Genomic DNA, 263720 nt, shown 5'->3' on the forward strand with positions numbered 1-263720 from the left:
ATAATTTCGAAAGTTTGTAGCGCAAACAGAAAAAAAGAGGAATAAATTCCATGCGCGATTACAACTTTATTTTAAACTTTTTAGTTGTTTCTCAATCTCATGGCCCAAGTGCCCGACAAGACAAATCCAACGACCCCAAACTCGATAAGCTTCCACTATTTCGTCAAGGAGTTCCTATGGCCAGCTCCTGGCCACCTCTTGACTTCATCATCAGGATCCTGGACATCATCTAGCACCAAAGTGCTTGAAAAGACAAATCTAACGAACCTAAACTAGATGCAATTCCGCCGTTTCATTTAGAAGTTCCTATGGCCACCTCCAGATTCCATCCAGCTCAATGATACCATAATATTGCATTGTCATCGTACTTACATAAGTATACCAAATTTCAGCTCAATTGGTTGAGGAGAACTGGTTTTAAATTTAGTGCATGATTTATCCCATACTACTAACAAGCGAAGTGCTTGTAAAAATGGTACGCATATCTTTTTTGCGACTAGTTTTCTTAGAGTATTATACCATTTTGGAATCTTGGATAGTTGCGTCAACTTTATAAAAAACTTGCCGCAGTAGTGTTCATACTGTTTTTTTACAAAACGACGAGTCAAAGTGGAGTGAAAGTAAAAATCGTTCAAAATTTTAAGGAAATATCATATTTTGATTAACTTCTGTGTAAAAACTGCAAGGATTCTGGGGGTTTTAAGAATTGGAGTGGACAGCAGCACTACTTAAGTTGCCAATACAAACAAAAAAACAGAAGTATTTGAAAAATTTTAGTCGTGGTAATGTAAAATATCATAAGGGGTGTCAATTTTCGACGAATTTCATAATTTATTGTGTAACTTCAAAAATAATTGAGATAGATTTTTTTTCTTATTTTTCCTAAAGTAGTCATGACTATGTTCATCCTGCGGCGCCGGCTTATCCTTGAATTTTGGGACACGTTGTATAATGAAGAAAGTAAGGTAGGAACTTTTTTGAGATGAACAAAATAATGTTACCTACGTCAAATAAATGTTCTTATAGTGATGATTTAACATTCTTGAATCTCAACTAACGAGTGGTTTCCAGGAGGCAAAATAATTTTCCGCGTATTATTAATTTATTTACTGTGCCTAGGCTTTCCGCCATAAACTAGGAATAAATTCTATTTCATTGATTCGTAAGACACTGTCATCATGTTTTTTTGTCGTGGTCTTCAATGGCGTAGTAGTAGGTGGAAATGATGAGCATACTAGCCAATTAGTCCGTTAACAGCCTGCAACGCGCTGTTCGTAATGTTTGAGTACTTTAACAATTTAAAGTACGCAAAAATTAGTGTCGGAGCGAACGTGTTAAGTGCTTTGGCGATACCTAAATTAGTGCAAACCTTTATATAGGTGTTATTCTTTGGGGCGAACTTGAAACCGTACATGGTGTCGCTTGCGCACGCGCGCACAAAGGACGGGCCTGCGGATGAGCGAGGCTCTTCAAAAGGCTTCGAGTGTGCTGTGGAAACATGGATTTGTTGACGTTTTGGTAAGACCATTTTGTGTGTGAGTTGTGCAAAGGATAGTCATATTTAAATAGTTTCATATGGTTGGGCGTTTTCGTAAGTAGATAAAATTAAGTAAATATTTTACTGAAAAGTTGACATTATCCATCTACCTACATAAAATTTTTACCGATAATAATAATTAATCTGCGTATTTTTTAAAAATGAATATGAACCTTAATTAAAACAGAAATTCTGGTTATGGAAAACACTCCCCATTCCAAATATAGCCTGACCAGGAACATAAAAACCCTGGCATAGAGGCGCGTCAATTGCATTTGATAGTGCAACACTGGGTACAGTCGTACCTGTATTAAATTAATAGGTTAACTTTATGTATCAGGATTCAGGATTATAGGCTAATTTTATATTTTCATAAATTAACAAAAAAATATTATATAGGTAAACTGGTTTAAATAAATTAAATGAAACCATCAATCGAGCAAGTAGGATTTTATTATTATTCATCAATAATCAAATTCTGAACTTGAATATTCAACTACAATGTCTGCTCATGAACTCTTCAAACTCGGTACTTCTTTCCCAATTCCATAAAATTCAATACTTACAAAGTGACAAAAAACTTTAAAATAGGTAGTTGAAACAAACCACAGCTAATTTTCATAGTTGACTGTACTATACGATATACATGTCAGTCAATTTACCTGAATGTCTCCAACTTCCTCATTGGCCCTAGAGCAATTCCAAGTATACCATCAATAAAAGCCTAATTAGAGTCATCAAACCTCTCAGTCATTCAATTAGAGCCATTAGAACTTCATAACTATGAGTTTTTTTCTGTGTGTAAGCTGAGGACACGTGTCCCCAGCTGACACATCTGTATCTTCGTAAATATTTATGCTACGATAATGTATTATACCTCAAAAATTACAGTCGAATCCAAATAGTAGGCTTTCCAATTTTCAAGACTTTAGCTCAAATACTGTTAAAACCACGATCAAAAAACTATGTGCGAGCTGGAGTACCGTGTCTCCAGCTTACACATCTGTATCTTTGTAAATATTTAAGCTACATCAATGTTTTATATCTCATAAATTAAAGTCGAATAAAAAAACCCGACTTCAAATCTTTCAAAGCTTTATCTCGAACCGTTTTCGAACTACGAACCGATATGTATGTGTAAGCTGGTGACACGTAACACACGGTGGATTATTAAAACCGTATAAGTTAGAGTTGCTTTTTAAAGATCAAATAATTCATTATAATTAAAGTACACACGAGACATAATTTCAAATCTCTAGGCCTCTTAGTTTCAGAATTAAAAGCCAAAAACTATTTTCCCGCCAAATAATTCAAATAATGTGGGTCGACTGCGACGTTGCCGTTCCGTGCGTCCACTAGAGCAGTCGAATTTGAACCTAAAAACTAGTAGCGTTTGAATCATTTTTATTTGTAGTTTAAATCATTTAATTTCGATTATAAGAATTTTAGACTAGGAGCCGGCTGATTTGTGTATTGAGTACCTAATAACCTATATTTTATAAATAAATAATCCCATCAAAAACAATACTTGTCAAAAAAACCAAGTCTCGCAACTCAGTTGTTCTACGGTAAAAAGTTGTGAGATCCATGTAATACCAAGTCCAGGCCAGGAAATCTTTAACCTTTTACATAAATATATTGACTTGGCCATCGCACTAAATAATTTAATTTACACGTGTTTTCATGCGATGGCCAAGTCAATATATTTATGTAAAACGTTAAAGATTTCCTGGCCTGGACTTGGTATTACATGGATCTCACAACTTTTTACCGTAGAACAACTGAGTTGCGAGACGTGGTTTTTTTGACAAGTATTGTTTTTGATGGGATCTCATTTCTTTTTGTATTTTGTAGACAGCAGTTATGTATCTAGAAAACTGGACCGAAATTGAAAAATTTTACTCGACTTGGCGGTTGCGCTACCGTGCCCCCAAATATTTTAGTTTTTCCTTGATTCATACACCAAACACTACTTATATTCCAAATTTGAAGCTTCTAGGTCTGCTAGAAGTGCCTTAGAGTTTTGATGATCGGTGAGTCAGTGAGTCAGTGAGTGACAAAATTAAGTAACTTTGACCCGTTATAATTCTTAAACTACTGGTTCAAATTGAATGAAATTTTAAATATACCGTGTCTTTACAATGCCTGCATAGCTAATGAAAATTCAGCCTTCTAGTTTTATCCACAACGAAGTTACAGGCAGTCGAAAATGGCCTGAATTGCTTCGAGAAAAGGATGGTACGGCCGTGCCGCTTTTTTGCTCGACTTGGTGGGGGCACTGCCGTGCCCCCAGATAATAAATAATGGTTGAGTCCCGGGAAAGGACGTAGGATAGATTTTATCCCGGTTTTTGAAATATGATAAAGATTTTCATCATCATCATAAATCATCTGAAAATTATAAATAACTTGAAAAAATCGAGTATTCGGGTAGCCCTAGTGATACTCTACCTCTGGGCTTCGGCTTGACAGTACTTTTTGGGAAACCTTGTATATGTCGTTATGTTCGCTTATTCTTGTAGTTAATTTTTTTTTATTTGATTCTTCAACAAAAGAAGAAGAATTCAATGAGGGTTTTCGCGATTGGAAAATCCGCCAGATGGCAATACGTTGACGCGAGGTCCAAATGCTGCGTTATTGGTGGATTTTGACATATCTGTCAATGTCATGTCAAAAATAACCAATCATGCAGCATTTGGACCTCGCGTCTACTTATTGCCATCTGGCGGATTTTTCAATCGCGAAAACCCTCATTGTCAACTGTGTTTGTCATAGAGCAAAATCTGTTTGTAACCATAGAGCAAAATATAGTTGTTGCCCATTTTTGCCACTTGACGTAGCAGAATCGTGGGACTTCACGGTATTTAAATAAAAATTAAAGTGGTTGCGTTTAGAAACGCCACAAATATTTGAGCCTTTGGAAACAAGTTCGTTACTTGTATATTAAAATATAATTTTGTTTTACCTAGCTTTTTCTTATTAATAAAATATAGGTTATTAGGTACTCAATACACAAATCAGCCGGCTCCTCTAGTCTAAAATTCTTATAATCGAAATTAAATGATTTAAACTACAAATAAAAATGATTCAAACGCTACTAGTTTTTAGGTTCAAATTCGACTGCTCTAGTGGACGCACGGAACGGCAACGTCGCAGTCGACCCACATTATTTGAATTATTTGGCGGGAAAATAGTTTTTGGCTTTTAATTCTGAAACTAAGAGGCCTAGAGATTTGAAATTATGTCTCGTGTGTACTTTAATTATAACGAATTATTTGATCTTTAAAACGCAACTCTAACTTATACGGTTTTAATAATCCACCGTGTGTTACGTGTCACCAGCTTACACATACATATCGGTTCGTAGTTCGAAAACGGTTCGAGATAAAGCTTTGAAAGATTTGAAGTCGGGTTTTTTTATTCGACTTTAATTTATGAGATATAAAACATTGATGTAGCTTAAATATTTACAAAGATACAGATGTGTAAGCTGGAGACACGGTACTCCAGCTCGCACATAGTTTTTTGATCGTGGTTTTAACAGTATTTGAGCTAAAGTCTTGAAAATTGGAAAGCCTACTATTTGGATTCGACTGTAATTTTTGAGGTATAATACATTATCGTAGCATAAATATTTACGAAGATACAGATGTGTCAGCTGGGGACACGTGTCCTCAGCTTACACACAGAAAACTACTCATAGTTATGAAGTTCTAATGGCTCTAATTGAATGACTGAGAGGTTTGATGACTCTAATTAGGCTTTTATTGATGGTATACTTGGAATTGCTCTAGGGCCAATGAGGAAGTTGGAGACATTCAGGTGTCAATTTGACAACCTTTGTCGGAAACATTATTCAATGAAAATATTGTCCGAACCCTTAGTATTTCTCTTCGACAAATTTTTTAACACATTGTGAACCACTTTTCTTTCACGACTATAAAAAGATTTTAGCAATTTAATTCACAAAATCAATTGCGCACATTTAAAATAAAGTTTGTTTACACTTTGACAGCAATAGACTGACATGCAAGGTGACATGTCAATGAAGTTTTCAGTTACTGTTGCCATTAAAAGAAATTAGTACCATTAATTTTCCGCAACATGGCGAGGGTTTTTATGTTCCTGGTCAGGCTATACTCAATATATTTAATTTTAGTTTCTATTTTTTTTATTTTAATTTCGTAATTTTTATTAAATTTGGACTAATACGTATAGAATAGGTAGGTTATAATTTACATTCATTTCCTTTTGACGCCATACCCGTTAGTGCTTTGCGCGCGCGCATAAAATTTTCCTTTAATTACTTTTCCTTGCCAAAAGTATAAATGAAAATAAAATGCTTTAAGTGACACGACCAGCAATAATGTTAACAAAACCAGTTTTTTAAAATTGGTAAAAGAGGCTAGGGAATTAGGCTTGGAAGTCTTGGAACGTATCGTTATGTACCTACCTCTACCTAGTACATTGACTCCTTGGAAATCTATTGGAAATTATTATAACGTGTATAAAGAGCTGTGGTTTTCAGAATAAAGAAAAAAAATAGTTTACCTATTAGATAAGCTTACCTATTTCAGCAAAACCAATTTATCAATATAACCAATTTAAATTAAAACGTTTGGTTTTTAGTTTTGCTTCGCGAATTGCCGACATCGCGTGGCTGATCTGACCTAAGGCAATGCGCGTATCGTAGGCCGTCTTACTGAAATCAAAACGGTGAAACCGCAATACGTTTCACATGTTCATATAGAATACTAATCATAATTAATTTTCTGTTGCCTCTTTTCTTAGGATTCTAACAGAAAACACTTGAATTTTCAATAAGGCTAGCGTTAAATTAAGAACTTGTAAGGCCTACGGCGGCTCTAAGGTGCGCCGGGATAAAGACATTGGTACCTAGGTAACTTTACCTGTAGTTTCTTGTTGATGTTGATGATGCTTATTCTTGTTTACTATGTTACAAATGTTGGCAAAGAGTAAGATCTACAAATATAGTTGCACGCCGCTGCGTACAAGACTTCACACGCAGTCCTCTTCACGCAAAACGCCTGCGGTTTTCAACTGGCTCGAGTTAGACGAGTGGGAATGCGTTGTTACGTCGGAAAATGATCGTGTTTCTAAAGGCGCTAGTGAAAATAGATAGGTACTCAACTGGGTATTAACTATTAAGATCCCGAAAACCCTGGTCTTGTGTCTCAGACTGGTATAGAATCGAAATATGATGAGACCTTCGTTTTCACAGAATAGCGTAGACGTAGACAATAGTTAGGTACCTATATTAGTATTAGTAGGTATTTATAATAAATGATCTTACTGTCTACACAGACAGTAAGATTAATATTATCACAACTAGTACGATAATATTTTTGTTAGCACGAGTTAATCATCAGTCATCATACAAAATACCTACTTTAAACTCAGAAGAAAGGACCACCTCTAACTAACCTACCTATGCTCACTCACAATAACATAGGCGCAGATAACATAAGTATAGGTAATCTAGCTAAGAATGTAGAAACTCAATGGTAGGTGAGTTTAAGTGCAATGCAACATTCTCCATGTTACTTATGTTTATGCTATTTTTTTATGTTATGAATAACAAAAATGGTTATTGGAAAATCAATCCGAACGAGAGCGCAAATAAAATAATAATGAAAACATTTACAATAAAACAAATGACGGGCGTCGGCTCCAACAAAGAAGATATCGCAACCGGCTCCGAGGGATTAAACTTCAGTTAATTAACTGTAATACCCAGATTCTTGATTGAATTTTCGCGAACAATAATTAATTTATATAAAATTGGCAGATATTGTACATTTTGGCTAAGACTTGGTTTGTGAAGTTGGATTTAGGCCATTATGAAAATTACTCGTGAATTCCAATTTATATTTACTTAAATGCCTTAACCTGAAAATATTATGGCTATATTGGGTGAAGTAATAAACTAATATTTTGAGTCACTAGTATCGGACCGATGCGATTGAGAAGTGAACATGTCTTCTACAGGTGACAACTTTAGTCTACGCCCTTCCAAGATATTCTACCGATACTGCAATAATGATTTAGTCGCGACTCCAGCTCATTCTGTCTCCGAGCTCGTCAATGAGGGCTATCGTTTTTATACTTAACAGTTGGCACCCCTGGCGATTGACAGGACCTTACTCTACAGTGGCGCCAACTGGTGAGCGCTAAAACGATAGCCCTCATTGACAGCTGGGCATAAGCCTCTCTAAATGCACCCTTTTTTTGTCGCGGAGGAAATTCTTTGCGCACCATTCAGCCCGATCCCTTATGTATCGCTCATCGTTCTTAAAATAGGTCGTCTTTCTGCGTATAAAATAATCTTTTTTAAATCAAATTATCCCCATAACTTATCTTGAAAAAATCTAACTTCGCGTTAAATGTTTCAGCAAAATTGCTCTATAAAAATGACTTCACGGACGAAAGTGCTATCCCATGCTTCATCCAATCCCGAAACCACCCGATTCATAATCGTCGATTGTCGATATCGGATCAACTAGTGCTGCAATGAACTCGAGTATCTTATTCGATACTTAGATGGTTTTTAATCATCACTTTATCTTGGGTACAGGGAATTAAGGATTTGTTGTATTTTTTAAAATACCTCCGCGTATGAAGTGTGTGTCGCACCATATGCTAAGTTTGCCGAGTTACACTTCTTAGGTCAGAATACATAAATTAAAACTAATGCCGTGCAGCTTGAGCTCACCTCACCTGCGGCTGTATACGAGTAAAAAAAGTAATGCGTTGAACTGAAATGATAGCTGCAATAGGTTAGAGAAGAATATTTGGTCGATTTGCTAATATATTACATTCGTAGGTTCTAATAAAATTATAAAAAAGTGTCGGAACATCCTTGCCTTGGGAAAGAAGACATTACGCGTAATAGAACAGCCGTTTCCTTCGGCCATTAAATGTCGATTGGCTGTCGGCGAAAATTCAGACCGATCCGAGAAACAAAAACCGAATAAAGAAGGAAATGGTTATGTCTGTTGCTGTTCGGGACACGATTGGATGGGTGTAGCATGCATACATAGTATCTTGTCAAGTATATGTTGTTATTAGGTTTTTATAGAACCCTTATCAGTGGCGTTGAAGGCGGGCCCCATTCAAATTTGTTGGGAAATCGTACCCCATCAAAAAAAGGTAATTTTTGACTAACTTTCTGTGGTGTATAAAGTGTGTATTAAAGGTTATACATACTATTGAAGGCTGACGGCGGCAGCGGTGGTGGCGTGCTCGTGCCGAAGCGCTGCGGACGACTACGAGGACGCCGCGCCCTCCGGACCTAATTTCACTGGTGAGGCTCCATCACACCATACTATAAAAGGAATAGAAAATGCTGTTGTAACCAGTGTTATGTATTGAGTATCAATAATTATTATTATAAGTACAACCCGGTCGAGTTAACTGCGCACCTGGCGGCCGTGAGGTCACATTGACGCTCTGGTACGAACAGGGTAAACGCGGGGAGATGTGCGGGTGCGTGCGAGGGAGAGTTGCATTCCAGCGAGGTGCGCAGTTAACTCGAAACCGAATTACAGTCTCATTTAAAGCACAACAACTTGTTGTCAAAAGTCCGTTGAGCTATAACGTAATGTAGGTGTACCATAATATGACTCAAAATGGTTGTACTCTTGAGGATCGCTATGACGGCCTTATTTTGTCAGCATAAAATCTGATACTAGGCCTAAGATGCGCGCCGCGATAAGCGGTTATCACGCCATTTTATCGATTTGGCCCATACATTTTGACGTCGATAAAAGTTATCACGGCTCGCATCTTAGGCCTACAGCTACAGCAAATTAAGTATTTGGTGTTGCAATCATGGAGCCCTAAGGTTACTCTCGCATCACGCAGATGGCGCCACGTTCGACTACATCGTGGTGGGCGCGGGCGGCGGCGGCGCGGCGGCGGCGGCGCGGCTGGCGCTGGCCGGCCACGACGTGCTGCTGGTGGAGGCGGGCGGCCTGCCCGGCGTGCTGTCCAAGGTAGGGCCGCGCGGGACACGTGGCAGACGGGCCACGTGACTACATCGTGGTGGGCGCGGGCGGCCTGTCCACGGTAGGAGGGCCACACGGGGGCGGTGAAGATGGGTCGATTTGGTACCCTATACTCGTGTTTAAGAAGAGGTCTGACGTATGAAAAAATGTATTTCAGCAGAACAGGCGTTAGTTAGTTTCGTTCGTTTCAGCCGAATGACGTCCACTGCTGGACAAAGGCCTCCCCCAAGGATTTCCACAAAAACCGGTCCTGCGCCGCTCGCATCTAGGCACCTCCCGCGACCTTCACCAGACCGTCGGTCCACCTAGTGGTGGTCGTCGTTCCACGCTACATCTTCCGGCTCGTATGAGTACGTCAAACGTATTCGTTATCGAGTGCGTCAAAAAAATCTATGTAGATTTTAGTTCTTGAAAGTATCCGCTAGAGACGCTACACGAATTATCGAATACGTTTGATGTACCTACTCACACTAAGCCCCCTGAAAACTTTTACATGTAACATTTTTCTTTTAAGCCTAGTTCAGACATGCGCGATAACCGCGCGGTTTCTGGGCGGTACTCATTGGCGAAGCACTGAGGCGGTAACAGCGCGGATACAGTGTAATGCTAATGTACGAGAACTACTCAAAAACCGCGCGGTTATTGCTGTGTCTAAGAAAAGCCTTATAATATGGAACCTGCATCAAAATTCCATGAACTAAAATAAACCACAATCTTATTCCAGGTGCCCGGTTTTGCGTCGGCCCTGATGGGCTCGTCGCGCGACTGGCAGTACGAGACGATCCCCAACAACGTGTCGTGCCTGTCCAACCAGCGCCGCCAGTGCCGCTTCAGCCGCGGCAAGCTGCTCGGCGGCTCCACCAGCATCAACTTCATGATCTACACGCGCGGCAGCCCGCGCGACTACGACGACCTGAGCATCCCCGGGTGGACCTGGGAGGATGTCAAACCGTACTTCCTAAAATACGAGGGCCTGCAGGACCTCGACAAGCTCCCGGAGTCGTCCATCCCCTACCACAACACGAGCGGAACGATGAAGCTGCAATTCTTTTCGGACTCGGGAAACCCGTGGCATCCGAAGGTCATAGACGGTTTTAGAGACCTCAACTTTCCTTTCAACCCCGACGTGAACGCCGAGTCGCAGGTGGGAGTGACGCAGGTCGTGGGCTACGTGTTCGACAACGAGCGCATGAGCACGGCGCGCGGGTACCTGGCACGCGCCGATGTAAAGAAAGTGCTCAAGGTGCACCCCTGGACGCGCTGCACCGGCCTCATCGTCGACGCGAACAACACGGTTCTCGGCATAAAGGCATCCTTCGGCTTATTAAAATGGAAACTCAAATACTACGCCCGGAAAGAGGTGATCCTGAGCGCGGGGACCATCGGCACGCCTCAGATCCTGATGCTCTCGGGGATCGGCCCCGCGGAGCACCTGAAACAGATGAACATACCCGTCAAAGTCGACTTGCCCGTCGGCGATAACATGACCGACCATTTGCTTCCGTTGGTGTTTATAAAGGTCAAAAGCAATTCCAGCGCCGTCCGGGAAATAGTCAAGAGTGGCGTCAAGACCACGAAGGATGTGCTCGAGTTGCTGCTCACTAAAAGCGGCGCCCTCACGTCGAACGGGCTCACCGACGTGTGCTCGTTCCTGAACTCCGACTGTTACGACTTCGAAAATCGTCGGCTGACGAACGACAGCGCGGACTGCGAGCTTGCCACGCTTCAGTACATTCACTCCTACATGGACCGGTACATCGCGCACCTGCTGCCGGACGCCGTTCAGCAGGGGACCGGGCTGGACGATAATGTGATTGCGCAATTGAAAAAACTGAGCGCTGATTACGCTTTTGTAATAATAACTCCGGTGATTCTTAAGCCGTACTCCCAGGGAACTGTACGGCTGGCAAGCGCGGACCCACTCGCAGCGCCGGCCATCTTCCCTAACTTCCTCGCCGATGAGCGGGACTTAGATGAAATGGTCAAATCGCTCATCATAATAGAACATTTGATGGACACCCCAACGTATAAGAAGCAAAACGCCTCGATTGCGATATTCGATCTGCCAGGTAAAATTGCAGGGAATTTATTTATTTTTAAGTCTTGGAAGTCAAATTCAATTTCCAAATCAAATTCCATCAAAGTTAAATCTAATTCAATTTAATCATTGCTGATTATCTTTTCAACCGACTTCAAAAAAGGAGGAGGTTCTCAATTCGACCCGTATGTTTTTTTTTTCTATGTTTGTTACGCGATAACTCCGCCAATTATGAACCGATTTGAACAAATCTTTTTTCGGCGTATAGGTAATACCTCAAGGGTGGTCCCATTTAAATTTAATAATAGAAAAAACAACCCCCAAGGGTGGAAAATTGGGGATGAACTTTTTTATACGCAATATCTCCGCCGATTATAAATCAATTTGAACGATTATTTTTTTGTTGAATAGGTATTATCAAAAGGGTGGTTTCATGCGAATTTGAAGAAAATATTTCACCCCCAAGGGTGGAAAATTGGGGATGAACTTTTTTATACGCAATATTTTTAATTTTTAGTTTTTTTTTCGCATTTGAAGTCGGTTTTATTTTTTTTAAAAGTTAGTTATTGAGGTCGTTGAGTTGGTTCACTACCCATTTTATTATCATTACACATTTTGTATTCCTGAATGTGGGCAACCCAGGAGGCCAATGTCTAAATTATGGACGTCATTTGGGTGAAAAACGAACGAACGAATTTTATATTCACCTTGATAAAAGTTGCTGAAAAATGAGTGAAACAACTACTGTCACTGTAGTACGTATTTATAAATGGTCATTCTGTCTGGAATAAAGGCCGAAATTACAATTGTCAAAAAAGGGGGCTGAATATGCCGAACCGCCGTGGGCATAGTATTTAATGACCCTTCTAAAACAAGTTTGTTCCCACAGGCTGTCCGGACTACGCCGCCGACTCGCTCGGCTACTGGCGCTGCTACAGCCGGCACCTGACGCACACGGTGTACCACGCAGTCGGCACGGCAGCCATCGGGCGCGTGCTGGACGGCCGGCTGCGCGTGCGCGGCGTGCGGCGCCTGCGCGTGGCCGACCTGAGCGCGCTGCCGGCGCTGCCGCGCGGGAACACCGCCGCCTCCGCCATTGCGATTGGCGAAAGAGTGGCGGATTTTATACTCAATGGGGACGGTTAGATTAAAGTTTCGGCCAAACCTACGCGATCACACGCGAACAGCCGGCGTGCAGCGATGGCCAACCCAACGCGATCACGCGATGGCGACCAGACTTAAATGCATTGATCGCCATCGCTGCACGCTGGCTGATCGCGTGTGATCGCGTTGGTTTGGCCGAACCTTAAAGCTTCAACCACACTAACGCGTGTAGATCGCCATTGCCGGTGCGATCATAAGCCAATGACTGGTCACGCGACCCATGACAGTTCACGCGACCTGTCATTTCCCTATGATGCACTTTTAGTTATAGTAATTTCATTTATGCGTGTTTGTCTTGTTGGTTGTCCTAATAAATAAAATAAAATAAAATAAAAATGATCGCGCCATGATTGCGCCGGCAATAACGATCTGCACGCGTAGGTGTGGTTGAAGCATAAGTCGTAGAGATGAGTGTTAAAGAAGACTTTGTTGATTGTAGTGTTGTTAATGTTTTGATAATATACGTTTGTTATCAAAATTAATTGTTTTTTAATTGTTTGATCCACTTCCATAGTGTATGCCACGGATTGCCACGACCCTGGTCTTCCGTAGACATACCAAAGGGAGAGCTCAAGACTTGTCAAAGTGCTACTTTGTTTTCAAGGATTTCTTTTTTATGTAGTTGAAAGAGCCCCCAAAATTTTGTTACTGTCTGTCTACGGCACACCACACCACTAATTTTTATGCTACGCCTTAGATAGCATTTCCATAAAAACACGGCTATAAAAATTTGTCGCTAGCAACACTAGGATTAATAAGCATGGCCGCACTATATTATTATGTGTCAGACGAAAACCAATACTTTGCACAAAAGAGAGTCTGTTGTTAATCTGCTCAATGCTTGAATTAAATCCCGTCTACGTCATCCCGGTGCGTTCCCTTAGTGTCCCGGATTGGACGTTAATGAGCGGTAATTATGAACTCGCAGCAGCAGTTTGCGCGTTTCTTCCGTAATTGACTTTTACGGCAGATTGCTGCCTTTGTGCCAAGCTTTATTAGTTATACTGTAATTTAAAGTTCAAAGTTGTCTTTATTAATTTATTAAACAATGGCTTAGGTTTGAATTCCTTGAGGAGAGCTATTATCAAGTAATCGGAATGCAAACTCACACCATCACGATCCGGTGCGCGGTGTGTGTGGGCAAGAGCTAAGTAGGTAATTGGCATAGCTGGGCACCGTTAATCAAATAGTTAACTTCGTTAATCGTTAAACCGTTAATAAAAAAATTAACTTCGTTAAACGTTAAAACGTTACATTTCGCAAGATTTAACGCAAGTTAACGTTAATCGTTAATCCGTTAACACATTATAATAAAACAAAAAAAAAAATGTATGCAAGGTTCAAATAATTTCGAAAGCTTGTATCGCGCATGGAATTTATTCCTCTTTTATGTTTGCGCTACAAGCTTTCGAAATTATTTGAACCCTGCATAAGTACAATTATTTTTTCGTTTTAGTACAACTGCATTTCAGAATAAAAGCATGTTTTTAAAAAAGTTTTTTAATTATTATAACTTTATTTTACACTTTTTAGTAGTATCTCAATCTCAGAGCCTTGGTTCAATTAAAATACAATTTAGCACCAAAGTGCTCGAAAAACAAATCCAGCAAACCCAAACTCGATAAGTTTCCACCGTTTTGTTTAGGAATTCCTATGGCCACCTCCTGACTCCATCATCAGGACCCTGGACATCATGTAGTACTAAAGTGCTCGAAAATACAAATCCAACGAATCCAAATTCGATGCGATGCCGCCGTTTCATTTAGGAGTTCCTATGGCCACCTCAAGACTCCATCATCAGACCAGCTCAATGGTACCATAACATTGCATTGTCATCGTACTTACATAAGTATACCAAACTCAATCGGTTGAGGAAAACTGGTCTTAAATTCAGTTGCAAGAGTTGTCCCATACATACTAACAAGGTGTCGTTAGTGATCGGGTGGAAGCCCGAACGTACTTGTCAGAACGCGTTTTTCAGCGTGCCTGCTGTATCTTTTTGGTAAATAGTAGGTACTGGATTAACGATTAACGGACTTAGGATAATTTAACGGAAGTTAACGAGTCCGTTAACATTTTTTAAAGTTAACTTAAAAGTTAATCCGTTAATAGAAATGTTAACTTCGTTAATTAACGATTAACGGATTAACGAGTTAATGCCCAGCTATGGTAATTGGTCTAATTCATTATGTAAGTATACTCAAAGTATATGTATTCGAAACATTTGTTTCATTTCAATAATATAAAAAGAGGCCGGCCAGTATCCATGACGTCATTCGTGAATAAGTTATGGAGGCGAAATAAAGCGAGCGTGAGGTAATAACCTCATTGTTGTTTGGCTTTGTTTGGGGGTAGGTATTGCGGGGATCTTAATAAGAAGGCTTAATGCAGAGACGCACTCCACAGGTAAGGCTCGATTTGTAAGAATAATATTACGAATGAACTCTACACAACTGACAATCACAGGAAACACAATATTTAAGTTATTCAGGCGGAGTTATCGCTACAAAGTCTCGCTCGCTAAAAACTCTTCCAGTCATCCCAGGGAGTGAAGTCCAGAATATTGAATTAAGTAAAAACCTTTGTTTTGTTTTGTCGATATAATTCGTCATTGTCTACTCTACCCGCATATAAGATCACATATTGAAGAAAATATCATAATAGCTTTGAAACCATCCCAGCTACGATAGCTCAGTCGGTTCGACCTCGTGCAGATACAATAAAAGGTACATTAATATACAAAATGTACAATTAAAATCGTTACCCCCATTACTCCATCCAATTTCTCAAATGCCTCCCTGTTCAATAGACTTCGGTACGAATTGTGTGTACCCAACCGAATTGTGTTCCCACAGTACAGGCTGGCGCAGTAGGCAGAAGATAAATAAATAGTAAATACCGTGGTGTCTTAGTTTATATTAGTTGTAATAAAACGTCTCTTAAGTCTCCGCATCTCGTGGTTCTCTAACTCATGTACATGCTGTGTCCTGAATTCCAGGTCAATCTCACCTAGTTTGCAGTTTGCATCAGATAGTTGCAGTGTGATAGAATTATTTATCCCTTGCAGATTTTTTGTTAGTCGTAGCAGTCGTAGTCCGATTTATATCTGGAAGTAGGTAGGCCGCTGGGGCAGGAAAGTTCTTGAGTGGCGACCACGAACCGGAAGACGTAGCGTGGGCAGGCCTCCCACTAGGTGAACCGACGATCTGGTGAAGGTCGCGGGAGGTGCCTGGATGCAAGCGGCGCAGGACCGGTCTTTGTGGAAATCCTTGGTGGAGGCCTTTGTCCAGCAGTGGACGTCTTTCGTTTGAAACGAACGAACGAAGGTAGGCATATATCGACTATTGTCTTACTCCTGTTTATACTGTGGCGTCCGCGTCGTCGACGAGCAGATAAAAACAACAATAACTTGAACGGAACGCTCCGATCGTGAATTAAACCGATACTCACGGCAGGACTCAACTTTATGATAAATGGGAGGGACCCTCGGGGAAACGCCGCTCTGTTTGGTTCTGTTTTTTTAGGATTGCAGGAGAATAAGTATTCCTTCTAGCTACATCTGTCTACACTGTCAGCATTTCGAGCCCGAGGCGGTAAATGGTACTGGGCCTCCTGAGCCTTCCCGAGCCTGAACTCGTGGTTTGAATGAATATAAAAGATAATTTCTTATACAGGTATACCTAGATAGGTTTCCAGTTATTTTAATAAAATTAGATTGTAAATCTTTTTGAACGATCTCGCCCACATCATAATTTAAAATTCGTCCTCGCATATCCAAAACAATGAAAAAAGTGAATGAAAAGTATCTCAGTTGACTTTGTGGCGTTTGGTCTTGGTGCTCGCTGTGGGCGTCATGATGTCTGCCACCAGGGGGCGCCAGTGGTCCCAAAACAATGGCACGCGCGCGTTCGTCATTGTTAAATGTTTAATTTTATTATAATAAAGTGCGTGATGAAAATGGCTTCCAATCAGAGTTTAATTAATACGGTTCATTGGTTTATTAGTGTTGTGTATCGGGCGATTAATGCGTGTGACAATTATTTTAAATCATTCAAACCAGCCGCTCCTGGAAGTTGGGGTAAGTCTTCCTACTAATATTATAAATGCGAAAGTTTGGATGTGGTTTGGATGTCTGGATGGATGTTTGTTACTCTTTCACGCAAAAACTACTGAACGGATTTTGATGAAACTTTACAGTAGGTATTATTCTTTATAACCCAGAATAACATAAAGGCTACCTAATTTATGACGATCTGTGACTTCTTAACTAAATTTCACGCGGGTGAAGCCGCGGGCAAAAGCGGGTAAGTAACTACCTAGCTAGGATATGTTTTATAAGTTTGTTGAAATTTTTCTCTTGATTTCGATATTTTAATGTGCTAGGATTTAGGCTAGGATTGGGATTTTGTTGTACTAATTACTTCGGTAATTGATTCATTTCAAACTAATTTGGTTGAATTGAACCACGAGCTGCCAACTACTTCTAGCTTACTGACATAATAGCAAAAGTTTTTAGCAAACTTTGTCGTACTTTTTCGGGTTTGGTTTCTTTTCTTTTATTACGATTATTAGGTAGGTAGATAGCTTATGCCTACGGCGATGCCCAGATTTGGACCACACTCCATAAATTTTTGGTCATTGTCCTTTCATAGATCATTATAAATTATAGCCTAATATGTTATTCTGATATTTAAACAATAATACTGTACAGTTTCATTAAAATCCGTTCAGTAGTTTTTGAGTGAAAGAGTAAAAACATAGATCCATTCATACATCTAAATTTTTGGAAATACATTACCTACATAAAATTTTTGTATGCACAGGAAAATGTTGAGTACAGTATTCAGTCAGTCAGTATCAATTTATATAATTTGCGTAACACTCAAAGCAAAACGAACGTAAATGCGTAGGGGAGACTGGGTACGGTTGAAACAAAGGACGGTTGAAACAGAGCAAATATCTCGTAAACGGTTCCGCGGGGAGTGAGGGGTCCTAGGGGAAAAAGAAGCGGAAGGCAGGTCCGAACACGAATTTATTGCCTAATAACTTCCTAACGCGTTGACGTTGTGTATAAAACACCGTTTTGTTTTTTACTACCCAAAGTAAGTATTTTTATTCAGACATTAACGCTTATACTACCTGTTCCTTTTATGTGAATGTATCGAGTGTGCGTTTGCGATTATAATGAAGCTTGTAGAATAAGGAACAGTAACTATTTTTAATGTGTGATTATTAGTGTTAAAACTATAAAGTATATTTTACCAAAAGTGGGGTTGGGGACGGTTGAAACATTTTTTTTGGGTACGGTTGAAACAGAAAATGTATTAATATTTATTTTTTGTAAATACTGAGAGTTTGGGTAAGGAAGATTTCCAGGGAGGAAATTCACTTGGTAAAGCATAAAAGCTGGAGATTCACTGCGGAAAGCGGCGGAAAAATATGGTTTGAAAAAAAAATTAAGATTTTCGTTAACTTTATTTAGAATGTTAATATTATTTTATTATTAATGTTTATTAGATTTGGAAATATCATTTAATTTATCATATTTCTGTAATTTTTTTAAATGTTTACTACTTATCAAAGGCTAATTAATGTTTTAGAAATATTAAATACTTAGACTGATTAATGTCGTCATGTGGTACCATAATTTTAATATTCGTAGTATTAATGATAAATAAAACACGTTTTATTAGTAATTATTGTATTATTTGTATGTATTTCAACAGACCCAAATCGCTGTTTCAACCGCCCCTGGCATGGGGACGGTTGAAACAAAATTTCTTTTTTTTTAAATTTCGTATATTTCCGAAAATAGTAACCCAGGAACTATAATGATACAGCCATATCATAGCTAAAACTTCAAATTTCAATTTCACGTATCGTAATCGTCACTTGGTTATTAAACAACAAAATTATAGACAATAAAAGCAAAATTGTTTCAACCGTACCCAGTCTCCCCTACTCATCGTCATGATTGTCAGTCGCCGCTCTAAAAGCTTTCCGTCGACTGATTTCGCAGCCTCCAGCGCAGTCACGGCTCGAGTTCGCACATTCCATTATTTCATGTCGATGCATCACAAGATGGGTGTAGATTTTCGTGGAATATCTGCTAGAGATCCTCACCTCACGATATAAAAAAGTGATTCTTATCTGCCTACATTTTTGAAGAGAACATCTAAGTTTTCTGCTTTTTCCATATACCTTAATACGATTACCTACCTTAACAGATTAATATTGGCTTAATGGATTTTCATGTTAAAAGTTAGTAATGTAATGCTCTATATTTGTATTTTTTTTTACATTTACTTACCTATTTTTAACATAATTAACTATAGGGCTATAGTTAACTAAGGCTGAGTTGCACCACCTAACTAAGTATGACCGTAACTTTATCGATAACTGGTGTATTTTGTATGGAGTTTGACAGATTTTTGACGTTTGTCAAAGTTAAAGTAAGATGGTGCAACCCAGCCTAAGTTGCTTCACAGTTAAAAAAATATTCGATATTTTTTATACATAATAATTTAAATCGCACGTTTTCTTTGTGATACGAATATGAAACATTTCCTCGAGCCCCATTTCCGTTGGTCCGCATCATAATGGAGCCTTGATGTTCGACGCCGAAAATATTAAAAGGCTCCGAGTTAAGTATCAATGTAATGGATTACTTCCCGGGATCGGAGTGTGACGTGGATCACACGTCGGAGAGCAAGAGGATCAAAAACATGTTTATTCTTAGAATCAAAGCGATGTTTATTTTTATTACTTAAGTACGAGGCTACTTATGGGGGTTGCTTGAAGGATGTTGGGTAGCTATACATATTTCGATATTATCTGTCTGTGTATTCCATTATAAGTACTCGTATCGAATCAAGCAATGAAAGCATGCGTAGCTTATTGAATGATACAAAATCTCATTGTATTGCTTAACTTAAAACGACTGGTATGAGTATCTTTCATAATTTGATGATAAACGTTTGATGATAACAAACGGCCGAAATCCTTACATCGAGGTTTTGTCGTAAAACTTGAAAGGACATCTGGACCATTCAACCAAGACAACATTTCATTTCCAAATGTTTGAAACCTTCCTCAAAATGAGGTAAAAATATTTGTCAGTAGATACTATCTGACAGATAGAATATAAGTGGACGCCATAATAGTGACTGCCGTCACAATAGATATCCAGCCCCACATCACTGCAACAGGTCCGACCCTCGTTCTACCCTTGGAACAACCTTCCTTTGCTCTCGTCGTGTAGGTGTATTTTGAGCTCTATTTCTTTCCTAGAAGAGAGTAAAGAGTATTAGATATATAAATGAGGCGGACTGTTCGCGCCGCAAGTGACATCTCCGCGGCAAACGGTTGTAATGGCCGGCGTGACCGATTCGCTTCGAAAAACATGGACTTGGAGTTTATGACATTCAAATTAGGCACTTTGGTCTATCTACTAGGTACCTAATTTAGAAGTAGAGAAGTAGGTAGATGTTTAGGTAATTCATTTACCTACCTACTCACAATAGAATTAAGCTTTGTCTAATCCCTTGAATAAGTAATTTACTCTTGTCTATTGTCTTTAGAAATTGTGTATTCAAAGTTACTGAATAAAACTTATGTATTCATTTCAAATATAGGATTATGAAATGTTCTTTATGGTTATCTATGATCTTTTATATTATTATAGGTAATAATTAGTATAGGTACTTTGCATGTTTACGAATGCGTCTCTGAAAATTTAATTTCTTTTAACAAAATCAATCGGAATTGATCAAAATGTAGGTATTGTAAAATTGTGTACGTAGGTCATTAGTGTTTGACTATTGTGTCCATCCTACGTGCCTTCTTAGTCTATTCTTGGAAAAGCTGATAGACAAATATATTCAATTTGAATGAAGAGAGACGCCGCTTTGAAACCTCTCTTTGCTCAGCTGGTCTAAGTATTGCTGTCTTGGTTTTCAGTCTTAAAGCAGATACCATACCTACCTACTTTGTTTGATTTGGTCGAATAGATAGCTAGGGCAGGTCCTGAACAAATGAGTCAGTTCGCTTCAGTTCCTAGGAAATTAATATCTACTTTACATCTCGAGGTGAGCTCGCTTCTGATTTTGGCGAATGTTTAACATTTTGCCAATGCTCGAAAACTTAAGAAAACATATTTTATCAAATTTCCTTATGCTTTGGGACACGATTATTTACGCGTCTGCAGTAGATTTAATAGGTTTTTGTAATAACAAACAAACAATAATTTCATTCAAATATTTACGTTAATACAAACATTTAAACAAGCTTGGATACTTATCATAATTTACGGCATTTTCTCGCTTTTTCTTATTACACATAATAGCAGACACCCAAAAGTTGCCCTACTTAACTTCTTTGGAAACTCGCAGTTTCTTAAAAGGAAAGTATGGGGGAAGACTTTTCACTTAGTTTGATGTAATATGACGTGATTCTAATTTTCTTTCAGTTAATATTTTTTTTAGATTTTCCAAGGCAATAAAATACCTAGTTCATTCGACGTTTCTCAGCTTATTAAAGTTCTGTTACTGAGCTTATAGAGCTTTTGTATTGTAAGCTTATAAAGACGCGGCACTCATTGTTGTTGTTAGTCTTTTGTAGGCGATGACGGCGTGCTCTCTGACCTGCACAGCAGATAAAAGCTGCCGTGTCGTCGCCGAGCTTTAAAAAGCTTTAAAAAATGAGATGAGTAAGTATTACGGCCTTTCCCTAGTCGTTGAACAAGATGGCAAAATAATCGTTTATCCGCATAATAGGTACCTACTTACGCAGTTTTTATGTTGTTGAAAAATCATATTGCGCCCACGCTTATATGTATCTACAGTATTCATCACTTTTTAAATTTTTTCATAGCTTGTTTAGTGGAGAACATAATATTAGGCTACTCTTGCTGTTTGTCAAAAGATTTGCATGAGATTTAACGAAAAAGCAAAACCTTTGTCCGCAAAAATAACACGTCGCACGGCGCGACGTCTACCACGACTTTGTGTTACAAAGGCCAGACAAAGAACAGTCGCCGGGACATTTGACACCTCCCGTATTGCTCGGCTTAGACATGTTGACTGTCGCAAGTAGCCAGAAAATATGTTGAAAATCAAATCAAATTGGTCTAACGGACTGAAGGAAATAAGCTACCATCTTCATACCGGGCTTAAACAGAGAATCCAAGTTGGTACGTTTGAAAATTTACTCGATGAAGAAACGCTAGAAAAACGCTTGGGGAAATGTTAGATGTTCATGATGATGAGCTAGGGGTTAGGGGCTGCTTACCATATTTTCATTTTAACAGTTAATAAGGTGAGTGCAAACTGAAGCTCTCATGACGTGTGTATTCGTTATATCGCCACTTGGATCTTTAGATATTATTTTTGCCTCGTTCTTATAGTAGAAAGTTAATAAATAGATGATACTTGGACATTTTACAATGCAGCGCCTCTAAGTATAGCTTGTACTTGTGGAACAAAAACGAAACTTTATCATAAACATACAGTCACGGCGAAATTAGAATGTAAAATATCCCAATCTCCTTGAAAACGTGGCTCCAGGTAAACAAAGTCCAAACTAGATTACGTTTAAACCGGCGGATCGTCCTTGTGTTTGGAGCGCTCGGATCCGGGTTTAATTCCCGGCTTGATTGCGTTTGTTTACAACATCTATGCGGGATAGCGGTTTTTATCTCTCGTATCGGGTTTACGTGATTTTCAGGCTTCGGCATAGAAATGGGAGCTTTTTCAGGTGGACGATCGATTTGTTGACGTTACATTTTGTACTATTTTTTAATCAGAGGTTTCGTAAAAGGTGTTTTTTTTAGTTTGATTATGCACTCGTGGGTATAGGGTTTTTCATACATAAACCTGTCACCATCAATCCCTAATTTTTAAGTGACCCCTATGAAAAGAAAATGCCTTTTAAATGATACCATAGGGGTCACTTAAAATTAGGGATTGATGGTGAAAACGGGCATAAGTCTCGCAATTCAACGCGGAAACTGGGGATACTTAGGATAGCTTAAGTGTATTTATTTTTTATTTTTTTAGTTTTATCTTCTGTAAATATTATTTTTGTATACAGGGTGTTAGGTAAATGGGTATATGAGCCGACACTAGCCCATGTTAACATGTCAAGTCAGAAATTTGATATCATCATTTTAATTTTTTAAATTTTCATTTAAAATAATTATTATAAAATCGGATTTGTATGAAAATTAAAATAATTAAAATGAAGATATCAATTTTCTGACTTCACCATACCATTTATATGCCCATGTTAACATGGGCTAGTGTCAGCTCATGTAACCCATTTACCTAACACCCTGTATAGCTTTTATTTTTTTAGTTCACTGTAAATTAATTGTACATAATTGTAAATAAATGGATTGATGCCCGTTTTCACCATCAATCCCTAATTTTTAAGTGAATCCTATGGTAACAAATAACAGGAATTTTATTTACATAGGGGTCACTTAAAAATTAGAGATTGATGCTGAAAACGAGCATGAGACTTAAAAAAATGAGGAGTTCCGATTAAAAAATAAGAAAATAGAATCATAAGAAGAATCTTAGTTGTTGCTAAAAAAGCTTCTGGAGAAGGCTGTTCATGTTTGGTAATAAAGCCATATTAGATTAGGTTTTTATTAAATTATGCATTCTCAAAGAGGTCGCGAGAGGTGACTGAGTAACACAGCCTAGTTAATTGAGCGAAATGAACTCCTAATGAATAAACTTGACGTCTGCTTGCCGTCGTCGTAATGAACCGTGGACGCGGCGTGGAACGGGTTAACTGGCCCATTTATTGTCCTGAAGCAGTGGTAGTAGGGTTAATACTGGGACGTGTAAAAGTGCTTTTTTTAAGCCTATTTACAGAAATAAATGAGTTTGAGTTTAACACTAATGTATACTTAACCCTTTGTGCTTAGTGCATCTGCATCCAATAACTAGCTGCCTATGATAACTATGAAGATTTTTTGGGTTTTTATCCATAACAAGGAAGGTCTTGACCTGCATCTCACTGAAAGTGATGATCAGGCTGGTTTAAGCGAGCTTCACCTGGAATCCTCAACTACAGAGGACAGTGAACTGAGAGAGCTGAAATACTGATGAAATATCTTCATCGAGCAGATATTGCCGGATGATTAGAGACCCTAATCCTACTAGATTTGATCTTTTTATGTATACTGTATTATTAGCAACTTCGTATTCGTAGGTTCTTTTCAGAACCTTATCAAGTTTCAGAATGTTTTCAGGGATGTTACTTATTATTTTCAGGAATCTTTTTTTAGGAAACTTAAGTATTCAGGAATCTTAAGTTTCCCGAGTTTCGAGTCTTAACCTTGCCGAGTTTCAGAATGTTTTCAGGAAACCCTATATTCTTTTTAGGAATTTTGTTTTCAGGAATCTTAGAGTTTCAGGAATCAAAAGTTTTCGGGAAAGTTAGGTTTTCATGAAACCTAGGTTTTATTTAGTAAATTTTTTTTCAGAATCTTACTGAGTTTCAGAATGTTTTCATAGTTCTAACTTATTATTTTCAGGAATTTTAATTTTCAGGAATCTTAAGTACCTATTTAGGAATCATAAGTTTTTATGAATCATAACTAAGTTTCAGGACTAAAAATTTTTCAAAAGGATTTTCCTGTTTTTCAGACACTCTTTCAGTCAATACACTCATTCATATAGGACTACTTATCCATTAGACTTTAGAGGCACATCTCATTACCCGACTGCACCAGAAGGAGGGTTATTTTATTTTATTTTTCTTTATTCACTTACATTTCTTTACTCATGAAAATTAATGAAAGAAGTGTAACCAGTGCTTAAGGCTTCAAGCTGCGCAGTCGGATAATGGCACTTATAATTCAGGTCCCACAATAGTTCACTTATTCTAGTTTCACTGACTCTAAATCGCTATCGTTTAATAATGAGCAAGTTTACAAGTACTTTACAAGTTATATCACAATTTACTAATTACAACAAGAGGAATAACGACGCGCCCGGTTCGCGTCCCGTTAGCTAGCTTTCGTATCCGCGAGAGGGGCGGCGCCCTGTGCGAGGTTTATCGAGTGTTAGTCTGGATACTTATAACTAGGGGGGTAGGATGTGGTTCGTTAGCTCAAGCCAGAGACCGAAGCCTCGATAGTGAGTACGACCACTAGGGAAAGGCGTTGGACCTACGAGGTGAGGGGGTGTGAAGTTCAGGAAGGGTGGCAGCAGGATTGCTACCTCAGGTTCGGGATGAGTATCTCATGCACTACTCGGTAAGGACGAGAACCGGTTGGCTATCAACGATAGAACGTCTCGACACGACGCTTTATGGCAAGCCGCGGATTAATGACGAGGTATCGGATCAAGCCAGAGTCGAACAGTTAGGGTTAGTAGGGAACAATGTGGATAGCCATTCGCTAGGGACTCTGTGCAATGCAGCCGAGGGAACGATAGACGCGCGCGCGAACGTCTGGCTGTTACAATGGCTCCCGAGCGAATGCTAGGCGCCCGCGGTCGCCGCCGTCTCTTATATTAGCTCGGTCCGTGCGGCGTGCGGCCGCGCAGCCGTAGGGTTGTCAAAATCTCTGCGCTCGGTGCTAGGGCTGTCGATGCGTCGCGGGGCGCGTCACATCCTCCCTTGTTTTGGAGATTTTTACCTGGAAAAATCACAAGTCTGGTACATAAAGGTTCTTCAAGAACAACTAAAAGTCATGTCAATAATAAGTTATTTTTGGGTAACTTCATAACGAGTGGAAAATAACAATGTAAAACATGACTGAATTTGTATTTAATCATTAGCCCAATAATAACTCTTTATTTAGAACATGACAGTACATTCATTTACTTATAACAATATCAGTTAATTTGGTCTTGAAACAATGTTATTAAGGTATCCTTAATATTTTTGCTTGCAATGAACTAATCAAACGCTAATTATAGCTAACTTAGTTTTGAAACAATGTTATTAAGATACCTATAATTTATTTGCTTATAATGAACTAACTGGACGCTAATTTTAGCTAACTTAGTCTTGAAACAATGTTGTTAAGGTACCCTTAATGTTTTTGCTTGCAATGAACTAATCAAACGCTAATTATAGCTAACTTAGTTTTGAAACAATTTTATTAAGATACCTTTGGCCTTTTGTTTACAATTGACTAATGAGTAATTAACTAATTAAACGAGTTGGTTACTTTGTTATTACGAGTATTCAAATATTACTTGAACTATTTCTTTGATACAATAATGGTATGCATGGCGCTTGTTGTTAATATTTCCAGTTTACTAGTTTAATTATTTAAATTATCATACTCAGAATAAGCATCTGATTAATGTTAATAATTTCTATAATAATGATTAAAAATTTATACAAGACAATGACAGTTAAGGGGTTAAGTTTTAGTTACAATAAACAATATTTCCTAATGTAAATGGAATGCAGCTTGGCGCGGCGCGCAAACATTAGGCAGGTAAAATCTAGTTATGAATCATCTAGCGAGCGAGTGCCGGCCGTGGCGAATAGAAAAAATGCGTCTCACTGATAATATGCAAATAAGTTCGCTCGGTGAATCGTTCTTACAATGTTTGTTTACTACGAGTATTTAAAAGTTATCGAGAAACTGGTAGTACTATTGACGCGTAGCAAACCGGTTTGTTATTTATGTGAGTTTAGGTTGTGAGTTACGAGTAATTAACAATGAGGTTTGCGTCAATAGTTATTTAACGAGATTAGATAGAACAATTGAACGATTTAAATTATACAGGGTTATTATCTGATGATAATTAATACTTATAGTTTATTGATATGTGATATTTAACGAGATTAAATTCGAGAACTGAATGATCTAGATTATACCAGGTTGCTATGTAATGTTAATTAATACTTATAGGTTATTGATATATGATATTTAACGAGATTAAATTCAAGAACTGAATGATCTAGATTATACAGGGTTACTATGTAATGTTAATACTTATATATTATTGACTTGTTTTTAAATACTGAGAAAGTTACTTAAACGAGAACTGACTAGACAATTACTATACTTTGTATCTATCTATTAGAAGCCTAACTTAGGTATAAAGTTAAGGTACGAGTAATTAACGTTACTGGCCTTGTTCAGCTGGTTCTGGATTTGGCCGCGCCTCTTCTTTCTCCCCGGCCGCCTCCTGGTCTGGTCCTCAGCTCGGGTCGGCTCCTCTCCAGGGCCTGACTCGCGCCAGTCCAGGTCTTGTGGGTGGTCGACGGTGTCGACATCGAGGATTTCGGTCCAGTCTGTGGACCGGTTTGATGATCTGGCTAGTGGTGTACTCGGGTCTGTAGACGCTGCGCTCCAGGGTTTGCGTGCGTTGTTAACTTGGCAGGTTTTGCAGTGCTTGACGTACGTTGACACATCTCTGTACATACCGGGCCAATAATATCTCTGTGATATTTTGTTCAGTGTTTTTGCTGTTCCTAGATGGCCTGCGGTTGGTGTATCGTGGTTTTCCTTCAGAATCTGGTCTTTTTCATTGTTGTTTATGCATAGTTTCCAGTCTGATGATGTTTTTGTTCTTGGTCCGTATGCGTGATTTATTATTTTTCTGTATAATTTGCTGTTTGACATTTTATAGTCCTTGTTTCCGGTTTTTTGTATTTCTTGAATTTTCTTTTGGATCCAGTTTTCTCTTGTTTCTTGTTTTAAGCGTGTTACTTTTTGACTTTTAGGGTTCCGTGAATAGTCTTTTTACAAGCTTTATATTGACTTCACTTGTTAGTATGTGTGGGACAAATCTTGCAACTGAAATTAAGACCACTTCTCCTCAACCGATTGAGCTGAAATTTGGTATACTTATGTAAGTACGATGACAATGCAATGTTATGGTACCATTGAGCTGGTCTGATGATGGAGTCAGGAGGTGGCTATAGGAACTCCTAAACGAAACGGCGGAATCGCATCGAATTTGGGTTCGTTGGATTCATCTTCCCGAGCACTTTAGTGCTAGATGATGTCCAGGGTCCTGATGATGGATTCGGGAGGTGGCCATAGGAACTCCTAAACGAAACGGCAGAAACTCATCGAGTTTGGGTTCGTTGGATTTGTCTTTTCGAGTAGCTTAGTGCCATATGATGTCCAGGGTCCTGATGATGGAGTCAAGAGGTAGCCATAGGAACTCCTAAAGGAAAAGGCGGAAACGTATCGAGTTTGGGCTCGTTGGATTCGTCTTCCCGAGCACTTTGGTGCTAAATGATGACCAGGACCCAGATTGAGATACAACTAAAAAGTGTAAAATAAAATTATAATAAAAAAAAACTTTTTTAAAAACAAGCTTTATTCTGAAATGGATTTGTACTAAAACGAAAAAATAATGTATGCACTGTTCAAATAATTTCGAAAGCTTGTAGCGCAAACAGAAAAAAAAGAATAAATTCCATGCGCGATACAAGCTTTCGAAATTATTTGAACAGTGCATACATTATTTTTTCGTTTTAGTACAAATCCATTTCAGAATAAAGCTTGTTTTTAAAAAAGTTTTTTTTTATTATTTTATAACCCAGGTGTTATGCGACTCATAAACTGCACAAACCTCTAGTTTTACATTGTAAGAAACAGTCGTCGCTTGACCACTACAAATGCATCGCCGTCCGCGTGTCACAAACTGAAACGGTCCTCAAATCGTCGCGCGACGCTGACTCCCGGGGGTTTCAGCGCGCTGTAAAGGCGTGGACATAAACGGAGAGCGGGCGACCGCCTCGTAAACATGGAGGTCCTATGATATTGTTGCGCGAAAACATCTAGGCTCACAGAACAATGTATAAATGAGTATTATTTCACAATGTAAACAATGACTCTTTAGGTACTCTCTATACCTATACCTACGAGTATATGTCTATGTATTGTAGTGGAATATTATTTTTATGACAGTCATAACAACCATAAATTAACAATGTTGACCATAATCGTACCAATTGTAAGTACAATACCTATTACTAATGCTTGTTAAGTTCTTCGAGTCTAGTATCGACAGAAGAAAACAATTAAATCTTAACGTTTAGAAGCCAGCGGCGATCCATTTTCAACAAGTCATCAGCAGGGGGCACTTCCACAAAATGAATTGAAATTTAGACGCTTTCATAAGACGGGGCGGCATAAATCACGTCGAATCGGCGTTTCGACAACAGCGCTATATCTCGCGAAAAAGTGGAGGTTCCATTACACGGTGCGGGCATTTGAATAATTGACTCGAGCCCTGTGGCCCGTGGCTCGTGACGTGTCGTGCCCGATGGCAGTGGGTGCAGAGTTCGATTTCGAAAATGGCTCGAGCGCGCCTCCCGGGGTAGACAGCGCAGCGTGCGGTTGCTGAGGAAAACAAATGGAATGACCACTAGGTCACTATACTTAGCTAGTTACTATATCGTATAATCTGTTCGCCGAGAGTTGATAAATATTATGAAATGTCTTGTAATAGCGACTGTCGCTTAATTATCGCATTCTGTATGGCGGGCGTCGTTTATCACAACGCGCACTGAGTACCATGGTACGAGCCACGCAGCTGTCGTCAAGCGCCCCGGCCGCCGGGCGGCGGCGGCCACAGCGTGACCACTTTTAGTAGATTTCTACTTTTTTGGTAGATTTGAGGCAAAGAGAAGTGCAAATTGTTTAGTAGATTTTGGTAGAATAATTGGTATTTTTAGAACATTCTTATAAATGGTAGTCCAAAATTAAATTGTAACCGAGCCGAGAATCCAGGCCAAAAAAAAGGAGTCATTTATAATGAGTTTAGAACCTCTGATATTTTTTTTTATCAACTCTCGGCGAACAGACTTTAGTGTGGTAGAGTGTGTGCGTAATCATTTTCCATTTAGTGTATAATTCGAGTACATACAAAATGGTTCGCAAGTTCCAAATTACAGAAACGATCATATATTTTTCGCGTTAGATATTTGTTTACCAACCTATTACCTATATTATTAAACTTTTAGGAATTCTTCACGTAACGCTACACAATACTTACTCAGCTGTACCAGGCCTGTTCATCTCCGCGAGTTTGCATCGAAAACAAAACACGCGCGACTACCCCTCCTTAGATACCAAATCGACAGGACAATCACGAGCGAGTATTGACGCACGCACGTATTCTTCACCCATTTGCATTGTAAAGACAATAAACCACATGTAAAAACGGTGGAGCAATTAATACTCTGCAGTATTTTTTAACTGCCTGAATAATATTAGAAACACAAAATATAATTCATGCTTATTCGTGTATTTCCTCCGCCATTTTTCGCAGTTTGGCACCTCACGTCACACATCATTTTACCGAAGTCAGCCCTATGTCTTCGGCGCAGTACCGATCACTGACGTTTGTCAACAAAATGGTGCTCGACTCTTGAGACAAGCTAAATTACACCATATTGTTAACGACATTGAGCATAAATTTTTTTAAATACCTTCGCGAAGAAAATCTTCTGTACGAAGTACTTATTATTATTCTGTGGCTGTACCAACTACTAACGCATGCCCCATGCCAGAGAGCAGGCACCAGGTCGAGAAGTCGGGGCAATATTGGCTCGCGCGATTGTGTTGACTCGAGCAGCCCGCAGTGGTCTAGCACCCTCGCCGTAGCTCTTGACTTGCTCACTGCAACAGAAGTACACGTGAAGTTATTTAATACGTATTTGTTGCTACCATCTCATCTACACTAAATAGTTTTAAATATAGTAAGTAGGTACGTTCCCGTTTTAATAAATTTTGTATATCTAAATAATAATAATAAGGTTGTCTTCCGATCGCGAGTCGGATCACGCGCGGCCATGTGACAGGGCACCATTAGCGCCGCAATTACGCGGACCATCTTCAACAAAGACTATTACAATTTCTCAACGAATTTTCTATCTCATTGTTTGTAGAGAAAAACATTCAAGGGTTATTTTCGAGTTAATACACCATGACCATGTTTAACCAGTTTTTTCCACACCCAGACTAATCTTTGATGAAGTAGGTTTATCGTTATTACAACTTAGGCGGATCAGAGCAATAAAATAAAACGTTAACAATTAGGTTTCGGGTGTAAGAACGGAAACAAAATAGCTTCTCTCTAAGCAGTGAGGAGGAGATTAAATATTTACAGCGGCGCGGGATAATGAGGGCCAGATTCAATAAGCGGCCGCGTAAGGGAAATGGACTCCTATTGCAATATATTACTACTATGTACTTCCATCCCCGGGGAATTAGACGCAGGTTAGCGTACCGTCCCTATATTGTTGACATTCCACCAGCTCGCACTAAACGTTTCGATGAATCTTTTATAAAGAGAATAGCTAGGGACATGAATTCGCTGCCTGCTGCTGTCTTTCAAGGCGAGAGTGAGTAGGCACTTACAGGGCAGATATGTAACCATCCTAGACTGCATCCCAATTAACACCAGGTGCGATTGTGGTCAAATACCTGCCTTGTTATGCAAAAGATAGATAATAATATTATTATTAGATAGCTTCGCGGCTGTCATGATGAATTGATCCAAAGTAACTGTTAATAGTCGCATCAAATTACAAGCGTACTCCTGAATAACCCTTTGAAACCGCCAAAACTCCAAGTTGCCGGCTCAAGGCGACGGCTGTGTAACTTGAGCTTTCAATAAGCCGCTGTTTGTGTTGTATTTTGTTTGTCATCCGCTAAATCCTCCGAAGAAGCGATCGCGATCGGACGCGGGCTTTAATTGCGCGTCACGTTCTAACTCACACAAACACAGTAAACTCACCCAATTTGACTTGCAAAATTTTTTATTTCTTGATTTGTTTTTCGTGTGCGAGTTTGATCTTGTGTTTTTTCTTGCTTGTCGGTGTTTCGGCCATTTCGTATGTAGGTACGATGTTGGCTTCTGTAGTTTTTCTTGACGTTGTTCCCACTTGTTCCCCTTGCTTGGTACTATCTTTGGGCCATTCTATTTTGGCTCCTATTCTATTTAATATGTCCATGCCTATCAGTATGCTCTTGATTTGTGGATGATATAACACTTGGTGGTTAATTATTTTTCCCTTTATATTTATTTGCAAGTCTAGTGCTTCTTTTATACGAGTTGTGTGCCCATCTGTCATGCTAGCTGTTATGCTTACTGTTTTCGGTTTCAGGTTTCTTTTCATGAATTTACTGTACACTTGGTCGTTGATGTATGATCTTGTGGCGCCGGTGTCTACGAGTGCTTGATATTTTTCGCCTAGTATCGATACATCTACGAATGGACGATTATCTTTGAGTTGCGGACTTGTGTTTATTGTCATGGACTGTGTGTACTCACTTGTTTTCTTACAACACTGTTTACTCATTTTGCCGATCCTGCCACAACCGTTACAAAATAGTATTTTCTTACTTCTGCAATCTTTCATGGAATGTCCTTGTTTTCCACAGCTCCAGCAGCAAGTATTTGTGTTGTAATTGTGTATGTATGACGCCGTCTCCTTGTGTTCTTGATTAAAATTTGTGCTTATTTCGTGGTGATCATTTCGTGGTTCTCTTTGTATGAAGCTAGTTTGACGGTCTGCTGTGACATTTTCATAGTCGTTTGCCAGTTGCATTAATTTGCTTATCGAGTCGACTTCTGATTTCTTGATATAAAACTTGTATTTTGTGTTCATGTTTTCGTAGATTCTATTTAGTTCTTCTTCTTTTGACATTTTTGCGTATCTGCGCATGAGTGTTTGTATTTCAATGAGGTAGTCTGTGAATTTTTGGCGGTGGTGTTGCCTATAGTTCACTATTTTAGCTAACAGGTCACTGTCACGGCTCACAAATGTCAACTTGAAGTAATCTATGAAGTCGTTCCATGTAGTAAACGAGTTTTTATTATTTCTATACCACAGCACAGCTTTACCTTTCAGGAATCTGGGGAGCACTTTGAGCACTTTATCTGGCTTGACCTCGCCCGACGATATTAGTTCGTCCAGTTGCTCTAAAAACTCCACTGGGTCGTTGCATGTGTCAAAACTTATGTTCCATCTAGATGTTATGCTTTCAGTCTGATCAATGGTGTACGACATGTTTGGTTCTTGGTGCATCTCTGTGTCTTCGAAATCGGTTTCTGACTCACTGTCTTCGGCGGACTTACTAGCGGACTGGACTGGTTGATGGGACTGCTTGGTTCTGAGTACTTCTGTGAGGTTCTGTCTCAGTTCTTGTACGGTTCTGTTCTCCGTTTTTATGTTTCTTCTTTTGCACTCGTTCTCAAGTTCTGTCTTCTTGAGTTTGTATATCCAAGATGTCGGTTCTGACATGTGTGGTTATCAATTTGGTGCGAAGTTTTGCTTTCCTTTTGGTCTTTTGCTTGTGTCTAGCGATCTGGTGTTCCCTGTAGGTTCCGTGGGTTATTTAGTTGGGCGCCATTGCAACGGGGTGTCTTAGCTAGCTCAGTCTGACACCCCGCTGTTTAGTACTAAGTCCCAGTTCGCCTTCTGCGATGAGGGATGTGTACCTATCCAGGATGCCTACAGGGATATTCGACCAAGGAAACGCACAATCAATAACACAATGGCACTTATAATTCAGGTCCCACAATAGTTCACTTATTCTAGTTTCACTGACTCTAAATCGCTATCGTTTAATAATGAGCAAGTTTACAAGTACTTTACAAGTTATATCACAATTTACTAATTACAACAAGAGGAATAACGACGCGCCCGGTTCGCGTCCCGTTAGCTAGCTTTCGTATCCGCGAGAGGGGCGGCGCCCTGTGCGAGGTTTATCGAGTGTTAGTCTGGATACTTATAACTAGGGGGGGTAGGATGTGGTTCGTTAGCTCAAGCCAGAGACCGAAGCCTCGATAGTGAGTACGACCACTAGGGAAAGGCGTTGGACCTACGAGGTGAGGGGGTGTGAAGTTCAGGAAGGGTGGCAGCAGGATTGCTACCGCAGGTTCGGGATGAGTATCTCATGCACTACTCGGTAAGGACGAGAACCGGTTGGCTATCAACGATAGAACGTCTCGACACGACGCTTTATGGCAAGCCGCGGATTAATGACGAGGTATCGGATCAAGCCAGAGTCGAACAGTTAGGGTTAGTAGGGAACAATGTGGATAGCCATTCGCTAGGGACTCTGTGCAATGCAGCCGAGGGAACGATAGACGCGCGCGCGAACGTCTGGCTGTTACAATGGCTCCCGAGCGAATGCTAGGCGCCCGCGGTCGCCGCCGTCTCTTATATTAGCTCGGTCCGTGCGGCGTGCGGCCGCGCAGCCGTAGGGTTGTCAAAATCTCTGCGCTCGGTGCTAGGGCTGTCGATGCGTCGCGGGGCGCGTCACAAAGTTAATAAAGGAAATCAAAAACAAACTTACTTACGCTATTATGTTCGAGATTTTGAGTTCTTTATTGTTTTCACTAAATGGCGTGTTTAGTCTAATGTTTAGGCTCAGATTCTGAAAGGACCGTCAATCTTGGTTTACATTTTTTTTTAATTCATTCACATGAAAAAGGTTCATATTTATTCAATTACTTGTGCAAAAAGGTACGTAAATTTTATGTTATCATAGGTCAATCTGGTAGGGCAAAAAAAGAATGAGACATGTATAGGCTCCTTAAGAGCATTTGACGATTTGTAAGTACTAATTTAATTAGTCTAAACAAAGATAATTTTGTTTTTGAATCGTTTGGTAGGTATAAATCGAAATGTTAATTGAATACCTTCGTACCTGTGAGCATTTTGTAAACTTTTGAGGTGACTTAATAAAGAACGTTCTGAACCAAAGATGAAAAGCACAAAATATTGAAATTAAAGGGGAGTTCCGATATTGTTTATCGAAGAACAAAGGTTCTCTGATGTTGCGGCAAAAAGAGGGCGCCACTGCCTGTTCCTGACGTCACGCTGGGTAATTGATAAAGGGGCGTGTGCTGGAAATTGATGATGGAAGAGACAATGATGTTTGTTGCCGGCGTCAATTGATGAATCGATATTTTTAATTAAGTATATTTTAAGTCTAAAATAAAATTATAAAGCCATCAACTTCCGTCAACATACTAAAACTCATACGTAGCATAAGTATTAATTATTTTATTTTATTTTTATTTATTCAGAAAACCACAGCTCTATGAAATAATATGAAACTTTTTGCAGTTTAGGTATTACGCATGCCTCAGAGATTCGCGGCAAGATTGTTACATGAAATTAAAAATGTCACACCACAACATACTTCTTGTTTGTATTTTTGCCCGATAAAATGTATTTATATTTTTAATTTATCTCAGGTTAAAGTCAAATCGCAATAGGTATTACAAATCAACTCATTTTACTATAATACTTAGTACCTAGGTATAAAGTACGTAGTATAAATAAAGCAATAAACCAAATTGAATCGCGTCCAATAAACCCCAAACAGAAGTCCCTCGTCGTACCTTAAGCCAAATCCCGAATTAACAAGTAATTGGTCGGGTTGTATTCAAAGTGATCTAAAATAGGGAGGGTAAGCAATACCATTGTGTCAGGACCGGGATTTGTAAAAAAATATTCAGCTATTGTGTGTGCTTTGACGAAGGTGAAACTTAATGCAAGCCGCTTGCACGTGCCCTCTGCAGCATTTATTTTTCAATTAATCAGGTTAATACAAGCGTGCGATGTCAATAGTAGTAAATACCCAGAGAGAGCCTACTGCACTTAGCTAATTCTGTTACGCTCAAATTGTCCCGGCGGCTTTGCGTTTGTCCCGGGGAGGCTCTGGTAACGCCGGGAGGATTTGCAGACGTTGGCGGTCAAATGGAATTGTGCTTTATGTGTCCTCACGCCGAGCATTCCTCCACGGCTGCCGCGGACAAATAAGTATTTTACAGAGTGGAAGGAAAATACTACCATTCTAGGCTGTAAGGACATTGACTTTATTTTCTTTCTTCATGTCTGTAATCTAAACAGGCCGAGTCGAGAGATTTTGTAGAGCACATCGCATTTTTCTTTATTGTTGGACAGTAAAGTTGGATTTATTTTACCTAATAAATAAAACTGGGTACTTTGGGCTTAGAGCTATTTGTGCAATAAAGCTTATGTTCTATTGTGCCCGTAATAGCCCATCGAGCCGACATCGCTCCCGCGGGTTCCGCCGATATTGACCATTCGCGTTCCTCCTCGCGCCGATACGGTGGCATACCTGTGGGCCCTGTGGCGACAATATGACGCCATTCAGAAAAGAAATATCTTTTCACAAATTGCTCTTACACAATTCCTTGATCGTCGTAGCGATGCAAATCAATTTAGTAAAAGGACGTGCCTTAATAACATTCTTTTTAGAGGAATTTTGACTTTAGCTCGCTCAGCATCTCTTAGAGCTTTTTTGATTTTACATGAATGAGCTCCACAGCTTCAAAATGAGAGAGTATGGGTATGACGTATGTTACTCAAACTCGCCCTGTATTGGTTTTATATTTAATTTTTACCACAGGATGTTATCACAGCATTCACAGCCTGCAATCTCAGTGTCTTTCAACCTGACTTTCGCAGATGTTATCCCGCGAGCGATACAAAGTTCCCGGTTATTTACGATAGTTGGCGCCGGTCGCTCCCCGGGCGCCAATCAAATTTTATCGGCATCCCGGGAAAGCGGGAAACTGTAGCTGAAACTTTTGCAACTTGCCAAGTTTAAGTTTAATTTTGCTATTATGATTCCGACGACGAAGATTTTTCAGACTATTGCGACCAAAATAAGATAAGACTTTTGAAACTTTTAGTCCCGAGCTATTTTCAAGTCTTTTAACAGGTTAAGTTAGTGTTTCATGTCATATCGAACTAAAATTGGCGCCTCATTGTAAGCCTTGTACACAGCTCTAGAGTTCTTAGTAAAATTTAATAGTAATCCTATTTTATAAAGCAAACTTCCAAAGATAAAGGTCAGAAGCGGAAAAATCCTCTAAATGCTTGTTACATGCATTTTTAATTTTGTCCGACCCAAAGGAGGATCATAGCTTTAGCTGATGTTTATTTGTGAATTTATATTAATTATACACGTTTCACATAATTAACTCCATAATATGTATACTCGTCGGGTTTGGGCTCGCACAACAATGCCAGCTGTTTTAAATATTTAGGGACGAGTCGCCCCGCGTTCGTGGTTTGCGTTAAAAATGCGCCGCTTCCCGCGGACTCACAACAGAGCACATAACATTCATGTACATTGTTAAGGGATTTAAATGAGTAATCAAAATAAACTTATAGTTCCATAAACTGCATTAAATCTAAGCACAGAACGATAATGGCTAAAGTCGCTTCAGCGATAAGAACTTTGGGTTATGTTATTATTTCCTTCAGTGTTTCCTTGACCAGTTGATGCTTACTAATGTTATCTGTAAGAGCGTTTACTCCTATTTGCAGTAGGTAGGTGGTTATAATTTCATATTAAGTTAAAACGAGCAACGTGTTTTTTGGTATTAATCAAATTATCTACTAAAAATGTTATACAAATAAAGTCTGACCTGAATAAACAAACACACACTACAGTGACTGGGTTGGGTATATTAATATAATGAGCTCACAACGCGACCTAAAAGCTTCTTTTTCGGTCCAAACTAAAAACCTGTATGACTGCATAAGCTGAAAGAGATTAACAAGTAGGTACATTCAAATCGAAATATTCTGTAATGCACTTTTAATTTTGGCCGTAATAACAAACCACGAAGCATACTTTTGATAGGAAATATATTCTAAGATGGTAACTAGAAGGATTTCCTACATTTTATACCAAGAATCTGATCTGATGATAAGGAGTGAATCGCAAAATGTTGTGAGGATATAAAAATACTTGATGGATTTGGAACATTACATTATAAGGATAACAATAAAATTTATTATACACTAAACTAAGGAGTATTGAAGCTTTTGTTTCGCATAACCAATAAAAGCTTTCATTTATGAATGCAACATTTGAGGCTGACTGTGCTAAAGTTGCAGCCGTAGGTTGGATTGTAGAACGAGTCGGTTGTTTCAGAGTTAAAAATTCAGCCTCTGTGGTGCAGTCAAAGCTCAAATACAGTACAAAACGAAGACGAAACCAGTCCATTAGGTACATTTTATATTACGTGTTAACGTCATGAGAAGTTTTTGTTAGCTTTTGGGACTTTTAAAATAATCTAATAGACATAATGACTGTTACATTAATCAATGCACATAATGTTCCTACATTATAGTAAGTATGTAACAATAAAAAGTTACAGTATCATTTTCCTTAATGAATCAAAATATTTTGTCGGGTTTCGGAAATTACTTTGAAGCATTGCAAGTGCTTACGGTGGTTATTAAAATTACAGCTCATGTGGAACAAGAATGAGAATACATTTTCCCGTATAAATACCCGTCCCTGTAAGCCCTTTGCTTAATCAGCTTAAACTGAAATTAAGTTCGGATAAAGAATCATACATTATTCTCAAAAGGCTTCAAGAGACGATTGAAGTTTATTTTTAACCGACTTCAGAGAAATGGAGGGCGCAGTTCTTCATTCCCAGAGATTTATGATGATTTCAAATACGCGGAACGCCGTTAAATGAACCGGAGGATAATATCTGATTTTAATAGAATTAGGTACGATCTATAACGCTACAAAACCTTTCTCTTTAAAAGTGCTGCGGAGGTCGATATTTAAAAATCGCTAGACATTAAAGTTCTTTTATTTTTCTTAGCTTCAGATTACATTTAAAAAATTTTGATGAATAAATAACTGAACAGTATCTAGGTAAGTGATTAGATTTTGTCCTATCAAAATTTCTAAAGTAATCGCCTTAGCGTGATCCCGATGGGATCACAAAAGTAAAAACTTGTTTTTGTAATTAGTTTCCAGTTTTATTTTATTAAATCAATCTGGTTTAATTGAGTTATATCACACACGTATAGCAGCCAGGGTTATAAACTTGTGATTTTAATTGTAATAATTACCGAAACACTTCTTCGAACTATTTTTCCACAAATTCTCTCACCCAGTCCAGGCTCCGTATTCATAAACTTTAGTCTATTGCTTACCATAATTGTATCCGTGAACTTGGGCCCTGAGCTGGTGCTATTTACCGCTGCAGACGTGATTGGCGCCCCGAGCACGTCGCAGGTTAATCGCCCTTACCAATTATGGCCGCGACTCCGCCACGCCGCACCGCTGGCTCCGATACACTTTGGATTCCCTGTGGTTCAATTACACTTATTACACAACAAAGTGATTGATGCTGGAGTAACGTAGTTGTAGAATAGGAAACTTTAGCTATAGAAGGTAGGTCCAGCGTAGGAAGTGTAGAACAAATCCTTCTTTGCGTCTGTAAAATTAAAGAGAGTCGTGCTTCTGAAGTGGAGAATGAATGACCTAATGATGAGGTGGATACAAAGCGCAATTAGAGGTACAAAACCTCCCTTTTATTACGTTCCGCAATTTTTACAATTCATCCACAAAAAATGTAGATAAATCTTGGAAGTTGGAAGGCTGTATAAATGTATGAAAATATGTAGAGAAATAGAATGGGTATATTCTACTTTTCTACTTAATTACGTGCCTAATCTAGCTCATCCGACTCTATGAGTAGTTGGGGACCAACTATTTCCCATCCAAAATAATAATTTTATTTTGCGTGTATAAAAGACTGTGACTGTACCCTAAAACAATTTGTTCTGGTGTGGGACGTGTCGTGACGTCAAAGAATAAATAGTTCCTTCCAAATATAAGAAAATGATGTCGTAGAGCACGTCGCATCTAATAGGGCAACACTGAACTATTTTCGGTTCATATTTTACGGTGTGTTCATATTTTCTATGTACACCTTACTTATTATGAAATGAACTGTAAACATGTGACCAATATTTTATTTTTACTGAGCACCTAGCTAAGTATTAACATTTTATTTTTAAAGCTATTTTCGGGATCGTTTGTTATTAGTTCCAAGTCGAAAGCAGATTAAGTGGAAGCGGATTTTATTCAGATGAACGTAGGCGGCTGTTTAAAGGTTTACTGTTTACAGTACAGTCAAGTTCTAACTGACATTAGATCCAATTTTTGATTTAGCTAAATGAAAGTACGTAATAACAGTACTAATGAAGACATTGTATAATCTTGGTTCATATATTCGACATATAAAATATACGAACGCGTAACAAGCGAGTGTTTGAGGCGCGAGCGAGGACTGGGGCAGTGACGCATGTTCGGGAAAGCCCTATTAGCCGCCCTCGGAATGCGATCCGAAGAAGCAGCACTTTGCTTGTGGTCCATTTGTAAGAACCAACAAAAGCAATAAAGCACGAAGTTTCTCTCATCCAATATTTGCAATAAAAATTGTCAGAGGGCGAGGGCTCATTCGTTTTTCAGCTATTATAATATCAGAGTTCAAAAAGTTAGTAGGAGACGCTCCGGGCAAAACCCCATAACAAAGAAAAGCTTGTTTGGTTGTTTACTTGGAGATAATTGAATCTTCGATCTGTGTTGTCTGTATAAACCTCGTAACTAAACTTAATCCTGCGTTTCAAACCCCAACCATTTTCATTCATTTCAGGATGTAAGAACTCTACATTAAACTATCCGATTGAGTCAATCAAACACGTCAGTAGCAAATCAAAAGATTGCTACACTGTTTGAGAACTGACAAAGAAAACATACGTTTTCATATGTTTACCCTTCCCAACATGAAACAATCTACCAAAAGGCGAGATTGAGCAGCGTGGCTCGGCCGCACTCAGGCGCAGTGACCTAAAAAAGGTCGGAGCGCAGCGTTATGAAGTAATCGAACAGCATATTACGGGAAAGGGGAATCCGAAATGATATAACAAAACATGGCCTTAAAATAATCTTTCATGAGAGGTCCAAGAGAGGAAAATGTAGCGTTTAGATTTTATTTATTAAGAGTTTGTTGCGTAGCGATGGGAAGACGGGCTCTACCACTACAGTCTTCTCCCGAAATGGGAGGATACCTTAAAATAATGGTTCTAAAAAGAAACCACTGCGGCCAAGGCTACTTCATGCCCCACACAAATAGTGCTAGTTAATTTGTTAATGGTATAAAGTTCATATTTTGATTAAATGACATTCGTATCCAATACTTTAATTTTTGGCTCAAAAACTGAACTCCGACAAACGTTACTTCGACATTACGTTACTCCGACACTACTGAATATCGACATGACTTTACTTCGACACTACACTACTTAGACCAAGGCAAATATCCTTTGTCGGAGTAGTGTAGTGTCGAAGTAAAATCATGTCGATGTTCAGAAATGTCGGAGTAACGTAATGTCGAAGTAAAGTTTGTCGGAGTTTACTTAGGTAGCCCCTCTGACTGCCATATTTTATTAATCTGTTTTAATTGACCATTAAACAACACTAATATAATGAAACGCTTTTAACTTTATTGGGCTTTATTGTGTTTATTGCAAGTTCATTACACAACCATCGGCTTAAAGCTATCTTAAATCTGCAGCTTAAATAGGATTGTAAATACACAATGTACAACTCAAATTAGGCTACCTAAGTAAACTCCGACAAACTTTACTTCGACATTACGTTACTCCGACATTTCTGAACATCGACATGGCTACCTAAGTAAACTCCGACAAACTTTACTTCGACATTACGTTACTCCGACATTTCTGAACATCGACATGATTTTACTTCGACACTACACTACTCCGACAAAGGATATTTGCCTTGGTCTAAGTAGTGTAGTGTCGAAGTAAAGTCATGTCGATATTCAGTAGTGTCGGAGTAACGTAATGTCGAAGTAACGTTTGTCGGAGTTCAGTTTTTGAGCCCCCTCTAAAATTGTACAAGTTTTATGTTTTTTCAAATGGTTGCGTTTAGGTATATATAGGTATGTCATGGACAACCATCAGTATGATTGGATTTCATGAAACATTGTGTCAATAGACAGCCGTTTGCTGAACAATTAGCGATGCTTCAGCTCGATTAGCTGCTGTTTGTTTGTGGGCGCGCTGCGGGGGCGGGCGGGCCTCACTTCCGGTCGCGGTAATTTAGCGCTAATCTCGTTACGGTCCCCGGAGAATTATAATTGAGGTTTAAAGACGAGCTGCTGGATCGCCACCTAGTCCTTCTAACTTTCCAGAAACGTAAACATATGTTAGTTGTTCTGGTTCTTATTCGATACTCCTATTCTATTGACACCAATTTAGATTCTAAGTAAAGAATTATTTTTGATTAGTCACCCACCTGCGTCCATATTTTGTGAACTGTATTTTTTTTTAATAATTTCAACTCTGATCTGGTGGGCGGTGCTGATTTCTCTCCTAATTAATGGAGAGCAATTACTCGAATAATGTCTATTTGCTCTTCTATGAATAAAACATGCCTGTCAGCTATATTGGCTGCCGAATACGATTACAAAGCGTAAGCGTAACACATTTAAGTCAACGCAATATTCGATTAATCTCCCTACGAGTGTGGTTTCACTGTGGGTTGTCAAATTAACAATTCATTAATCGCCGTCTGTATTCGCGCCGCGCCACAGTTTACTACAAATTAAGTCTAAAATAATAATAATTACGCTGATCGCTTCCTCTGTTTGTTCTCGCCTGGCGGGGAGGTTTGTGACGTAAGGTTAAATATTCGGTGGCAAAGTTTAACTATATCAGCCAGTACAACCCAAGGTCGATGTTTAGTAGAAGAAACATGCGGTTTGTATGGCGTGCTCAAACTTGTGAGTTCTGCTGATAGAATTACTCACATCACTTAGGCCGAGTTGTACCACCTAATTTTAACTGTAACTATAACAATAACAACACAATAACAGTTTGTTAAAGTTTAACAACCGTCAAAAATAAAAAATCTGTCAAATCAGGAAAAAGTGCAACCCAGCTTAAATAGGTGCCTGTTTTTTGGATTCCAGGCAATAATAAAACTGTCTGTCGGGCTCTAGGACTTGTGCTGAAAAATTTTTTATTTTTTGTTCTATGTACATGATGTTGACCCACGTAGAGCATGGTTATCATGGTTTGCATTGACACAGTCGACTACATCAGTTTTCTTGTTGTGGCTGAGTTTTTTCAGCTATGTACCAATATACGACAGAGTGGCCATAGCTCGTAACTGCCCATTGTCGAAACAATTGGTCGCGTTAGACGAGATTGCGTATTGTTAACTTTAAAACGCGCCGTCCGAAATAATTGCGGCATCCACGAGTTCATATGAGTATATGGCGCGTAGTAAAAATATTGTTCGTACATTTTGTACTTATTTACATATTGTAAATTAGTCTTTCGGCGGTGTTGGCTCGTTATTTGTCTATTATGGTGGTATTAACTCTAGTGCTTAAAGTGTTCTAGGTTGTAAAAGTAAATTTTAGTACGACGGGAAAGACCAGTATTAATAGCTTTGTTATAAAATTCAAAGCACACCATGAATCAAGAAAGCAAGAGCGTGGTTTGAATATTAATTTCACTTAATGATGCCTTCTTCGCCTATAAAATTTACTAATTACGAATTCCTGTGAATATTAATACTTTCATTTATTTTTTACTGAATTTATTTGACGTCTGATATTTCCTCGTCAGGCAAATATTGCGATTGACACTTTGATAAAGGTGTTCGTAGAAAAAAGTATTGTCAAATATTTAATTGACCTGAAACAAAGAGTTCTCTTCAAGGAGCTTAATATGAGTACTCGAAAACTACAATGTTAAGGTCTTCATTTATTGCCTTAGCTACCAAGATGTTGTGTATGCCATCGCCCCAGCAGGGATAGACAATTGGTGCGGGCACATATTCATATTCATGCGGCAGCTTTGTGCTCGGCGGTGATCTACAAGTTAAACCCGAGCCAAGCGAACCTATCACATGCATGGGCGCACGGTAGTGGCTCTAGCGAAGTTGTGTTTATTCAAAAATTCGAGAAGCTAGAGATGGAGATAAACTTTCTATTAATGGCAAAGCAAACAGGAATTGTTGTTTTTATGTTAAAGGAAAAAGGTACCAAAAATCTTAAAATTACTAGGCATTTAAGAGTTAGTTACACCTTAATGATCTAGGTGTTGATTGCTACCTATCATTGTTTACACTTTAAACTTTACAGTAACAAAGTTGTTGATGAATTGTTTAGTTCCAATGCTGAGGTCGTCAATTCTATTTATTAGTTGACCTATTAAATAGTAATCTTGTAAAATTTCTTCAGGACCCGGCTCATTTTCATCAAACGTGTGCCGCTATCGCCTCGGCGGTAATCAGCGAGCGGTAACGAAGTGCCTTTGTGCGAACAAAGCCGAATTCATATTTTGTCTTAATGGCGCGGGGGAGTGTTTCTTATGGCACCTTCATTTGGGGAATACTAACTTTAAGTTCTGATTTAGTGTTTCAGGCTAAGATTTAATAAACTTACTCACTAAATCTATTCACATTGTTATTAAGATTCAGAGTTTCACTGGAAAAGTGGTTCTTGTAGACAGATATAATACAATTGAATCAGTCAACGTTAGTGCTTCACAGATCACAGCGTTGCATTTAATACAATTTGATGTCGTCATCTCACTCTAGGCTACAACTACTCTACTTACTGACTCCCTTTTTTTAGAGCACTTTGTAACCATACGAATTACTAATACTCCGCTTGGCGTTAAACCCTCGTTGTAAGATAAACGACGTACGAGTGTCACCACAATAGTAAAGTAGCGACGGGGAACCAACCGCACTCCTTGGATATTGATTTGGTGCAGTCCTGTTGTCCCCCCTGCTTGGCCCTGGCCAAGCAGGGGGGACAACAGGACTGCACCCTTGATTTGGCCAGTCCAACATCGAATACCATAGTTACTATTTCGCTTCAAAACCTAATGAGGGCTATCGTTTTAGCGCTCACCAGTTAGCGCCACTGTAGAGTAAGGTCCTGTCACTTGCTAGTAGCGAAGACAGTGGCACTAACTGGTGAGCGCTAAAGTGGTAGGAGGACTATCGCATTTGCACTCAAGATGGCGCCACTGTAGAGTAAGGTCCTGTCAATCGCCAGGGGTGCCAACTGTTAAGTATAAAAACGATAGCCCTCATTGTTTTCATTCTTTTTCTTCCGCTTGAGATGGCTCTTTATCAAAATGTTCGTCTGGCGTCTGTTTGTTTATAGATAAATTAGGCAATGTTTCTTGTTTAAACGTTGTGTAGGTATCCCTTACAGGGCACAATGTCACAAGTAGTCACAGCGGCAATTGTTCCCAGATCAATCGGCCCTCCGAGACTCCGGGAGTGCCGGGAGGGCGAGGCCGATAAGGATTCAATTAATGCCTCGTCCGAGACGACACGAGACATAGTAGGTACGAGTATGTTATACTCTATATTATTTTATGTAGCGGCGTCTGAGAGCGATGAAGTTCCAATTGCATAATAATATCGTCGGCCATCGTCGTTGTTAATAAATGCATTGATATATACTTATTAATAGCTTATTATTATTTTTTCAGTAACTATTAGAACTTAAGCACCGATATAAATTGTAAAAAGATGTTACTCATAATAAAGTTTATTAACGAGCCAATCAATTTAAGCCGTAGATAAGAGTTAATCTCTTACACATTAAATATTTGACCTCCATCGCATATTACACGGGTATTTAAACGCTTTAAACCTATAATAAGTGATTTAATTGAAATGTAATCAATTCCATTAAATGCTTAATATTTATTACAAATGTCAAAGCTCTATACATTAATTTGTCGTTAATGTAGAGTACTCAGTGCTACAAATGTTGAACCCTGAATTTGACAAATGATTAATTAATACGCATTTACTAAAATACCCGTAACTTAAGCTGAGTCTGAAGTTACAAGAAACTTAGCAGTTCAAGGCATCAACTTCTCATAACTCAACGTGCAAATAGTCTGAACTTACGCAATTTGTGCTCGAAGCAAGTTAGACTCGTTCTGAATCTGCCTAAATTATTAAAATCCTACGGATTAGGTTATCTCTCGAAAATCGCGTGAAGGATACTCTGTAACTCACATTATGTGTCTCACAATCTAAATTAAGAGACGTCGTCGAATTTTAATGACGGGCTAAGTGCGAGTTTATAAAAGCTTATTTTAATCTAGAATTGAAAATAGCCTTTCAAAATAATTGGATTTTCACTAAATAAAATTTCGTTATTTCTGTCTAAAACATACTAAGTGTTTGCGATAGTGCTTTCAGACACTTAATGAGGAATCTTGTGAATAATGAGGATTATCCAATGTTCATTATTAGGTTCAATTTAATACCTTTTGTCACGTTTGTCTGTTGCCAACATTGATAAAATTGTTCTATTCATTACGTTAACGCAAATTAATGTATTCTTAGAAATCAGGAGTGGAATTCTTTAAAAAAAAACAAAACTTACAAACCGTTATTTATTAATTTTACTTAAAACAAAAATCACAATTTACACAACCAAAAAATAACAATTTCCTTGATCAGAGAAACAGAATCAACTTATTTTACGTAAAGTCTAGTATGCCTAACAATGAACTAAAACACTTCACCACCGATGTGCACGCTCCGAACGCTCGAAAAATAATGAGCGCGCGGCGGCTTGGCACTCCTTTTATAAGCGGTCTGGCGGGTAGTTCGATCGCCTATAGGGGCGATTGCTTATACGGCCTCTCCTGACATAGTGTCGTCCTCGACACGAGCTTCATGTGTGACGGTTCGGCGCCGTCTAGATGTTCCAGTCTTCGTCCAGTAGGGGCATTGATGGTCCGGGCAAGCCGCTGGGGCCAGCAACGTCATCAGCTTCGAGGTCTGGGTCTGCGTCCAAGGAAGGCATGGACAGACCAACCCCTGAAGGTGGCGTGCCGTCCAGTAGCGGCATTGATGGTCCGGGTAAGCCGCTGGGACCAGCAATGTCAGCAGCTTCGAGGTCTGGGTCTGCATCCAAGGAAGGCATGGGCAGACCAGCCCTCGAAGACAACGTGCTAACCTGGGGCTCACTTTCTTCTAGGTTTTCGTCTGAAAGCGGGATTAGGTTAATAATAATCTAGTCTAGTCTAGATTTCACACATTCAGTCTTACACATCAATCTCTCATCATCTCTCAATCAATTCAAAATTCATCTATCACACATTCTTACACCTAATCACACATACATCACTCATTAAATAGTAACAGAGACGTCTCATAAAATGCATATCAAACCAATCCTAGGCCTTTACGGAACTTCAGTCAGATGACATCTGTAGCGTCGGTCGGTAAACCAACGCGCGGTGAACTGCTCTCATATGTTGCACTGCCTTGTGTGATGCAACATGTAGATACCTGAAACTGAATAGGTTGACGCCAAGGCGAAGTACGCCTGAAGTCTATTACGGAACGCCAAGGCTACGTGGCCTGAAGTTCCTCTAACGAACGCCAAGACAACGTGTCTGTAGTTCAACGAACGCCAAGACAACGTGTCTGTAGTTCAATGAACGCCAGGGCAATTTGCCCGAAGTTCAGCTATAGAACGCCAAGGCATCTCTGCCTGAAGTTCAGCTATAGAACGCCAAGGCATCTCTGCCTGAAGTTCAGCTATAGAACGCCAAGGCACCTGCCTGAAGTTCCCATAACGGACGCCAAGGCTACCAGCCTGAAGTCCTGAACAATGAACGCCAAGGCTTTAGTAAGCCTGAAGTTCAAGTAAAAAGAAAAACTCGTACATACCCTCGAAAAAGGCTGCACATGACTCCGGGCACCACTCGCCGCGCCAGGGCACCATGTACTGTGCCGCTGCTTGCGTGGTCTTCCCATAACTGCCACTGAGCAACTTGAGCTCGTACCGTCCATTCGGTAAAACCTTCATGACTCGATAAGGGCCTCGCATCCCCGGATCGAGTTTTCCTGTGGACTGGGAATACTTGATGACGAACACCAGGTCATCGAGTTTAAACTGGCGAGGTGGGCGCCTAAGTCGGTTAGCATATTCGTCTTGTCGTTGTTTATTGGCAGCCATCAGCTCGCTAGCCCGGCTCCGGCAAAGCTCACGCCACGCTTCTCTGTTAGGGTTGGTACCCTCAACAGCAACGTCACGAACCAGGTTTTGGATAAGTGGCGTGGTTCCATCGGTGCCAATCATCAAGTTTAAGGGTGAAGCCTGGGTAGTTTTCTGCTTGGTAATGTTGACAACCAATTGCAGCTTCCACAAGGTTTCGGACCAGGAGGAGGCTTTGTGGTTCACCTCAATCCGCAGCATGTTAAGAATGGTGCGGATGTATCGTTCCGCCTGACCGTTCGCGTGGTGCATTTCCGGTGTAATGTAGTGCAAATCACTCCCTAACTCAGTTATCCAGGTCACAAATTCTCCGGACTCAAACATTCGTCCCCTATCGGTAACAATCAACTTTGGGACTCCAAATAACGATACCGCTTGCATAAAAGCCCGTTTAAGCTCACCGACGTCTTGGCGGTAGATTGGGTATAACAGGCAAAATTTAGTGGAGGCATCCACTATAACCAAAATGAACTTGTACCCATTAGACACAGGGAGAGGACCCAAAGCGTCCACGTGAATCGTATGGAAAGGGGAATCGGGTTTTTCCCAAGACGTTATGCTCTGATTTGGGGATCTCGGTACTCGTTTCTTGGAGATGCACACTAAACAGTGCGCCACGTATTTGTTTACGAACTGTCGGAGTCCCGGGAACCAGAAATGTTTAAGGATCAAGTCGAGAGTTTTGTCGGCATTAATATGCCCGTGTTCGTCGTGAAATATTCTTAAAAGACTGAGCCTGTGCCCCTTGGGAATATAACATAGCAGACGAGCATCTTCGCTAACAGGAGAGTATTTGTAATACAAAAGGTCATTTTGCGTAACGTAACGTGTCGAGTCTAATTCGCCATCCCGCAACTGTTGTATCAACCCCTGTGTCTCATTATCCGCGGATTGTGCTATCTGGGCCCAATTACGCGGTCTTGAGACTTGGTTTGCTACAACAACTGAGGGGTTGCGGCTGAGGTAGTCGGCGTGTGGCATCATAATTCCCTTTCGATAGTCGATTGAAAAATTAAAATCTTGGAGGTAAATCCACCAACGCGCGACACGTGGCAGCAAGTCCTTTTTGCGCTCGGTGGCCTTCAAGGCATTACAGTCGGTAACTACTTTAAACTTTAGACCCACGAGGTAGTGTCGGAAGTGCTGCAGTGCCTTGACGACCGCCAGCGTTTCTAACTCGTATGAGTGGTATTTACTCTCGGCACCTTGAGTTGCCTTACTGAAGTATGCTACCACGTGCTTGCTACCGTCGCTGTGTGTTTGTAACAGGACCGCGCCATACCCGACGCTGCTCGCGTCCGTATGGACTTCAGTTGGTAACTGAGGATCGAAGACTGCAAGGACAGGTTTGTTAGTAAGGATGGTAATCAACGTCTGACGGACATTTTCCTGATCTGGGCCCCACTTAAACTCGACATCTTTTTTGGTCAAACGGGCAACACATGCAGTTAGTGAGGCATAGTTTTTAATGTAACGACGGAAGTACCCTGCGAGCCCCAGAAACTGGCGTACTTGTCGTACGTTTTGAGGAACAGGCGAGTTCGCAAGGGCCTCGACCTTTCGTGGACTCGGCCTAACCTGACCCTGACTCACTACTCTCCCAAGATATTCGACCTCTGTTGCCAGAAACGTACACTTCCGCAGATTTATGGAAAATCCAGCGGCAGTGAGCGTCTGCAGAACCTCTTTCAGAAGAGAAATACCCTCGGAGACGGTGGAGCTCATAATCAGTACGTCATCAACATAGACTAGCACTTGACCTGCCTCCACAAAGCGTTGCAAGGTCTTGTTGATGATGCGTTGATACACAATAGGTGAGTTCGTCAATCCGTAAGGCATTTTGACATATTCATAGTGCCCTTCCGGCGTAACGAACCCAGTGAGATGGATTGACTGCTCATTTATCGGTATCTGGTGAAAACCGGTGGCCATGTCTAGGCTGGTGAAGTATTTATAGTTCCCCAGCCGATCAATATGGTCATCGATCAGGGGTAGAGGATACCGATCCTTGAGCGTCAATCGATTCAATGCCCTGAAGTCAACGCACAGACGGTCCGAACCATCCTTTTTCTTTACGAGTATGATCGGACTCGCATACTCAGATTTGGATTCTCTGATGATTCCTTTGTCCAAGAGATCGTCAATTATTTGGCGAACTCGAAGCTTTTCATCGTAGGAAAGTTTATAAGGTCGGTAGACAACCGGCGCGGAGCTTGTCAATTTTATTTCCATCTCACCCGTATTGACCGTGGTGGTGGCGGTACCAGCGATGAAAAACTCCGAGAACTCTCTTATTACTCCCATTAAGGAGTCGTAATCGTTTCCCGTGAGCGGCGTGTTAACTTCGGGAGATGGTTGACTCTGAACCGCGTTAACTTGGACTGAGGAGTCGTCAGACCTTGCCAAAAACTGTCTGTCTTTCGTGCGAATATACACGATGCCGTCACGATTAAGTATATCCGTTCCTACAATTATGGGCGCGTTCATGCATGAAGAAGGAACTACGATTAAGTCTGCTTCGATTGAGACTTGACTAAACTCAAGAGTAACGGTCACGTACGAGTTAGCTATTATCTCCTTGTCACTGACACCTTTTAAAACGCAATGAGTAGGTTTGGGTTGGCAGGAAAGGTATCTCAACACGTCGGATGAAATTAGTGACACGTTAAGCGCACCACTATCAATAATGGTATCCATGGGTATGCCATCGACCACAGCCACGACAACATCACTGGTACTTGAACATTTCAAATCGTTCTCCGCACAAAGGTTGACATTTCGTTCATTTCGTGGTTGAGAACGATTTTTGGCAAAACAACTGTCCTCGAGGTGACCTGACTTCTTACAAAAAGTACAAGTGATGCCGCCAGCAGCGGCCGAAGTGGAGGGCCTCTCCGTATTACGTTTCGCGTGACAGTGACGGCTGATATGACCCTTCCGGCCACATGTAAAGCACTTTTGCTCGTTTCGATTTAGAATAGGTTGGGATTGGCGCTTGCTTGACGTAGAAGCTTGAGCTTCAGGCCTAGTTCGAGTCGGTTTGGTGTAAATTGACAAAAACGATACTATTGTCTCAGGGTTCAAGTTAGCGTTTGCCGCGGCTGCTCTTATTTGGGGGTTATCAATACCACGAATCACTATCAAGGTCATAAGGTCATCACTTAAACCGTTAACTATCCGTAAACGCAATATCGTACGGCGCGCGTATTCTGCGTAAGTTACGTATCTATCCGACGTTGTATTCATCGCCTCAAACAGTATATTGGCGTAGTCCAATTTACGTGGACATAACGGCTTAAATTCGCGCTTAAAATGTGTCCAGGTGCGCTCAGTGGTGACCCACTCGTTTAACCAAATCTTTGCGTCACCCTTGAGGCACGATCCAACACGCGAAAGACACTCGTGATCGCTCCAACCATTAGTCTCCTGGGCACGATCAACCTCTTCGCACCACACATCTATGTTGTGAATAGAGGGATCAAAATTTGAAATAAAATAGTTTTGTTGAGATCGTACTGGTTGCAGCGATCTAAGAGCATCAACAAGAGCCTTGGTTGGGTCGGTCATGCTCGATTCTAATTGATTTACTTGTGGTGTCGAAGTATTTGGCAAACTGTTAGTTGTTCGTGTCTCATGGGTACGTACCTCAGGATCCGGTGTGCAGCACCTCGTCACATTTAATTGGGACGTATTCAACTCGCCCTCGACGGTATTGCTCGTGTTACGGGGATCACAACGCACTATCGTATCACCGGAGATGTCGGTAACGCGACTATTTTCGATTGAAGTTAAACGGTTCATTATTGAATTCAACGTGTTGTGAATCGAAACGTCCGTAACATTTTGCCTATTAGCGGAGCGGAACCTATCATCGCGACGATGACCACGACGTGACCGATCACGTCTTTCATCACGATCACGACTTTTACTGCGTGTCCTGGTACGACGCCGTGATCGTCGTTTTGGCGTTCTCAAACGACTGCGTGAGCGGTATCGCGACCTATCACTAGAGCGACTACGAGAACGGTGTCGCGATCTACGACTGGATCCGCCAGCCATAACCAAAACACACGAAAACTAACCCGTGCACTAGATTCTGTTCCTCTTTTCGTGGGCTTGAGGTTTTATTATCCCACTTCTGATCTTAGAAATCAGGAGTGGAATTCTTTAAAAAAAACAAAACTTACAAACCGTTATTTATTAATTTTACTTAAAACAAAAATCACAATTTACACAACCAAAAAATAACAATTTCCTTGATCAGAGAAACAGAATCAACTTATTTTACGTAAAGTCTAGTATGCCTAACAATGAACTAAAACACTTCACCACCGATGTGCACGCTCCGAACGCTCGAAAAATAATGAGCGCGCGGCGGCTTGGCACTCCTTTTATAAGCGGTCAGGCGGGTAGTTCGATCGCCTATAGGGGCGATTGCTTATAGTATTTTACTAGTAGTAAAACTTACATTTTAAACACGAAATGGAACCCTTAAGAAAAGAATTACACTGGAATTGTAAGACTTCATACAGGTGTAGTGGATATTTTATTATAGGTAAATAAATTGTGACCGACTACTTACGTCGAGTTATTGCTTTCACAGTTATCGTATAAGTAACTCACTCTACCAAAAACCAGTTCATTTTATATGTCCCGTATAACGTTCACGTTAAGATACAATTTGCAACTGAAAACCTAAAACTGGTAATATTGCCCACGTCCCTCAGACATGAGGCTACGATCTTGATATTACGGAGACTAGACGAATATTTTACCTAAACCCCACCTAGACAGTTTAAAAAAGTTCTTAGAGAAGTAAAGGTTTTATGTTAAAGTATGACTAAAACGTTATCTGACAGCAGTGTGCCTACCATGAGTTTACGTTAGGTGTGCTCGCTATCGACTGCGTAAAAAAATGACATTTAAATGTATGACATATTGTGCAGCGCCCCTAGCGGCTACTTTCAAGAAATAAAATCTTCATAGAATTTTTTGACGTATTCGCTAGCGAGCTCACCTAACGTAAACTCATGGTAGGCACACAGGTGAAAATACAAGCCCAAGTTACGAAAAGTATTGTCAAAATACCACTCGCATATTTATTCTGTATGGTTGGTTAGGACCTAGAGTTTTATTTATTCTGTATGGTTAGGACATAAAGTTTCTTATTCGGGGCAGGTGTGATCGAGACGTGTAGTAGTTATAACGTGCTCAATGAAATCAATCGAATCGCGCCCACTCGCATTAGTCGCCATTTATATTCTGAGACGAAACAGCTTCTTAACAATTCTTGGAATAAGGCATAGTCCTTATTTTAGTATTAAAACGTGCCTAATTTTTGGGTGTAAATGATAAATAAATAATCCTTAGAGCTATAGTCTCCAAATAAGAAAAGCACCTTCTAAACTGTGAAGCTTGTGTAGGTCTTCTAATCATAAAGTCAAGTCACGTTAGTTCTGCCATTATCTTTAGCATTTCACGCGCCCATGAATCTAAGATATCTAAATATCTAACCATCAGATTGTGGCTTTTTCGTACAATATCAAACCTGAAAAACTGACGTCAATCCCAGCCACCGCGAGACGAATGGCCCGCGTTAGGGCCCTTTTTGCCGCCACAGATGTGCTTTTTGTGATGAAGACGTCTTTTTATCGACGAATCGGGCTCGATATGGGCCTGTCTTACGTATAACTTATGAGTTTAGAAAGGGCAGGGGCAAAGGGCAGACGATCTTAAGCTTGAACTTTTGTATGAATAATGTAGGCAGTAACTAACCAAACATCAATTTATTATGGTGACACTATAAAAAAGTTAAGATTGTGAAACCCTTGTGTGTGTGTGTAACCCTTTACGTAGAATCAGTAACTCGTTCTTATGAAAAATGTGACTTTTACAATGACGCACAGTCATGTCCTCCACAGAGGTCACGAGGTGCAATTAAATAAATAGTACAAGCCCTGGTCGTAAACCGGGAGCGTGCTTAACGGCGTGTGCTGACGAGCGCTGAACCGGGACTCGTCGCTTCACTATAAAAACTAATAAAAACCAGTCAGAGATGAAAGGATTAAGGCTGACGATGACTGTCATTGTCACTTAATGAGGGTTAGTGACTGTCAGTGAGTGATATTTTAATGAAGCTGGGGATTTCCACCGTTTTTTATCAGATAAAATTGTTTATCACAATATTTCGAAGGCAATGTGATATTTTGTATACACGAGAAATACCTACTTAATTTAATATTTTCTGGAAATAAGAATTCACTTCCTTGTTTTATGAGTAAGACGAAAAGTTTTATTCGATGGCATATCAATCAAAAATCCAACTTGGGGTTCCCTGCGTTCAAAGCAATTCAAGAGCGCCATTTTGTTACGGGCCCCGAATCATCCCTATGGTGTTGAACAACGTAAAAATGAGCATCTTATTTTCGGTGTCTTATGTACAAATTCCCTTTAAAGTAATAGTGACTTGTTCTTTATTCTATTACGCGTGTGACGCTCGGGAGGCTTACGGGGCGAAATCCCATGAAAGGGCCGCGATCCAATAAAATATGAGGGAAATTTTCTATATTTTTATTATCGTTCGGTTGTGGGGAGTTTTGTTTCCGGGAATATGACACACGTGTAGTTTTGGTGGAATTACGAGTTTTAGAAATAGGCCTGTTGGTTGGTGTAGGTTGGGGAGCGCAGTGTTATAAGTATGATCGTCGCTATGAAGGCATACTTAACTTCTGAAAACATGTCACTGTTTGGTGCCATGATGAAGGATGAAATGTCATTTAAGGCGATTAGAGTCCTCAATGACCTTGGGCGTTTGACCTTCAAGTCGCGAGCAACACCCGCGTACCCCGCACCAAAAACTCCGATTTGACACCGATCAAAAATACACGGGCATAGGTAGATACAGAATAGAAGCTCTTTCTTCATACATTACTGCCTATTATTTTAAACTTAAATTGATGAACCTTGATGTCGGTGTCATTTAACTCAGGCGTAAAGGTATAATAAAAATAACAAAATCCATTAACATTTTGTAAGGGATAAAATTTTATCTGTGTGTGTGTGTGTGGGTGGAATCTTGCAAGCTGAATTAGTTAGACCAACTTCCTGACGACAACTAGACTAGATGTCAAAATTTCAATTATTTGTCCGTCAGACAGATAATTAAATAAAATAAATAAATAAAATCTTTATTGGCAACAAAAACACTTACATGCACAAACATTGTTGCGTTAGCAACTGCATTAGTCAAGGACTGTGTCGCAGTTGCTAGCGCCCACCTCATACAGGCTGACATTGCAGACTTAAAAGTATTTTTGTTTTAATTTTAGGCTTAATTTTAACTTCTATTATATAAATTAAATAGTTAAGTTTACACATTATTTAGAAGTAGGTACCTAACTGTGAGTGTGTGTGTATAAATTCGTGCTGAGAGTGCAAGTTTCATTATGATTAGATTTATTTCTATTTTGATACCAATTTTATCCAAATTATACATTTACCATTACCACTACTTTATCAAAGTTTCTACTGCGTCATAATCAAGACCAAGAAGCCATTCACTTAAAAGGATTTTGCATTTGAAAGTGGGAAGGGAGTAGATGTGAAGTGCTGCGTTTACTTTGTTGTATAAAGAAGATGAAATGCAGTCAAAATGGTGCTTAGCTAATACAATTTATTATTAGAAAATATTAGACTCATATTTTTTATTTTCTTTCATAATTAAATAATAACAGTGCTACATCGAGTTGAAATGGCGCGATACGCCACGCTTGAGTAGAATTTTTACTCAAATGTGACGTCACGCGACATTTCAACTCAATATAATACTGAAATTATTCGATTATGAAAAAAAATAAAAAATATGAGTCTAATATCTGAGTCTAATATCTGTCTGACGGACGAAATAGAATTTCGATTTCATTACCCAGTCATCATCCCTATTGGAACGCATTAGTACCTAGTATTGTCTATGGCCTAAAAAAGCAAATATTTCTGCTTTTGTCTATTGTTATTCTCTCTGTGTCACTTATGAATAATAAACTGAAAATGTATTTGTCTTTTTATTAGAAATCCTTCATCAATTGATTGAGTTAAAATTTCGGATATACATGTAATTCGGGTGACAATGCAATATTGTGATGACATGGAGCTGATCTGATGGTAGAGCTGGAATGCCAGTAGGTAGCCCCATAGCAACTCCGGGATTAAACGATTCCATCGAGTTTAGGCTCGTTTGATTTGTATTTATTTATTATTATACCTAAATAATTTCATTACAATTTTCTAAAAATGCACAAAAACTTAAAAATCTTGAAAACGGTGATATTTTTACTGGGGTCAAAATTGGACGTTAGGGAGACCATGGCGAGGCATATCGATGGTTGAAGGGTTATCCATTGTTTTTGGGACACCCTGTATAAGCAAGTACCTAATGTTATGTAAGTACCTACGCTACTTTGAAAATCATGAGTCTTCAATTCTCTAAGGTAAACTGCAGGGTCTGATGATGGAGCTGGAATGTGGCCATAGGAATAGGCTAGTTTCTTAAAAAAAGACTTTTGGTCCGTCAATTTTACATTATCAAAAAATATTGGACACAGGATATTTTTATTTATCAATTAAACAAGTAATTACGAAGCGATGAAATTCCGCGTGACGACACAAATCGCCACATTTTTAAGCATGCCTCATCTTCTGAACTTTGGTGCGCTTCATCTCTTTAAATTTTCATAAGTTTAAAAAAGTGAAAAATACATTTAGAGTTTTTTTTTGGTAAGTTCACCGACGGACTAATTCAAACTCTTGCTACTTTCTTGCTTTATCCACGAAACATCCCTATTCTTCGAAATTATTACGATCTACAAACGGAAAATCTCTGCTACTACGCCGCAGTAAATTCCCCATCATAAATAAAAAGATTTTTTTTAAAACAAGCTCTTGTATGCTAATAATTTTGGTTTCATGACATGCTCCTAAAATTCATCACCTTATAAGAGGATTTCAGTTTTTATCTGCGAAACTTTTTAATAATATAGGTACGTTTCATGGTTTGGTAATTTACGGAAGTTTATTTGCACTTAACATGAAAAATATGGTATCAATGTACTGAGTACCTATGCACCTTCAGTGGTAACAACAAGGTCTACTGAGTACCTATAGTCTACTAAAGGCATGAAATAGATTAATTTCACTAAAAATTAAAACCAACTCTAAAATGAATCACCAAAAGGTAGGCTGCCACCGACTCGGAAAATGGCTAATTTTGTAATCAGTATCCAAATTTTTTAATAAGCTCTATAGAACAATTCAATACCACTTTATCTTAATTTTTTTTAATGTGACAGGAGGCAAACGAGCAAACGTATCACCTGTTGGTAAATGATTACCGTCGCCCATAGACACCCGCAGACCCAGGGGCGTTACAGGTGTTATTTTTAATTGTGGTATTTTCGCGAAGAAACATTGAAAATCTAATTCTAATAAGTATGAAAAATATAAATTGTTTTCTTCACGTAAATCGATTAAGTCACAGATTCTGACTAGCTCCTAATTTGGATACTGATTGCAAAGGCCTAGTAAATAAATAACGTAATAATTTTTCTACTTGTATTTATCTAGTGCAGTTGTTTTGGAGTCAATTATAGTTTTTTTACACTAATAGATTCTATTCAGGTAGAAAATAGCGTCTGAGCGCGTCATAATTCAATTGTATCGTCTGACTGCACGTACTCTATGAACAATTCTGACATAAAATCTATTGTCGAACAAAAGCTGGGTTGCACCATCTTACTTCAACTTTGACAAGCGTCAAAAGTCTGTCGAACTCCATACAAAAAACACCGGTTATCGCCAAAGCTACGGTTAAAGTTAGTTCACGTCAGGTGGTGCAACTCAGCCAAAGAAAAAATTCATTTTGATCGCTAATGTCAGTTTGCATCGAGTGACACAACCTCCCCGTCTGAAGGCCAGCGGCCGACTGCCGCCCGCACCCCGCGAAGGCCCCCTCAACAGCAAAACGTTCGGAATTTATCAAAAGTAAAATTTATGAATGAAAGTAATGTTCGATTGAAAAACGCAACGTGTCATTTAAAGATTAAAGAATTCCTAATCTATTCGTGCAAAAATCTTTTAAATTAACATAGCCGTTTTGGAGGAGTAGGGAATTTAAGTAAAAAATCGATGTCCCGTATTTATTTTTTTAATCCAAAACAAAGAGACGTAGCGAAAATTCAAACGTCACAAATGTAGTCCTTGAACTGTTGTATAACATATATTTTTTTCAACTATTTCTGTCCAGCAGTAAAAGAGGAGTAGGCTTTACAAAATGCCCATTTGGCGCGGATTGAGGACTCTAATCGCCTTAATTGCTTGATGATTTTTTGCTGTTAACCGAGTTACAGTTTTGAGCTACAGTTTTGCAATTTTATGTTTTATTTAATACTTTGTTAAGTAATAAGTATTTTTAATTTCATCCTCGTTTGTATATAAAACATTACAGATATTGTATACTACATACATGTATACTTATTTATTCTATCTACAAGTGTATTTACGGCCATTTGGCATTTAGGTAGGTATTGTTTGTTCAACAAAGGTTAAGATTAGAATCTACTAAATCGATTAATTTTAGTTCCAATATTAATAATAATTTTATCAAACACAATAGGTAATAAGCGTGTATCCAAATTTTCCTAATCGGAAGTTGGGGAACAACCATTGTGCGCCAAAGCTGAGGACGGTCGGTTTTAACTAAGCCTAAACTTGCACAATGGCGCTGCCTCTGCCCGGCTCATTTACGGGAATTTTGACACCCGACAAATGGAGTTCGAGGTAACTGGAGAAAAAATTCGTAGAAACTTTGTAACTGTGTCAAATTTTTGAAGGCCTCAATAATTCATTTCGGAAGCAATGCCATGTGTAAGTGCTGTTAAATCACTTCGATGTTGCCAGAATTATTACGTCAATGAGACAGGTAGAGTGACGTTCATCAATCGATCGTGTACCTAATTAATTTAAAATTTTCAAAAGGAAAATTTTCCATATGCACATGAAAATATTTTAGTGGACAGTGTGGGGTCAAATGTCACCCCTTTACTATTTAGGGGGCGGGTCAACATTTGCCGAGGCAGTGACCGGGCGGGCGGTGTTTGCTCGCGCTGATTTGTGTTTGTTTGCAGTTATTGCTTATGTCGCCTGCGACCAACTTAATGATTATTATTTTATTGTATTAACAAACAAAGGAGACGTTGAAAATAAACGAGTTGTGCATTAAGACTTCATTTTACTTCTCAAAAAGCTTTTCTATCTAATCAATTTGGAAACAATAGTTGTGATTTCATGTAATAAATGAAGTACATAGTTAACACGCCTCGAACTAATTACATTAGACAGGGAAACAATCAATTAACTGACGAGTAGATTATTGCCAAGGCAGGTTGTATTGAAGGCTCAAAGTCACTTAGCTAATAGAAAGTTTATGTTGAGAAAAAGATGCCTAGAGTTTACCAAAAAATACAAAAGATTGAAATCTTAAGTTCATAAAGCACTATTGATCAGAAGAATATGTTTTTTTGTCAACTTGGGGAAGTAGAAAAAACAGTGAATTTGTTAGAAGTTATCGAAAATATTCGTTATTTTCAACATCCAAAGTTGCTGTCGTATCTCTTCCATCTCATTTCGTATTTTTTACTTTTAAGCTTTATTGTTATTCCAAATCGAAATAACAATAAAGCTTAAAAGTATTTTTTTATCGCTTTTGATCGTCCTAAATAAATTTCAATTGTTTACCGGAATATTGATAGGATGATTTTATCAGTGTTGCCATCTGAGAAAACTTAGATGTCATATTAGAAGTTTCGCAGTAAACGCGGCATAATGACGCACTCTTGACATAATCGCTGCCATAATAACTAAACGTTATGACTGTTATTACAACTATATGACTCTTACATGTAGTGAAGTACTTGGAGTTAATGGATGAGCATTTTTCGTACTTTGACCTATTTTTGTATATTTGTGGAAATCGGTCAGTTACATTGTAATTCTTACTTCCTGTTACCGGGGTTTTAGAAAGCTCTTACAGGTGAACGCTCCATTTATATTGTCTGCTACTTCAACAGGTCAACAGTGCTTCCAGACTATGTTAAGTAACATAAAATATTAAGTATTAATGTTAGTTATTAGTACCTAGTGCTGACATCTACTTAATATAGATTAAATACACACTATTGAGTTTGACAGTAGACATTGAAATATCTTTTTAAAAATTATTATTTGCCTTAACCAACTTGAATTACAATACTTAATCATGCCACTCTAAATATATTAAGATTTCGACGAAACCTGATAAAAAGCTCAATTGTGAGTGATGGATTAATGTAATTTTCAGGCTATTGTAATAAGGCGAAAATATATTTTCCCAGGGCTTTAAGATCGTTAATAATCTGAGCTTGAGATTGGAGTAAATATTAGGTGAATATAAGGGCATTTCTCTGTAAGCTCGTACAGGTCCCATACAAATGCTGTCCTGGCAATTATTTTTAACATTTTCCAAAAAATCGTGTTCCATTTCAAAGAAAATTGACTATTATTTTAGTTAGATAAGGAGTCCCACTGAAATTATTAATATTTTCCGAGTTATTAGCGATTTTCCAAGAAATCATGACAGGGGACTGTTAATTGACACAGAGGACTGTTATACTTTAAGAAAAAGTCATTTTAAATTGATCAATTACTTATTATTTTATAGCAAATCAATAGTAAACAAAATGTCTTTATAAAAAATGAACAGAAATAACAACTTTCCTTAATAAACATTCATATCAAAAATTAACCTTAACCTCTGAGGCACTGAATTCCGAGTACCACCCGTTCCTGCTATTTCATCATCAAATCTTTGAGGGGAATTTTTGGTCAATTCAGGTTCAGCAGATAAAAGATTTTCCGTTATAATGCTCACAAGAACCACTGTTGAAAAAGCAGCTGACACTTTTCATTGTTAGTCATCAACATCATTTCAGCACTGGGCGTCCACTGCTGAACATAGGCCTCCCACCCTCCCCCAATGACTTCCACATCGCACACTTGGTAGAGCGGCCTGCATCCAACGCCTTCCTGCTACCTTTATGAGGTCGTCGGTCCACCCACAAGGTGGCTCGGGGTCGCTTGTCTCTCGCTGCGTTTTCCGGTACATGGCCTCTACTCCAGAACCTTGCTGCCTCATTGTTAGTGTTTTATATTTATTTGGAAAGCCGAGGATGGACCAGGAATGAATACTTGCGACCTGATGCACATATTTGTGCAATTTCAGGCAGAGGACTGTTGCCAGGGGACTGTGTATTTCGGCTAGATTTCACAATATTTACGAAAATGATGTTAAATAGTGTTTTAAGAATTTACCGATCAATTGAGACATAAATATTATATCAATTTATACTTTATTTAGAGATTATTAAGTAATTAACATGCATATTATGACTTACCAGAGGACTGTGTGTGGTGGCGATTCAAGCGCGTGTTCACCTCACAAATGACGCTCTGACACTAAAAAAATAGGCATCTCAACGCCGCATTCGGCAAGGTTGCCTATTTTATAGCAATTGCATTTCATTTCACTCAAAAAAAACATCGTAGCTATTATAGTTTTTTTATATTACGAATTAAAATTTTTGGCAGGGGACTGTATTAAAATTCTGGGGACAAAGTTTACAGGAGTTTACTAAATAAATATAATTGGTAATGAGAGCTTGTTTTACGAAAATAATATAATTTCATTATTATTCTTTATGCTATGAGCTGCCAGATGTATGTAGTTTCAATATCTTCTTCGTAAATCTCATTTCTAGGCGGAAATGCAGTGATGGGGACAGCCAGGGGACTGTATTTTTCGGGCTTTAATCGAGTCTAGAAAAAAACTAAAAATAGTTATGGTTCTAAAAACAAAGGGCCCGTAAAGTTTTGGGGTTAAAGTTTTATTACGAGTGTGTTTTTTCTAAATATTATAATTGCTTTTTGAAAAAATCGGCCGGGACAGCCGATTACGAGCTTACAGAGAATCGCCCATAAATATGTTTAGCTGTTTTGAAACAGACTAAAATATTGATGTTATTACAGAAGGTTAGACAAGGTGAATGTAACGAGAGTCTCAATGTTTGGAAATCATAAATATTGCTTCACGTATTTTTATTTTGCCAAAATACATATGTATTTTCGTATTGAAGTTGATTTTTCGAATATTTCTGGTTTCATTATCTTTCTCAATGCTCATCAGATTTAAAAGACAAACATAATACGAGAAGCAGTTTAAAAAGCATTTAATCTGCTACTGAGACTGTATTTAGAATTGTCTATTTAAAAATGCGCCCTCAATTTAATTTTAAACCAGTCTTTTGGATGAAAAGCTGTAATTCAACACTGATAGACTAACAAACAAAATAATTCTAAAGCAAAATCTTGAAGAATGCTTAGTTTTAAGAAAGGCTAGATAGCGACTTAATGGTGAGTGACGTCACTGATAACAGCTAGCTAATGGCCGGGAACATTTTATAAACGGGCTTTTTATTTTCACTCCCAAAGTTTAGATCGACTGATAGAAATTTTTCTACTGAATAAGCGAAAGCGTCGAAGTTTGTATCCAATAATATTTTGAGCCACACAACTCCATCGCTTTAATTAAAGCGGAGCCCAAACATTTGCCAACACAATGAATCGTTGTCGTTTATTAATTTGTTCGCTATAAATCCGATCACTTCAGAAGTGGGTTTCAAGTATTTTCTATTCAAACTATAAATACGCAGCAATATGTTATACGTGGGACACTATTTAAGTTGTGAGCCTAACTATGAAAACAAAGTAGTTTATTATTAAAATGGTATTGATTGCGTTTATTGGTATTGTCTTTCATGATTTATGTACTTTTTAATGTGTCCGAAATACTTTTCATAGCATTTTTTCCACTCAGCTTGAGGCACCTCTAAAGCATGGTTTTTGACCGCACCGTCTGTTGCTTCTGGCTACATAAATCGCTGTTCACGCATTTAATTTTAATATATGGGTACCAAAAGAAGTGTTTAGATTCCAAGCAAGAATTTTGTAGCGTTGGACCTGTTTATTTCATATTTTGAGTGTTCAAATAGTCAGTTGTTTGACGAGACGTGTAAAAGCTCACATTTTCGTCACGAATGGCGATTCGACTAAGCTGGTCAGTTTCCCTTATTAAACTGAAGACTTTTGGGAAAAAAGTGGCTGTTTACTATGGGGCCGTCCATATATTACGTCATTCTAAATTAGGGGGGGGGGGGGGGTTGGTCTGCGGATGACGGTAAATGATAGATAGGGGGGGGGGGGGTGTTTCGAAATTGACGTCATTCTTATTTATTTATTTATAGTTTATTGTTCACCTACAAAAATATTATTTCTAAAAAGAAATTTCTTCCAGCACACCTAGGTTGGCACCCGGGGCTAGGGTTGCCAGGTCCAAAATCACAAAAGCCGGACTTTGTGCTTCATTTGGCCGGACATTTTACCCTAAAAGCCGGACATGTGACGGGGGGGGGGGGGGGGGTTGCAATTAGTGAATTAGTGTCAGCTCATGAGTGAGTACTATCATCATCGGTTGCTAACCAACATCCTGCGTGCGCTTCATATGATTCTGTGGCTCGACTTTCGCCTGGCGCGGCAACCAAATAAAAAGCCTAACAAAAGCCGGACAGGCCGGACAAGGCAATATTTGGCCGGACAAGTCCCTAAAAAGCCACCCCACACACCCCCTGGTACCCCCCCAGGATTTTTGGGGTTTCCTACCGATTGAAAGACAATCGCACCCCCCACCCCCCCGTATCATGACATAGACCGCAGATTTGCCATGCAGATGTGCCAGGGAGTACTAATCTGCGCGACTTGTGTCACCCCCTGATGCTTGGCACCCGGGGCGGACCGCCGCCCCCCCCCCCCCTTCCGCCGCTACTGATTACATATAATACTAGCTGCCCGCCCCGGCTTCGCCCGTGGTACTTACGTGTATTATACATATAAACCTTCCTTAAGAATCACTCTATCTATTAAAAAAAAAATAAAAGGTGATTCTACAAGTGTTTTAATTTTGTCAAACTGGTAATGACGTCAATTTTGGGAGAAGGGGGGGGGGGGGGGTCATTAAGAAATGACGCTAGGATGATTGTAGGGGGGGGGGGGGGTCTAAAATCTGAAAAAATCGATGACGTAATTTATGGACGGCCCCTATTAAGAATTAACCATTCTAAATTTCTCTAGTGACGTTTCTGTCACATAATCGGATATTTCGGAAAAATAGGCGACCGTAAGTTTCAAAGTGTTCCGAGCGCATGGGACTTTTGTTGGAATTGGTTCATCTTAAAACACCTCCATAGTCGATAGCTGTTTATTTTCAGGATCATTATGCATAGATCCTTAATTCGTCAACTGTCACAATTTTAAAAACGGCTCTTAAAGCTTTTTAAACTTATTTATCAAACATTTCCAAGGACTAAACGACACAAGCGTCCTATTGAGCGTTTGAAAAATTTTGTGACATCCAGCGAGAAAAAAACGTATTAACCATAATATGGTCATACAATATTTTATTACTGCTGGTGGAATTAATGCCTAGGATTATCTCAATCCTACGATATATCACATGACGAGGTTTCTCTTCCATTATTCTGACAACATCAATGTTTTCCGCCACAATTATTCATTTTGGACGACTTTCGCAAAATTCCCTGATGAGCCAATGACATACAATATTATACTTCTTAAACTAGCGTTTTACAATGGTAAAGGATATATCTTTATCACCAAAAGTGAAATTTAGCTGACCGCTTCAGTTTTGTATTGATTAACCACGTCGAAAGTCATAATAAATCTTCGCGCAAAAGTTTCCGCAAGTCAATTCCATGTTTTTGTAGTCAAGATAATTTTCAATTCAATGTTAATAATACAAAACGTGCTCAAATGATAAAAAGTTTTGAATAAGGTTATAGTCAAAAATGTCAAACTTTTCATTAAAAGTATCAGATGTCGTCTAACAACACGTTATGTTGTCGAGGCTCACAACTTAAATAGTGCCCTAGTAATGAAAGTTGATCACGGTCGAATAGCACGAAAACGTTTCTAGTTTAGCTTTTATTATTGTAACAGTAAATAATATGCTATGTAATAACAATAATCTAAAAATTAATTTATCCGGTTTTCCTTCTATAAATCAAAAGTGATTTAATCTCTGATTTACACGTGTTAAGTAGTTAACTAAATTTTACGTCTTTGTCAAAACGTATCTAAGTTGTCAGCTCTTGTTTACTATTAAACTGCTTGTCAAAACGTGTCAAGTGACAAGCCCCGCCCACCAACGAATTGAACGTAAAAAGTTTGCGGAACACTGTTTTAAACGATATACCTAGGTCATGAAAACAATGTTTATTTTGTCTACGACATTGTATGTATATGCATCGACCGTCCTGACGCGACCTGACAAGTGACGAGGGTGCCCGACGGCTGGTGATGGGCTCGCTGCTGAGCTCCTTAGTTTCGTGGCTACCACGATGTTGTTCCACACGACAAGAATTCACATTAGTTCCAAGTCATCTTCATCAAGTAATCAGCCGGGTTAACTGTTCTTTAATCTGTTATCCTAAACACAACTCGATGTTGTAATATGAGCCAAGCAGGTTTGATTGAGTTTTTTCACATGCCTTCCAGGGCTAACAAGTCTTATTGAAACCTAGACGCAATTTAGAAAATAAACTGTACAAGTTTTATATACGGTAATATACTTTCCAAATAAAAAGTCAAAGCTTGTTTCCACAACACATTCGATTAAAAAGTTTTTACATTTTACACCGCCCTCTAAAATGTGAAATATGTATTTACAATCGTAATTTTCACGCGAGGCACGGAGCAGCATAAAGCGGTTTTATTGCCGCTGTATCGAACCTCCGTTATTTTACCCTTTCAAGTTCGTTTAGGCTCAAGCCACACCGATGTAGTTTTTTGTACCGTGGGAGGTAGCATTGTATACAGGGTGTTAGGTAAATGGGTATATGAGCCGACACTAGCCCATGTTAACATATGCATATAAATGGTATGGTGAAGTCAGAAATTTGATATCATCATTTTATTTTTTTTAATTTTCATACAAAATAAATTTTATAAAATCCGATTTGTATGAAAATTTAAATAATTAAAATGAAGATATCAATTTTCTGACTTCACCATACCATTTATATGCCCATGTTAACATGGGCTAGTGTCGGCTCGGCTCATATACCCATTTACCTAACACCCTGTATACAGACAAACATTGACATTTACTTAGATATATTTTTATAGTAGAAGAACTCATTTCATAAGCACAATGAAAGTGCAATCACACTGAAGTAAAGCCGTGTGGATACAACTAACAATCATCTAGCATCGTATGACTACACCTTTAGATCCTGAATGTAATAAAACCTAAATTATTACGCTTTATATCAGGTTTTATATTTTCCTTGCGTAAAACTTGCCATAAACGTTCAACACTAAAAAAAATTTAAACAAAGTAGGTACCAGGTTGACATTGTTTTTATATTTTGATTCCTGTTTATTAGTAATAAAGTATTGTTTGAGGAAAAAATACATTAATCGAAATTAAAAATTAAATTAGGTAGGTGCGAAAAGTTAGTTTTAGTGCGTCCGTTCGTATTATATATGTCTAAAAATATAATAAAAGAATGCCTTTTTTCAAAATAAAAGTAAGATCCTTGCCCTGTTCCAAAAAGGTTTATAATAATGTAAGCCTTTAGATGAGGGACACCGTCACGCGCACCGCATCAATCACGCTACGCCGTAGCGCGCCGTAGTCTTCATGGACTACGGCCACTACGGCGTAGTTCGTAGCGGCTACGAAAGGCTACGAGCGGACAAAATTAAACGACGTGTGAACTTTATTGGGGCCTAAATTAAGTGTTGAGTGGGGAATGGCCTGCTGAATAAACTCTTGTGATATTTTCAAGGAAGGTATTTTTGGGTCCGTTTGGCCTTGATATAAAATTAAATATGTATTTAGTAATAAGTAAATAATTTTGATATTAGTCAATACCTAAAATATTATCATATTACAATCTGAAGGCGTTTATAGCAAGACTTTTATGACTTAAAAGGACTTCTGAATTTGATTACCTCCTCAACATTTAGGGTAAGAAGATTTTGAAACTCTTTAAAACGCCGGCCTAAAGCGAATAAACCGAAGTTTAGACAACAAGCTTATTGGTTACGAAAATGGCAGTATTGTAACAAAGTGCGCTGACGATGTTGTTCCGGACATAACGAGGCGAACTCGTTCGGAAGCCGTTCGGAAGTTTGTACAGTCGACTACGAATAATACTCCAAGTTACAACCATTTACATGCTCTAATAATTGTTATTCTGTACGCTTACAGGATAGATTCCGGTTGTTATTTAGGTCTATTGATCTAATCCGTAGCTTGGAGTTTAATCTCTTTTGAATAAGTATTAATAATATTTTGTACTCTAACGCACGTATTCACAAACATTACTGTCTTACAGTGCGCGTGGACGCACAGGGTGACACACGAATCAATCACAGAGCTTTATCTATTCAACGTTGTACGATCGATTTACTGCTTCACTTAAGCAAGCATCGTTTGTGAATACGGGCGTAATTATATTAAGTAGGTAATTTATCTAGTTCTATTGTATAAATCTGTCCTGTTTCATTTGGGGCTAGGTAATTATTTTAGTGTGATAGTTTTAATAATATTATATGTAGGTATACTCGTATATTTACTAATTTTACATACGCGTTAGTTTTAACTAGCGGAAAGTTTTAGTGGTTTTGCTTTCGACTGTCTTCGGAGACAATCGAGACAAAAAATAGCCTCAAGGGAAGAGGCTTAACGACATTACTGCCGAGGGCCTTCCACGAGGACTGTAAATACAAGTTTTTATAGTGGCAGGAATAATCTGCTTTCGAAGATTCAACTTCCAATTGCAATAACAGATTGAGCTATGGTAACCGTTTATTATTTTAGTAAATGAAATATACCTAATTTGCATTTGTAGTAAGTAGGAGGTACCTACTTATAAGATAAGTCATGTTTAAATCAAAATTATACTATTACTGATATGATTAAAATAATGTCTTTTATGTGTGCATGGAACGGTTCGGAACAAACTGCATTGAATCTATATTGCATGTTGTGTCAGCCTATAATTGTTGTTGCATTGTAACTTTGTTCATAATTGTTATTTTTAAGTGTACATGTTGTTATGCAACAATGTTGGTAGACCTAATAAATAAATAAATAATATAATATTCGAATAAAATAATGTTATAGAAAAAAAAGACCATGTTTTCAATAACTTGTGTAAGTTATTGAAAACATAAAATATGAAGTTTTTCGAGAAATGGATTAATGCTTACTCTTGCATGCAAAAACTACTCGTCGGATTTTGATAAAACCTTTCAAACTGCATTTACAGTACAGAATAGCACACAATTAACCTTTACAAAAGCCGCTTAAGTAGTTTTAGGCTCGACCTTTAATAATAAAATTTTGTCCTAAGAATTGTAAGGAAATTAATTTGAAATAGACAGTATTTGTGAGATTTCTAAGATAATTTAAAACGTTTACGGGTGCGATTAGTTACGCTTTGTTTTGAACCAGCACAATAACTTACCCAAAACAGTGATTACTGAGAAAATTAGGTTTGCCAATTAAATAACTGCCATTAATTTGTCGGCGTGCTGCGATATCTATGCGGGAACATGGCGCCCACGTTAATAATTAGGACAGATATAATTGGCGGCAATCAACTGAAGGTTCATACAGTTGAATAAAGTTCAGTAAAAGAGAACTAAATGGTAAACGATTTTCATAAATGCAACCAGTAAGATACCAATTCATGTGTTTTTATTAATAAATAGTTGTAGCAATTATCTGCCATCAATCTTGGTAAAGATAGCAACCAAGAAACATACATTATTATACATCACGTCATACCGCGACACGCAGTGCTATCGAAATCGGCGAACACTGCGCTCAATTACCTTACCTTTCGTAGCGTTAGATATCTTTACCTTTTTAGGGGGTTTTTGGGCAGTTTTTTTTACCCGACTGCGCTAGAAGGAGGGTTATTAAATATAATATTATAGTGAAAAGTGGCCACGAAATGAATGTCGGTTTGAAGCGACGATGATTCAGATAGCCACACGTCAGTAACTGATTAACACACAGTCCCAGATGTCCTACTATTGAACTTGACTATGGTAGAGTTTATTTGCATACACCGCGGAGCGCAACCGCTTTATCACTAACTACTTTGTTGACTTAGTTGTATCGTTTGTGTTCCTATAATTTGGGCGACCCTTTGCCCTACACGTCTCTATTGAAACCGGTTTAGTGAGGTATTTGAATGAAGGTTGGGACGCACATTACTTGAGATTTATGTGTTTCGATAAAGGTATTGTATGGTTAAGCAATAAATTGTTTGTAGCTCTAACAAATTGAGCGCGATTGTATTCGTGGAATACCAAAGTTGCGATCGTGAAATCGAAAGTGACTCATTATCTATCACAGAAGTAATAGGTCTGCACATTTCTCATGATATAGAAGAAAGGATGCTGATATGTACCTAAAAATCTTTTTTTCTTCCCGAAATGCTAGAGACGGGTCCACGATCCTTCAGTTCAGCTCAAAATGTAGTGAATCTTTGTGATTCAGGCAGCATAGCCAATCTGGTTTTCGTCAGCGTAATGCTAACAGCAATATTGTTAGCATTTTCGTCCCGTGGTGTTATCAGAGCCATCCGGACGTGAGGAGGATCGCGATCCGGCGCGCTGCGGAGCGCTGCGGCGATTGTGAGTGGCGGCACGTCGCGCCCGCCGGCATAGCGCGATTAAATATGCCAGATTTTAAGCAAAAATGAAAGATACGATTATGATTAAAACGGCAAATGTGAAGAAGCACTTTACATGCGTTTACAGATTCGTATGATTGTTTTTACATGATATTGCCACAACGGGAATTGTGTTTATCTTTATGTCCTGTTTAAGATAGAGACACCGGTAAATATAAATGGCTACTTTATTCTTTTAAGGTGAAAAAGTATTGTACGGTCTTGACCGCACATTCCGCGCCATCAGCATTTTCACCCTAATTGTATCACTTTTCATCCATCAAATCAGTGCACAATCAACCGCTACGGCGTGTACTCGTATACTATCAATATCAATAAATCAAAGCAAATCATCAAGTCTAAAATCGTATCATTTCTATCAATTCTAAAGATGTGCAGTAAGCAGCTCGTACATCTTTATGGTCCTTCGAGCATTTTGATCTAGCGCGCGGTAAGGTCAAAATAGCGGGACCACACGTTCGACAGCGTGACTTCGTTTCGCAACAACAGTGTGATTCCTGTGAATTACCTACCGCACGTCAAAAAACTTTTACACGTGTAACAAACAATCAGTGAACATTGAAGCAAGTGCAGCAGTGAAAACATTCCTGCGACACAAATATCAACATCAATCAACTACTATCATCATCATCAGCAGCAGTGATCATCAGTACCTTTGTGACCTTGTGTCTAACGTGCAATAGCGTATCGGTTGAGTCGGCCTCCCAGAAGCGGGTCTCACCGACGAGATTGAGACGACGCATTTGTTGCACTTAGGGCACCTGAGCGCAGGGTACCACCACCATTATCAATTATTCATCATCAATAAAGTTTCCATTTACCATCAAAAATGGAAAACATACTATCACTTCAGCACCAGCTTATGGAAGCAATGAATAAGCTGTTAACAAACTTCAAAAAAGATGGAGCCGAAAGGAAAACTCCTTCTAACATCAAGAGACGTCTGGAGACTCTCGACCAGTACTGGAGGGAGTTCCAAGACAATCATATCAAGTTATGTGAGCAAGAAAACCGCGACTATACATACTTCGCGGAAAATCACTACGAGCGAACCTCATCCTTTTATACTGAGTGTCGTCGAGTGATTCAGCAACACTTACCAGCAGAGCAAGAACTGAAATCCTTCCTTAGACCCGCCACTCCACTAGCAGGCATGTCAACGGATTGGGTATCACCAGCATCAGCTACGACATCAGAACAGCAACATCGAACAGCAATCGATAGTGAAAATCAATCAATACCTAACTCGAGCAAAGTAGAGAGAGGTAATCAAAGCAAGCTAAGCGAGATGTATCGTAAGCAAAAAAGCAACTTCAAAGCATTCGAACGAGCACTAAACACCATCGATCTTGAACTACTTACCGAAAAGTGGGAGTTCGAGGATGCGCTGAAGAGCATCCAAGGTCGCTGGAACGCTGTGGACTCTCTGCATTGGGAAATCGACAGTGAAATTATCAATGACGACGTACAATACGAGCAGACGTACTACATGTACGAAGACAGCTTCAACAAAATGAAAAAGTCTATAAACAACAAGATGAGGTCCGTATCCCACCTAGAGCAATCAACACCGAAAATGGAAATTCCCGTATTCAGTGGCAGTTATCAGCAGTGGTCCTCGTTCAAGGACTTATTTACCGAAATAATTCACAAAAATACATCAATATCAAACGCACAAAAAATGCAATACTTAAAAGGTAAAGTCAAGGGCGAGGCCGAAAAATTAATTCAACACCTAAATATCAGCTCGGAAAACTACGAGACATGTTGGGAAATACTAAATTACAGATTCAACAACAAACGTCTAATATTCAATTCCCACATCAACACTCTTCTCGGTATTCCGGTCATACAAAATCAATCATCAACATCATTAAAGAAACTACATGATACCACCAAGGAATGCCTTAATGCCGTAAAAAACTTGGGCGTTAACATAACAAAGCAGCTGAACCCCTACTAGAAGATCAAATGTCTAGCCACGACCTTCATCAATTCGTGGTTGTTTATCTCCTACTGGGAGCAGCTATCCTAGCAGTCGGAACATACGCATGGCGACGCCTGCGACCAAGACGTTCCGCATTATTACAACAAGCCCCTCAGAATGAGAGATCAGATGGCTTGAACGTTCACTTCACTCTCCCAGGCTCCAGTTCAGACCTACCAAAACGGCAGGAGCCCCACAATATCAAGATCGACGCTACACCCGACAACGAATCGAGTACGCGTTTACTCGATAAGTCAACGTCACCAGTGATGTGTACGCGGTTTAGTGAATGTGAATAGTGTGGTGTAGTGAAGTGTGAAATATTTTAATCATAGAGACTCTAAGCATGCAATTTTTAAGTTTCTTTTAATTTGTATCATTTTATCAATCAATCATCTTATCATCTCATCTTTCTCGCCCCCGCAGCATGTACGGTCTTGACCGCACATTCCGCGCCATCAGCATTTTCACCCTAATTGTATCACTTTTCATCCATCAAATCAGTGCACAATCAACCGCTACGGCGTGTACTCGTATACTATCAATATCAATAAATCAAAGCAAATCATCAAGTCTAAAATCGTATCATTTCTATCAATTCTAAAGATGTGCAGTAAGCAGCTCGTACAAGTATTTACTACATTAAAAAGCCTTATTAATCATAGCTGTTCTCAAAACACCTTGTTGGTAGTTTATAAACAAACCAATCGAAAACACTGGTAATTGCATGCGCTTGTAAGGTTGATGCAGTCGCGATAGAAACGTCAACGTTGATGAGAGAAAATAAATTTGTTTCTTTGATCAAATTGCTATTTAATTTAACAGCAGTTGAGCACGGTTGCCGTTAAAATTATTTCTTCAATTAATTGATTTATAATTGGTACGGGGAGCTTTTAAAGTTGATTATATATTTTCTTAAGTAAATTGTCTTATATAAAGGTTTCTTTCGCACACAACATAACTTTCCATGAGCGCTGTCACTGCTTTGGGACAATAATGAGTTTTCTTATAATAAAACTTTCTTGGAAGGCGAAGTGTTGAAATCACATAAGCTCGATATTTTCTAAATTGGTTTGCACGTGGTGCTGAAAATGAAAGTGCCCCGGGTAAATATCATAATTGAGAAAGAACTCTTTATCTGACAAAGGTTGTTTAGTATCATACACACGAATAAGTATTGTTACTTTTAAGTAAAGACTTTATCTTGGCGACACTATTCAGTTTCCATTTAGTTTAAAAAGCTTTTTAGCTTTGAAAAGTCTCTCACGAAACCAATCATACTCGCACAAATACTTCAATCCCTACATGTCGCTGGCAAACTGCAAGATTTGTCAATGCGCAAAAGGCGACTGAGGTACTTAAATTGGAGATGAACTAAACACGTTGATATCACAATGTCATATGTTAATCTTCCTATTACATCAAGGAGAAAAGGGGATGTTATAATGGGAGTTAACTGATCATTTCGTATTTAAGTATAAAAAGTACTTACATAAAGAGTAAGTACAGAATCAGATAATTTGTAATTTTTAATTTGTAATTACTTAAGTCCCGATGAAAAAACTATTTTTGCTGTCGTAAAATTACTGTCCCGCCATTTTGTAATTAGCCTCGGAATAATACGGGTGTCGTGGACTTCATCCAATCAAAATAGATAAGGGAGAGTCCGCTAATTTGGACCAGTTTTTTTCAATCCCATTTTACACATAGTTTTCTTTTGTTTTTGCTAATGTCCATTGTATATAATAAAAGATACATTATTCAACTTACTATTTCATAAGTATTAATTAACATGATTGTTGTATATTTAGCACAAATCAACAAAGTACGAGTTCAGAGCTTCGGTCCAATTTAGCCAACCGGTTCGATAATTTGTACCACAGGGTTACTAAATTGGATTTCAATAAATTTCAAGCTTATAAAAAAACTATGGCAAAATATTATACGATACATTCTTAAAAAATTAGGAAACGAAAAGGAACAGTAGTTAATAACATAGACAATCGATATTGTTTTACACGTTTTCACGATTTTGAGTACAAGTTTTGTAATTCCAATTATCGTAACGCACACTTGTACCTAATCTACTTTGCCAGTCTTTTGCTTTCATTTATTGTTAGTCAAACATAACTACGCTATTATAACTTCAAAATATGATTGACTAAAAAAAATTTCAAAATCCTTTGGTAAAGTTCCATACAACTTGATGTGGTACAATTTAGCCGACTAGGTGATAGTGCTTTTAAAAAATCGGTAAAAAATATAGCTTATAAATACCGAAAAATGTTTCAAATAATTGTAATCCACACTAATTTACGCTTCTAAATAATATATTAGAAACACCCTGTGATTAAATTTAACAAAATTACAATCTTAACATGTATTGTCAAAAGTTACTTGAAAACAATGAAAAAATACTTTTCAAAATAAAACACACGAGTTTGTTGTCACGGCAAAAACCACATGGCCGATATTAATTGATTTTAGTTGTGTATCGCTGAGTGTTGCAATTACAGACATTCAATAAATACTTTACGAAATATGAGGGTGGTACAATTTACCCGGCGGTACAATATACCGAACTCTCCCCTATTTTACTGTTTATTTTTGATAGTTATTTTTGAAATAACGAATTATTAAGTTTGTCGACGACATACTACATAATGCCCCACGTCGCGCCTCGATCGCGTTACAGTTTACACTCACGCATCGTGCATAGTCAATAAAGATCAAGTGGACTCAGCAGGCTTGCTTGAAAAAGTGGACTGCTTGTGCAAGCACCGTGATAAGTATTAAGACAGAGTTATAAGTGTAGTTAAAGTAGGTACTAATCGCTGAAAATAACTTAACTTAGGCTGAGTTGCACCATCTTACTTAAACTCGTCACGTTATTATTATTATTTATTAGCTTTAATATAGAGCGTGTCAAGAAAGATTTAATGTGTATTTGGCACAATATGAAAACATAATTTTATCACTGATTTTGTGTTTGTTTTTTATTTTAAATGGGCTTACTGCCCGTACCTACCCGGGCTGGAAGATGTAGCGTGGGCAGGCCTCCTACTAGGTAGACCGACGATCTGGTAAAGGTCGCGGGAAGAGCCTGGATGCGGGCAGCGCAGGACCGTGCATTGTGGAAAACCTTGGAGGAGGCCTTTGTCCAGCAGTGGACGTCATTTGGCTGAAACGAACGAACTGCCCGTACCTACACTGTGGTCGGTGCATTTGTGACGTGACTCGACTGCGCTGCTTTGGCTCTGCTTCTATTCTGTGCGCGAAGGGAGATTCGTTCAAAGTAAATAACACTGGTGTTTCAAACGAAATACGAGCACACTGTGTTTATCTTGGGAATAACTTAACAAAATCGTCTACGTTGGAATGACTTGCTCCAAGCGAACGTTGTCTGTAAAGAGTTTAAGAGAACGATGGAGCAAAGAACAAAATTATATTATGAAAGTTATTTGCTACTCTAGCAAAGAAGAACGGTCACGCCCCATTCGAAATCTATGTAGGTACTAGCTGACCCGGCGAACTTCGTACCGCCTTAGCGTAGAGATTTTCTTTATATTTTTTTCCGTAAAAACCTTGTACAGAGTATTAGAAAACTACAAAAAAAAAAATCAGCCAAATCGGTCAAGCCGTTTTCATGTTATGTCGTGACAACGGAAAACGGGTTTCATTTTTATATATATATGTCGGCTCGTCAGGGATTCGAACCTCAGATATTGTGGGCGAAATAGGGTATCGTGCAATGAGAATGAAACTTGTGTTCGAACACTTTTAATAATCGTCAAACAGAGTTCAACATCAGCACTTAGTTCTTAGTACTACAATCTAGACTTCGTCGAGCGATAAAATAGGCACTAGGTGAAATGTGGGACAGTTCCGTGACGATGGTCTTCTCTTGTCGGCGTCCGGAGCGAAAGTGAGTTCGATCCGTCCCGCCGTGACCGTTACGACTCTGTCAAAGCGCGCCAAAGCGGTGTTGCGCCGATTCGCCGCTAGGTGGCGCACTTGCGTTTCACTTTAGTGTCCGTACTCATGACCGTCTGCGACACTGCCATCCTGCGTGTCACACGTCCTCGTGTGATCATCTGAAAAAACCAAAAGAACAGCACAGTATCCGCTCGGCCAATCCTATTTCAAGCAACTTATTTGCTTTCAGAAATAAGGAAACTAAACTTTCAGTTCTACTAGATACTCTTTCTACTACTATTTACTCTTTCCACTACTATTTACTCTACTATTTACTCTTTCCACTACTATTTACTCTTTCCACTACTATTTACTCTTTCCACTACTATTTACTCTTTCCACTACTATTTACTCTTTCCACTACTATTTACTCTTTCCACTACTATTCACAATTCCTAATAATTGCTACATTGAAGTCACTAAGACCATGTGGTAAATCATCATTACCAAAAATTACTTCAAAAATTGAATGAGTCCCAGGTATCACAATCGCGGTCCACATTTTGCTACCCTACCTCGGGAGCCTAAGTCAATCAACCAATGACTTTATGATCTTAGCTACACACTGCCAGATCCTACTGCACCACCCAGAACTATCGCACTACCGAATTCCCACGGACTACTCAGAGCAGATACCAGTTTCTAATAGGCTACGGCTACGGCATCCTGGTACAATCTCCGACCAAACAATTGAGAAACCTGTGCTTGTAATTAATTAGATGGAACTTAGTCATCCAACTCGTTTCCCTCACAATCTCAATAGGTACTGGGCCTTCAGGGGTCTTCCTAACACGATCATGTGAATACTCAATACACGTTTGTTAATTAGGGATCTTAAAATATAACGGTCACCATCACAGATTTCCACAATTTGAAACGAAGGTAGATGGGTTGACTCATTATAAAGTGGGTCAGACATGGCGGGAAAACTCGAAATATTAGTCTTTATTTGCAGTAAGACGTCTATTCCCACAGTCAATTACAATTTAATACGAAATAATCAACGATCAGTTAGATTTTAACGGATGACTATTCGGAAACGCGGCAGGTGCGATACAGCGAGACACGTACCACACGTACGCTACTATCTACCTAGCGATCGCTTGATACATTATCAAAACACAATAGAGATTAAGGTCCATCAAAACTCAATAAACTACATCATCATAATTAAGGTCAGCAAAGCAGTAAACAATACTCTTCATCTCCATCCGATTGTTTCTTACACCATATCACAAACATGGGCTACCTCCATCCGGTACCCGAATACAACACATCATGGGCTACTTTCATCCAGTGCCCAAATAAAACACAATCATGGGCTACCTCCCTCCGGTACCCGAATACAAACAATCCGGTGGACACACAGCGATCGTTTACACCTCCCCGCCAAACGCATGCCATTCACAGTCATGGCCGCACTGCTACGGGAAATCAGGCCCGATTTACGCTTACGACTACGAATGCACGGGAGATGCAAGCAATCTGAGTGACTTGCATACTACGATACTGAGAAAAATAACTTTAAAATAATTGAGTTTTGATCGACTAATCCTACAACTGGTTTAAGGTCCTTCTCCATATGAATGTAGGAGATTCATTATCATCCATGAAAAAGCAATGTACCTCCATCAAGTACACTCATCTACCAAATACTTTATCTAGCATTTTTGTACTACATTAGACACGTCTACCTCAGGCGTTCTAATTTCATTGCAATCCAATGTTCATAATTACACTACCAATCGCTACCATAATCACTGCTATTAAAACATGAAAGTAAACTAACTCAATTCTAATTATTTTCTAAAATCGAAACTTAACATTTAAGAACATAGAAGTAGCCAGGGCTATGTAACATGATCATTAACTTCAACACTTCAATAATCTTAGTCACTAATGAATTCGTAGGACACTCGAGTATCTCCATGCCACAGTAATCACCATTACTGAAACTGTACCATTAAGTACCATCACAACACTGTGTGCATCACCCACGGACTACACACTACGGTCTACCAAGACCACGTCCTCTGCCACCGTGTGCATCACTCACCGACTACACACCACGATTTACGGCTCAAGAGCAAACTCGAGTTCCCATTACAGAAAAATAATCATCATCACCACAACTGTGATCAGCATGTACCTCGACTTCAACTTTAGACTGGTACATAACCCTATGGCATTCTTCTCAATTGATCATGAATAGTAGGTACGCAAGTGCAAAGTGGCAAGGCTGCTACTATCCTAAGATGAAATCTTATTTTAAGCTCACCGCCCGTATTCTACTAAACGAGTACCTACAAGGTAAACCGACAAGGAATTCAGGAAGTCTATTTAAGCAATTCTAAAAGTTTTAGTCTATTTACATCCGTCACGTACGTCCGTATCGATAATATTCACATCAGTGCTGAACCTACCACCTAGGAACCAAATAATTTACAATAACATCTTCATTCAATGTAAACTCAGCTGAGGTCACGCGTGATTGAGCACGTGACGTAATTTATTGCATGTTCTTAACGGCCCCTTTTTTTTTGATACCATTTTATACCACTGAGCCAAACCAAAAATTATTTTGAATTAAGATTAAATTATCACTTGATTGGACGTAATACTAATTTGCAAACAACTATCTTTTACCAAATGGTAAAACATGAAAATTCATTAACTGAAAACTACCTTTGTCCTATAAAACGTACTTTAACGAAAATACTAGAGAAAAGCCAAAAAGTACAAGTGCCTTTTAGTCAAATTTAAAGAAATCATCATGAATAGTAGGTATGTAAGTGCCACAACTTTGAAAGCCATCCCTGTGACTCTCAAAATGAGTGAATGTTATCCCTGTAACAATCACTTTCACTAGTAATCATCCCTGTGACTACTATTGCAATTATCCCTGTAACTGCACAATACACCCCAAGTCATCCCTGTGACTATAGGTTTCAAAATAAAGTAATCATCCCTGTGACTACTATTGCAATTATCCCTGTAACTGCACAAACACCCCAAGTCATCCCTGTGACTATAGGTTTCAAAATAAAGTAATCATCCCTGTGACTACTATTGCAATTATCCCTGTAACTGCATACTACACCCCAAGTCATCCCTGTGACTATAGGTTTCAAAATAATGTAATCATCCCTGTGACTACATTACTAATCGCAATCATCCCTGTGATCACGATATCGTCATAAGTCGAAAGTCTATGGTCCGTCATCAAGTCAAAATTATGTAATCATCCCTGTGATTACATCACACATCGCAATCATCCCTGTGATTACGAACATAGTGGTAGTCATCCCTGTGACTATCATTCAGTGGCCTCTACATCACTAATATCATTACTCAAATCATCGTTATTACTAATCAATCGGCACTCGACTGATGGGCATTCCTCCAATTCGATCGTTAATCATTACACAACATAAAATGTATTCTGTGCTGACTACTTGTGTTTGACCTATACCGGTCATTACAGTAACATTATTGAAACGTCTGCCACTCAATCTTGGCGACAATATTTAACCAACAACAACAAGTATTCAGCAAAAGAATCAAATGAAAAACAATATCGCTCACCCTTGTGATCCAAAGCAATCGCGGGCAACCTCATTCCGCGCCGCGCCGGTCCAATGTTCTCCACTTGACCGCCGCCGCCGTCCATTGCCGTGAGCTTGACCACCACTCCGCGCCAGTCCAATGCTGTGAGCTTGACCGCCGTTCTGCACCGGTTCAACGCTGTGAGCTTGACCGCCGTCTCGCGCCGGTCCAACGCTGTGAGCTTGACCGTCGCCCCGCGTCATCTATACTGATTCTTCATTCTTCTGGCCAGTTATATTCCGGGCATACCCTCAGCTCGACTTTGACACCACTGTTCCGCCCTCAGCGCGGTACTAGCCCACCGGGTGAGACGACATTGGTCGAGGCCCAGTGAACGACCAGCGAGCAAGCGGTTCCTGGATGCCAAAGGAGCTTGCCGGTAGTAGGTAGGTATGTTCTTATTTTGTTGGTCCAAATTAGCACGTCGCAAATGTTGGCCTCTTCATTAGCGTGTTGGTTCCAATATCGTTGAAAGTGATCTCAATTGCACGATTCGATCCCAATTCTGATGTCGGCTCGTCAGGGATTCGAACCTCAGATATTGTGGGCGAAATAGGGTGTCGTGCAATGAGAATGAGACTTGTGTTCGAACACTTTTAATAATCGTCAAACAGAGTTCAACATCAGCACTTAGTTCTTAGTACTACAATCTAGACTTCGTCGAGCGATAAAATAGGCACTAGGTGAAATGTGGGACAGTTCCGTGACGATGTCTTCTCTTGTCGGCGTCCGGAGCGAAAGTGAGTTCGATCCGTCCCGCCGTGACCGTTACGACTCTGTCAAAGCGCGCCAAAGCGGTGTTGCGCCGATTCGCCGCTAGGTGGCGCACTTGCGTTTCACTTTAGTGTCCGTACTCATGACCGTCTGCGACATATAGATAACACCAAAATTTTACCCTTTGTTTTTGTTCAGGCGTTATACAAAAACTAATACAAAATGCCTATTTATCACCAAAATTGGTAATGTATCGTATCGGCATGTACCTAAATGTCTATTACAGCTGCTATGGAATGTATCTAGGTGACCTGGAGATACAGCCGGATTATACAGGGTGGTTATACATATGGAACGATAAGTGATCTCACTCGATTATTTCTAAACTATACAAGATATCGAAAAACTAGTTACTGATTCTGAAAGTGCTTCACGAGCTCTTTCAAATGGTACCAATAATAGGTTACAGATTATGGAAACTGGTAACATTGAATTTTTGGATTTTGTAACTTCTCGTTTCCACCCTGTATAATCCGGCTGTATCTCCAGGTCACCTAGATACATTCCATAGCAGATGTAATAGATATTTAGTGAAATGAAACACTCTTGTAGGTTGTTCTAACTTGTATTTCAGCACCACTGATTTACACAATTCCGACATTATGACGTCATCTTAATAGTACCTCTTGCTTTGAACGCTCAAATCGAACTGACTGTCCAGCGGCATGCCAGCGATAAGGTAACTTCCCCTTCCATCAGTGAAAGTCGACCGGTTCAAAACAACTTATCGACGGCATGCTTCGGAACTAGTCAAATGCAATACTTATTTCATAATTAGCCGTTTTCTTAATTTTTAAAATACTAAAATGTATACAATAAAAATCTAAAATAATTAAATTAAATAATAAATATGAAATAATTGGATTTAATACAAATTAAATTCTAAAATCATTCTAATGTCTGCAAAATGCCTAGGAAGTAATCAAATAAAGTATTTTAATTTAATAATGGGTTTTTGGGTTCTTCTAAAATACAATACAAATACTAAAATTGTTGCAATAACTATGTAAAAGTAACCAATAATCGTATAAAATACAATATAAATTCTAAAATCATTACATTCGGCCATCCGACACCGTGATGCCTCCCGGCATTCACGTCTAATAAGGATTTATTCTAAAATCATTAATATTACTTTTCAAACAATATTACAATATGAAGCATATATAGTAGAATGATAAACAATTCTATGACAACTTGTTAACAAGTGTTTTAACATTAATAATGCATTTTAGAAACTATTCTTCATATTAAACCAGTAACAAATGTTAAGGGAGAAAAATCTTGTAGGCACTTATACACACTATACATTTTCACCTAATCTATATTATTCGTAATGACTTATTTTATAACCAATAACGGATATTTGCATGAAATTCAGATATTAATCGTTTTACTTTATAATTTTCTCAAAACTACCATATCGAATATATTGGAAACTTCTCTTTTTAAATCCAAATTTTTATTTCACATAAATACACGTCCATTAGATGTTAGTACATAATCAATTTAATTACAGTGTATCTTGCCATGACTGCCATGTGAAAGTTATTAAATTTATAAGAACATGTCAAAACGTTAATATTAAGTATATCCAATTATATCCATTTGTAACCGTAATCTGGCAAATAATGAATTATGGTCACGATTTATGATTAACACTAAAGGTACTTTCGTCAAGATTATGTATTCCTAAGGCCTTAACATAATTTTCTTCTTTACAAATTTTCCAAGTTTTTGAAACCAATAGGTACAATTACAGTGTCCTTATATTATGTGTTTCTGAATGTCTGTGATGCTCGATTTCATCACGATAAGCGCAACATATTTGCCATCTAGCTGTACGTGGGACCACTAAAAATAATTTGATAACCTTACTGTATCTGCTATTTGAAGAGATTACGATGTTTGGATGGGTTGTCGTCAGATTCTATGACTGAATTTTGGTATTTGGACTATTCGCGGAACTAAATTTCTTCTCCTTTTTTTTTACGTGGTTCTTAAGGCAGCATAACCAGTAGAAACTTTTAAGTCGTAAAAGACATACCTTTTTTTTTAGCACACACACCACAGCTAGTGTCTCTAACTCATAGAAGTTGTCTTTCATTGAAGATGTCTTTCCTCAGGGGTCGTCTGTCTGTGGGTCGACTAAAGTAAGTGACTGCTACAGAACTTTGAAGACTTTTCTCTTTATCATCAAGATCTGACTTAAATATAATTTAGAGTCCTGAATAATATTGATAATCATAGCATTGGATCAAGTTAGTCATCTATGGTTTTCTGAACCCTTTTCCCTTTTGTAATGAGATAAGTGGTAATGGTGGTATTTGCACATTCTTTTTCATCCTGACATCAAAGACTGCAGGTATACGTCCTATCTCAGTCAGATTTATAGCAATACAATCGCGATAATTTCACAAAAGAGTATAAAGCTTATATAACTAACCAGAACATGTCGGAACTAAGTCCGGGCTTAGTCATAATATCAGCTCTATCGAGAGTATCCATAGCTGAGGGGTCTTTTTTCGATTTACATGACATATTGGACATGCTCCAAAAAGCATTGAAATAGCTAATAAAATATTTGCTTTAAGTGTTATTGGACTAGGAGACAAATTACCAAAAACGATTTCACCTTTGCCGTTGTGAATTAAAAAGGCTCTTTTAAAGACCCGGTACTTGGCCCCCAGTTTAATTTACATACATAACATACAAAACAAACAACTGTGACAAACAAAATTCCACGCGGAAGGACCCCCGGCGGAAAGCTATTCGCATTATAAAATATCACTTGAAAATATAGAACCGCCTAAGGCGGGAATCGAACCCACGGCCTTAAGCTCGCCAGGTGTCAAGTTATTTTAAAAATTTAAATCGAAAGGCAACTATAAACGCCAGAAACTATCCTCTGTAAAACTAGAAATTTATGTTAACTGGTATTCACTTGTGTCCGTCATTTTCGTGGCTCTCGAAAATATTCTGACCAGGAATTTTATAGAATGTCAGTATTCAAAACCGTGAGAAATTGCAGTTGCGTGAAGTTTTGACCAATAGACGTGTTGACACCGCCAGTTAATTGACGTACTTTTAAAAACTGTTAAATCAAACTCCCATAGATTTCGTATGGCACGACAAGCAAGTGACGTCGCTATTTTGTGAATTTAATCAAACTACTTTTCTTAATTACAATCCGACCAAAAATGATAATTTACAGGTCATTTCAGATTAATTAAGCTTTCAAGATCAGAATGTCTTTAATAAATTGTAATATCGAATCAATATCCGTGTCAAATCGTCCATTGTCAGTGAAGTCTGCTATACATCATCAATCACTAACACTTCTATAACAGCGTCAATCTCATCAACATTTTTGTTTATATTAGCTCTATACTTAGAGGTATGACTGATGATTGACCACAACTTTTACAATTGGAATTGATATTGAAATGATCTGCCAAACTATACTTAGTTTCAGCATCGGTTTTGCGTCAACAAGTGCACTCACTACCAACACTTAAAAGGATTTTTCATTTACCAAAACAGTCTCATAGATTTTTTTGTCATAAAAATAATTACGTAAACTGTTCATCCTTTCAAGTAGCAGGATTCAAAATTTCCTCTAACAGACGTCCGTAGTTCTCTTAGCTAAGCCAATTAACTTTTGCAATGTCTAAGTCAAAGACAAAATTCTCTTATTTGCATTAGCTATTATATTAGCGCTCACAAAAATGTCATAAAATGAAAGACTACTAAAAGAAAAACTTTAAACTTCTGCTCATTATGGAACCTTGACGTTTCATATCTTTTGCTCTACCAAAAAAAAAATGACTAACCTAACCTATGAAACCTTGGTACAGGTACTAAGTTCTTTTTATAGTTACAAATTGCATGACTTTTTTTTTATGACTTCTTACAGTAATATAATATTGTGTTTATTTGAGCTCGCTAACTGATGTAGTTCTTTGAGAAAACTAAATTAGAAGAAAAAGCTTAATTCAACTAGAAACTACCTATCTAGGTCAGACTAATGTAATCAGAGGTCAGAATAATTCGAAATATATTTTTGAAGTGGAATTATAGATCTATAGACAAGATATTGTACTTGGCAAAAGAACCTACCGAAAGTCCGAACCGACGACAATTTTAAAATAAACGAATCATTAATTAATTCACTTTACTTGTGTAAAAATATTTAAAAAATAATTTTTTTTTAGCACATTTACTTTAACGTTAATGTAAACGTTATAATAGAATACTTTATCATTACCTTTAATTATTACTATTAAAGATTTACTACATAAGCTAATATTCCCATTTTACTGTAGGTATGCGTAATATTTCATAATGTGTGCGCAATAAAAAAAAAACTACCAATAAAAAAATAGGCACTTTTCTTCACTAGAGTCTACCAGAAATTTTACGAACCTCATGTGGCACTGCTCTTTCAGTAGAGCTGGAAGAAGATGAGCTCCTTCGCGTATTTTTCTTCAACCTTGGCCCCATAGAAGACGATCGTGGTGGCGCCTTCTTACCGGACGACGACGACAACTTCGTCCGCTTAGCACGCTTATTTCATCGTCAGCTGACGGGTGTCCCTGGCGGCATACGAGCTCCATCTTCAGTAGTCGTTGTACTCAACTGTGAAATAAAGTACTCGACGAAATAAACTGTGTCTGACCAGCATCAACTCAACATCATATGGAAGCTATGTTCATGTTATATTAAGCAAAAGTTTGATTTGTGTCTTTTCCAAAAATCTAAATCTCAAAAAATAAATCTAAAAAATCTTTTGTTTGACAATTAATATTATGCTCCCTGAGCAAAGTGTAGTAAAATACCATTGTGACATGTTTCTATTATACATATGCATCACAAATAAAGATTTTGTATTTATACTTGTATTTTATTCAGTGCGACCTTCACACACAACTCATGTGACAACTGGACGGCTTGCTTGTTATGTCAGTAATAGAAGGCTTTTCATTCTAGAGACTACCCTAAACAATAGGGTCCTTATGGCGCATCTAGCCTGATAAACTGGAGGCGCGTCTAGCCTCGTCATACTCAGTCATAGTCCAAGGCGCATGTAGCCTGATGAAACTTGAGGCACGTCAAGCCTCGTTATACTAAGTCACAGTCATAGTCCAAGGCACATCTAGCCTAATAAACTGGAGGCGCGTCTAGCCTCGTTATATTTAGTCATATTCAAAAGCGCATCTAGCCTGATAAATTGGAGGAGTGTCTAGCCTCGTTATACTAAGTCATAGTCATAGTCATAGTTCATAGTCATAGTTATAGTCAAAGTCAAAGCCAAAGTCAAAATATCTTTATTTGTTTAGTAGACTAATTAAAAGCACTTACAAATCGTCAAATATTTTGCTCATAAGGAGCCTCTACATGTCTCATACTTAGTCATAGTCAATGGGGCATCTAGCCTGATAAACTGGAGGCACGTCTAGACTCGTTATACTAAGTCATAGCCATAGTCTAAGGCGCATCTAGCCTTATAACCTGGAGGCGCGTCTAGCCTCGATATACTAAGTCAGTCATGGTCATAGTCATAGTCATAGTCTAAGGCGCATCTAGCCTTGTTATACTCAGTCATAGTCAAAGGCGCATCTAGCCTGGTAAACTGGAGGCGCGTCTAGCCTCGTTATACTAAGTCTTAGTCATGGTCAAAGTCATAGTCATAGTCTAAGGCGCATCTAGCCTATTAAACTGGAGGCGCGTCTAGCCTCGTTGTACTGAGTCATAGTCAAAGGCGCATCTAGCCTCGTTGTACTGAGTCATAGTCAAAGGCGCATCTAGCCTTGTAATACTGAGTCATAGTCAAATTCGCATCTAGCCTTGTTATACTTAGTCATAGTCAAAGGCGCATCTAGCCTTGTTATACTTAGTCATAGTCAAAGGCGCATCTAGCCTTGTTATACTTAGTCATGGTCAAAGTCATAGTCATAGTCATAGTCTAAGGCGCATCTAGCCTATTAAACTGGAGGCGCGTCTAGCCTCGTTGTACTGAGTCATAGTCCAAGGCGCATCTAGCCTTGTAATACTTAGTCATAGTCAAAGGCGCATCTAGCCTGATAAACTGGAGGTGCGTCTAACCTCGTTATACTAAGTCTTAGTCATGGTCATAGTCATGGTCATAGTCATAGTCTTAGTCATAGTCTAAGGCGCATCTAGCCTGATAAACTGAAGGCGCGTCTAGCCTCGTTTTAAAAATAACTATTTCATGCATTAAACGAAATATTCATACGTTTTTCTACTTGAACTTTTAAAATCAATTACTTTTTAACCAAATAAATAAAAACGTACCTTATGAGCTGTAGATCACGTACCACTTCTGAGTTGAAATGAAACACTCTTGTAGGTTGTTCTAACTTGTATTTCAGCACCACTGATTTACACAATTCCGACATTATGACGTCATCTTAATAGTACCTCTTGCTTTGAACGCTCAAATCGAACTGACTGTCCAGCGGCATGCCAGCGATAAGGTAACTTCCCCTTCCATCAGTGAAAGTCGACCGGTTCAAAACAACTTATCGACGGCATGCTTCGGAACTAGTCAAATGCAATACTTATTTCATAATTAGCCGTTTTCTTAATTTTTAAAATACTAAAATGTATACAATAAAAATCTAAAATAATTAAATTAAATAATAAATATGAAATAATTGGATTTAATACAAATTAAATTCTAAAATCATTCTAATGTCTGCAAAATGCCTAGGAAGTAATCAAATAAAGTATTTTAATTTAATAATGGGTTTTTGGGTTCTTCTAAAATACAATACAAATACTAAAATTGTTGCAATAACTATGTAAAAGTAACCAATAATCGTATAAAATACAATATAAATTCTAAAATCATTACATTAGGTACATACATTTACCAATTTTGGTGATAAATAGGCATTTTGTATTAGTTTTTGTATAACGCCTGAACAAAAACAAAGGGTAATATTTTGGTGTTATACCTACATAGATTTCGAATATAAAAAATATATAATTTAACTAATTAAGACATGACAAAAAAACTGAGGTATGTCTCGTTTCTGTTGGGCCTGGGTCACAGATGACCGACCTTCTTTAAAAAAAAAGTTGGTGATTAATTTGAAGACCAGGCCTGTTTAAAACCAGAACTGCCGCTATATGCAAGCAAAGAGGGTTTAACCGTCAACAAACACTGTAAAACAAGTATTAATACTCGTCCTAAAAGTCACAAATTGCGGTAGTTTTTCTCTTCATCAAGCTCTAATGACGGTGCGTTTCCCAAAAACATTATCTGGCATTTAACCTGTACTTAAGTACCTACTTTGGTGTCCGTACAATTAACCCAAATACAGGTCTAAAATCCAGAAAATCAGCTACAAAAACCTGCTGCTGCTATAATAAATCATTTTGTAAAATGTTTACTCATTTTATTGAAACACTAGATTCCTAATAGCATTATGCTCAAAATACCCAAGGCTTGCGTTATTACCTAAGCATACAAAATGGATACTTAAACCTAATCACTAATTGCCGATCGATACTAGCGCCGCCTGAGGCGCGTGTCGCGGGAACTAATTGGGTGCTTTGTTGATGAAGTCGCTGCATGAGAGATGCAACTGCAAATTGCAACGAACACGATCTGATAGCATCGCACGTTATGAATTGCATAAGCACGATAATACGGTATGAGTAGAGATCCATGAGTAGCTAAGAATGCTATTTGTGTCTTCAGGTTCAAGAAAACATTGCAAGAACTATTACACTGGTTGGTACTTAAATAATAATAAATAATAAATAAATATCCTTGGACATTTTACACTGCGCCGCTAGTCCCAAACTAAGCAAAGCTTGTACTATGGGTACTAGACAACGGATATAAACATACTTAAATACATTTTTTTTTAAATACATACATATTATACATAGAAAACACCCAGACCCGTCACAGTCACTTTAAATGTGCTACGAATATTGTTGTGTGCAATCCGCAATTTTTAATCCCGGAGACTTAGGATTACGCCCAATACTCTTTTTATTTAAGTTATGCAACTATGCAGTAAAATGTAGAGCCTTAGAATAGAACCGTCTAAAATATTAAACATATTACCTTAACAGAATGGTCCAGGGCAATAGGTATCTACATTTTTCTTCCTATTTCTTATCGAAACTCCAGACATTAGTATTTATTTATTTAATTAGGACAACCAACAAGACAGACACAAATTCAAGCAAAGGGGTTTACATACATAATTTTGCCTTAGGACTAGGTGCTATCTTAATTACAGGCTTTGAATTCTGCTTTGAATATAAAATCAGAGATTGAAATCGTCCAAGTCCCTCTGGCGCCGTTATAAAATCTGAAATTTAAAATATCCGCTAGAGGCGCTGCCGTCGCGAGCCTCTCAGGCAGCACGGGGACTGCAATATTATGTTTCTGCGAACTTTCGGCTGGATATTGCACTTCGACGATATTGCCTGAAAAATGAGAATATTCTTCGAAGGGTTTTTATTATAAGGCGACGTGTCGCTTAATGGAAAAGAGTTGTCTTGAAGTTTTTTGCATAGTCGTTTTGTTAGGTTAGGTACCAATTATTACTAATATTACTATCCATATCCCTATTTGTACTATCCCTAAATAATTAAATAAATAATTTAACTTTTATGTGATAGTTATTACTTACTTGTTGAACTTTTCAGGAGCATTATAGTAAAATTCTAAAAGTACAATTTTCATGCTGAGGCGAAGTTACGTAAGGCTGTGTAAATATTTTTTGAAACTTGCGTGGGACGAATGGTATTTATCTGATAATAAACCGTAAAGATTTTTTAATAAAACTACCCAACAGTTTTTTGAATGGTTAACTGAAGCTTTCATTCTCGCAATCAAGATGTTTTCTCGATGAAAATATTTTAAACATTTAAAGCAACAAACATAAACATCCGGATTGAGCTTCGTAAAATTTGAGCAATAAAACTTATTTATAATAAAATATTATGAAGAGATGAAAGAAGCGCGCGCGCAGCAAACTCTTCATGAAGCATTTAAAATATCGTGAAACTATGAACTATTAATTTGTTCAGAATTTTTATCGAACATTATCATAGACTTTGAAAAATAAACCTATTTCTGAAAATAGACACCAGCTACTAAACGTAAGGTCAAAAAGATAAACTATATTTACCTAAATAACTCTGTAGTTAACGTTTGATCATCCTCTTTAAAGTAAAAATAAAACAAGTAGGTTTTAACGCGATACGCGGATATGTAACATTGAAATATGACTTGTATTTTCCTGACGTATTGCCCGAGTTGCACCGGCCGTGGTCACAGGCTGACTGGAACGTCAGGTGCAACGCGAAAGTTTAAAATTAATTAAAACAAGTAGGCCTTCTTAACACACAAAGAAAGTAAAAAAGCGTTAATTGGGTTAAAACGAACGACGAGAAAATTAATTTTCATAATTTTAAAAATATTTCAGTAAAATTGTTTACTTTCATATTTTATTTTTTCGACACTTGATCATGAAAAACAATGTAAGCCAAATTTTTGTTTGCTTTTTGCAGACCGCAATTAGTGTTTTGGTTGTTTGGGCTTCAATTACTGGCCGATCGGACCCCGCTGCAATAACGAGGTCATTAGAAGACTTCTTCCATCGAACCCGACGTATACACCGCCCCCATAATTTCATAACAACGGCACCTACCTGTCTATCAACGCGTTAGACTCGGTTTTCACGAAGGCGGAGCGGAGCGGAGAATTTTTTTATTTTATTTTTCTTTATTCAGAAAACCACAGCTCTTTATAATAATAATACAAACAGGTCTTTTTGTTCTTACAGCGGATTCTATTACAATCTCGTAAAAAACAGTCAAAGGGGCTAATAGAAACATATGTTTGCATACAGGTTGTGTGTGTGTGTGTGTGTGTGTGTGTGTGTGTGTGTGTGTGTGTGTGTGTGTGTGTGTGTGTGTGTGTGTGTGTGTGTGTGTGTGTGTGTGTGTGTGTGCGCGCGCGTGTGTATGTGTTTGAATAACCAATCAGATGTCATTCAGATTGAATGAAATTGACAGAATGTAATCTGATTGGTTATTCAAAATATTTCTCCGCTCCGCTCCGCCTTCGTGAAAACCGGGCCTAACACTTGGTTTTAGGATTATTATTATTCTCTACCTTGTAATGACCAATGACCATGCTTCCTATCACGATATTACTTCTTAATTCAATTTTAAAAGATTAATCCAATTTTTTAAATTATTATTCATGTCTAAGATTCCATTGGCATTTCTTTTAGTTAATTTTGAAGTGCAAGCCAAACTTTTCATATTCAATTCAAAATGATCATAATCTTTACTAGACATTTTCTTTTTAAGTAATTTATAGGTAAAATATATTAATTTTTATCCATCTTTATTTCAGTCCCTTGAAGTTTATTTATTTATTCCAACAAAACCACGGAAGCAATTGTGCGCGATTGAACCTACATATTTATTAGGGCACTTAGTTTACCGTACAAAAAGCTCTACATTTACAATATTACAAAGTAAGGTTCTTGAGAAGCTCGGGATTTCCCGTTTTCTTACATAAGGTTCTACCAATTGTGGTAATGAGAAGATTTGCAATAATAATATTTAATTACTTGTTGTGACAGACTTTATTTACCTACTTTGCCACGTCTACCTAAGTAGGTATTTTAGTGTTAATGCTAAAACCATAGTTTTCTTTTACATTTAAGTGCGTTTTAGTGTCAATATCCCTAGAGGTTACCCTTAACATTTAACTTTACTCCTACATACAAAACTTACAAATAACCGATCAATGGGATACTACCCGCATCATCCATTCAGCCAATATGTCAAGCAGGCATGTTTACCTCTATCTTATAAATGGCTAGTTGTAACCTTTACAAATGATCGCCTGTCTATCGGGTTAAATGCTGTATTAATTAAAGATCTCGTCTTTAAATCATCAAAAACATTACCAAAGTTATACAATACCCAGAAAAATATTTACCTAGAAGCATGCGCCTGGACATAGACACACATGTTTGCCCAGAGGCGACACGTGTCGTGTGGGGTAATGACGATGCGTTATTTGTTTGGGGCCATCAGGTATGTGCGGCGCGCAATACAATAGTTCTACTGCCGTACGGGGCACAGCCTAAAAGGATACGAAACTACTATTAGATAATTTCAAGGTTTATAGGGAGTACAAGAGATAAAATAATATTTGTTTTCTTTTTTTTAAATATTTGTGAACGATCAATTCTTTGTAATTAATTGTTAAACGGATTCGTGTACCAATTGTTTATGCGGGTTGAAACTCTCTCATGCAGAGGTCTATCCAACACAAAAGTCAATTAGGACTGACGTGATAATATTTTTTTTTTTCGTCGGGAAACCCGACGGTGTCCTCCGGAGCCATTGTAACGGAGCCGCGAGTTATTGTCCTAAAAGACATTCGTCCGCGGCTCCGTCTTTGGTGGCCTAGCTGACATTGTTTAGCTGTGGCACGTCTAGCTGGTGCCAGCTAAATAATGAATGCTACCTTATTACATCCCGGCCATCCCTCTCCTTCACGAGCGAGCATCAACGTCGCGAAATGAACGCGCGCCGGACATCGCACAGACCTGATGTGGTGGTCTACGGTCAAAGAAAGTGTAGAGACGTTTTGTCAGACGCGCCTCTTCATGAAACACAAAGACTTCAGGCTATCAATCAGCAGCAAGTAGCACTCAATCCTTGACATCTAGGTACCATTCTTCCAAATTGACATTCACTGAGTGAATTTTTTGACCTACGTCAGTTCAACTAATCCGTTTAACTGGTCATGAATGTCCTACTTTTTTCCTTCAAAATCAATAAATCATTACAGTTAATTTAGAAGAGTGGTATTTAATGGCGTCAAATATAAGGAAGGATACATAAATAACTTCACAAACATAGTTTGTATAGGTACCATGTGACGTTAAATTCAATGTTCTGCATTTGAAATTGAAATTCCAAATTCAAAACAAGAACGAAACCACATTATGGAGCCGCTCGAACGGGCCCTGTCGGAAAACATGCAGTTTGAATTTAGAACGCGTGATGGCAGACGCCGTACTATATTGTGAAAAATCGCTAGAAACATTTACTTACTGTGCGCAGTTTTTGGAAACTCTCAGGTAAGTTTTATTACTTTGTCCTGTTACTTGTATTATGTAAAATTGTATAATTCTTTAATTGAACCAACAATTCCGTTAGAATTTACTAAGACCTTTCTTCATTCTGTTTGGATTTGCGCTTAAATCCAACCATTTTAAACCGTGATTTGAAATCTGAATTGCTTGGGTACTTCACAACACAAACCGCTGAATCTCGATACAAAGAACACTTTAGAAATGAATGAATAATGTACACGAGCATAGTCTATTAAAGTAAATTTCGTTAGAGGTTAATTAAATTTCTTAAAGATTTTGTAAATAATTAAGGGCGGTATTTGACATTTCCAAAGCTTTGAACATACGTCTTAAATTACTTTGGAGCTTTGGAGAATCCTTTGTTTTATCCATTATTAATTGATTAACGATTCCATACAATCCTACTGTGGATTTCAAAATACTAATATTTGAAAAGTAATATCAGGGTAGAGACACAAACCAATTATTATTACTCCACTACAGTTAATGAGACAGGCACGTAAATAAACACGGTTATCAAAAATAAAATAACATAGGAAGCATTCGAAAACAATACATACATAGTACCTATCATATAGGAAGTAAGTTTTTAAAAATCTTAACACTACTTATCATTCCCAAATTACTGGCGTATTTATATCAAGTGATAATTGTACAAATATTTCTATTAAAATGTGGAACAAAACTACTGTATCATTGTTTTAGCGTGTGTACCTAACTAAGGTGCCTTTTAGTATCCTTTTTTCCTTTAATATAACTAATTTATGTATACGACTTAGGATTGGTGTCTAATTATGCCTCTGGTCGTGTCGCTACAGCTTAGTAGAAGTTACGATGGAAACCTTTTCTAGAAGTTTAATTAACAACCTAATCATGGAAAGTGCCCTGAAAAACTTTGGTAATTACTTATCTTAGTAACACGCGTTTCCCGCCTGGCTACGCCTTTCGTTTCATTTTCGGATTCCGCTGCGTTGTTCTTAGATCTTTTATTGTTAAAACAATGGTGATGAAAACGGTTTGAATGCCCATGACCATTAGCGAGCCGCCATACCGCGCGCCATGGGCCAGTCCGCCACCGCTCGCCGCCCGCGCCGGCCGCGCTCGTGCCGTGCTTATCGCTGGATGTGTTTCGTTATCAAGTGTGTGAAAATTATAAACTTAGCATTTGTTATTGAATCCAATCATCTGTGGCGGCGATAGCAAGTAAGTTTTAAAGATCTTATCCTCTACTAACCTACCTAGTTTCCATGTTCCAATTTGTGAAGTTAATTTGAAAATAGTTCTTGCGTTACTTTTGACGACTTGTCCCGGTAATTTGCTTTTCTTTAGGTTGGCCATCATTTAAAACTTGGTCAGAAAGTTTGGTCATTTTTCGTTAACGTTAATTATGGCGGTGTAAACGAAATTTTGGACTAAAAATAATAATGTACTAGTTTAAAGTGTTAAGCGTTTTAGTAGTACAAGTAGTTCTTAGTAGATTAACAGGTTGTTTTTAAATTGCTTAGGGTTAGATTTTGGGTACTTTTCATTACTAAATTTTTCATTAATAATATAATAATTTACTGAACACCACTTATCTAATATCTATAACCAAAAAACTTAAAACAAAAAGAACAAGACTGAAATTATTTTTCAATTTTCCTTAGTACTTAAACAAGTTTTAACAAATTTCTAAGATTTTGAGAGAGTGAGTTTTCATCTCTCTCAGTGAAAACTCATCGAGATTTTAGTCATCTTGCGAAAACTTGGAATTTACTTTTTCTTTAATGAAGCATTGCTCTGTTTTTTTGAGCACTATAAAAGTTGGATTGGTGTACTGATAGGAAGGGTGTATTACAATCCAATTGTTGCTTAAAATGAGTTTCAGATAGGTATATTGATGCAGAGAAGAAATATATAGATAGAATGTTATTTCAGATGCAAATGCAATGCATGTAAGGTACTTGATACAAATAAGGCCTACGTTCTAATAAGGCCTATACATCAGAAAACACAGATAAACAAATCCAACCGGGATAATACTTCAAGGACACGTACTCATATGCCCTACAACCCGGTAGAGTGCAAGAGCGTCCCGATCCACGATCCCAGCACCAATTGGCACGCGTTCTTCTAAGGTGGTGGGTGATTTCGTGCTCTCTTATAAAAATCTGGCGATTTCATCTTAAATTTTCGGTAAAATAACGCTGTTTTAGATTAAGCTTTTCTTAGTAGTTGTTTCTAAATATTTCTTACTAGCTAATAATTACCTTAATTTGTACTACTGGCTATAGATGCATTATTTGTAAATTTTTAAAGACAACAAGAGCGAGATATCTAATAAGGCCCAGGCCTTATTTCAGCATGGTAGGCCATATTGGATACTTATGTCAACACCTGATTACGGACAAATTCATTAAACTAAATGAGTCAAAGAGTAACTAAATATTTATTTAATAAGAATGTTACTAACAGCACAGAAAATAAAAAGAAAACAGAGTAAAAAAAAATTACTAAACCTGTAAAAAAAAGGAACGAAATACAAAACCAATAAAAAATAAGAAAAAAAAAGCCGTATGTATAATTCTAAAGGATTAAAGCTGATATTATCATGCCTGTCTCGAAGACAATGTAGCAGATATGCTACCATAAAGGACTACTTTTGGTGGTATCATAAAGATTGTGTAGGAGTTCGTAAAGATGATTCAGAAGCCTTTTTATGCCCTGGTTCTAACAAAAATTGAGATCTCATTTTGTTTACAAAAAATCAAGACTAAATAATGTTCCTAAACTGATTTATTCAAAAGGTTTTATGTGTAGGCCTTATTCGAACACGGTGTTTTAATAAGCCCTATACAAAAAAATAATATTGTTTGTTTTTGATATTTTTTTTGATAATTTAAGTAAGGAATCATTTCTTTGTTACTATGAATATTTAATTTTATCTATAATTTATGTATTATTCTTAATAAGTGGAATTTAAGTTTATCTAGAGATATACAGTATATTTCTGTTTACTTGGTATGTAAAATTTTGATAACGCAAACAAATCGACGTGTTTAATGTTATAAGACCGCATTTTGTTTAATACAACCTCAATTTTAAGGTCTACAGGCATTTGAATCATATAGGCCTTATTCCGTGCAGGTGATTTAATAAAGCCAAAATCAGTGGTTTCGTAATTTGCTTATTTTGAATAGATTTAGTTAAAAATTGTGTTATTTTTTGTAATATTGCTAAAATTAAAGGATGGAAGAAGTTAATTAACCTTGTTTTTGTTGACTGGCGTTAATATTTATTGAAATATAAGCATTTAAAGTTAGGTAGGCCTTATTTGTATCAAATCAAATCAAAATCAATCAAATCAAAAAATATTTATTCAGTTTAGATCACAAGTGGCACTTATGAACGTCAATAGAAAATAATAAAAAAAGAAAAGGTAGCCCTTATGGGGCACTTTACATGTCTCCTTATCTTTTGGGCCCTACCAGCGCTTCGAGACAAACATATGGCAAGTGCTGAGAAGAAACGCCGGAACAAACTCAGTCACCACTTATTGCCAGGAATTATCTAACGGTAAGAATAGTCAAATTTAAGTACATCAAATATGTGCAGACTGAACTGACCACGCATCCTTGTCATCAATATAGTCTCGAACCTTGTAGTACCCTTTGGACATAAGGGTATTTTTTATATGTATCTTAAAAATGTTTATTGGCAATTCGACAAGGTTGTGTGGTATTTTGTTAAATATGGTAATACATTTCCCCAAGAATGAATTACCTATCTTATGCAACCTGAATGATGGAACAGCAAGTTTATTCTTATGTCTCGTGTTAAATGAGTGGACGTCACTTTTCTTAGTAAATAAATGTATATGTTTACGGACATACATAATGTTATCAAATATGTATTGCGAAGCCACAGTCAATATATTGATTTCTTTAAAAACTTCTCTAAGCGAGTCACGTGGTTTAAGACCGTATATTGCCCGAACAGCTCTTTTCTGTAAAATGAAAATTGATTCTATGTCTGCTGCTGAGCCCCACAGTAAAAGACCATAAGACATAATACTATGAAAATAACTAAAATATACAAGCCTTGCTGTTTCAACATCAGTCAAGTTTCTGATCTTTCTCACCGCAAAGGCAGCTGAACTAAGTCTTCCCGCCAAGGCAGCAATATGGGGGCCCCATTGTAATTTACAGTCTAGGGTAATACCTAGAAAGACAGTAGAGTTTATCAGTTCAATGCGTTCATTATTTACTGTAATATTAGTATTAACTTGTTTGACATTAGGCATAGTGAATTTTAAACATTTAGTTTTTTTTGCGTTTAATAGCAAATTATTAGTTGTAAACCAGTCTAATACTTTGGAAAGAGCATTATTCACGTCGTCAAATATTTCCTGACGCCTGTCAGTTTTAAAAATTAAAGAAGTGTCATCAGCAAATAATACTATCTCACAAAGGTCCTTTGAATAAAAAGGTAGATCATTTATATAAATCAGAAAGAGCAATGGTCCCAGTATTGAGCCTTGGGGCACTCCCATTTTTAGGGGGGCGCCCGAAGAGTTAGTTCCGTGAATATTTACTTTTTGTAATCTGTCTGAGAGGTAAGAGTGTAATAGGCTTAAGGCCTTGCCTGATACGCCATAATGTTCTAGCTTAAATAACAGAGTTTGATGATCAACACAGTCAAACGCCTTCGATAAGTCACAAAATACACCAATAGCATCCTTTTTCTCCTGCCAAGCATCGAAAATGTGTTTGATAAGAGCAACCCCTGCATCGGTCGTACTTTTCCCTTTTGTGAACCCATATTGTTTTTCATGAAACAGTTTATTTAAGTTAAAATGAGACAGTAGTTGATTGAAAATAATTTTTTCAAATATTTTACTGAGCGCAGGTAGTATCGATATAGGTCTAAAGTTGGATGGGTCACTTTTGTCTCCTGCTTTAAATAATGGTATGATTTTACTATGTTTCATCAGGGTAGGGAACTGACCTTCGTTAATACATTCATTAAAGATATGAGCTAAATGGGGAGCTATAAGAGGAATGATGGGTTTTATTATGTCTGTTGATATGCCCCATATATCCTCTGTCTTTTTTATATTTAGTTCTTTGAAAGTTTTTATAATAACTATGGGGTCTATTTGTCTAAATTTTAATGGGCTATTGCAAACATCAACACAACCCTCGAGAAGAGACATTGCCTGATATGAACATGAATTAAGATTGCTTGTTGTTATGATTGGTACATTTGAGAAGTAACCTTCGAATGCGTTTGCTACCTTATCATTGCATTTAATATACTTATTATCAATTTTTAATGCGAATGTGTCATCCCGAGATATAATTCTACAAGTTTCTTTATTAATACAATTCCAAGTAGCTTTAATTTTGTTGCCAGAGTTTTTAATTTTGTCACGTATGTAAATAGATTTTGCCATGGTACAAACTTGTTTAAAAACTTATCAAGTACCTTACCTAATCTCTATCCTGTATTTTAATTTGTACAATAAATTAATTGTTAAAACTTTAAAATGTTGGAATGTGAAAATAATGTAGGTACACGCTAAATACAATTAGCGAAAAGTGTGTACATTTAGTGATTTCCCGGAGGGTCGCACTCGCGGGCGGCTCCAGGCTTCAGCAGCGCGTTTTAATTAAACCTACCATTAGCGGCGTCACTCTTCAACAGTAGGAAATGTAGTTAAAGTTGTCTACTTGCAACATAACTATATATCCTGCATATTTCTCAAAGCCATAGGTAAAACCTGTAATGTCGTATTAAAGTATTGGCTTAGCCCGCGGCGTCACATGCATGGCTTGTGCGTCCCGTCATCACAATCCCGACCGCAAACTCTATATTCACTGCAACGCTCTTTATTTCTTACTAAATACATAAATGTGAAATTACATTCCCTCACATATTTTTCTATTTTTGGTTTGATTGAGAGATCTTATTTCTATTTATTTACATCAGAAATTATGGTGAGGTGAAAAATATAAAGCATGTGAGCAAACACCTATTACTCGCACCTAGCCCGTTTATTTTTGGAAAACACGAGTACTTATTAGCCATAACCCATACCTAAGTACTTACTTCTCATATTTTTTAAATATATCGTACCTACTTACCTATTTAAATACTTGTTTTGTTTTTGTATTTTATGATACATTTAAAGACTAATCTATCAAGGTCGTTATAATCCAGGCGATAACCAGCAAGTAGCAATGCAAAGGTTAAATATTGACCTATCTGTAAGCGACACCGACTGCAATAAATGTGTCTCGTTAAACGGTTGATGTCACTTTTCATTAGAAATCCTTGCGTTCTAGGACTTCACTCGACGACCGACTTGAATCAGTACCTACGTACGTAGTTAGCAGTAGCGTTTGATTTAAAGATCCCTTTGATAAATTTTGAAGGTTTTCAATAGGTAGTTTGGAGAGGTGCTCCCTACTTAGCCTAGGTACCTAGTCTGTGTTGCGAAAAGTTTAAGTTTTGTTTCGATGTTTACGGGCGCTAGATTTGTCGAAATCATGTCTAATTGTGAATGCTATAATTAAACGATTAATTAGATGCTAATGTTAACTAAATTATTTTATCAAATAATTTCGGTCGGATTTCTCGAATTTCCTTTGTTTTTCACCTATATCCGGCAGGTAAATGAAGGATTGATTTTATTCCGCCGAGTATCGCGAGCTCAGTAACGAGTGAACTCCTCGGAGGTTTGTAGCCTTTATTTATTGTACCCGCCATTTACCTACTCCAAAAACAAAAATTACAAGGAGTAATTGATAAAATTCCCCGAAGAGTCCCAGGTTCGATTGCGGGGAAACTACCCGCAACTTGTTGATTGGCTCGGCCGTTGGGGATGTGCCAGAGAATGGGGTCCCTGAGGGATGGAAAAGGTTGAGAAGAAGGCATTAGTTAAGATTGCTACCACTAATTTAAGAATGTTAATAAGTTAGTATGAAATAACATTTTAGGATATCGGTTCCGATAAGGTACAAGGGTTTATAAACCCTCAAGTATAATTATTAATATTACAAAAAGTAGGTACCTATTAAGTAAAAAGTAATTAAATTAAATGAAACATTTTGTTTATCACAAGTAAAACTGTCCTGATGGATGATACCTAAAGCCGTAACATTGTAAATAGAAGTTGAAATCTTTGTTAATCAAGTTTAGGAAGTTTCAGGAGTTCTTGATTTAAAATCTGGAACATTTCTTACCTTTAACTTAAGAACTTGCCTTGTATTGAGAGAGTAACTTATTTTGCTAACGATACTACCTTTCTTAGAATTAAAGTCGAAACATAGCAAGAAACCCGTAAACTTTCTGAATTTCAGTAAACCTTGAAACCGTTGAAGTACAAGCGTAGAGTTGTACAACCGCAGCGAATTTAAACTTGCACTACGAAAGGATCAGAACTTGCGCATAACTTCGATACCGTCCTCTTCCATTTCCACAATGAGGCCTAATGTAGCGATGGACGGAATTCAGCAATTGTGCAAATAGTGATTCGTCACTGTCAAGTAATGGCATCTCCGAGATAACATTAAGGAACTGCTCAGCATATTTCAAACGAACGCCCACGCGGCTAATGTTCAATCTCGATTGAGACGAAAGAATAATCGGCTATTCTGCATCGATTTGGGAACTTAGGCGGCTAAGCAGAACCAAATACTAAGTACTAAGCACATATTAAGAGCTCTTTTTGGTAGTCTAACATCTTTCTGACGTCAAAGGCGATGCATCTCTGTTCACCACAAGGCCATTCTTTTCTAATACCTACATAATGTTCACCAAAAACTGTATTTCTGATACTAATGTAATTTTTTTTATTAAGATAGTATAAAGAGGCAGCAGATCTTATTATTTTTTACAGACCAATGAAGATCAGTTTTCTGCAAACAGTCTTTCGTCAACAATAAACTTCTTATAAAAAGCTAGCTGCAAACTTTATGAAACTGAGCAGCAATATTGCGTTGGAAACACTTTTTCAGGTTTTCATTTAAGATTTGTTACTTAGTTTGTCGCGATAAAGGGCGCTCGCAGTTCACAGTGGGAGATCGTCGCTCTTTTTATTGCACCGGGCAATGTTAACAATGTTCAAGAAATAACACAAGAGTTATAAATGCTCGCTTATTAAATACACCCGTACTAGTACTACAAGTACAATCTGAATATTCTATCTAAATTCGCAGTATGAAACATTTTCTAATTTTAGGTTTAGCCTTAGTCCAGATTTTCTATAAATAATGTAGATTTAATTGTTTTCATAATAAAATGGAAATTGTAAAAACTGAAAAGAAAACAACACAAAGAGAGTTCATTTGTCTAGAATTCTGTTAGGCAATATTGAATCTGCTTGATCAATTGGAACCCATAAACATTTCTAGATCGAATCAAATTTACCTAATAATGGTCCCCATAAAAAGATATAGGTACATTATGTTATTCATAGTATCTACTTACGAGTACCTACATACTGTCATTATTTACATACATCATATCTATAAAGCACCTTTTATGACAGTGGGGTCGTAGTGTCGATGCATTTATAATCACAAAAATCTTTTAAAATATTAATACGTAGTCAAAACTCGTGTATGCGTGTTGAGCTAAGCCTTAATGGTAAATCAATAGTCAGAAGTGTACAAACTAACCACTATGATAAAGTTTTTATGTATTTGTAGTAAATAACCTCTAAAAGCCTGTACAAACGAATACGTAATGTACCTTCTACGACATTATGTGCTAAGGTTTTATTTAATCCTACTATACTAAATACGAAAGTTTGGATGTCGGGATGTCATGATGTTTGTTACTCTTTCACGCAAAAACTACTGAACGGATTTTGTTAAAACTTTACAGTATTATTGTTTATAACCTAGATTAACATATAGGCTATAATTTATGACGATATGTGACAAATAAATTTCTATAAATAAATAAGACGTGTCTAAAAAGCGCCATCTATCGTCATTGGTTAAAATCTACAGCGCTGGACAAACTACTGTACCTCTAGTAGGAAAAACTTTCGAGTTCGTTTCGTTGCGTATTCAAAGTGTCATCGAAAAATTTTGTATGAAAAATTAAACAGCGCCCCCTAGGAAACGAACTCGAAAGTTTTTCCTACTAGAGGTACTGTTTTTGACGTTCGTAAATATTCATGCGGGGGAAGCCGTGAAACGCCATCTATCAATATGATAACAAACAACAGATTTTACGAACTAAGGGGTAAATAAAACGAGGTCCACGCGTACGAAGTCGCGGGCGGCCGCTAGTGTTACATATTTTGTTGAGTCTAGCAACTAACATGGACAATGGGTATGTGTACCTAAGTACTTTATACACATCATTTATTAACATCACGTCAAGCACATTGGACACGTCATTACTTGTAGAAGTTAGGTCGTAAAGGTAGGTACTTATTTATAATTCAAAGTACCAATAAAAAATAATCAGTGAATAGTCACGTCATTTTGTCGGTGGTCGTTGCGATGAAAATGAGTGGGCTTGGTTGATAACATAAGAAAAAATACTCTTAAATAATATTATTGATAACTCGGATTGATATCATTTCATGTAAATAACAATAATTTCCTAGGACTTACACCATCAGGTGATCCGTCTGCTCGTTTGCCTCCTGTCACATAAAAAAAAAACTATACAGGGTGGAAACGATATGTGATCTCACTTGATTATTTTTAAACTATACAAGACATCGAAAAACTGGTTACTGATCCAGAGAGTACGAGTTCTTTCAAACGGTACCAATAAAATAGGTTACAGAATAAACTGGAACTATCCGAAAATTCAATGTTTCCAGGAACCAGTTTTTCGATATCTTGTATAGTTTAGAAATAATTGAGTGAGATCACTTATCATTTCCACCCTGTATAGGAGTCTAGAAAAACTCATCTGATCCGCGTGGCAACTAGACGTCATTACAATGTTTATATCTGGGGTCAACAGCCAACAGCTATGTTGCCGTGTGTTTATGTAGGTACTTTTTCATACAAAACAGCCTTTTCATTTAATTGAAAGAAAATTACCGTCTTTTTGAAAGTTTTTCATAGAAATGGAGTTTAATTATTTCTTAGGAAACAATGAAACCAGTAGTTTACAAATTCCTTGTTTGGTTCGCATGGCAAGCGCTAATCAGCATGGGTCGATGTAATCAATGGAACTAAGGTGCCTAAACCAATACGTAATAGAATCCTGCCTAAATCTAAGCTGTCTATCTAGACGTCAAGTCGAACACATTGATAAATATAGACAGGCCACAGTCAGCCGGTCTTTGGCCATTAATAATTCGAATCGCGGTCTAAATCGACCACTCGGACCACTCGGCTCTAGACCTGCGGGCTCCGGGCTCTATGCATTTAGATTTGACTCTGACGTTAACACTTCAGATGTAAATTAGGAGATTTGAGATTTTAGAAGAGCCAGTTGAAATTTAAATGTAGGTATGCTATTAGTTTGTTTCTAAGAACAGTCGTTGGAATAAAAAGTCAGAATTAATCGCGTTTTATAAAATGCCTTTAGTTTGGTGAATGTTGACTCTGATTTATTACCTTTCTATTAATATTATTGGTTTAAATTATTCTTAGAGTCTTTCCAAGTTGAAAACTTCCATTGCGTGATTTATATCAATTAGATAAACATGTTTAATGTTCCTCATGAAATATTGTTATTGATTGTTGTTGTTCATATTTAGGAGTTAGGTAAAACTCATAAATACTGAATCAGTGTTTACTATCTTATGGATCATAAAAATGGACGTTAAGCCCCAGATTGCTGACGTTCTTAGTTCATTTTGCCATTCCCTCTAAATATTGACTTTGTATTTTATCTCAATGAAGGTGAACAATACTGTGTGATCTCAGCGCCGCGGCGGGGTCCGACCGCGCTCAATTCGCAACATAATTGAAAACCGCTTCAAACGCGCCGCGAATTATTTCGGGCACAGTCGAGGCATGATCCGGCTCAATATTTGCGGCTTGCCCGCTGGGGCAGCGAGCCAATGAATACACAACATGCTGGGAGTAGGTACTATACTAGGCGCCTTCAGACAAGTCGTGTGGTCAAACACCGTCCAATTTTTTGAGTTGTTAACCTGTCGATATCGGCGAATCCTGCCATGCATGAAATTATGTGTTCTCTCCATTTCTTCCTGGCTCTTGCTTTTGTGGCCTATCTCTGGAAAGCTACGATACAACCTGTTCAGTAATTTGTACTCTAGTATAATTTTTGTCAACCGAGTAAAGTACGAGATGATCGTTTACTTACGACTTGAACCTAAACGAAAGTTCTTAAATGTTGGTGTCTCTTCTCTCCAAATAAGCCTCCTTATTTGGAGAGAAGAGACACCAACATTTAAGACAACATTCCTGCCGGGCTAGCATGCGCGTCATGATATTAAAATCTTATCGATGATTTTAGATGACAAATGTATGGGCTTATCGCGAAAATGGATAAAATTGCATCCTAGGCTTACTAGTAACTATTTCCAACGATCTTCTTATTAAACACGAATAAAACATAATACTTATTTACCAACGTTTAAATTACAAGAACCAAACAAACGATTAATTATAGGAAGTTCCAAAAGCCATAAATAGTTACAATAATTAGGAATGTTTGGAAGTTGAAATCCGGCAATTATTTGTGTGAGGCTTCTGTAGTTAGCTCAATGGAAGCAAACAGGGGGCGCTGCGGTCGGCAAACATGCGCCAAGTTAACGCTGATACTTGACGGAAGGATTCAGTCTTTACTTTAGTTTAATTAACTGATAATTCGATGGAGAGCTTAATCAAATATCCGTGGATGTTATAATTTGACAATGAAACTGCTTCTAAACGATGTAGGGTTAATTTTAACAACTACAAGTACAAAATCCAAGAGCTCGTTTAAGTTGACCACCGCTTATTGAATATTGCCATTTTACTTTGCCTATTGTTGTACCTACTCATTTGTAACGATGTCAAGTTAATTACATTTTTTTCCAAATAGCTTTAGTTTACATTAGTCAAATAATGATTTTCTGTTTCCATTCAAATACTTATCAAATTCGAGGAAGTACTCGTCAATGTATCGAGCAAATATTTCCTCCTATATCAACAAGATTGACTACAGCGAGAACGGTCCAATGCGTTAACAAATATTTAAAAAGCGTTATTTTAAATCACGACGAACGGTGCCCTATAAGTAAAGTAGGTAGGCTAATATCTGTGCTTTCTTTAGTAAACGTTTTGAATTTTGTAATAGTATCTTATAGGTAGGTACATATACTTAATGAATTCTTACATCTTCGCATTAATTTAATATGAAAAATAAGTAATATTTGTATTATAATATTTTAAACTAATACGTTGCATTTTTTACTATAAAATTATCACTTCACGGGATTTATTGCAACAATATCTATTTTTCTTAAGGTCCTCGTGAATTTACATGGTTAGTGTACCTAGCCAATATCATTACAGGGTACAATACTTCAATAAACGTAAAATGGCGCCGAACAAGCATCCCGCATGTAATAGATGTAAACCAAAATGATTGCTCGTCATTATTCCCGAGATCTGCTAGCCTTATTATTTCCGAACAACGCGAGATTAAACAAAAATATTGCTTTCCTTGCTAAAGTGGCTTTGTTATTCTCAAAAAGAAATGCTCGGATTAAGTAAGTAGAAGACTGAACACTAAATTTACCTCATAATAAATTACTTTTGTTATTTTTGGGCGTTAAAATTAATGAATTACGCAAGAAATTAAAAGATATACATATTTTCAAGCTAGTACAAAGTTACGCGATTATTGATATACATTGACATACATAAAACGACACTTCGACACGAATCACACTCAAGAATTGACGCATTTCTAATTAGTTCATGAAAAACAAACATCATCCTTGGTTTTTAGCGGAGTTTCAGAATTATATTTTCTGTATATTTACTGCTTCATAACATTGTTGAGGTGAGAACCGCAACATTTCTGTTTGTTTCGCTTCAAGTTGGCTGCGCCACAACTGCGAGGTAACAGCTCTCGTAATACCCAATCTTGGTCTCCTCCGGGAGCGCATCATTTCTAAAACCAACAATTGTAATGTTGATCCGACTCGCCCTGGGTCTGGGATAGTGTTGTAGAGTGCAATGCACTGTGGCACTGTCCCATTTTAAGAGCGCCAACAAGATCGTTATTTCCTAAGTTATTCCTTTGTATTACTCGTATTATAACATGGAGGTTGGAGGTGAGTCACAATGTTTATTGTTATGGCTTATTCTGTAACTCTTACTTTTAGGAACAAATCTATGTATGTTTTTAACAGGTACTTAGTATTTTATTTAAGGTTTACAAAATAATGATTGAGTGCTTATTGTGTAGGATAAGAATTTAGGTAAGAGATTTAATTACAGAAAACGCACAAAAAAATGTTGCATTTGTAATAATTATATTTCATTATCTCTGCACCAATTATTAAGTCGCGATTGAGTTTTTCCTACCATAAATCTGAATAATCTAGTATTATCTACTGTGGCAACATGAACAAGACATGATGTCCAATGTCCACACAGTGTCCACAACAGTCTCGATCAGTCTCCCTTGGCCGGCACTAGTCTGCCCGCGGTGGCGCCCCCGGGGCATTGTGCAGACTGCGGCGGCCATATCATTGTGCGGGAATGAGTAGATTACTCTGCATTCCGAATGGTCTGCCGTCGCTGATGTACTTTGTGAAGTACGTCGAGATGTGCATTAACCTCGTAAGACCGAAGAGTAAATTTTGTCGACTTCTAAGTATCGCCGAATGTGCTTTCAGAAGAACGAATAATTTGAAGTAGTAAACGCCGAGCACTTCGAGTAAAAAAATTTCTATGTTAGAGATTTTCTTTTGCATTCATATTTTCAGGGGCCCTATATAATAGTGCATAGAGCTTATTTTAAGTGAAAAATAATAAAAAAATGTTTTCTCTTAAAAGAACATTCGGTATTACAGACTTTAAAAAGGAAAAGTAAATAAATTGTATTTTATGCTTTAAAGTAAAACATAAATGTAACCTTCTTAATAAATTAATACTACATAAAGATACAATAATGATATTAATAAATGTAACTGAAAAGGTACAACGGTTTTTATTTTATTTAATATTTCATAATTAGTACTTTTAAAAGTACTATCGGTTTTATAACATGCACTAATGATAGGTTAGAATGTATAAGAAGTAAAATGAAAATTCATATTAATTATAATATTTACTAAACTAAAAATCAGAACATTCTCATGGTAAATTTTCTCAATGATATCATAATTTTAAAAGTCCAATACTCAATTCCATCTCAATAGAAAAAATATACAAAAATAAAACTTTCACCATCAAGACCGAATGTTCCTTGCAAAGAACTATTATTTTCAAACGAAAAAAAATCTTACAAAACTTCTTCAAATTGGGAAAAATAATTTTTTTGCTTGTTTAACAGTATTTTAACTTAAATTATACTGATCAGTTTTGCAATTAAACTACGTTAACGCGAAGAAAAAAAATTAATCGCACATCACGTCTTCTCGGACGAACCACCTTGTCAAAGGAAAATGATAATTTGACAGTGACGTTTTGTTTTTTTTATATTAATAAGTTTGGATACCTGATTTTGAATACTTTAAGCCATAGACTATCACTCTTTTTTTTCGATAGGCGCGAATTTTTGAACTCAAATTTATCGCTGAAGTTTTAGTTCCTCTGAAGGCACATCCGGCGATACTTCGAAATCACCTCCGAAAATGTCTCGGCGTTACTGACTACAAAGTTTTAGTTCCTTCTGATGCACATCCGGGCTTACGAGGTTATGAGGTTAGAAACGGAAAAAATATTCTATGTAATTTCACGAGTATTTTTCTTTTGCTGAATTTTTTACTATCGCTACTATGTAATCAATTTAAGATTACATTACATCCATGTCAGCCATGCGCTGGTAACCATTGAAGTTTCAAAATTTTAATTGCGTAATCGTCACCGTAACTGAAAACTGTAATAACTTAATTATAGTTGCTTAAGTACTAAGTACGAGTACCTACCGACATCTACCTACTGATATTCTAAAAAATGAATCTAAAAAAAATCTTTAAGAAACAAATTGTATTTTAAAATGTCTGAAAATTTACAACATCTCGGAATTTAATATGAAAACGTCTATTTACTATTCACGAGCCTTATTCTTCGCACCTAAGTAAATTGTTACAGTGTAAAATAAACCTAATCAAATGAGAACCAATTGGAAGGCAAATTGCCATCAATTTGTACCAGTGAACCACGTCGGACTACTCGGGCACAGTCGCTCAAGTTACCGCTCCTTGAGTTGGCGCGGAATGTTCGCGAACTTTCCAGCGCGTACCAATTTTATTACCATGCGAGCATTTAATGCCTATTTGGAAGTACTCGTGTAGCTAGGTATTCGTATGTGGTTGCTTTAAGTAGGAATTGAGGCGAAATTTAGACCGTGACTCCACACTGACGTGGAAACTTATGGTGCTTGGGATTTTTATATGAGAGAGTCGAAATCTTAGTAGGTAAAATTTTATTTTCTGTACATTTTATATTTTTAAAACAAAAGAGTTCAGCACAGCTTTAAACTTTGTCCAAAACATAGGAATTAACAATTTGAACTAAGTAGTAATTGGAATAGTTTGCGGCGTACCCGGCCGGTTGGCCCATGGCCGCTTGTCTCGCGTTGGAGGCTTAAATATGACGAAGTGATTTGTTCTTAGCTCGAGGGACGGATAACTTTAGGCAGGTAATTAGCCTTGGTAATGGTTTCATTACTAAGTTTCTAAGGAAACTTGTAGTTTGACCAGATGAGAGAAAAGGCTGGAAATTGCTTTCTTTGTACCTTGAACTGTTTTAACATTTTTTCTTAATTAGTTTGGGTGAAATTGATTTTGTGTGTGTGTCATTGTTTTTTTTTTATTTTTTAATGGACATATTATTAATATGGTTGGTCGTGATCACGCAGTAAATATACATAATTTATTAATAATTAATTACTGTAGAAAATATTATCATTACCTAATAAAAAATCCTCTTGGTTTTTAACGTGATAAAAAGTTAACAATTTTAATTTCTGATCTTTCGTAATAAAATATTCTAGCTACAAATACTCAGGTTTGAATGAGAAAGGAGCTCAATCAATACATCTTTTTTAATAATAAAATAAGGAGCTGACAAAGTAGCCTGCGACTCCCAGCGGCGAAGACAGAAGCAAAATTAAAAATCCGTTCAATTTAGATTGATCGCGTAAATACGGAGTATCGTCGGTCCAATCGGATTTAATTAAAATGCTTTACGCATTCCGCACTTTTCTTTATTGCTGTGTGCAGACAACTCGCCTCGATAGACAGACGGTAGTAAGAGTATACATAAAACTCTACATACATAATAAGCGATGCCCCCTTTATGAAACATTTGTCGAGCATTTATAGGAAAATAATACGTAGTTACATCCTCGACACTCATCATTAACAAATAAATCATAATTTTACCTCTACTTACTGGGAAGGACAAAGTAACACTTCATTGTCATGTTTATTTTTCTAGCAAACTCGAGCTTGTTATGACGGTAAGCTTATGTTAATCAAGAAATGCCTATTACAAGTGTGCTCCTATTGTTTATGATACAAATCCATAGAAAAACATGTTGAGCTGCCGAATAACGTTCACGGACTAATAATAGTAGACTTATGTCCGTTTTCAGTTTTCACCATCAATCCCTAATTTTTAAGTGACTCCTATAAACAAAATTCCTGTTATTTGTTACCATAGGGGTTACTTAAAAATTAGGGATTGATGGTGAAAGATGAAAACTTACCGCAGCCTTTATCACCCGCCTTGTCTATGACACCACCAAAGGACCTTCGTCCAGGCGTCCGCAATCCGACAACAGTCTCTGGACACCTGCTTGTCTCTGAAATGTAATTAAAAGTATCGAAGAAGTAGTAACTTCTGCTCAGGGGGAGAAAGTTAACATCCGAGTATCAAAATCAAAATTATCTTTATTTGTTAAGAGTAATTAAATTAGTACTTACATACAAATCGTCGAATGCTCTTAAGGAGCCTATACATGTCTCATTCTTTTTTTGCCCTACCAGCGCTTCGAGACAAACATTGACAAGTGCTGAGAAGAAGTGCCACAACAAACTCAGTCACCACTATCTGCCGGTTTAAAAATATAAAATAGTAGGAGGTTATAATACATTCAGAAACAAGTTACTTACCACGCGTTCCCGTTGATAGAAGGTAGCCTTAAGACTCCCATCTAGCACGAGACCGCGTGGCAGTTTTAAAAATATTGCTTTAGTAATGTATCTTTTTAAATTGAAATGTATCTAAGTTTGATTCAAGTCAAGAAAGTACGAGTAAGTGTTCGAGTTCTTATCTCATAATAGCTCAATACTACCTACAATGTTTGAGTCAGAATCATCCGAATTTGTGTAATTCCAAAAATACAAAATAAAGTTAAGTTAGTATAAAGGAGAGAAGCCTTACTACAAGTAATACCTGCCTATTAAGTACCGTAACTACCGTTTTCGTAACAATACAAGGGGCTAAACTTTGGAACATGGTCACGTGTTTTTGTAAACATTCTGCGGCGTGCTCCGCGCAAAGTTCGCGTGTTCCGCGAACAAGCCAACTGGAACACCAATTATAAGTTCGCAAGTACACTCCGAGCAAGTGCTTGTGCAACAACATTATTTTATTAGGTACTTACTGTTTAATGTTCACAATTTTGCCACCGTTTATTGATTTGGTAGGTACATCACTATTGTTTCTTCAAATATAGGCATATTACCTAAAACCGGAAATTAGAATCTGAATTATACAATTGTTTGACCTCAATAAAATAAAATGTTTGTTAATTCTTTGATTAGATTTTCTGTAGACAGCATATTTAAGAAGGTATTGATAAATGATACTTTTGCTGTTGATAAATGTAATTAAAAACTTAATATAAAACATAATGTTCAAAAAACAAAATATCAATTGAAATTAGGCTTTGATTGCAGTATTACATTATGTTAATCCATGCAAACTTTTATCCTAGTTACTTATGGTAGAGACAACTTATGTGATAATTAGTGACGGTAGAGTGAGCATATTCGTAGTAAAGTTTAACTCGGCAGCTTTCATGTTTGCGACTGGTAACTGAGCCGCCAAGGCGAGGGAACAATCGTGCGCCGGCTAATTGTGTTATGGCTAATCTAAGAGCCGGCTGATAATTATGTCTTTCGGGTGCCAATATTGCAAATAAAACACATAAAATTTCACCTAAGGACAGTGAAGCCGCCGACGAGAGCTAATATAAAATATAATAGAATATTACTTTTTATGTCAACTCTGCTACATTTTGGGAAGATGTGATATCCAGATAAGGGTTCCGTAAATATCCCCTGTTTGCAGAGGACGGGTTCCGCCGGCGCTGAGCTGGTGACAGATGAGCCAAGCGAGTTGTGTACTACGTCGCAATAAAACTTGATACGGCACTCGTGATGACCCGAAAATTACGAATAAATAGTATTAGTAGCAAAATGTTAACAAAGAATTATTTTTTTCTTTTTCTATGTGCATCTATGCTGTCGATCAAGTGCAGCTACACCGAACTCAGCCTGCTAGCGACCTCACCAGCGTATCTAGTTAGTGGGTCAATTTTTCAAAAATATCCAGTAATGTAATTATTATTACTGACGGGATTGCTACCATGTACCTCAATTTTGAGTTTCCGATATTTCGGCACTGTTACAAGCGCCATGGTCACGGAGTATGGTAGCAATCCCGTCAGTAATAATAATTATGTTAGTGACCATGAAAGTTTAAAACAATATTTAATTTTCAGTAATGTGTTACCGCTTTACAACGTTCTTTCAACTGGAAGAAAAATAGCAAACAGTTTTAGACACAGTATAAAAATACAAGTATAATGTTCAACTAGGATATTATAAAATTATCTCGAATATTCTAAGAATATTATTTCCCAAAACAACGCACCACATGATTTTTCTGAAATTGCGTTTCCTCGAATTCCCTGTTTGGAAAATTAAATCTTTTTTCCGGTTCAAAGTTGCCCTGTTATACATTAAACGTTCAAACTGCTAAGTGATTACATTAATCAACCGAAATAATCCAAAACATATTCCGGGCAGAGCCCATTACTATTATTAGTAACCGTTATTTCGGGCAAGCCCATGTGTTAGTATGTAACCTTTAACCCTAAATATGGTGTTAGTAGTCACGGGCTCATTAATTCGTAAACATGGCGTCCAGCCCTTACAAAATGGCGTTATAATTTAATTAATAATTTAATTTAAGTTTGAATTTCAATTTAAGAATTGGTTAATAATCTCACGTGTTATATTATTAACTGGCTGAGTTTATTACTCTAAGGTGACATTACAATTCCTATGGTCATTGGACAACGCAGTGCAATGGAGTGGAATAATTAAAAAAGATTATCCCAATAAGTATTACCAACCGATAATAGGTTTAATTCCTTTAACTGATCCTTTTGCTGTTATTTGCAAAAACCAAAGGTAAATCGAACCAGGTTTCCAATTCCTAGTAGAGTTAGCGAATCCGCGCGGAGTGGATTTAATTAACATCAGTCGAAACCGGCAAGAGAATGTCTCCAACTTCCTCATTGGCCCTAGAGCAATTCCAAGTATACCATCAATAAAAGCCTAATTAGAGTCATCAAACCTCTCAGTCATTCAATTAGAGCCATTAGAACTTCATAACTATGAGTTGTTTTCTATGTGTAAGCTGAGGACACGTGTCTCCAGCTGACACATCTGTATCTTCGTAAATATTTATGCTACGATAATGTATTATACCTCAAAAATTACAGTCGAATCCAAATAGTAGGCTTTCCACTTTTCAAGACTTTAGCTCAAATACTGTTAAAACCACGATCAAAAAACTATGTGCGAGCTGGAGTACCGTGTCTCCAGCTTACACATCTGTATCTTCGTAAATATTTAAGCTACATCAATGTTTTATATCTCATAAATTAAAGTCGAATAAAAAAACCCGACTTCAATTCTTTCAAAGCTTTATTTCGAACCGTTTTCGAACTACGAACCGATACGTATGTGTAAGCTGGTGACACGTAACACACGGTGGATTATTAAAACCGTATAAGTTAGAGTTGCGTTTTAAAGATCAAATAATTCGTTATAATTGAAGTACACACGAGACATAATTTCAAATCTCTAGGCCTCTTAGTTTCAGAATTAAAAGCCAAAAACTATTTTCCCGCCAAATAATTCAAATAATATGGGTCGACTGCGACGTTGCCGTTCCGTGCGTCCACTAGAGCAGTCGAATTTGAACCTAAAAACTAGTACTGTTTGAATCATTTTTATTTGTAGTTTAAATCATTTAATTTCGATTATAAGAATTTTAGACTAGGAGCCGGCTGATTTGTGTATTGAGTACCTAATAACCTATAAAATATTTTGATAATAAGTTTTTATTTTGATCACAATGTTTTATTTAATCGAGGCAAAAACATTGCATCTATACTAATATTATAAATGTGAAAGTAACTTTGTCTTGCTTTCACGCCTAAACCACTGAACCGATTTTGATGAAATTTGGCATAGAAATGGTTGAGTCCCGGGAAAGGACGTAGGATAGATTTTATCCCAGTTTTTGAAATATGATAAAGATTTTCATCATTATCATATCATCTGAAAATCTATATATATAAAAATGAAACCCGTTTCGCGTTGTCACGGCATCACGTGTGAACGGCTGAACCGATTTCGATAATTCTTTTTTTTAAATGTTTGTGGAAGTCCAAGGATGGTTCTTACGGAAAAAAATATTAAGAAAATCTCTACGCTAAGGCGGTACGAAGTTCGCCGGGTCAGCTAGTTATAAATAACTTGAAAAAATCGAGTATTCGGGTAGCCCTAGTGATACTCTACCTCTGGGCTTCGGCTTGACAGTACTTTTTGGCGCCCCCTATCAATGTGTTTGGTGGGACAGTTCAGTTTAGTGGGTCTTTTATAGCTGAGACGGTTCATTGTTCAATACAATCAATTCTTTCCTCTCTATTATTTTAGGTGCCTTATGTACGTATAGATTACGCACATTCTTTTTATATGAACGTAAGGGTGGGATTTAGGGGGTCACAAAACCGGTTTTACCGAAACCGAAAAAAAAACTGTATTCAGACATGGCAAAACCAGGTTATTCTTGGAAATATAATAGCTAGAATGAAATACTAAAGTAACAATCAAAAACGTTTTTATTCAGCTCGATTATTATCACAGATCAATTAACATTTTTAATAATTAAGGTAGATACACTTTACTAGAAATCCGATGATCTACGTTCTTGTCGGGTATCACTAATGAAATAAAATTCCTACTTCATAAAACTAATTAATCAGGTAAATTATTTATCACAGATCGATCAACTTTTAATAACCTAGGTAGGGTAAGGTGGGGCACAATGTTACACGGGGTACAATGTTACAATGCATATTTCTGGTATACACGTTTGTCAAGCTCATAAGAGCTGCTGAACTGAGCCGCTGAACATCATACAACTAATAGAAAGGGACGGAGAAATATGCATTGTAACATTGTGCCCCACCTTACCCTATACTTTACTGTGTAGTAGAATACTGGTGATCCACGGTCGGGTCGGGGAGGTTTCCGGCTTTTTTTTTTTTTTGAAGGGACGCGCGCTGGTAGCTGGAGGAGCTTTTCCAGCTTCACCGGGCAGAGTGGCGAGTACAGAAGGTACTCTAGCCGTTTGGCGATCGTCGGTGCGCGTGCCGACGAGGCCGAGTGTGGGCTTCGCGAAGCGAAAGCGAAGACGTTCGCGATCGGGCCGTAGATTCCGGCTACTGGGACCGCAATTAACTGGGACAGTGGTCCCAGTCGCTGGATCGATAAAAATTAAATATTTTTCTTCCAGCGACTAGGTTCACTCATAGATAACTTAAAAAAATATATTATTCATTCCAAAATCGGTATCGTACTAAAAGGACAATGACCAAAAGTGGTCCAAATGTCCACCACTAATGAGACCTATATTGGCTTATGGTCCATTAAATACAGATTAACTTTCAGTATGGGACGAAAAATAAATAAACTGTCAGTAAAAAGTTATGACTGTATGAAAAATTGTAGTAGTTTACGCGCTAATCTCATGAACTACTGGTCCGATTTGAAAAATTCTTTTTGTTATGGATAGCCCATTTATCAAGGATGGTTTTAGGTTATATAACATCACCCTACAACCAATAGGGGCGGAGCAGCGACCACCCGACCATAATTCCAATATTGTTCTTTCTTCTGAGTTTTTTTTTTCTTTTAGCGAGAATCTAACACGGCACACTAAGCGACATGACATAATGACATGCATAGATTAATCCGAAATGTGCGATGGATAGAATGATATCAAGAACATTAATTTTCAGATGAAAAGGTAAAAACATGACTTTTCATTCAGTCTTAAACTTTTTACTGACAGCATATTTTTGATTGCGGTTTGGTTATAATGAATCAGTATTTAGTAGACTATTTTACTACATAGGTGGTGGTTGACATTTGGACCACACTCCATACATTTTTGATCATTGTCCTTTATGAATGGTCCCAGAAAAGTATTTAATTTTTACTGATCTGGCGATCGGGACCGCGGTCCTAGTTGATTGCGGTCCCAGTTGGCGGAAACCTCGGGTCGGGTATCACTCATCCATCAGAGATTCGTAAATCTAATTAATCTATTTAATTACCACAGATAAATCATATTTTACTAACTAAACTTAAACTGTTTCCAGTGTTGCCAGTAGGGTCTTGTCAGAAATTACCAGAAATAGAAAAAAAAGTAACCCTCACACGTGCGATTGATATTATTATCATATTGATTCATAAAGCTGATTCGTACTAACAACTTTCATCTTCGACTCTTATCTTACCAATCAGCCAAAATTCATACAAAGTGTTAAAATTAATTGGAAATCATCAACATTTTGAGTGTCACGTTTCAATTTAAATAATTTGTAAATTGACACTATTAATATTTTTTTACTGAATAACCTGTAAAAGTTAATTTTACAAATTCCGAAAAATCACCTAAAAGTAACCTTTTCATTAGTGTAACCTAAAAGTAACCAAAGCAGTTCAAAAATCAGCTAAAAGGTTACAAAAGTAACCTTCTGGCAACACTGACTGTTTCTCAATATTGCAGTCAACTGTCATCTTTTTTTTTAATACAAGTTTTACGGCTATGGATATAGATCCTTACGGCCAATTCTGTGCAAAATGCTGTGTTTCGTCTATTTTGTGATGTCTTAGTAGTGATTGTGATTTGTGATGTTAATATTGTTAATTTTTTTTTTTCAACAAAAGAAGAAGAATTCAATGAGGGCTTTCGCGATTGGAAAATCCTGAAAGTGCTTCATGAGCTCTATCAAACGGTTCAAACGGTATTAATAATAGGTTACAGAATAAACTGGATCTATCCGAAACTTCAATGTTTCCAGCTTCCATACATTTGGTAAAGTCACATTATTTTAAAAACTACATATGATATCGTTAAACTGATTACTGATTCTAAAAGTGCTTCACAAGCTCTATCCAATGGTATGGTATCAATAATAGGTTACAGAATAAACTGGATCTAACCAAAAATTCAATGTTTCCTTCTTCCATACATTTAGTACTACCACAGTCATGACACTCATCTCTTGACAATATTATAGCAAGTAAAGCCTAAAACCAATGTTTTTCATTAATAATTTAAAATAAGAATACAATTTACGAGTTTATTTTAAGTATTTATTATTAAATTAAAAAAATTACACTTCTAATATTGTGTGTCTGGCATACATTTAGTATGGAAGCTGGAAACATTGAATTTTCAGATAGATCCAGTTTATTCTGTAACTTATTATTGGTACCGTTTGAAAGAGCTCATTAAGCACTTTCAGGATCAGTAACCAGTTTTTTAATATCTTGTATAGTTAAGAAATAATCGAGTGAGATCACTTAACGTTTCCACCCTGTATAGTTGTTGCCCATTTTTGCCACTTGACGTGGCAGAATCGTGGGACTTCACGGTATTTAAATAAAAATTAAAGTGGTTGCGTTTAGAAACGCCACAAATATTTGAGTCTTTGGAAACAAGTTCGTTATTATACTTGTATATTAAAATATAATTTTGTTTTACCTAGCTTTTTCTTATTAATAAAATATAGGTTATTAAGTACTCAATACAGAAATCAGCCGGCTCCTAGTCTAAAATTCTTATAATCGAAATTAAATGATTTAAACTACAAATAAAAATGATTCAAACAGTACTAGTTTTTAGGTTCAAATTCGACTGCTCTAGTGGACGCACGGAACGGCAACGTCGCAGTCGACCCATATTATTTGAATTATTTGGCGGGAAAATAGTTTTTGGCTTTTAATTCTGAAACTAAGAGGCCTAGAGATTTGAAATTATGTCTCGTGTGTACTTCAATTATAACGAATTATTTGATCTTTAAAACGCAACTCTAACTTATACGGTTTTAATAATCCACCGTGTGTTACGTGTCACCAGCTTACACATACGTATCGGTTCGTAGTTCGAAAACGGTTCGAAATAAAGCTTTGAAAGAATTGAAGTCGGGTTTTTTTATTCGACTTTAATTTATGAGATATAAAACATTGATGTAGCTTAAATATTTACGAAGATACAGATGTGTAAGCTGGAGACACGGTACTCCAGCTCGCACATAGTTTTTTGATCGTGGTTTTAACAGTATTTGAGCTAAAGTCTTGAAAAGTGGAAAGCCTACTATTTGGATTCGACTGTAATTTTTGAGGTATAATACATTATCGTAGCATAAATATTTACGAAGATACAGATGTGTCAGCTGGAGACACGTGTCCTCAGCTTACACATAGAAAACAACTCATAGTTATGAAGTTCTAATGGCTCTAATTGAATGACTGAGAGGTTTGATGACTCTAATTAGGCTTTTATTGATGGTATACTTGGAATTGCTCTAGGGCCAATGAGGAAGTTGGAGACATTCTCTTGAAACCGGCACCGACGAATTAATTTCCGGGAAACCGATTTAGGTAAAACGATCGGTTTTAGGCCTCACTACTTAGTCAGGTTTCATAAAAACATGAGTCTGGTGACTCTTTCATAATGTTGCTCAGTATGTACTTAGGTAGATACATCTCTAAAATTATTACATTAATTTCGTACACACACTGAAAAATCATTTACTACCTAATCGAAACTCGTTCGATATTTTAAGTAGGTACAACCTTGGAAACAGTTTTGCTGAGGCAAGTTCATATTTCAAATATTCATATTTTAAGAAATTTTTCTTACAAACAAAATTGTTATAAAAATATTATAAGCAAGCACATTGTTGTGCAAATCAAATGAAAGGTTAATTTGAGAACAGTTTTTGGTTAAATTTTATGAGCTTGATTAAATATTAATAAAATAACAAGCAGAGAATATCTTTTTCGCTAAATCTTTCATAATTTAATTCTAATTAGAGATTGAAGGTTGTATTCAAATTTTAAACGGCAGCTTGACTGAAATAATGAGAGATTTTGGGTTACAAGTATTTAAACCTGGCTGAATACAGTCGAATATACAGGGTGGAAACGTTAAGTGATCTCACTCGATTATTTCTAAACTATACAAAATATTGAAAAACTGGTTACTGATCCTGAAAGTGAGCTCTTTCAAACGGTACCAATAATAGGTTACAAAATAAACTTGATCTATCTGAAAATTCAACGTTTCCAGCTTCCATACTAAATGTATGCCAGACACACAATATTAGAAGTGTAATTTTTTATTGAATAATAAACTCTTAAAATAAACTCGTAAATTGTATTCTTATTTGAAACTAGCGGCCGCCCGCGACTTCGTACGCGTGGATCCCGTTTTACCCCCTTCATATTATCTTACGCGGTTTAGATTTTTTCATACAAATGTTTTTTCCCGCTAACTCCCGTTCAAAGACAAAGACAAAGACAAAGACATTTATTTGCAAAGAATAGGTTGATACAGATAGTGTTGTAAATACAGAGTGCTCTATTCTGCTAAAATACATTAACATGCAAATTTTTTGTCCAGAAATTCCTGAACACTGTAAAAGCAGGAAGTGGTTAGCCATTCCCTAAGCTTTCTGGTCATTACTTTTGCAGGACCTATTTTAAATCTTTCAGGAATTTTGTTATAAACCTTAATGCACATAGAATAACAATTTTTATGACAAAGTGCGATTTTTGGGCAGAAGTCAAATACTAGTCTATTTGCTGACCTTGTGTTTCTCGGGTATACCTCAGCAGCAGTTTTAAACAATTTTGGATGTTGTGTTACAAATTTGTAAATTTCAAGTATGTACATCCCGGGAACAGTGAGTATGCCTAGTTTCACAAATAATGGTTTACATGTTTCAAAGGGCCCTTTACAACATAGAGCTCGTATGCATTTTTTTTGAGCTATGAAAACCCTTTGTATATCGGTACCATTTCCCCAAAGTATGAGCCCATAGCTTATAACAGAAGCAACATATCCGTAGTAGGCACTTAACGATACACTCAGAGAAGTAATTCTTGTCAATCTTCGAAGGACGTAAACAAATCTATTAATTTTTTTACACACATTGTCAATATGGCATGAAAAGTTTAAGTTTTTGTCCAATAAGATACCTAAAAATGTCAAATTATTTACGTGGTCCAAGGTTATTTCATTATTATAATTTATGTCCATTTTAATTTCTTTACGTCCTTTTACATTGAATTGCATATATTTCGTTTTAGCTAAATTAGCAGTCAGATTATTAAGGTTTAGCCATTTCATTATGTCATTTATAGTATTGTTAATGTCATATTCATAGAGATTTAATTTGTCAGCGTTACATTTGATTATTACGGAAAGATCATCTGCAAATAAAATACACCTATGTTTGGTAGCAGATGGTAAGTCGTTTATATAAAGTAAGAAAAGTAGCGGTCCCAAGACGCTGCCTTGGGGTACACCAAATCTGTTAGATTTGTAAGTAGATCGGCATGTGCTATTTTCGTGATTTGATTTGGTTATTTCAACACACTGGTGTCTGTTCTCCAGATATGTTTTAAACCACTGTAGCGCGTTTCCACGTACTCCATATATTTCTAACTTATCCAGCAATATGTCATGAACTACCCGATCAAAGGCTTTAGACATGTCAAAAAAAAGCGCAGTAGCACATTGTTTTGAATTTAGGCCAAGGACAACTTCATGGACCAGGTTGAAGCAAGCTAGAGTAGTGGATTTTCCTTTTTGGAAACCATTTTGTTCTGGATTGATAATGTTAAACTTTAGACAAAATTTCATTAGCCTAGCTTGCATAGCCTTTTCAAATATTTTTGATAGCACAGGTATCAACGTTATAGGGCGATAGTTACCAATTTCAGACGTGTCCCCTTTTTTGTATATGGGCTTAACTATAGAAAACCTCAATTTTTCAGGAAACTGTCCTGTCTCAAAAGATAAGTTAATGAGATATCTTAATACAGGAGCTAATTCATGGCTACAGTATTTTAAAATTTTTGTAGGAATTTCATCATACCCACATGCATTAGAATTTTTAAGAGACTGGATTAAATTTATCGTCTCTTTTACATTTAAAGGTTCCAAGAAGAGGGAGTTAGGAGTAGATTTTAAGTTAGTTAATACTTTTCTTTTTCTATCGTTGTCATAAATAAATTTGTCACCACATATGTCAGTATAATAGTCGTTAAAAGCTTGAGCTATTTTGTTTGTATTTGTTATTATATTACCATTTAAGTCAATCTTTGAAATACCTAGCTTCAGTTCGCGGTTTTTTGTTTCATTGTTAATGAGAATCCATGAGGCCTTGCATTTATTCTGACTATTTAGTAAAAATTTATTACTACAATTTTTTTGTGCCGTTGAAATACATTTTTTGAGTATTTTACAATATTTTACATAGTTTTCTTTTTTAGTTTTGTCAGTATTTCTATAAGAGGCAAAGCGAAGCAATCTTTTCCTTTTAGTAGATATTTTTAAGCCTCTTGTGATCCATTTTTGTTTTTGAGGTTTATTATTAATTTTTAACTTTACCTTTGGAAAACACAAATTATAAAGCAAACACAAAGTTTCATGAAATATATTAAATGCTTCGTCCATATTTTTCTCTTGGCATACCTCGGAAAAAGTCAATGATTTCAGGTAGTTACAAAATTTGTTTTGGTTTTCATTACAGAAATCTCTTTTATATACAATCCGGTGTTGCACTAATGGCACTTTTTGAACGGGTATACTGAGCATTTGTGCAGTGTCATGGTCAGATAGTTGTAGTGGCAATACTCTTCCGACACCATGTTTTATATTACTAAGTATGTGATCTATACAATTTTCGCCTCTGGTAGGTTCGTTTATGTGGAGAGTAAGGTCAAAATTTTTGGCAATATCCATTAAGTAACGAGATTCTTTAGTACATATTAGGGTATTTATATTAAAGTCACCAGTGATAATGATTTTTTTGTTGTTATGTCTTCTAAATATGTCGGTAATTACTGCTTCTAGCTTAGCCAAGAAAGTATTTGCATATTTGTTATGTGAGGAGTATACGCAAAGTATGATTAAGTTATGAGCGAGTACTTCTACCCCACAACATTCAAATATATTTGGTACGACGTATTTACCGAAGCAGGTTAACTCTTTGTAGAGTAGTCCCCGCCTCAGCAGTATACATGTACCTCCTCGTTTTGTTTCTCTACAGTAGGTAGCGGCTAATTCGTAACATTTTAGTGTTAAATTTCTTTCCTCGCCCCTCTTTACAAATGTTTCCGAAAAACAGAGTGCATCCGGTTTAGTTTTATTGTCTTCTAATTCTGACATAGTTATTTGTATTAAATCTTTTTTAGATAAAAAGCTTGCTATATTTTGGTGGAATACAATAAAGGGTTCATTTTTTATGGATTTTTGGTCTTTTTGGTTGTTATGAGTCACGAAAAAAGTTATTTCCTAGGTCAGTCTTATGTGTTACAGATGCAAGCTTTTTAGGTTTAAAGAAGTCTAGTATTAATGTTTGTTTGGTCAATTTAGTTGGTGAGTCATGCGTTGTAGGTTTAGTTTCCCTTGTCGTTCGTCTATTACACATTGAAGTTATTCTTGTAGCACGTATTTGGCGCCTGATAAAATCATAATTTAGGTATTTTCGATCATAATCAATAGAGTCCATTAGTATATTTAAGTAATAGCATGTGTCATGAATATAGCTCTGATAGTGATTTTTGTTCTTAAAAAAGTAACAATTTGAAAACCTTTTACATAACAAAGTAAGCTCTCTATTCAACAATGTACTATTGACATGCCTGCAATTCATTACATTCATTACAATAATTGTCTGATTTTGCAACGATTTCAACAATGTATATAATTCTAATATGGTAATCATTGGATCGCGGTCATTTTCCCCAACACACAATACAAGTTTATCCAATTTATTAATTCCTAAGTTTTGGCAGGTTTTTAATACTTCTACCGTGGGAGCGTCAGGTTTTATAAATGCTGATATTTGGTATTTGTCGCATTTATACTTATTTCTTGTTTTCGTTAGAGCTGCTGCAAGTCCGGTGCATTGTTGGGTTCCAATAATAATTATTCTTTGAGCTGAATGTTTTTCGTCGGTGTCATCGTCGCTATGGCTTAATTTATTACCATATCTAGAAGATGAAGTCTCGGCGCATTTATTATTATCCAGATATAGCTTGGTTCTAAGTTCATCGACTTGTATTTGTAGTGCAGCTATTTCCCCCTCGGCCATCAGCAATTGTTGTTGCAGTTTTTCAATTTTTTCTTGAAGAGCTGATGTGTATTCAGTAGTTACATTTCTAGTGGCGGTGTCAGTCATGTATCTAGGAGAGAATGATGACGTTGAACGTCTTATTCTGTTTTTCCTCGTCGGTGTTACTGTTGACAGGAGGTCAGATTTATTCGGTGTTGAGGTTTGGCACATTTTCATCAGAACTTCGATTTCCTTACTCAGTTTGCCTATCTGTTTCTTTAATTCGTTGTTCTCTATAATAGTACTTTCCAACTCGTTTTGTGTCGTCATAAGACTTGTTGTGAGGTCATTTATTTGTTCTCTAAGGTCTTCCGTGTCCAAAGGAATGAAGTCCACACTCTTTGAGAATCTTTCCGTTACAGTATCATCGGAAGAATATTCATCCCCGAAGTCTAGAGTGTCATTTGTATAGGAGTCCTTTGGGCTTTGCTGTGATGATTCCAGTGTTAGGTTAGAATACTTTGATGTGGTCGGTAATTGTTTCCTCAATGTTACATTTGAGACTTCTTTGTCATTACTCGTAGTGTTAGTGGGTTTTATTGGCTTAGGGTTCAGTTTGCACACCCGACACTTAACTTTTGCTCTCTTTTCTGGTACCATTAGTCTATACAGCTTTTCAGACAGGCCAATGCAATCAAAATCATATCGTTTGTTGCATTGTGAGCATAATATAGTTTCATTTTTTTCCCTTTTCAGCTTACACTTACTGCACACAACTGGATTTTTGCAATAAGATTTGTCGTCTTTTCTTCCCTTAGACTCCATCATTAATTAAAAAAAAAATAAAAAGTGGAAAAAAAATCAAAGTGTCAAAAATACAGCACTGGCAAAAAGCAAAAAGTAACTTTCTAGTCTCTCTGGCGGTGGGATTTGAACTTGGGTTCACTGCGTATGGAACCACACTTCATCCAATTGCGCTATCTGTCGATGATAATGGAGTGGCGAATTTGTCTATTATGTATCAACTGGAGCTTATACGTGTTTTAGAAAGTCCGTTGACTGTCATTGGTTCATGAGTCACACACAACACGTCTATTTGTTGCACTTTGTTTATTCACCTTCACTTCGTAGAAAAAATACGTTCACTGTATTAGCGTTTTTGATAATTTAACTTCACTGGATTGTTTATTGGAGAGTTTTTTGTAACAGTTAGTTGGTAAATATGTTTAACTTCGCGTATTATATACTGGTTAGGCTTAAAGTCGCAAGTGACACGAATTTGGAAATATTTACTACGGAGCTTTGCGCAACACAGCCGCTCGGTGCGGGGCGCGCGCGGGGAGTTCCCGTGGGAATTTTGCAATATCCTGTTGTAACTAAGCTTTGAGTTTACTAAGGTACCTGCATGCCAAATTTCAAGCGTCTAACTTAAGCAGTTTAGATTTTTCATACAAAAGGATTTTCCCGCTAATTCCCGTGCCCGTGGGAATTCCTAAGTATCCTATAACCTGCCCAGGAGTACGAAGAATAATTGTACCAAGTTTCGTTAAAATCCGTCAAGTAGTTTTTGTTTCTATAAGGAACATACAGACAGACAGACAGACAGACAGACAAGACAGACAGACAGACAGACAGACAAAAATTTTACTGATTGCATTTTTGACATCAGTATCGATGACTAATCACCCCCTGATAGTTATTTTGAAAATATATTTCATGTACAGAATTGACCTCTCTACAGATTTATTATAAGTATAGATTATTCACGGAAAAAAATGGTTTTAGGCTTTACCTACTTGCTATAATATTGTGTGTCATAACTGTGGTAGTAACTAAATGTATGGAAGAAGGAAACATTGAATTTTCGGATAGATCCAGTTTATTCTGTAGACCTATTATTGATGCCATTAGATAGAGCTTGTAAAGCAATTTTAGAATCAGTAATCAGTTTTACGATATCATGTGTAGTTTTTAAAATAATGTGACTTTACCAAATGTATGGAAGCTGGAAACATTGAATTTTTGGATAGAACCAGTTAATTCTGTAACCTATTATTAATACCGTTTGATAGAGCTCATGAAGCACTTTCAGGATCAGTAACTAGTTTTTTGAAATCTTGTATAGTTTAGAAATAATCGAGTGAGATCCTTATCGTTTCCACCCTGTATATCATGAGTACTTGTGATTACGCGAAGATAATATTTTCTTTAGGTATTTACATCAATAACATAATATTTCTTTGTTCGTTTCACCAGAGTACTGTTCACACACATTTCTTTTGGGATTGAAAGACAAGAGAAGCTCAGTTCAAATATAACCATTACGTATCCGCAATACGATCTCCTCGATGTACGGTTTAATACTGTTGAAAACGATAACTTTTCTTTTGTGTATTTTTATTTAACCGAGATGTCTGAAGACACTGGCTAGCGAAAACGAGGCTCGAGATTTATCGTTCCGTATTTATATTTGTGGAAACGAAGGTAATTTTCCTTTTGTTATACGCAACAATACGGTTTATATCTTGTTGTCATGGTTCCAATAATTTGGAAGCTCCTGAAATACGGTAATTTGTGGAAATGTTTCAGTGTACACGAAAATGTGGTCGGCTTTTAAATTTCTTATGTGATGGTTTTATCATGATGGGGCATCGAACCTCTCGTGAAGGATTTGGGTTTTGTAATTACTTGGTCGGGCGCGCTGATAGCCTATCGATTGTGCGCAAACGAACCCTCTAATTGAGACGTCTTGTATCGCGCCGCTCACGCGGGTCACTGGTTCGAGCCCGCTCGAGCCGCGCTCAGCTACTAGCTACCGGCAAGGCGATGGAGATTGAGTAGACACTACCATAAATTTTAAAACTTTTTTTAATAATCTCTCTGTCTAAACCACAGAACCGATTTTTATGAAAGGCATAGAGATAGTTTGAGTCCCGGGAAAGGACAAATGATAGTTTTTATCCCGGTTTTTGAAACAAGGACGAGCGCAATAAAGTTTTTCAGTGAGAGACAAAATTTCAATCGGGCATAGCCGCGTGCGTAAATAGCTAGTACTCAATATGCAGCTTAATAAACTCCTTCCTCTTCCCTAAAATAAATGAAAAATACATAATACACTCATGCTCTGGTTAGAGATTTTACAAAAAAAAAAAATAGACTTGCTTAAAAACTTTATAATACTTTCCATGCTTGACTAAAAATAAAGGCTTGGGATAGCAACAGCGTGAAGGCGAATGGAGATCAAGAGACGTATTCGCCCGCGGACCTCCACTCAAGCAGACATCATCTCATTTCCAATCGGAATAATTAGGGTCCTATTTCATGTCCGCATCGATTAATACTCGTAGGTACCTGATTGCTTTTGGATTTTGCAGATAAACAAGTTATTTACATGAGAATGAGAAGAAATTACACTCTTGTAGCGGAATTTTGGGCTGACCTTGTAAGTTTGTTGTCGACACGATACTTAAGAAGAAGATTACATGAGATGACATCATTGTAAAGAAACGTTTCATTTATTAGTTGCTGTAGTGCATTCGTACAGCAGTAAAAACTCTGAAATGACCACAATGCTGGATGATGTCTTAATCTAAGTCAAAATTTATCCTAAAAGAAATTGCGTTTACCAGCTTATAGATGGTCCACAAGTTCCACAACAAACTCGTAAGAATGTAAAGAAAAACAAAAGAAAGTCTGGAAAAATGGCTTCCAAGTTGGAATGCTCGCTGACTTATTTTGTGTTAGCATGGGCTTGAGTTAAATTAAACCTCACCCAAGACGGAAGATCTAAGAAATATATTGACTATGATGGAACGTTTTTGCCTAAAAAGAAGAGTCTTCTTTTAAAGATTTTCGCATCATAAAAATATAACTTTTATACTTACACGAAAATTACCCACAGTAAAAGCAATCAATTTCAAGCTTCCGTCCCCATATCAACGGCCTTCAAAGGCCTAATAAAGCTTTAAGTTTCACAAAGGCAGTTTAGTTGTCCGAGTAACCGAATGAAGGAGCCACGGCCCTTGAGCGATAAAACTGCGAAATTGGACCCGCGCTGGTGACACGCAGTCGCTTTAGCTGTTAAGGCCTTTAAAAGGTTACGTAGAGTATACTCGTAGATAACAATTATATTATTATTTAAATTGTTTGTAAAATCCATAATTATAGCTATCCAGAGGAGTACCTATAATGAGACAAACCACTTTGTGAGGTAATTTAAATGAGTATGAGTAAAGAATTTTTCGAAATTCCAAACAGAAAGAAAGAAATTGCTTTTATTGGCTCTTATGTACTCAAAACGCATTTAAAAAAAATAATTCAACTTTTAAGATATCATGAAAATGAATTCAATTAAAATATTGTAGTTCATTATTATGTAGTCCCTTTTCAGGGTAATTATCATTGCAATAGTCAGTTTATAGCTCGGGGTTCACTACAATCTGCTGCGACACTGGCGGCATATTTCATGAGCACACCGCAACAGGTGGCTGCGACGTCTCACCATCCAACGGTTTTCGTGTTCATGCTATGGATTTCATGAACTAGACTATTCTATTATTATTATTTTATTTGTCTATCCACGATCACCACGAGTCAGAAAATAATGTCAGATTTTCTCGAGTGAAAATCTATTCTGGAGATACATTGGATACATATTTTTTCTGGCTAGAGTGTTATTTTTCTTTTACAAGCGCGTTAATAACAGAAAACTATTTGTAAAATGGTCCACATTTATTAAATTGAGAGTGATAAATGACACACTCTTCTGCCGCTGTCTTGGCTAATTAAGATTTAACGAGAAACAATTAGTCAAGTTAAAATGGGACAAACAGTTTTGATGTCGAAAAATATCTTTACATATTTTTACTCAAAGTTTCAAGAACAACTAATTTTTATTAATAGCCCACAATCCAGCAACAATAAAATGATTAGCTACTATTGATTATTATTGGTTAACACACATTAAGAAATCCAAATGTAGGTAAGTACCATTAAATCGATCTAGCACTTTTAACACTTTTTAGTTAGTAACGACCGCGACCACCTTTTCGCTGTCGCGACGAGTGCTGCTCGCATCGTGGAAATTCTCAGCGTGCCATGCATCGTCCGCTGTCGCAGGACATTGGCAAAGCGAGCATTTTTCACTTCGCAAGGAATTTCTGCAAAAATGCGATTTTATCTAAGACAAACTTTTAATTTGTCAGCAGCAGAGCGTTGCACTAACGTCAAATAAAAGTTAGTTGATGTATTTCATTGTGGAATACAAATTGTAAAACTTTTAGAAGTCGTTTATTTACACCGAAGGGAAACCAAGTTTAAAATAATGGAGATGAATGTGCTTGTTTATTATCATTTCAGAGACCATTATGTGGGGATAATTTTGTAATTACAAGATATAAAAACATCGTCATGCTTTGGAAGGTCGCTAATGTTTGGGTTTTGTTCTTTAGAAATAATATGAAACAAAAAGGACAGGGAAAAGAGAGCGCTCTATTTTTGTTTATTGTTCATCATTTCATTTTGTTCCGACCCCAAACGAAACCTCTAAGGTTCCGTGCCTCAAAAGGAAAACAGAAACCCTTCTAGGATTCTTTCAGTGTTGTTCGCAACTGTCATTCAAGACCCTTTTTTAGGAGTGTATGAATGTGACCGTATGTTTTTGTAAATAAAAGGGCTAAGTACCTTTATCTTGCATCATGAGATAAGATAAAGAATAAGATAATAGAGATAAGATTTCGCAATAATAAAGTGAATCGTGTCATTCAAAATTGTAATGTTAACTTTGTGTTTGAATCCAACATTAATATTCTAGGCGAGGAAATAATTACTGAACTTTCAGTGTGCAAGGCCCGTTCGCGCTTGACCGGGGTTTTCCTTGAAAGCTTTATCCTCCTCATTCACGAGTTCAAAAATTTACCTAATCCCAACTAATATTATAAATGCGAAAGTAACTCTGTCTGTCTGTCTGTCTGTCTGTCTGTCTGTCTGTCTGTCTGTCTGTCTGTCTGTTACGCTTTCCCGCTTAAACCTCGCAACCGATTTTGATGAAATTTGGCATAGAGATAGTTTGAGTCCCGGGAAAGAACATAGGATAGTTTAAGTTTGGATGTCATGATGTCTGGATGTTTGGATGTCTGGATGTCTGGATGTTTGTTCCTCTTTCACGCAAAAACTACTGAACGGATTTGGTTGAAACTTTACAGTATTATTGTTTATAAGCCAGGCTAACATATAGGCTATAATTTATGACGATATTATGTGACAAACTAAAATTCAATAAATAGTTAAGAGGCAGGAAATATCTTTAAAAACGCCATCTATCGACGTGCTTTTGACGGTCGTAAACATTCATGAGAGCGAAGCCGTGAAACGTATCATTAGTCCTAAATTAGTACCTAACTAAATATTACATTTATAGAACTGTTCATAATATTTAAAATATAATAAATAAAGATATTTTATGTAATTGAATCATTCACTGTGTTTAAACGAGCAAATCAAAGTCTAAATTAGTGACCGCCATCTAGCGACGTGCTTTTGACGGTCGTAAACATTCATGAGAGCGAAGCAGTGAAACGTACCATTAGTCCTAATTAGTAATTAAATATTACATTTATAGAACTGTTCATAATATTTAAAATTCAATAAATAAAGATATTTTATGTAATTGAATCATTCACTGTGTTTAAACGAGCAAATCAAAGTCTAAATTAGTAACCGCCATCTATCGACGTGCTTTTCACGGTCGTAAACATTCATGAGAGCGAAGCCGTGAAACGTATCATTAGTCCTAATTAGTAACTAAATATTACAAACTGTTCATAATATTTAAAATTTAACAAATAAAGAAATTTTAAGTAATTTAATCATTCACTGTGTTTAAATGAGCAAATCAAAGTCTAAATTAGTGACCTTTTACAAACTTCCATACAAATTCTTACTATGTGCCGCCATCTACCGAAATTGATATTACGGTGCGGTTCAGCAGCGGACGAATAGGTTGGGCGCGTCGCGTCGCGGGGGTGACGAGAAGAGGGCGCTCATCGTTGAGTGCACGACCCTAATTTAGAATTACTTCGTTATTATTTTCATTATCTATAATGAGATAGGTAATTGGTTCATTTCTTTTTGTAACTAGCGGTTGTTACTTATAACGAGTTAGGGTTTTTAGGGTTCCGTAGTCCTGACAAGGAACCGGAATTTTTTGTATGGTCGAAAGGAGGCGCGTTTTAAATAAGTTCAAATAACCACTGTCTAGATGTTGTGGAGGTATAGGTACCTACCTATAAAATGTATCCTTAAAAATCAATTAGGGGGCCTAAGGGGATAAAAGGCGGGGTTGGAAGTTTATATGAAAGTCCTATGTGTTTGAAGTAAGAGAATTGAAATTTAAAATGTATGCTCTATAGACTGATAATGTATTTGTATAACTCAAAGGTTGCTGGCTGACTGACTGTCTATGATTGAGTGATCTATCAACGCACAGCCCCACTGGACGGACTGGGCTGAAATTTGACATGCAGGTAGATGTTATGACGTAGGCATCCACTAAGAAAGAATTTTATGAAACTCCACCGCTAAGGGGGTAAAAAGGGGTCCACGCGTACGAAGTCGCGGGCGGCCGCTAGTCCCTTTATAATTGCCGCGTGCTCGTTAGGCCAAGCAACGTGACGGTGACGCTCCTGAAAAATAACGGTAAAATAACGGTGCTTCGAATATAACGAACCGTAGCCACCAACAACGTGGCGGTTAAAGTTTCAGGGTTCCATGTAAAAATTGACAATAAGAGACTAGATTTTTCATCTAGTCAATTTCCAACTGTCTTAAGTAAAGCTACATTTTTGCAATTTAATAGGTACTTATTTTTATAGTCGGTACAGTTCTAACTATACGAGTTACATCTCTTACCTATCGTTGAAAAACAGCAGGAAGGAAAACTCAAATATTATAAAGATGAAAAATAACGTTTACCTAAAGATGTTACGGCAGGACCCTTGATGGAAAGCGACTCGATCTCGAAGGACAATTTGCAGCGTAAAGGGAAATGCGTCGGCGACGTCGGCGTCCATTCAGCGGCCGCTCTGATGGCCCACAGGGAAACATTTCGGTCGGGAAATTACCCCATTTACCGTGCACGTGCAAGTTTTTCAACACCTTGAATTTCGTTCCCTTTGGACGTATACAGAATGTATTGATATTTTTTCCTTCTTTTTGCACTTGTTCTGGGATTTTTTATCAACATACGAGTATGAATGGACGTGGGTTTTCAAAGATCATTAATATCTCGTTTACCATTATACAGAACCGTCATTTCATTTTGCTCGCACGTAGCCTAATTTTTACGTTCTGAAACGGCCACGCCACGAGGCGTCAAGCGTCGAGTACCTTTACAGTTAATTTGTTTACGGCCGCAGTGGAATGCTTTGTGCGCTCCAGTGTAGCTCAATTATGCATGCTACTTTGAAATGAGCGGAAAAAGTACCGTTTAAAAGGACCTTTGCTGTAATGGGTATTCCGACATTGTAATGCTAAAACGTTAATGAACAAAGAATACCTATGCAGGGTTGTAACACGACGTGTCAGTTTCTGACTGCTGTTTTTATACGAGTACATGTCTCGTATCTATACTATAATATTATAAAGCTGAAGAGTTTGTTTGTTTGTTTACTTGAACGCGCTAATCTCCGGAACTATTGGTCCGATTTGAAAAATTCTTTCAGTGTTAGATAGCCCATTTATCGAGGAAGGCTATAGGCTATACAACATCACGCTACGATCAATAGGAGCAGAGCAATAATGAAAAATGTTGCGAAAACGGGTTTTCACGCGTACGAAGTCGCGGGCACAGCTAGTAAGTTATATGTATAATGGTTTGTTTGGAGTTGTGGAAACAGTTGAGCTGTGCATTGTTATACATATTAATGAAATGGCCTGTATAGAAGACTTTCTAGATTAGGCTAAACATATCGTGAAAAGACACGAAGAAAAATTCTCAACCTTGAGCTGTCTGGACATGATGATTTATCTCAGAGCGCGCGTCCTACATCAATGTCACGTGATAACTTTTTTAAACGAAATTGAAAAGCTCCCTCATCATAAAACATGATATCCTCGTAATTCACGATCGTTTAATCCACCCGCGTATTGTGACCAGGGCTACCACGCAGTGCTTGAGGGTAGAGTAACATCGAGTAGAGTAGAGCCAGAGTAAATACAAATGAGTAGGTCATCTTCATAGAAACGCACGGGCGCGTTTTGTATTTGAGCGCGCCAACACGTAGGTATGCGGCGCGCACGCTCACACTGACAAAATTTAGCGGGGATTAGCGGGGAGCCAGTCGTGGTTGCGCCGCAGCAGCATCGTGTGCAGAAGAGCGCTGAAAAGACCGAGTGTAGTGCTGATTCATGATGCCGACGACGAAGATTTGGAGGATTACTTTCTTGATTAGCAGCAAAATCACCGAGTCTTTATCCCATGGGCGCATATACAAGTATTGTTTCACTATCGTTTTTGGATTTCAAGACAAAAAAGGTTAAAAACCATTGTCGCTATGCCATTTTAAGGTTTGTAGCCCTCACCGACTAAAGTATTACAATGAATAACATGCTCTTACAAAAAAGTAAATAAACTTTACGATAGTAGCAGCCCTGCCGTGGCCTGAAAGCCGCATCCATCACGGTGACGCGGCCAAACACGCCAAGTTCATTTCATTAGCCAAGCTTAGGTCCGGAGAAGTTCATATTTTTAACCATTTGAGCAAATTACTCGGGTGACCATGACTAATCTCCGAAAAGTCCATAAAATGTTTCATGCATCACTCTTCTGTTTTTTGCTGTCCCACATTATGTCGGGTCAGTCAACCTTATGTTTGTGTATAAAGACGAATTCAGGGCTGGCTAGTCTGGCAGAGGCCTGTTATAAATCATTCTTAAATACTGATTAAATAATATACCTATTATAAATCGTGAAATACCATTGAACATTTCATTGCGCGATACGACAGCATTGTTTTAATTGACCACCTGTAGATATAAGTATATTATGTATACCTAAATCGATAAAGTTTTAAAGCTACATCTGTTCCTGAGTAATTTAATTTAACCAATACTAACTAAACAGATTTTATTCGCTCGTTAACCGAGCAGCTAGCGTCCGCCATGAAACGGTTTACGGGCGCCAGCGTTCGTCAGCTTCAATCACTTAGCCCGTAACCGCTGCTTTACTCGCGAATAAATCACTGGAACACACGAGCTAGAGAGTGATAGACTATTTTTGCACCTTGAAATAGATACGAGTATGTACCTACGATTTTCTTTTATCTTTACGTATACCCTACCCGCCTGCTTGCCTCGGGGCAGTCGTCGAGTGGCAGGAAGTTCGGCACAAATATCCTACTAAAATCTTGAGGAGAACCTTCCATCAGTGTATTGATGAAGAGATTTCCGCTAGATTCTACTTAAATCGCGCCACGCATTGGACATGTAATTATTACCTGAGTAAGGATAATATTTTTATTTATTTTTACAACAAAACAAATCAGATAGGAAGGACAATGTCAGTAGGGTGGCGGGATAAAACTACTCGTAGAAGGGTTTAACAAGGGTCTGAAGTACGCTCTTAGAATCAGATGAGGCCTGAAGTGCCCTTCAGTGTGTGCAAATTGTGGATCGATCACCGTTAACAAAGTATCTTCGTTGAACTAACAGGTAATTATGCAAATGTGTGCAGAACTAAGTAACGTGCATAATAGCGTAATTAAAGCAAGCGTCGTCATTAATTACGCAGATTACACGATACCTTTGAACTACCTTTACTTTGCTAGCTGTGTTTTTATTAACCTTAACTAAGCATGTACAATTGTACATTATTGTACATACATAGCTGGGCATTAACTCGTTAATCCGTTAATCGTTAATTAACGAAGTTAACATTTCTATTAACGGATTAACTTTTAAGTTAACTTTAAAAAATGTTAACGGACTCGTTAACTTCCGTTAAATTATCCTAAGTCCGTTAATCGTTAATCCAGTACCTACTATTTACCAAAAAGATACAGCAGGCACGCTGAAAAACACTAGAAAAACACGCATTCTGACAAGTACGTTCGGGCTTCCAGAACTTCCTGAACCCAAAACAACAGTTTTTGTAACCAGAACGAAACTATAAAAAATGCTATTTTTTAATTTATTTAGGTACAAGCTTTATATTGACTTCACTTGTTAGTATGTGTGGGACAAATCTTGCAACTGAATTTAATACCAGTTCTCAACCGATTGAGCTGAAATTTGCTATACTTATGTAAGTACGATTTAAATGCAATGTTATGGTACCATTAAGCTGGTCTGATTATGGGGCCAGGAGGTGGCCGTAGGAACTCCTAAATGAAACGGCGGCATCGCATCGAATTTGGGTTCGTTGGATTTGTCTCTTTGAGCACTTTGGTACTAGATGATGTCCAGGGTCCTGATGATGGAGTCAGGAGGTGGCTATTGGAATTCCTAAACGAAACGGTGGAAACTTATAGAGTTTGGGTTTGTTGGATTTATCTTTTCGAGCACTATGGTGCTAAATTGTATTGTAATTGAACCAAGGCTCTGAGATTGAGATACTATAGACTAAGAGCTGGTGAACGCGAGACCTACGTCATTTAAGCTGAAAGTTTGTCAGCGTATGCTCCCAATATAGGTTAGAATGTTGGTGGATTATGAAGTTTGGGTCATCGTGGCTTTGGCAGCTAAAGTCTGTTCGCCGAGAGTTGATAAATATTATGAAATGTCTTGCAATAGCGACTGTCGCTTAATTATCGCATTCTGTATGGCGGGCGTCGTTTGTCACAACGCGCACTGAGTACCATGGTACGAGCCACGCAGCTGTCGTCAAGCGCCCCGGCCGGCGGGCCGCAATGTGTGAAACGGAATAGATTTATTTTACATAAGACCTAAATGAATTGTATGACAGTGGGTAGGGCTTTGCCCAACATTGGGATACACTATAAGCCACTTGATAATAATGGAATACTTTTTATCCAACACATGGACGCCACGTGTTTGATCCGTATCCCCACGTATGCCCTAATTCCCGTAAATTTATAAGTGATAATAATGATAATCTACCAACTTTTTTATTATATCGACAAAAATAATTAGCGGGCCGCAATTTATAATGAGTTTAGAACCTCTGATATTTAATTTTTTTTATCAACTCTCGGCGAACAGACTTTATCCTAAAAAAACTGTCTGGCAAGGAGTTGGAACTGTCAAAACTGTGTGGCTGATGTCGAAACAACTTCTAATAATTGCCCAAATATTATACATAAAAATCAGATTTTATACCATCATCAATCTAGACTAACAGCTGGTGAACGCTTGACCTACGTCATTTTATAAAAGCTGAAAGTTTGTCAACGTATGCTCCCAATATAGGATAGAATGTTGGTGGATCATGAAGTTTAGGTCATCGTGGCTTTGACAACTTCTAATCATTGTCCAAACATTATACATAAAAATCAGATTTTATGGTATAACGTAAGTAGAATTACAGTCTATTGAATATACAGAAAAGGCCACCGTAAAAGTTAGGCTTACGTTATTGGCTCTGTGCACGATTACAGCGCCAACTAGCGTCCACAACTTTGTGGGCTCTGTCACATTGACATTTAGGTCGTATATTTCTGAAAAAATGACGAAATGAAAAATTAACAAATATTTTCAACTAATAAATTGTTGTGATACCACGATTTGGGTGGATAAAAGGTTTTGAAATCATTTTGGTCATTCAAATCAAATGAGGTAAGTCCAAAAAGTGTGTTTAATTTTGATTGTGTCAGGGTTTGTTTACTTCATTTATAGTTGTAGTTTTGCAGTAAAACAAAAAGAAAAAGCTACTTTAACGGTTTCATTATATAACAGTAAATATATTTAAATGTTCCTGTATCGCTAGTAATAAATTAAATATCGTTTTCAGATCGAAATGAGTATTGTTTTGAAGACCGGGTTTGTGAGTGTTACAATATCAAAATCCAACCACAAACCATATTTAAAGGAAAGTTGTTGGTATTGGCTGGACAAGTCCGAGATGTAGAAGAATTAAGAACAAAACAAGGGCAGAGTTCAATAATTCACGCTCTCATCATAAGGCAAACATCTGTGCACAACAACTACTGTGACTCATTTTTGTACTACCACGTTGTATAGTCTAGTTATTTCCAAATTGTAAACGGCTATTAAACCAGCCCTATCGAAATACTGTCCACTCTTTTATTTAAGTTCCCAGTAGGACCCTTTTCCTGCGATTAATTAATGATATTAAAATGTAATATGTAGAATCGCTTTGCCATTGACAGATACATCTGATGAGAGAGCTTACATTATTTCTACTTTTGACCACCATGAACGCTGCGATCGATTATGTTACCCCCACCTAGTACTTCGCACCCAGCGAATACCATAAAAGCTGATTTTTATATTAAATATTAGGGCAATAAAATTAGAAGTAGTTTCCTCATCACCCAGACAATTTTGACAGTTCCAACTGCTTGCCAGACAGTTTTTTTAGGATAGCTGCTAAAGCCACGATGACCTAACTTCATGATTCACCAACATTCTATGATTCTATCCTATATTGGGAGCATATTACGCTGACAAAATTTCAGCTTTTATAAAATGACGAAAATCAAAATAAATCTAAATAAAATCTACTACTAAAAAGTGTAAAATAAAATTATAATAATAAAATACTTTTTTAAAAACAAGCTCTTATTCTGAAATGCAGTTGTTACTAAAACCACTAAAACGAAAAAAATAATTGTATGCACGGTTCAAATAATTTCGAAAGCTTGTAGCGCAAACATAAAAGAGGAATAAATTCCGTGCGCGATACAAGCTTTCGAAATTATTTGAACCTTGCATACAATTACTTTTTTCGTTTTATTATCATGTGTTAACGGATTAACGATTCACGTTAACTTGCGTTAAATCATGCTAAATGTAACGTTTTAACGTTTAACGAAGTTAATTTTTTTATTAACGGTTTAACGATTAACGAAGTTAACTATTTGATTAACGGTGCCCAGCTATGTGTACATACAACGTTTAGGTGGCATAATAATTAACCACAATATTATTAAAAAAAGTGAAATTCATGTTCGCTTCTTAGACCTATTTAGTTCACTACTACTTGTGTTTTAAGCTCCTGAAACTTCCACACTGAAAAAACCGGTTATAGACGTTTACAAAACCAGCAGCAAGTAATAAATGGGTCGTAAAAGTGAAACATTTATTTACCATACACCTGTCGGCCAAGTAAATAGCATCTGTTCGTCTAATTGAGGAAGTATCTTTCGACTTGTTCGTCCACGCCACTCAATGTTTCCTCGCCGCTATAAGCGTAATGGTACTTCGGAAACGTAAACGACCGAGCGGCAACAGGCGTGACTCATGGCAAATCTTAGGTATACTGAAACCGTTTTAAGCCTGTGATTGGTCTAAATATTGAGTTCAGTCAACTCTACTATGATATTTTTGTAAAAATTCCAAGATTCATGAAAAGCTGACTGCGTAGGCCTGAAACGAGTAACAAATGAAAATATGTTAAATAATTTTGTTGGTTTGCAAAAAACAAGAATATCAAAATAATAAAAAGTAAGTCCGACTGACATGGTTGTTATTTTCCTTTGCGAATAAAAGGAGTTTGCTGTATTCAGCGTCTGCATGAATACGTAATAATAACAAGCACAGCTCGTCTCTCTGTACTCTCCTCGTTCGTCACCTGTTGCTTTATCGTAGCCCTTTATTTTTACTTTGTTTCTCTGCGCTTTAACAGCCTAGTTAATAACATGATCAAGCAAGGCCATGCTCTGAAATCTGTGAAAAAAACGCTGAAAAAAAGAATTAGATTTTTTGGTGAGGTTGTGATCTATCAACAATAAAAATACTTCCTACTAATATTATAAATGCGAAAGTTTGGATGTCTGGATGTTTGTTACTCTTTCACGCAAAAACTACTGAACGGCTTTTGATGAAACTTTACAGTATTATTGTTTATAACCCAGTATAACATATAGGCTATAATTTATGACGATCTGTGACAAAGGAAATTTCACGCAGGTGAAGCCGCGGGCAAAAGCTAGTATAGTATAAGCTCTTCTCGTAAGCTGTGATTGGAATATTTCATCCATTAATTTCTTTCATACACTTTCATACGCTTATGTTTTTTCTTCGAAGAGCGTGGAAGAAGCGATCGCACTTTTTGCTCAGTCGCATGAGAATTTTTCCTTACGTGCCAATGGTTTTCCTGTGTGGAGAGCCAATAAAGTCCCATTTACCTGTCCCGAGGCCGGGGAGTTTGTCCCGGTACGTGCCGCTCTCGCGCGGATTACCCGCAGGAAGTGTCGTCGATACAGCTCACCGCAATAAACGTCGGCAGTGTTTTATGTTGTAGGGTGACCACGCAATTTTTGAAATCTTGTAATTGTAACGCACTGACTGACTGCACTGACCTTATGAGCTTTGTGTTTTTTATTTATTATGTCTTATGTGTGGGAAAACTCTTGCGGGATCGTTTGTTATGCGTAACAATTAATTTGAGGAATATCATATAAAGCAATTGCATACTATGGTGTAGATGATATTATGTAAACTTCAAATACAACATGCAATAGGTATAAACGTAACACAATAATTATTCACAGGTATCTTTTTAACACACGTACACAGTAACATTTGTATCCTTTTAATTTCAAATCATGGTGTCACGAGTCATGATGGCCCGGTGGAATCGGCGATAGTTTTCACTCGCGCGGTGCGGGGAGGGGCGGGCGTCTGTCAATCAAGTTTTATTGGCGAAATCGCCACTCAGGCTCCGGTTGATAATATGTCACTCAATATTTGAGCAAATTGGCTTTTCCACGTGTTGTACTACGGATCTTACACAGAATTAATGACTTGTTTAAGAAAATGTTTGATATACAGTAAACTCATAAATTACAGATTTTATTAGCGAATGGGCTTACTGACACCTCTAAACAAAAACTAGAACTTTGCTTATAAATGAGTGGACAAATAGGTACCTACATCCATTGTAATCTATTACAAAGCTATAATTCATTCTGTCACTAGAATTAATGAGATAGAAAAAACATTTTAATCCATTATCTCCTGAACTGGTATAATTTATCACTCTACGATAATCTTCAAAAGTCAGAGGTGTGTTGATTTAGAGTCTCTTTCTACCATCTTTGCGCAAAAGATTTCAAAGAACATTTTTGATTAAATGCCTTTGAAGTACCCTGATAAATAAATTAGGGGAAGTGCGAGTAAGACACATCTCTCCATTTTTTCACTTTTCCCCTCTTAACTCGGGTTCATAATCTTTGCACTTCGACCGGCCTTTTGTCAGATGAATGAGGTCATCAAATTGAGTCTGCCACGACTTGACGCGGGTCTGGAAGACTGATGCCAGCATTTACTGCGGGTTTAAAAGCTGTCTCCTGCCTGATGTATCGATATTCGATATTTCGTATTGCAATAAAATTTACCTACGTAGGATTTGTCTTACCTCACTCACATGTACATAGCCACTACTACACGCAGTCAACACCTTCAATCTTTGTTGAAGTTGATGTTACAGATTAACAAAGTGTATAGACTCGGTTTTGTCTCAATATCTATCTAATACTTTAGATCAAGTTTAAAATACAGATTTTATTTTTTGATGCGTTACCCCCATAGTAATTACATTTAATTGTCAACCCCTTTCTCAAACATAATTTCTCATTTGTTCCAGATATATCTATCGTCTTTCTACAGTCTGCAACTGAGGTACGTTTCCTTCGTTACTCTAAAAAGTAAAACCCATTTCCTGGTTATTTATTACCATATGCAGCGATTTATTGCCCAAATTTCCGGGGAGTTTTATTCCGTTTTTGACGCCCCCGAAAAGGGGGACTCCCTTATTTATGGCGAAAACCAGAATCACTGATAAGAACGCAAAACTTTGCTGCTCCTGATTTTAATCTATGTGATGTAAGGGGTACGAACATCTCGTCATCATCTTATGAAATGAATAACAGCTTTATTTTTCTTAATTTTTTCATGTTAACTTGCATTTTATAAGAAAATCTGAACCTGTAATTTATTATTCCAAGAGCATAAACCTACTTTAAGTGGCGGGTAATGTTGTGCGCCGTTTACGAGTTAATTTACTATGATTGCCCTAGTCCGAATAATTAACCTAAGTAATCTTTGCCATTCCGCCGCCGCTCATTGAAATGGAGTCGTACGCTCTTTTTACTATCCGATCGCACAGTCGGGGCGGGGGCGGTAGGGACTGGGCTACCCATTGTATAGGTATTACCTCGTTTCAGCCAAACGATGTCTACTGTTGGACAAAGGCCTCCCCAACGATTTCCATAACTACCCGTTCTGCGCTGCTCGCATCCAGGTTCTTCCAGAGACCCACACCAGATCGTCGGTCCACCTAGTGGGGGGCCTGCCCATGCTACATCTTCCGTCGCCACTCGAAATCTTTTCTGCCCCAAAGGCCATCAGCTCTACGAGCTATGCGCCCCGCCCACTGCCACTAGGTATTACCTATACGAGTATATTCGAGTATATTCGAGTAGTGCATATTAGGCGTCTAAACATTCTATTTCTTTTGGTGTAAAAATAAATGTCTACAGCTATAATAGTCAAAATGTTTAATTGGTTCCATAGACTGGTTAAAATTGGTCTCATGATCTTCTAGGAGATTTGTCGAACAGTGGATGACATTTTAGCAACTGGCAACTCAGGCCCACTGTATCGACTGTGGGTTCTGTCATCCCAGGTTTACATAAATGCGTCCGATCGGCGAACGGCCGCATAAACCGACAAACAGCTCTGCTTTATTGCGTTCATTCTACAGGGTGTTGGTTTTCAATGCGCGCGGTATTTGCGGACCGAGAGCGCTCGTTATAGGTATATTCCCATCACATAGGCGTGTCCCGTACAAGTCATGTTCAGAAAACCAAGGGATACTTTAGTCAGACATCAGGGCTCGGTGTTCCGCGTCAAGGAATGGGTTATCATTGAAGGATATTCACGCGACATTCTACGTTCTTTGTCTACGTCAAAATGTGCTGTAACTTTTTATAGTACTAGTCCTAAGATCATGGTAAAACTGTTCTTTTTTCACAACTGCCATGAGTTGCCATCGAAAACTTGTATTCAGGTACTACAGTCAATAGCGTACTTATTCCTACGAACTACCGCTTGCTGAACACATTGAAAACTTAATTAACTAGTAGAATATGCGTCAGATTATGCTTATTGTAGTAAATGTAACTAGCAACACTGTTCCGTCATTAGCTATGTTCAAAGCCCCCTAAAAATAACTCGTGTAATTGTATTCACACACGAGTTCCATGCAAAGTCCACAAAGGGCCCAAATTAAAACGGCAACATTCGTACGCGGGTAATCCGGCGCATTCATGTTTAAACTTTTCGCCGGAATTATTTATGTGTTGCGGGGAAACATTCGGTAAGGCTTTGCGTTATCTTGTTAGACAATCAAATAAAAAAAAAACATACGGGTCGAATTGAGAACCTCCTCCTTTTTTTGAAGTCGGTTGATGAAGCTCTTTGGGAAATAATAAAAGTATAAATAAAACATTTTATCCAAATATCTAATTAACAAATGTAAGGCGACAAATTATAATAACTGTAGATTCTATTCTATTCTAAAATCAGATGTTTTTGTTAAGCCAACACAGCGGGGGCTCTTTAACTAGTTCTAAATCATGATTTATCGAGTAGCTAATATAGATACAAGTAAATCATTTTGACCGACATTTAATTATTGTTTTTGAGGAATGCAATTTGTTTATACTTTTTTTACCTAAAAATGTATGTAGTAAACTTTGGACCTGTCTTAGTTTAAAGTCTACCCGCGACATTATTTCGGATGCCGTGTGAGCTCGGGCGGGATAATGAATTTGTTGTTTCATAACGCGGCTGTCCGTCTGATGCGGACGCGGAGAAAAGGACTGCGGTCCTCTCGCCTCAGTAGGGTTGACAGAAACCAGATAATTTTCAATCAGAGTAACAATGTAATTGTGAAAAAAAATTAATATGGTAACAAAAACAGTTAACGTTGTAATTTTATCACAGCTATATTAAAATATTCATGGGCACCATTAATTACTATAGATAAACAAAAATATTATTTCAAAATGTGGTTTATTTACCTTTATTTAAATTGAAAATCATTTACAATCAGTTTTAAGGGTTAAACCTAACCTAGAATATAACCACCAGGAAACATATTTAGGGTTCTTAAAGTGGAGGTATTCCACTATATGAGTGTACTAAATGTAGTAACCCTAACTGTAGTACCTACTAAGAAGATAGTCCCCGCAAACACGGGAACGGTGTCCAAACAGATTAGTCGCAAGCGTGCGCCTACAACCTCCGCAGCTACGGCCAGGCCTGTTCATCTCCGCGAGTTTACATCGAAAACAAAACACGCACGATGGCCCACCTACAGGATACTATTCGACAAGGCCTCACATACGAGCGAACATTGACTCACGCACGCGTATTCTTGTGTATGATGGAAGAAAATGGTGTACTAAATACTGTGCAGTATTTAACTGCCTAAATAATAATAAAAACACAGAATGTACTTTTTTAAGTTGCCTCAAGACACTGAGAGGTAAATAAGTAGTTTATATTATTCATGATAATTCATGCTAAATCATGTATTTCTTCCGCCATTTTTCGCAGTTTGGCACCTCACGTCACATCATTTCACCGAAGTCAGCCCTATAGCTTCGGCGCAGCGCCGATCACTGACGTTTGTCAACAAAATGGTGCTTGACTCTTGAGACAGGCTAAATTACACCATATTGTTAATGACATTGAGCATAATTTTTTTTAAATACCTTCGCGAAGTAAAACTTCTGTACGTAGTACTTATTATTATTCTGTGCTACGGCGCCCAAACGGCCCGATCCCCGCGAGATTAGCCAAATGAGCGCTGCCGGATAATTCGCTTGTACCGCCACATCCACTCCGCGCGATTAGTGCCGGTTACATAGTACTTAATTTCGTGATAAGCTTTCGGCAACTGCATCATGGGAATTAACACCCATTAAAACTATCAACGGATTCAACCCACCTAATATTTGTAGGATTGAAATGGGCAATTTGAAGATATTATTGCTCTAACATTTATTTACAGACTTACGGTTTGGGTTTTGTTAGTAATTACTTCAAACTGTAAGTATATTTGTGGTCAGTGTGCTTACCATGAGTTTACGTTAGGTGTGCTCGCTAGCGACTACGTAAAAAAATGACATTAATTGTATGACATATTGTGCAGCGCCCCTAGCGGCTACTTTCAAGAAACAAAATCTTCATAGAGATTTTTGACGTACTCGCTAGCGAGCACACCTAACGTAAACTCATGGTAGGTGCACTGAAGTTGTTTCTGCAATTAATAACTGACTGAAAATTATGACTCATGGCCGAGAAAGCGCGAGCGCAGAGACAATTATGGGACCATTTATGTCACACTCATCATTTTCTGTCTTGTAATAGAGATAAACATCTTGAAGTATTTATTAGTTATAAACGTCAAACGGTCTATAGATGCTATTCGAGATTTATGCAAGATGTCAGATATCATTGCGCTGCAGGAAACGTGGTTACTGCCAGATGAAATCACATTCTTAAGCACAATTAGCGATGAGTTCTGCAGTACTGGAATATCTGCAGTTGACACAACAGCAGGTATTTTACGAGGAAGACCTTACGGTGGAGTGGCGTTGCTGTGGAGAAGTAGTGTTTTTCAAAATGTGACGGTGATTAAGTGCGATAACCCGCGTATTTGTGCAATAAAAATAGTGTTAAAGGAAAAATCGATTTTAGTGTTTAGCCTATACATGCCCACGGATGCAGTGACTAATTTAATGGATTTTACGGACGTATTGAGCTCGGTGAGTGCTATCATAGACAGCTGTAATATAGACTGTGTTTACATGCTAGGGGACTTTAATGCACACCCCGCTGAACGATTCTATCAAGAATTAATAGATTTTTGTACCGATCAAAAATGGTCTTGTATTGACATCGATATGTTAGGTGTCACGTCTGATACTTTCACTTTTGTAAGCGATGCGCACGGATCTAAGCGATGGCTTGATCACTGTTTAGTTACTAAAGCTGCGATTCAATCAGTCAAATCAGTTTATGTTGTTCAGGATGTGTTATGGTCGGATCACTTGCCACTAGTTATAGAATGTAACTTAAATGTCGTCTTGGCAAAGAAAACTATGCCTAGTGTGCATCAGAATGGTATATTATGGGGAGAAAGAAATTGTGACGAAATTGATACTTACCGACAAGAATGTCAAAATAGATTAAAACTGATTGAGTTCCCAACCGAGTTGCGCGGGTGTTGTGATCATATGTGTGATAATTTTAAACATAGATCTGTTATAGATAAAATTTACCAACAAATTGTAAATGCTCTTAGCGAGGCCGCGTCACTAGGACGTAATTTTAAAAAGAAAAGAAAAAAAGTTGTAATAGGCTGGAATAAACATGTAGCTGAAGCGCACCGGGAGGCGAAGCAAAAATATCTTTTGTGGTCATGGTACGGTAAACCGACTACAGGCATCTCCTTCAGTCAAATGCTCGAGACTAGAAAAATATTTAAATCGCGTTTGAAGTGGTGTCAGGACCGGGAGAACCAAATTAAAATGGATATCTTGGCTTCACACCATTCAAAAAACGATTTTCGTTCCTTTTGGAAACATACCAATAAGTTGCAAAACAAAGCAAGCCCCCCGGTATGCGTGGACGGTATAAGTGAGCCTAAAGAGATAGCTAACTTGTTTAGAAGTCATTTTGCTGTACAGTCACCATTGGGCCCCTCACAGTCGGAGCTGGATGCTGTCGCCGGAGTGGACAGGGTGATAACGTTTTCTGTAAAAGAAATTAAATTGAAAATACAAGCGATGTCTAGAGGGAAATCCCCTGGTCATGACGGTCTCAGCATTGAGCACCTAAAATTTGCTGGGCCACATTTGCCACGATTATTGTACATGTTATACAATTTTTGCATAGGACATGGCTACATCCCTAGTGACATGACAAAAACGGTGGTAGTGCCCATAGTGAAGAATAAGACGGGCGATCTCGCGGACAAAAATAACTATAGGCCTATCTCGCTAGCCACTGTTATCTCCAAGGTCTTTGACGGCTTGCTTAATACACGGCTAAATGGCCACTTTGAACCGCGTGATAGTCAGTTTGGATTTCGGCCAGGGTTGTCAACGGAAAGCGCGGTGTTATGTCTTAAGCATACAGTCAGATACTACACGGAGCGCAAAACTCCCGTATACGCATGCTTTCTAGATCTTTCTAAGGCATTTGACCTGGTCTCATACGACAAATTATGGAAAAAACTTGAAAAAGCACACCTACCGGTTGAACTCGTAAATATCCTTAAATATTACAATGTTAAATGGGAGGGAACCATGTCGGATGCGTATGGGTTGGAGTGCGGGGTGAGGCAGGGGGGGTTGTGCTCGCCAACGCTTTTCAACTTGTACGTTGATGACCTCATAGGCGAGCTCAGCGGCACCAGAATCGGCTGTCATATAGATGGAGTTTGCGTCAATAACTTAAGCTACGCGGATGATATGGTGCTGCTGAGCGCGTCTGTGTGTGGTCTGAGAAAATTGGTGGCCAAATGTGAGGAGTATGCGGGGACCCATGGTCTACTTTATAATGTTTTAAAGAGCCAACTCATGGTCTTTGAGGCCAGGGGTAGACGTCACGATATATTACCACCGGTCTTCCTTAATAACTCTGAACTGAAGAGAGTGCATAAATTTAAATATCTTGGTCACGTATTGACCCCTGGCCTCAAGGATGATGAGGATATAGAAAGAGAACGGCGGGCATTGTCGGTGAGAGCGAACATGCTGGCTCGCAGGTTTGCGCGCTGTACAGCGGATGTCAAGATTGCTCTTTTTAGAGCATATTGTACCTCCTTCTACACGTGTAGCCTGTGGGTTAGATACACTCAAAAAACCTTCAATGCCCTAAGGGTGCAGTACAATAATGCATTCAGGGTGCTGTTGGGACTGCCCCGCTTCTGCAGTGCGTCAGGGATGTTTGCAGAGGCACGGGTCAACTGCTTTTTTACCACAATGCGCAAAAAATGTGCATCCCTGGTGCGCAGGGTCCGGAGTAGTGGCAACAGCATCCTGACCATGATTGCGAGCAGGTTGGATTGTGTGTACGTGAGGCATTGCTGTGACACAGCCTATGGAGTGAAGCGGGGATGACTCACGTATGCATAACCTCACACTTATTGTGGGTTTGGAATTGAAATGAGTATAATTTATTATGATACTTATTTCAATTCTAAATCTAAATCTAAATTCAATTTATTTTACATCTTGTTTCAACTAACATAGTTTTTAAGTGCAATTGTTACTAACAAACTGAGTCCTGGGTACTTGAATAAAGAGTCATTTATTATTATTTATTTATTATTATATTAAATTTTGTTATTATGTACAATATTGGAAACTTGTTTCTTTATTGCCGAGGTCTAATATTTAATTAAAGTAGTTGGATGAAGTACTAATGGCACAAGTGACAGTTGGCGAGACGGCGCTGGCAGGTAGAGCAGTTACTTCAATAAATGATAGTCAATACATAGCGCAACGGGGACATTATGCGATTTTTGTGTTAATACAGAAACCCTGTTTCTATTCTAAATGCAATCTCAACATGAGTTCTGAATTAGAATATTATCGCAAGCGAAACATTCCCCGGCGAAACAACAAGCTGTAATAAACATAATAATACGTTATTATAAGTAATAACAGAAGCGGCCGATATTCGCCGCGAGTTATTATTACAGCCGCGCTCACCAGTCATTCGTTATTAAACACTTCATCTCCGCTCTACAGATTGATCGAGTGTTAGGAGATTATAATTTGCCATCCAAACACACAAGGACAAGATTCGATTAAGCTGAACTTCAAAATTAATTGAAACGAAGGCTTCAGCATATTTCGATAGATTGATCAACATGAATGAAGTACATACCTATGCTTAATTAATCTGAATGAGGTAAAACATTTAAATTGTGGAATAACCAATTTTGCTGCCAATTGAGGCGAGAGATAGATAGCGTAGCTGGCGTAGTTTTTTTTATGATGATTGGCAAGTTGGCAACCCTGTTAGACTTAAGTATCTAGAAGAGGAGTGGAGTTTCGAACTCTGACCTAATCCCTTTTGTTCCCACCTTTCTTTTTTACCTCTGTAACTTCTTGCCAGCCAGCTTTACTATGATAAATTCCATCAACTTGCGGGACTGTCAGTTATTAACGTTATAATATTACATCTAATAAAGGTCACCAAACCTACCGTATTTCAAAATCTACCCTCAAACATTGAAATGAGTCTCCAGTCGTAATCCCCTCTGATCGCCCATTGAAAGCTTAGTGTCCGCGGCCTGGCGCGGCGCCAGAGCGGTTACCACCAAGACTGAGTGGCTCGTTACGGCGCGCATTGAATGCATATCGCAGTGAAACGGTGCATTTGGATTCATGTATGATTTATGTTGTCTTCGAGCTATGTGAGTGTCTTGTTATGATGTCAAAACATTGTTTATGGCTGATTTAACAGCTATTTGCTAAGCAATAGATGCATAGATCAGTGTAAAAAGAAGAAAGGACCACCCCCATTATAATTTAGAGAGGATTACACAGATGCGTGAACTTAACTTTACCTCCACCATGTAGGGAATTTTCTTGCTTCTTCTTCTTGTCGTGTCGACAACAAACGTATACAGTGTCAGCCCAAAACTCCGCTACAAGAGCTTTTATGTTTATTTTACAATGAAGCTAGTTATTGTAACTAACCACATGGTTGGCTCACAAAGCATATGTCACGCATTGTCCGGTGACAGACTGGCGGCGGCGGTGTGGACCGCTGCGGCGCGGCGCGGGTTTACACTGGAAATTACCATTTCATTCTGTTTACACGCCGTTAGATCGGCTAATTATCTAGGCACTGTTTCTATTTGCTGTCGTTGCGTAAAATTATGGATGAGTTAATACTTCACAATTCGTGTGCATTCATTGCAGACACAAACGAATCAATCACGCGGCGGTCTGCTCTGTTGCTTCGGGATGTTGGACGCCGTTATGAATGACACTTTATTTGAATACAATTAAAATACAGCGTTTGGTACCTACTTTTAGTACATTATTATACTACATTAAATTAGTATTAAGTACTTACTGCTCAAAGGTTGCCTCTAACACCTATTCAACACCTACATATTTATAGCAAAGAAGACATAATTGCTACCAATATAACAATTACTAAGCTTTTAGTGTCTAAAGAGGAATAAGCTTTCAGCCACATTTGTCATTCACAATGTACCTAGTATAAACCGCAACAAAGTAAATACATACCACTAAATTATTGTTAATGTTTGCTCTGTGAACTATTAATTAATGTTTTTGTTGCTCCAACGAAACATGTTATATTAATAATGTACATGCTAAATCGCAAAATGTCAGCAACACAAATGAATATGTTATTATTTATTGCGTTTAAACATTTGCTTGTGCTACACGAACCTTTTATTTAAATGGTACGTACGATGTGAACAATTACAATCATTTTTCATTGCCACGGGCATTCAACAGAAACCTGCACAATATACCATTATACATTGTGGACTAATAGGTATGTTAAAAATTATGTAATATACAACTTGTAGAGTTCTACATTGCAAAATATACAACTCTACATAGTAAGAGCTGAGTGACACACTTTGGATTCGTTACAAGCCAGCCATAACTGAGTTTTCTGTTAATACTTAGACATTTGTTGAGACACTGAAGTAAGAGTCTACGAGTATTTATTTGAAGCCATGAAGAACATCTACCTAGTAGTTTACTTTGTAGTTTCACATACCTATCTGCCGGTTCTTTGATCTTAAATAAGGTTTATCCTAGATTGGCAGTAAGTGGACTTGATAAATTGAGACGAGCGTATGGCGTCATTGGGCATCGATAGGGCCGTAACGTAACGCGCCACTAACGCGCACTAATCCCGGGTTAGTGCGGAGTTTAGTGCGCCGCGCCATTCGTATCGCATCGCCTTGAATTATAATTATTTGCTTACAACATTGTGACAATAATGGATTTAGGAACACAAACAAAACATGTCATTGCTTAGTAAAATGCTCTTAATTTTGCTAGGTACCCAAAATATTTTATGAATATGGTAAAAATTACGACATGAATTCAGGTCGTTTGATCACCAGGCAGAAATAATGCTATGGATCCAAAAAGAGGCCAATCCAATGACTAACAATTACCTAAACCGTTTTATTTGTGAAGCGTCAGCTGCACAATCCCGCGGCCACGCGCCGCCGCGGGCGATCATCCCGGACTTATGCCGGGATTGTCTCCTGCACACTGCCGGGAATTAAACGCCGGGTAGGTAAATATTATACGGAGGCAGACTAGACAAGCCAGATAGATTTTTTCAAGGTTAGCATCGTAGGGCCTAAGACGTACCTTTTCTTGAAAGAAATCTTGAACTTTATTCATTATAAATCTGTTTGTTACGCTTACGCGTACGCCGTACACTTTCATGCAAAGCACTTTTAAAAATTTTGTAGTATTGAAAAGAGACACTTGGTGAAAGCCTTGCTATCCTTCTACTTCTGACTTTCTCACTTTTACTCTTTCTTGGAAAAACTGAAATTCATACGCACGAAGTCACAGGCAGGAGCTACTTGATATAAAAAAAACTATGTAAGTCTATAGAATTACGATTTTTCTATCGAGAGGCTGCTCTTATTACGCCATGTCGTAATGGTCCACTTTAGGGCGCGTCCACATCGCGCGCAATTCCAGCGTCCCGATCCCGATATAGGTTTTACGGGATTTTTGCTCCCACCTCCAATAACCGGGACTAACGCGGTCCGATAACGCGCGATTTGTTGCGCTCAGCTGTTGGACATACATATTTCGGATCAACAGTTATTGAGTTGCACTGCCGATGTGTTTAAGTTTACTTAGCTACGCCTAGGACCGAACCAATCTTTTCGTTGGAAATTAGGTATTTTCTGATTCCTGACTTGTTTACTTTGCTGTAAGTCTCATTAAATTCTTAGAACACGATAAAACCTAGCTATTATTGTTGTTCAAACATCCTTACTAAACAACTGTAAAGTATTTTGAGATTTGTAACTGTAGTTAGCTCGCACGCACGCTGAATTTTTAACGAGCGCAACTTCTGGCGAAGTTTAAATTTAACTTGTTTCCCGAGTTCATCAGAACAGAAGCCGCGTGTCATTGCCAGGCCCAGCCCAAGCACAACATCCTACTGTTTATGTTTATATGCTACGTTATTAAGGGAACTATTATGTACCTACCTAGCCAGATGTAGACAAATAGGACGTAAACTATTTTTCGTACCCCTAAATACATAACGCTTTTCTAATTAATTACCTATACATATAATATTTGAAACATGACGATATTTATAGTGATCCAATCGTGTTATGCCTGTGGCCGCATTATGAAAGTAGTTAGTATCAGCGTGTTGGAATGTTTGTGTGACACCGAGGGTAGGTAGTTAAAACACACTTAGGCTGGGTTGCACCATCTTACTTTAACTTTGACAAACGTCAAAAATGTGTCAAATTCCATACAAAAACCACCGGTTATCGTCAAAGTTACGGTCAAAATTAGGTGGTGTAACTGAGCCTTAGTGCTGTCAGGTTAAGCTTAATCATTATACCCTAATATTCATGGATTACTACAAATAAACATTTAGTTCGGGGAAAAGACAAAAGTAACGTGACACTAATGTCACCCGGTGTGAAGGGTTTATGTTTATTCAACACCGCTCGCTCCGACGAATAACGTGTCATATCTACTACTCGTACATAGTAAGTTAATGTCATTCCATACGCGTTGTGTACTTAGCACTAAGTTGTCATTTACTTTGCAGTTTATATTTAGAGGTGAGGCGAAGATACACAGTAGGCTCAGACGCTCAGTGTGATCCCCGAACCGATCTAAATGTTCATGGCAGGTACTTGTGCCCGTTCCAAAGGTGCAAGAAACCGAAGGGCATGGCTTGGCAAGGCGTCCCGGTTTGTACCTTTGTTGTAAGATCGAATTGCTCACGCTTTCCATCACTAGAACTGTCTCCTCCAATAATTGTAAACATCAAATTTTCAAGGTTTGTAAGGCGCGAGCAGCGTTTCTGCGCCCGCCGGTGTTGTGTGGAACTTAGAGGCGGTGGACATAATCAGATGCGGCAAGTTTCGGCTGATGAATATTAATGCCTTAACTCTTCGCTAATCAGATTCAACTCCAGCTTTCAGCTGCAGTAGATTTGTGTACAATTATATTAGGGCTTTGTTTAAAAACGTTAAATGCGCGTTTAATGTTTTTTAAACAACAAACAAAACTCTTATTTTAAATTTTAACATTAACAAGTTTTGATCTGATTCTGAATACACTTAACTCTCAGAATATGCTCAAAATTGTAGCAACTTGGATGTTTTCCACCTCGTTACACTGCTTTTGAAGTGATCCCTACAGAATGTTAAATATTATTAGTATTAGTTAAATATTTATTCATGTTCTGAAGAGTGGAAGGACTTTCAATCGCGAGAAAAATATTGATAAGACTAACCCTAGTTTTAAATAAATAAATAAAATACAATCAACAACCACATTATACCTACCTAGAGCATAGTCGTACAAAGTCTTTGTTATCGCATAATACCTAAAGCCTTATTACTAGTAGGCAACGTTAATCAGGTTTATCGATAGTTAAGACGCAGAAGCCATTCCGGGAACGTGGCGCCGTACAACGCGATTTCAATCATCCCGGAACGGTCACACGACGGCGCGGGGGCAATATAGCCCGTAAATGGACAATAACGGGCAAATTTATAATTACGTCGTAAACAGGGCGCTAACGGCGTCGCGGGGCTAACACCATTTATGGTCAACTATTTTCACTGAATTGTTTTTGGACGACGGGAAAAACTGTTTGGGAAGGAAAACCTTTTGAGGTACGCAAACATTGTATGTGTAGTATTTTGTTGCAGTTATGAATGTCAAAATTTTACTCCATTGCAGTTTTGACGATCGTATTAAACTAAGGGCCATTAACTTTCGTCATTTTTAAGATATAATTCAGTCCCTTAATGTACAGTCGCAGAATGAAAAGGTTCGTCACCTTAGTGTCGGTTTTCGCTTGCACTAGGTACTGTAAGAGTCAAACCTGCCAACATAACAGTGCAAGAAACAGTGCTGCTAACATTTAAATAAATATGACGTTTGCTAACAAATAAGGTTTTGCTTGTTTATTTTTCTATCCCATCAGTGCAATGCAATGATGACATTGACCAATTGACAATAGTTTTTTTTATTTAATAGAAATAATAATGGCAGGTTGAACCAACAAGAAGGTTTTAGTTTATCAATCATAATCTTCTTGACAAGATAAATCGTCAAACAATTTTGATCTGAATAATTTTGAACTTTACTGACGAACAGTTAAAGATTATTTTCTCTAACTCGAGATTATTCTGTAACATAGTTTCAAAAGGTAATATGTGCTCGCGATTTGTTGAAGGAATCAATTTGAAAACTGACGAACCTTTTCATTCCGTGACTGTACATTGTTATGTTATAACGTAAATGCGCCTATTACCGCCAGTTTAAGCTGACTTCGGATAAACGTTAGAAAATTAGATATAAGACGTGGTGATAGAAAAGACACTTTAATTTATTTATAACAATGATGAATTAATCTTTGTATTCAAGTAGTAACAATGAGTATTCAATCACACAATAATTAATGAATAGCAATTTTATCTGAAAAAGCAGTTGTTTCTATTACCGACCTATAGACGAGGTGTGTTTCTATTAACGTTTTTTCTGTTTCTATTACCGACCGCTAAGAATATTGCTCTTCAATTGGGTATATTCCAAGAGGCACGGGTTCGATTCCCGCTCAGAGGCTCGGGAACCACTTGATTTTTTCAAGTTAAATTTGTTTTGCTTTTAGTTTTAGTTTAACTATATTTGAGTTTAAATAAAAATAATTTTCATTTAATATTTTATTTTTATTTTTAATTTTTAATTCGATTTTGACTGATGTTTTTGATTTTAATTGTGTGTAATTGTGTATTTTAATTTAAACTATGGACAATTGGACACTGTCTGTATAATTATTTTAAATTATTTTTTTTATTAATCCAAAAGATCTTAAAAAGTTACATAGTAGTTGTGATAACGCATGATTGGTTTGGTGTCATGTCATAAATGTTAGTTATATACAATATACAGGCTTATAAGTCTTCGCAGGTGGCGTTATAGTTATGAGGCGGTAATAGAATTAGGTATGAATATTACTTTATTCTATTACCGACCGTAAAAAAAAACAGTAACCAGCTAAAATATTTACTTTAATGAAGTCGTGATCAGTGAAGTATCATTTCTATTAGGTTTTATTTTATATCAAACAGTTACTAATTAGAATTTAACAGGTTTTTATAAAATCTATTGTCATACATTATTAGAGATATTCTTTAATGTTCATTGCAGTTTTATGCCAAACCTATGACAATTATCATATGGCGTTAATTGATTTAATTATGTGAAATATTCTTATGAATCGATTAAGACAACAAAGTGGAGGTTAAATGCGTAATTAAAGGTATAAATACTAAAATAATAAACTTAATCAAAATTCTAACAACGCCATGGGTCGTTATTAGGAACCAAATTATGAAAAGTGTTTCTATTACCGCCCTTATTTAAAATTGTATTTAAGCCACAAAAATACAGCGAGAGGGCTATATTGAGGGTTTATTAAGGAAACTAAAATACGAATAATATTATTATGCAAAAATATTTTGGTATACTCATTTTAAATGTGTTAAAATCGCTAATTAATAACAAGGTGCACCTTAAGTAACTGGGAGCGCGTCAGTATGAAAAGTGCGTCCGTTGCGGGCGCGTCCCATTTAATGACAAATAAGTCCGTTTACTGGTTATTTACGAACATAAACTTTAATCGTTTTGATAGTCAATTAACATATCTAGATATTTTTTAGGTAACGTGTTTTCTGGAACCTGTTATTATGTCTTTTATGAAAGAAAGAAAAATAGGGCGGTAATAGAATACAAATTTTGGGGGGTCGTTAATAGGCGCACTTACGTTAAATGACACAAACTTAAATTTTAAATCCAGAACGTTCCACGTATCCCAAATAGTGTCGAGCCTTCAATTTTAACATGTCCATGTTGTTTGTTATGAGCCGCGTCGCCTGAATTTTTCACTTGGCCGCGCGCCGCGTAACCTACATCCCGACACGTCGCGCGGTGACATCGTTATAACAACATTCATTTTCGTTAATGGCGATTCTTGTCAAACTTTAATTGAGGCTAAAATGTAATGGAATTAAAACAAACGTAATTGGCTGTTGCCAAATTTACCTAAAACGATGAAAGTGTCTCTGGAGGGGACTTAAATCCAATGAGGCAGCCGAGGTGAAAAGTTTTGTTTGATGTCTCAAACTACTAATTAATTGTGTGATTATTATTTTACTGTGTGATAAGTATTGACTGCTTCAAAAGTGTGGATTGAGGCTTACACACACATCTGGCTGCACGCTATTAAGCAAGTACACAAAACCATACAGAGAGATTAATTTAAAAGTGCATTGTGCTCATGATAAAGTTTTCCAATTTCTTGTAAAAACATTGAGGTCCGTTTCTTCACAAAAATACGGTCCGTATCCAAATAGTGAGTTGTGTTATGAAGCAAGTTAAACATTCATTGAGCACGTCAAACATTGACAAAGACGGGCTCCGGAGTCTTCGATACCCCGCAGGTTCTTTGGTTTGGGACCTCAAGTCCCTTCCTTGTTTATGGTCTGTTTACATCTCATTGAGAGCAAATATCTATTGTTATGGTAGAGGTAGGTTTAAGTAAGTGAAAAGAGAAAAGTATAAATATTAATGCCCTAGAATGGAGCTGCACAATTGACTAATGAATTGAATTTCAAAATGAACTCGATTTGTACGTGAAAAGTTTATTCAGTCTAAATATTCGTTTGTGCTATCTAGGTATCCGACTTTATACATACAAAAACTAAAAAAAAATCACTAAAAAGATCTTAGTAAAAATCCCGGATTATTTATATTGCCTAGGTTAGGTAGGTACCTGTCTAGATTGTGAAAGAAAATAATATATCCCACCAAAAACATTCTGTAAAAAACTAGCCAAGTCTCGATGGAGCTGCTTGTTTATCTCTAAAAAGTAATGAAATCTAGACAAAGTCGTGCCAAGTCTATGGTTCTTTACTGCGATTTCTTTATTATTATAACTAGCTTTCCGCCCACGGCTTCGCCCGCGTGGAATTTTGTCTGTCACAGAAAAACTTTATCGCGCGCGTCCCTGTTTCAAAAACCGGGATAAAAACTATCCTATGTTCTTTCCCGGGACTCAAACTATCTCTATGCCAAATTTCATCAAAATCGGTTGCGAGGTTTAAGCGGGAAAGCGTAACAGACAGACAGACAGACAGACAGACAGACAGAGTTACTTTCGCATTTATAATATTAGTTGGGATTAATGTTGTGTGACTTGGCCGTTTAAGGGTACAAAACCAGGTGCTTCATGACACCATTGCACCAATCTGTTGCCAGAACCGCTACCCATTGACGATGGAATATTGCCACTTGGAAAACGTTGATTTAATAACCAGTCTATTGTAGGCTTAATAAAGCTGCGTATTTCAATAATACTTATGCATGATTATTGACTATCTTAATAAAGATTGTTCAACGGCCAAGTCACACAACATTAACTATAATAATAAAGAAATCGCAGTAAAGAACCATAGACTTGGCACGACTTTGTCTAGATTTCATTACTTTTAGAGATAAACAAGCAGCTCCATCGAGACTTGGCTAGTTTTTTACAGAATGTTTTTGGTGGGATTTCACTTTTTTTTGTAGAATGTGGCATAATTATTTAACGTCGTCGTCCTTTAATATTATCGACATTTTTTTTACGATATAAAACATAGCGACCTTTAAAATGGACAACGAATCAGATTTTTTAAAATAATAACTTAACCTTAGCGCACCTCACGATATAATAAACGAAATCAACCAAATTCAAATTACACAACATTCAACTTAATCGACAGGGGGGTCTAGAAAGGAAAAACAATCTGGACACCGCGGTGCAGAAAATCGACGCTCAAAGTGCTAGCGCCATCTAGCGGTGAGCGGTACAGGCAAACACCACGGTGCCGGTGTGGCGCTAGTAGTATTGATTATGAATGTGGTGTTACTCCAGATCTTCGATTTTCCTAGTTTTTATAGTTTTCCCTTTATGTGGCCATTAAACCCTAACTCTGTACCAAATTTCAGCTCTCTGAGTTTATGGGAAGTACTAGTTCTATTTTGATGATCATCAGTGAGTGAGTGAGTGTCATAAATGCGAATCTTTGCTTTCGCTTAACTTCGGAACTAAATGACCTACAGACTTGAAATTTTGGATTTTAAGTATGTGATTATAGCTAACTAGATGACGAAAATTTCTGCGTTCTGGTCTTAACCAGAGGTTCTCAAATAGGGGCCTGAAAATGCGGCGAAATGGTTCCAGTAAAGGATGGTACGGCAGTGTTTGCTTCGCGCTCGACTTGGCGGGGGCACTGCCGTGCCCCCAGATTTAAGTGAAATAGTATTTGCATTTTGTTGCCTTCCAAGTTGTGAATCTCGAGACTATCTCAAATCTCTTCAGAATGGAATTGTTAAAAGTTTTTCTCGTTACAAAGTTACTCCAAACCTTCAAGCGCGTAAAGTGTTTCACTCCGTTCATAAGCTAAAACAATACGAAGCACAATCCTTTCAGTGACCTACTTTCAGCCCAAAAAGCACTTTCTGGTCTTGGATTTCCTTTTATGTAGAATTCCGATTGACTCTACATCCACGTGGACTTTATTTTAAGGGTCAGAGCGTACCTGCTTCAGTTTTCATTTTATGCAAATTCGACAGATTTGAGAATTTCTTAAATAAGCCAAAATACCTACTTAGTTACAAAACTTACAAATGCACCTTCTTGAGGAATATAATATGGGTTACTTAACTTTTATGTTAAGAAATCTTAGATATTTAAAATAACCCCACAATATTTGCGTCTTATGTCAATAAATCCCAAAATACGGAGGTAACGAAGCGAATAATTTGGTAAGTGGGGCTGTAAATATAGATGGAGACATTACTGAGCCAAATAATACAGGTTGAGTGGAATATTATACTTTGATGAGCAAAGAAAGCTTTCAAAATATAATGTACGCATACATTAATACCCAAATTCATTAGATGTAATGATGAGGTACTCGTAATAATGAAACAATTATTTTAATAATCCAAAGCAATTCCTAAATTATGTTAATGGAAAGGTTGCTGTTGCCATCTTCTTAGCTTTGTAACAACCCAGTGTGCAAGTTTCCTCGAAGGCACGACGGGTGGGTTGCGTATTTCCTACTAACAATAAGTAAGCTATCTATTTATATCCTCTATCATAACAACTGAGAGCCGTAATAAACGTATGACATATTATTATGTGACCTGCTGGATAGCGCCATTGTTTCCCGCGAGGTCGGGGTTATGGCCGAAGGTATTATGCCGCCTGTTTCCTTATGGCCCGATTTTAGTGCGCTTTTACTATACCACGTCAAAGGTGTATAATTGGTTAAGGCAATCATACAATTTTCATTTGTTTAGTGTTAAGTAATATTCAGTGAGGTTAGAATAAAATTAAATCCATCCAATCTTCTTGCCTTTGATTTTGATGTAGATGTACTTAGTTAGGTTCAAAATCGAAGTGTTGAGATCTTCGGATTTAACTTCATAATTCCTACACTTATTACGTCATCTAAATATAGCTCAATACAAGGAAGAAGCATAGTGATAATGTAGATAACCAATATATCGGGGCTGTGGGAGCGCCCACGCCCGGACTAGCACTTAAGTCAGCGCGGGCCTAAGGCCGGGACTTCTGGGATTTGGCGGCCACGCGGCGGCGGCGTTAAGTAGTGGCTGGACGCGATTTTCTTTTGTTTTTCTTTTCTTGATCTTCTGATCTACACTGAAAAAAATGTTTTGTTACTGCTTACACAAATGAATGACTTGTGAACTGAGTGTTCACTACAAAATAGTTTGTTTAATTTACACAAAATTTTGTTCCTTGTAGGAACCTCCAGTTGTGTGAGGTGTAAACAGTACCCAAACTATTTTTTTCAGTGTATCCGGTGGATTAGCTTTTTCTAGAGTTAAAGTTATGAAGTGTCTAATATTACGTAGGCCATGCGTATTATACTTAATTTTCAGATTTCAATGTTTCTCAAGATTTTTAAATAGACTAGATTTTTCAAAATCAGCAAAACGCAATTAAGTTTTTATGATTATAAAAGTAATCTTGCGATGCACGTGGCTCTATCTAAGGAAGATAGAAAAAAAAAACATATTAATAACATAAAAATCTATCTAAGGAAGATGTTTTTCCCGCGAGTCCTCTGGCGTTTTTAATTAAAGGCTAATTCCCTAACGACATTAAGCACTAAGTTAAATTGACAACACCTTTTAATTTAAACCTGAGAGATTTCGTTTGGAAGCAAATTATTTAAGTAATTGTTAGACTAGACAAGGAAAAACGTTTTTACAAAAATACACAATTTCACTAGGCGTACCGACGATCTGGCAAAGGTCGCAGAAAGCACCTAGATTTGGGCAGCGTAGGACCGGTCGTAGGGAAATCGTTTGAGGAGACCTTTGTCCAGCAGTGGACGTTATTTCGCTGAAACGAACGAAAGAACGAACATTACAATTTCACATGGCTGTGGATTTAGGTATCTATCGTCATGTTACTTATGTTTTTTCCTGTTATCTAATTGGAAATGACGGACGGTATTTTTGTGGATATCGGAATTTTAAGAATCTTATCAGAAGTGAGTTTCTCACTTCCGTTCTGAAGTGAAGCAACTTTTTTTAGATCAGCCATTAATCTCAATTACAGTGGCGCAACATGTGTCCAGCCCGCGCCTGATTATTTGCGCTGGCGTGCTACAGGCGCGATAAAAAAGAGTTACAGCGGCGTTACTAGTATACGTATATGAGCTGTTTTACGGCTTCGCAGAATTCGCATCGGCTGCGAACAGTCAGGCGGAGAGAAAAAATAAGAATGTTTCTGTGATTTTAAATTCAGCCTCATAACTCCTACTCATGAGTAAGAGTCTATATTCATTGAAATTAATAATTAACTACTGCATGTGTTTACAGCGACCATTAAAAACTGACTTTTAATGCGAGTGCGAAATGATACAGGCGGGGTTTCTGTTTTTTTTTAAATTGATATTGTTGGCTTGAGCGCGCTCAACTTATCAAGTATGAACATTTTCTTAAAAAATCCTGGGATAGATAAGACCAGGCCACTATTTACCTACTATTGTAAAAGTAGGCCAAATGATAATTAGAGAAAATTGCTTGCTGATAAAAAGATTTTAGCGAATAAGCTAATTATTTTTATTTCTGGAAACACTTATTTCATTAACAATAGAATTAACAACAATTATACACAATCTCGATCTCTCCGGGGACTTACATTGTTCGTAATTAGTCGAGGCGATTCTTTTCGGGATTACTCTCGGCATTCTAATTCGGCCAAATTCGGATAATTAGTTCTCGGGAAATAAAGAAGTCAATTAGATGATGCCAATCCGGGGCTCAGCTGGCGACGTGATAATCTGAGATTTTAACGAACTTTTTCCGCGCACCCTCGGTGTTACGGAGTAACTTTATAAGCCAATCTATCTCGTTGTTATAAACATAAAATGTTCGAATAATGTAATGTGACTATTACCAATACGGAGTTTTTATACAGGTTTGTAGCTTAATGATACCCAGAATCCTTTTAAACATTGTTCCGACGTGACAAAAGGCAGCTGCACGAAAGCCGTTCTAATCGCGATCCGTCATGCTACGTCTTGATCTCACATTACTCGTAAGAAACCGAAAACGAATCTTTTCTCGGGTTATTGTGTCTCGTAACGTAAGCTAGGCTACAATTTCTTTTTTCGAATTTAACCAAACTTTACACTACTGCTGTCAAGAAAATCTGTTAAAACATAATCAAACATCACCAGCAATTAGTAACACACACCGACATAAGCACGCGTAGAAACAGCGTACCTACTCATACGGTCATTACGATAACGCGCGTTTTGCCTCTTTCAGACAAAAATAAGTGACTGACAAAAGACGTGCTGATAACGTGCTCGTTATAGAAAATACATACGAGCACGTCACCACGCCACGCGCGCCACTCCCACTCGCTGCCAGGCGTAGCAAATGCGATAGTCGTAGAAATTGGTGCGAGCAAATTCGCCAAACGATCGGTAGATTAGCGAATTGTTTATGATTTCTTTCCTCAATTCACAGATGAGTAAAATATAAAGAATTTTAATTTTTTCCATGCGCAGGCGAGGAATTTTTACTGCTCCAGTGAAATCAAAATAGCCCGTCGACGCGGCCGCGCGGAAACGGCGCAAACGCTGTGTATACTTTGTTAAGCTCGATATTTTCATACACTTTGAATGGATGCTTAGTAAGGATAAATAAAAATGAGCGGTTGCTGTGGTAACATTTTCCCACAGTTTAAGCATGGTTTGATATAATTATTCAAAATAGAATCTAATTAATAGTACCGTCGGAATGTGGCTAACATTAATTGCATTGAGGATGGCGTTAAAATAGCTAAATGTGGGCGAGTTTGTCAATAGAGCGCTTGGACACACGCGCTTTGAATGCGGGCAGTATTTGTCTCCTGCCGATATAGCACCTATTACGCCATGGCTCATGATTATCGAATACTATAAGAGACATTGAATAGTGTTAAAAACGTTACGGATACGTAACTTTTTGTTACAATTCTCACTTGGGTATAAATGACAGGTGATCGTCCAACTTAGGCGTGAGGCATCATTTGTCAGTAAACTACACTTATACCATTCAAACTATAAACTAGCTTTGAGGCGTGATTGGTTGAATTAGGTCAAAGTTGCATTTGGAACTTTACTGTTAGTGACTAATTATGCCGAATAATACAGCTACAGCAGGAGATTAACTCAATTATCTGACAAAAAGTTATAATCAGGGGCAGTGTTAGATCTTACTACAAGTATCTCATCTATCTCAATATTTATAAATCAGTTCCGAGAGTGCCGTGAATTATAAATGAACTTGCTGCTCGCTGTCAAAGACCTTATTTTACGATTCCATTCCCAAATATTCGCGTTTATATTCTGATACAGATCATGTGTCGTTATTACTGCGCCAGTGAGCGCACAGCACAGCTACATCAGTAACCCTCCTTCTGGTGCAGTCGGGTAGAGGTGTAATGTCACAGGTGTTTCAAAAACACATGTTTATTTCTGTATGTAGTTTAATAATTAAAAATATTATTAGATGACGAAATGGCTAGCATCTTCCCTTCTTCAGGTCTCGGCATCCAGACTTTTTATTTGACTCTGTCTGTTCTGCTTTGCGCTACTTCGTCTGCCTCAGTTTCGATTTACGATGTAAACAACGCAGCTGTGTCTCTGTTGATATTCAAGCAAGAAAATATGAAGCATTGGTGTTAATACAAAATCACTGTTTTGCTGGTAATGAGCAGGCCTAAAAAATTGGATATACAAACTCTTTTTTTTTTAAGAAAGATATTCATTACTGTTTGAACAAAAGCAGTTGTTATGTTGCACATTGTGATTTAAACTATTGTCCACAGCTTGAGCCAATCTGGCAGACATTCGTCATAAAACGAATGGAATTCAATGCATTCCATACCACGTATCACGTACGAAAAATATTTACCGACATCTTTCAAACCTCGCGCAGCTCTCTCGAGCAAACTTTCCCGAGTCGTGACCAAATTGCGACAATTCATACGTCTCGCGAATACTTGCCGCCACAAATAACCACTCACCTTAATCTCCATAAAAATAGCCCCGAAGGAAAATATAGCATAAGGAAAAAATCGGCCACTTTCAGGACGCATAAGATACCGCAGCGGTCGTTTACGTGACACATTGCTGTATTAACGTCAGATATGTAGCGTTTACAGAATCTCAAGCTATTCTTTATTATAACGTTAGTATTGTACTGCCGTGGCTGTGAATTGATGCTTGACCCACTTTAGCTCACTGAACAATCATGTCAAACTTGGAGGACGCTGTGTGTATCCTGTTTATGCGAGCTCTCGCATATTGTTTTGATTGAATTGCCTGAATTCTCTATTTTTATTATTTCATTAAATGTTAACTAATTATAATGTTTTATCATTTACACTCGTTCATTTTAATTCCATGTACCTATGTATATTGACAGTCTGGTGACTTGGGATTTTGACATTGAAACTGAAAATGAATTACTTATTCAACTTCTAAACCACTTTCTAACAAATATTTTTCTTCGTCTGGTAATTAAACTTAGGACGAGTCGACCCGATAAATCATGGAGGCGGCTAATTAAGCCGAGAGGACATAATAATATTTTAGTATAATTATATTATGATCGTTATGACGCACTACAGTGCCGGTAATTGTCTGTTTAACAATCCCCAGGTCAAAGCTCCGCCATTATGTGCTCTGTTTCACAAAACAAAGGTAGATATTTCATTTAAATTACTTCCACGGATTAACATTTCGAATCGTTTTGTTTCAGTTCGCGCTGGATTAACGGACGAGGACGATTGAAACTACTATCGGTGAGTGTTCGAGAACAATACACGCGCAATGTACAGCTGTAACTTAAGATTTAATAGGTATTTTCAAAGATGCTTATTTTTTTCATACAGATAGACAATTTCAAAGAATTACTGGTTACCTACCAGTACCGGTTTATCAAAATGTTCACATTGAGCAGTAACTAATTCGTATCGGTACGCGCGTAAAAAATATTAACATGAAAAAGCAAATTACGAGTACTTAATTTAATTTAACGTAGATAAATTATTAACTTCAAGATAAATAGTCATACCTAATTTATATGGACTGCTCCAACGCTAACCCCTTTGTTGTCGGAAGTGGAGTGGTAATTAGTCTAGCTAAAATTACCAGAGCTAAGTTAGAGCCGGCATCCATCGCGCGGCTGCTTGTTAATATTCACGCGCCGGACTGCGAGCTGCAAGGAACGCAGCAAAAATACACCCTGAGGCTAGCGAGCAAACCAAACTGGCGAAAATATAACGTTGTTGCCATAAAATGGGCTGACTACATTGTAATTCCCTGGACAAAAAATGGTCTTATTATTGAATGCGGTCAATACACTCTGAGTCACAATGAATACCTACCTTTACCTACTTACATAAATTCAGTAAGTAGGATTTTTGACAGATATTATTATTTGTTGTTAAAACATTGATGATGTCGATGTAATGTTGAGATTAAAATTTAACGCTTTTGTGATCCTTTCACGACAGGAACCTCTAATTTACATTTCGTTGAATCTCTTTCGATATCAAAGTCAAGTCACAAATTCTGAAATAATTACAAGGAAACAAAATATCAATATAAGATTACTTTGAGCACAAAACACTTTGAGTGATTGTGAAATGAACCAATAAACGAGATTCACATCTAAATTACATGGCATTGAAAACGTTTGAATAAATAGAATTACCTACCTATGATAACATCATGAGAAATACACAGGAATCACACAATAATATAGTTAGGACGTGAATTAGCATAATTATGTTTTGGAATGAACCTTGTTTGTATACGGTTATGGTGAGAAATTAACGATATTATTATTATATTATTATTGATTTATTGGCTGACGATATATTAACTACATATGCCTACATATACGAGTAACTACATATTTATAAAAGTTTTCACGATACTTACTCCGGTTGTTTTAACTTACTTCATTTTTAAAACAAATGCTACTGCGGAATGTAAACAAAGCAACCAAATTACTTCTGAAATTACGGTGAAAATAAGTTCACAAAAGAATACCTTAAAATCCCAGACAAAACTAATTAAATCCTCAACTTTGGTGAAACTGGCAAGTTCTTGTTTATTTTATAAAAGTCTGTATTTAACTGAGTTCTAAACTGTTCAGGGAAAAGTGGTATAATTAGAGGCGAATTACAAACGTCCTTAGCGAGCAGGTGTAGAAGATTTACCTACTGCTGGATTTTTATTCGGCTACAAAGTAGAACTTTCTGTCTGACAAATTATTCTTTGGTCACGTTCCATGGTTTAAAACATTTGTAATTATATCATCTACCTTTACCTTATTTCAGAAGCATAATATTCTCTATTTTTTTTTCTCAAGTAAGGACGCCTACACTCATAATCGTTTGAGTCATGTGTGTTACCAAAATAGACTTACTAATATAGGTACATTTTAGTTTATGGCCTTGCTAGGTGGTTTTTCTTTGAAGCAAACATCAAATAAGTCAATTTCCAACGCGAAAACGAATACAGCATCGATGTTTCTGAACAACCTAGCTTCTATTTTAGTATGTAGGTATATCCGACATGAGCTGGCGAGGATTAATCGAGGAATTCATCCCGATCCCACACTCTACTCGTATCTCCATTTTTCGCTTGTAATTTTTTTCCATTGCAACATGGTTCAAAGCTGACTCAAACATCCAGTGGAAATGCAGACAGGTGTGTGGCTCGTGCAGGTGTCTGTGTAATGCAATTATTGAGCATTCCCCACTTTTGTTTTTACCCCCCATAAAGTAAGTAGTGGTGGGTAATGGTCTATAAAATTTTGATGACTCTATTCATCGCAGTAAAAGTATAACGCGTAATAACACAGAATAAAAAGATACTAAAGAAAAATGATACAAAATGCGTATAACATCATAATAAAAATAGAACATTTTGATCATTATTAAGTTAGAATGACAGTCGTGACGGTAGATAGTCACACTAACTGTTAGGTACAGTTTCGAAGGCTATTGAGGAAAATTCAGCCAATATTTAGCTGGGCAAACGTCCGGTGTCGCCGGGCAGCGTGTGGCAATCGCCGTCCGGTCTCCGGCTGTCCGGCTGTCCGGCTTTGTGGCTGTATTGGCCCCATTCGACGCAAAATGTCATATTGAGTTCATATTAGTTTCCAAACATCACACACAATACGACTGAAGTGTCTGTTTGTGAAAGTTAAGCCCTTTATTCACAAGTAACAGACATTTACTCTGTTAAAAGCGATAAGTCAAAATGATCCTCCACTCATCTAATTGCCATGTCTTACACGGCCCATAACTTTCTAGTTTTTATGTTCATTCGTTCGTTCGTTCGTTCGTTTCAGCCGAAAGACGTCCACTGCTGGACAAAGGCCTCCCCCAAGGATTTCCACAAAGACCGGAGAACCAGAGTGACTGACATAGCCCGCAGAATCGCTAAAATCAAGTGGCAGTGGGCGGGGCACATAGCTCGAAGAGCTGATGGCCGCTGGGGCAGGAAGGTTCTTGAGTGGCGACCACGAGCTGGAAGACGTAGCGTGGGCAGGCCTCCCACTAGGTGGACCGACGATCTGGTAAAGGTCGCGGGAAGTACCTGGATGCAAGCGGCGCAGGACCGGTCTTTGTTATGTTCATTAATAGAAGAAATAAGTTATATTGAGCATTGAATAACCTTGATGAAGGAACTATATCTAAAACCCTATAAGTAAGTATTGGTGTATTGGTGGACTGTTGCGTTGTGTTGATCAAAACTTCAACTTTATTTTGTTAACTATTAGTTACAGGATTCAACAATAAGTAAATAGAGAAGGAAATTATATCACAAGCGTCACCAGTAAAACTCACACAAAAGTACTAACACCTCTCCCATTTGGAAGTTCCCGCGGCTTAGAGAGAACTGTAGACAAAGCGATTCCCGCGGCCGTGCCGCCGCATCAATTAACAGCCGTAAACCGGAGTGGACCGGTTATTACTGGCCTGGACCGGTTAAAAACGGAATCCATGTATAATTTTACGACGTCTTTCATTGATATTGCCCGAAAATCATTTTCAGCGTTTCCCGTCGGTATTTGTAGAGCGTAGGAAGGTTTTGGCAAGGGAGGAAGATACAGTGAGCTTAATCTCGACTGAAGAACATATACAGCGGCAATAGATAAACAGCTGAATCCGTCCCACGATAGTAGAGGGAGAAAACGTATCGTTACTAAACTACGTAATCATAAAGCAATTTTTCGAAATTGCTAGCGTCTTTATTTTCGCGGGGTAGTTTTGGCTGCAAGCGCTGCTACGAAGAAAACACCTACGAAGAAACTATGTCACTTTTCGTCAAAATGTTCGTGATGATACATTTTCCTTTTGGTTTATACTTAGCTACCTAAATAGTTTTGAATTCCCACTGTACCTAATTCTCTTGGGACATAATCGTAAAGTATATTGTTTTAAGGGTTCCTGGCGCTCGTAATTCTCTATTAGCGATTCGACAATATTTAGTTAGTTGGCACTCCACTCAGAAACAATCAAACCAAGCTGATGTAACAAGGAAATGGGTTGTATTTCCTACATTCTTATCACGTCAAATCAACAATCATTTCATTTTAATAAATTTTATTTAGAAATATTCCGCATTAGTGTCATTACGACCTTAAAGCCTCGTTAAACTTCTACGACAACTAGATTTTCACATTGTGTTTTCGATTAATGATTCAGGTTAAGATTATTACCATGTTACAAAAGCTGATCTAAAATTTTTATTTTGAAAAGAGAAGTTTTCCGGTATCGTCCTTGAATGAAATATGAAATAATATTTGCAAAACTCTACTCTCACTGAGTTTTCCTGAAAATAACTGAAATTAAAATTTTCGCTCTGACATAAATTCAGTTTTAACGTGAAAAGCAATTCACCTTTCATAGGTGCCCCACTGAGCAGGAGTGGTGAACTTAATAAGCCGCTCTCATGGCGGCGTGCAGCTCGAAATTAAACGGAGTCGCGATCCGCCGTCGGATCTCGGAGCCGGACGGATAATCCGCCCAATCCCGCCCCACTCACCCATATTTGCATGGCACAGGGCAGATGCTTTCAGCAGGTTAATCTTTTTATTGATCGTGGTTATTAATTGATAACATGATTAAAAATATGTTATGTTACATATGACGGGCTATTTTCTATTATAAGATGTTTTAAAGAATGAAATTTTTACATTTTAATGCATAGGAAACATTGCCTTATTAAAAAAATATTACACTTGAATCTCGAAATGTGCTAAAACAATTCGAATATTAGCGTCCTAACTTTTAAATAAATTTTGAAAACAACAGTACTGTATGTGCCTGCGCTGTGAGCCTGTGGCACTTGCATCTGTGTGAGTTTACGTTAGGTGTGCATTTTAGGTCTTGAAATTAGCTGCTTGAGGCGCTGTATAATCTCTCATACATTTAATGTAATTTTTTTACGCTGTTGCTAGAGATCACACCTAACGTAAACTCATGGTAAGCACATGATCCGACTGAGACTCCGGCGTCTCCCGGCGCCGCCATTAATTTGGAGCCGGGCTTAGGAGCGCCCCGTAATTGTATTCGCGAACAATTTGACGGCCTATCATTTGAATATTGACTCCAATACGCCAATAAAAGGGACACTTGGGAATGCTGTGATTTGATTTATATTATAATAAAGAAGTATCATTCTACCTTCAGAAATCAAGCTTGGTAATACCTAAGTATTTTCAGCAATCTGACTTCACTGAAAATGTTATAAGCACAGGATTAGAGCAGATTCTGTTGTTCTGAGGTCCCTTAGGACAGTGGCAGCAAATACCTATGTTTCTATTTCTCAGTTTTTAAATTTTAACTGTTTACATTGCATGCCGTGGCAGCCTTAATTAAGACAACACTTACCTAGTTGACGATTTTCTCATCTCTCATGACGATTTTATAGTTGAACTAGCGGCCGCCCGCGACTTCGTACGCGTGGATCCCGTTTTACCCCCTTTTCCCGAATTTTCTTTGCTATAAACCTCACGGAGCCCGAGACCTTTCCAACGAATGCAAAACCGTGGAAATCGGTTCGTGCGTTCTGGAGTTATAGCGTCAGGGAGTCCCGAATTTATCCCGAATTGCGATGTAAATGTAAGTGCAAAATAAAAAATACAGATTACAACAACTACATTATAATACAGCAGTGGCATCATAATACTGAGCACTAAAATAAACATAACTAAGTAACGTGATCTCATTCCGGTGGCGCAGTCGTAGGATTACCCCGTCAGTGCGTAGCGAGCAGTTATGTTGCCACAGACAGCGGAGTTAACTCTAACGGCCGGCGCCGGCGCCTCAAGCTGTTTGATCGCTGCATGACCGATGTATTACCTACCTTCCCTGTTGGCTACCCATCTGGCATTTATCAATATTAATACGAATACCGTTCTTGCATGTGAGCTTATAGGGACCAAATAACTGATGAATAGTTGAATAATTTATCAAATATGTTGGTATAATAGTATGTACTTAAATGAAGATTTATTTCTGTTTGAAAAACCTTACATAAATCCTTACAAGGGCTCTTTGATTCTGTGTAAAACTAGATCTCATAGGAAATGACGAACGGATATAAAGCTATAAAACTATGAACTGGTTACTAACCCTCTGAAAGAAGATGATCTGACCTTTAATAAAACTTTTCATAAAATCCGACCTTTATAGGATCATCTTAGACTGACACGAAGGATCTCCCGCCATTCACAACCTTACTGCCATTTGCTTAAGTCTTCGGACTCGTGAGTCTTGAGTCTTGGCGGCGCCTTATCAGCTGCACTCGTCTCGAGTCGACTCAAACTCATTCGATTCGAAACTCGATTGAAAAAGATCCGCGATGATATAACTCGGTTACTTCGCCCGCGACACGTTTTAAAGTTAATAACGAAGGAGCACACAAGATCTCATTTTTCCCATATTTGTTCTTTTTACTTGATCTGCCTCTCTTCGCCTCTTTATTCGACGGCAGTTTTAACATTTATAAGATACAGGTTAAACTAAACTTGAAACAATGTTGAGAAACTAAACGTACCTATACGAGTACATGATATAAGGGAGAGTCCGCTAATTTGGACCAGTTTTTTTCAATCCCATTTTACACATAGTTTTCTTTTGTTTTTTCTAATGTTCATGGTGTATAATTATAGAGAAATTATTCAACTTACTATTTCATAGGTATTAATCAACATAATTGTTGTATATTTAGCACAAATCAACAAAATACGAGTTCAGAGCTTCGGTCCAATTTAGCCGACCGGTTCGATAATTTGTACCACAGGGTTACTAAATTGGATTTCAATAAATTTCAAGCCTATAAAAAAACTATGGCAAAATATTATATGATACATTCTTAACAAATTAGGTAACGAAAAGGAACAGTAGTTAATAACATAGACAATCGATATTGTTTTACACGTTATCACGATTTTGAGTAAAAGTTTTGTATTTCCAATGGGGATGTTGCCTGGGTCAAAAAGCAAGAGTTTTAATTAGTCCGTCAGTTAACTTATCAAAAAATACTTTACACGTATTTTTCACTTTTTCAAACTAATGAAAATTTAAAGAGATAAAGCGCCCCAAAGTTCATAAGAAGAGGCCCGTGACGTCAACGCTTGCTTAAAAATGCCGCACGTTGTGACGTCGTGCGCAACTTCAACGCACCATAACTATGTAATTATTTGTTAGATTGACAAATAAAAATATATGTGTCCAATATTTTTTGACATTAAACATTACGGACTAAAAAAATTTTTTTAGGCAACTAGCCTCAGTCTTTTCCTTTCATTTATTGTTAGTTGAACATCTACGCAAATAAAACTTCAAAATATGATTTACTAAAAAAAATTTTCAAAATCCTTTGGTAAAGTTCCATACAACTTGATGTGGTACAATTTAGCCGAATAGTTGATAGTGCTATTAAAGAATCGGTAAAAAATATAGCTTATAAATACCGAAAAATCTTTCAAATAATTGTAATCCACACTAATTTACGCTTCTAAATAATATATTAGAAACACCCTGTGATTAAATTTAACAAAATTACAAACTAAACATGCATTGTCAAAAGTTACTTGAAAACAATGAAAAAATACTTTTCAAAATAAAACACACGTGTTAATTGTCACGGCAAAAACCACATGGCCGATATTAATTGAATTTATTTGTGTATCGCTGAGTGTTGCAATTACAGACATTCAATAAATACTTTACGAAATATGAGGGTGGTACAATTTACCCGGCGGTACAATATACCGAACTCTCCCCTAAATGCGAAAGTTTGGATGTCTGGATGTTTGTTACTCTTTCACGCAAAAACTGCTGAACGGATTTTGATAAAACTTTACAGTATTATTGTTTATAACCTTAAATAACATATAGGCTATAATTTATGACGATCTGTGACAAACTAAATTTCACGCGGGTGAAGCTGCGGGCAAAAGCTAGTGAGATTATAATATTAAGATCCTCCGTGAATTTAACATGAGATTTACCTGTGAAGGTTGTACGTGCTCTATCTATAGGTAGTATAATATAGTTGGCTTCACCAAAAATGGCAATGAGAGCGCTTGTCCTGCGTAATCCTGACAAGTGCGGGTCTTGTCCACAAGTCCCGCTCGTCCAGTAGTTCCCGCAGGACCCGCCCAATGACACGGGAAGGGCCCGTGGGACCGTTCGCTAATTATTCGGGAGCAGACCCGCCGGATTAGTGGACCAAATTCTCTGAGCCTGTGGTTTCTTTTAAGTTTTGACTGTAAATTATTTGATCATGTCAGGTTTAGAGGGATACTTAAAACGAAGAGAATAGTGTGTCTGCATGTACTTTCTACAGTTATGCATTTTATAATGACGCTTTAATTTGCTCAGCGTTAATTCTGCAGAGTGCAATCACTAATTCCTCCCGAGGGAAGGGAGTGCGGTCGTCAGTTACCCGCCAAATGCATTAGTCTTGGCTTTTACTTTATGACGCTGGTGAAATGAATTGTGAGCTGCTCTCAGAATTGTACTGGTTAAATTACAGCGTCGGTGAGATTAAAGCGGTGGACTTAGGATCTGTCTACAGTCCAGCAGTGGAATAAACTTAAAAAGCCAAATTCCAATAGAAAATGTTATATTGTTACAGCTGTCATGGACAAAGTTATATTTTTTTGCTACTTATAGTATGTCTATTTCATCCTATTGGATCTCCATTTGTATCAATAGTCTCCGGTCACCCACAGTTAATCTGACGATCATAAAGTCATTCGGTTACTATAATATTGTGCTGGAATATAAACGCAGGCCGAGCCAGCACAGATACAGCTGGCTCCCATCAGGCGGGTGCTCGCGTCACGCGCGTCGTAAACCTTAATTGCGCACGCGCTCAAACTTTTCCAGACTTTTCATTTCTCGATCCAACCCGGTGTTTGGTTTCATGTAATTATACAATTTTCACAACCAGTGGAAAAGGGCCGCTATTAGCATAATAAATAATGATGATGCAATATCGTAGCTATCCTCAGTTATTCACGAAATTAAAACTCTGAAGCATCGAAAATGAAAAGTTTAGTAAGCCTGTTGGAAATCCGTTATTGCGATGCAAAGGAAAAACTTCGGCGCCTCGGGCCGGAACTTGCGCTATAAATATCCGCAGCGGAACCGGCCCCATGTCCCGCCTTTATTTGCATGTTGATCGCTCTCCGCGGACATAAGTAGTAACTACTTATTCGTTAGATGCTCTAACGACATCACACGTTAATGTGGCTCATAAGGCCAAAAGCTTTTGCAAGAGTTTGATGCATGGTCTTGGCTATGAACAAAAAATACCCAAAGTATTTATTTCTACAATAGGTACTTAGGTGCCATGCAACATATTTTAACTGAGGTGTAGAGTTAGGGCGTATAGTTAGAAGCTTGGCTCTACATGATTTTTTTCCACGTGCGAGCCATATTGTCAGCGTTTTACATGAAAAGGTTTTTGTTGGGATAATAATACGATAACAGTAACGGTCAGTAGTTATTGGCTATTAGACGTAGTTTGGGGCGTGTCTCAGTCCGTTCGTTACTCAGTTTTAATCATAATAGCTCTTATTACGATCAAATTCCCACATGCTATGTAAAAACAGAAACTGAAACAGTCAGTTTAAACTACACGTCACCCGTCGCATCAGTCACGCGCGATGACAGCGCGCCGCCACACTCCGCGGTAAAATGCCTACAAAAGAATCTGGTTAAAACGTTACCCACGTCTATTTTTTATTGAATGATAATTCCAGCTAACATGTTATAATAATTAATGTCCCTTTTTACAAAAAGATATCTGTGCAATATTATTGAATAAAGGTTAGTAGAGAGATTAGGGTGAATGTCGCTAACAAGCTCCGGAGCGCGACAGTTTAACGAGCAATCATCTGCGCCACGGCGACTATGTGCATGAGTCGTGTCGCGTTCGACTTGACAGCTGCTCGGATGCGTGAACTAAGTAATAAGTAACTCGCTTCGATATAAGGGAAATATCTATTAAACGTAATCTTAGATTAGTTAGCGTGATTTCGAAATGATTTTACTGATTATCTTGCACGGAACAAAAAGATCATAAAGTTATCACAATATCTTACTTTATTGTTTAATACTCGTAAATGCCTCTAGTGTTATTTATTAATACAATAAAGTCTCCGCCTACGTTGGCACGATATAGTAAATGACATTCCGTAAATGTGTACTCTTTCAGTACAGCATGTATCGAGACATGAATCACCGCGTGACAGCCGACGGCAACAAGTGACGTGTAATCGGCGGCCGCACGCGACGTGACGCGGCTGACGTGATAATTGTATGCTGTTTGCGGGCACTCCCGGCGCCAATCAGATCGACGGCCGAGCAAGCTGCCGCTTGCTGACCCGCTGGCCGACGACCTTACTGAAGTAAATCTGGGGGCACGGCAGTGCCCCCACCAAGTCGAGCAAAAAAGCGGCACGGCCGTACCATCCTTTTCTCGAAGCAATTCAGGCCATTTTCGACCGCCTGTAACTTCGTTGTGGATAAAACTAGAAGGCTGAATTTTCATTAGCTATGCAGGCATTGTAAAGACACGGTATATTTAAAATTTCATTCAATTTGAACCAGTAGTTTAAGAATTATAACGGGTCAAAGTTACTTAATTTTGTCACTCACTGACTGACTCACCGATCATCAAAATTCTAAGGCACTTCTAGCAGACCTAGAAGCTTCAAATTTGGAATATAAGTAGTGTTTGGTGTATGAATCAAGGAAAAACTAAAATATTTGGGGGCACGGTAGTGCAACCGCCAAGTCGAGTAAAATTTTTCAATTTCGGTCCAGTTTTCTAGATACATAACTGCTGTCTACAAAATACAAAAAGAAATGAGATTTGGGGGCACGGTAGTGCAACCGCCAAGTCGAGTAAAATTTTTCAATTTCGGTCCAGTTTTCTAGATACATAACTGCTGTCTACAAAATACAAAAAGAAATGAGATCCCATCAAAAACAATACTTGTCAAAAAAACCAAGTCTCGCAACTCAGTTGTTCTACGGTAAAAAGTTGTGAGATCCATGTAATACCAAGTCCAGGCCAGGAAATCTTTAACGTTTTACATAAATATATTGACTTGGCCATCGCATGAAAACACGTGTAAATTAAATTATTTAGTGCGATGGCCAAGTCAATATATTTATGTAAAACGTTAAAGATTTCCTGGCCTGGACTTGGTATTACATGGATCTCACAACTTTTTACCGTAGAACAACTGAGTTGCGAGACTTGGTTTTTTTGACAAGTATTGTTTTTGATGGGATTACATTGACCGCTGCCGATAATCATCTTAATTAATAGGATCGCAGTTTAATACATGATATTAAGTTACAATTTAAATGTTCGACCACACAAAGAATAAATGATAGCGACGTCGCGCACCGAAGTCACGTAATACTTATTATCGCTTAAAAATACAGGGTGTCCAGGATGGGTGAATCAAACTGCTAGGGGAGGTAGCTCTACTAATGTACTATCCCTAAAAAATATGAAAAAAAAATTGAGTTCGGATTTTTTTTTAATAAAGTATAATGTACAATTAATATTAGTAAGAACAAAGTACAAATAAACTCAACGTAGCAATTATAGAAAGATACTTAGGCAAAGCTGATTTATTTTCACTTTTTAAATATATTTTTTTTGTCCTCATGCGCCTTTTTTTTATATTTTTTAGGGATAGTACATTAGTAGAGCTACCTCCCCTAGCAGTTTGATTCACCCATTCTGGGACACCCTGTATAAAACTGTAACAGATATTTCAGTATTCATTCACCACAGGGTAATTTATTATTAAAATCCCATGCGATTAAAGTTATTTATGTGTCTAGCCCGCAGATGCTTGATTTGCGTATGATGTGATTCATGAATTAATTAGTCTTGACCTGTGAGTTAAGCTTTATAGCTATTAAACAAAAAATAATTAGATTAATATTTCTACGAAGTAAAAAATTGCATATTTTTACTGAATGAAAGCTGAATCCTTAAGGATACGTCTATAATCTTATTCCGCTCGATACCAATGCCACTGCGCTGAAATTTATATAAGTAATCAGAAAAATCCTAAGATGAGGTAGAGTCCATTACTTTTCAGAACTAAATTATATTGCACATCAAGAAGGCTTCGTCTGATGAAATGCGCACTGCTTTGTACTCGTAGTTGATATATTTCGATAAATGAATTTCTTAACCCAATAGAATAACTCTGAAAAAGATAAGTTATTGGATTTAGGTATAAACTGGATGAGAATGCCTTATGGCATTAAGTTCGCCTAATGTTAATATTTTTGGCATTGAAGTATAAATAAATAAAAGCACAGTCTAAGAACGAAAATGCTTTTGAATATTTTTTACTATATCTTTCGTAAATAAAGAGATTATCGAATGTTGACAACATTTTTATTGTCAAGGGGCGATGATCGCGTAGATGGCGAAGTTAAAAAGTAACTCGTAAAGTTTACGATCTCATCACAGACGAGGCTCGGCGAGCTCCGAACAGATTTCAACTTAAATTGAATCAATCAAGGTTCAGCTTATTGATACTCTAATGCTAAACTGTGGTTAAGTCTAGTGAAATGAGAATTAAGTTACTAATAATGTCATTTTTGTTTAAGAATATAATTAGGTAATATGTAATGTACTCCGAGACCTTTAACATAGATTAACTTATACAATGAGCTTTTACTTTGATCCAAAATGAGAAAAAGTCCACTTTCATAATTTAAAGCAAAGTCAAAAGAGATGGTAATTCATTTTGTTAGTAATTCCAAGATATCAAAACACGAATTATTCCCTGGAAGCACTCCTATCCTAGCATTCTTAAATGTAAATCTTTTATGTTCGTCGCCATATCTGAGCTCGTCAAAGACAAAATTTGCGGGAAGAGACCTGTTGCGTCCGCACGCACCTCTTGGCTCAGAAGAACACTTTACGGACTCTATCTATTCTTTATGTAGGTAACTATATTTTAAACGATGGTTGATAAGGAGTCAATGACACTGCTAGCTATATCTAATGTTAGTACTTTTATGAAATTCCTCTAGGAGATTTAACTTTTTTTTTATGAATCACCCAAAAGTTTAGGTTTTATCGTAATTCGAGTTTTGACTCTACTCATAATGTATGAGTAAGTCATAATACAACTTTTGTGTAATAATATTTATACCTGCATGAGGCAATAATAATCTAATGATTGATATTATTATAGAAAGCAACCAACCGGGATAGCTATGCGCCGTAATCGCTACATAAGTGCAGATCAGTGCTCGCAATCTATCGGAATTGCGCGCACTCCGCTCTCCGGCTCTCCGCACTCCGCTCTCCGCTAGACGAGATCTTGGATTCCCCTCCAATTACGTGTGAATGCAGTGAGGCGCCCAACATTATAACTAATTCCATATGAAATCTCAATGACAACATAATGCAAAGATCCTTTGGGTGCGACCTCACCAAACAACAACCGTATTCTGTAAGTTTTGTGGTGTGTCTACCAACTTACTTACCAAAACAAGTACTTTTTTATTAAAGAACTTGAAAAAAATAGATCTACCTAAGTTTGAGAAGCGACTTGCTAAGAAATTAAAATAACAGGTACTTTTTTCAAAGAATTTATATCCAATTTCAACTAATGTTAAAGGTTTTCTTGTCTCAAGGCTTTATAACAAATCACACTAGTTCATCGACTCACGCACTTGGCCAATTTAGCTCACTTAGCTCACCGTGTGTAGAGCAACAGTTGCGACAGTCACGCCGCAGCCACACACAATAATAATAATATGATCGATGGAGGCGCGAGGTTCCTATTTACTTTGCGAGGGCTTTTTCCGCGAAATGCTGAAATAAGCTGAGTAGGTTCTCAACGCTATTACTTTCGCAGTTCACAACTTGGGATTTATGGGGATTCTTTCAAATGGCATATTTTTTGCTGCTTTTAAAATGAGGTCAGGGTTATTTAGATTATTTGTGTAATATCAAAAATTGTGTTATTGGTGTTATCATGAATAATAATTATGATACCTAACTAGAAGAGAGGCTAGCCCTACAGTATAGGCGTCGGGTGTACTGGAGCAGTTCCCAGGAGCATTAGTCATTTTTATTATGTACCTACTTAATTATTTAATTTAAAGAAAGAGTCTAAATTTGATAATGTAATTGTGAAAAAAAATATTAATAGGTACCTAAATGTAGAGACTCTTCTTAACTTAGGTAGGTACTAATTTTGTCTAACTACAGAATCGTGCTGGCCAGGATGTGATTACTTAAACAAGATGAGCCTACTCCTAACGCATGAATTATGTGAGTACAAACCGAGAGTATACTATTGCACCTAATTTAAGCCCTCAAATGCGGGTTTTGTGCGCTCCCTCGTGGATAAGTAGCGGAATATTTGCGAGTATTCGCACATTGGAAGCGCAAGATTGATGTGCGCGGGACACGGCGTACTTCCGGCTCGGTGCCTGGGACGCGACAGATGGTGGTTCTTCTTACTAATAAACTTATTTTTTTCCAGAAGTTTTAAGTGCTCATTCGTTTGTTAGTTAAGTTGATACTTATCAGCGCGCTAGTTAATACTTATTTACGAGCGCTTAAACATCTGGAAAAAATAAAGTGTTTATGTTTGTGTTTGTCTTAGATTCTGTGTTCGTTCGTTCGTTCGTTTCAGCCAAATGACGTCCACTGCTGGACAAAGGCCTCCCCCAAGATTCTGTGTTATATGTATGTATTTACTTTGGTAGGTAATTTACTCAATCTTACACAGTGGGCTAATTCAAATGCATTTGTCGAGAGTAGAAATCGTCTGTCAAATAATTTTCTAGTAATCAATTTTGAACTGATTGTCAAGGTAATACAGTTGAAAATTGAATATCAAAGCCAGACTACGCCTAATGTCAGATCAGCCGATGGTAGATGCCAAATTTCCAATATCGCGTACGAAGACGGAGAACTTTGTCAATATAGTGGTACATAAGGGTCATAATTAGTGGATGCCGACGATTTTCGCGCTGTCATCTCAACGACTGCCCACCCTTGTCGTTAGAGCAGTCGACTGGATAGAAAGCATGGAATTAACATGGTGATTGATAAACTAGGTGCAAATAAGCATAGGTATTTTATAACCACAGAATGCTTTTTGCTTAAATTTGAAAATAAAGGATATTGTTCTGCGTCCATACATCGTTCGCCCCAAGACCCCCAAGCAATGAAATAATGATTTTTATATGTGAAATTACTTAACGATTGTCACCTTATACTCCACTAGCTTTTCGCTCGCGGCTTCGCGCGCGTGGCCTACATTAGGTACCTACATATTTTACGGAACCCTATTATTTTCCAAAATAAAATTTAGCCTGTTACTCGTGGATAATGTAGCTTTCGAATGGTGAAAGAATTTAATAAAAACGGTCCAATAGTTTTTGAGTCTATTCATTACAACCAAACAAACAAAGTTTTCCTCTTTATAATATTAGTGTAGATACTTAAAGCACGGATAAGCGGGAGATTCGTTACAATAGGAAAAATGCTTCAGATTTTGAGGTTATTAGCATAACAGAAGTACATTTCCATTTTCTATCTTCTATAGGTACTTATAATAAATCTGTAGAGAGGTCAACTCTGTACATGAAATATATTTTCAAAATAACTATCAGGGGGTGATACTGATGCCAAAAATGCAATCAGTAAAATTTTTGTCTGTCTGTCTGTCTGTATGTTCCTTATAGAAACAAAAACTACTCGACGGATTTTAACGAAACTTGGTACAATTATTCTTCATACTCCTGGGCAGGTTATAGTATACTTAGGAATTCCCACGGGAACAGGAATTAGCGGGAAAATCCTTTTGTATGAAAAATCTAAACCGCTTAAGTTAGACGCTTTAAATTTCGCACGTAGGTACTTTAGTAAACTAATTCCCACGGGAACTGGAATTCGTGGGAAAATCCCTTTGTATGAAAAATCTAAACCGCTTTAGTTAGACGCTTGAAATTTGACATGTAGGTATCTTAATAAACTTAAAGCTTAGTTACAACAGGATATTGCAAAATTCCCACGTGAACGGGAAAAAACATTTGAACGAAAAAATCTAAACCGCGTAAGATAGATGAAGGGGGTAAAACGGAATCCACGCGTACGAAGTCGCGGGCGGCCGCTAGTTGCTAATAAAACTATTTATTGTCAAGAATTATATGTATAATAATGCGAATTCCCGTTCCCGTGGGAATTAGTTTACTAAAGTACCTACGTGCGAAATTTAAAGCGTCTAACTTAAGCGGTTTAGATTTTTCATACAAAAGGATTTTCCCGCTAATTCCTGTTCCCGTGAGAATTCCTAAGTATACTATAACCTGCCCAGGAGTATGAAGAATAATTGTACCAAGTTTCGTTAAAATCCGTCGAGTAGTTTTTGTTTCTATAAGGAACATACAGACGGACAGACAGACAGACAAAAATTTTACTGATTGCATTTTTGGCATCAGTATCACCCCCTGATAGTTATTTTGAAAATTATATTTCATGTACAGAATTGACCTCTCTACAGATTTATTATAAGTAGGTATAGATATGTAGGAGAGACGTCTTAATTACACTTTAAATCGTAGATCGATAAAGAACCCCTTTGTCAAACCGTATGAATAGCAGCAAATAGAACTTTGCGTATTGGAAAAATTGGAATGCCTACGGAAAAGCCAAACATTTTTTAAAAAGAAGTTAATATATTTTACTTACATTTAAATCCAAAAATATCTTTATTCCGACCCAAGGGTAAGTAGGCAGTTATGTAGGTATAAATGAAAATACGTATGTAGGTACTTATTATTTATTAATGGTCATGTTCTACATTTTCTATTAAATATGGGCCCAATACATCAATGATGTCGCCATCACAACAAAGTACCATAAATGGTTTAACGAGATTCCGATATTTGTATAGGGAATAAGTTTTTTTTTTGGTATGCATAATTGCTACTTTTTTGCACATAAATGTATGTATGTACCATCCATGATGACAATAGCCTTTCTTTGTGGTAAATCGTTTCCTGGCTTCCCGAAAAGAGACTGGAACATAAAGGTTTCTTTGGGCTACTTCCTCTCTACTAATATGTTGTAACCCTAAATGTGCTGGTACGAAATGTTCCTCCATCATACTGCGTGCTTTCATTACATATTTTGTAAGAGTACTCCTTGAAATGCCAAGTAATGTAGCTATTCTGTCATTTGAATCACCGGTCCTCAGCTTCATTAAATAAGCACCAACTGTAGTAATTCGTGCTCTCTGATAGTATCTATGGCAAAGAAGATCTGAAGGACGAATCTGAAAATAAAATAAAACATCAGATTCACAGTTCAACAATAAGAAGAGCAATATTTATATAGGATTAACGACTTTTGTGTGTAACGGAATAGTAAGATGAGTGATGAAAGATAATTTATGATTTGAACGCTGAATGATGAGGAATGATTGGTCTATGGAGGAAACGAAAGGGATGAATGAGGAACGAGGATTGAGAGTGAGAATAGTGGTAGTTTAAAAGAGTAGTTGTTATGCAGGAAGTATAAATAAAACTTTACTGAGTTTATTTGGCTCAGGGAATTTTTAACTGGCTTTATAATAGTAAAATTATGTTTAATATTATGTAAGTAATAATATTGCAATATTTTAATAATATAAGTCTATTTGTATTATACAGGGTGGAAACGATAAGTGATCTATAACACTTTTAATATTGTGTGGCTGGCATACATTTAGTATGGAGGCTGAAAACATTGAATTTTCGGATAGATCCAGTTAATTCTGTAACTATTTACTGATACCGTTAGAAAGAGCTCGTGAAGCACTTTCAGGATGAGTAACCAGTTTTTCGATATCTTGTGTAGTTTAGAAATAATCGAGTGAGATCACTTATCGTTTCCACCCTGTATAACCTGTATGGATGAGAGTAGTGGCAGATTGAAAGCAATGGAAGGAGTTGAAGGATGGGAAGGCTGATTCGGAAAAAACCTTTTTTATTATTATAATAAACCGGCATAATTATTTTTATGTATTATAAAACTGGCAGGGCTCTTACCTCTCTGGGTTGAATCCAATTTCGAACAATGTTTAATATATCTTGATTATTCTCTGTATCCAAACAATGACTTCAAGTTCGCAATAATGAACAACCACATCCAACACAAACTTGTTGGTGACCTACCGGGGCACCGGTTGGCATATCTGGAGTCTTGTGAAGTAGGTGTGGTATCTCTTTGCAATAATGAGTGACAAGCCCCACAGATGTAGTCATTTGCAGTAACCTGTTTAAAAATAATAATAATTAGAAATAAGTTTAAAAAAATTATCAGTTTTTTAATGTCCCGCACTTAAATTATTTTATTTTAGTATTAATTTACAGAAACCAATAACTTTACAAGAATTAGACTGATTGTATAGCCAATAACATTTTATTAAATAAGGACTTTAGCGTGCATTACCTCTAATGGAGTTAGTCGTTCCACAATTATGTTCCTGATGTTAATATGATGTTGAGTGTTAGTTCTCAGGGACATGAGCTGATGTGAACGTGTTCTAGGCTCTAGTGTTCTACTGCAAAGCACACATTTTCTGCTAAGATTTGAAGTAGATGCATTTGTGTTGTATCTTGGGCTTGGGTCCAACATGTTGTGCATATAAGATCATGAGCTGTAACCTGTAAAAATAAATAGATTCATTGCATGCCATGCCACACATACTCCTGTGCGTTGAATAAATTGAGCCGCAAACCATAAAAAAAATGATAATTCAATATTATGTGCTGTTAGTAGAATTTTGGGTCAGAGGGTAGGGTTAAACAGCTTTAGTAAATAAGCATTGTTGTTATAATAATTAATTATGACGTGTTACAAACTTAGTTACAAAAAATAATAATCTAGTAGTCTTAGTTCCAAAAAACAAAACAAAACAAGCTTTCATTGAGAGCAGGGAGATAGTGTCAAAGTAAATAATTCCTTAGATTTACACTGGATTGTCAACATAATTGTTGTTTCGCTCATGCCTCCATTGCGCTGTACCATCGACTAGTTTCTTACAATCGAATCGGGCCTGGCTGTCCACACTGTCCAGGGTTGAACCACAGATAATAGCGGAACATTAATTTCAAGACAACCCGCCATGAGAATGGCAATTCAGAAGTTTGGCAAGGCTAGTACTTATTCATAAGATTGCAGAGCAAAATGTAGGTACTTACCGATCGAGGTGCTGCCCATTGTTGTGTATAATTAAGTTGCTCATTTTCTAACACCATAGAACCACCAGCCGAGCCTTGGCCGAGCCACACAAAAACAGTAAATCCCAGGCTGAGTATGTCGTTATTGCAATCAATCAGAGTCCGTTTGAATAGCCAAGTTTGTAGTTAATAAAGTTCCGAAAATAAAAGCTAAAACACAAACGAATCACAAAGAAGGATCAAGCAAGACAGCAACACAGCAAGAGTGAGTGAGAGAGAAAAGGTGATGCGAGTGAATGACAATTTGACTAACAAATAGGGATGTCCATTTAGAATAGACATAATCGATTAAATTGATCGTTTTTGAAAATTTTTATTTTTAAACATTGTGTTGCTATAAATATTTATTTTATTTATTTGACGGCGCATCGATTATTTTAGAGCGGGGTAGTCGTCCCGCTCTGACGCAACACCGAGCGCTGGCGCGCGCCCGCAATCGAGCGCAGCCTTCATAGCGGTTACATCGATTTGCAACGCGCAACTACGCTACGTGTTCGGTGGAGTGTCTGTGATTTTCGATTAATTCTAATATCGGCAATGTAATAGAAGTAATATCTCGGTGATTATTAAAATAGCTTGGACTTAATGGTGAAAGTTCGTTTAATTTTCCTCGCCCGATTACCCACGCCAATCTACCCGCTATTTGACACTATTGGCAATGGAGACCCCCGATAATGATAGAGGTACTGATCCTTCACATCAGGGTGACGTGCCTTTATATTTAATAGGACAACCAACAAGACATACACTGGAAGACAATCAATATTTACAACGTATTTAACTTAATCTAAGTGCTGCCTTAATTATAGGTTGCCACGGCATGCAATAGTGGACTTATACATAAACAGTGTCTACACTTAAAGAAAAGAGTAAATATGTAAATGTAGGTAAATAAATGTGATTAAATATACATAAAATGCAATAATCCACTGAAGCGCTGCGGGCGCGGCGGATCTGCGCCCGTCTAAAGGTCTAATGATTAGACTCTAGTCTAATCGATCATACCATTATTTACTTAAATCGAATTAAAAAAGCGCATCTCTGTCTCTGCTCTGTCAATATGTCGGTGACTTTGATTTCGTTTAAATACTTTTAAAATATTTTTTCGAACTGCAACTTGTCCGATAGGTTTGGACACTTGCAAGTAAATAAATAAAATATACATAAAATTATGGTACATACTAAGTCTTTGAAAATCTTAGGGCGATTTTTATCAATGTCCTTTGTCTGCTCGATTGCATTGATGGTAAGGAGCAATGGTATTATTTATAATATCATTGGTAAGGAGGGACTGTTCTAAATACATATTATGATAGTTGAGATGGTTGAGAATATTTCCGGGTCGATCGCTTCCACCTTCGGCCTAGATAGTACCTACCTACCTACTTATACGCCAAACTATCTTATGATTGTTATGCACTGTTAAGTAGGGTTATAATACCTAATTATGATTGTTATGCATTGTAAGTAGGGTTATAAATAATTATAATTTACATAAGCAGCAGGTCGGTTATTTTTATTTAGGCAAATGTAATATTTTAAAAGACAATACGTACGATCAGATATTAAGATCAAAGATAAAGATTTCTGCTGTGAAAAAAAAATATAAAACAGCTAACTTCTATATCAAGTTCCAACGTCGCTATACGTACCTACCTACTTAATGCTACTGGATTATACGTTCATAGCTCAGAAGTTTAGTCCTTTTTCAGCAGTGTTTAGTAAGAATATTATTACAAATGGGCTTTTAGGGATTTTGTTCACATGGAATAAACGACAAAGTTCTTAGTTACTTATCCAATAGGTAGTAGTAACATATATGTAGAAAACAGGAACTTAGATGCCAACGAAAGAAAATAGGCTATCAAATGTTGTTTTGGGGACTTACCTTTATAAAAATATCACATTTAAAAATTCATACCATTTGTTGTTATTTAAAAAACAATGTCAATTTTGACGATTAACTGAAAGTCTATTATCTATGAATATAGTAGCGATATATGGTATCCAGCGGCAATGGCAGTGCAAAATTTTGACAATGACTGTAGTTATCATACTTCGAGTTTGTCCATGGAGACGGCAAAAGTCCTTTAGTTGGCCATAAAGTAAACTTAACGGAAAATGTTACTTAATTGATACCGAGGCGCAACCTGGAAGCATTGCTAAGTGTGCTCCTCGTTACTGGTTCATCGTTCGTCATCGTCATTGTTCGTAAAAACCGGGTCGCGGCAGGCAAATAATAAAATTAGTCTTATGTCTTCTCCCTTATTAACTTCGATGGATAAATAGCTAAACCTCCTTGCGCGTAACTGACGTTTGTTGGAAAACCGATTTTTTCAGGCCATCGGATTTTAATTTCAAAAGTCATTGACCAATCCCAGTTCATATAATAACTATTATGACGTTTTCTATTGGCCAAAAGATTTAACTCTCTAAAAATCCGCGTGCAACCATATCCTGCTTAAATATTGTGCACTTTATTCAGCACAGATTAAACAAGCTAAATGACAAATAGAATAGATTGAAATGACAGATTGCACTTGAATTACCCTACAGGTATCATCAGTCTGGTCTTATTAAAAGACTAAGATGCCAAGAATTACAAGATTACTTTCACTGTAGGAAAAATGGAAATAATAATTACTTTTTCAAATTTAAAAATTGTAAGCATGTAAATTTAGGATAATAGCCTGTCCGGGAACATCAGAAAACAACGAACAACCCAATGAGATAAAATCACGTCAGTCCCCATCCCGCGTAATAAGCCCCAGACAAGGCGTTATTCCCGCGACCCGCCTCGTTGCGGCGTGATAAGTGATAACAATCGCGCAAATTGGGACGATCCCGCCGCCCCACACGTTATCTGGAGAGATAGCTCCGCAGATAGTGAAATGTTTCGGTTGACTACAGCCAGCATCTCAACACGTGCGAAAATTTTAATTAAGTAATCTCACTCATCATAATAAGAAGGAAAGTGACAGTTTTCCTTCTTCTGAAATGATTTCAGCTTAAGTTTTTTATTGCCGCAGAAAAGATGGGCGTCCCACTGCGTTTTCACGGGGCACGTAATCGATTTTAAATTTTCTTCGCTACATAGTGCCTACACTGCTTATTGAATTTGACAGCAGTCTAATTTTGCTGTTTTTCATAATATTTTTTTCATCTTCGTATGTTTCTAGGTATATAAACATCACATCCTTTTAGACGAAATCACCTTCCATTAAGTGATTATGACATGATAGTCCATTTGCGCGGTTCTTCGCAGGCAGCATTCGGCAAGACGGGTGACGTTTCATACGTAAAACCATTGAATATAAAAATAAAAAGGGATAACACTCTTCAACCGGTGGTTGAAATTTTCTTACGTCCTAAGAACCGTGTTTGATACGAAGAAAACATATTTAAATGAATCAAAACTGAATGTTAGTAAGCCCCTGGTAACCCAGCTGTGAAACATACAGCTCGTAACAGATCGACGTCAAAAGATCGCGCTTGGAATTTTAAGTAGAGCCCAAAAGATCTCTTTTGTTACCTTTATTCTATAGTGCCATTTGAATCACAATGACACTAATGTAGAGTACCGTACCGATACATTTTAAAAACTAAGATTAAGGCAGAATTGGAAAAAGGTCAAGCAATACGTTTTCAATGAGAAAACTTAAATATAAACGACCTACTTCTAGCTAAAAACAAAAACGTGTTCTTAAATTGAAGACGCTGACTGCATTTTGAATAGCACTTAGTCTAGTTTCTGGGGCATAAATGTACATTACTCTCCGAAATTGAAAATTTCAGTTAATAGTTTTTTAAATGTCAAATGTATAAAACTTACTTGCTCCTATATTTTTGTTACTTAATCCAGTTACCGTACAATTACAAAACTTTAATTCCATTAATCAATTTCATACCTTAAAAAATCACTTGTTGTCCAGAAATTCTGATTCGACCATCCGAAATATTGCCTTCATGCGAATCTACATAGATATTTCATGTGGGAAGAGCATTAACGTTGTTAGAGCTTTACAAATGGCACGCGCAATTTCTATTCTGATTTCTTAGCATCTGGCTTCAATTAGACTTGTAAAACGACTGTTATTATATTTATCTCGGAAGAAATTATCGTTTCAAGATTTTGAATTCTTTTGAAGTAGGTACAGCGCACATCCGCTCGTTTGACTGTAGTGAGCTAGTGACGTGAACTAGTTTACTTGAATCGATTTTAAATGATTACAGTCGTAAATGTTATCCACGCCATTTGTAAGCCGTTTTGTTTTTTGATTCTGGAGATTAGTTGACTGCTGACCCTATTTTTGAAGATTTATTATGCAATAACATAAAATGGTTCCGTTTATACCCCATAAGCTTAATCAATCAGATTATTTGTGTTTGTTTTAACCCCTGTTCTATCTCTAAAATACTAAGTAATGTTCATAAATCATGATTATCGTTGTTACCTGATTAAAGAGCACATACATACGAGTAGCTTAAAATGGTCAGCAGTAACAGTAGTTCCTGGAGCCCGCAAGCTGCCATTAATATTGTGTCGCGTGTCACCAGCACGCGCGTTGATGGATCGCCGTGACGTCACGCTGCACGCGCTCCTGCTTCCAGGAACGTTCTGCGCTCCAGCTGTATGGATTCCTGCTCCAATTAATCAGGTATCCGTTTAATGGAACGTGCCTGTAATTGATTAGGTCTGTAGACTAGACTTTGTTGGACAATTTAACAGTTAACATTTTTTGACTAACATAAAAAATGCTTATGAAACGAATGATGGAATGAAAACAAAAGTAGGTACTATTAAAGTTAGAAAAGTACGAGTAGTAGAGACGCAGAAAGGCTGCAGAAATGAATGTTATGCTAATATTAAAGGTAGAGTACGAGTAAATCTTAGTTACCTAAGTAATGTTAGCTATAGTAATGTTATATTTGTTCAAAGAATTAGTCGCATCACTAGAAGATTACAATATGAAAGGTGAGGCGCCGGCGCAGCGCGTTATCCATTCGCGTATCGGTGCCGGCTGATTGCGATCTGTGGCTATTCGTGAGAATAATTATATTCCTTTCTCGATAATTCGAATCGATACTAATAGCAGACGACACGATGGCGACAGATTATTACAACTTAACGTACACAAGCAAAAACTTAACGTTAACTCTACAAGACTGTGATAAAATCCTATTTAAAAATTAAGTATTTAAATCTAAAATTTTCATACGGCTGCTGCAAATTGGGCACATAGAGTGTGAAAGCAGTCAGAGACAGTTTAAACGATAAATGCAGTTAAATGCACGAGGGCTTTGGCTAAGGCAGTCCATTAGATCCCACGCCAGGGCTGGTACAGCTCTACTTAGATTACATACCTACGCTTTATTCTTCAATAACATTGTCCGATTCAAAACGCTTTCATGTCGTCAATTTTCCAAACGAAGCAAGTTCTTCTCTTCATCTTTATTTTGTATGGATCGGGTCTACGTCAATTTGTATTCAGTGCAGTTGATCTCTGACACCGGTTTATATTTTCGGCAGGAATTTTTGTTACGTCGCGGGTTCCTTGAGGCCGCTGCAAATTATTCCTCCACGACGTGGCTAGTCCCGACAGCACCCTCGTCAAGCGCCGGCAATTCTTCTGTCGGCGACAATGTGGGTCGTAAACCGATGTTATTGAGATCATAAAACGTATTCAAAGAACGGAATAGCCTGTTACAATCACTCTGGAGGGTAGTCGCCTCTATTTGTGAAGTAGGAGGGAACGGAATTTGATTACCTGTACACAGTTCAATTAATAATAATACTTCTTCAAATTGTTTGCGTTTACGTAGTAAACTGAAAGTAATACGAATTTATTATATGGAGCTGGATCAGTGTTTTGTTTTTGAAAATAAAGCCTTATTTACTGTCTTCCCCGCGAGTCTCATTTCATTATCACAAATATTATTATCAGCTAATTAACTTTAACGGCGGAGTAAAATGAGTGCAGCGCTTTAATGCGCTTTATGCTCCGTTAAAGCTATTTTTATTCATGGCAAAATTATAAAAATAAATATGTAGGTATATCAAAACAATTTTCATTAAAAGAGTGAAATTTTCTTAAATTCATAAAAAGCACTGAAAAGTTTAAAACTCAATACTCGATACTCAATTCTTTATTGCATCCATAATGTTACAGAGGTGGTACTTAACGTACACAGTTGCTTGAAAGCAAAAAGTTCAAGGCCCACCTGGCAGTTTCAAGTGCGTAAAATCATGTTTGAGTAAATAACAGTCAGAACATAGCTAATTGTAGCTATACGTATGTTGAGGTGTAGACCAGTGAGTGCAGGGCGTGGGGCCGCCTCCCGCCCGTGTGGTGATTGACGATTGACCTCTCCATGCATCAATGTTCGAGATGACGTGTTCTATTTCCATTTTAGGAATGTTTTGACTTTAAAGAGTGTATTGAATCCACTTTAAAAATATCTTGACACTTCTACATTATCATCATTATTATTGGGTCATTTAGTCACCACTGCAGGAGCACGGGGCCTTTTAATTTACAAATTGTAAAAAGAGGACTTGGGCTGGTCTTTCCATGTTTCACATAAACAACATGAAATTTTGCTAATAAATAGTACTCGTACCGTCGTCGTTACTTTAATTATGTTTCTGTCCTCTCACTCCAGATATTTGTAAGGTTGTATTGGGAATAAAAGTAGTGGTTAATAAAAGCTATCGATACTGGCCCACGAAGGGCCCTCGCTCACCTGTCGGCCGCAGGCGGCGCCACTCTCGCCTCGGATTAAGCCCTCGACGCGATTTGCATTCGGCGCGCGGGCAATTAACAACGCAGCGGTGCAAAAAGTCCTCAACGTCCTTTTGCACTCAGGAATTGACGCCTGAGTAATGGAAAGCGAATAGAATGTTTACGACTAGCTAGTTTTAATATCGGATAAGTTAGTAGAACTTGTTCTCATTAACAGTGGTGCCAATAAATGTGTTTTGTAAAACTCGAAGCTTATTCAGAAAATAATAAATCATAGCAGCAAACGGCTGAATCATTATCAAAAAATAAAAAAGTATTACTCCAATTTCAAGTTCTGCAAAATATTCCGACTTGTATTAAACGAGAAGTTCATTACATCACCAAAATAAGTTGTAAACAATTCAAGAAATGGGAACAAAAATCAAAGGAGCGGAGTTAGAATCGCGCTGCTACGAACTCGCTGAAAAATTCAAAGACCGCTGCAAAGACTCGCTCCTTTGTGCTGAATATTTCACCGCCATACTTCCACGCAGTCACATATTTTCTGCCTCGCGAACACAAACTTGTATTGCAATGACCGAGTGAATCGATTACGTCTCTGAATTGTTTAGGTGTGTAGTGTAATGATGTGACAACATAAATAAGACTTGCTTTTTTTTTCAGGTATATCACCCTCCAGTCATCTGCCCACCAACCGATCACTACGTTGTGACGCAGTCTAAAAGTATTTTTAAGGTGAGTGAGGACTATTTTCGTAAAACGGGCCTTGTCAAATATTGCGATGTGAAAACTAATAATATACCTACGTATACATGCTAACGATTAAGGAAAGCTACGAGAGCGTTCTACGGTAAAAACTTCCAAATTGCCCTTGTGCAGTTAACACTCCAAGCGAGGCAGCCGGTGCGCGCTTCAAAGGGCTCGGGTGTAAATATTTACTCACGTGCGTAGGCGCAACACCTGGTTTTTTCATGAAACCATTTTAAAATGTGGAATTTCAGTCATGTTAAGGTTATTTTGAGATATTTTAATTTTTATGATGTAAATTACTACACCTATCAATTATTACATTTACTGATTCAGTAGGTAGTACAGAAATCTATCTATGTACAGTACAGTAATTACATTCGTAAATGAAGAAAATGAAAATTTGATAAAATTGGTGGTGGAACTGCTGGCTCGAGAATGATTGATTCAGCGCAAGTTTCATGCTCGACTGTCATACTTTTCGAAATTATTTTTAATCTCACAAGTTTAAAAGAAAAATCTGTTTACGGTACGCGGAGACTGAGATCAAATTCCCTGTCTTGTAATATCCCGGAGTCGACTACACGCAGGATTACTTCGACAAGTAATTTGGGGGTTCCCTCCCCCTCCCCCTCCCCCTTTCTCGGGACGCTTGACCTTTTAACTGCCGCGTAAAAAGACAATGTGTGCCCTCATGTTTAGTAACCAATCCCGTACTTAGGGAAAGGTTTGGTTTCATATTGTGTTTTATTGGGCTCTCTACAGTAGGGACACTTACTGCGGACTTAATGTATTATTGTAGTTGATTTTTCATTTTGTTCGCAAACTGTATAATAACTAAATACTTTAAGTTGTGAAACAATTAATACGCTTAAGTAAAATACTGGATAAGTAGATATTCCATTTTGAAACTGAAAGGACATTGTCAGAAACCGCCTAAAAACCGCCCAAAAACATTAACCCATCATAATTATTTTCTATTTTTTTTAATACATTAAGCACCCTTTCATTCTAATGGACACTTAAGCATTGAAAAATTAAATAAATAAGTCTTTTAACGTTTATTCTATAATACTATTACAACTTCCGGACGTTTTGGTGCGTGGCATGGTCTAAAACCTATCAAGTTCCATAATTTTTGCCGATAAAATCTGTACGAGGCATTACCGTACTTTATTGCTGGGAGTCCATGTATAGTGATGTTCCTGCGGCCATCATAGACAATAAAATATCGATTTTGAAAATAAAATAAATCGATTTAACTGCTTTGAAGACTAGATTTGCGTTAAAAGCTAAAAAGATATTGACACTATTACAAGAAGCTATCTAAAGTGTCCAACTGGTCGAAGGTCGTAAATAAAATAAAAATAATTAGGACCATAAACTGATATTCATGGTATCATAACTGTAAAAGTGTCAGAATCCGATGTTGAATCCAATGCCAGTTGAAGTGTGAGAAACATATATATATATATATTTTTTTTTATGTGACAGGAGGCAAACGAGCAGACGGATCACCTGATATCAACCTAGTATAGTTGCCAGTCTCTCATAATCTATGCCAATGAGGGTTTTCGCGATTGAAAAATCCGCCAGATGGCAATACGTAGACGTGAGGTCCAAATGCTGCATGATTGGTTATTTTTGACATGACATTGACAGATATCCACCAATCATGCAGCATTTGGACCTCGCGTCTACGTATTGCCATCTCGCGGATTTTTCAATCGCGAAAACCCTCATTCATAGCACATGTATAATAATAGACCAAATGAACTTTTATAGATTGTGAAAGAGAAGATAAAGATTTTATTATTTTATTAAAATCTTGCTACGAGGTATTTTTTCAGTAGAAACCAGGATTGGATAATCGCTACAGGCAAGTATCAGAACATTTTATAAATATTTTTAATCGATTATATCCTTGTGAATCGTTTTAATAAATTGTCATTTTACTTTTTCAATTAAAACTTTTTCAATCCCTAGTCTTGTCAAACTGTCATAATGTCAACAAATTATAAATGTCACGTCAGTTGACTCAATTTCAGTCTTCTGTGCGTTTATTGTATTTTTATTTCAATGATGAAATAGTGCTAAAGGGTTAGTACTAAAACTGAAAGCCTTTTTTCAGAAAGAAAACCAATGTGGTGCCCTTATTATTCATACTGTTTGAAAGTTACAAGTCAGTGATACAGAGTTGCCGACATTATAACTCCGTAGTGATACCATACCAAAGAAGAAGTTTTCCTAAACACTTGTGTTGTTTTTATATGTGATCGAATAAAAAGGATTAATTCTACTGCTCAAATGGAATAACTTATCCCAAGAGACCGAATATAAAAAAAAACCTCTCCATAGAAATTATCACCATCACGAGGATGTGAATTTTTTTGAGAATTTGATATTGGTCCTGTAAGAAAAGTAGTTGTATTTCAGTAGTAGAATCAACCCTTCTTGTTTCATCAGCAAGAGTAACTATAAAAACGCCCTGTAGGTAGGTATTATTAAGCTGAAGAGTTTGTTTAGTGTCAAAGACTGTCACACAGTGTAACTTAAATTGGCATATTATGATAATGAACATAAAAACTTAAATAAATATTTATGTTAATATTTTTTCTATTTATTTATTTTCCCAAAGCTTCACATTGACAGCTGAAACAGCAATACTGTTGTAAAACTAAACTTGGAACAAACTGTTACAAATATTTTACAAATTAAAATAAAACCGCATGTTGCTTTACTTTCTCGTATAGGTAATAAATGTAATTAATGGCTAGATTATTAATGTTACTTTGTTACCCTCAATAGTGAGGAGATCTTATAAAATGGTAACCCTGATTTTTATTGTCATTCAAGTGCTCTTTCTTCGCATAGGCTTCTGTGATTTGGCCAAGGGCCACACACATTGCGATAACATTATGCGACATTGATTTGACAGCAGCGGAGTGAAGTCTTGCGACTATGCAAAATGATACCCTGTAATCGTAGCGCATACAGACATAGACGGGGCGGGGCACATAGCTCGTAGAGCTGATGGCCGCTGGGGCAGGAAAGTTCTTGAGTGGCGACCACGAGCCGAAAGACGTAGCGTGGGCAGGCCTCCCACTAGGTGGACCGACGATCTGATGAAGGTCGCGGGAGGTGCCTGTATGCGAGCGGTGCAGGATCGGTCTTCGTGGAAATCCTTGGGGGAGGCCTTTGTCCAGCAGTGGACGTCTTTTCGGCTGAAACGAACGAATGAACGATACGTATTACCACTATTTACCAGACATTACTATTTATTGCATACTCGCCGGATTACACGTAGGAGCAGGCGCGTAACAGCTTCGGCCTTGCATTATTATAAGATCTTGTTCCGCCCTTTTACGAACTTCCTCCGTGAGGATATCCCCGCCGAATTCTATGATGAACCTATCAAAAGTCATATTCTGCAATGTCAACCCACCACAAGGTGGACCGACGACCTGATAAAGGTAGCGGGAAGGCGCTGGATGCAGGCCGCTACCAACCGTGCGATGTGGAAGTCATTGGGGGAGGCCTATGTTCAGTAGTGGACGTCCTGTGGCTGAAATGATGATGATGATGAAGAAATGAATGAAAATGACAAATCTTCGAACGTGTATAATACCGTGCCAAAGTAATCATATAATTTTGGCACCTTAATAACTATTTCCGTTTTTGTTGTAAAGATCATGCAGCGCTACTTGCGGATATTATTGGAAAGAAAACTATGTGGGCTCTAGATCTGAAGCCGCTTTAACGAACACGAAGTGCTCATACAATGCGGCGTATTTTCTTCCAGTCTTTAGTCAGGACTTTAGTCGAATTAAAACCCCGGTTGAACGTGATGTAGCCGCACTAGAATACGATGCTTTTTTGCATAATCGCAAGACTTCGTTCCGGTGTCGACCGAATGTTATCATGATGTATGTGGCCCAGGGGTTACCGTAGCCGCTAAGGTTTGAAACTTCTTGCTTAAAATATTGTAGTCTTTGGCATAGACTACGATGGTAGTCATGGAGATAGGAGTTTGTTATCTCGTGTCAGATGTAAATGGTGAAAAGAAAACTCATGATTCGTGATATTTTTATGTAATATGTAGGTATTTTATAAAAGTGGAACCCCGAGTGATCTCCAAAACCCATTCTATTATTATATACGATTCGGCTTCGATATCTATAATACAATAGGAGTTTATTTCATGTGTCAGATGACAAGGGTGGAAACAACCTACGATTCATGTTGTTTATTTACGTGCAATATGTGGGCATATTATAAAAGTGGAATGCCGAGTTGTATTTCTAAAACTTGTTCTATTATTTTATACTATTTGGCTGCGACTCGGCGTGACGACAATACAAAACATTTTTCGCGAATCGGTGTTCATACATTCACACAATACATTAGACGCCATGTTGTCATAAACGACATATTATAAAATCGCTGTGATTTAATATTCTTAATCATTAATTTTATGGCAAGTGTCCATCAGGAATCATTGTTCTTACACACAGAATCGTATTATTTCGCTTTCGGGTAGTAATATGTCAAAATTGTTGGTTCTTAGGCGAACAATGTATGGAGAACGAACATTGTCCTTTAAATGGATTTTTTTTTCTTAAATTATTTATAAGTAACCTAGTATGAATGAACATCGGGAAATAAAAAGATAAAAACTATTAAACAGTACTGTACCGTTATTCGAAGCCTTTATAATGAGAGTAGTGTCTGTCTTTTCCTGTTTGAGTACTAGTTTTGACGTATAATCTGCCCACGTGACTTCCGCTCCGGTCCCCCACCGCTAGGGTTTCTGATTTCTCGACCTATTTTTTTTCTCGAGTTTCGGGAATTCTCGAGGCCAAAGTCTCGAGTTTTCTCGGGTCTCGAGTCTTTTAATGAAAACTGTTAAAATCGGTTGAAATTTAATAAAAACACAGGTTTTTTAATCTAATATACCTACTTTTATTGCACAACAACCAATATTAGAATTTAATACCACTTATTTTGGTAAGGAAAGTAACAAAAAATTAAATCTTCTATCATAAGTAATATTAAATAATAATAATAACAAAAGTCATAAAGTCGCGTGTACTTTAAGGGTAAATAACAATAAAAATCTGGAGCTACAATTGAATAACTTGTTTTCCAAATAACACAAGTCCAAATAGCAAAATTACGATAAATAGTTCTTTTTTTATAAACCAAAAAAACTTTTTAACAAATCTTTAAAATAACGACTTGAATAAACTTTACGAGGAGGTACGAGTATCTAACTTAACAGACAGTTAATAAATTTTTCAGTCTTTAAATCAGTCAGAGTTAAACATACATAATAAATATAGCATACTCGTTGGTGAACATTATTACTTAGTTTCGATTGAGATCATTACTTGCAAATCAAATCAGTTAAAAAAGGAAAGACTAGGCCAGTCTAAAAGCAACAATAACCTATTGAATAATTAAAAACTAACTTTGGTCTAAGAAAATAGGCTTTCAAGAATATTATAGCCTCAAAATCGAAACTCGAGAATTCTCGAGCTCCGGTAATTTTTTTCTCGTCTCGAATGAAGCCAAATTTCTCGAGTTTTCTCGAGTTCTAGAAAGCTCGAGCAGAAACCCTACCCACCGCCTAAGCACGCCTCAATTAGCGACACTAGCGCCACCAACGGTAGCTCGAAACTAGGTTTCGATATTCTCGCCATTGGTGTTTTAGTTCCCGTTCGAGACGGTCGTAGAATTAGCTCCGCTAGTTCGCGACCCATCTCACAGGTACTAGTCGTGACGTGATTCAGGTAAAATATTACCATCATAATGTAAGTACTTTAAATTATTATGTACTGGCTGAAAACTTATAAAAATTACTGTGATTACTTATTTCGCAGTGTAATTTATTTTTACAACGGTGTTACCGTTCGGGGGTAGATTGCATTCAATCTAACTCAGTGTAATTTTAAATAATTATCTTTCTTCTCTAGTAATACTTGTACCTAACGGTATTCCGTTAGACGTGTTTCAAAAGTAACATTACTTTTTAGCAATGTTTGTTTCTAACGGTTTTTCGTTAGATATGTTTTTAAGCTAACTTTTCTTCTTAGCAATGTTCGTACCTGACGGCGTGTTCCGTTAGATGTGCTTTAAAACTAACATTCCTTTTTAGCAATGTTTGTGCCTAACGGTTTTCGTTAGATGTGTTTTAAAACTAATATTCCTTTTTAGCAATGTTCATTCCTAACGGTATAACACTCCTTTTTAGCTGTGTTTGTTCCTAAGGGTTTTCCGTTAGATGTCTTTATTTTCAAAAGGAAAGAGGAAATATTATGTCCACGTGCAGAAGAGGAGCAAGAGTTGGCGTAGAGGTCAAATCAAAGGATGGTGTGGTGTAATGTGATAGTCGCAAGATGTGATTGCTTGCTACAATAAGCTGTAAGTACCAACTTACCAATACCATTTCAGACATACGAATTCCATCGGACGGATTGTGTTGATTTATAAATCAATAAAATAAATAAACGGTAAACTACCTTTATCAATATGCATCCGGGGAAAGTATGAAAACTTCCACTAGGTAGGGTAGCGTACCGACGTACCTATTCTACCGCCATTATGGAAGTCTAATGCATGGCTTATAACCCAAGAGTGAAGTGTGCAGTTTGTCCTATTAGGATACGGTACGTAGGTATAATAATACCTTTGTGGTTTTCTTAAACTATGATTTCAGGAAAACGCTATGCTGTTACTGTGTAGATAAACAGTGAGTCTGTGTAATAAACGGTGAAGGATGAACATCGTCTATTCAGCCTGATACGCAGTTTATTTGATGCTAGCGGCGTCTGGAAAATTTTTCGGCAGCAATACGATCGCAACTCTGCTCCGCAGATCGATCTGAGATTTCGCCTTATGCTAAATACCTACAGTGGAAAACTCAAACTGGCTACTCGGCAAGCTAGACGGCAGTGTAACCAAAACGCAGCAGCATAATCCTGTAGCGAGGGTAAGTTCTCTTGGAGCAAACAGGGAAAAACCAGGAGCCAGAACATTTTCTCCCTCATCCCACGGGATAGGAGAAAACTCAAACACTCAAGGAGTCTCATATTGAGCCAGGCAACGCCGCTCATTTTTATTTACGTCGAGAGGTCTTAGTAAGGCATTGGTCCAAACCCTCTTGTTATCCCTCATCCCACTGGGATAGGAGATTACCCAAAGAGAATCGGACTCAAATCATTACATTTCGAGCCGAGCAACCTCGCTCATTTTTATTTACATCGAGAGGTTTTAGGGCATCGCTCTAAACTCTCATGTTATCCCTCATCCCACTGGGATAGGAGATTACCCAAAGAGAACCGGACTCAAATCATTACATTTCGAGCCGAGCAACCTCGCTCATTTTTATTTACGTCGAGAGGTCTTAGGGCATCGCTCTAAACCCTCATGTTATCCCTCATCCCACTGGGATAGGAGATTACCCAAAGATAACCGGACTCAAATCACTACACTTCGAGCCGAGCAACCTCGCTCATTTTTATTTACGTCGAGAGATCTTAGGGCATCGCTCTAAACTCTCATGTTATCCCTCATCCCTCTGGGATAGGAGATTACCCAAGGAGAATCGGACTCAAATCATTACATTTTGAGGAAAGCAACCTCACTCGTTTGTATTTGCGGTTCAAAGACATGAGGGCATCGTCCTAAATCCTCATAATTTTTCAAGAGTTATAGAACCCAAACGCCTTATTCCACGGCAAACGAAAATAAGTAAAGTTGCCGAGTAGACATGAGGGCTTCGCCCTAAATCCGCATAACTATAAAAGGGTCTGAAATTATATTTAACACGGCAAAATTAAAGTAATGTTGCCGGGAGGACATAAGGGCATCGCCCCAAATCCTCATAATTTTCAAGGGTTATGGAACCCTAATTAAAATGCTTTATTTCATGACAAAAGTAAGCTATTTAAGACCTGCCATGGGTAAAAGGTGGAGACAGAGATCATGAGATTACGCAAAAATTACTCGATTCGTGTCAGTTTGGCTTATTTCATTACTGCCGAGATGATACAAGGGCATCGCCCTAAACCTTCAGAATCTTGAAGGATGTTAATTAATCGGGGCCGCAGCTATGCGCCCTGAATTTTTGGTACCGAACAGTTAACGCCTGGAGAAATTAAATAAACTTAAGCCTTTATGCAACCTCTGCATAGTAAAGTTACAACTATTGACCTGATAGTCTTTTAAATAAGGTATACATTCATAGACGCTTGGCGGGTACCACAAAGTACTGAATACTAAAATAAGTATTTGTCTGCTATACATACCTATAGTACACCGACAGACTCATGCAAATGTTCTGACGGCAATTGATTCGCACAGAAAGAGTCGCGACATTCGCGCCCTTACCTATTGGACGACTTCATTCTGGGGTAACTCAGGACCCATCCTTGCTTCGGGGTCAGATATAACCCATGCCCCTTTTGTAATAAAAGCACACAAGTCTGGATAATAAACACAATGAAGTCGGTCCTTACCTGTATAAAATAAATAAACAAAATAATAACAGTCTTACAAACTAGTAACAGTAAAAGGTGAACTCCATAAATACAAAATGGCCTAACCGAGTCTCGGTTACCAAAAACATACAGATCAAGTCACGTAACGTTACAAATCCTAAAGCATTGGCTCTTCTCATGTTATAACACTACAATTCATGATTTGCGTGAGGCAAAGAGCATTTTAACCGCCAACTTGAGGCGCTCATGGCACCCAATACCAAATACTTATGATCCACAATAACCAAAAGTATAAAGCTTATCTGAGCTTAAAACAAATTGGGCACGCTGCATGGTAACGCATTTCGCAATTGAATTTCACTGTACAACGAAAACAGTGACTTTAGTAAACCGTACTTACTAAATATATATTAAACCGCGTAGGTTTACATACTACAATTTGTTATTTTCTCATTTATACAAGCCATTACATTCGTTGGAGAAAAGATTGCATACCAAAAGTCACACAAGTCTTTAGTCTCTTAACTGAACTTTCCGTGTGCCCTATTATAGTGTCAATGACTACGTCTTGTCTACTTAATTTAAGTAAATAAATATAATTTATTATTAATGTCATATGACACCATGTCATATTGTTAATTCGACCTTTTGTGCACCTCTGTGGTTCAATAAAAATTGTCGTATAAATATGAACGACTTTTACGAGGAGTTAAAGGGAATAAATCAAAACCTTCAGTCCAAGAAAGTAATTTAACTCTGTTTTTTCCAATTATCACTGTGACCTTAGGTTCACACAGAAGTACATAAACATGGTTGGAATTAATTTTGGATAATGTGCCGCACTCTTAAGCTCTTTGCTTGGGGCCGAAAGTCCTTCGCCTACCTACATAGTACAATTTACAAAATTCGTATTTGATGTGATTTAAATCCATCAATTATTATACTGTAACGAAGGTAGTCACAAGCAAAATGTTGTGGCACACACAACTGTTCACGAGTTAACTTGTTTACAACAGCCTCGTGAAATATTCTAATACCTACCCGACTCGCTAGGTCAATAAAGTAATTTGTCTCTGCTGACTATTGTCACAAAAATTAGTACTTACCTACCTACTGGCAACTTAGGTATGTACACTTCAATGAATCATGAGTGACATTGGCGATGATATAAAACTTAGTGTTACACAAACATCATTACATAAATATTTTTACATAAATATTATTACATCGTGCAAATGAGCGATCGTCCAACGGCATTCAGGGTGATGAAAATAAATCATTCGAAATTAAATCCGATGCCCACCCTAAGGGCCTTGATGAAACCTGATAAGGTTTAGATCGGCTACGAAACTATCATTTAATTCTAGCTGTGCTTGCGACTTCGTTTGCATAACTTCTCTCGCTTTCGCAACATTCTTATTGATGCTCCGCTACTATTGGTGGTAGAATGATGTTATTATGATTTTATACATAGAATTCGTGGTTAAAGGACTCCAACACAAAGATAGTTTTTGTGTTGATGCAAACAAACTCTTGTTCAGCCCTATAACATTATTATCATAATTGTAATTACAATAATACATAATTACATATTAAGATTGCTCTGAATTAAGCTGGTTGACTAACCGTCAATAAGCTGATCTAGCTGACAAGTTATCACTGTTAGCCCTAAAGATAATGGTCGCACAGTCTTACCACAGCACCGACGTTTGTAAATCGCAAAGTTTACTAAGTTTGTACTAGGAAAGTCTGTATTATTATAAATTTTATCAATTCCGACTCAAACTTCGCTATCCCTAGCGAACAGCGATAACGCGGAATACTCAGGCAATACAAAAGTATCGTACCTATACATAGCCGGCTAGCTATTGTCACCTATTCATTACACCGTCCACCTAGGCTACGGTCCTGTAAAGGTTTATAAATATTAAAATCTGAGCTGATACCTAAATGTGGGAAATGTTGGAGATCATCAAACGCCCGCTATCGGCGAGCGACCTTAACTGTACCAGTGAATATTCTTATCCATACCTAATAATTATTCACTCCTACCGAAGCTTATTAAATTCATCCAACGGTCTGATACTGTGAGTGAGGGTGGACGTAGCTTTTGCGCCTTTTACATGACGTAAAGTAATCGATAGTTCATTATTACATAGTTGTTAATAAACGATGCATTAGACGTGAATTTACGGAGATGCAGATGCAGGCTGCGTTCTGTAAAATATTATAATGTACCTACACACAGTACATTACCACTCAGTAGACAGATAAGCTAAAGTTCTAACTAATTCATAACATTTCTCACTGATCAATGTCTTATTCTTCAATTGATCACATTGGCGATTACACAGCGCCACCAGGAGATAATAGACACGTCTCTCATTTAGGATTGGGTAAAAAATATCGATATATCAAAATATCGATATTTTTTCAGAAAAATATCGATATAAATTAGCGATATTTTTTCCGGCGATATATCAATTTTCGATATTTATTTTCAGATATCAAAATCGATATATTTGTCATCTGAAAGGGTAGCTTCAGCGATAAATTTGGCTGTGCCAAATGATAGGAGCAGACTTACAGGAGAACACATCAAACAAAGAGTGCTCCTGATGTCAATATCAGACAAATTAATACTGGTTTGAAATATGTTTTTTTGTCAATGTTTAATTGCTCATTCGAAAAAATAAATTGAAATATTACAACTTGAGTTGAAACAGCGACATGTGTTTTCTTTAAAATTTAGATAATTTTGGCCATTTTTATAAATAATTGCAAATTGGGCAAAAAATATCGATATATATCCCGTGAAGTGATAATTTTATAGTAAAAAATGCAACATAATAGTTTAAAATATTATAAATATCGATATATCGAAATATCGATATTTCTTGGGCGATATATATCGATATATTTGAAAAATATCGATACGATAAATATCGATATTTTTTTTCCGTTTGCCCATCCCTACTCTCATTATAAAGGCTTCGAATAACGGTACAGTAGGGTAATTCAAGTGCAATCTGTCATTTCAATCTATTCTATTTGTCATTTAGCTTGTTTAATCTGTGCTGAATAAAGTGCACAATATTTAAGCAGGATATGGTTGCACGCGGATTTTTAGAGAGTTAAATCTTTTGGCCAATAGAAAACGTCATAATAGTTATTATATGAACTGGGATTGGTCAATGACTTTTGAAATTAAAATCCGATGGCCTGAAAAAATCGGTTTTCCAACAAACGTCAGTTACGCGCAAGGAGGTTTAGCTATTTATCCATCGAAGTTAATAAGGGAGAAGACATAAGACTAATTTTATTATTTGCCTGCCGCGACCCGGTTTTTACGAACAATGACGATGACGAACGATGAACCAGTAACGAGGAGCACACTTAGCAATGCCTCCAGGTTGCGCCTCGGTATCAATTAAGTAACATTTTCCGTTAAGTTTACTTTATGGCCAACTAAAGGACTTTTGCCGTCTCCATGGACAAACTCGAAGTATGATAACTACAGTCATTGTCAAAATTTTGCACTGCCATTGCCGCTGGATACCATATATCGCTACTATATTCATAGATAATAGACTTTCAGTTAATCGTCAAAATTGACATTGTTTTTTAAATAACAACAAATGGTATGAATTTTTAAATGTGATATTTTTATAAAGGTAAGTCCCCAAAACAACATTTGATAGCCTATTTTCTTTCGTTGGCATCTAAGTTCCTGTTTTCTACATATATGTTACTACTACCTATTGGATAAGTAACTAAGAACTTTGTCGTTTATTCCATGTGAACAAAATCCCTAAAAGCCCATTTGTAATAATATTCTTACTAAACACTGCTGAAAAAGGACTAAACTTCTGAGCTATGAACGTATAATCCAGTAGCATTAAGTAGGTAGGTACGTATAGCGACGTTGGAACTTGATATAGAAGTTAGCTGTTTTATATTTTTTTTCACAGCAGAAATCTTTATCTTTGATCTTAATATCTGATCGTACGTATTGTCTTTTAAAATATTACATTTGCCTAAATAAAAATAACCGACCTGCTGCTTATGTAAATTATAATTATTTATAACCCTACTTACAATGCATAACAATCATAATTAGGTATTATAACCCTACTTAACAATGCATAACAATCATAAGATAGTTTGGCGTATAAGTAGGTAGGTAGGTACTATCTAGGCCGAAGGTGGAAGCGATCGACCCGGAAATATTCTCAACCATCTCAACTATCATAATATGTATTTAGAACAGTCCCTCCTTACCAATGATATTATAGATAATACCATTGCTCCTTACCATCAATGCAATCGAGCAGACAAAGGACATTGATAAAAATCGCCCTAAGATTTTCAAAGACTTAGTATGTACCATAATTTTATGTATATTTTATTTATTTACTTGCAAGTGTCCAAACCTATCGGACAAGTTGCAGTTGGAAAAAATATTTTAAAAGTATTTAACCTCGTAGCGCCCACGGATTTTTTGGATCCTCTTTAACTACGACCCGACCGTCCTTCTTATAGGACATATAGTTATAGTCCTATCAGCCCAAGATTTTGAGTTGAAATTCGTATGTGTTAGAGTTACCGGTTTGAAGTGAAACTTTCAGGGTATAATTATGATTATATTAGCATGTGTTTTTAAATTCAATTATTTGTTTACCTTTTGTTCTTTACAAAGGCCATCGGGCCACAAATACTAGATTAAAAGGAAGTATTAAGTGATGTAAAATTAAATAATACAAAAAATTAGTAGTGTAAAGAGTATTAAATTTCTAATAATAATAAATATAATAAATATTTTTGAACAATTTCACACATAACGCTATCTAGCCCCATAGTAAGCAATTAATATGCTTGTGTTATGGGTGCTCGCTTAACGGATATACTACATTATATACGTTTTAAATACATACATATTATACTAGTAACACCCAGATCCGTCACAGAAATTAAAATTCATCATTTCAATTTCTGCCCGGCTGGGAATCGAACCCGGGACCTCTCGGCATAGTAGTCCCTTTTAGAACTACTACACCAAACGGCCGACAAATAATTAATTAATTAAATTAATTATTAGTGAAAGATAAGTTGCATTTTTATATTAGTAATATTCCATAAACCAATATAACACAAAGCCACAAACTAAAAATATTATGATATTTTTAGTACTAGCTTCGACCCAATCGCCTTCACAAAGTACATATTATTTCAAACCAAGATTTCGCAGAATTTCTGCCCTAAAAATGCAAAGTAATTATCTCTATTTAAGTAATACCTATTCGTTAGCAACTTTTTGCATAAAAACATACTCGACAACCACGGATTATCATAAAAAAAAATGCGATTTACTAACTACGTGTTAGTGAGCCGTCCATACCGCCGGCCATTTTTCAAAAAATCTCATCTGTCAATTGTGACAGCCAATGGTAGCATACCGGAAACTGTTCCCTAATATTTCGTTCAGAAATCGAATTAAATTATTTCTTTAAGCCGCGAAATTTCAAAAATCTAGACAGAGTTTAATAATATGGCCTTCTGAAAGGCGCATGGGCGGTAATTGAAAGTTAGTTGAAAAAAGTTCTGGGCTGTAGTCGCCATGTTTATTTTGGGTTATCAAAAGGCGCGTGGGCGCTACGAGGTTAAACGAAATCAAAGTCACCGACATATTGACAGAGCAGAGACAGAGATGCGCTTTTTTAATTCGATTTAAGTAAATAATGGTATGATCGATTAGACTAGAGTCTAATCATTAGACCTTTAGACGGGCGCAGATCCGCCGCGCCCGCAGCGCTTCAGTGGATTATTGCATTTTATGTATATTTAATCACATTTATTTACCTACATTTACATATTTACTCTTTTCTTTAAGTGTAGACACTGTTTATGTATAAGTCCACTATTGCATGCCGTGGCAACCTATAATTAAGGCAGCACTTAGATTAAGTTAAATACGTTGTAAATATTGATTGTCTTCCAGTGTATGTCTTGTTGGTTGTCCTATTAAATAAATAAAATAAATATTTATAGCAACACAATGTTTAAAAATGACCTTCGGCCTGATCATCACTTACCATCAGGTGAGATTCAGGCTAAGAGCTTCCTCGTTGTGGATAAAAAAAAAAAAAAAAAAAAATAAATTTTTCAAAAACGATCAATTTAATCGATTATGTCTATTCTAAATGGACATCCCTATTTGTTAGTCAAATTGTCATTCACTCGCATCACCTTTTCTCCACGGGGTGGAAACGCCATAGAGTTTGACAGCTCCATAGAGAGTGAATTTTTTTGACAGTTCCGAGAGGAAGTGACTTTTTTTATAGTTGTTCTTTATGCGACAATGGTCTTTTGCGTGTCTGGAATCAAGTTAGTAAACATTTTCGAATTACAACTTCAACTTTTATTTATAAATTATTTTATTGAATCTATTTGCATTCTATAAATGAAATGTTTATTTAAAAGTATATGAATTCAAAGTCGTAATTTTCACTTTAATCAATTTAGTTCCGTCTCAAGTCTACAACTGTGACATTATTAAAAAAAAAAAAACGTCAAAAATTTTCATCGAAAAAACGTGTTTTTCTTTAAACAAATTTTATCTAATTAAAAACAATAATTTCTCAATCAATATTAATAAGAACTACATGTGCATGGATTGCCAGTTGGATTGATGTTTGTTTTAAGAAGAAATTTCTCTCAACTAAGATATCCACTCGAGAAAGGTTATTGCAATTTGCAGCTTGCAGCAACATCATGTTTTATCAAGTATTGAACCACACAAAGGATTAAATCTTCATTACAATATCATTCATAACTCCATTTAAATCAATGGAAACTAAATATGGATCGTTTCATGGAGTAACAACATACTTTGTAGTTTGGACCCAAAATACAATACATTGCAGGCATAGATTGCAGGACACAGTGAATGATGATACGTGTTTTATACAGTGAATCTAACTACCTATTTGTTTCAGGTTAATATCGAACTTATAAGGTGTTAAGCTGCAATTACAATAAAAGTGCTTGCTATGGAATCACCGGTGCTGATCATTATTGTCAACTGTTACTTAAAATCCAGATGAACCAACCTTTACTTCCTATTCAAATAAGTTTAGAAGAAACCTATATAAGCAATAAAACCAGACCAAGAATGCTTGATTACAAACGATGAACTCATTTCATTTGCAAGTTATGCCATGACATAAATGCATTAAATTAGGAAGATTTGTATTAGATGAATATTAACTTCTGTTGATAAGAACATTTGGTAAGTACCTTTAAAATTTAAAACACCCTCAAAATGATTCTGACACTATCCTCTGACGCTTTTCGACTAGGATCAAATAAAAGTTAATTATTTAATTACAGATTGGTGGAATCCAGATTCTGTGAATGTACATGTAATTGATTGACAAGTACACATTTGACAAGGTAAATTAATTTTATTTAACAAAGTAGTGCAAATCTAGAAACAGACAGTAAGTGGGTATTTCGCCGAAACAGTAAATTTTCTGTGTCCAGGCAGGCGAACACATGTTTTTTTATATCTATATGTATAAAACTATTTTTATGGGAAAGTTTATCAAAAGTTTTATTTGTTTTAGTTATTACAATAGCAGAAACTACAAATAATACCGTAGAAAAACTTAATCAAAAGTCGTTTTTCTAATTTCCTTGTTATGTCCATTACTGTTGTTTGCCAAAATGAAGGCACATTATAACAAATTGAAGCGTAATTTCATTCTAATAGCACTCTCTTTATATTTGAGAAACGTTTGGCTATCGGAAAATAAAAACTTTAAATGTAAAATACTTAAAGGAAGGAAATAAAGTGAAGTTAAGTTCTTGTCCGAGTCAAAAGTATAATTTCCCTGGGTCTTCTTTTCGACCATTGTAGTAACAAAACGAAAGAACTTAGAATGTAATGCACTGCACCGTTACACTCGGCCATTTCGTCCCAAAAGGCCATCGAGGCAGGACAGTACTTCGTTGATCAGTTTCGCGATAAATCGCTTAAGTAGGTCCCTCCTTGGGTTTTTGTTTACTAAAAAGTCAATTTCTTTGGACGGTTTTTTGCAGCTAAACAATGGATTAATTTTATTGTTTATTTACACAGATGTAGTGTCTGTAGGGGTAAACCCATGATTTAAATAGTAAATGCATAGGGTAAATAGGTTTTTGTCTGTGGTGTCTTTTAGGCATAAATCTAATTTCTTTGGCCCTAATTTCCTTGTTTTCCGTGGCATAAAATGGCCTAGGAAATTATAAAATACCATTTTTAATTCGGCGTAAAGTCAAATTTTGAATATTTCTTTATTGGAATAAGTTTAAAATTTACATTTTAAGAAATGGTATCAGAAAAGATATAGAACAACTTGTTTTTAACTCTTAACTCAATCTACTGCATTTATCTTTCTTAGTTGTGTAATAAGGTCGTAATGATACAATATTCATTGGTATGTTTGTTTGCGAAGGTACACAAAATGGGTCGAACCAAAAAAAAGAAAACCACAGAAGAAAAATAAAGAGAAAAAAATATTTATAATAATTTCCTTGGCTACCAAAAATTCATGACCTTATAACTTTGTTTCTAAAACGAATTATGACACCCCTTTTAGATATATTAGCTTAGTTTTTGCTACTTAATGCAATGGGAAACTAAAAATAGTTAAAAACAAAAAAATATTTCGTACCAAGGAAATTAGGCAAAATTGACCATTTTTGGCGAAATACCCAAGTAGGTATGGTAGATAAGACAGATCACTTGTTCATCTGCTGTACTCTTTATAATATTAGTGTAGAATGTAGATGATGTAGGAGATTACAGTCTTACGGTGACATGTGCATCTTTTTGCTCTTAATTTACAAATATTTCATATATTTTACAGGTGGTGAGAAACGTGTAGATCTGGCCTGCTTACAGTGGCTATTGGATTGGACAGAACCAAAGTGAGAGTGAACGTGTGAATTTATGGAGAACATTAAAAACTATTTTACTATAAGTCATAATGCAACTTATTTTGTATGAGTTACATACTAAAACAATGTACCTACTGTAATCACAACAGTAACTGTAATCTTTTAAAATCTAATAGTTTTAATGCTTATTGATTTTCGTCAACAAAATATTTCATGTTATATTTCATCAATAAAGTTTCATTTGATACTTCAATAGTTTTATTTTTAACCGCAATACATGAAAAGGAACGGAATATAAAAAAGTATGACAGGTATATTTAATCTGTGGGCGGCAGACGCCATATTGTATTCAGCGCCACCTACTGGACAATCTAGCTCGGTACCAGTTTGTTTATCGTTTAACCAATACTAGGGCCGTTTCCTATCTGTCTTTAGACATACTCTCTAATCTGTGCTTTTCTCTCTCACTCACTCTTGCTGTGTTGCTGTCTTGCTTGATCCTTCTTTGTGATTCGTTTGTGTTTTAGCTTTTATTTTCGGAACTTTATTAACTACAAACTTGGCTATTCAAACGGACTCTGATTGATTGCAATAACGACATACTCAGCCTGGGATTTACTGTTTTTGTGTGGCTCGGCCAAGGCTCGGCTGGTGGTTCTATGGTGTTAGAAAATGAGCAACTTAATTATACACAACAATGGGCAGCACCTCGATCGGTAAGTACCTACATTTTGCTCTGCAATCTTATGAATAAGTACTAGCCTTGCCAAACTTCTGAATTGCCATTCTCATGGCGGGTTGTCTTGAAATGAATGTTCCGCTATTATCTGTGGTTCAACCCTGGACAGTGTGGACAGCCAGGCCCGATTCGATTGTAAGAAACTAGTCGATGGTACAGCGCAATGGAGGCATGAGCGAAACAACAATTATGTTGACAATCCAGCTGGTTTTGGTGTAAATCTAAGGAATTATTTACTTTGACACTATCTCCCTGCTCTCAATGAAAGCTTGTTTTGTTTTGTTTTTTGGAACTAAGACTACCTACTAGATTATTATTTTTTGTAACTAAGTTTGTAACACGTCATAATTAATTATTATAACAACAATGCTTATTTACTAAAGCTGTTTAACCCTACCCTCTGACCCAAAATTCTACTAACAGCACATAATATTGAATTATCATTTTTTTTATGGTTTGCGGCTCAATTTATTCAACGCACAGGAGTATGTGTGGCATGGCATGCAATGAATCTATTTATTTTTACAGGTTACAGCTCATGATCTTATATGCACAACAAGTTGGACCCAAGCCCAAGATACAACACAAATGCATCTACTTCAAATCTTAGCAGAAAATGTGTGCTTTGCAGTAGAACACTAGAGCCTAGAACACGTTCACATCAGCTCATGTCCCTGAGAACTAACACTCAACATCATATTAACATCAGGAACATAATTGTGGAACGACTAACTCCATTAGAGGTAATGCACGCTAAAGTCCTTATTTAATAAAATGTTATTGGCTATACAATCAGTCTAATTCTTGTAAAGTTATTGGTTTCTGTAAATTAATACTAAAATAAAATAATTTAAGTGCGGGACATTAAAAAACTGATAATTTTTTTAAACTTATTTCTAATTATTATTATTTTTAAACAGGTTACTGCAAATGACTACATCTGTGGGGCTTGTCACTCATTATTGCAAAGAGATACCACACCTACTTCACAAGACTCCAGATATGCCAACCGGTGCCCCGGTAGGTCACCAACAAGTTTGTGTTGGATGTGGTTGTTCATTATTGCGAACTTGAAGTCATTGTTTGGATACAGAGAATAATCAAGATATATTAAACATTGTTCGAAATTGGATTCAACCCAGAGAGGTAAGAGCCCTGCCAGTTTTATAATACATAAAAATAATTATGCCGGTTTATTATAATAATAAAAAAGGTTTTTTCCGAATCAGCCTTCCCATCCTTCAACTCCTTCCATTGCTTTCAATCTGCCACTACTCTCATCCATACAGGTTATACAGGGTGGAAACGATAAGTGATCTCACTCGATTATTTCTAAACTACACAAGATATCGAAAAACTGGTTACTCATCCTGAAAGTGCTTCACGAGCTCTTTCTAACGGTATCAGTAAATAGTTACAGAATTAACTGGATCTATCCGAAAATTCAATGTTTTCAGCCTCCATACTAAATGTATGCCAGCCACACAATATTAAAAGTGTTATAGATCACTTATCGTTTCCACCCTGTATAATACAAATAGACTTATATTATTAAAATATTGCAATATTATTACTTACATAATATTAAACATAATTTTTACTATTATAAAGCCAGTTAAAAATTCCCTGAGCCAAATAAACTCAGTAAAGTTTTATTTATACTTCCTGCATAACAACAGACTACTCTTTTAAACTACCACTATTCTCACTCTCAATCCTCGTTCCTCATTCATCCCTTTCGTTTCCTCCATAGACCAATCATTCCTCATCATTCAGCGTTCAAATCATAAATTATCTTTCATCACTCATCTTACTATTCCGTTACACACAAAAGTCGTTAATCCTATATAAATATTGCTCTTCTTATTGTTGAACTGTGAATCTGATGTTTTATTTTATTTTCAGATTCGTCCTTCAGATCTTCTTTGCCATAGATACTATCAGAGAGCACGAATTACTACAGTTGGTGCTTATTTAATGAAGCTGAGGACCGGTGATTCAGATGACAGAATAGCTACATTACTTGGCATTTCAAGGAGTACTCTTACAAAATATGTAATGAAAGCACGCAGTATGATGGAGGAACATTTCGTACCAGCACATTTAGGGTTACAACATATTAGTAGAGAGGAAGTAGCCCAAAGAAACCTTTATGTTCCAGTCTCTTTTCGGGAAGCCAGGAAACGATTTACCACAAAGAAAGGCTATTGTCATCATGGATGGTACATACATACATTTATGTGCAAAAAAGTAGCAATTATGCATACCAAAAAAAAAAACTTATTCCCTATACAAATATCGGAATCTCGTTAAACCATTTATGGTACTTTGTTGTGATGGCGACATCATTGATGTATTAGGCCCATATTTAATAGAAAATGTAGAACATGACCATTAATAAATAATAAGTACCTACATACGTATTTTCATTTATACCTACATAACTGCCTACTTACCCTTGGGTCGGAATAAAGATATTTTTGGATTTAAATGTAAGTAAAATATATTAACTTCTTTTTAAAAAATGTTTGGCTTTTCCGTAGGCATTCCTATTTTTCCAATACGCAAAGTTCTATTTGCTGCTATTCATACGGTTTGACAAAGGGGTTCTTTATCGATCTACGATTTAAAGTGTAATTAAGACGTCTCTCCTACATATCTATACCTACTTATAATAAATCTGTAGAGAGGTCAATTCTGTACATGAAATATAATTTTCAAAATAACTATCAGGGGGTGATACTGATGCCAAAAATGCAATCAGTAAAATTTTTGTCTGTCTGTCTGTCCGTCTGTATGTTCCTTATAGAAACAAAAACTACTCGACGGATTTTAACGAAACTTGGTACAATTATTCTTCATACTCCTGGGCAGGTTATAGTATACTTAGGAATTCTCACGGGAACAGGAATTAGCGGGAAAATCCTTTTGTATGAAAAATCTAAACCGCTTAAGTTAGACGCTTTAAATTTCGCACGTAGGTACTTTAGTAAACTAATTCCCACGGGAACGGGAATTCGCATTATTATACATATAATTCTTGACAATAAATAGTTTTATTAGCAACTAGCGGCCGCCCGCGACTTCGTACGCGTGGATCCCGTTTTACCCCCTTCATCTATCTTACGCGGTTTAGATTTTTTCGTTCAAATGTTTTTTCCCGTTCACGTGGGAATTTTGCAATATCCTGTTGTAACTAAGCTTTAAGTTTATTAAGATACCTACATGTCAAATTTCAAGCGTCTAACTAAAGCGGTTTAGATTTTTCATACAAAGGGATTTTCCCACGAATTCCCGTTCCCGTGGGAATTAGTTTACTAAAGTACCTACGTGCGAAATTTAAAGCGTCTAACTTAAGCGGTTTAGATTTTTCATACAAAAGGATTTTCCCGCTAATTCCTGTTCCCGTGGGAATTCCTAAGTATACTATAACCTGCCCAGGAGTATGAAGAATAATTGTACCAAGTTTCGTTAAAATCCGTCGAGTAGTTTTTGTTTCTATAAGGAACATACAGACAGACAAAAATTTTACTGATTGCATTTTTGGCATCAGTATCACCCCCTGATAGTTATTTTGAAAATATATTTCATGTACAGAGTTGACCTCTCTACAGATTTATTATAAGTACCTATAGAAGATAGAAAATGGAAATGTACTTCTGTTAAGCTAATAACCTCAAAATCTGAAGCATTTTTCCTATTGTAACGAATCTCCCGCTTATCCGTGCTTTAAGTATCTACACTAATATTATAAAGAGGAAAACTTTGTTTGTTTGGTTGTAATGAATAGACTCAAAAACTATTGGACCGTTTTTATTAAATTCTTTCACCATTCGAAAGCTACATTATCCACGAGTAACAGGCTAAATTTTATTTTGGAAAATAATAGGGTTCCGTAAAATATGTAGGTACCTAATGTAGGCCACGCGCGCGAAGCCGCGAGCGAAAAGCTAGTGGAGTATAAGGTGACAATCGTTAAGTAATTTCACATATAAAAATCATTATTTCATTGCTTGGGGGTCTTGGGGCGAACGATGTATGGACGCAGAACAATATCCTTTATTTTCAAATTTAAGCAAAAAGCATTCTGTGGTTATAAAATACCTATGCTTAGGGGAGAGGGGGGCAGCTTTGAACAATTTTCATAGTTTATTAAATATCTTCTAAATTTGACTGATTTCATTAATTTTTTCTTCCTAGATAGAGGTCATGGTTATCACACAACAAAATAATGATGTTCTTCTTAATTGTTCATGAACGCTTATTAAGATATTTACATTTTTGCACAGACCTGTAAATGTTCAAAACTGCCCCGTAGTCGGGGCAGCCTTGAACACGCCTGGGGCAGTTTTGAATTAGTATTTTTTTCAATGAAATAAAACTGAATATTTATGAATATGTATTTTTAAATAATTAATAAATAAAATTCTAAATGATCAGTGTCATTTGGGATCAATTTAACATGTTTATTTTATTTTAAATCACTCTGTACAAAGTAACACAAAACTTAGGGATATTATTTAAAAAAAAAGTAAATATAAGATATATCAATTAACTAAATACTAATAAACTTTCTCTTTAATGACACATCAAAGACAAAACTGCATAATTTAAAAAATATCAATCAACTACTAAAACTAGCTTTTGCCCGGACTTCACCCAGCTTGAAATTTTATCTGTTACAGGAAAGCAATCTGCTTATTTTTTATGTAAGAACCTTATACGAAGTATTAGAAAACTTAAAGTTTCATAATACCACTGAAAAAAGAAAATTGATAAAGTTCAAAGGTGCCCCAACCATTTCGTTCAAAGCTGCCCCATGGGTATATTTCCAGAAAAAAACATAAATTTCATAACGGAACATACTTTTATGTTGCAATTTCTTATCAAATCTTCATTGAAACTATTTAAACTTCCATATAGTAAACAAACCACTCACTATTTTATAAAACTACGTCCACAAAAACCTTAGAAACAAAATAAAAAAGTGCGAAACTGGCAGTCAAAAACAAAAAAGCACTTTTACCGGTTAACCTACAGTTAAATATTAAAAATGAGATGTGACAGCTATGCGCATCAGTGCTGGCAATATAAATTATGATTTATACCATTGTAGCCTAAACCAGTGATTTTTAAATTCATTTGTTCTAAGCTGCCCCTGTCCAAAGCTGCCCCCCTCTCCCCTATTTGCACCTAGTTTATCAATCACCATGTTAATTCCATGCTTTCTATCCAGTCGACTGCTCTAACGACAAGGGTGGGCAGTCGTTGAGATGACAGCGCGAAAATCGTCGGCATCCACTAATTATGACCCTTATGTACCACTATATTGACAAAGTTCTCCGTCTTCGTACGCGATATTGGAAATTTGGCATCTACCATCGGCTGATCTGACATTAGGCGTAGTCTGGCTTTGATATTCAATTTTCAACTGTATTACCTTGACAATCAGTTCAAAATTGATTACTAGAAAATTATTTGACAGACGATTTCTACTCTCGACAAATGCATTTGAATTAGCCCACAGTACTGTTTAATAGCGACGTTTTACCTGAAAATAAAACGTTTATTAAACATACTTACCTTATTCGAAGCCTACTTTTTAAATCTACCTGGTGTCATAAAACACAATGGCGAGAATATCGAAACCTAGTTTCGAGCTACCGTTGGTGGCGCTAGTGTCGCTAATTGAGGCGTGCTTAGGCGGTGGGGGACCGGAGCGGAAGTCACGTGGGCAGATTATACGTCAAAACTAGTACTCAAACAGGAAAAGACAGACACTACTCTCATTATAAAGGCTTCGAATAAGGTAAGTATGTTTAATAAACGTTTTATTTTCAGGTAAAACGTCGCTATTACTTAACAACCTATTTTTTTAAGCGAGTAGCATCACAAATTTTAACAGATATACCTACCTACAAAATTTCAGTGCAATTTCTAGCTCGTAATAAGAACCTTTGTAAATTCAAATTCAAATTCAAATTATTTATTGGCATAAAACATGGTACATTTCAGTTATTATCTTGTTACGAGAACAACATGTTTCATCGACATAGCGATATGCAAACATTTAGTCGTCATGCAGTATTATTATTAAATTATTAATAGTCATTATTAATATTACATGTAGTGAAATTTATCTGATCACCCGCCGCAGCGTAACACTTCGCCTTCTTCGCCGCAGTCGCACTATGTGACGAAAGGCCGATCTAGATGGACAATATTATTTGACAATATTAATTAGCTTTAAAGGCGGTATCTATTGATGATTTGACTATATATACCAAAAACAGTCATAATTGCATTCAGTTTTGGTACATTTAACGCTATAATACATAAACCAGTATACGTTGATACACGGTTATAAAGAATTACTACCTGATAGGAGGTCAGCTTAAAATGGACATGTTTCTAAGAAGAAAAACAAAGCTGAATTTTTTATGGCAATTGAAAATAAATAAAAAGGATGAGTGAATAAAAATATAGAATGCCATGCCAGCCACTTTCCAGCCAATTTTTACAACAAATTCGGGAAATGTTCATTTCAATATTTCATAACTCCTCCGTTACCTCGTAAGTTTCGTATTTTATCGAAATATTCATTCCGCTTATTTTTTTCATTTTTGGGATATTTTATCCATTGTTCGTAGAACTCCCTTCGGGATATAAATATTACGTATTCTGAAAAAAAAAGAACGAAAAAAAAATTTTGGCATCAGCTTTACTAAAAAAATTGACAAGGTTCCGCACCAGTCCGCACTTTCTAATTTACTTTGATCAATAGAATATGAATGAGACTACAACATATATAAGTTGCAGCCATGGTACAACAAAGTACATGTAGTTTCTGGTCCAACAAACACAAAGTTCGCATTAAAAATGTAATATCCATCACATTCGACAGCTATGTTTTCGGCAACTGTAAAGTTATTTGCAATGTGAATGAATAAAAATGGTAGTTCTTACCATCAACCTCACGATCCATCACTAACTTTAGCACAATTAATTTTATAAACACTTTAAAATAGCGACAGACCAAATGCAGAAAAGTGAATGATTTCTTCATGAATTCCACCCGTAATGACACTTCAAAAATATTTATTAATTTATTGGAGGGTACTTGCACAAAATTATCACCAGAATTGTGACCTCCAGATTGTCGGCTATCGATCTTGCTAGTATTATTGGAGATTTGAGTTAACCCTTTTTGTCCATCTAGATCGGCCTTTCGTCACATAGTGAGTCGGGTGGAAAGATAACGGATTACTTTCCATGGAAATGCTGACGTTACACAACATGAACAGACATGGCTTTAAATAAATCAAGATTGAAAAACAGCTTGAACTCAATTAAAACTCTTATAAACTTTCAGTCGTTTCTTTTCCTGTTAAGCAAACACAAAGCAAACTCCTTGTTTGTTAGGTAGGTTAGTAGGTATAGCGTATTTTTATTACGTAATTGTTATTTAAATTAAATTCAATGTATAGACCATCAAGAAAGTTAATAGTCTTAATTGTGCATTTGAAACAGAAAATATTTTTAAAACTTTCCGTCCATGAATTTGATTTTCAGTCCAAACTTATAGGTATCGTTATACGATGACCCATTTCTCAATGAAAGTAGCTTCGCAGATGACTTAGGTATTACAGAATACAACTTACCTAAATGAATTATGAAGGGCAACATTAGCTTTTTATCTTATGATCATAGTAAAGTAAATGTTTTCATATTATGGATTTAACCAATAAGCTTCTCAGTAAGCTTTTTATATTATTTCAAAACTATCTACTAACCCTACTAAAATATTATAAAACAAAGTCACTTCGCTGTCTGTCCCTATGTAGGTATGCTGATTTTTAAAACTACGCAACGGATTTTTAATAGAGTAATTCAAGAGGAAGGTTTTTAAGTCTAATTTGCACCTGTGCGAAGCAGAGGCTGGTCACTAATTCTTTATAAATTGCGAATTAAGTTTTAATGCTTTTCAGTGATTGTTTCGCGCCCATGTCATTAAGATGTCTATTGACACGGTCATATAAGCAGGCGGGTGGTGAGTACACCGCCACAGCGCACTTCTTGTGCCGCCTGGTTATTATGAAAATAATTAAACTGAACTAATTCAACTCGCACATTATGCTAAAAGCACGAATGCACAATACACACAAACGCACACAAGCAGTTAAATGCATTAGAGCTGCAGTTTTAGCGACGCGCTCGCCACAACTTCTAGTTTACCAAAACCCCGCTGACATTTACCTGTCCACAGCACGGACAGAACAGCTTCGTGATGTTTGTTAAAATAACATTAACATATTTTTGTTTTTGACATATAACTTAGAAAATGTTTTAGACTAGGTAGCTACATACGTATTATAACTTAAGCAGAGTGCTACAAAAAATATGTATGCTTATACCATGACTATGGTAGAGTTAAGAATCTTTTCTTATCTCCTTGACTCTGATACATTTTTTTTATGCTAGACAAGGCAGGTATTTGACCGCAATCGCACCTGGTGTTAAGTGAGATGCAGTCTAGGATGGTACATATCTGCCCTGTAAGTGCCTATTCACTCTCGGGTGTCGTTCATTGCATGTACTACGGCTCCCCAGAAAACATTCCACTACTTATTTTTATACAATCCTGTTCAAAGAAGAAATTACTTACGAGTTTTTAGTATTTTCATAGGGGTATATTGACATCATTAATTGGTCTTAAAGAGAATTTTTTTCACAAAATTCGTTGAAAGAAAGAAGGCTGTTCGCTGTCGCTGTGCTTCGGCTGCGCTGGCGGCGGTGATTGCGCGCGACAGGTTAATGGACGCCGTCCGCCGCTCCACACTTCGCTCGGAAACAGCGTTAGACGCCAGAAGTCAGAACGTATACAATGTGTGTGTTAGATACTATTACTCTTTGTAGTACACCGCACAACTTTCACACTCCTCCTTACACGTCCCAATTTACTGTGGTCCAACTAACAGCTTCAAGACTAAAGCTAGAGTCGCCGAACGAACAGATGCACAGAGCTGGCTCACCTGTGCAGGTTGCATAATGCATACCCGATGTAGAGTTACCTAATATGGTATACGAGTACAGATAGTTTTGGCGAGATTTATATCGACGACCCAAAATCCAATAAATACTAAAACACAACATACAAAAATACCTACTCATGAATAAAACAAAACAAAATCTCCTACCAACAGATGAATAAAAATATTGTATGTTATAATAATAAAAACACACTGATAAAAACACACACAAGCAGAATTATTATACAAATATTAGTGCCCATAAATATTTTCCATGGGTGAATAATTTGATACAAATAAAACGGCAGCACTTTTCCGAACGTCTCTATTTCTGAATTTATTTTCGTTTTCTTGCTCGGAAGCATCTCATTGCAAATTATTGCCTCCGTTTCCCTGTCTCCTTTTTGCCATTTTATCACTAAATCAAATGATTTGCTTTTCAGGAATTACGACTGCTTTTGTAAACAAGGAAATATTGTTTCGTGGGTGTTTTAGGATTGCTTACGTCGGTAGAGTCCTTTAAAAGGCTTTTCTACCTTACTAAATGTCTTGTTATTACGATCAATTTAGAAAGTAGGTACCTAATACATAAATTACTATTTGGTATAAACCAATGCTATATTATTTTATTTCATCCAAAGTAAAACCGCAATCACGTAGTATCAGTTAGTATAAATCAGTAACAGAGCACTAACGAGCTTCGTTGTAGTCTACGAACCATTTAGATTTTATAAGCCTAACCAACCAAAATATAGACTGCTTTGTCTGAAAATAAATTATTTTTATTTTTATTATTATTCTATAAGCTGAATTATTATTCTAATAAATATGGGCAAAACTGATTATTTGCAGTTGACGAGGGTTACCCAATTTCAAACCGTTAGGAGTTTGAAACCTCAATACTCAAACGGTACAAGGTGTACCTACTTGTATGAAGTACCACGTTGTCTGTGGTAATGGAGCCAAGTATGCATGAGCACATACAAATATTGCAAAGGGGAATTCTCTCGCTAATTTTCCCGTGGATGTGGGGTAATCAGCGCGCGTGGTATCGGCAGGTGTAATGGAATCATAGTAATTAGATCGATGGCGTCGCCGCTAATGCGGTTATTTGTTGGGCCTCGGAGGAGCCACTCGTCGCATCTTGTCCTCCGGCCAATTTGCGAGGGAGAGTGCCGGCTTTATGTTTGGGAACGCTTCGGTAAATACATGTGTGCGTTTATGTTTTTGGAACATTAAGTAAAACTCACGGTTTTACTGATGTCCAAGATGGTGTATAGGTATATACGATGTAATAAAAGCTCAAAAAGTGTGACATTAAATAGTATTTTTGTATAAATTCATGCATTTCAAAATACTCAACTGAAAAACTGAAATCGTTCTACATTTTTAAAAAATACTGATACTTAAACGCGCCACAATTCAGTTTTGTATTTTAACAACAAGATGTAATTCACAAATTACCCCGAACTCTCCCAACAACATAATTTCCATTTCCAATAACCTCGCCGGCAAAAACACGGCGCTGCCGAAACTAACCGATAAATAACGTTTGCACACGATAAACTACGGCGCTAGTTGCGAGTGTGTTTCCAGCAGGCGAGGGCAGATACACAGGGCTAAAATAATAGCTTGTAACTTTTTTTTTAGTTTTTTTCAGAAGCTCGAGACTGAAGTCCATCAGGTGAGATTTTATTTTTATTTTATTTTATTTATTTATATTAGGGAAACAAACAATTTTCAGATACAGGCCAAGAGCTTCCTCGTTGTGGATAAAAAAAAAGTTACAAGCTATTATTTTAGCCCTATAGCCCTCAGTATCTGCCCTCACCTGCTGGACTTCAGTCTCGAGCTATCGGGACTGAAAGTTACAAGCTACTCATTATTTATTTTATTGTTTTCACATCAGCCCCTCAGCGACTCAGTACAGTTGTAATTACATTATTTTTTCGAAAATTTTATATCAACGGGTATTTCAAAGGCAGACTTAACACAAAAAGTGAGGGCCAGAGTTACTGAATTGTGTTGTAGTGACTCAGTCCGCAGGTTCCGTGCGCGCGGCAATCAGCCGGGACCCGGGGGACGGCACTCGAGGGACGGGGAAGGTGGTAGGAACCAATGACTTCCCTGACACTTAACGCCGCGGTCAGTTGTCACCTCACTGACTTTATGACGAATTTAGATGTAACATCTCTCGAGTATTGGGCAAACCAGTGAAGTGTCGCTGAACAACGGAGATAGGTTCATATCATAGGCTCTGTATGGGCTAAATTCAACCTATTATGTGGCTATGACTATAAAAGTCACAGTCAAACTTACGTGCAAGTTCATGGTGTTATACTTACCGGGAGAAAGTTCAATAACTTTAATAACTTTCTCACGTTGTTCCTTGAACTTAAAATTGACTTTTGAATCAATTTAAGATGTAAATGCAACGACTTTTATACGGTTAGTAAAGGTTCTCAAGAGAGTGCGGAAGTCATAGACATTGCAATGTTCATGTAATCCACAAAAAGTTATTATAAGTCATAGCTTAAAAATATGCAAAAGCTAAAAGCTTTTTAAACTGAATTCATTTACTGACGTTATAACCTTACTGCAATATTATGAGAGTTTTATACGCTTGCTTGTTAAGGGCCTGCTTCTTGAAATATACCTGTGTTAGTCTAAATTTAAATAATAAGGTGCTACAGCGCTCGCCGCGATCGTTCAATTAAAAGCAGTATTACCGTCACGCCATTCTATTTACATTTCCACCGAGACCCGAAAATGTACAAAAGAAAACTGTTATTTTAAGAGCAAAAGAGCTGTGCGCACAGAAAATACGGCACATTGCTGGAAAAGGCTTGGAGCTAAAAAAAGGTTGTAGAGAGCACGCAGTGACCGAGTGAAAATATTTTTACTTGCGAAATGTAGTGAAATACCAATGCGCTGTCTCTCTCTATTACCACAATATAAATTAAATTAAAAAATGATTTGTGAAGTTATAGTTGTATTTTTGAGAGATGGTTTTGAATTGATATGTAGGTATGTATTTAGATTAATTGTATATGTAGTTATGTACTACCATGAGGATTCAAAGACGTCCCAAGGTGATGAGCAAACCCAATAAGCGGCCTGTCTGCGGCCGCGGGACTGAAGGCCGCGGCCGTGAGTACCCGAGGGTCTCGAGGCCAGCTCCAGCCGCGGTCAAAGTTAAGTCGAATTACAATCATGGCTATTTCGCGCCATAGCACCAGGTTCTGATCTTCTAGAAAAAATCAATGATTATGTCTACAAAGAACAGATGTGTTGAAACCCCATCAAAATATTTACAAACAATCCAAAAATTAATTTATATTAAACGTCTATTCATTATAAGATTATGTGTTTTTTCATCAAACATTCTTGAAACTAAAATAAACAAAATAGCACATGCAAAATTTCACTATCGTAGAAATTACTAGGTACTTTATCAAAAACATTTTTCTTCTGTCCGTTTGTATAACCACATAAATGTATTGATATTAAAATGCCAAAATGTAATAAACACCTTTCAAAAACTGTAACCTGTCTTTGGGGAAAAATACATTCTTAATAAAAGAAAATTACTAAAACATTATAGTACACCTAGCTCATTCTACACACGTAATAATGTAAATTAATAACGAACGTAGGAAAGTTCAAGTTACCCTGCTGAGTGCAATTACGACTGGGTTAATGTTTACGTGTTGATTTGATACGTCATTGTATTCCTAGAGGTGTTATTAAAGTCGTCGCGACAAGCAACAGCGTGCTGCGGCGTAATAACATACTGGCTAGTTCATTCAACTACTTCTACATCAACAAGTCTATAATAGTAATTAGAAATACTTCATAACAGGTGAATTGACGTCAAATGCGAACTCAGTCCAAAGCAAATAAAGGAAACATAAACAAAGCTCACAAAGTAACACAAATATTCCATCCCACAACAGTCCAATCAAAACGAAACTAAATACGGATTCCGCTGTGATTTTTGTGTTTTAAATAAGTTGATTTTTTTCGGAAACTTACAACAATATAAAATATATCCATTAATATACCTAATCATAATTTGATTGGTCTAGCGGTTAAGAATTCTAGCTCTATGTTTAAGAGTGAAATCTAGCACTATATTAAGCTATCGCGCATCGAAGCGATCAAACTCTTATCTACAGCGGCATTATTAAATTTAATGAAGGAGCATTTAAGAACAAAGAACATGACAATGATGGAGTAGAATGAATTAATCCACGTGCCGCAACTACTTAATAGACGTCTGAAAGAAAAGCTCTAACCGCGTGTGTGTAAGGAAATGTGAGCCGGAGTGCGACGAGTGGGGCGCGAGTGCTCCATTACTCCTCTTAGACTGAGGCCCTGCCTCCTAGGGCTGCCGCCACACAAATTATCGTCACCAGACAAAGATTTCATAAGCCCTGAATTGTGTAGTAAACCGATTTTTTGCAATTCATAGTCGTATCCAGATATCTAAACGCGGAGTGAGTTTTAACTGGCCTTCATGGAAGCGACCCCGCGGAAAGATCCTCGGAAATCCGTAGGAGCAGCCCTATGCCCGCCTGCTCCTAAGGACACCCTCGCGTGCGGGCGCAGTGATTTGTGCTTTTAAGCAGTCGCCCACTAAACAACTGGTGCACTTTGTCGTAAATCTTCTCGAAAGAGTCAAGGAATTGGTACAATACTACTGAGTGAGATCGATTTTTTATAATAAAAAACATTCTTGTTAGTATTGGAAAATGTCAAGGTGATCAACAACTTAGAAGAGTTTATAGATTTCAAGGTGAGGCGTTATTAAATGTTATTATTTACCCCTAACCCTGTTAATCGACGTTACGTTACGTTACTGTCTGTCAATACACTTTAGGATAAAATTAGAAATACTTTACGGTAATTAATAAGGACTCATAATAATTTGTCACCCGTAGATATTATCTCCGACCAAACAATTCGATGATTAAACACATTCAATTTATGATACCTCACATGATTTATGATGCGTGCTGATAACGGCCTGAATAACGCTATCGTTGTTTACCTGAAACTAATTCGCAAGTTATCGGCCGCAAACGAGCCAACCTATCTCTACTCCCATAAATTAGAGCGGCGCCACTGTCCTTTGTAACGCTTTGACAATCATTACCCTTGTATTGGCACAAGCTCTGGGATAAGTTCAAACAATGCCGCACCCCTCGAGAACTGTGCTTTTCTAGGATAAAGGTAACCTATTTTCGATAGCAATTATAGCATTCCAATAAGTAGTTATCAACAATAAGTTAACAATTTTTTTATTTATTTATAAACTCGAGCACAGTTTTTTCTCAAGCGCACGTTACGTCATTTGACGGATCTAGTGTTTTATTTTTTTATAGTTAGTTACCAACATAAAGCATAAATTTATTAAAATTATGACTATAACTTTATTAAATGATACATAACTCTATCTCAATGTATAATGTGTTCACTAGGTATAATAATACCCTTTCCTTTGTTGCAGGTTTCATCAGAGACGCTGACTCTACACTAAGTAGTTGGGTGGGGCGTCTCAGGTGAGTTTTTGATTGTACTTATTGAAGTTACTGACATTTATTACAGTGGACTTATGAAAATGCTAAAATCTATAGAATCAATATCATTGTTGCCGTCGATAGACAGATTAATAATTAGCACGCAATATTGAAAGTATGGCCCCGCCGCCCGGCGAGCCGGCGCTTAATGAACACAGCGCTCGTTTAATTTGACTCGTTCAATTAACCTCCCGCCGCTACCGCCGCCGCCGCCGTCTCTGTGCGTCACTCACGCCGGATTTCACGTCGTTTTCAATGAACATGCAAGGGTTAATCTGCCGGGCTAACGGGTCTTTAGTATCTGCGTTTATTTTCAACATTTTAATTATTTTGTCCCGACAAATATAAAGTGATAATAAATATTCAAAGTTTTATAATATTTTTATTGCTACTTACTCATGGACCAATAATTGAAGTCTGATAAATAAAGGAATTTGAAAAACAACTGCGTAAGGAGTTTTACAACTTAGGGCACAAAATGTATGTACATGATGAGACTTATTTATCAACACACTCGACAGCTCCTCGTGCCAAGTTCAGTGGGATTGTCATACAAGTCATTTATAATGTGAAACATAGAAATTAAATATTCATATCAAGGAAAGGGCAACCCTCTTAGGATGATGAACTTTTAATCTTTTACCTTTTGTTCACTGTTCTCAGCCAGTCCCTGTTATAAGTTATATTTTTTAAGATTTTCATTATACAGACGGGAGCACATCAAGCTTAGTATTGTGATCGTGATATATTGCTAATTTCCCGCATTTTCTCTTTAAGATCATTTAATTGCCCCACACACAGCATGTACAAGTAGTAAATAACAACACACTGAACGAACATTCTTAAACTAGCGCTGAAGTTGCGCGCGTAAATCATCGCAGCAGCGCCTTCGCTCGCACCGGCTAGCGGCTCCCCGAGGTCCGGTCATACAAATAGCCCAAAAACACGTGACCTTACACTACAATGCGCGGTCGTCGCGGAATAAAGAACGAAGCACACTCAACAACCCGGAAATGGATCGTAACTCGAGGCGGTTAGTCAAATCAAATCAAATCAAATCAATATTCTTTGTATTTAAAATAGTATTCTTTGTATGAAACTCCGTACTGCAACGCACACTTATCCGCACCGTAACGTAAACGCCTTGCCTCGCGGTTGACAGTGCGACGAAAGGTGATAGGTGTTGATCCCTTTTCGGGTTGATAGTGTGCCTTTGTTGTGTGACCTTCACTCATGTTACGCAGCACGACAAACGACTCGAGTCCCAGAGGAGGCTCCAACACAATACTGATAAAACTCCCAACTCTGGGTATGCTTAGCATTTCAAAAGGTCGATATTACCTCACTGTTGCCCTCACGCAATATCTCAGTAAGCCAACAGTTAATTCCCGAGGGAGCGGAATTGGGCAAGAACTGTCCCTACAAACTTGCGGACAGCAAACAGCAACACAATTGTATCAGTCATGGGACTTATATAGGTCAGAAAGGTCGTAGTGGGTGTAGCGTGTTCACACGTAAAAACTATCATACTGTTCTTATATACTCAAAAAGATATACACCTAAGTACTTGTTGCTTTGAGAAACTTATCTTCAAGTCAAAAGCTTTAAATATAAAATTACACAACCGAGTTCGAAGTTGCAAAATACAACGCTCATGTAAAGCGGCAAAGGATAACAATAACATTGTTATCAAGTTTCGCTTCTTTCCACTGTAATTGAGATGTCATGTTGCCACACGAGGAAGGGGGGGGGGGGGGGGGGATGTGACTCAAAGTTGCGGTAATCCTCCGCAAAGTTTCCCGCGAACGGGAATATTAAAGAAACTCAAAAGCTGGCTTGTCTGATAGGTTCCTAAGAACATTTCTTGACTTTTGACATAATTAATAACCTAAACGAGGAGTGATTTATCAACCAACTTATTAGTGGTTACTATACCAAAAACTTCAAATGAGTAAATGGAATAATTGACCATGGATTCTCCATTACAAAAGCGGGTCACTCGGCTTACTGTAAGAAGTCATTAAGTAGCACTACTCGTCTCATTTCTAGATCTTTACATTATTAATGCTATATTTATTGTTTGGTTATTGATTGATTTTTGACGTTTGTCAAAGTTAAAGTATGATGGTGCAACTCAGCCTTAGTGATTTCTGGTACCTAATTAATGACTACTTGCAGTAAGCCGATTAATGTATTTTTCTCTACATACAAATTAAATACTAACTCATTTTAAGGATTGCTCTATAAATAAAATATCCTTTATTTATTTTTCAAATGATACGACTCGCCCTAAATATTTCTAAGTGAGATAACTTACAAACAAATTAATTTAAATTAAGGAATTTCGAAACCGAAATTGGATAAACAAAATTAGATTTGTTCGTTTTAATTTGAGGAGCTGTCTTCGCGCAGTAATTTGTGATATTCGCGTGTCCCGCCCGCCCGCACGCTCGCGCCCGCCCGCCCTCGCGTGGCGTCAGGGCAGGTGCTTGTATGGCTTTGGTAGCTACAGCTATAGTTAATCTTAAAATAGTAGACAGGTCATCAGTAGATTAGGTCCTCTTAACGAAAAAGTTTTTCCCCTCAAGCTCGGACTATGTGATGACTGTGAAGAATCGCTGTTCATTAATGTGTTTTGGGTTATCTTAAAGAAGGTTTATCGGGTTAACACAATATGATAGTCATCATCATCATCGTCATTATATTCCCTAAACCTCTGAACATAGAATTACCTCCCGAGTTTAGCCTCAGGCTTCGAGGGAGCCTCTACATAATCCTATTTATTTTACTACAAGGTCGTCTGCCTAAAGTGTCGCTAAACGGGCGACCGACCTCTTTTAATTTATTTGTTAAATCAGATTACAATAACAATCTCAATGCCATTACTTATTCACTGAACAGGAGTAACAAACTCGAACCAAATTATTTTTAAGACGATATCAATTAAAATAGCTTCAAAGAAACGACTCATGAATATTCATTAAGAAAACAAGAAAGGGTGTTATTAATTTGTTTAATTCGCTAACAATACGGACGGTTGTTTTCGGTATTATTGCATGGACGTGTGAAATAAAGGTTTGTATCTTTCTATCATTTTCTTTGATGTTTCTTTCGCCGTATTGGTAGCCGACTGAACAGAAAATGTGTCATAAACACAAAATACTCGTGTAACTTTCGAAATAACCCAAATGCTTCGCCATGTTTTTATTGTAAATAAAATTTTCTCATCTTCTTCTATGGCGGTGGCATTAGTCAAAACGTAATTTAATAAGTTAATTATGGAAAACAGTGGATGTAATGAGCGAAGAGCTTTTTCAAATGAAATCAAAGTAGGTACTCGTTTAATTCGATTTGGTGTATCAACATCACATAGGATTAATATATTAATTAAAGACAAAAACTTGTGTCATGTAACACGACTTTCAAAAAATGAACCAAGCTTATACTTAAATCAAGCAATGAGCTGATTGCTACCTTCCATAGGTAAATTATTGAGTTTTAAATTCACATACGAGTACAACAGCATTTTATGATGTCGGACAACTGTCAATAGTCATCCGGGGTCCGACATTCGAATTTCATCGCAAAATATGAAATGAATTGTGTCACGCGACAGTCCAGCAAATGGAAAAAGCCGCTTGGAAGCGGAAATAAGTGGCGCTGCAGTCGCGCGACCGCTTTGTGCAGCACACGAGCTTAATTGAATGCAGCGGGGAGCGAGTGCATTCGTATAAATGGCCAAGTTCATTATTGTAATCATCCCGCTTCTCTATGCCCGCTACAGGGGCCTTCGGCGCGGCCGCTCCACTAGGCCGCCATGGACGAGCTTCATTTCCCTCAAATATCCGGCCGGGACGTGTCCACAATGCTGCCCCGGGTCCGGCACAGCGCCTGCAAACGTTTTACGAGAGTTTTATTCGCGTAGATCATTGCGCGATTGCGTTCATTCCGCTTGTAATAAATCTTGCCGTTTTATTTTCAGCTTTGAAGACCAAAATACCATGACACCGCACAAATGGACGTTGAAATATTATCTCTTTGTGATTTTGCAGCTCTAAACGATCTGATCATAAACACCAGTTTATGATCATTATAGCTATATCGGTCTTCGGCGGAGTACAATGGTTATCATAATCATTAACATCGTCTTCAGTATTACTTAAATACTTAATACATAATTATTTTGAAAAGTGTGAAGCAAGTGGAATTTTTAGTATCCTCATAATATCACATTGGAATCATACTCAAAACTCTTTAAAAAGTATGGGTACCTATGAGTGCGTCGACGCCCGATCAACACAAATTAACTATTCGTCTCAAAATGTAAAGCAAGCAACAAAGCAGATTTTTAATTAATCAAGTACTTGCCTTTTGCGAGCTTCACATTTCACAAGAGATTATAATTATTTTTAGACGAGGTACCTACATTGTGAGGGAGGAGTTTTCGCGTTAATTTTGTATATTAGGGAATAATTCATGCAAGTGGGGTTGAACCGCTACGACGGCTACGATAAGTTAAACAATATATCTAAATCAGGTCAAACATTATACTTTATATTTATTATTTTAGGACCTTTCCTAAACATAATAATAATTCTACAGTGCCGGAAATTGGATAGACAAAGTCGTTACTGTACCTACATCGGGCTATTGTTGCTTTTAAAGTTTGACTCTAATTACATAAATTAAATCGCCGATTTTCGTCACTTTTTCAGCCCAAGTGATCTCAGTTTAGCTCTTCAAACAAACAGTTTAGAGCACTAAAGAGTTGTTACTAAAGTTTGCAATGATTCCCACGGCAGTGCGGCCGCGCTGCGGGAGCCGCCGCGACATCAAACGGTGTATTAAATTAAAATGATTTATCTCGCCTGCGCGGCGCGGCTCAGTCATCGCTTGTTCATGTGGCGAGGGCCATGACAGGACGGCGATTCAGTAAAGAAATGTCTTAATGACGCCTTAATAAATATGGCACACACCCATGTATTCTGATGAATAGAATATCTACATAAAGTTAAATTAGTTAACTTTTTTCCTCTTCTTCTTTTTTTAACTACGAGTTAAACTCTACTAAACAAAGCAAACTGCAAGTGTTATTTTAGCTACAGACAGGGTTAATTATTGCTTTTTTTTTAGTTGTACGTAGTACCTATTTGTTATTAACAACAGTTGAAATAGTAAATGAAATAACATTACCTAATTTAGTCTATCGTTATTATGTATGTATTGACAAGCAGATTATCAACAAAGCTATCCACCCGTATGTCCAGTATTCGCTCACCACTGATTGCATTATTATGATTTGATAAAATCTGCGCGGATTGAAATTCAAAATTGGTATTTAAAATGAATATTAAAGTAAGTGATTGAAACGGTGTTAATTCAATTTAAATCGGCGCTTAATGTGTCCGTGCGTGCGGTAAGTATAGTAGGCATATAAAATAACTACTTAGTAGTAGCTTTCGTATGTGTAATAAATGGGATTTCCGTCACATTACATTTGAATATTACTTGGAAGCTAAAATTTTCCAGGCACTGATCGAATACTGTAGCGTTTCGAATGAAATTAGATCGTTGAATAACAAATGAAAGTGAAGTCAATCTAGACGATTACTCTCGAGGGGCGCCAGCTACTCGCGAGTGACTCGTAAGTACCTATTCTATGAGTCCAAACGGTAGCCAGAGAACTATTTATTTACTATTAACAGACTAATCGGTAAAAAAAATACTGATCACAAATACTATAAAATTTTCAGACTAAATAATAAATATCTTTGCACATTTTACACTGCGTTATCTAGTCTCAAACTAAGCTATGATTGTACTACGGGTTCGTTCGTTCGTTCGTTTCAGCCAAATGACGTCCACTGCTGGACAAAGGCCTCCTCCAAGGTTTTCCACAATGCACAGTCCTGCGCTGCCCGCATCCAGGCTCTTCCCGCGACCTTTACCAGATTGTCGGTCCACCTAGTAGGAGGCCTGCCCACGCTACGTCTTCCACGGGTACTACGGGTATTCATAGCTATTTAGTAATAGCTCGCATGTGCTTCCTCAAGCCGACTGATCCGGGCGGCTCCTGTGAACCAAGCGCCGATCGCGAAGTAGGTCGGCCCAATCACGGCACAATGCCGCCTCCGCTGCTGATGAGCAAATCGCCGCGTTGAAGTGGAGCCACTTGCCGTTTGTGTTACGACTGTGACTGTGAGCAGCGCGTGATGGCGATGTGCGAGAGGTCGCCGACTTTGGAGCATCTTTTGTCAAATCTTTACCTGTAAGGATAGGTAAAAATAGATTATGTTCTTCTGTGCCCTGTGCAAAGTCGTAGGTTCGAAATAATAAAACGAGCTTTCCTCATTAGCTCCTATATGTATATTGGCAGGTTTTCTAACCGATTCTTTTTCTTTGTGAACCAGTGTATTAAAAAAAATATTTCTAAAGAATAAGAAGAAAGAAAAGAGATGTTAACTCATTCTTCAGAAAAAAAACCGGCCAAGTGCGAGTCGGGCTCGCACACCGAGGGTTCCGCCGTACAAACGTAGCGGTTTACAATTTATGACGTATTAAATCAAATTACTTACTTGATTCCGTTGCGAGTAGTGGCGAATTTCAAAATATGCGGTATGATTATTCTTTATTTATTTATTTTTCCTATATTTGCATTATAGGTAGGTACCTACCTCAGCGTTTTGAATTTTTGCGTTGATTTAGAATTTCTCACAGTTTAGAGGCAATTAGATTTAAGAAGTGTTTGATATGAATTTCAACTTTAATATCTCTACGCGTTCATGTGAAAAAGGGTAGGTAGTAAGTTTATAATTATTAAAAAAATATTTTATGTCATGTAAGCAAAAATAATATTTTAAATTTTATATAACTTCAAATTTAACATTTTCGCAATTTTTCCTTTATCTGTAATATATAACGTTGCTTCGTGCCGAATTTCAAGATTCTGAGTTCACAGGAAGTACCTTGTAGGTTTTGATTCCCTAGCGTGTGACGGAAATTCGTCTAAGGTGTCGGTTTAAACTGCTGTATCTTTTGATCGCGTTAACTTAGAAGTTTGATTTTTTTACTTCTTAAAGGGACAATAGATATAGGTATTTAGTATAAATTTCAATTTGATACCTTTATTCGTTCGTGAGAAATAAGGTAGTAAGTTTCATTTTATTAAAATATTTTTATTATATTATATAACTAAAAAAATGTAATTTTCGCAATTTTTCCTATATTTGCATTATATGACAATGCTTTATGCCAAATTTCAAGATTCTGAGTTTACGGGAAGTATCCTGTAGGTTTTGATTCCTTTGCGAGTGTCGAAAATTTGTTGAAAATATCGACATAATCGGCTGTATCTTTTGATTGGCTTGGCTTAGAAGTTTGATATTTTCACAGCTTAAAGGGACAATAGACCTGAGTATTTCATGTGAATTTCAGCTTGATACGTTCACGCGTTCTTGAGATAAAGGGTCTTGACAGACGGACGGACGGACAACAAAGTGATCCTATAAGGGTTCCGTTTTTTCCTTATGAGGTACGGAACCCTAAAAATGGTAAATAACCGACCCAATAATATTGAACAAAATCTTTACAGACCTTAATAACTCCATAAGATTCATAAAAGTACCAACTAAATGAAAGGAAATAGAAAAGTTCAAAGTCCTTTTTGTTACTGCCGATATCCATTATCCACTTTGTGAATTACCCCTGACCTTCCTTTCAAGTTCGATGTCTACAAATTATGAACACTCCGCGCGCATTTACGGAGCACGAAGGAGCACGAAAAGGTCAGCAACAATGGAAAGTACACAATATCTCACCTCGGCCGAAAGTGGGCCGCGCTGATTGCGGATCGCTGCGGTACTACATACCGCGACCGCGCGACTCGTAGGTACTCGTAGCTAGTAGCTGCCTACTACGCGCGAGGAACCTTGTGTGCAAACTACGGACTTAGATGCAGTGCTCGTAGTTTGCTACGAAGTACCTTGTAATAATTTCGTAGCCCTTTGCTACGAAATAATTACAAGGTACATTTCAATCTATAAAGCTATTTTATAAAACAAAAGTTTTCTAAGTTACGAAATTGTGATTTAAATAAGTGCATATTGGTATGGTAAAGTAAACGTTTTAGTCTGTTTTATTAGGGATTGAAATAAATCTAATGACAAAAACAATTTCGTCAGGTACTTTTTGTATAGAGCCTGAAATCTATCTTCTAAATACATTAAAGGAGGAACTGACTGACTGACTGACTGACATATCAACGCACAGCCTAAACGGCTAAATTCCCGAAATTCCCACGGGAACGGGAATTAGCGGGAAAATCCTTTTGTATGAAAAATCTGAACCGCTTAAGTTAGATGAAGGGGGTAAAACGGGATCCACGCGTACGAAGTCGCGGGCGGCCGCTAGTGCAATATATTAGGTAATATGGTACTTGTGAAAAATCGTGCCAACAAAGAACCCTTTGCAGCGAATGGTTATTTGGAGGTCTATTACTGCTTGGACAAAGCATCCAATCTTGCGGAGTGCGCTGACCTCCGCGCGGCCACTTGTTGCTGCCCTGATATGATTGCGATGAATAACATCGTACAGACATGCGGGTGTTACCGGTAGAGTGGCAAAAACACGTGATTTTCGATGATTTTCTTCAAAATTAAGATAATTGCTTATTCTCAATGTTATCGGTAACAGCAAATAAAAGATAGTTGCAGAAAAGTATTGTATGAAAGATACCATTAACACCGTTATGTAATAATGTAGATCACTAAACTTTTCAAATGTCGGGCGGAAGATACTCCGCTTGTAACAAAGGCCCGGCGGTATCGCGCTCGCAACTGATACGAACTAACTTGAGGGTCCCGCAGCAGGCAGGAAGCTTCCACTGCATTGTTTATTTATCGTATTGGAAAGCTTAATGAATAACAAACAGATGTACTTACATTAAGTACGCGTTAATTGCTTTAAGTACTTGTAGGTAGATACTAACTTTTACTTATTTGAAAACGGTAAGGAATGTGTAATTAACAATTCATACAATTTTAAATTTACAAATGCACACAATTTTTACTTCGAGCTTTTGCGGTGTGCTATTAAAAGCTTCTTGATTGAGCAGCGCGCCATTTCTATATTTCCGCAATAAAATACCTATCCAGTATATTATACGATACTAGGTATAGTATGGGTAAATGACGAGAGGTTAAAAATATTATTCAGCCTACGCAGTATACTAGTAGAAAACATCATGCGCGATCTACGATGAATCCGGTGTGAAGCACAGCAGGTGAAGCGAGGCGGATGCGGTCACACGGAACTCTTTGCTGGCGAGGTGACATCCCCACCCTCAACCTCCCCACTCTAAGAATCCATTTGCACTTTGTGTGGGTTGGGGCAGTAATAATATGTGGGTGCGACACATCGACAGTTGCAAATTGTGTTCCGATGTCAGACCTAAGAATATTTTGCCAACATTCCTTTTTACAAGCTTTTATTTACAGTAAGCTCTACAACTCTATAAACAACATAATTTGTTTTGGACTTCATTAGGTAATAGGTGTAACAATCATATTTATACAACTATAACTATCAGATTATATTTTCGTTGTTTGCAAGTCAGCACTCAGCATATAAAATATCGCGTGACTTCACTTAGAACGACTTTACAAAATGATATTTAGGCGTATGGTTCATACTAGCTATTACTGGACTTGTATAGTTATTACATATAGTATAGGTATGTATTTTTTTCTTTAAACCCCAGTGTCGCAAAAATTACATACCTGCTGAAAATGTTTTGTGTTGTGATACAAACATTTTCACAGAAAACATTGTTTTCTATTTTATAACCCAGGTGTTAGGGTTCATATAACGTGAGGATATGCGACTCATAAACTGCACAAACCTCTAGTTTTACATTGTAAGAAACAGTCGTCGCTTGACCACTACAAATGCTTCGCCGTCCGCGTGTCACAAACTGAAACGGTCCTCAAATCGTCGCGCGAAGCTGCCTCCCTGGGTTTCAGCGCGCTGTAAAGGCGCGGACATAAACGGAGAGCGGGCGACCGCCTCGTAAACATGGAGGTCCTATGATATTGTTGCGCGAAAACATCTCAGACTCAGGCTTACAGAACAATGTTATAAATGAGTATTATTTTACATAGTAACAATGACACTTTAGGTATGCCTACGCCTACGAGTATATGCCTATGTATAGAATACTTATTATCTTCATGACAGTCATAACAACCATTTTAACATTGTTGACCATAATCGTACCAATAATTGTAAATAGGTACAATACATATAACTAATGCTTGTTAAGTTCTTCGAGTCTAGCCTCGACAGAAGAAAACAATTAAATCTTAACGTTTAGAAGCCAGCGGTGATCCGTTTTCAACAAGTCATCAGCAGGGGGCACTTCCACAAAATGAATTGAAATTTAGACGCTTTCATAAGACGGGGCGGCATAAATCACGTCGAATCGGCTTTCCGACAACAGCGAAAAAGTGGAGGTTCCATTACACGGTGCGAGCATTTGAATAATTGACTCAAGCCCTGTGGCCCGTGGCTCGTGAGGTGTCGTGCCCGATGGCAGTGGGTGTTGAGTTCGATTCCGAAAATGGCTCGAGCGCGCCTCCCGGGGTAGACAGCGCAGCGTGCGGTTGATGAGGAAAACAAATGGAATAACCACTAGGTCACTATAGGTAGTTACTATATCGTAGTGTGGTAGTATGTGTGCGTAATCATTTTCCATTTAGTGTATAACACTACACAATACTTACTCAGTCAGACCAACTACTAACGCATGCCCCATGCCAGAGAGCAGGCACCAGATCGAGAAGTCGGGACAATATTGGCTCGCGCGATTGTGTTGACTCGAGCAGCCCGCAGTGGTCTAGCACCCTCGCCGTAGCTCTTGACTTGCTCACTGCAACAGACGTTACACGTGAAGTTATTTAATACGTATTTGTTGCTACCACACTAAATAGTTTTAAATAATTAGTAAGTAGGTAGTACGTTCCCGTTTCAATAAATTGTGTATCGAAATATTATGATAATAATAAGGTTGTCTTCCGATCGCGAGTCGGATCACGCGCGGCCAGGTGACAGGGCACCATTAGCGCCGCAATAACGCGGGCCTGGAATCTTCAATGTGACACAAAGACTTTTCTATTACAATTACTCAACGAATTTTTTACCTCATTGTTTCTAGAAAAAATCATTCATGCGTTATTTTCGAGTTAATACCTACACCATGTTCATCTGTTTTTTCCACACCCAGACTAATCTTTGATGAAGTAGGTTTATCGTTATTACAACTTAGGCGGATCAGAGCAATAAAATAAAACGTTAACAATTAGGTTTCGGGTGTAAGAACGGAAACAAAATAGCTTCTCTTTAAGCAGTGAGGAGGAGATTAAATATTTACAGCGGCGAGGGATAATGAGGGCGAGATTCAATAAGCGCCCGCGTCAGGGAAATGGACTCCTATTGCAATATATTACTACTATGTACTTCCATCCCCGGGGAACTAGACGCAGGTTAGCGTACCATTCCTATATTGTTGACATTCCACCAGCTCGCACTAAACGTTTCGATGACTCTTTTATTATGAGAATAGTTAGGGACAGGAATTTGCTGCCTGCTGCTGTCTTTCAAGGCGAGAGTGAATAGGCACTTACAGGGCAGATATGTAACCATCCTAGACTGCATCCCAATTAACACCAGGTGCGATTGTGGTCAAATACCTGCCGTGTTATGCTAAAAAAAAGATGATAATATTATTATTATTGATCCAAAGTAACTGTTAATAGCCGCATCAAATTACAAGCGTACTCCTGACTAACCCTTTGAAACCGCCAAAACTCCAAGTTTCCGGCTCTAGGCGACGGCTGTGTAACTTGAGCTTCCAATAAGCCGCTGTTTGTGTTGTATTTTGTTTGTCATCCGCCAAATCCTCCGCAGAAGCGATCGCGATCGGACGCGGGCTTTAATTGCGCGTCACGTTCTAACTCACACAGACACAGTAAACTCACCCAATTTGACTTGCAAAATTTTTTAATCACAGTGCATTTTACATACTGAAAACATTACTTCTTTGCACTATTACGACTTATGCCAATTGACTTATCACATGTAGTTAGCCTACACAAGAAGGTCTTGTGAGAGTTAAACAATCCTGGGGTACTTTCTGGTGTTCGATTTTTATGTTTCCATTAGCAATCACATACGGAGGTCGCTGTTTATCCTACTTATTTGTAAGTCATCTAATTCAAAGGTCCGAAAGCTACTGCCACTGCGCCTGTTCACCGCTGTAGTGTAGCGTAATCCGCAGCACAAACACTTGAGCTGTTTACCCTCCCCGTCCCCCTCCCGCGCAACTTATAGGAACACCCGGTTCCACTCGAGTCGGTGATTTACACTACTTCCACTTGATTGCGATATCGCTTCCGTATTTATCGCGGCTTCGTGTTTGATTTGGATGCCTTTAGGGAGATGTTTGCATATCAATCCAAGAGGGGATCAAATAATATTCTTGGTTAACTCATAAATACAACCTTCATTTTATTTAAATTATTTATGTACTAGTATATTTTATTGACTAGAAAGTTATTCAAATTCAAATTATTTATTTGCAGAATGTGGTACATTAGATGTTACATAATGAAATGGAGCAGGACACATTCGCCAGATATGAACCAGCATGCAAATGTTTTACACAAGTCAATTTATTATTAATTAAAATTTAATAAAATTAAAGTTAGGAACAGGATAAAAAGTTTAAAAAAAACTAGAACCCGACTTGCAAAAATAGTTGACAGGATTATCTTCGTAGGTATTTAACGGTCCCCGGCAATTGAATACAGCTCTATAATCCAACTCGGTCACGAGACATCTCATTATCAACGTATCGTTCGTCTTGACAAGTTATTTAGAATCCGCACTCGGTATCGCGTATCAAAGCATGTGCGAGCGCCCGCCGTATATTGGCTAAGTGGCGTCCTCTGGCGGCGACGGAATTACCATTTAAATAGAAAAGGCAGATTGTGCTTCGAGTGGCTCACTCACCTTGAATTATCACACTCCTCTCCGCCGCACCTCGTTGGATTAATACATTTTTACATAAATCGTGTTAGGTGACGTAATATCCTTCTTTTTACCCGACTGCGCCAGGAGGAGGGTTATTAACTGAAAGAAACACTAGGCTTTTTTTACCATTTCTTTGATTTAAAACTTTATAATGGATTAGCGGCCGCCTGCGACTTCGTACGCGTGGATCCCGTTTTACCCCCTTCATCTATCTATCTTACGCGGTTTAGATTTTTTCATACAAATGTTTTTTCCCACTAATTCCCGTTCCCGTGGGAATTTCGGGAATTCCTTTCTTAGTGCATCTCTACGGTACCTAAGCTACGTCCCTTCTAAATTTCAAGTGCCTACGTTTAGCCGTTTAGGCTGTGCGTTGATATGTCAGTCAGTCAGTCAGTCAGTCAGTCATATATATTTAGATAGATAATACGTCAAGTTGTGTCAAGCAGTATTGGGCCAAATATTAAACTCCAAGTTTCCGGACTACTTACTGATAGCAAATGTTTTCCGATTATCCGCAGATCCGTCGCGCTGCGCCGGAGTTGAAGATGCAGTGAGGCGGTGGGAGCGCCATGGAGGACCCGCGGCGCGAGGAGCACGAGGCGGCCTGCGCGCGCGCCAACAACAGCACCGCGCCGCCCGCAGGTTAGTATCTGATCATTTAGACAGAAATTACACCGATTAAGTTCTGGTTGAGCATACAAAAGTGCCAAAGAAGATTTAGGGCTTACCATCTCTGAGTAAAGTGTCAAGTAGGCTATTCGTTGCTTAAAGTCATGAGTAGCAGTTTATCGAATTTAACCGTCCCTGAATAACGCTAAAACTAATTGGAATTTTACTCTGAGATGGTGAAAGAGGCCCTTTAAATTATGATAAGTACCTAGTTTTTCAATAATGCTATAGTCACTCCAAAAAGTTATGCTTTAAAATGGATGTATCTTACAGTTAATTGATACCACAGTAAAACCTAAGATAACATAGGTGGTGAGAATGAAGGCGAGTGGGTGATTGAAACTGCTACTGTTGAGTTGAAGCTTGGTGCTAAAGTGGCGGTGTTAATCGTTTGCAGAGGTGTACTGCGAGGGCACGTTCGACAGCTGGGTGTGCTGGCCGCACACGGCCGCCAACGCCACCGCCTTCGCGCCCTGCCCCGACTTCGTGCCCGGCTTCCGCCCCGAGCGTGCGTACAATCCCCCCACCCCCATCTACCAACACCTGATTTCGTAAAGGAAACCCTTTTTTTATGCAAGGCAAGGCGACAAGGTATTTGACCGCAATCGCACCTGGTGTTAAGTGAGATGCAGTCTAGGATGGTACATATTATCTGCCATGTAAGTGCCTATTCACTCTCGCCTTGAAAAGGCCCGGATTATAGTGTTCAGGAAATACAGCAGCAGGCAGCGAGTTCCAGTCCCTAGCTGTTCGCATTATAAAAGAGTCGTCGAAATGCTTAATACACAAACCGATAGCCGGCTAAATGTGATTTCTTTGATGTAACGTTACGCCTTAGAGTTTTGTCCTCAAGATCATGTGCGCAAGTACATACCTAGATTGAGCCTGCACGAAAGGTTTTAGTTTTAGCTCAGTTTACTACATTGAGGGAAGTTTAATACAAGCGACAGTACTTTTTCGTTCTTACCATTAAAAGTTTTCTTTTAAAGAAAAAATCTATAGGAATTTTATAGTCAAAGTTTGTCAGAGCAGCAGAGTTTAGGCAGGAATGTACGAGTATATGATTATTTTTCTTTCCATTGACAAACCCAAATTATATCGTCAGATCGTACAAGTGTTTTCTACTCACCGAATTCGCTGTCCCCTCTGCCACAGTACTCGCGCACAAGGAGTGCACCGCCAACGGCACCTGGTGGCGCCACCCGCAGACCGGCAACCCCTGGTCCAACTACACCACCTGCTACAAGCCCGAAGATGTCGGTAACATTTTGACTCTTCTCTCCGTAATTGACACCTAATAATTAATTATAACATTGCATAATTCTTAATGTTCGCAGGATGTCAGTGACATCATCGTGGTGTACGAGACTGGTTACAGCGTCTCATTAATCGCGCTTCTCCTGTCGCTCGGGATATTATCTTACTTCAAGTGAGTGGTCCAAAGTTTTCACTGTCTCTCCGGAAACTCGGTCGATCAGAGCGATAACCTTCCGTAACTTTGGTAACCGCAGGAGCTTGCGGTGCGCGCGGATCACGGTGCACATGAACCTGTTCGCGTCGTTCGCGCTCAACAACGCGCTGTGGCTGGCGTGGTACGCGCTGGTGGTGCGCGCGCCCGCCACGCTGGCCGCGTCGCCCGCCTGGTGCCGCGCGCTCAACGCCGCGCTGCAGTACGCGCTGCTCACCAACTACACGTGGATGCTGTGCGAGGGCCTGTACCTGCACACGGTGCTGGTGAGCGCCTTCGTGTCGGAGCGGCGCCTGGTGCGCGCGCTGCTGGCGGCCGGCTGGCTGCTGCCGGCGCCCTTCGCCGCCGTGCACGCCGCGCGCCGCGCGCTGGGCGCCGAGCCGCTGTGCTGGGCCGACGAGGGCGCGCCGCGGCCCGAGCTGGCCGTGCTGGTGTGCGTGGCCGTGCTGCTCAACCTCGGCTTCCTGTGCAACATCGTGCGCGTGCTGTGCACCAAGCTGCGCGCCGGCGGCGGCGTGGGCGGCGGCGCGGGCTCGCAGCGGCCCTCGGCCACGGCGCTGCACGCGCTGCGCGCCACGTGCCTGCTGGCGCCGCTGCTGGGCCTGCAGTACCTGCTGACGCCCTTCCGGCCGCCGCGCACGGCGCGCTACTGGCTGGCCTACGAGTACGTGTCGGCGCTGAGCACGTCGCTGCAGGGCCTGTGCGTGGCCGTGCTGTACTGCTTCTGCAACGGCGAGGTGCTGGCGCAGCTGCGGCGGCGCTGGCGCGTGCTGACGTTCCGGCCGCGCGCCAACTCCACCACCAACACCACGGTCTCGGTGAGTGCCCGCCGGCGGCTGCTGGAGTGCGCGTGCGACGGCCGCGAGTGACCGCCCTGTGTTGCAGTTCGTGCGCTCGGGGGCGCCGGGCGCCGGCGAGGACAAGGTGTGACTGGCGGCGGGCGGCGAGGCGGCGGCGGCGGCGCCCGAGCCCGCCTCCGACGCCGAGCGCCGCCGCTCCAACGGCCGCCACATCCGCTTCGAGTGCGTGGACAGCGACGACGACGCGCCCCCCGACACGCGGCTGCTGTGAGCCGCCGCGCCCGCCGCGCCCGCGCCCGCCGCGCCGCGCTGCCGGCTGCTGGCGGCGCTGGCGCGGCGCCGCTCGGCGCGCGACTCCCCACAAGATTGGTGCTGAACTTCCTTCTAGTTGCGTTGCACGGTCAATGTGTTGGCCGTACGTGTTACGTGTTGTTTGTTGTGTACATAATAATGTAGGTAGTGTAATGTGTACATATGTGTATTTATTTAAATCATAATATGCACGCGATCCGCGATATGGTCACTACGACTGGATAACATTGACACTTACTTAAGTTTGCATACTGAATTGAAGTCAGAATGAATAAAATTAAGTAGTTAATTTTAATAAAAACATTATGTAGGTTTTCATCCTTCCAAAGGGGACTTATTTAACCCAAAGCTTTTCACTTTATGCATTATGATGACACAGTCTCTACACCAGCAGCAAATAAACAGAGTGAACCTTTATTATTATGTTCTATTTAAGACATTCTTATGTACGCTTTCTGACAACTTCCAGATTTGTTCAACAGTGTTACTTCATAATATTAACTACTTACATTTCTTCTCTCAGAAGTTCAGAACTTTGTGTCAATCAATGAGTGCATCTGCTTTTGTCGTGTTTGACCGTACTCCCGGCACCTCCCGCTTGAAGCCTCGAGTGTGCTAGTTTACAAAACTAAAACTGAGTGTTTACTAAATTATTCCTAAAACAAACTGCTATGTTTAATTTGTATATAGTTGTAAATATATTATATATAACTAAGTACCACAATTATGTAAATGTTTTGTAACTGGAAAATATAACAGTGTTACAGAAACATAGTGTATTATTTTCCTTTTCATTAAAATGTTTTACACAAGAAGTAAAGTTATTTTATACAAAGCGTAGAACAATTTTATTACATTGTACCTATTGGCAAACATTCTTTATTTTAAACTGTGCGTCAGTACAATTTTCTATTGCTACTAAAGGGCTGAAACCTCAATACTATATTCAATTAATGGTATTAATAGCTGGATAGAGACATCTTGCAAATAACAACAGGTGCCAAAAAGTCTTCAGGTGTACCTACTATGATTATGAGTCTCTATTCTAGTCTATTAATCATATTTCACGTGTGATTGACATGAGTGTAATGTTTCTATTTATTGATGTGTTCTTTTAATAGCTTTCTAATCATCGTGTAACCGCGACGGGGCGGCGCGGGCGCGGGGAGGCGGGTGCATTGTTGCTGCCGAGACAATTGGCCGCTGCATCGATACTAAATTAAACTGCACTCGATCGCACTCGTTTGTTTATTTATACCTGCCATCGCCACGTCTACACCACGCCTAATATGGGCAACGCTGTCGAGTCGGTGAGTCATTGAAGCATTACATTGTGCATGTGTGTCGAGGGTAAGAAAAAAAAACTCACCATTAACGTAACGAAATTATAATTAAACCACAAAAACTTATATTTAGCTCACTTACAACGTAACGCAAGAGCGTCCAGTCTCCATCAAATCATATAAAATAAATACATATTCACTTTGAAAGTATAAAATTTTATAAAAGCAAATGAAAAAGTGCGCTTGGGTAACGCTCGGGCGAGGCGGGGGAGGCTTAGAAGCACTTGCGGTGCACGATGCCGGGGCCCGACTCGTCGTACTCCTGCTTGGAGATCCACATCTGCTGGAACGTGGACAGCGAGGCCAGGATGGAGCCGCCGATCCACACGGAGTACTTCCTCTCGGGCGGCGCGATGATCTTGATCTTGATGGTGGAGGGCGCGAGCGCCGTGATCTCCTTCTGCATCCTGTCGGCGATACCGGGGTACATGGTGGTGCCGCCGGAGAGCACCGTGTTGGCGTACAGGTCCTTTCGGATGTCCACGTCGCACTTCATGATGGAGTTGTACACGGTCTCGTGGATGCCGCACGACTCCATGCCCAGGAACGAGGGCTGGAACAGCGCCTCCGGGCAACGGAACCTCTCGTTGCCGATGGTGATCACCTGACCGTCGGGCAGCTCGTAGGACTTCTCCAGTGACGTGGAGGCTGCCGCGGTTTGCATTTCCTGCTCGAAGTCTAAAGCTACGTAACATAGCTTCTCCTTGATGTCACGCACGATTTCCCTCTCAGCGGTGGTCGTGAAGGAGTAGCCCCTCTCGGTGAGGATTTTCATGAGGTAGTCCGTGAGATCGCGACCGGCCAGGTCCAACCTGAGGATGGCGTGGGGCAGCGCATAACCTTCATAGATGGGGACCGTGTGGGACACACCATCGCCGGAGTCCAGCACGATACCGGTGGTACGACCGGAGGCGTATAGAGACAGCACAGCTTGGATCGCGACGTACATGGCGGGGCAGTTGAAGGTCTCGAACATGATCTGTGTCATCTTCTCCCTGTTCGCCTTGGGGTTGAGGGGGGCCTCGGTCAGCAGGATGGGGTGCTCCTCGGGGGCGACGCGCAGTTCATTGTAGAAGGTGTGATGCCAGATCTTCTCCATGTCGTCCCAGTTGGTGATGATGCCGTGCTCGATGGGGTACTTGAGAGTGAGGATACCTCTCTTGCTCTGGGCCTCGTCTCCCACGTAGGAGTCCTTCTGCCCCATGCCCACCATGACGCCCTGGTGGCGCGGGCGGCCCACGATGGACGGGAACACGGCGCGCGGCGCGTCGTCGCCCGCGAAGCCGGCCTTGCACATGCCGGAGCCGTTGTCCACGACCAGCGCGCCCGCATCGTCGTCACACATGGTCGCTCGGGTACGCTCTTACGTTTCACAAGACACGATACAAGCGCTCCTTTACCTGGAACAACGACAACACCGGTTACTGACACTCAGCACTTATCCGCACCGATGAAAGCGAAACTGCCACTGTATTAAAAGCCAATGTTAATGGATCACTGTTATATTTTGGACTGAGTCGGGCAGGCAGCGCGGCAAGTAGGAGAGTGGACTCACGGCGCGGGCGCAGCGGCGGCGGGTGCGTCAGTGGGCGGCGGCGGGCGGCGCGCGGCTATTTAGCGGCGGCGGCGGCGCTGGCTCGCGCTCCGCCGCCCTACAAGGCGAGTCCGCCCGCGCCACCGGCGCCCGCGACTGCCATTTAAGAGCATCGCCGCTGCTAATTACATCGCGATCGAAAAATAGATTCGATTCGACTGCACGTGCACGCAACACGCACACGCACGCGGAAGCAATTGTCACCGCGACAGTGAATCTGCAACCTACTTTCGATCGCCTGATAGAGAACTGCACTTTGCCGAAGTTACTTGTGGCATACTTGGTAAATATGGTGTTGTTCTGGTTCCAGTTCAACCACTAGAGTCCTCACGTTCTACCGCTAACAATTTCCATGGTATGACCATTTTTACTTTACTCCATATTTGACCAGCTTGAGATTACTCTTGCTCGTCCGACATACCTACATAGCTTCTCCAAACTTACGCAGAAATGAAATGAATTAATGGCTTTTTACTCAGTGTAGACCAAGATTTCGCACCTAAAATCGTCAAAAAAGTATAATCTGTATCCTAATCTTTTCCGCCGCAGTTATTATACTTTGACTTAAGTACCTACTCACTTAAGATACCCATCTTAACCTGCATCTTAGATACTTTCTGTATTCTTAGATCCTGAATAATTAATAGCACTAGTCGTCTAATAAACCTACCACTTTTAAGGATCAAATTGTCCAAATTTATAGACCAAAAATAATAGTCTCGACTTTGACTCAATTCGTAATTCACTACATAGTTCATTCGTAGTTAACTTTAATTTGAAAATAGTTTTTTAAAGCATTCAGTACCTTTTACGACATGCACCAAAGAAAACAAACAGCAGCGAGAAGTAAGTATGTAAGAAACCATATTCATGGTGATAGGTGAGTACTTATTAATACACCTTAAACCTTTATTTCAATGACTATTGCCAAACAAATATTCATCAAATAGGTAGTGTGTCTATGTCCTGCGATTATACATTCTTCAAGAGATACACAGCTCTTAGCTCTAGGTAGTGAGTACTTAGTTACTAGGTACTTCTTCACCCGTTCACCACGCATTGATACCACATGAGTAAAGAATCAAATTCTGTAATGTAACTAATGTATGGTTTGAAGGACTGGTGCAAGTGGCGTGTCCGTGCTCCGTGTGTTCTGCCTTAGTTGCACCACCTTAACTTTAACCGTAACGGTAACTATAACTACATCCGGTGTTTTTGTATGGATTTTGACAAACTTTTGACGTTTATTATACTCGTAGTTAATGTAAGATGGTGCAACCCGGCAGGGTTAGCAATTAGAAATATTCCTAGTTCATAGTCAACGAGGCATCAACGTAATGCTAATGATAGAAGACCAATAGTGGTCACATAATAAAAACCTTCGAGTGGAATAAACTCATATTATTTGCGTGCCAACCGAAATGATTTAAAATAAAGTCTCTACTGTCAGTAGGTATTTAACAGTCGTAATTAAAATTTCGTCTGTCAATTCTGTCATAATCGTTAAACTGTGCCTACCATGAGTTTACGTTAGGTGTGCTCGCTAGCGACTGCGTAAAAAAATGACATTTAAATGTTATGTTTGTTAATATGTTTATGACATATTGTGCAGCGCCCCTAGCGGCTACTTTCAAGAAATAAAATCTTCATAGAATTTTTTGACGTATTCGCTAGCGAGCTCACCTAACGTAAACTCATGGTAGGCACACTGTACTTATTTAGGAGCAGATACGCTAGCATCCCTGCCACGCAATCCTATCATGGCGCAGTGTGAAGTTGTGAAAGTCACGTGAAGTCACTGGATCTGCCGCTACTATGCTATGATCAGAAAGAAAGCACCCGCGGATTATGTCACAGGGCATTGGTGTCGACATGGTGGCCTTTTGCTGGCGACTGCGCATCGTTTGCGTGCGTTTATAATGAATGGCAGCACAGTAGTTTCAATGCAAATTGTTCAGTAGGTCACTTGACATTTTAATTCCAATGTTTGGACTGAATACCTAGTTTTGAGACATTATTACTATACTTAGAACTGTTAAAAACTCGACCCTAAGCATTTTTAATTAAAAAATGAGGTAGGGATACTTAAACTTATAAAACGATTTATACTAAAAAGAAAACACACCTTAGCTCTCTAGTTAACACTATGTAACTAGCTTACTATTTTTTTAAATAAATATACTAAATATGTATAGAACGGTATTACCAACTATACACGAGAACTCAGAGCCAGCATCCAAATAAAGCTACATTCGTTCAGTTCAGCCAAATTACGTCCACTGCTGGCCAAAGGCTTTCCACAACGACCTTCCCCAAGGATTTCCACAAAGACCGACCAGTCATGCGCTGCCCGCATCCAGGTACTCCACGCGACTTGAGGAGATCCGGCTGCAGGAGGTGTGGTGGTGGTGTGGTAGCCGTGGTGGCGTGGGGGTGGTGCAGCGGTGGTGCGGCGGAGCGGGCCTGCTGCGCCGGCGCGCGCTGCGGCGGCTGTCGGCTCCAACTCCGGCTCGTATGGCATTTTGCGCGAGGGTCAGTGGGACATTGGTTCTAATATTAGTTCAATTTGACACTTTCTTAATGGTAGGAGAATAGTTATTTGCAGGATATTCTTCAGATTATAATTATCTACTACACAACCGCCATAAGAGGTTACATGAGGATAACGAGGTGAATGCTCAAGCAATAATGCCTTTGATTACCAACGAGGACAATCGCTTTCGAAAACAATATCGTATAAAATATCCTAAAAAACTATATAATAGGTACGTTTCTTTAAAGACAATGTATTAATTCTGTGCAATGACTACGAGTAAGCAATCGTTCGTTCGTTTCGGCCAAATGACGACCGTCCCCCGAGGATTTCCAATTTATTAATATATTTTTTAAATCAAAACTCAACTGCACAGAATGCTGTTCACCCAAAAAACTATGGCTTTTATCATCATCCGATCCGCCTTACTTTCTAACGACAGTACCTACTCCATTATCAGATAGATCCGGTATTACCTACGAGTACATAATTTACAAGGTTTCAAATATTTTAGAAGTTAGTTAAAAATAGTATAGTACTTATCTACAGTGTTCTTAAATACTAGAAAATAAGCATTTATGGTATGTTTACTTAATTTCATGCATTGTGAAATAAAAATCCTTCAAATTTTGTAACTTATTTAGTAATGAATGAATTCCACACATTTGAACATTGCGTATTTAAGATATGCCGCCAACAGACAGCCGTGAGCGGCTCAGCTTCACCGGGCAGTAAGTAGTGAGCGCAGATGTGTGGCAGATGGCTCTCAACCTCATCATTTTGTATGTAACAAGTAACGCCTTCGTATAGACTCAATACACTAAACCGTCCCACCAATCTCATTGACAGGGGGGCGCCACCGTCAATACAGGATCGCTGGTTCCGATTTTTGCCATGTTGGAAACTTTATAGTTGAACGATGGTGGCGCCCCCCTGTTAATGAATTTGGAGGGACAGTTCGGTGTTACTAGGTCATCTAATAGGCTGTGTAACTAAAGCGCCTTTGGTGTAATTCTGACTAATACGACGAGACACGAATGAAATTAATTTCTATACGCGGATTTTTATACCTAATGAACGCCTTTACCTTTTCCAAACATAAATATATATCACTTCTTGTTTTTTGTGGTTGAATAATCTTATAATTGCATTGACTTCAGTGCATAGTTCTGACTGTGGTTCTGACTTGTGCACGTATAATACGCCTTTTGGGCGTTACCAATACTTAAGATTACAATTCGGGTTAAATTGTGTACCTGAAATTTCATGCAAAAGTCAAACAATTATGTGTTTGAAGGCCTGAATTCTTTAGATATAATTATCATAGTGGAATATTGTTTTCTGGTCTACATATCAGAGTACCGCCCACATGCCAGTTTATTATTGAAATGGACACAGGTGAGTGACAGAAGGTGCTGAGAGTACCTATAATATTAGGGGGTAGAATTAGATGAAATAGAATGTTTATTTGTCTTTGAACAGGGTTATAAAAGTTATTGAAGATAGTTATAAAAATTAACAGTCAGATACTATCAGTTAGGCTGAGAAAGCACCGGTTATTGTTACGGTTAAATAAGGTGGTGCAACTCAGCCTGAGTGTTGCGAGAAAATAGTGAGTTGGTGAACAGTGGTACCGGAGGCGATCGTATTACAAAACTGCAAAAGAGGGTAGACCGATACGTCAGCCAATAACATCTCACCCGCAAGATCTTCAGTTACTCCGTGATTATGGCCCTAACAATAACAGTTACTTTCCAAAAATATTGGAGGCTTGTAAATTAAAAGGTACAAGGTAGCAATCACGTAGATAACTACCTATTCTAATACATAATAATGTGTTAAGTACTTAATACATAAATAAAACATTGTGTATGATAATTATAATACTAATTTCTTTCAATTTTACATTCGCAGATCAAGCCAATGCAGTGATATTATTACACTGGTGTGAGCATTGAAGCAATATTACTAGCGTAGTACATTATAACTCAATGGGTGTGAGTGGATTAAGTTAGCAGCTTCGCCGAGGAAACATAATTTTGTTTTTGAAAGGTACGTTCTCCATACTTATAAGTATTTTCTTTTGTCATATCAAGACACAAAACAGATTACAATTAATTTGATATTTCATAAGAAAAACAAGATTGAGAATAATAAATTTCACCACAAAACCTGTAAGTGTTAAGTGATAAGCGGATTTTGCCCATACATTTTGACGTCGATAAATAAATCACGGCGCGCATCCTAGCCCGGCTAATGAGTAATGACGTCACGTGAAGATAGCTAGGTATCAGTCTTGTTGCAGAAATAATTACACGCCCGGCTATTAATACGGCGTTTCTTAAAACACAATAAATCATAAATCACACAAAATCATTTGTGATATCGTTGTGTGATAATTTAATAAAGTAGGTACTTAACTATTACTTATTTTGATTGTAGGTGGTTAACGTTATCATCTTTTTTGAAGTAATTATTTGTCCAGCTTTCAGAGCAGCGCGGTGGCAGCGGCGCGGCGGCTGCGTGCGCGCCGGCGGCGGCGGGCTCTGTTGCAGACTCGAGCTGCTGTGCAGTCGTATCTGCAGATAAATTAGTAAGTACGCCTGAAAAATTACTCGACTGCTGACTAAGTACGCCTTGCACTGGGCCTCTTTTTCTTTGGGAAGCTCATTTTGTTTGATATTTATATAAAAGCACTTATAAGACAAGTCATACAAAAGACAAGTAACATCGCTTCGATTTCTCTCAAAAGGTCCACGAGATATCATGTCTCAATAAAGTGCCTCTCATCTGTACTGGAGCTGAAGCGTGTCGGGGGATATTTTATTTTATTTAAAAAATGTTCCAACAGCATTCACTATTTGTACATTACTTAATCTCTTCATATCTTATCTTGATCACGTTCACAGTGTCAGCACATTTATCACGTATAGTGCTGATGCTGTGACGTCATTTAGGTACCTTTAATCTATATTGTATAAAAAGTCACGCAGTTCGCATTATTAAAACAGATTAATATCAGAGACCAATACCAACTGTTGGTCATTCATACGGTCCCCCAACATGGCACAATGTGCAAGGAGATACTACTTATTATAACATAAGCCAATTAAAGTAACACAATACGTCATCATCATTTACCAAATTATAATCAATCATTATTATTTTGTATAATACGTATTAGGTGTATGTATGGGTTCAATAAATCCTCCTAAATATTATAAACGCAAAAGTTTGTATGGACGTTTGGATGTTATCATGTCTGTTACTCTTTCACGCAATAGCAACTGAACGGATTTTGATTAAACTTTACATTATTGTTTATAACCCAGAATAACATACACATAGGCTATGACGATCTGTGATAAACTAAATTTAAAGCCAGTTGCAGCAGCGCCGTGTCCGGAAGCGGTCAAATGTAAATATTACGACGTAATTAAATTCGTAAACTGGTCAAAATTGCCCAATAGGACCCTTTAAATTACCTAAATTTACACTGATAAGTCACCCTGATACAGTTCTTGCATAAACCGATCGAATCGAGAAAAAATATTTTCTGGCCCAGCGAAAAAGTCTACCTGCCTAGACACAACAGGGTGGGTGGGAGGGCGAATTTTTGAATTTTTTGACGTCGGATTCCTACAAACGGGGTGTCTATGGATAGGGCTCGCCGAGACGAATCCGAAAAGCCAATAAACATTGCGGGTGACCATAGAAAATTTTGAAGTTAAAGCCTAAAAACCGTTTCCGTCAGGAATTTAATGTTTTATCAAATAAGGTTCTGAAACGAACCTAACCGGGTTTCAGAATGTCTTCAGGAACCTAACCGTAATTTTTCAGGAATTTTCAGTAACCGGTTTTTTGCAACCTAACCGGTTTTTGTTAGGTTTCATCAAGTTAGGTTCTGAAACGAACCTAACCGGGTTTCAGAATGTCTTCAGGAACCTAACCGTAATTTTTCAGGAATTTTCAGTTACCGGTTTTTTGCAACCTAACCGGTTTTTGTTAGGTTTCATCAAGTTAGGTTCTGAAACGAACCTAACCGGGTTTCAGAATGTCTTCAGGAACCTAACCGTAATTTTTCAGGAATTTTCAGTTACCGGTTTTTTGCAACCTAACCGGTTTTTGTTAGGTTTCATCAAGTTAGGTTCTGAAACGAACCTAACCGGGTTTCAGAATGTCTTCAGGAACCTAACCGTAATTTTTCAGGAATTTTCAGTTACCGGTTTTTTGCAACCTAACCGGTTTTTGTTAGGTTTCATCAAGTTAGGTTCTGAAACGAACCTAACCGGGTTTCAGAATGTCTTCAGGAACCTAACCGTAATTTTTCAGGAATTTTCAGTAACCGGTTTTTTGCAACCTAACCGGTTTTTGTTAGGTTTCATCAAGTTAGGTTCTGAAACGAACCTAACCGGGTTTCAGAATGTCTTCAGGAACCTAACCGTAATTTTTCAGGAATTTTCAGTTACCGGTTTTTTGCAACCTAACCGGTTTTTGTTAGGTTTCATCAAGTTAGGTTCTGAAACGAACCTAACCGGGTTTCAGAATGTCTTCAGGAACCTAACCGTAATTTTTCAGGAATTTTCAGTTACCGGTTTTTTGCAACCTAACCGGTTTTTGTTAGGTTTCATCAAGTTAGGTTCTGAAACGAACCTAACCGGGTTTCAGAATGTCTTCAGGAACCTAACCGTAATTTTTCAGGAATTTTCAGTTACCGGTTTTTTGCAACCTAACCGGTTTTTGTTAGGTTTCATCAAGTTAGGTTCTGAAACGAACCTAACCGGGTTTCAGAATGTCTTCAGGAACCTAACCGTAATTTTTCAGGAATTTTCAGTTACCGGTTTTTTGCAACCTAACCGGTTTTTGTTAGGTTTCATCAAGTTAGGTTCTGAAACGAACCTAACCGGGTTTCAGAATGTCTTCAGGAACCTAACCGTAATTTTTCAGGAATTTTCAGTTACCGGTTTTTTGCAACCTAACCGGTTTTTGTTAGGTTTCATCAAGTTAGGTTCTGAAACGAACCTAACCGGGTTTCAGAATGTCTTCAGGAACCTAACCGTAATTTTTCAGGAATTTTCAGTTACCGGTTTTTTGCAACCTAACCGGTTTTTGTTAGGTTTCATCAAGTTAGGTTCTGAAACGAACCTAACCGGGTTTCAGAATGTCTTCAGGAACCTAACCGTAATTTTTCAGGAATTTTCAGTTACCGGTTTTTTGCAACCTAACCGGTTTTTGTTAGGTTTCATCAAGTTAGGTTCTGAAACGAACCTAACCGGGTTTCAGAATGTCTTCAGGAACCTAACCGTAATTTTTCAGGAATTTTCAGTTACCGGTTTTTTGCAACCTAACCGGTTTTTGTTAGGTTTCATCAAGTTAGGTTCTGAAACGAACCTAACCGGGTTTCAGAATGTCTTCAGGAACCTAACCGTAATTTTTCAGGAATTTTCAGTTACCGGTTTTTTGCAACCTAACCGGTTTTTGTTAGGTTTCATCAAGTTAGGTTCTGAAACGAACCTAACCGGGTTTCAGAATGTCTTCAGGAACCTAACCGTAATTTTTCAGGAATTTTCAGTTACCGGTTTTTTGCAACCTAACCGGTTTTTGTTAGGTTTCATCAAGTTAGGTTCTGAAACGAACCTAACCGGGTTTCAGAATGTCTTCAGGAACCTAACCGTAATTTTTCAGGAATTTTCAGTTACCGGTTTTTTGCAACCTAACCGGTTTTTGTTAGGTTTCATCAAGTTAGGTTCTGAAACGAACCTAACCGGGTTTCAGAATGTCTTCAGGAACCTAACCGTAATTTTTCAGGAATTTTCAGTTACCGGTTTTTTGCAACCTAACCGGTTTTTGTTAGGTTTCATCAAGTTAGGTTCTGAAACGAACCTAACCGGGTTTCAGAATGTCTTCAGGAACCTAACCGTAATTTTTCAGGAATTTTCAGTTACCGGTTTTTTGCAACCTAACCGGTTTTTGTTAGGTTTCATCAAGTTAGGTTCTGAAACGAACCTAACCGGGTTTCAGAATGTCTTCAGGAACCTAACCGTAATTTTTCAGGAATTTTCAGTTACCGGTTTTTTGCAACCTAACCGGTTTTTGTTAGGTTTCATCAAGTTAGGTTCTGAAACGAACCTAACCGGGTTTCAGAATGTCTTCAGGAACCTAACCGTAATTTTTCAGGAATTTTCAGTTACCGGTTTTTTGCAACCTAACCGGTTTTTGTTAGGTTTCATCAAGTTAGGTTCTGAAACGAACCTAACCGGGTTTCAGAATGTCTTCAGGAACCTAACCGTAATTTTTCAGGAATTTTCAGTTACCGGTTTTTTGCAACCTAACCGGTTTTTGTTAGGTTTCATCAAGTTAGGTTCTGAAACGAACCTAACCGGGTTTCAGAATGTCTTCAGGAACCTAACCGTAATTTTTCAGGAATTTTCAGTTACCGGTTTTTTGCAACCTAACCGGTTTTTGTTAGGTTTCATCAAGTTAGGTTCTGAAACGAACCTAACCGGGTTTCAGAATGTCTTCAGGAACCTAACCGTAATTTTTCAGGAATTTTCAGTTACCGGTTTTTTGCAACCTAACCGGTTTTTGTTAGGTTTCATCAAGTTAGGTTCTGAAACGAACCTAACCGGGTTTCAGAATGTCTTCAGGAACCTAACCGTAATTTTTCAGGAATTTTCAGTTACCGGTTTTTTGCAACCTAACCGGTTTTTGTTAGGTTTCATCAAGTTAGGTTCTGAAACGAACCTAACCGGGTTTCAGAATGTCTTCAGGAACCTAACCGTAATTTTTCAGGAATTTTCAGTTACCGGTTTTTTGCAACCTAACCGGTTTTTGTTAGGTTTCATCAAGTTAGGTTCTGAAACGAACCTAACCGGGTTTCAGAATGTCTTCAGGAACCTAACCGTAATTTTTCAGGAATTTTCAGTTACCGGTTTTTTGCAACCTAACCGGTTTTTGTTAGGTTTCATCAAGTTAGGTTCTGAAACGAACCTAACCGGGTTTCAGAATGTCTTCAGGAACCTAACCGTAATTTTTCAGGAATTTTCAGTTACCGGTTTTTTGCAACCTAACCGGTTTTTGTTAGGTTTCATCAAGTTAGGTTCTGAAACGAACCTAACCGGGTTTCAGAATGTCTTCAGGAACCTAACCGTAATTTTTCAGGAATTTTCAGTTACCGGTTTTTTGCAACCTAACCGGTTTTTGTTAGGTTTCATCAAGTTAGGTTCTGAAACGAACCTAACCGGGTTTCAGAATGTCTTCAGGAACCTAACCGTAATTTTTCAGGAATTTTCAGTTACCGGTTTTTTGCAACCTAACCGGTTTTTGTTAGGTTTCATCAAGTTAGGTTCTGAAACGAACCTAACCGGGTTTCAGAATGTCTTCAGGAACCTAACCGTAATTTTTCAGGAATTTTCAGTTACCGGTTTTTTGCAACCTAACCGGTTTTTGTTAGGTTTCATCAAGTTAGGTTCTGAAACGAACCTAACCGGGTTTCAGAATGTCTTCAGGAACCTAACCGTAATTTTTCAGGAATTTTCAGTTACCGGTTTTTTGCAACCTAACCGGTTTTTGTTAGGTTTCATCAAGTTAGGTTCTGAAACGAACCTAACCGGGTTTCAGAATGTCTTCAGGAACCTAACCGTAATTTTTCAGGAATTTTCAGTTACCGGTTTTTTGCAACCTAACCGGTTTTTGTTAGGTTTCATCAAGTTAGGTTCTGAAACGAACCTAACCGGGTTTCAGAATGTCTTCAGGAACCTAACCGTAATTTTTCAGGAATTTTCAGTTACCGGTTTTTTGCAACCTAACCGGTTTTTGTTAGGTTTCATCAAGTTAGGTTCTGAAACGAACCTAACCGGGTTTCAGAATGTCTTCAGGAACCTAACCGTAATTTTTCAGGAATTTTCAGTTACCGGTTTTTTGCAACCTAACCGGTTTTTGTTAGGTTTCATCAAGTTAGGTTCTGAAACGAACCTAACCGGGTTTCAGAATGTCTTCAGGAACCTAACCGTAATTTTTCAGGAATTTTCAGTTACCGGTTTTTTGCAACCTAACCGGTTTTTGTTAGGTTTCATCAAGTTAGGTTCTGAAACGAACCTAACCGGGTTTCAGAATGTCTTCAGGAACCTAACCGTAATTTTTCAGGAATTTTCAGTTACCGGTTTTTTGCAACCTAACCGGTTTTTGTTAGGTTTCATCAAGTTAGGTTCTGAAACGAACCTAACCGGGTTTCAGAATGTCTTCAGGAACCTAACCGTAATTTTTCAGGAATTTTCAGTTACCGGTTTTTTGCAACCTAACCGGTTTTTGTTAGGTTTCATCAAGTTAGGTTCTGAAACGAACCTAACCGGGTTTCAGAATGTCTTCAGGAACCTAACCGTAATTTTTCAGGAATTTTCAGTTACCGGTTTTTTGCAACCTAACCGGTTTTTGTTAGGTTTCATCAAGTTAGGTTCTGAAACGAACCTAACCGGGTTTCAGAATGTCTTCAGGAACCTAACCGTAATTTTTCAGGAATTTTCAGTTACCGGTTTTTTGCAACCTAACCGGTTTTTGTTAGGTTTCATCAAGTTAGGTTCTGAAACGAACCTAACCGGGTTTCAGAATGTCTTCAGGAACCTAACCGTAATTTTTCAGGAATTTTCAGTTACCGGTTTTTTGCAACCTAACCGGTTTTTGTTAGGTTTCATCAAGTTAGGTTCTGAAACGAACCTAACCGGGTTTCAGAATGTCTTCAGGAACCTAACCGTAATTTTTCAGGAATTTTCAGTTACCGGTTTTTTGCAACCTAACCGGTTTTTGTTAGGTTTCATCAAGTTAGGTTCTGAAACGAACCTAACCGGGTTTCAGAATGTCTTCAGGAACCTAACCGTAATTTTTCAGGAATTTTCAGTTACCGGTTTTTTGCAACCTAACCGGTTTTTGTTAGGTTTCATCAAGTTAGGTTCTGAAACGAACCTAACCGGGTTTCAGAATGTCTTCAGGAACCTAACCGTAATTTTTCAGGAATTTTCAGTTACCGGTTTTTTGCAACCTAACCGGTTTTTGTTAGGTTTCATCAAGTTAGGTTCTGAAACGAACCTAACCGGGTTTCAGAATGTCTTCAGGAACCTAACCGTAATTTTTCAGGAATTTTCAGTTACCGGTTTTTTGCAACCTAACCGGTTTTTGTTAGGTTTCATCAAGTTAGGTTCTGAAACGAACCTAACCGGGTTTCAGAATGTCTTCAGGAACCTAACCGTAATTTTTCAGGAATTTTCAGTTACCGGTTTTTTGCAACCTAACCGGTTTTTGTTAGGTTTCATCAAGTTAGGTTCTGAAACGAACCTAACCGGGTTTCAGAATGTCTTCAGGAACCTAACCGTAATTTTTCAGGAATTTTCAGTTACCGGTTTTTTGCAACCTAACCGGTTTTTGTTAGGTTTCATCAAGTTAGGTTCTGAAACGAACCTAACCGGGTTTCAGAATGTCTTCAGGAACCTAACCGTAATTTTTCAGGAATTTTCAGTTACCGGTTTTTTGCAACCTAACCGGTTTTTGTTAGGTTTCATCAAGTTAGGTTCTGAAACGAACCTAACCGGGTTTCAGAATGTCTTCAGGAACCTAACCGTAATTTTTCAGGAATTTTCAGTTACCGGTTTTTTGCAACCTAACCGGTTTTTGTTAGGTTTCATCAAGTTAGGTTCTGAAACGAACCTAACCGGGTTTCAGAATGTCTTCAGGAACCTAACCGTAATTTTTCAGGAATTTTCAGTTACCGGTTTTTTGCAACCTAACCGGTTTTTGTTAGGTTTCATCAAGTTAGGTTCTGAAACGAACCTAACCGGGTTTCAGAATGTCTTCAGGAACCTAACCGTAATTTTTCAGGAATTTTCAGTTACCGGTTTTTTGCAACCTAACCGGTTTTTGTTAGGTTTCATCAAGTTAGGTTCTGAAACGAACCTAACCGGGTTTCAGAATGTCTTCAGGAACCTAACCGTAATTTTTCAGGAATTTTCAGTTACCGGTTTTTTGCAACCTAACCGGTTTTTGTTAGGTTTCATCAAGTTAGGTTCTGAAACGAACCTAACCGGGTTTCAGAATGTCTTCAGGAACCTAACCGTAATTTTTCAGGAATTTTCAGTTACCGGTTTTTTGCAACCTAACCGGTTTTTGTTAGGTTTCATCAAGTTAGGTTCTGAAACGAACCTAACCGGGTTTCAGAATGTCTTCAGGAACCTAACCGTAATTTTTCAGGAATTTTCAGTTACCGGTTTTTTGCAACCTAACCGGTTTTTGTTAGGTTTCATCAAGTTAGGTTCTGAAACGAACCTAACCGGGTTTCAGAATGTCTTCAGGAACCTAACCGTAATTTTTCAGGAATTTTCAGTTACCGGTTTTTTGCAACCTAACCGGTTTTTGTTAGGTTTCATCAAGTTAGGTTCTGAAACGAACCTAACCGGGTTTCAGAATGTCTTCAGGAACCTAACCGTAATTTTTCAGGAATTTTCAGTTACCGGTTTTTTGCAACCTAACCGGTTTTTGTTAGGTTTCATCAAGTTAGGTTCTGAAACGAACCTAACCGGGTTTCAGAATGTCTTCAGGAACCTAACCGTAATTTTTCAGGAATTTTCAGTTACCGGTTTTTTGCAACCTAACCGGTTTTTGTTAGGTTTCATCAAGTTAGGTTCTGAAACGAACCTAACCGGGTTTCAGAATGTCTTCAGGAACCTAACCGTAATTTTTCAGGAATTTTCAGTTACCGGTTTTTTGCAACCTAACCGGTTTTTGTTAGGTTTCATCAAGTTAGGTTCTGAAACGAACCTAACCGGGTTTCAGAATGTCTTCAGGAACCTAACCGTAATTTTTCAGGAATTTTCAGTTACCGGTTTTTTGCAACCTAACCGGTTTTTGTTAGGTTTCATCAAGTTAGGTTCTGAAACGAACCTAACCGGGTTTCAGAATGTCTTCAGGAACCTAACCGTAATTTTTCAGGAATTTTCAGTTACCGGTTTTTTGCAACCTAACCGGTTTTTGTTAGGTTTCATCAAGTTAGGTTCTGAAACGAACCTAACCGGGTTTCAGAATGTCTTCAGGAACCTAACCGTAATTTTTCAGGAATTTTCAGTTACCGGTTTTTTGCAACCTAACCGGTTTTTGTTAGGTTTCATCAAGTTAGGTTCTGAAACGAACCTAACCGGGTTTCAGAATGTCTTCAGGAACCTAACCGTAATTTTTCAGGAATTTTCAGTTACCGGTTTTTTGCAACCTAACCGGTTTTTGTTAGGTTTCATCAAGTTAGGTTCTGAAACGAACCTAACCGGGTTTCAGAATGTCTTCAGGAACCTAACCGTAATTTTTCAGGAATTTTCAGTTACCGGTTTTTTGCAACCTAACCGGTTTTTGTTAGGTTTCATCAAGTTAGGTTCTGAAACGAACCTAACCGGGTTTCAGAATGTCTTCAGGAACCTAACCGTAATTTTTCAGGAATTTTCAGTTACCGGTTTTTTGCAACCTAACCGGTTTTTGTTAGGTTTCATCAAGTTAGGTTCTGAAACGAACCTAACCGGGTTTCAGAATGTCTTCAGGAACCTAACCGTAATTTTTCAGGAATTTTCAGTTACCGGTTTTTTGCAACCTAACCGGTTTTTGTTAGGTTTCATCAAGTTAGGTTCTGAAACGAACCTAACCGGGTTTCAGAATGTCTTCAGGAACCTAACCGTAATTTTTCAGGAATTTTCAGTTACCGGTTTTTTGCAACCTAACCGGTTTTTGTTAGGTTTCATCAAGTTAGGTTCTGAAACGAACCTAACCGGGTTTCAGAATGTCTTCAGGAACCTAACCGTAATTTTTCAGGAATTTTCAGTTACCGGTTTTTTGCAACCTAACCGGTTTTTGTTAGGTTTCATCAAGTTAGGTTCTGAAACGAACCTAACCGGGTTTCAGAATGTCTTCAGGAACCTAACCGTAATTTTTCAGGAATTTTCAGTTACCGGTTTTTTGCAACCTAACCGGTTTTTGTTAGGTTTCATCAAGTTAGGTTCTGAAACGAACCTAACCGGGTTTCAGAATGTCTTCAGGAACCTAACCGTAATTTTTCAGGAATTTTCAGTTACCGGTTTTTTGCAACCTAACCGGTTTTTGTTAGGTTTCATCAAGTTAGGTTCTGAAACGAACCTAACCGGGTTTCAGAATGTCTTCAGGAACCTAACCGTAATTTTTCAGGAATTTTCAGTTACCGGTTTTTTGCAACCTAACCGGTTTTTGTTAGGTTTCATCAAGTTAGGTTCTGAAACGAACCTAACCGGGTTTCAGAATGTCTTCAGGAACCTAACCGTAATTTTTCAGGAATTTTCAGTTACCGGTTTTTTGCAACCTAACCGGTTTTTGTTAGGTTTCATCAAGTTAGGTTCTGAAACGAACCTAACCGGGTTTCAGAATGTCTTCAGGAACCTAACCGTAATTTTTCAGGAATTTTCAGTTACCGGTTTTTTGCAACCTAACCGGTTTTTGTTAGGTTTCATCAAGTTAGGTTCTGAAACGAACCTAACCGGGTTTCAGAATGTCTTCAGGAACCTAACCGTAATTTTTCAGGAATTTTCAGTTACCGGTTTTTTGCAACCTAACCGGTTTTTGTTAGGTTTCATCAAGTTAGGTTCTGAAACGAACCTAACCGGGTTTCAGAATGTCTTCAGGAACCTAACCGTAATTTTTCAGGAATTTTCAGTTACCGGTTTTTTGCAACCTAACCGGTTTTTGTTAGGTTTCATCAAGTTAGGTTCTGAAACGAACCTAACCGGGTTTCAGAATGTCTTCAGGAACCTAACCGTAATTTTTCAGGAATTTTCAGTTACCGGTTTTTTGCAACCTAACCGGTTTTTGTTAGGTTTCATCAAGTTAGGTTCTGAAACGAACCTAACCGGGTTTCAGAATGTCTTCAGGAACCTAACCGTAATTTTTCAGGAATTTTCAGTTACCGGTTTTTTGCAACCTAACCGGTTTTTTGTTAGGTTTCATCAAGTTAGGTTCTGAAACGAACCTAACCGGGTTCAGAATGTCTTCAGGAACCTAACCGTAATTTTTCAGGAATTTTCAGTTACCGGTTTTTTGCAACCTAACCGGTTTTTGTTAGGTTTCATCAAGTTAGGTTCTGAAACGAACCTAACCGGGTTTCAGAATGTCTTCAGGAACCTAACCGTAATTTTTCAGGAATTTTCAGTTACCGGTTTTTTGCAACCTAACCGGTTTTTGTTAGGTTTCATCAAGTTAGGTTCTGAACGAACCTAACCGGGTTTCAGAATGTCTTCAGGAACCTAACCGTAATTTTTCAGGAATTTTCAGTTACCGTTTTTTGCAACCTAACCGGTTTTTGTTAGGTTTCATCAAGTTAGGTTCTGAAACGAACCTAACCGGGTTTCAGAATGTCTTCAGGAACCTAACCGTAATTTTTCAGGAATTTTCAGTTACCGGTTTTTTGCAACCTAACCGGTTTTTGTTAGGTTTCATCAAGTTAGGTTCTGAAACGAACCTAACCGGGTTTCAGAATGTCTTCAGGAACCTAACCGTAATTTTTCAGGAATTTTCAGTTACCGGTTTTTTGCAACCTAACCGGTTTTTGTTAGGTTTCATCAAGTTAGGTTCTGAAACGAACCTAACCGGGTTTCAGAATGTCTTCAGGAACCTAACCGTAATTTTTCAGGAATTTTCAGTTACCGGTTTTTTGCAACCTAACCGGTTTTTGTTAGGTTTCATCAAGTTAGGTTCTGAAACGAACCTAACCGGGTTTCAGAATGTCTTCAGGAACCTAACCGTAATTTTTCAGGAATTTTCAGTTACCGGTTTTTTGCAACCTAACCGGTTTTTGTTAGGTTTCATCAAGTTAGTGTTCTGAAACGAACCTAACCGGGTTTCAGAATGTCTTCAGGAACCTAACCGTAATTTTTCAGGAATTTTCAGTTACCGGTTTTTTGCAACCTAACCGGTTTTTGTTAGGTTTCATCAAGTTAGGTTCTGAAACGAACCTAACCGGGTTTCAGAATGTCTTCAGGAACCTAACCGTAATTTTTCAGGAATTTTCAGTTACCGGTTTTTTGCAACCTAACCGGTTTTTGTTAGGTTTCATCGGTTAGGTAGGTTAGGTTAGGTTAGGTTAGGTTAGGTTAGTTAGGTTAGGTTAGGTTAGGTTAGGTTAGTTAGGTTAGGTTAGGTTAGGTTAGGTTAGGTTAGGTTAGGTTAGGTTAGGTTAGGTTAGGTTAGGTTAGGTTAGGTTAGGTTAGGTTAGGTTAGGTTAGGTTAGGTTAGGTTAGGTTAGGTTAGGTTAGGTTAGGTTAGGTTAGGTTAGGTTAGGTTAGGTTAGGTTAGGTTAGGTTAGGTTAGGTTAGGTTAGGTTAGTTAGGTTAGGTTAGGTTAGTTAGGTTAGGTTAGGTTAGGTTAGGTTAGGTTAGGTTAGGTTAGGTTAAGTTAGGTTAGGTTAGGTTAGGTTAGGTTAGGTTAGGTTAGTAGGTTAGGTTAGGTTAGGTTAGGTTAGGTTAGGTTAGGTTAGGTTAGGTTAGGTTAGGTTAGGTTAGGTTAGGTTAGGTTAGGTTAGGTTAGGTTAGGTTAGGTTAGGTTAGGTTAGGTTAGGTTAGGTTAGGTTAGGTTAGGTTAGGTTAGGTTAGGTTAGGTTAGGTTAGGTTAGGTTAGGTTAGGTTAGGTTAGGTTAGGTTAGGTTAGGTTAGGTTAGGTTAGGTTAGGTTAGGTTAGGTTAGGTTAGGTTAGGTTAGGTTAGGTTAGGTTAGGTTAGGTTAGGTTAGGTTAGGTTAGGTTAGGTTAGGTTAGGTTAGGTTAGGTTAGGTTAGGTTAGGTTAGGTTAGGTTAGGTTAGGTTAGGTTAGGTTAGGTTAGGTTAGGTTAGGTTAGGTTAGGTTAGGTTAGGTTAGGTTAGGTTAGGTTAGGTTAGGTTAGGTTAGGTTAGGTTAGGTTAGGTTAGGTTAGGTTAGGTTAGGTTAGGTTAGGTTAGGTTAGGTTAGGTTAGGTTAGGTTAGGTTAGGTTAGGTTAGGTTAGGTTAGGTTAGGTTAGGTTAGGTTAGGTTAGGTTAGGTTAGGTTTTTTTTTTTTTTTTTTTTTTTTTTTTTTCTATTTACCTCTAGCATAACCAGAGCCTTTTTTATTAGTTATGTTTCAATTTGTTTCTATGGTGTTTGAGAGTTTAAGGTTAGTTGTTTGGTTGTATTTTCTATATTTGGTTTCGTTTTTATTTATTACTTTGAAAAGTTTGTCTCCATTTGCTATTTTTATTTTGTACTACTATTACTACGAGTTTTGCTGTTTGATTTGTATCTAAAATTTCTTTTTACTATAATGAATTTACTGTTTTGCCAAATTTTCTGTTTTGATTTATTTGCAGGTAACATTACACTGCTAAAGTGTTTTGACTATATTATAATAATATAGTATTAACACTTTACTATTGTGCCGTTCGCCTGAAATATCTATGTAAAATTTTGTTATTAAAATTGATCAATTTGTTCATCAAATTGACTCCAATTTTTATTATTTCTAATTTTTGATTTATTTTGAATTGAATTTATCTGCCGAATTTAAATATTACGCATTTGGAGTCAGTTGAATTTAGAAGTTTTATAGGACCTAAGTTTGCTACCTAACCACCTAACAATATTAATGAAGGAAATCTTCGGTAGTGGCATGTTGTCGCGAGCTGGATGGTAATCCCCGGGAATCTTAGCTGTATGCCACTGTGGACCTGGCCAGCGCATCCCACCGCCTGCGCACTGGGCAGTCGCTGCTGAAAGCGTTGTGCGCGACGTGCTCCGCTTTGGCTCGCTGACAGTTCCGGCACGAAGGTGCCCCGCCAGCGAGCTTCTCGGCGCAGTCGGTGCTCATGTGCGGCCCCCCACAGTGGCTACAGACATCGGCGGACTCTGTGCAGAATCGTTTGCTGTGGCCGTATCCCAGACACTTGGTACACTGCACCAGCGGTGACTGGTCGGCCACGCGGATGTGCTGCAAATCGATATGCACAGATCCCGCCGCGATTGCTCGTTGGTAGATTGCCGGGGAAACACTCACGACAACATGATTCGTGTGCAGGTTTCGAGATTTCTTTTTATAGCGGATGACGACACGGTCCTCCCCTTCGCGGAGGTCACGAAAAATATCCCCGTTCTGCTTCCTCAGTGCCTTCAGGACGTCCTCGTCGCTGTTAAGCAGGAGGACGTCCTTCATCACGAGGAGCGGGTCCTTATTTTTCATGTCCTCCGCGATGAGGAGGCCTCCCGTACCCTCAATCCTCTCTTTGACCTTCTTCCTTTCCTCTTCGGTCGCACAGCCCATTATGACTTTCTGGTTTTTCGCCTTTCTAATTTTCTCTACTTTCACCCAGCCCTCCTTGGCGTTGACGGCGTCCCTGACCCTCCGCAGCACCTCCTCTCCTGTCTCCATCGCGTCCTTGGACGAGACTACGATGGAGTGCAGGGCCGACCTGGTCGGCTGCTGGACAGTCCGGGCCGCCGCCACGCTGGCGTAGGTTATCGTGTTGGCTGTGTCCTGCTGTTTCACTACCTGTTCCTTGATGTCTTCCAATTTTCTACTATTTTCCAGCAAAAGTCTCCTGTTCTCTCTTATTTCCTCCACTATCCTGTCCTGATCCACTCTCTCTTCCCTATCCTTTTCCTCTTCTCTTTCCGGTTCAGGCTCAACCAGGGTCTTTCCGGGAGCCTTCCCCTTCCTCTCCAACTCCGCTTCCTTAACTAACTGGTAGAGTCGATCCAGAGCCTGTGTGACGTCAGTTTTTATGTCACCCCTGAGGTTCCTGGCTGTTCCTAGGCTCATCTTCGCCTTCTGGAGACAGGCTCTGGCATCGGCTGTCCGGTCTTTAGTGGGTGGTTTAGGTGAGCACGCCGAAGCGGCCTCGGTAGATGCCCGACGCACTGGCGCCGGCTTCTTCGGGGCCTTCGGAGGCTCGGCCCGCGGCGGGGTTGAGTCGGACGCAGACGAAAGCCCAGCTTTCCCTGCCTCCCACTCGCCGACGCTGCGTCTCACCTTTCCCGGTCTTCGGATTGGCGGGGAATCAGGAGACTTTTGCTGGATATCATCATTTGTCCTCTTAGCTGGCGTACGAAACCCAAACATGATGCTAGAGGTGTACGTCAGTTACGAATAAAAACACAAGTAAACACAATAAAATATATAGTCAAAAGACCGCGTAAAATAAAATAAGATAAAAAGTTTGTAAAAGTTGTATAAAGTGTATATAATATAATGTCAAATTTATTTACAGATGGTTCCCGAGCAAGCAGTGCAGCCGTCGCAGTCTGGTAAGTTACTAGGTAGTTGTCTCTTATACTAATTGTCGTCTTTTTACTTTTCAGGTACCAGCTACAACGGCAGCGCAGTCGGGAGCGGTCGATTTTTACAAAAAATTGTAAAATAAAATGGTTTACTTGTCTAAAATAAACTAAAACTACTTAAAACTAAACTCAAACTTCGTCAAACTGTCCCTCAGTGACAGCCCTGGCCTATGCAACCCAAAACGAGAATAATAATTTTTGGTCAATTCCAAGAAGTCTACCTAGTAAATGACCAAAGGGTGGGTGGGCGGGCAAATTTTTCGATTTGTATGCGTCGGATCGCAACAAATGAGGTGTCCACGGATAGGGCTCGTCGAGACGGACAAAATAAGATGGTCAACGCCTGGGGTCGCCCTGAAAAATTTTGAAAAAGACGTCCAAAAACCGTTTCAGAAATCCTAAAATCCGCCAAAAAAGCAAGTTTTAGTATGGAACGATATCAATCGAACGTCAGGGGAGTGCTAAGCCGAAAGGGGTGAGTCTATTAAAGCGAAAAAATTTTGAAAAACGGACCAAAAATACCAAAGTTGTAAATTTTTGTATGAAAATATTCTAAGTCAATATTAAAAATTTGAAAAGTCGAAAATTTCCACGAAAATCGATTTTTCGCGTGTCTAACGTCACGAGGGTGTTTACTAAAAATATTACGCACAATTTGATGTATAACACGTGGGGGTGCGTTTAAATTTTGAAGAAAATTTGAGTTGATTTTGTTTGCAAATCGATTTACCACATCACCTCGGTACGACCCAAAATTTCGACTGTCCTGCAAATTCCTCGATTTGTATGCGTCGGATCGCAACAAATGAGGTGTCCACGGATAGGGCTCGTCGAGACGGACAAAATAAGACGGTCAACGCCTGGGGTCGCCCTGAAAAATTTTGAAAAAGACGTCCAAAAACCGTTTCAGAAATCCTAAAATCCGCCAAAAAAGCAAGTTTTAGTATGGAACGATATCAATCGAACGTCAGGGGAGTGCTAAGCCGAAAGGGGTGAGTCTATTAAAGCGAAAAAATTTTGAAAAACGGACCAAAAATACCAAAGTTGTAAATTTTTGTATGAAAATATTCTAAGTCAATATTAAAAATTTGAAAAGTCGAAAATTTCCACGAAAATCGATTTTTCGCGTGTCTAACGTCACGAGGGTGTTTACTAAAAATATTACGCACAATTTGATGTATAACACGTGGGGGTGCGTTTAAATTTTGAAGAAAATTTGAGTTGATTTTGTTTGCAAATCGATTTACCACATCACCTCGGTACGACCCAAAATTTCGACTGTCCTGCAAATTCCTCGATTTGTATGCGTCGGATCGCAACAAATGAGGTGTCCACGGATAGGGCTCGTCGAGACGGACAAAATAAGACGGTCAACGCCTGGGGTCGCCCTGAAAAATTTTGAAAAAGACGTCCAAAAACCGTTTCAGAAATCCTAAAATCCGCCAAAAAAGCAAGTTTTAGTATGGAACGATATCAATCGAACGTCAGGGGAGTGCTAAGCCGAAAGGGGTGAGTCTATTAAAGCGAAAAAATTTTGAAAAACGGACCAAAAATACCAAAGTTGTAAATTTTTGTATGAAAATATTCTAAGTCAATATTAAAAATTTGAAAAGTCGAAAATTTCCACGAAAATCGATTTTTCGCGTGTCTAACGTCACGAGGGTGTTTACTAAAAATATTACGCACAATTTGATGTATAACACGTGGGGGTGCGTTTAAATTTTGAAGAAAATTTGAGTTGATTTTGTTTGCAAATCGATTTACCACATCACCTCGGTACGACCCAAAATTTCGACTGTCCTGCAAATTCCTCGATTTGTATGCGTCGGATCGCAACAAATGAGGTGTCCACGGATAGGGCTCGTCGAGACGGACAAAATAAGACGGTCAACGCCTGGGGTCGCCCTGAAAAATTTTGAAAAAGACGTCCAAAAACCGTTTCAGAAATCCTAAAATCCGCCAAAAAAGCAAGTTTTAGTATGGAACGATATCAATCGAACGTCAGGGGAGTGCTAAGCCGAAAGGGGTGAGTCTATTAAAGCGAAAAAATTTTGAAAAACGGACCAAAAATACCAAAGTTGTAAATTTTTGTATGAAAATATTCTAAGTCAATATTAAAAATTTGAAAAGTCGAAAATTTCCACGAAAATCGATTTTTCGCGTGTCTAACGTCACGAGGGTGTTTACTAAAAATATTACGCACAATTTGATGTATAACACGTGGGGGTGCGTTTAAATTTTGAAGAAAATTTGAGTTGGGTTAGGTTAGGTTAGGTTAGGTTAGGTTAGGTTAGGTTAGGTTAGGTTAGGTTAGGTTAGGTTAGGTTAGGTTAGGTTAGGTTAGGTTAGGTTAGGTTAGGTTAGGTTAGGTTAGGTTAGGTTAGGTTAGGTTAGGTTAGGTTAGGTTAGGTTAGGTTAGGTTAGGTTAGGTTAGGTTAGGTTAGGTTAGGTTAGGTTAGGTTAGGTTAGGTTAGGTTAGGTTAGGTTAGGTTAGGTTAGGTTAGGTTAGGTTAGGTTAGGTTAGGTTAGGTTAGGTTAGGTTAGGTTAGGTTAGGTTAGGTTAGGTTAGGTTAGGTTAGGTTAGGTTAGGTTAGGTTAGGTTAGGTTAGGTTAGGTTAGGTTAGGTTAGGTTAGGTTAGGTTAGGTTAGGTTAGGTTAGGTTAGGTTAGGTTAGGTTAGGTTAGGTTAGGTTAGGTTAGGTTAGGTTAGGTTAGGTTAGGTTAGGTTAGGTTAGGTTAGGTTAGGTTAGGTTAGGTTAGGTTAGGTTAGGTTAGGTTAGGTTAGGTTAGGTTAGGTTAGGTTAGGTTAGGTTAGGTTAGGTTAGGTTAGGTTAGGTTAGGTTAGGTTAGGTTAGGTTAGGTTAGGTTAGGTTAGGTTAGGTTAGGTTAGGTTAGGTTAGGTTAGGTTAGGTTAGGTTAGGTTAGGTTAGGTTAGGTTAGGTTAGGTTAGGTTAGGTTAGGTTAGGTTAGGTTAGGTTAGGTTAGGTTAGGTTAGGTTAGGTTAGGTTAGGTTAGGTTAGGTTAGGTTAGGTTAGGTTAGGTTAGGTTAGGTTAGGTTAGGTTAGGTTAGGTTAGGTTAGGTTAGGTTAGGTTAGGTTAGGTTAGGTTAGGTTAGGTTAGGTTAGGTTAGGTTAGGTTAGGTTAGGTTAGGTTAGGTTAGGTTAGGTTAGGTTAGGTTAGGTTAGGTTAGGTTAGGTTAGGTTAGGTTAGGTTAGGTTAGGTTAGGTTAGGTTAGGTTAGGTTAGGTTAGGTTAGGTTAGGTTAGGTTAGGTTAGGTTAGGTTAGGTTAGGTTAGGTTAGGTTAGGTTAGGTTAGGTTAGGTTAGGTTAGGTTAGGTTAGGTTAGGTTAGGTTAGGTTAGGTTAGGTTAGGTTAGGTTAGGTTAGGTTAGGTTAGGTTAGGTTAGGTTAGGTTAGGTTAGGTTAGGTTAGGTTAGGTTAGGTTA

At 37.9% G+C, this 263720-nt stretch overlaps 4 protein-coding genes and 3 long non-coding RNA genes across 9 annotated transcripts; 5 read left to right on the forward strand and 2 right to left on the reverse strand.

The window, feature by feature from the left end:
* Window positions 1-1498: 1498 nt before the first annotated feature.
* LOC135075487 (ecdysone oxidase-like) lies at window positions 1499-12747 on the forward strand. The gene is made up of 5 exons (XM_063969927.1): window positions 1499-1518; window positions 8772-8860; window positions 9421-9551; window positions 10288-11632; window positions 12491-12747. The coding sequence occupies exons 1-5, from the start codon at window positions 1499-1501 to the stop codon at window positions 12745-12747; spliced, it is 1842 nt and encodes a 613-aa protein (XP_063825997.1).
* An 80444-nt stretch (window positions 12748-93191) lies between these two features.
* LOC135075367 (calcitonin gene-related peptide type 1 receptor) lies at window positions 93192-237330 on the forward strand. The gene is made up of 11 exons (XM_063969813.1): window positions 93192-93313; window positions 138717-138751; window positions 161788-161830; window positions 188269-188340; window positions 221074-221125; window positions 234751-234874; window positions 235299-235409; window positions 236057-236157; window positions 236239-236330; window positions 236413-237187; window positions 237255-237330. The coding sequence occupies exons 6-11, from the start codon at window positions 234802-234804 to the stop codon at window positions 237297-237299; spliced, it is 1197 nt and encodes a 398-aa protein (XP_063825883.1). The 5' UTR covers window positions 93192-93313; window positions 138717-138751; window positions 161788-161830; window positions 188269-188340; window positions 221074-221125; window positions 234751-234801; the 3' UTR covers window positions 237300-237330.
* On the forward strand, window positions 144454-145269 carry LOC135075488 (uncharacterized). Its single transcript, XM_063969928.1, has one exon. The coding sequence runs from the start codon at window positions 144454-144456 to the stop codon at window positions 145267-145269; it is 816 nt and encodes a 271-aa protein (XP_063825998.1).
* LOC135075634 (uncharacterized) lies at window positions 178433-181199 on the reverse strand. The gene is made up of 4 exons (XR_010258078.1): window positions 180824-181199; window positions 180072-180286; window positions 179669-179894; window positions 178433-178914 (listed from the first exon to the last, which is right to left on the reverse strand). It is a non-coding gene; the product is annotated as an uncharacterized LOC135075634 (long non-coding RNA).
* On the forward strand, window positions 203148-204351 carry LOC135075635 (uncharacterized). Of its 2 annotated transcripts, none has more exons than XR_010258080.1 (3): window positions 203148-203237; window positions 203849-204141; window positions 204243-204351. It is a non-coding gene; the product is annotated as an uncharacterized LOC135075635 (long non-coding RNA). The 2 variants fall into 2 exon arrangements; XR_010258079.1 differs by lacking the exon at window positions 203148-203237 and adding an exon at window positions 203468-203593.
* On the forward strand, window positions 206284-208918 carry LOC135075636 (uncharacterized). 2 transcript variants are annotated; one of them, XR_010258082.1, is made up of 4 exons: window positions 206284-206509; window positions 207061-207275; window positions 207453-207678; window positions 208438-208918. It is a non-coding gene; the product is annotated as an uncharacterized LOC135075636 (long non-coding RNA). The 2 variants fall into 2 exon arrangements; XR_010258081.1 differs by lacking the exon at window positions 206284-206509 and adding an exon at window positions 206641-206747.
* A 1522-nt stretch (window positions 237331-238852) lies between the features above and the next one.
* On the reverse strand, window positions 238853-240406 carry LOC135075370 (actin, muscle-type A2). Its single transcript, XM_063969815.1, has one exon. The coding sequence runs from the start codon at window positions 240167-240169 to the stop codon at window positions 239039-239041; it is 1131 nt and encodes a 376-aa protein (XP_063825885.1). The 5' UTR covers window positions 240170-240406; the 3' UTR covers window positions 238853-239038.
* Between the last annotated feature and the right edge of the window lie 23314 nt (window positions 240407-263720).

This window comes from Ostrinia nubilalis, chromosome 10 (assembly GCF_963855985.1).
Source record: "Ostrinia nubilalis chromosome 10, ilOstNubi1.1, whole genome shotgun sequence".
Classification (NCBI taxonomy): domain Eukaryota; kingdom Metazoa; phylum Arthropoda; class Insecta; order Lepidoptera; family Crambidae; genus Ostrinia; species Ostrinia nubilalis.

Excerpts from the sequence above, each read along its gene's own strand:
- LOC135075370 (XM_063969815.1), bottom strand. The coding sequence starts at position 240,169 with ATGTGTGACGACGATGCGGGCGCGCTGGTCGTGGACAACGGCTCCGGC.
- LOC135075367 (XM_063969813.1), top strand. The coding sequence starts at position 234,802 with ATGGAGGACCCGCGGCGCGAGGAGCACGAGGCGGCCTGCGCGCGCGCC. Across the intron at positions 234,875-235,298 it reads CAGCACCGCGCCGCCCGCAG|AGGTGTACTGCGAGGGCACG; the intron begins GTTAGTATCTGA and ends AATCGTTTGCAG. Across the intron at positions 236,331-236,412 it reads GGGATATTATCTTACTTCAA|GAGCTTGCGGTGCGCGCGGA; the intron begins GTGAGTGGTCCA and ends TGGTAACCGCAG.
- LOC135075487 (XM_063969927.1), top strand. The coding sequence starts at position 1,499 with ATGGATTTGTTGACGTTTTG. Across the intron at positions 1,519-8,771 it reads ATGGATTTGTTGACGTTTTG|GCTGACGGCGGCAGCGGTGG; the intron begins GTAAGACCATTT and ends ATACTATTGAAG. Across the intron at positions 9,552-10,287 it reads TGCCCGGCGTGCTGTCCAAG|GTGCCCGGTTTTGCGTCGGC; the intron begins GTAGGGCCGCGC and ends ATCTTATTCCAG.
- LOC135075488 (XM_063969928.1), top strand. The coding sequence starts at position 144,454 with ATGTCGGATGCGTATGGGTTGGAGTGCGGGGTGAGGCAGGGGGGGTTG.